The sequence below is a fragment of the Dipteris shenzhenensis genome, chromosome 17, assembly GCF_047967505.1.
Source record: "Dipteris shenzhenensis isolate YYH24624 ecotype China chromosome 17, Dip_SZ_1.0, whole genome shotgun sequence".
Taxonomy (NCBI): Eukaryota; Viridiplantae; Streptophyta; class Polypodiopsida; order Gleicheniales; family Dipteridaceae; genus Dipteris; species Dipteris shenzhenensis.
Window position 1 is genome coordinate 45,137,438 of NC_141612.1, and position 288,358 is coordinate 45,425,795.

Here is a 288,358-nt window from a genome sequence, read left to right on the forward strand (position 1 = left end):
CAGGATGCAAGGAAAATGGAAAGACTAGGATTTGTGGAGACTGGTGATGATACTGCACATTCTATTGTGCAGATTGGTAAAATTCCTTTGTCTATGCAGGATGGGAAAAAGAAATACCTGTTTGATGTATTTCATGTCCCAAATATCACCAAGAACCTGGTTTCTATTGGTCAAATGGTTGAGCAGGGCTTGCAGGTTGGATTTAATCCTCATGGATCCTTTGTTGAGGATATGAAAAATAACGGTCGCTTGATAGTGAAAGGAAAGAAGAAGGGTAGGATGTTTACGTTGGATGCGGACATGCCTGAATTGAGTGCAGCAATGTTTGCAGATGGGACCGGTATAGTTGCAGATATTGATATCTGGCATAAACACAGTGGTCATGTTAATGTACATCGACTTAAATCAATGCAGGCCCAAAATATTGTTGCAGGATTGCCTAAATTCAAGGTTGCAGAAATGCATAAGGTATGTGAAGCCTGTCAATTCGGAAAACAGGCAAGGAAACCATTTCCTAGACATGTTCAAGATGGAATTAATCCACTTTGATGTATGGACTACTAAAGCTGCATCTATTGGAGTCTATCATTATTTTGTCACTTTTATTGATGACTACAGCAGAAAAGTTTGGGTGTATTTTATGAAAAAGAAAAGTGAAGTGCTTGGGCATTTCAAAGCTTTTAAAGCTATGGTTGAAAAAGAAACAGGCCTACAAATAAAATGCCTAAGGTCACATGGAGGTCGGGCAAGGAGCTAGCAATGATGCGAAAGGATCTTGAAGATCAAATAGATGAAAAGGAGGGTCTTTACAAATGGGCTCTACAACATGCAGAATGCATTGAACATTGAAAAAGACCAAATGACAGAGGAGCTGAAAAGGGAGAATGCAGAAACTAGAAAGGTGATGCAGGAACTATGAGAGAGCTTCAAGGCCAGGAAGGATGGGGTAGAGAGAAGCCGAGGTGGAGAAGACAATGAGGCAGCTCTCTAGGCGAAGAAGGATGCAAAGAGCAGCCATAGTGGAGCAAGTTGTAGCAGCCACAGTGAGGGTTATTTTTTGGAAACATTATTAGAAGTTCAAAGAGTAAGCTACAAGACCCTACAACAAGATTATGATAGGACTGTGCATGAGTTTGACATGGTTTTCGATAGTTTTGAAAAGCAATCTATCATCCTAAGAGATTTCCAAACTAGAGTAAAGTCTTGGAAACGGTCCATGTTGACGTTTTTGAGCAATTTAAGCAGCTTCAACAGATGCTAAGGGATTCAGATGAAGATGTTGCACAGAGTGAGTAAAGAGTGGAGGAGATGAAGGAGAACATCCATAGCCTTAGGATGAGGGAGAAAGGAATCAAGAAGCAACTTCATCATGTACAGAGCAAGACTAGAGTGGTATTGACAGTTGTAATAGTTAAGTTGGATGTTATCCTGCTATGCAGCAGGGTCTGAAATGCATGGTCTGCCATACCCCCATCATAGATGACTGCATGATCCGATGGCCTGCGTGCTACCACCCTGTGCACATTTTTTGCTTTGGGGTGTGTGCATGCAAGATCACTATGTAGAGAATACCATTTGCCATTGCCCAGGTCATGGACATATCAAATGTGCCTCCTTGTTATAGCTATCTATACGACAATAAAGTAGATGTTGTAGCTCAATTTACTATTTGGGCAAAAAGTATAAAAGACAAGGAGCTTAAATTAAAGAAGACTAGGACCAAGCCTTATTGCGAGGAAAAGGATCCTAAAAGGAGGAACCAACCCCCTTTAGAAAAGGAGCAAGAAGGGCTGAGCCTAGAACGAGGAAGCTCAAATCAAGGAAAGAGGAAGCAACCTGAAGGGAGGGGCCAGGTCCCTGAAGGAAGGAACCAACCCCATTCTAGAAAGGTGCAAGGAGTGCCAAGCATGCAATCAAGGAGCTCAAAAAGGCAACCTGCTCAAAGCAATGTGGAACCAGCCCCTTGAAGGAAAGGAGTTCTTGAGATGTAATTTGAAGGAAAGGAGTCTTTGAGATGTAATCTATGTAATACGTATGTAATCTATTGAATTGTTAATCTTCTCCAGAGTTTACTTGGTAATGTTTTCTTAGCTATGTGACTAGATAGTGTCCTTTGACACGTGAAGGACCATAATGTGAGACGAAAGATTTCGATTTGACAACTAATGTGAGATGAAAGATTTCGATTAGACAACTAATGTGAGACTCAAAGATTTCGATTAGTCAACTAATGTGAGACGAAAGATTTCGATTAGACAACTGATGTGAGATGAAAGATTTTGATTAGACAAGTAATGTGAGACTGAAGAATGAGAAGGTTGGGCTCAATGAACTCTCTTCCTAAATGACACAACTAAGAGCCCATTATGAAATCTAGCCCCAAAACTCTATACACAGATCCACCTACTGCAAATCAATGGCATACCCAAAAGACTTTGGAATGCTTTTGTTCTATCTAAAAAAGAAGTTGGATGACCTCCTCGCAGAAACAGACCCAAAGAAGAAGGAGGAAAATAGCTACAAGGAGGACATGTTTCAGTGGTGGGTGTATTACTTGGAGTCAACACAAATGGTGAATATTTAAATGCCTGGCTATTATTTTTTCTGCTCCTTTAAGGTACTTGTCAACCTCATGATGTAGGTTTCTTTTGGCAAGACATGATGGAGGCACAAAGTTGTATAGAGCGCAAAGACCAGGATGAAGAGGACCCCCAACGAAAGGAGGAGTTACTATGGCATACAAGTTGGTAGAGTCAAGCAAGCAGTGTGTGATCTGAGTGTGTGAAGAGGTCTACCATATTGCATCATACTAGCCTAAAGAGCTAGGAGATGCTTGCTATAGAGAGGATGATAAGATAGTTGGGAGTTTGGAATTTCTTTAAGCTGCAAAATGTCGTATTTTGAAAAAGTAAAAGTTTTGTAGACATTTCTTGGACTTGTGGGCTTTCTCGACCTGATTTTGTGTCGACCCGCTTCCATGTTAGTACTTAACTCTTTTAAGTAGATCGGTCGTTGGTTGCAATGTTCTCACAATCGTCATGATCCCCTATGATGCATGCACTGTAGAAATAAGGAAGTTTTCTTGTTTTAATCAGTTGGTTGTTTGAAAAGCCCCATATGTTGTGTAGACCATGAACTCCTTTAATTTTCTCACAATTGTGTTGGCTTCTCCTTTGCACTTCATCCACTTTTACTTCATGGAACACTCTGCATACTACAATATTCTTAAGGCTTTTTTTACTTTATGTTGAATGCGCACCTATGGAGAGGTTGGCTGTAAGCCATGTTACAGCATCATGGGCATCATTGAGTTTTTCTTGAGGGCATGTTAGTTGGTGTTTAAACAGAGCTTGCTTAATAACAACACCGCATCCATCATGTTTGCCCTTACCATGGCTAGACCTAAAGAAATTCCACATCATGTCTAGACCCCAGCTAGGGATTTGAACCTTGAGACGAAGTAGAATCCACGGGATGATTTAAATTGGGAGGCAGCACCATTTGACCACACCCAATGTTGTTTTATATTTTTTGCATGGGGATTTTCATTTTTCAGCCATTCCCAATGTAATAGAAAAGCATGCTGCGCAAATAAGGTTTCATGTTCCCTATCATATGAAATGTAGAAATGGTATGTATGTTGCACTGACCTAGACTCTTGTGAGTCAGCAAGTAGATTGGCATCAGGCGGGGAAGAATCAAGCAAATGATTGTACATGATAAGCACAAGAATTGTTATCTACTTGTTGTACCAGTGAGCACTTTGTATCTCATCTTGTTTTTGAAATGAATAATTTTCAACCAAATCTATGATAGAGACAATAGTGCCATGGGGAAAATTGACAAGACATGTCTTGAACTGCTTATCCTACCAACTGGCTGTAAAATTGCGAAGCACATATTTTGGGATGGATGGAACCACATGACCTATAAGCTCCCTTGGCTAAGTGCTCTTATATGATAGTAGCCATCTCTTTTTATCGGATCCTTCAACATTGACATTTTCAAATCTCCTCCATTTTTGAGCAACATGGTTGTCTTCCCTCATTTCATTTGGACAGACATTGAATGTATTCTTCTTCAACTTCAAACTGTAATGATTGCACGTGCCATGAATGCATTCAATGTGGTGCCACTCAAACCATTGTCTCCCACAGAGACCTTAGGCTACAAAACGTGCTCTCCATTGCAACACATGATGAGGATCCAGGTAGCCTATAATACGCATTCATCGGGGAGGCATGGGCATTGATCCCCATGGAGCAATGCTCCAACATGACGAGATCTCAAGTTATTCATAGCTTGTTGGGCCTGGTCAAAGTCTATGTGTGTTTTGCAACAACAACAAATATTCCTATCTTTGAGTTTCTTGACATATCAAGGCTTACAATGCTCAAAGCTCCTCTACCCAATTGAAATGTCTAGATTCTGATCCATAAACTTGAGATACAACTCCGTCTGCTGATCCTTGTAGGAACTATAGAACAGTGAGCCCCCTTTTTGCACTACTAAAACAAGACAAAGCACAGTCTAATTAAAGTATATAATGAAGCCAAAAAATTTTCAACCACCACGTTGGCTTAGGACAATCACAATTTCAACTATCGAGCTAGTTTAGGATAACCACAATTTCAATCACCGGGCTAGTTTAGGACATGTTTAGGAAAGTCAACCACCACCAGGCTGGTTTAGGACATGTTTAGGACAGTCAACCATCGGGATGGTTTAGGATACATTTAGGACAATCACAATTTCAACCTCAGATGGTTTAGGACACTATCACAATTTCAACCACCGGGTTGGTTTAGTCTGATGGTCTCAACTTCACATATTAGACAATAACAAGTATATTTCTTTTCATTTTTGAATTTGACAATTAGAAAATAACAATATATTGCTTTCATTTTTGAATTTCATAATTTCAATCACAATTTATGTCAGTAACTCCTTGCTGTTTGTCATGAACCGTTTATCTTGAACCAGCAGTGGACTAGTTTAGGATAATCACATTAAGTCCAAGCCATCCCGATCTAGAAATAGTGGTATATGACACGAATAGTAGGAAATTAAATTTAATGAATTTAAGTACTAAGGAACACAATAATTTCAACCATCGGGCTAGTTAATAACTAATGTCTATTCAACCATGCTAGTTCAAGACAATCACATAATTAGTGATTGAGCTAAAGAAGCCACGGTTGCATGATGTTCCAACCACCAGGCTGGTTTAGTAAAATAACAATATATTGCTATTCTATTGCAAAATATATTGCCGTATTTTTGCTTAACCACACCACCGAGTTGGACAACAACTAAGGTCTGTTCAACCACACTGGTTTAAGACAATCACATTGAGGAGAACCAGGCTACGACTCCATGATGTTCCAACCACTGGGCTGGTTTAGGACAATCACATTTAGTCCAAGCCTGGTTTAAGAAATGAAACAAATAAACTATCCCAAAGCTCAATCACAAACAACCACCAGGTTGGTTTAGGCACACTGACCTGTGTTGTATCTAGAATGTGTATGATGTGCTCCTCAAACACCTTGCATCCTGTCCTGTTTTTATAGATGTCCTTTCTATTTGGAGAAACTCTCGTACTTTCGTGCCAAAACATCGTCACTATAGAAATGACTTCCGTACTTAGGCTATCTCTCCTTTTCTTGCATTATGTTGAAGCCCACAGACTTCTCGGATCGGGATGATCGTGCATTGCTTCTACTCTACATTCAACCATTGGAGCCACGTTGGTCCTTTTGATTGACAACATCTTTGACATTGTGTGCCCAAGCCATTTCTCCTCTGTTTCAAGGGACACCGACATAGCTAATGTCACCCTCTTTGCAGCTAGTTGATCTAAGTTGTGCACCCCTTTCACTTTTTGTAGGCCATCTCTCAGGTTAGAGAGCATCACCTCTTGGGTGTGCATCTCTCGAGGTGTTGGTAGGTTTGTTACTCTCTACAAACTTTAGGGTGCAGGCTAAAAGCTTGTGAAGATTCAAGACTAGTAATCACATGAATGGCCTAATGTTGCTGCCTCGAATGCTCGTGTTCTTCTCTTCGATGGCAATGATTGAATGTGTGTTCTTTGCTTCGATGGCAATTGCGACACCACAGCTCGTGTTCTTTGCTTCGATGGCAATGATTGAATGCATGCATCTACAACTGCTTCTTGGTACTGCTCTACTAGGAGACTTCTTTCTTCTAGTTGTTTCTCAATTCGTAGATGTTGCAAAAGTGTCTTCCGTTGCCATTTCAATACTGTGCCAACACTTTGCTCAACCAGTACTCTCTTACTTTTGCCTTGACTTGGCTTTTTAGCTTTCCTATCTCGTAGCCTCTATCTGCTTCGCTTGGAAGCCATGGTGAGCTGCTTGTTGACCAAAAGAAGACAATGGGCAACCAAAGTTTGCACAAGGTCACATCGAGGTGCGTGCAGGTTGCAAGGCATTTGTAGGGCAGGGGCAGGTTGCAAGTGCTTATAATCTTCCAAGATTTGATGGGCAGCAGGTGCAAAATTTTGAAATTCATGGGAGTAGGACAATTTTCAGCCCTCAGTTTTCCCCCCTCCAGTGATACACGTCCGCAGAATTGGATATCCCAAACAAGTGCAATGTGGCCTGAAATGCTTCAATTTGAAACAAAAATAGGCCAAAGGGCATGCTATCGAGCTTGATTATGTGTATTATGAAATGCAATGACCTTTGGCATGCTTATGAGCCATATAGCAAGCAAGTTTATGGAAAAATAAAAAATTCAAAATTGTAAATAGTGTTGGATTTATTAAAATATCTTTGCACATACAAAAATTACACTTTTTCAACTTCTTCCATTTTAGGGTGAATCTGGATACCAATATCAACAACTATCAATGTTTTAAGACCACCATGCAGTAGTCCCACTAGTTTGGATTCCAAATTTTCAATTCGTTTTGGTTTTTAGCCCAAAAAAAAAAAGTTAAGGAGTGTGTCCTCAAATGGACATGCATCACTTTAGCACAACATTGGAGGCCTATTAAACCATGCCTAATGTTCTCATTTAGATGTGTGCTTCGGTTGAGGAGAAGCTCATGTAGTGTACTTTTGAATGATTAACTTGGTTGCATGTATGTATAGAACAAAATTTTGATGTTTTTGAATAAATTGATATATCCTATAGTCTTCAAGATGCATGCTTCACATGTAGCATAGCACTTGTAATGCTTTAACAGTCTCATTCCAAATCTCGATTCCATAATTTTTTGCGCTCATGTTCAATTTGGAATGTATACTACAACTTGAAGACAAAGTTTGCCGGATTTCGTTGAGCAATGCATAAGTTATGGGTCATGCAAGATACCTATATACAGAAAAGTCCTTGGACCTCACAAAAAATGGCTACACCCAAGCAAACAATGACCCTTGTGCCTTCTTTCAAATTCAATGAGAAGGTAAGATTATATGCTTTGTATGGGTGTGTATGACAACATCATAACTAAGTACTATATCACGATACAAAGTGGCTTTGGAGATCTCCTCCTAAATTTGCAACAAATTTGCTATAGCCATGTAATTTCTTTAGCTACCAGTGATGCTAAAATATACTCTACAAAATAACCCTTCAATTCTTCTACTAACAATAGCATTTCATAACATAAGACATCCTCTTAATAATGACCTACAAATATCTTTCTCTCCACCCAAACTTTCATTTGAGTAAGCTTATAGTTTCATACTAGCATTTTTTTGCACTAATGTAGCAAAGCCAATAGTTGGATGTGCCTTTCAAATAATGTAGAACACACGATTTCAATTTTCCAATGATAAGCACTTGTATTAGAACAATATTAGCTTGGTGGATAAGCAATACCCATTTTGCAATAGAATCTGGTATATAATAAACTACCTATGGGGTTATTATAAGGAAAAAGCTCCATGTCTTGACTTTGTACAACATCACCTCTTGGATTGAGAGCACAATTTATCTCCATGGGATGAGTGATTATATCATTGTAGTCTTGCATTCCATAATACACCACCATGCCCTAAATATATTTTTGTGATAAATATGAATCATACATTTGACTCAAGGAACCTTGCTTGCTTTCCCATGATCTAAGCAAGCTTGGTGGAAAAATAATATTAATAAGAACGAGATGCCAAATTGCATGTTGCAAAGGGAAAGAAAAGAAACCTTTGGTTTTGAACAAAAAAATGGAGAAGGCTATGATCACAACCATGGACTTAGGCATTGTACAATATTGATTCATTGGATAAGATCAAATGCTAGAAGGAAGAAAATTTGGTTGGTGGGCAGCCAACAAGTTTCTTCAAAGTAGATTGTTAGAAATCCCTTAGATGTTGAAAATCATGTAAACAAAAAAACGTTCATTAGAGAAGAGAAGAAAAAGAGGTAGTACAAGAAGCTTTTTCTAATGATACATTGTTAAATTGTCCAAATGGAGGATTGTTGTGTCAGAAATTCAAAATTGAGGAGCACAAACACATGATTTATGATATACTCCATGCCCAATGCATTGATGGCATGTATCTAAACTCTATTATTTACTCCTCATCAGTTTATTAATCTATTAAACCATCACAAGTGAATTTTAGCAAAATCTTGAACTTCAAAGGTAAAAATTCACTATTTATTGTGTTCAAACCTCAATTTCATTCGATACTTTATCTCTCATTGATACTTGAAGAGATGGGTCCATTGAATTTTTTAGGAGTCTCAAGAAACAATCGCAATGATGCAATTCATGCTTGCTAAATTAGAATAAGATGACGAACAAAGTGAAATAGCTTTATTTTTAATATTACAAAATTTTTCCCCATTAGGGAAAACAAGTATACATAAAACTTTCTCTACTCCTTTAGGCTCCTAGTGCTTAAACCAAAATTTGGGAAACTACATAAATAGATAAAATTTTCGCTGAAGACTAATGCTAAAATCTTGCCATGAATACATATTTGTCATTATTATAAAAGTATGAATTTATCCCTAGGTATAAAAAAACCAAGTAAATTCACAACATGTACTAACAATGGTTAGCATGCTCCAAAAAAAGTCTATCCTACATCTATCTGCTTTATGACAACAAGATGACACATAGCCATCATGGTATTACAAGAGATAGTGGCATGTCTCATTGTTGTAGTGCATTGAGTACAAATTAAAAAGTAAGACCTATGTATTGGGATCATAATGCAAATGCTAGGGCTCCTTCATTAAATATGCACTCAATACTAGGGCTATGGTCAAGTAGTAGTAGTGATCTTGAGCCAACCCATGATACTTGCAGACTGGGGGAGGGGCAAAGGTGATCGAACCTTGTAACAGGTAGAGATTAGATCCCAAAATCTACCTATTAGTAGAAATATGGTATCTTCATGAATGCATTTAAAACTTTCAAAAGAGAACACATCAACTCAAGATTGAGTGCAATAGAGATAGTCGATTAAAGTAAACAACTGCATATTTCTTGTATTGCAAATTCTTATGTAACAAGAGCATATAAAGTAGGCATAGAACTAGACAAAATAGAGTCGGATCAACAACATCATATCCGCATTTGGAATACTACATGACAGGTCCATGAGTCGAACAACTAACTAACTACATATGGTAGTTGCTTGTTAAATTGCAGACGCGCCTCATCAGCAGTTGCACAACTAACTCCCATTAAGGTTTTCCATACATCCTATATCATTATTGAAGATAAATAGTTTTTGAATGTGTTTGAGATACACTCGCCCACACTGGCACACTCGTATAAACAATCAGTTTTGTGCCATAAATTTATTGAGACTCGAACCCACTCATTTATCTAGTGTAGTAGATCCAATACAATGGTCTACTGAAATTAAACTAGTTGGAATTAATTCATGATCAACATCATGATCTTTATGCTGAACTCCCATAAACTGCTCTTCATACTGGTCTTCCACTTGATCTTTAAACTCTTCATGTTCATCCTGTACCTGTTTCTTTGGATCAATAGTGGTCATATTCTCATCTTTCTTTTGCACTACATTGAATTTATCCTCCAAATGGTGATTGAACATCAATGTATCTATGTTTCCACCACTCAACTCATGAACAACTTTAAAAGCTTGAAGTATTTCTTCTAGTTGTACCGACTCCTTTTGAAAGTCTTCCTTCAGCTCGACACGATCGCTACTTTGATTACTTGGCCCTAGTGCTATATATTCAGGTACCTACACAGACAAAAGTTTAGAAAAAATTTCTGTCGAATTAGTACCCTGACGCATTGTTCATGTGACCTGGGATTGTTGCTAGAACTGTAACAGTTGTTGTTGTAATTCTTGAATCTACTTCTCCTATTCTTAGACCTTATCCTTCAAGATATTTGTTGTATATTCCTTGGAAGCAAAAGCTTCATAAGGCCTCTGAGCCAAAATAAATAGCCTCTCTTTTAAATTATCCCACACTCCTTGAGATATAACTACCAACTCGTTTTTAAGATTGTCCACAACATCCGTTGCCACAAATACCCCATCCAACTCTGTCTCTTCTGAAATGTCTTTCAGCTATTGCTCCAAATTTTGCAATGCATCTAGTCTTGATTGCAACCATAAGTTAATGGTTTGTAGCTCTGTATTGCATTTAGACACTACCTTCAAAACATTAAAAAACTGATCTTGCATCTCTTTTAGCCATTTAGTAACAATAGGAAGACATGCCTACTGTTTTTCTATCTGTTACATGAGCTTCTATTGGTCACTTTCCTTCTGCTCTTTATAAACCTGAAAATTTTTCTATAACTGCACCAAGTCTTGTTTGATCTTTTGCATCTCAGTGCTTTCTTGGACCTGTTGTAACAATTTACGATTTTCTTCTTGTAGATCAAAAATATCAGTAGCAGCTTGACGTTGAGCTGCCTGCATCTGATTCCCAAAACTATGTACAATCTCAACTGCATGATTGAATTGCTGAAATGAAATACCAGACACCGAATGCTTACTAACGAGTGGTGTATCCATTGTATCTAAGCCCTCCACGCTCTAGTCCTAAGACATGGCTAGTCTTTTCTTTAAATCCACCATAGCTCCCTTTCTTACCAAAATCTTTGACTTCGTAACTAGTTGATCTTTATGCAGCAACTTCTCCTTGCTCACAATAGGTGTATTCCATAAAGTTAAGGATAGTTATTTACCAGTCACCATCTCGACTGATTGTTGCTGATAAGTGTATTTGGCTTGCACCAAATCATCAATCAGATGAACCAACTTCTAATAGCCCCATACTTTTCAAATGCTTTTTTATCTTTTTCTCTAGCCTGAGGAAGCCTTTGCCTTTTTGTTTGACTTGGAGCTCCCCTTGGACTTTCCCTTCTTGGATTCCTTTTTTCTTTTTCTCTTGGACTTCATGTCCTCATCATCCGAAGCATCCAAATCATCTTCCTCGGGCTCAGATTCCACATCATCATCCTCACTCTCGATGTCAAAGTCTTCGTTCGAATCTGTGTCAAAATCTAAATCCTTTGCCTCCTTCTTTTTCCCCTTCTTTGATTTGCTTTTGGTCATACCAAATCTCCGTTCTGCACATTGTGCCACTGCGACCATGTTGTCGAAGTCGTTGGCTCCTGCCAACGTATCCCTTCCCGCCATAGCACTTCTCAATTCCTTATTTAACCCTTTGTAAAAGTAATCCCCCAATTATTCCTTAGTCAGTCTCTAAGCGGTGGCTAGCCTCTGGTTCAAATTTTGGAACTTCTGGGCATATACTTCTACCAACAGATCCTTCTGTTTCAATTATCAAAGTTTCTTCAAGATTGCTTTTGGTGTTTTCTCTTGTCGGAATCTTGACAGAAAAGCTTGTTTCAGAGCATCATAGTCCGGAAAGTGATTCATACCATATTGAATGAATCAACTCATGGCCTTGCCTACCAAAATTGCTACCAATTGTTCCTTCTTGACCGCATTGCCAAGCTGACCTTCGAAACCACTTGCTACCCATCGGGTCTCAAATTTCCCAATGTGACTATCAGGGTCTTGTTTTGTCTTACCATTGAATTTAGCAGAGTGGACTCTAGGGTTCTACATGTTGACTACTGGACTGATTAGAACTACTGGTTTTGCTCTGGGTGGGGTTTACTCAAGAGTGGATTAAACAATTGCCTTTGCGCTCCTACATATAGCCCACCAACTACTGCGTGGTACCCAAAAGTTGCCCAAATGAAGGTTTCTAATGGAGACCATGTGATATTTTTTGCATTAACTGCATCTTGGTATTCTGAACTATTGGGGTAAAGGGCAGTGTGCCCACCCACTTGTACAGTGCCCATGTATACTCATATATATATGATAGAGGAGTAAGCTGGAGTAGCTTTTGCTCCACCACTTTTGGTGTCTCCTCATCTCTTCATGAGTTCTCCCTCTTCCCCCACAACTGGTACCAGAGCCCATGGCATTCGATCTACGAGGAGCTCGGTGAGAGGAGAACTCCTAAACCGTGAATCTTTTGCAGCTTCTGATAGAATCAACAAGACTTTGTCTACTTCATCAGTGACATTGGAGCTCTCTGAGCTTGGCTCTATTTGGCTGTTTCCACGCTCGCATTTAGACAGTAGCAAACAGCAAGTTCCACCAACACAAAACTGATGGAAGTGGGAGCTGTGAGAGCAGGACTGTGCGGTGGGGAGCGCGGATCATTGACTCGAATTGAGCGTCTGAGTGGCTGTGGAATTGAGCGATCATTCAACGACCATCGTCTTGGGCTTTGGAGCAGTGGATCGTGGATCATCGTGGACGCTACTGTAGTGCTCACTCTACTGCGCTTCTGTCATCATGCAGCGGTGCTATTGTGCTCGGTCGTCCTGTTGCAAGTCCTTCCAAGTTCCAAGGTCCTTCTGTGCTACAAGACAGTGCAAGTCCTTCCAACTCTTTTTTACAGGGAATAAAATAAACCTGTTTACTCAGCCTATCTATAATAGTGAAAATCTGCTCAAACTGACCAACCTTGGGAAAACCTGACACAAAATCCATTGTAATGTGTTCACACCTTTCAGAGGGAATAGGCAAAAGCTGCAAAAGACCAGCAGTCTTACTTGTGTCAGATTTAATACACTGACGTACGTCACATTGTTGAACAAAGGTTGAAACTTCTTTGCGAAGTTTAGGCCCATGTCTAGAATATGGACTGCTCCTGAAACAGCAAGGTTATTCATTAGGGAAATCTTTAGGTTACATGGGTTACCAAAATCTATTGTATCCGATAATGTTGCTGTTTTTATGACAAAATAGTCATTTTCAGGACTGAATATCTCTTTCCTAGTGCGGAATCGCACTTTGTGCCGAACTAGAAAGTTGTAGTTCACAAAACATACTACAACTTTGCTTTTGGAAGCAAGTCGATCCGGTATAAGCTGCAAGAGTTACAGCCTCTGCAAAACCACAAAAAGTTGCAGTCTACTGTCTATTTGTGACCAATGTGCAGGAAGCTGTTTTTCAGGTGAGAATATCTGAGAATCCACAAGGATTTTGCTAAATTGACAAGTTGTAGATCTTTCTACCAGCTACAACTTTGCTGTTTATAGCTTTGGCATCCGGTCTTTCGGTGAAAAGATATCACTGTTCAAAGACAAGGACAGCGTGTTATCCTGCCTAAAGTGGATGTGATTTCTCTTGCACAACAGTAAATTACAAAAAAGTGATTGGGATCTCACTTCAGTCTAAGGGCATTATTGGCATTTTGGCAAGTCACTTTGGCACATTTGGCAAGTAGTGAATGCTTGATTTTGTTGCCAAAGGATTGCGCACTTGAGGTGATGCATTGGTGATGCAGTAAATGCCATTTCGATGCATTATGGATTTGCATTGGTGGATGCCGCACTGATGTTTATGGATAGTTGAGCTGGGCTCCTATTGCCATTGGTTGAGCATGCATTGCTCATTTGGTTCAGTGCATTTCTTACTTGGATTGCCAGGCATTGGTAGGTTACTGACTGCATATATTCTTATTTATGCCACTTTATGGCTGAGTGCTTTTGAGCATTGGATTAGCCATTTTATTTGGAGACCTCATTGGTCTGGACAACACTATTTTTTGGTCATTTGGGTTGCCTATTGCACTATAGTGTTCTTTGGTTGTGAGCTATTGTGCCACAAATATGGCATCTACAGTTGGTAGTGCCCTCTTTGATATTGAGAGGTTGGATGGATCAAATTTTCAGTATTGGAAAGAGCAGATTTATGATATGTTAGTGCAGAAGAGGCAGCATAAGCCCATTCAATGCAAAGGTGTCAAGCCTAATAGCATTAAACAGAGTGATAGGGATGACATGGATGAGCAAGCATGCTCTATCATTCAGTCATCACTCTCGAAGTTAGTCTACTTGCAGGTACAGGATGGTGTACAGGGTGTAGACTGCCATGCATATGAGTTCTATACTCGTATATGCCGAATGTATGACCATGATAGTGTTATGTTATAGCATAATGGGTTGAAATGCCCTGATGTGCTGAAATACAGCCTTGATATGCACTCCAGAGGTAGATCAATTGGTAGAAACAGGTCATGTTCAAGGGGGAATTCCAAGAGCAAGTCTAGCTCTCGGACTTGTGTTAGATGTTTTTATTGTGGAAAGTATGGCCACATGAAAAAGTATTGCTGGAAATGGCTAAGGAAATGCAAGAAGAAGAGCAAGGTTAAGAATGATAGGAAGAAGGAGAAGAAGCATGTTGAGCTTCAAGGCATGGATGCCAGGGTTTCCACTGACAGTAGCAGTGATGAAGGCATTCTTTTGTCGATGTCTGACACCTCCTTCTTGGCCACTGATGTACCCATTCTCGGTGATTGGATGTTAGATCCATGTGCTTCATGTCATATCACCCCTCATAGGTCATGGTTCAGTGCATATCAGGAATGCATTGTGGGGAGTGGTTTGATGAGCATTGATCATTCTATGGATGTCTATGGTTATGGGGATATCCACCTTGTTATGCCTAGTGGCTCTATTCTTGTTCTACAGAGGGTTAGACATATACCAGGACTTGCTACGAGCAAGATTAGTACTGGACAGTTGGTTGAGGCAGGTTATCATGTCTCTTTGGGTGATCATGCATGGAAGATTGCTAGAGGCAATCTGGTTATGGCTAGAGGATCACAGGTTGGATTCTCTTATGCATTGCATGTATCAAGTGTCCAAGATAAGATGCTTATGATTAGTAAGCAGCCATTAGTTAGTTTATGGTATGCCAGACTTGGACATATGTCTACTGCTGGTATGGAAGCCCTTACAACATTGAGATACATTCCTGTTATGGATGTCTCTCAAATTTTATGTCATGATTGTGATGATGATCAGCAGTCAAGATCCTCTTTTGTGAGGAAGACAGTCAAACACAGTATTAGATAAAGTGGGACAAAAGTTGCATTTTGGTAATTTCAAAATTGGGTGGATTTCATTAAAATTGGGAAAGGCTTCATTAAATTTGGGAAAATTTCCATTGATTATGGGAATTTTACCAATATTGAATAAGCTAATATTTGGAATTCCAATGATTATGAAAAACTTCATTGGTTGTGAAACAGTTCATTGCGTATAAAAACCAGAATAAAGCATTTGTGGCAGAGTTTGAAAATCATGTATTTGGTGGTGTTAATAAACACCGTCTAGGGACAACATGTATATTTTACTTGAGGTGTGAATAAACACAGTTGGTGGTGTTAACAAACACCATGCATAGTGAGTTCCACTAGAAACAAAGCAGTTGTTGGTGAAGGTCAGCTTCTGAAAATTGTCATATTAATAATATGCAAATACCCATTGACAAGATAACAACAATTGAGAAACATCACATGAGAACACACCTTACAATGGAAGTTTGGGAGATTAAGAGGGAGAAAATCGACACCATTTTTTATGCTCTGATACCAAGCAAGCTCTCCTGTGCTTTGATACATACGCTCTATGGAATCTTGATCTTCTTGGGTCTATTTATGGATTTTGATGTCCATGACCAGACAATTGCATCAATACACTCCCATACCTGTGGATTCAACCTATTCTCTGCCCAATACTTGTTCCAGCAATCAACATAGGCATCTGCATCACTGAGCCCCTTTCTCTTAACTGATGGTGCCCAATACTGAATTAATAATTTCTTGAAATTAGGAGAAGCAGCATCCATCTCGGCACTTGATATGGCAACCCCAAGCCATATGGGGTATATAGGATCTGATGGCCTCACCAAGACGAAGTCACCTTGCTTAACATCCACCATTGGTCTAAACTCTTCCCTCGGCTTACCTTTTAGAGGCCCACAATAATGATCATTCCATTCCTCATAGCCTTGGAAATCATTAATGCAAGCATCTATATCATCCTCCTCATCAGGAGATTGTGTTCTTGGCCAAAACTCTCTGTGCACTCCTATCTCTGAGATGTTTTCCTGTTTGAGCTCACCAATCATGGTTTTCCAATAGTCTATCACTGGCCTAATGTAGGACTCATAGGATGCATTCTTTCCACTTGCACATCTCTCCCAAAACTTAATGTAATCCTTTATCCTTGATATTACTTGCAAGTGATCTCTCACAAATGCAGCCATTGGCAGTATATCCGGACAACCTGTTGGCAACAATGATCGACCCTCACTATCTTTCTTCCATAGCTCCATTCCCCCTTCAATGGGCATCCAATTCGGTGATTTTGGATGCACCTTGTACTACATCATTGGTTTGTAACCTTGCATGTAAAATCGAAATTGTAATGGCTTTGCATGTCCAACTAGCATTTCTTGCCCATCACATAGGTAGCCATCCACATAATCCTTAAAGTTAGGAACCCGTGTAAGAACAAATGGTGCCGGTGAAGATGATGTACATTTTTTGAATGTATCCATCAGATGCGGGAAAGTGAATGTTTGTCCCACCCGCAAGCTCTCAGAAAACCTGCTGAACATTGCATCAATGTCCTCATGTGTGTGCCCTACCATCAAGAAGCCCAATTGAACTGTCTTGAAAATGCCCCTTGCTACAAGAAGAGAAAGGTATGCAAACAAGTATCTATTTTTGTTCTCAGACCCACAATTACCTAGTTGGAGTAGCAAGTTCTCTGGCAACTTTTGGAATGGTGGCTCAATAGCAACACTCTCCTCTAAAGAGGGTGCGTTTTCTCTTTTATTTGACAGAAAAAAATTCATACATGTGTCTGTAGCCCTTGCAATGGAAGTTGTCATGGCCTCCGTGACAGACTTCGGGTCACTTTCCGATACAGTTTCTAGATTTGCATTTGTGATCGTGACATCTACATTTTCAGACAAGCTAGCTCCACTTGTGGAAACATGTGCACCTTTAGAACTGTAATGGGAGTCCAAAGCGTTTCTTGAACATAGAGCATTCAAAAGGCGAGCATTGCTTCTAGGAATCCCATTGGTAGTAAGGTCTCCAAGAAATGGCATTGAGAACCCTAAACTCACATGTGCATTCTTCTATGTAGTGATCACTGTCTCCGCTGTGTAGAGATCATATGGAATTGTGTCCATCTCTTATTAGGCCCTGGAATGTCAATCTATAGGTTTAGTTTGTTTAGACTACCACTAGCGGAGAATGGCAGTGATGCCAAACTCATGGTGGCACCTACTTAATGACACGGAGATCATCAAACTCACATGTGGATTGGAATCGGACACCACTCTCATATGATCACTAGAATACCCCTCCTATAATAGTAGGGTAAACATTTGTACAAGTGGAGAATGTCAATGGTGCCAATCTCTTATTAGGCCCTAAGAAATGGCATTGAGAAGCCTAAACTCACATGTGCAGAGATCATATGGAATTGTGTCAATCTCTGTGGAGAATGCCACCAGTGGAGAATGGCAGTGGTGCCAATCTCATACCATGACCTGAAAACATGCACAAGGAATCCTAGACTCACATGTGCATTGGCACTTTTGCCATTATCCTACTGCAACCAATAAAATTAGTGGAATGTCAATCTATAGGTTCAGTTTGTCTAGATTACCACTAGCGGAGAATGGCAGTGATGCCAATCTCATGCTGGCAACTACATAATGACACTGAGATCATCAAACTCACATGTGGAATGGAATAGGACACCACTCTCCTATGATCACTAGAATACCCCTCCTAGAATAGTAGGGTAAACATTTGTACAAGTGGAGAATGGCAGTGGTGCCAATCTCTTATTAGGCCTTAAGAAATGGCATTGAGAAGCCTAAACTCACATGTGCAGAGATCATATGGATTTGTGTCAATCTCTAACAGGGGAAAACCAAGAAAAAGAGACCTCCAAGCCGAAAAGGAAAACAAGGTGGGCATCCCCCTAAGCCCTGCCTTTGGAGTGACATTATAAGTCTAAGTGTAAAGTAGCTCCATAAATATTTCCAATAACTTGTAAAAGGGAAACGATGGGTGTAAATTGGAAGGAAAGGAAAAGAGAAAAAGCAAATGAAGATGGAGGAATATGGGGAAAGATCGATGAGCAAAAGAGAGGGGAGAAAAGAGGTGGAAGAGGTGTGTGGTGGATGGACCATCAAGGGACTTCGCTATTTTGGCAAGAGTAAAGGTGGTGTCAAAGAGACAAAGAGAGCCTCTAGTCCCTTTGCTATTTTGGCAAGAGTAAAGGTGGTGTCATACAAGAGACAAAGAGCGAAAAGACAAAACCATTTAGGATCTCCATAACAACAAAAGGCGAGAACATTTAGGACCTCCACAAGCAATCAGAAACCTTAAACCCTGAACACATTAGAAGCTTTGAAACTAGAACACATTAGAAGCTCTGAAACTACTACTAACGCACACTTAAAGCTCCTACTAACCGCATGGTCAAATTGACCAAATGAACTAACTTCAAAACTATGGTCCTGAAAACCAAGACATCCCTTGCAAGGGGCCAAAAAAAAGAGACATGAGAAGCTGTGAGGGGAGGACAAGTGGCATTTTGGCATGACAAGTAGGCTACCACTGAAAAGCCGAGCCTTGAGCTTTTTATGCACACGAGCATTTATTTACCCTAATCACACTCTCTCGATCAATCGTGGGAGCATTGTTGTTGGCATTTTCGGACGAAGATCGGACAATCACACACATCATTCATCCTTCAATTCATGTAAGTTTCTCTTTCAATCCATATATTTCAGATTGTGGCTTGAATCCTTGTTGCTCTTCCGCAGTTTTATTGTCTTTCCATTTCATCCAACTAAATTTATGTCGAGTGACAATCCTGCGCTCCTACAGAATGCCTGCCATTCTCGTGCGATCTTTACCGGGCTCAGCCATGAGGATCTCCCCGTGCCACTCCGTCGCTCTTCTCCTCTTCATCCTCACGGCTACCAGTTCCTCTCATGCTGCCGATGTCCCGTTCGACGTCCGCCAACACCTCTCCACCACGACCAGGTTCGTTTTTGTTCCCTACTGTGTTTCTTGTTCCCGCCTACGCGAGTGGACGCAGACACGTGACCGATTTGCACACAAAAGCACGACAGAACCCAGCACCACATATGCAGAAGAAAAGGTCATGTCACCTGGATGCTTTAGTCGCGTGCATTATAATTTTCTTGCGTTATATATTTGCTGATGACCGCAAACATTTTGTGCAGTTTAATTCTAACTTTGGGGTCTTGTGAAGCACATTGCTCCACCAATGCATCGCGAGGCTTGACCTTAAGTGAAACAACGAGGCACAGGGTGCTGGGAACATTGCCTTTTCCCTTTTCATTGTTGATGAGCCACAAAGCAACCAGACCTTCAAGGTGAAATTAAAAGGGATACAATCAAAAGCTCAACACAAAGTGTGCACATAAAAGCAAAGGCATGCATTACAATGCAAAAACAACTACAAAAAATACCCATGTACTCAGAAGCTTCAACGATGACCTTAGCGCAACCAAAACGTTTCCATTACAACTCCATTAAGGCTAATGGCTAACAAATCTATATGGTTTAAGCAATAGATAAGCGAAGATACTACTTGTAGTGGACATGTTGAAGAATGAGGTAGCATAAGATGGATAATGAGCTACTCAATGATTTTGCACTAAATAACGTCAAGGGTGAACTAAATCGTTGTCAAGAAAATATTTGTTAAAATCTAGCACGCTTGACAAAAGAACAAGCATGAAATACAAAAGCTTAGGGAAATTTTGCATGAACCAGGTCTTGAGAGAAAACAACATAGTAGTTTTGATGAGCCTTGAGACTTGGGATATGTCTTTGTCCATAAGAGAGAAAAGGTTTGTGCTTATGAGCATATCTTTTGTATAGGTTCTAAGCTACCAAGTAAATGAATGAACAATACACGTTTTCCTTTTAAACTTTTTTATTTAGTACTATGTTTTATGACATTTAAACATGCAAGTGAGCATATTTTGTCATCCTTGAGATAGAGGGGGAAATTAAAAGGCTCATGGCCTCCTTTCCAAGAAATATTTGATCATAGCATTGGATTCGTGCCTTTTATATTTTCAACTTCTTTAAAATCTATGGCAAATTTGTCATCAGCGATAGCTTAGGGAATGTAGGATACATGGGCCAATTTGTTACACCTAATGAATGATAGATCAGTTGCAGCCTGTTTTGTCTAAAATATGAGTGTTTTTACAAATAGGAAGGCATGTTGTGATGAAGAGGGTATGGGAATATAAATTCCAAACCATGTAATACAATAAAATTTGAAGTGTGGGAACTCGCAAGTGCCATTATGTTTCAATATGAAGCTGAGAAGAACACCAAAAGGACCAATAATAGGTCGCTTCTCAACAAATGATATCCCATGAGTGCTTACTAGCATTTGATACTTTCTGATCTATGAACTAGGCTAGACAGGGGTGTCCATTATCACCACTACTATTTGCTCTTTGGACGATGCCGTTGGCTGGGATGCTAAAGAAAGGTATGCTCGCTGATGAGTTTAGAGGGATTATCTTACCCTCGGGTTCACAATTCAGTGCTCAGATTTTTGTCGACGATTTGATGGTTTTTGCACAAAAATCCAAGGAAACCTATACAGAGGTATCTTGCAGCGGAAGACTTGAGAGTGTCACAGGAATTACATGCGGAAGTGTTAACTATGGAATTCACAAAAGAGAGGCTTAGAGTCCCACCAAACCGTGGTCCTCTGACCTTACCAAAAGTTGTACTAGCATCACCTTGGCACCTCTACATCCCTGAGCCCGCGTGGTCCTCTCTGACCTTCTGTAGACTTAGCCACCATGTGCCGGTCCTTGCACCTTGCTGCTCTCTATGTCAGCCTAGATGTGCAGCCCTACGAAGCTCTTTGTCTGCAGTCCTTCTGTAGACCTCCAGAAGTAGGCCCTACTCTTGCTGATCTACTGCTCCAATCTGCTGGGCTGATTGCTGCTCTGGTGGATGTGGAATGAGGCGGCCCCAAGGCCCCCTTTATACAGGACTGGATGCCCCTCAATATGGCCAACTGAGGGGATTTGGGCTGACACAAACAGCCCCGTTCCCACCCGACTTAATACCCGCTTAGTGGGGGCACATTTGTAGAGGTTAGCTGGCCTTGCCTGGCCATGTGGCAGGCTGCCACTGGCCCTAGGCAGGCACCAAACCCTACCTGTTCCTGGCCGCCCAAAACCACTCCAAACAAGGGTGCCTACCTGCTGCACATGGTCCACACCTGTTCTGGACCCTTCCAGGCCCTAGAGCCTGTCCAGACAGCTCGCTGACAGCCTCCGTACAGCTGCTGATGTCACCACCTCACCGCAGCCTTTCCTACCTGTAAACCCTCCGCAGATCTCTCCTCTCCAATCGTGGCACTTCCGTACCAGTTCTGCCCACGATGGTGGCCTCCAACTGCCAGGAACTTGCTTCTTTGTTGTGCTGCCCACATGGCAGCCACTATGCTTCCCATGTGGCAGTCCCTCAAACCCTAGGTCCCCCCCCATGCCCTTCTCATTTGGGAGCTTACAGATGGGGTGGTGACCAACGCTATTCCAACATCCCCTCGCATATCTTGGGCCGATGCTGACCCGCCGATGAAGATGTTCCAGTAGCTCCTATGTCATAGTCCTCTAGATCATTGCAGTGTTGATGTCGCTTTTTGGCTTTCCATCCAAAGGCTCTTGCTCTGCCAAGTCCGGTTCCGCATAAGCACAGTACATAGGTCCATCTTTGGTAGCACCTGATGGCACCACTTCCTTTGGTCACGTAGCCACCTCCAAACTCGAGCACTCAGGAACCAACATCCTCCAGCTGTCCCCCTCATGATGGGTGAACAGCCTGAAGTCCTCTAGGCACCATTCTCCCAGGGTCCGTTGCAACCAGCCCTTCATCTGGCAAGGTCTGTAGCCAAATAACATACTCAGGAAATCAAATCCCAAGCATAACTTCGTGCTGGACCATAAGTATCCATGTGTAGTCCTGTGGTATCCCCCTCTAAATCACAACATCCACTTGACTCTGAGTCCTCCGTTCCTATTGAAGAATCCCCCTCTGTGTCAGTAATACCAACCAAGCACCCACCGAGAGATGTCACCAAGAAAAGTTCCTCTGTGACCACATTGGCTTTTAACTCCTTTGACTTTGAGCGCTTCTTCTGACCAGCCTTTTTCTTTCTGCAGTCCTTTGCAAAATGTCTAGGCTCATCACAATAGAAGCATTTCTTTTCTTTCTTCCTCTTCTTCTTGTTTTCTTCGTTTTGAAGAGTCCACTCCTTCATCAGATTTGTCCTTCTTGGGCTTGCCTTTGCAAGGCTTATCCCTACCCTTGCCTTTGCTCCTACTAGGGCTTTATCATGTTTTTTCTCCTGAGCTTCTTACCACAGAAGCAATGATACCAACTCCTCGAACGTCATTGGCACCGCCCTCTGCCGTGAAATCATTGTAGTCACAAAACTACTGTAGCTCCTAGAGAGCATTCCTAGCAGTAGCTTAGCAATCCTGGTTGAACTTGTCCTTTGACCAACTGTCGCCAGCTAACCCGCACCATCTTCATCTTGGTGATGGGCTCTTGTATTGAATCCCCCTCATCCGAGGAAGCAAGGATGAGGGAAGACTCAAGAGAGTAAGGGATTGCTGGCCCAAATGGAGAACTAGTGCAGAGAACTAGTTGGCTGCTTGAATAGCCATTTTGGGCCTCCACAAGCTCCAATTTGAGAGGCAGGGGAGCATGCTGCAATGTTGAAGAGGAGGGATGGCTTTGAGGCAAGGGAAGTTGAGGTGAAAGGGTGAGATAGCAAAGGAGTTGACTGGAGGCTGGAGCAAAGAAAGAGGCCGCAAACAGACGATATCGGCGCGTGGAAAAAGAGGCGCATGAGGTTCTAGGTTGTAGACGTTTCGCTGAAACCTACGCCGTTTCAGCCAAACGTTTCTAGGTGAAATATTTTGATTAATGAGTGAAACACACTAGTGTATCGGTACATATGTGACTATATTTGGGTGTTGATGACATTGGTAGGTAGTTACTCTTGTTTTGAGTGATTATCACGACTTGAAATGGTACTATTTGTTGTGTTTTTGGAGGATGAGTTTGGGCATGCTCCTCGATTCATCTTAATATATATCCATACACAGGTAGAATGCATAATTCAACGCCAAATTTCCAAGCCAGAAGAGCCAAAGAGTGTAGAAATCTCCAAAGAGTGTAGAAATCTCGAATGTGTTGCCAAATAGGCCCCTAGCAATTGAGGAATAGCATCGTGCTCAAATCACAATCAGCCCAGATGCCTTGTGGTAGCTAGCATCTGGTCCAGATGGTGCCCAGGTGCATCCAACCGTGAGAAACTTCCCTCAAACCATCAGCGCTGGCATAAAGAGGTGCAAGGAAGAGGTAGAAGTCGATGTGGGTAAACTGGAAGTGTGGATACTCTAGAGAGTGCAAAAGTGCATAAATATTGAGCAAACAATGCCAGAATGCAAATTGCAAATAGGGTATAGGTATGCACATCCATGAAGATGTGGGATTGTAGGTGCCAGAAGTGCACAATTATGCCCTAAAGCAAATCACGATTGGAGAGGCATCAAGATGCACAAAATGAACAATGGCTATGGTACAAAGAAATGATGGCTGGCTGGTTTTGCAAGAGCATGCAGGCGTTCTTGTACAAAACATGTAATGATGACAAGGAACTAGCAAACATCTCTTCTAAACAAGAGAAAGCAAGAAAAGCTAAAGAAAACAATGAAAAAGCTGTAAGAAGCTAAAAACGGCATATTTTCTATTTGATAAAAAATTATGCAAGTATGCTAACCTATATTAATTGAAATAAATAAGGAATTAAAAATAACAATTTTATTAATTGGCCCTGGTTTTGGTGAGTTGCTGGAGAGTTCGTGGCAATCTTTTGCGCACTGTTTAGCCTGCTTGTTTTGGTGAGTCAGTGGCACAGTCCTTTGCCTACTCCAGTCATCTGCTAGCAGTTCTGCCCTAGGTTGTGACCATCACATGTGGGGGGCTTCCTTCGCAGTTATCAGCAGAGTTTTTCCCCTGACTCTTTTGTCGATTTCCATCTTTCCCCCACTCGAGTTTTCTTGCTGTTCTGGGCTGCTGATGTGCAGACTCATCAATAGACAATGAACTAGCCAGATAGAGAAACCACCAAAATATATATTTCCGTCCAAAACTATGGACACAATACAAAATAGATAGATCGAGAGTCCCACCAATGGTGTGGTCCTCTGATCTAACCACAAGGTCCTTCTCCAATCTGCTGGCTATCTCTAGACTCGAGCCTGCGTGCTCCACCTCGAGCGTCTGTAGACTTTCCGTCCAGTGTGTTCTTCTCCACCTTTCTGCCTGTGAATCAGCCTAGGTGGGCAGCCCCTGCCAAGCTTTGTCTGCAGCACACAGGTCCCCTTGGTCCTCCTGAATGTAGGCCACAAGATAACTGTTCCACTGCTCCAACCTGCTTGTGAATGGCTGCTCCAGAAGATGATGATCTCAGCACCTTGCTGCCCTAGTAGACAGCCAAGGTTTAGCCCTTCCTGGCTAAGTCTGCAGCCCTTGTTGCACTCTCTCACCTCCTGTAGATAGGCCCAGAGAGTAGGCTCCCTGCTGCTCCTTTCTGCCCTGGAACTGCTGGCTATGCTGGATGATTAATGGGGCATGAAGCCCCTCCTTTTATAGGCCTAGGGGCCTGTCAAAAACCCGACCAGTCTGTCCCAATCTGGGCCGACTGGACAGACCAGGTTAGCTGGCCCAACCGACCTGGTTGGCTCAGCCCAACCAGCCCTTTAAGGGCTCACAAAACTAGGCCTTTATGGCCCACACTTTTAGGGCTTGTGGCCCTCCAATCAAGGCAAGGGCCCAGCCCCTAGGTCAGCCCTAGATAAGGCCTGGTTGGCTGCCTCAAAGCAGCCCAACCAGCCTCTCTCCTGGCCGACCCATGTGCTGGTCTGTCCCGCCTCTGCTGCGCCACTTGTATGCAGTGCCGTACTGTTCCGTACATTGCTGATGTCATCGCGCCTTTCATAGGATCCTGCTGCAGTCCATTGAGTGCCTCATGCCAGGCCTGATCAAAGACACTGTGTCCCCGCCATCTTCCTGCACATGAGCTGCTCCTGATGCAGCCTTTCATCCTTGGGATACCCCACCAACCATGAATGCTCGAGATCTGTCCCAGATCCACACATCCAGGTAATCTCTCTTTGGGCACATCCTACCCTAGGTCTCCCTCCCCCACGCTCTCCTCATTTGGGGGCTTACTGATGGGGAGGTGACCTTTCCAACAGTTTTTGCCTAACAAATGTGCTCTACTATTGACACATTAAATACAAATCTCTGCACTCAGGAAACTTCTTTCCGTCGATTTAAGCTCACAATCAGAGGCGATGGCATCCAGATTATCCTCCCAGCCTATCTCATGGATTGCATGCACACAAGATACGTAATTCATTCTCTTCATGCCTATCCACAAGCCCACAAATCCCTAGATGGTTCCCTCCTGCCACATGTCATCATTTTAGACCTTTAGCTTGGTACACCATTTACCCCTCTCTTGGGGCACAATTAAAACATTTGCCCCATGGCATTCTTACACATTTAGGTGCACCTAGGCCTGAGCACTCAGAACCACCTAGTCGATGCCAATACACCCTCACCTAGGACCTTGGCAGTTACTTCCCTTGACCATTTAATTTACGCACATAAAATATTACAGAAGTCGGTCCTCTAAGGGAAAATGCCCACCGATCTTTCCGAGGTCATGCTATCTCGGCTAGAGCATAACATTCCTTCCCTCTTCAAGCATGAGCGTCCTCGATGATGAAATCTGGGAACACTCTCCATAACTGGTATACGGATTCCCAGGTAGCTTCTAATAGAGGGAGGTAGACCATGCCATGCAACCAACACCATGGGTATCTTCCGATTGCGCACTTGCATTGTTCCTTGGTCCAGGATTCTTGTTGGTTTGCGTCTTGCATTATCCTCTATCTCCTGAAACAAAACAACACCTTCGATTAGTGAGTCACTTGTATGCAAAAATTTCTTTAAACGAGAAACATGAAACACTGGATGCACTTTACAACCCTGTGGCAATTCTAATTTATAGGCTACCTTGACTATTCTTTTTAGAATTAACCATGGCCCACAATATCGAGGTGATAACTTAGCACACTCTCTTGCAGTCAAAGACTTAGAGTGCGAAGGAACTCTGAGAAAAACTTTTTCTCCTTCCTTAAATTCTCTAGCGGATCGGTGTTCATCCGCATATGCCTTAGCTCTATCCATAGCTTGACGGATGTTAGCTCTCGCAAGTGCTAGCATCTCCTGCATCTGAACCACAAAGTTCGCGGCACTAGGCACTTTTTGAGGTATTCCAACTATAGTTGGATTCGCTGGCCTATAACCATAGTTCAGTTCAAATGGACTGAACCCCGTAGAGGAATGTTTTCTATCATTGTAGGCAAACTCTAACAATGGCAACCACTTGTCCCATGTATGTTGCCTCAATGACACATATGCTCTAAGCATATCCTCTAAAATTTGGTTGATTCTTTCCGTCTGACCATCCGTTTCTGGATGATCCCCACCACTCATTCCCAACTCAGTCCTTAGTGTCTCAAATACTGCAGTCCAAAAATGACCGGTAAATTTGACATCTCTGTCTGACACTATGGATTTGGGTAATCCATGCAGACGAAATATATGTCTAATAAACAAATCCGCCACTTGCGGGGCACTAACAGATTCTCTAGTTGAAATGAAGTGAGCCATCTTGGTAAGACGATCAACCACCACAAGGATAGAATCATATCCACCTTGTGTCGTAGGCAGCCCTACAATAAAGTCCATGGAAATGCTCTCCCACTTACTTAGTGGTATCTCCAAGGGCTGTAAAAGTCCGGGTGGCTTCACCCGCTCTGCCTTACTTACCTGACACGAAAAACAACGTGTCACATATTCATGAATATGCTTTTTCATCTTTGGCCAAAAGAAATCTCGCTTCACGAGGTCATATGTCTTCTCGACTCCTGGATGTCCCGCACATGGGCTATCATAGCATTGTCGAATGACTCTCTGCCTGAGATCATTCTGATTAGGTACTACTACCTTGCCATTTCTTTTCAACATACCATCCCTTATGGCATATCTTGCATAAGTTTGGCCTTTTCTGGATGCTAGGTCATCCTTTTCCCCGGGTTTTAATACATGAGCCTTAGGCCAAAGGCTCTGGACGAACTCGTCCACCTTTTGAGTTTCTCTTATCTCGGTCATTAGAGCACTCTTTAACACCGTGAAACTCATGTTATGCATAATGCGTGACAACGCATCAACAACTTTATTATCCTTCCCTCTTCGGTACCGAATCGTCAAATTAAACTCTTGCATGAGTTCTGCCCACCTAGCTTGGTGGCCTCTCAAGTTAGGTTGTTTACTAAAATGTTTCAGAGTATCATGATCAACATCCACATAAAACTCTGATCCATACAAATAATGTCTCCATGTTTTCAAAGCATGGACAACAGCATACATCTCTAATTCATGAGTTGGCCAATTTCGTTGAGAGGGAGAAAGCTTCTTCCTTTCAAAGGCTACTGGCCTTCCCTCTTGGAGGAGAACTGCTCCTAGCGCAATGCCACTTGCATCGGTTTCAAGGAACAACGGTTTCTGGGGATCAACTATTTTTAACACCAGTCTTGAGACCACAACTTGTTTTATGGTGTTAAAACTTTCCTGTTGATTCTGTCCCCATATAAAAGATACTTTATCTGAGGTCAGATCAGTCAATGGCGATACTATTTCGGAATATCCTTTGATATGCCTTCGATAAAATTGGATAAATCCCAAGAATGATCGCAAAGCGGTCAAACTCTGAGGGATTGGCCAAGTCAGTATCGCAGCCACTTTCTTTGGATCAATTTCTATTTCCTTAGGAGTAATTATGAATCCTAAATATTCAAGTCTTACCATACACAGTATAGTTTTCTTTTTATTTACATAAAGACTGGCTTTCCTCAAAGTACTGAACACTATTCTTAAGTGTTCATGATGCTTAGTAATACTTTTACTGAATACCAGAATATCGTCAATAAAATGTACTACAAACTTTCCGATATACGGACGTAGTAAATCGTTCATAAGCATGACGAATGTAGCTGGAGCATTGGTAAGTCCAAAGGGCATTACCAAAAACTCATAATGTCCAAACCTACTTCTAAAAGCAGTTTTATGCACATCCTCGGCTCTAATACGGATCTGATGGTAGCCAGACTTAAGATCTATCTTACTGAAAATTACGGCCCCATGTAATGCATCTAGCAAATCATCGATCCGAGCCATCGGATACCTGTGCTTAATAGTGATATTATTCAATGCTCTGTAATCTATACAGAGACGACAAGTATCATCCTTCTTCTTCTTTAATATCATTGGCGAAGCAAAAGGTGAAAAACTGGGTTGAATGTGCCCCAGCTTGAGGTATTCTTCCAGTTGTCTTCGCACCTCAGCTTCTTCTGTAAAGCTTAATCTATAGGGAGGTCTATTTACAGGTTCTGCCCCCGGGATAAGCTCAATTTTATGCTGAACATTCCGCTCTGGAAGTAACCCATAAGGTAACTCATCCCTAAAACTATCAGAGTACTTCTCCGATATCTCTTTAGCCAACTCGGCCATTTCCCCATCTTGGGTAGCCTCGGTGCTAGCCGATGCATCATCAATTGACTCTACCGATGCTATACACAGACAGAGAAACTCTTTCGGAGTCTTCCGAATTTCCATGGCTGAAATCAATGGTCCTCGAGGTAAATCCTTTTCACCTCGCAAAACATATTCTACCCCGTGTATCTTAAACTGGTAAATATGCTTTTTCCAATCAATGGCTGGAATTTTCCATAAATGCCAAGCCATGCCTAGGGCTATATCTGCGTGAGCAAGCCTGGTCAACTCAAAGTCCAGCTTCTCAATATAGTCATGAATTCGAAGTTCCAACTGGGTAACCCTGTGGTCCCATACTTCAGTTGAACTTCCGTCCGCCATCCTGACCGTATAAGCATAGTCAGACGGACTAGTTTTCAACTTGAGCCTCTTAATAAGCTTCGAGTTAATTACATTGTGCGTTGACGCTGAGTCAAACAATACAATCACATCATGATTGGCTACTTGCCCTTTCATTTTAATCAACTCGAGCTCATCGAAAACCGTATACCCCGTTGCTGCGGGCTTTGAAAGGATGTTATTGGGTGCACCGCTTACTAACTTAGTAACAGACACACTTAACAACACAGGTACTAACCTCTAAGAAGGTCCTGCCAATTGCATCTGCATATGTTCCGCATTGTGACTCTCCTGTATTTCCACGTCGCATTTAGATATTATCATATTGGCCGTGCGACGGTCTTTGTTTAGTGGACAATCTTTCCACTGATGTTGCTGAAGGCAGCCGAAGCACAATCCTTCTTTTCTAGCTTTTTCTTTTTGCTCAGGGGTCAACGAGGACTTTGACCAAGCTCGGGCTGCCATTGGAGTTACTTTTCTTTTCACCCCAATGGTGGTACTTGTCTTTGCTTGTCCCTCAACTGGCTTCACCTGCTTGGTTTGGCCACTTGGCTGCGAGACACTTGCCTTTGAAGTCCATTTCCTCTGAAATCCCCCTTTTCTCGGGTACTCATGCTGAGTCCCTGCCTGCACAAACCCACTAGGTCTGCCTCTGGCATCCTCATAGTTCAGGGCTACTGCAATCGATTCATCTAATGTAGTCACATATTTAGCCCGAACTTCCATTTTAATCCTGTCGTTCAGTCCATAGATATAGCCTTTCAACTGAACCGACATAGGAAGAGGGTCTGTTATTTTCATAACACATTCCCTGAACTTGTCAGTGTACTCTGCCACCGACAAATTCCTCTGGCGAAGGCTTCTGTAAGCATCCCAAGCTCGGGACTCTTCGTCAGGTGGAAGAAAGTGTTTCTTAAATTCAGCCTTAAACCCTTCCCAGGTGGTAGAGGCAACCTGATCTTTCTGTTGTTTTATCCACCACTTATCCGCTGCCTCAATAAACAGGTGAGTGGTCTCGCGGATTTTCTTTAGATCAGATCTGATTTCACAAATGGCAAAGGCTTCTTCCCACTTGTGTAACCAAACCTCGATCACATCAGAATTGCGCTCGGTCATCCGAACGAGCGTACTTTTTCGGTCTATAATTGGCAATATTAGGTACCTTGACCTTCGCACGTTCTGACGAGTGTATACTGGGCTCTGGCTCTACTCCTTTTCATTTCTAGATGGTCTAGCCGACAAGGTTTGCACCATCTCTCTAAGTTTATTTTGACCAGCGTTCACTTGAAGCTGCTGGTTCATGATCTGTTGTAAGGCATCTTCCGCACAGAAATCCTACCCACCAGAGTAGGTGCTATGTGGTGGGACACTCGTTGCGTAGATCGCGCTCTAGATTCACCAGGATTTACCCTGGAATCTTGTCCCTCTGCCTCCATTCTTTCAAAAGGAAAAATAGAATTTATTTATTTTTTCACTTCTTTCCGCACGCCAAAACTCCAAAAGTATATCACACTTCAAATTCCCCTTTGCTGTACAGGAATAAATAGACTGCAAACTGAAAACTGAAAATTTGTATAGAAGGGAAAAAAAAATGCCCCCTGGAAGCTCCACGAAGTCTTGAGAGGATACTCCTATCCGAGCCTATTCAGATCTTCAATAAAATAGTCGAACCAACTTCAAGAATGAAGATAGGCGTTTTGATGCGCAGTAGTCTGGTTCAATATGAATTTCGTCTCTCAACTTCAGCTAAGAAATCCCGATTTATTTCCCTGGTCCTAAACTAGCTGCAGATCAGCGAGTGTTCAAGACTACTTCACGCCTGTCTTCCGAGATTCCTACGTGAACGGTACGTCCCTGCAATATCCCGGAGTCCTAGTCTCGAATTCCTTTGCATGATACCAGGTATGAACCTGCGATGACGTCCAACAGCTACGCCGTTCATCCACGCTACCCAGATAACCAGCAGCTTGGCTGTATCGTCGTCCTAAAGGTAACCACCCGTAATCCTTGCATGATGCCAACGAAAGAGATAGCTAAACCCGTGACCACCTAATAGCACGCGTCGCTCGCCGTCACATGCCCAATACACCCTGCGCTCCCTTCATATGCAACTCGTATGAATCCCATCGTCCAGCCTGAGCGCTCTGATACCAAATGACACCATAGTTGTAAGACACGTTAAGACACGACACGTTAGACACGCTTTAGACACGAGTGTCTAAAGTGTCTTAAAGATAAGACACGTAAGACACGTTTTCCAGTTATAATAATATTAAATAAATATTAAATTTAAAAATATAAGTATGTATAAGTACAACTTGGTAGCATGACTAGCTGCTAGTTTTAAGTTTTAACATTTTAGAAGTACAATGTAGTTAAGAGTGAAGACTTCTCACTTGTCAATTAAGACTTAAAAGTTAAATGCCAAGACTCGAGACTTAAAAGTTAAAAGTTAAGACTCAAGACTCATGGGCTTGCAAGTCATGACTCACAACTTTAAGGTTTAAAGTGCAAACCAACAATTTGACATTCAAAATTCCAAATTACAACTTAAAAAGAGCCTAGAGGGCTACATAGATGATAGACTGATAGTCCATCATCATAGATCAATAAAGTTTAAACATATGTCATAAATAACTCGGCCAATGCCAACAATCTAGTAGTCACATGTGACATGAATGAAATCTGAATCCTCATACATATAACTGAATGGGAAACTTTTGAATCTCAAGAGTCAAGTCTCTCAAGACTCATCCTAGTCTGAATCTGCTAGGTCACTGCCACTGCTGGATCCAAATTCACCATCAGTGATAGTGTTACCCTTATTATCATACTGTGGCTCCTCAGGCACCTCATCCTCCTCCTCCTCCTCCTCATCCTCCCCCTGCTCCTCGTCCAAGGCAGACCGCATAGGTGTATCTGACGAGGTACTAGCCATAGCCACGGCTCTGCCATGGCCACGTCGGATGGCACAACCACGACCTCGTGCTCCTCTTCCACCACTCCTGCCTCTGACTCTGCCTCTGCTTCTGCCCCTGCCCTCTGATGTGTCCCTCTGTGCTGGAATAGCAATGGCTGATGATGTTGATCTACGACGTGAACGAGTGACTTGTCTATCTATGCAGTTTCTCTCGCATGCTCCTGCTGCACATTCCTTTTGGTTCCAAATCCCGATTGGCATTTACAAATTGAGATTAAAGGAGTGAGAATCAAGATCAATCATCATCTACATTTACAGTTTACCTAACCAGGAATAGCAAATGCCAAACTTCAAAGATATATGTCTCAGCTCTCACCTGAGATAAAATCCGGAGAGCCAACTTCCGCACTCGAGGAGTGGAGTAGCCATATGTCTCCCACCACTCAATTGGCTTCACACAAATCTCTTTCCTTCTAGACGTGGGTCTAGAGAAGGAAACACCCACACTATTCAGATACTGAGAAAGCTCCAAGTCTAGCTTTAATTGCTCATCCTCTGAAAAAACCCTCCCTATGTAGGCATCTCTATCCGCCAATAACTCTGGCTTATTGAATAAATCAGCTGACTTAAACAGTGGATGCAAAAGTGTTGCAAGCCCATGGATGGGCCTACACATGAACTGCCATCTCGTATCCACTAGAGACCTTATTTCTTCCAATCTACATATCAACATAATTTGTAAATTATAATAAACACTGATAATGGATTTATGATAAGTGATGATTCATTACTTATCAATATAATGGACATAGACCAACCTTACCTCTCAGGTGCGAGGGAGTTACATGTACTCAGCGAAACACGCAACTGCTCCATGAAATGATGGACCAAGCCAAGAGTACTTCCCTCCATATCAGTCACCCGCAAGACATTGAATAAAGGATGGAGAGCTTTCACTATGGACTCCATGTCAGTCCAAAGTGAGTGATCCAAGCACATCCTCTGTACTGTCATGCTCTCTGACGTGGTAGAGTCACTATCTGTCGAAGAGCTGCATGCACTGCAAGAAGGCGCTCCAAAACAATGTGCATGTATGCAAAGCGTGTCTTCGATGGCCGGACAATTTCCAAGTTGCTATGCTCCCTGAATATGGCCAAGGCCTTGGGCTTCTTCTTAAAGAAGGCTGCAATGGTACTAGCAGTCTGCATTACACTAGCAATCCAAGGGAGCCGACCGATGTCCTCTATGAGAAGGTCTAGGCAATGTGAGGCACAAGGAGTCCATACAATGGAAGGAAACTGTGCCTCCACAAGCTCTCCCATCCTCACACAATTACTTGCATTGTCTGTAACAACTTGGACCACATTCTCAGGCCCTATCTCGATGATAGCTGCTCGGATATGTCAAGAGCTTTGTCAATTCTGCCTATCTCCTCCTCCAACACAGATGTCCTCATCGCACCATATGTCACACCTGTCCATGTATTTGTAGCTCCCACAGCTGCCACTGCCTTGATCGTCCTCTTCCACTGTGGTGTTTGTAGGACATTGAAAGAAAAATTGCATTCAATCACAGTCCTCCCAATTTCAATATCTGCCAAGCGCTGCCACTCTTTTTGCCAAGACTGTGTGGACAATGCACCTGATAAAGTCCCCTGGTTCTTTTTCGAAGTAGCCATAGTGGTGGATGGTGGTGAGGATGTAGCAAAAGCAATGCCCTCTTTCCTAGCCCTCTTCTCTGCATGAGAGGAACCGATAGCACTAGAGTCACTATCCATAGCATCATCAAGGTTGATAGTGTGAGACTCAGGCCCCAACAAATCCTCATCTTGCAAGGCAGTAGGCATGGTACTAGGTCCACCACAAAGTTTTGGATGATCTCTGATAACTTTCTGCACAATCTCAAAAGGAACAAAAGTACATCCACCAATTCCCCAACCACCAAGTCCAGACACATGGAGAATAAGACGTGTCGCTGAGCTCACAAAAGGCTCGCCACAATAATTGCACTTCCACTCTTTGTTTCCTGACCCCGTTGCCACAGCGGGGTTAATCATAGTGGTATGGATCCCCCAAAGTGGATTTGGAGGTTTAGGCATGGTAAATCTCTGCTGCTATGCTGTAATTCTCTGTTGCTATGCTGTAATTCTCTGCTGCTCTGACCTGCGACCTGTCATGTTGGCATGCACACGAGCATAATTCAATATAAATTTTGGGAGAAGTAGAACAAGCAAGTAAGCTGCAATCTATAGACTAATTGTGTTGAGAAATGCAATGCCAAGCAAGCTGCAATAGAAGCTTCAAGGCTCAAGCATTAAGCAGTAACAAGTCTCATGCATAAGGCATAAGCAATGCTAGTATGGTGCTATGCAGCCCTAAGGAGGCCAAATTAATTAGAGCTTTCAGCCCATACTTTGCCCCCTTTAAATTTACTGTTATACCAGCAGGCTCTTATATGAAACAAGCCCAGAAGGGGGCCAACTTTCTTAGGGCTTTCAGGAATCAGCCCATAATTGCCCCAATTTTTTGGGAAAGGAGAAAGCAAGATGCAGAGTGGAGCCTTCAAGGCCTTCAAAAACAGCACTATATAACGAGATAAAAGAAGGCTGAAGCAAACGATGCACAACGTGAACCTGAAGGCAAGCTGAGCTCCAACGTTGATGCTCGTCACCCAAACCAGCAGGCTGTAGAAGGTGCCAAAAATCGAACGTACGGTAAATCTGTACAGTATACGGCAGGTCCGTACAGTGTACGGCGAGTCTGTATGGCGGATACGTCGAGTCTATACGGGGTACGTCGAGTGTGTACGGCGAATCGTCAGCAGCTGTGCGGGAGAGGCGAAAGAGCGTACGGGTACGGACGGCATGTACGGCGAAACGAAAATGCTACTTTGCATTTGCAAAGTCTAAGGTTCCAAAACATAGGGTTTTTTAAAGTTTATAAAAAAATTTAGAGCATTTCTAAACGTGTCTTAAGGTAAGACACGTGTCTTAAGTGTCTTACCATAAGACACTCGTGTCTTAACAACCATGAATGACACATTAAATACAAATCTCTGCCTTCTTTTCTCGTATCATGAGCACTGGCAGAAAAACTCAGGAAACTTCTTCCCGTCGATTCAAGCTCACAATCACAGGCGATGGCATCCAGATTATCCTCCCAGCCTATCTCATGGATTGCATGCACACAAGATACGTAATTCATTCTCTTCATGCCTATCCACAAGCCCACAAATCCCTAGATGGTTCCCTCCTGCCACATGTCATCATTTTAGACCTTTAGCTTGGTACACCATTTACCCCTCTCTTGGGGCACAATTAAAACATTCGCCCCTTGGCATTCTTACACATTTAGGTGCACCTAGGCCTGAGCACTCAGAACCACCTAGTCGATGCCAATACACCCTCACCTAGGACCTTGGCAGTTACTTCCATTGACCATTTAATTTACGCACATAAAATATTACAGAAGTCGGTCCTCTAAGGGAAAATGCCCACCGATCTTTCCGAGGTCATGCTATCTCGGCTAGAGCATAACAACTATATGCTTTTAAATAGCAGTTAGTAAAAATTTGCAATCTCAAAACTCATCCAATGGGAATGCAACTCATGGATTTCTGTTTTTAAAATCGAGATAGAATGAAGAAATTGATGGAAATCCTGTTTTGAGCAGCAGTTTGTAGAAACTCAGCTTTGCCAACTATGTAAGTTTTTCATGTGCACTCGGAATAATATCTGTAGATATATGTGCTAAGGAAGACTTCACGTTTGCTTTCTTGCTTTTTTGTGAGTGGGAATAATACTAGCTTCTGCCATATTGTTTAGTAACACCTAATACGAAGACTAGGAAGTTGTTTTCTCTTTTGTGAAGTTGAAATTAGGGAAAAAGCAAGCTTTCTGTTGGGGCTCCTCTAATTTTCTTGACCATAAGAGATTAAAAAGTTTGATTTTTTGTGAAAAAGAAGGGAAGAGATAAAGTCTTGGGTGAGTATTAAAATATGTCTTAGTGGGCTTTAATGCTCAGCATAGAGATCTTTTGACTAGACTGCTTCGAGTACTAGATGCTTTGCATCTAAGATGGTCAAGTAGACAAGACTTAGCTTCAATAAGGGTTAGTTCTTGAAAATCCTGTATTGGAATTTTCTCAAGGGTCTCATTGTGTAAAAAACAACTAGCGAGATGTAAGAAAAGATGAAGAATTGTGATTTGTCACCAATGTGGAACTTAGTACTTTCTGAATCAAAGTAAAATCAATTGAAGACAAAATGGATACAATGCAAATGTCCATGGATACCTTAATGGACTTGGTCTGGAAAGAAAATCGTTATGGTTCCATTTTCGACTCCACGCATTCCCGTCTCTCAAGGAGCTTCTTATAGAGTCAATGTCTTAAAGGGTTTGAATCCTCATATGTTCAATGGTAAAAGACGGATAGACACATAGATGTCTTGAACAGTTTCCTTCATAAGTGGAAGGATAGACACAGTAGATGGTTAGGCAAGCGAAGCAATAGCACACATGAGCGAGGTGAAATATATGCATATTGAAGCGAAAGCTGATAAGAAATTAATTTTGGCAAACCGATGATTGAAAGACACACTTGAAGTGGAATAGTGATTATGCTATAATTTATTCCTCGGTTACACAATTTAGGCTTAAAATGCCATAGCAACCGAAGGTATGCATGTAACAATCCAATGCATACTACATGAGCTAAGTGCACACTAATGTTATGAAAAGTCAATATAATAATCGCCACTTCAGGATGTGAATCACATCATTTTGAGTCCCTCTGGCCAACATATGGGTCAAGGACACGATAAATCTATCAGTGTTGACATATAGTAGATTTGAAGACCAAAACCCTAGATTTTGGTGTTGCCAAGAAGACAATTAAAGGTCACAAACCTTGTGTTTGAACACAATAACCTTGTGCTTGAACACAATAACACACCCATATTTGAACACGCAATAGATTTGAATTATAAACCATAGATTTTGGTGTTGCCAAGAAGGCACACCATGAAACTACTTTGTGTTAATGTGCAGTAGATTTCAAGTCCCAAACCATCCTTTCTGGTGTTGCCAATAATAACAATTCCAAGGTCGCAAATATCTGTTTGATACACCATGATACTACTACATATTAACAACTCAATACCCACACCACTCATTTTGGTGTGGCATTGGGCACTTGGTTTTAGTATGAATGAAAACTCCATTACTATATTTGAGGTTACACATCTTGTACTTGAACACCGTGATACTATTGCATGTTAACACACACTAGATTTCAAGTCCCAAACATTATACATTTTGGTGTTGGTCACAAATCTTATGCTTGAACACCATGAAACTACTGCATGTTAACATGCAGTAGATTTTAAGTCCCAAACCTTTCATTTTGGTGGGGCATTGGGCACTTGGTTTCAATATGAATGGGAATTCCATTGTTGTATTTCTCTTCACACATCTTGTGCTTTAACATCATGAAAGTACGCATGTTAACACACATTAATTCAAGTCCAAACCATACATTTGGGTGTTGCCAAGAAGATAATTCAAAGGTAAAAGTTATATTGTGTGAACACCATGAAAACCATGAAACTAATGTGTGTTAACACAACGTGGATTTCAAATCCCAAATCATTCATTGTCGTGTGGCATTAGGTGTACTGAAACAATGTGGCTGAAGGTCGTACTTGCTCCCACAAACACAAAAGCAATAAAGCAAACGAGAAGTCTTTCTTACACATATATATACTAATATTGCTCCAAATGTGCCTCAAAAACTTATATAAGTTGGCAAAGCTGATTTTCTCCAGACGGCTGCTGAAAACAGGATTTCCATCAATTTCTTTAGCCTATATTAGAGCGCATTTGTTAGGCAAAAAACCCAAAATACTCCCAGATTTAAAACCCACATCATAAAGATCGTCAAAGTGGCATTTGTCGCGCCATCCAGTTAAAGTCTTCAAGTTATGCAAAATATCTTTATATCTACAACTTGTACTAGTCGGTTGGATCTCGGAGGATATCTAGCCCTATATAATTCTCATATTGGGGTGCTCCACTATCAACCAATTAGAGGAAACTAAAGCCCCCTTTCACCTTCATCCAGTGGCATTCTTTCAACACCGTACATATGATGATTTCTCTATTTCATCGTGCCATGGACAATTTCAAAACTCTCAGAAGCTGTCACAAGTTACTTCTACTCCTAAAACTTCATGAAAATAGGATGTATTGTGCATGATTCGCAACTCATTTCCGTCCATCATGCTACAAAGACTAGGAAGAATTTGTTGTTTTTAGAATTTGAAGTAGAACTTTTTATTTAAGGAATTAGTTGAGATTATTCTAATTTTCTTGTCCATAAGCAATTAACAAGTTTATTTTTTTGTAAAAGAAAAGAAGATGGAATTGAAGAGATAAAGTCGCGTGTGATCATTAAAATATCATCAGTAGTCTTAGTGACCTTCAATTCTCAGCATAGAGAGCTTTTGAATAGGCTGGTTGGAGTACTAGATGCTTTGCATCTAGGATGGTCAAGTAGACCATGGAAGACTTAGCTTCAACAAGGGTTAGTTCTTGAAAATCCTATATTGGAAACTTCTAAAGGGTCTCATTCCGAAGAATTTGGCTGACCAAAGGGAAGAAAGAGAAGCATTGTGGTTTGTCACCAATTTGGAACGTAGTACCGTTGGGAGTCAAAATAAAAACAATTGAAGATAGGATGGATTAGATACAAAAGTCCATGGATGCCCTAATGGACTGGTCATGGAAAGAAAATCCTTTCCATGGTTTAATTTTCAGCTCCACGCATTCCCGTTTCTCAAGGAGGTTCTTTGAAACTATCTTAGAGAGTCCATATCTTCAAGGGTTTGAAAGCTCCGTTTCTCAAGGAGCTTCTTTGAAACTATCTTATAGAGTCAATGTCTTCAAGGGTTTGAAAGCTCCTATGTTCAATGGTGAAGAGAAGGATAGAGACATAGATGTCATAAAGCATAGACACAAATATGTCTTCCTTTGTGGAAGGTCTTCATCATTTGAGAAGTACCATTTGTGGAAGAGTTTTCATGATTTGGGAAGTCTCTTGGTGGGTAGGCAAGCCTATACGTCACTGATGAACCTCAAAGAAAGTGGTAAGGTTTAGAGTTCCAAGAAGTGTTCAGAGTAGTCTCCTTTCCAAGTTTCTTTTCGAAAATGAATTAGAAAAGTCATGGGAAGCCTAGGAGAAGTTTCTTACAGATTTAAATTAGTATATAACGAAGTATGGGGAGGCTATCCTCAAACTTAAGGACATTATTGATTATTATAGGATCCGAGGTGAGGATTAAAAGAGGTCTATTGCCATGGGCTAAACCTATGGCGATGAGTTGGAATAGGCCCTTCGGGTGAGCATTGCAAGTTAAGATTGGGCCTAGGAGCATTGGACCATGGTTTAAAGTCATGGTTAATATTTGGCATATAAATGTTAGGTTAGGTCCTTGGGTGTGAGCACTAGAATTAGTGAGCAAGTAGCTTAGTGAAAGTTCCCTTAGGGGGCAAGCACCCTTAAGTAAGGCTACCCATACCCAAGGGGTTGGTGAAGCTAGTTCGTGGGGCTAGGGGTGAGTGAGCCTATGCTTTCTAGGACCTCCTCCATATAATCTGGTTAGGGGAAGCTGTTCTCATAGATTTGATTGAGTCACTAGTACTTCACAAGTAGCAGAAAGAAAACTCGATGTTAAAGAAAAGTAAATGCTTCTTATAGTAATCAAAAATATTAAGAAGGATGGTTTAGAAGAAAATGCAACATCCGGGAGTGTAAGCACACTGAAGAAAAGGTTTCGAGATATTGTTTGTGAGGACATGAATAAACTTCAAGGGGAAGGACATGTTATTAGGGTGACGACATACCTAGTGAGGGTGAACTAGGCCTAGGAGCAATGAACCATGAGCCGAAACAATGGCTATGAGTTAGCATAGGAATGCTAAGTTAGGCCCTTGAGGTGAGCATTACAAGTTTATGAGGGGGTACCTTATTAAAGGATCCCTAGGGGGCTAAACGTAAGGGTTGCCCACACCTAGGGTTAGTGAAGTTAGCTAATGGGGGTGAGGGAGGTAGCATCCACCTATGTCTTCTAGAATCTTCTCTCTAGCAAGATAAGGGGGAAACATCGAAGGGGACCTCCAGAACGCTCATGGTTGGGAGGTGAATTAGTTTGGCTGCAGTAAAGGTTCTAACTGTTGTGGGAGAACTGGAAACAGGAACATTTTAATAATTGCAACAGCCATGAACCAAGCACTATTGGACTTTTGGTATAAGAGAAGTCTGTCGTGCCCCCCATATGGGATCATCACATGACATTTAATTTCTTGTACACCCAGTATGTTTGTAGCACAATATGATGATTTGTGCACCGGCTGTACCATGATTGGCACACATTGGAAAGCATATTGTTGCAGACATAGCAAACATAGGTAAAACAGATGCAGGAGAAAGGCATGAGCAAGTGTCATCTTAAGCACCCACCAAGCTGCAATGTGGCCATTTAGCTGTTTGTCAGCTAGTTGCTTGCCACATGTAGCCGACCGGCATCCTTAACTATTGGCTTGGCCGACCTCAACTCAGCTGGTCAGGTCAGCCCTTTAATAGTCATGGCTAGTAAAGAGAACACTCTCATATAGAAAGGCAATGTTGGATTGATGCCTTTGTCTCTCATGCCTTCATGATCACACTTCTGCATTTAGTTTTGCAAAACATACATGTCTGTGAGAAATAAAGAAGCTTTGCATGACATGCATACGTACACAGTTTTGTGCATGTGTGCATGCAAGGATTGCTGTTTCTGTTGTGTGTGTTTACTGCCCTAGTGTGATCGTCGAAGCCAAAGGTGTGATCGTCGAAGCCAAAGGTGTGTGATCGTCGAAGCCAAGCCCTCCTGCAGCATTGACGAAACCTCCCTGTACCGTACCGTACAACCAGTACGGTTACCCGTACAGCCTGTACGGCGGTTTTCCGTACAGCGCACACGTTTTCCCTAGATTTGCCTGCGTGGTGTTTCGCTGTCTTTTTTTTGTCGCTCCCCAAATTTCTTGTGTAGCCTCATCCGTACAGTCGTACGGCACACGTGCATCGTCCGTACGTTTCTAGTTTTCTGTTTCTGCTGTGTAGTCTCCGTTCTGACCGTACACCTGCCCCCTTGTACAGCCCCGTATACGTGCTCCCTCCGTACAGCTCTATCCGTACAATCCTGCACGCTCCCCCACTTCCAATCGTACAACTACTTGGAGTTTTTTCTTGGGCTCCGTGTTTCTTCTCCGAACATATTGTGTTCCAGCCTAAAATCCTGCATTCCTATCTGTTTTGTTTTTTCTCCACGTTATACTCTTCCTATCCTTTCTGGTGGACCTCCTGTGAATACCTCCTTTGGGACTGGTTTTTTTAGCTTTTACTGCCCTTTTACAGGTATTTTCACTTAGAAGTCTCTCTTTTCACAAAGTCATGGCAGAGTATTCATATGAAAAAACGTTTCAAAAGGAGCGCACGGCTCCCTACAAGAAACAAAAGCAAATTGAGGGTGAGCATGACCCGATACATGAGACTCTTGAGGCTGAACTGGTATATGATATAATGCATGAAGGATTTGCAGATACTAGAAAAGAGTGGAAAGACTCGGTTCCTTCAGTTGGCCTCATGGTTGAGGTCGATGAAATTTTGGATCCGGTCAGAGAATATGCCAAGAATGCAGTCATTTTATTTTTTCCAGGCCGAATGCCACCTGCTGCAGAAATAGGCAATTGGTTGACACGTACATTGGCTGGCTCTTTTGTTCGTAAAGTACACTATGCGGCCAGAGGCTTTTTTGAGGTGATCATGGTGGATGAGATCCACAGACAAATGCTTTTAGAACACTCACCTCTTTTTTTTGGGCAGCAAATGGTGCATGTCTTGCCATGGTCTCCCACAAGAGACTATCAGGCTTTAATTCGACACAGATGCCCGGTTTGGGTCGAAGTTGTTGATTTCCCCCAATGTATGGCCTCGCTTTTGCCTAAAATTGCAGCATCTTTAGGTAAAGTGGTTTGCCCACCACGGCCAAATGGAAACTCAAACCCTCCAGTGGTCAGCAAAAATAAAAGCAGTAGACAGCCTGCTGGGAGTCAGGATAAAGGCAAAGCTCCAGTGGCTCCCAATGGGAATCTCACATCACTTTCACCTCCTGTCATTCAATCCTCGACCAAAGGACAGCAACCTTCAACTGATGGCTGGCAGAGTCCAAGAAAAGTTATTTCTGCTAGAAGAATTCCACCCCCCCGCACTTGGACTGGTGCCTCTTCTAGCGGGAATACCCCAGAGATAAACACAGGAATTGGGATTACATGGGCTGCAGTAACAGCCAGCAGAACACTCTTCTCTGAAGAAGAGGTTGCTGCGTTGCTGTCTACTTCTCAGGCGACTACTTCTTCTCAGGCGCGAGGTCTCGACCCTGAGATAGAAATGCAAGGCTGACCTCAAAAATTTTGCTGCTGTACATAGTTGTTACATTACTATAAATACCTGTATATATGACTGCTCACATCAAATGTCTCACGCTCAATGTCCAGGGCATGTGTGACAGTAGGAAATGGAAATCTGTGTGGCTGTACATCAACAGATTTCAGCCTGACATAGTGGCTTTACAAGAACACAACCAACATATGTATGCAGGCAAGACAGGACACTACTGTGGATATGATATTTTTTATGCTGGGGAGCACTCTTTCTCAGGGGTTGTCTTTCTGATCAAACATGAGCTTCAACCTATCATTGCATTAAATGACAATAAAGGCAAATGGCTCGTTCTCCAATGTCTTATTAGAGGAGAGGTGTTTGAATTTGCTTCAGTTTATGCACCTCAGTCCTCTAGAGAAAGAACTGCAATTTGGGATGCCATGCAACAATATCCGTGGAGATATCATGCCTACATATGTGGTGATTTCAATAATGCTCCACAACAAGGAGACAACACCTCCAGACACGATCATATGTTATCTCCTGAAAGGCATGCATGGTCTCAACTAATTCTACATCTGGATCTGGTTGACCTTTGGAAGGAATTGCAGCCTTTGTCACCGGGCTACACTTTTCAACATAATGCTCTTTCAACCTATCAGGCACGTCTGGATCGATGGTATAGTGTTGCGCCCCAACAAAATGGGGAGTTCACATGCAAAATGTGGATTGACTATGCCTTTGTGCATTCAGACCATGCACCACTATGGTTACGGTTATCTTTTCATAACGTGCCAGATGATAGATTGCCACACAGAAGACATCTCATCATCAACAATAGTTATTTGCAACATGCTGATTTCAAGGCAATGGTTACTGAAGCAGCTCATTGTCTTTCCTCCAGCAGCCATCTAAATGTTGATGTTGCCTGGGATACTTTTATTTCTAAAATGCAAGTGGTGATTAGAGTTTATGGCAAGTCTTACATGAAGACTCTGAGGGAAACCATTGCTCAGGCCAAATCTACTTGTCAAGACCTCACTGAACTCAGTCATCACCGTTCTTTGTCCTTGCATGAGCAAACAACACTATGCCAGGCCAGACATTGTCTAAAACTAAATGATCAAAGGAAACTGGCCAAATGGGAGACTAGAGCAAGACAAAGAGCCTTTACAGATAAAGGTTGCTCTTCCAAAGAATTTTTCAAAAGTTTACATCAGAAGAGAATCAAAACAGAAATTTGCAGAGTGCTTATGCCTGATGGATCATGGACTACCTCACGGTCACAGCTTGCTTCCTTTTTGTGCATCACTTCTCGCAGCAATTTGGCTCTGCAGCTCCTCTCTCGCAACAGATTTTACATGCACGAAATTTACTGTTGCAACATGTTTCTCCTATCATTTCCCCTCCTAAAGCTTTGGAATGGGAGGAACCTTTTACTGAGAGGGAACTGTCAGATGCGATCAAATCATGTGGCAGATGGAAATCCCCTGGATGGGATGGTTTAACAGTAGAGTTTTTTCTAGCCTACTGGCCTATTTTGAAGCATTCTTTGTTATGTATGGTGAATGCTGCGTGGCAAAATCAGAAAATGCCAGACACATGGAAGAGAGGTCTTGTTAAGCTCCTTCCCAAAAAACAAATTTGTGAGTCTTTGGCAGATTGGAGACCTATCACTCTTATGCCTGTAATTTACAAAATCACCACCAAAATGGTTGTTGATCGGCTAAAGGGGATTTTACATGATGGGTTGCATCTTGCTCAATATGGCTTTGTCCCGCGCAGGCACATCACCGATAACATTGCTAATGCTACATTGGGATTGAATATGCTAAATATACACAGCAGGATGTTTTGTTACTGCAAATTGATATTGCCAAAGCATTTGATACTATTCAATGGGATTTTATTTCATCGACTCTGCAAGCATTGGGTTTTGGCACAAAAATGCAGCAGCTCATCACTTGGCTATATCAAGATAGTAAAGCTGCCTGTATACTCTCAGGAGATATTTCCCCATCCTGGACTCTTGCATGCTCTGTCAGGCAAGGATGTCCCCTGAGTGCTTTACTTTTTGCTATAGCCACTCATCCACTGCTTCAATATTTGGATCACCTTTTGGACACTGATCAGTTACACGGTTTGGAGATCCTTGGTAGTCGCAGCATGATTGCTCAGGCATATGCTGATGATTCATTCTTTACTCCAAAAAATACTCGGGCTGATTTGTCCATGATTATGCATACTCTTACTACATATGGTTTGGCTGCTGGCCTTCGGGTCAATTTTCAGAAATCAAAATTGCTGCCATTACATGCACAGGAATGGCACCACCTTCTGTGGCCTGGAGAAATTGTCCCCACTTCCCATTTTATTCGACATCTTGGTTATCCTCTAGGCTGGGGACTCACCCGCTCACAACAAACTGATTGGGTGCTAGCAAAATTAAGGGCAAAACTTGAATATTGGAAGCTTGCAACTTGGCCATTACATGTTCGCCTGCGAATCACGCAATCCATATTGATAGCATACATACAATTTTATCTGCCTCTCACCATGTTCACTAAGGCAGATCTGGTTTCATTTATGTCAGCTATCATGGAAATTTTCTGGCGTTCAAAACATGGCAAGAAAAGTCTCAGATTACTCTCTATGCATCGTCTCTGTTCTCCCAAGATGCACGGAGGTCTGAACATTCTTGATATTCAAATGCATTTACTTGCTCACAGAGGGAAAATGATGATACAGTTTATGCAAGGAGATCAGCCTTGGGCTTACATGATTCGCTCTCTCTTATTACATCTTCATACACCTGCCTTTGGGCATTGGCAGCTTACTCAGTGGGATTTTTTATTTGGCTCTATCCAAGGCAAGATCAGAGGATGCCCTTTTGTCTCTCGTCTGCTTCTTGATTGGAAACATATTCTATCCCATTTGGAATGGCATGGCAGGGACTCTCTCTCGGGCAACTCCTTGAGGGTAGAGAATATTTTTTGGTCTAAAGTTTTCCACCCCCCCTTTGGCCCTACAAGAACCCCGACGTTCTTATTTTCTCTCCTTCAAAGGCATTTCATCTGTGGCGGATGTACTTCGGGATGATGGCACAATCTTATCTTTTTCTATGGCTGCTCGCAAATATGGCTTGGGAGCTCATTATCGCCCTTTATGGCATCGAATTTCAACAATGCTCCAACCGTACTTGTCGGTACCCCATTTGGAACTTCAGAATCGGCTTGAGGATTGGATCTTATGCTCTCCTTCCTTATATGCCCGTCCTCTGAAGCTCTCACATATCACAGTGTCATCACTGTATAAAGTGTTATTACCTCCGCCTTGGATTTCCCACAAAGCAAATACTGTTTGGCATATAGATCGCCTAATGAAGTGGTGGAGAAAAAGGCTGCGTCTTCTTTGGCATTACAAAGTCCCTCTACGACAACAGCTTTTCCTATGGCGAGTTCTTCTTGGCATTTTTCCATCCGGACAGTTACTCGCACACAGACATATAGCTTCAGCTGTTTGTCACCGATGTCAGCACTCTACTGAATCAGTGTTTCATATCTTTTGGTCCTGTCCAAACACTTCTGATCTCATTGCTCTTATCAGACAGAGGCTTCGACAGCGATTTCCTACTGTTATTTTTGGCGGATTTTTCTGGTTGTTTGGCTTTCATCCACAGAGACAGGGTTTTGATTTATTTTTTGTATGGGTGCGCTATTGGACACTATGGACTTTATGGATGGACAGAAATCATAGAGTCTTTGGTGATCCACTTTTTTCATCTTTTCTTTTTTTCAAACGATCTCTGTAACAATCTTTTTATGATTGTCTTCAGACTCGTTTGATTGATCAGGATGTATATACAGCTTATACTGAGATCTTCAGTTGAGTAGTAGTTACTTCGTCTTTTTTGAAGTAACTATGAATGTAATTTTTCTACATCAATAAAAGATTTCTTCCCACAAAAAAAAAAAAAAAAAAGTGTGTTTACTGCCCAAGCAAAGAGCAAGATTGGTTGATTGTTGTCCTCCAAGGAGTTGTTGCTTAAGGTACGGTTTTGGTTTTAGCAATTAGATCTGTGAGAGTAGTTAAGAGTTTGGTGGTAGTGGAGTATTCATCAACTTTTTTCAATGCTTACATTCCAGAGTGCATTTGTGATTTCATATTTGCTTTGCCATGGTAAGTGCATTTCTTGTTAGCCCAAATCTGCCTAACTTCCCCCGCGCATAGCACTTTCTCCTCGCACATAGCACCCGGCCATTTACCCAACGAATTGAACTATGAGGGCTTTGCTTTATGTCTTAAGGAATGTTAAGGATTTGTCGTGGAATATTGTCACGAGGATGTGAAGTTATGAACCGTGACTAACTTGGCTTAGGGGACTAGCCCAGGGGAAGCGACACTCCTCACAAGTCCCTAGGTGCACACAGTAGGCCTACTTGCTAGGGGCAAGGCAAGGTTTAGAGGGGTCTAAATGTTGGGCCCAAGGAGAAACCAATGTTTCATTGGTTAGAAGTGGTTAGGATTTTAATGTGAGGGGCAAACCAATGTTCCATTGGTTTGCAAGGGTTAGAGCTTTAATGAGGGGGCCACGTGGCAGCCCCTCATGCACTACCTACCACCTCTCCTTTCCTTTCTCCTCTCCTCAACGTTATGGGATGGTTTTTCTTACGTTTTTTGAAGGTCAAAGGCTTGGCACGTTTTCCAAAGCTCCCCGCTCGCATTTCTAGGATATCCATGCATTTCGAGGCAGTCCGTACGGCTGTATGGACTGCAGGCGCTACATTCAAGGCCCCCGTACATACTGTACCGGCCATTAGTGCTGCTGTACGGATCTGCTCCCTGTTGTACGACCATTGAAGGCTGTTGTACGGTTATGTTCCACGCTGTACGGGGTCCTAAAGGCTGTTGTACAGGCCTGGTTTGATGCTGGTTTGCTGCTTGCTCACCTCCCGAGACAGCTGCACATACCTCGAGGCTGCTGCCCACATCCGGAGGTGTTTTTGATTGCACGGGTCAATTCCAAGCTGCAGGTGGATTCTGCCATAGTAGCTAGTCCTTGCTATGCATGATGGAGTTTATGGTTTTCAACCTTGTGAGTGACTATCATGAGATTGAAACTGCACTATGTTGTGTTTTTAGAGGATGAGTTTGGGAATGTTCCTGGATTCATCTAGGTATATGCAGGTGGATTCTGCCATGGAAGTTTAGCCCTTCTTCGCTGGCCCAAGCTTGTGCACCCGTGAGCCTTGCTCTTCTCACATTTCTCAGCTCCCAGTTTTCCTTCCCCTCTCCTAGCTGCCAGTTCCTCTTAGAGTGTGACCTAAGTGATGATGTATGCCAAAGGCCCACATGGGAGGTTCCTTTGATTTAGGCCAGTCCCACTGATGTAGGGGCTGATTGCCACTGATGTAGGGAAGGTGCCTATGATCTAGGCCACCCTCTTCCCATTTCTATAAGAGAGTCACCTCTCTCACAATCAATGGAACACTCATTTCTATATCTCATGTGTTCTCACTCCTTGCCATGATGACTCATCTCTTCATTTGGTATCAGAGCAAGGTCGATCCTACCTAGCTCCTAGAGTCACCTAGAACCCAAGATTTCATCTTCTTCATCACCTTCATTTTGTTTGAGCTCTCTTATGGCCTGACCATTGGAGGTGCCATATCTCAACATCCGACCGTTAACTTTTAGAACGCTTCATACTGTAGCTTTATCTAGTTAAGGCGCATGTCTTCACCGTTGGGATCTGCACAATTAGGCTTTTGCTGCCCGTGCCGACACTCAGACTACTCGACGAAATTTCATGCAATTCAGCCTGCTGGAGCCATATCTCGTCAATTCCTCTAAGGACGTGCTGGGAGGGTGCTGACTAACTTTGGTGGACAATGGTCCACAGAATGCTGAGAACAGAGCAAAAGACCAGTCAAAAAAGGTGGGATTCCCACAGACAATGCAGCCCGTTTTTTCGCCTATCCTCTCTTGAGGATCTTCTCTGATGTTAGGCCTTTCATTCGTCTTTGAAAGCCCCTTGAATGCCCTTCTCTACAGCCTCAATTGCACCCTCCAGCTTCAGATTGTTCAATTTGGGAAAAACAGTCAAAATATGGTCAAACTTTGACCATCCTAGAGGTTTGACCAGTCAAAAATTTTATTCTATATCTGTTTAGCTGGCTGCACTAATAGATCTCTGTTTGATTAAGTATTGACTCCGAAATGGGCTCCACAAGTGTCATGGTACTTGTCATTTATGGTGATGATGTTTGCATTGTCTATGTTTGAGTGCCATTTGCAAAGGGATAGTTATCATATTGAAGATAGGTGACTTGTGTTGAGAGATACTGGTTGTAAGAGTATAGACATTGCCCTTGAATGATATATCAAGTGGTAAGACCTACTCAATATCATGTCTTAAGAAGGTGAAGGAGTTGCCCAAAGGTGCTTTCTTGTTCATAAGTGACATATATAGAAAATCTTCACTTTTCATTGGGTGCTCTACCGTGACCTTGATGTCTAAAAAGATTGTATTAAGTGATGAGCTTAGATGTGACATGATCAAGATGATATGTTGTGGTACCAAGATAAAACTTGGAAACTTCAAGAAGATTATGGAGAACAAGAAGTTGGAAAAAAAAAGGGAAGTACAATGGATAGTCCAATATGAAAAGGTCCTTGCTATCACAGCATTGGGACTTAGTGACTCATACATTCATCACATAGATGTGTGTGAGACTTCACATGAAGTTTGGGTGCAACTTGAAAAGATATTTGGTGCACAAGTTTTACTCAAAAGTCTTCTAGATGAAGAGTATAGCAACACTTTTACATCCAACTTGGTGGATATTGAAGCTTCTCTTTTGGAAGAGGAGAGAAATGGCTCCTACTACAACTCTAAGGAAAATGAAGCATATCTGGTTGAAGAGAGAATTCCATCAGCAAAAGAAGCATCCAACTTTGTAGTAGAAGACAAGGACTTTGCCTTTTGAGCAACTTGTCTTTGAATTTTTGTTTATCATCACTTGGTCATATTTTGAGATTCTCTGCTTGGAGTAGTACTCCAAAAAGAATGCCATATGTTTTGTCTTTTGTAAATCATGTCTGGTCACCATATGATGTAGGCCATATGATATATGTTTGGTCTATCCCAGTTTTGTAAACCTTGACCCTTGGGCACCTTCGCTAGCATGAGATCCTAGACATAGATTTATTCTTGACCACCATGAGATGGCCATGTGTGACAACCATGAGATGGCATGAGAAACTATGAGACTAGATGTATCCTTGACATTGCAAGAGGCAAACCCGTGAGGGGGGGTATATTGGGATAACTATGGTCAAGGGCTTGCTCTAAGGTACATGTGTGCATCTAGGGGAGTCACATGTGTGTGTGTGTGTATGTTGTAGAGACACACCTAGTGCTATGATGTGTCTAGAGTGTGACCTAAGTGATGATGTAAGCCAAAGGCCCCCACATGGGAGGTTCCTTTGATTTAGGCCAGTCCCACTGATGTAGGAGCTGATTGTTTGCCACTGATGTAGGGAAGGTGCCTATAATCTAGGCCACCCTCTTCCCATTTCTATAAGAGAGAGTCACCTCTCTCACAATCAATGGAACACTCATTTCTATATCTCATGTGTTCTCACTCCTTGCCACGATGCACCTCTTTTATCCCACTCATCTCTTCATCTCTCACTCGAGATATTGTTTGCTGACAATACATCTGCTACGGGACTTCTATGATGATAGTACTACTTACTCCACATGGATGAGGCAGTGATATATGGATGGACTCGCGCGCTCTCCTAGACCATATCATCATTGCTAGTGGTTTATGTTTATAGCAGCAAACTTCATAGTTTGCTGTTTTAAGAGGAGGGTATGTCACAGGGACGTGAAGTTATGAATTGTGATAAACTTTGGCTTAGGGGACTAGCCCAGAGGAAGTGACACGTCCAGAAGTCCCTAGGTGCATACACTAGGCCTACTTGCTAGGGGCAAGGCAAGGTTTAGAGGGGTCTAAATGTTGGGCCCAAGGAGAAACCAGTGTTTCATTGGTTAGAAGTGGTTAGGATTTTATTGTGAGGGGCAAACCAATGCTCCATTCGTTTGCAAGGGTTAGAGCTTTAATGAGGGGGCCACGTGGCAGCCCCTCATTACGTTTTTTGAAGGTCAAAGGCTTGGCACGTTTTCCAAGCTCCCTGTTTGCAATTCTTGGATATCCACGCATTTCGAGGCAGTCCGTACGGCTGTACGGACTGCAGGCGCTACATTCAAGGCCCCCGTATGGACTGTATGGGCCATTAGTGCTGCTGTAGGGATTTGCTCCCTGTTGTACGGCCATTGAAGGCTGTTGTACGGTTATGTTCCACGCTGTACGGGGTCCAAAAGGCTGTTGTACGGGCCTGGTTTGATGCTTGCTCACCTCCCGAGACAGCTGCACATACCTCGAGGCTGCTGCCTGCATCCGGAGGCGCTACATTCAAGGCCCCCGTATGGACTGTATGGGCCATTAGTGCTGCTGTAGGGATTTGCTCCCTGTTGTACGGCCATTGAAGGCTGTTGTACGGTTATGTTCCACGCTGTACGGGGTCCAAAAGGCTGTTGTACGGGCCTGGTTTGATGCTTGCTCACCTCCCGAGACAGCTGCACATACCTCGAGGCAGCTGCCTGCATCCGGAGGTGTTTTTGATTGCATGGGTCAACTCCAAACTGCAGGTGGATTCTGCCATGGAAGTTTAGCCCTTCTTCGCTTGCCCAAGCCTGTGCACCCATGAGCCTTGCTCTTCTCACATTTCTGAGCTCCCAGTTTTCCTTACCCTCTCCTAGCTGCCAGTTCCTCCTGCTAGTCTCCACACTGGATCTGTTGCTTCCGGAGGTGTTTCAGAGCTGGATTGAAATCAGTTGAAGCTGGTTTGAGTTCTCTTGTCGCTATCCCTTTCATGTTGATTGCATCTGGTGATTTTGGAAGCTTGTTATTTCTCCATTTGTTGTTGGAAGCCCCTCTTGGCCATTCAGGCAGTGATTGGGCACGCAGTCAAAGAGGGTGTAATCAAAGGGGCAGTGTGTGGATTATCTTCCTGTATTGTGGTCACTTGTTGAGTCTGAGATCTGCGTTGAAGCTTGATCACCTTGAGAGGCTGGTCAGTGGGTTGTGGGATTGCCAGTCCTGGTTGAGTAAGTTGGATGCTTTGTGGAATGCTTGGACACCTTTACAGTTGGTCATGGACAATGGTTAATGCCTTAGCCTTGCCTTGGCACTTGGGTACTAGTGTGTGCACTAGGATGGAATGCAGGTTGTAGCCAAAGTTTGGCTTGGACAGTGGAAATAGCCCGTGGGGCAGAGCACAAGGGTGAGCCCTTGTTGTATGTACCAATTTCATTCCTAAAGAAATAAATAAATACGGAAGGGGCGCCAAGTGTTTGGGGCCAGTGTGGTGTCTTGTAGCCTCCATCCAGTTATTTCTCCAATTGTTTCTAAGTGGTATTGTTTAAAGTTAAGTGGTTGGAAATGATGCAATGTGGCTATGAGTAATGAATATGCAATGCAAGTTATGGTCTACTGACCTTTAGGAAACTGAAGGCCGGTTACAAATATTGACGGTGGCAGCTAAAAGAAAACTGTGATGAATGGTTTAACCAAAAGGCTGTATAACACAGTGGTTGTTTGAAGAATGAGATACCTCATTGGACAAATCCTTCACATGGTTTCTAAAACGTAAAGACCAGCAACATAATGGAAACTAGGAACCCACAAAATGTTAGCCTTAGGGAAGTATATGTGCAATTGACACTGGTACGAAGATTGGGGAAATAATTAACTCTGTGTTTCTGTTATTACAACTGTGGGTTACGTTGTCTGCCTCTCAGAGCCTTCGCTCAAACTAATGGAGCTCCTTACTCTGGGAATAAAATTTCCTCCTTTTTCCCCAAGCTGCATCTCAAGTTGCTGTTATTGGGGATTGGCTTATAATCTTTGGCTCTCCTAAATGTCTCTCTACGTATTATCTTCATTCGACCCCAAGGAGGTGTGGATCTATGTTAGCTTTGTGTAATGTGATTAAACCTTTAGTGCCTTCAACATTTGAATGTGGCAGTTGATGCACAAATCATCTTGAATCCAGAGTTTTCAATGCTAGTGAAAATATGGATGTTATAAGCAACCAGGTTGTAGAGAAGCAGCTGTTTAAAACATGTTAAGGTTGTTTGGAGTTAATGACATGCATTTTTAATCTAGGGATTACCCTCATCCAAATGGATAATTGTCTCTTTTTTAAAAGATGTTTGTAAAATCTGTTGCTTCAATACTTTGATTTGGGACCTAAATCGAAAGACAAATAATTTAATCTTCTCTTAGACACCAAAGGTTGGGAGCATCTATTTGTTTGATTTAGAATGGTGGATCACAAAATTTTTTGTTTCTCTTATAGATTTAGGTTGATCAAACCTACCAAGACCATTGGTTTTTCTAATAGAAGGCACTTCATTTTTAAATGCAAATTTTTAAGACCTGTTGGGGGTGGGCAAAATTTCCTTTTCCTTTTTAACAAGGGATCAACCTAGGGATTTTAATAACCTTTTTGCCCCTTGTAGTTATGGAGCAGCAAAAGCTGTTATGGATAAGCTTCATGGAGATGATATTTTGCCACCTCCATACTGCAGTCCTATACATCTAAATCTTGTGGTAATATTTTTAGTATTATAGTGCATGCTTTTGCGATGATCATCTAAAATTTTTTCCCTTAAGAGTATGTCTTCATAAAACGAGGAATCTTCTAAGTTTTGATGCCATGTGCTTCTCCATGATAGTTGGTGTTATAGCGTTGGACAGGCTGTCAATCCTCAATGTTTTCAAGTTCATGGAGATCCCTGTGAAATAGTATTGAAGTTTGTGATTGCTCCTCTCTTGTTTTGCAAGCAAGGATTTGTTGTTGCCATTTCCTAGAATTCAAATGCAGCTCATCTTATGGGTGCTTTAAAATTGCAAAGCTCTATTATCGTCCCCACAGTTAAGAAAGCATTGCATTGTGGTCTAAAAAAGATAATGCTTGTTTCCTTTTCCTTTTCTTTCCCCCCTTTTAAAGCTAAATAGGTGTTTTGCTCGCCAAAGAATGTAAAATAGTTACACTGCCTGAATGAGTCAAACTTTGCCCATAACAGTGTTGGGATATTAGGGTCACCTCCCCACTTGTGAGCCCCCACATGAGGAGGACATGGGGGAGGATGACATACAGTGTGAGATGGCACTGAGAGTGTGTGATGAGGGCTGCCATGTGGGAAGCAGATTGGCTGCCACAAAGGCAGTACATTGTTGTATTAGATTCAAGGTGGCCAGCATCAGAGGCTGGCAGAGATCTTGGGGAGAGGGATGTGCAGAGGTGGTGCGGGCCCTGGGTATAGACAGGTGCTGCGTCAGCAACAGGCAGTCTGGATGGGCTGCTGAGGTCATGAATGGAAGGCTGCAGGTACAGGGCGGGTCTGCACAAGCGGCAGACTGGCAAGAGCTGGTCGGAGCAGGAAACAGGCAGCAGACCTGTCGGCATGCCATGTGGCAGGTCGGCAGAGGCCCGGTCTGGGTTGGCAGTACAACAGTCAGATTGGGTGGCTGACGGACTGGTTGGCCAGTCTGTGCAGGGGTTGGCTGGTATGGGGGCATTGAGCTCCCATATAAGGAGTCCCACTTGGGGGTACCAAGTATCATTAGTGTGCTGAGCTTGCAGCTCGGAGCAGTGAAGAGCAGTGGGAGCCCCTGATGGTCATCAAATAGGGCAACAGTCCCTGTCAGCAGACCTAGGTGCAGACCTACTCCTTGTAGGAGAGCGTAAGGATTTCTCCTGCATTCACCTTTATTTGAGTCCCCATCGTCCTTAGAAGCCTTCTTCTTTTGCTGCTTTCCAGATGGCAACCTTGGGCTCTGATACAGTGTAGAAAAACATGGGATATTTACTTGCTTTAGGTCAACTCCCCTCGCAGCAAAGGATTTATCTCCAGAATGCAAGACACTAACGGGAAGACACGACTTGTAGGCCATCCTCTGGTGGTTCTAGTGATGCCGTATAGGCCATGGTATGTGCCTTGTAGGCATAAATAAAGACACTTATAGTGTTAGTGTCTTTTAGGCCCCATAGGACACTTAGTCCTATGTGACACCTAGGACACTTAGTCCTAGGTGTAGGTTCTTCTACCTTGTACTCTTTAGTTTTGGATAATTAAAGTTTGACGTGACGGGTGTTCTTCTATGACCTTTTGCTATCTACACTCTTTCCTCTTTCGTATGCTCCTTCAGTGGTATCAGAGCTCAGGGCTTGACTCGTCTTCCTGCTTCCGGTCTTCCTGCTGCAACTATCAGTACTTCTTTCATACATCTGCCCGTACATTTGACGTCGTACAATAGTACCTGTGCCATCGTACGTCCATACCTTCACTCGTACAGGATTGTACCTGCATCGTCGTACGTACGTACCTGCGTACGGAAGGTGCTGCAATTGGTTCGTACACTCGTCGTACAAGGTTGTACATGTGCCGTACAGTGGTTCGTATTGTACTTGCGACGTACAGTCAACAGACGTACGGTGATTGTACTTTTCCGTACAGCCATATGTTGTTCACCATAACTATCCCGTACCATATACGTACTTGTTTCGTACTTGCTTTGTACTACGCTCCGTACCTACATTTCGTACAGCCACGCACTTGTGACGTACCTACATTGTACTTGCGTCGTACTTCCGTACAATCATACTTGCAACTATTCCATACAAGATACCTGCTGTATTCCGTACGGGTATTTGCTATGTTGGGGTTTTTGCAAGACATTGGCAGATTTGGGGTTTTCAATACCTTTCATTTCCTCTAGTTGCAACTTCTTGCAAGAACACTAGAGTTTTGGGATTTGGTGTGCAATCTCTTTTTGATCGCAGTACATTGGGTCAAGTTGCAGGACATTGAGTCACATTTGCAGGACATTGGGTCATTTTGCAGGACATTGGGTCATTTTACAGGACATTGAGTCACTTTTGCAGGACATTGAGTCAGATTTGCATACATTGGGTCACATTTGCAAAATTTCAGCAAAATTTGGGGCTTTTCTGCATTTGCCCTCTTTTTGGCCTATTTGCCCTCAATAAATTTGGGGCTTTTGCCAGATTTGCTATTTTTTGCAGTGAACATTGCCTGTCACAGTCACATTTGGGTCAAATCTGCATTTGCCCTTTGATTTGGGTCAGAAATTTGCAGATATTTTCTGTCATTTTTTGGACAGCCAGCTTTTTGCAGTGATAGCCTTGAGGCTTTTGGGTTTTTCAGGTCTTTTTCAGGGTATCACATTTGCTATGGCTGGGAACAATCAAGATTTATTTGGAGTTCTTCGTGAAGATGATAAGTTGGATGGCACCAACTATCCGATGTGGTCTTATCTCATGAAACATATTCTTGTTGCAAAGCATTTGTGGAATATGTTTCTGGGGCTGATCTGAGGCCAGCCAATGCTACAGTGGTTGCCTCTACTGCTGGTCCTTCTACAGGGGGTACTCCTCCTGATGCCTCTTCCTCTAGCACTCCTGCTGCTGCTCTTCGAACTCAAGAACAGTCAAGATGGGATGCAAGAGATGCAAATGCACATTCATGCATTGCTTTATCATGCAAGAGAATCATTATTCCACACATCCGGTCTTGCAGGACAGCAAAGGATGCTTGGGATAAATTGGCTTCTCTCTATCAGATTCGCAATGAAGCTCGTGTTGCATATTTGAGAAGGCAATTACAGGAAGTAAGTATGAATGAAGGTGAGTCAATGGATGCATACTTGACAAAGGTCAAGGACCTCATGGAACAACTTGCCAACATTGATGAGGTGGTGCCAAATTCACAGCTTGTTAGTACCACATTGAATGGACTATGAGATACATATCAAGGATTTGCTACAACCCTTCGATTAGTGGCCATGGGTAATCCAGACCACTATTCTTTTGATCAGCTAGTTACTTTGCTTTGCAGGAAGAGCAAAGTAGAGCTCATAGACAAGCCATTATTCTTGATCATGCATTTGCTTCACAGCGGAAGAGGCAAGGCTTCCAAGCCTATGGGCAAGCCAAAATCTGCGCATAGCAGCTGCAGTTCCTCCCATGCATCTAAAAATACAGCAGATAAGGCAAAGAAGAAAAGATGCAACTATTGTCGCAAGCCTGGACATGACATTTCAGAATGCAGGAAGCGCATTGCTTCGGAGAAAAAGAAAGCAGGATTGACAGTTAATGCCTCTCATGCTATCGAATCCCATGAGCCAGAAGATGCTTCACATGAACATGCTCTTCAGGATGATTGGGCATGGGCTGTCCATTGCTCATTTGATCCATCCAAAGCTGATGCATTCTTTACTGCTAATGATGCTCAGTCCTGGTACTTTGATAGTGGTGCTTCCAAGCATGTCACATCTTGCAGACAGTTGTTTCATTCTTTAGCTGATGCACCTCGAGGGGGGACTGCTACATGTGCTAATAATGCTTCATATGCTGTAAAAGGAGTTGGAGATGTGCAGCTCACATCCATTTCAAGCCATCCTATCACTCTGACAAATGTTCTTTTTGTGCCTGGCATTGAAGTCAACTTGATTTCAATTTCAGCAATTGCTACTTCAGGTTTCAGAGTGATTTTTGATGGCTACAGATGTCTAGTTTATGATCTTCGTGATGACAATGCCATAGTTCTCACTAGCACTTTGCAAAAAGGGCTTTATCACCTTGATCATCATTCAGCTGCACTTTCTTCTATTGAAGCATTGGCGATTTCAGATTCACAGCTTGCTGAAAGTCATCTTTGGCATGAGAGAATGGGCCATCTCAATTATAGAGCTCTTGCAAAGCTATATTCACAGCAGATGGCAAATGATGTACCTCAGACTCGCACAGTTTACAAACATGTGTGTGAGGGTTGTCTTTTGGGTAAGATGCATCGATTTCCTTTTCAAAAGCATTGTCCAAAACTCTCACAAAGGAAATTGCAGGTAGTACACAGTGATGTCTGTACTCTGTGGCCCAATGAGGACAAATGCCATTGGGGGGTATAAGTATTTCATGACTCTCATTGATGATTTCACAAGATATTGCTGGGTATATCCTTTAAAGGCCAAATCTGAAGTTTTCTTATGCTTTCAGAGATGGCTGAATATGGTTGAGAATGAATCAGCATGCAAGCTTGTCACCCTCAACACAGATAGGGGGAGAGAGTATATGTCAAAGGAGTTTGATGCATTTCTCTCTTCACGGGCCATTATTCACTCATGCACTACTCCTTACACTCCTCAGCAGAATCGTGTTTCTGAAAGGAAAAACAGGTGCACAATGGAGATGGCCAGATGCATGCTTAAGGCCAAGTCTTTGTCCAATAAATTTTGGCTTGATGCAGTAATGTGTGCCAACTATGTGTTGAATAGATCACCTACATGGGCATTGAAGACTATTACACCTTATGAAGCATGGAAAGGCAGGAAGCCTTCACTTTCACACATGAGAGTTTTTGGCTCTCTTGCATATGTTCATGTACCATCTCAGCTGAGACATAAGCTTGATGACAAGGCAATCAAATGCATATTTATTGGTTACAGGCAGGAGAGTAGAGGGTATCAGTTATATCATCCAAATACTGGGAAGATTATTGTCAGTAGAGATGTAATCTTTGCTGAACATTCAGCTTCTCCTCTTGTGGACTGCAAAGCAAAGCCAGATGTTGACATGTTTGATGCCTTTGAATCTTGGTTACCTCTGCCATCATCAGAAGAGGATTTTGACCAGCAACATGAGCCTCCTGCAAGCCCTCCACTAAGCAATAATCAGCCACAACCTCATGCTGATTTGCAGGTTTCTCTTCCGGCATAAAATGATCCCACTACTCATGATGCAGTCATTGAAGAAAGAGCTGTCAATAGACAGCAAAGGTCCGGAAAGCATGCCATTGGAACGCTGTTACGCTCTAGCCGAGGTAGCATGACCTCGGAAGAATCAGTCGACATTTCCCTTAAAGGATCTATCTCTGTAATATATGTGTTTGCGCTTCATGTAAATGATCGGGAGGGATTTAATGTCAAGGTCCTAGGTGAGGGCTGATAGCACCAGACTAGGTAGATCTAAGGCCAAGGGCCTAGTGCAATGGTTGTGCCTAGGGGCAAAGGAATTAATGCATCCCAAGAGAGGGGTGGAATGTTACATTAGCAAGGCTCTATATGGATGACATGTGGCATCTAGATCTATCTAGGGAATTGGGGCTTGTTGAGGCTAGAGAGAGAAGAGAAGGAAATGATTCACGTTGATTTTTCGAACGAAGATCTCTGTCTGCTTGTCAGCCTCAGCGAGATATGGCTGGGTGGTGATTCGTGGTGCTTCTCCCGTGATCTAAGTAGAGAATTAGATGAATGATGTGTTTGACAATTTGGTATCAGAACTCAAGGCTACGATTAGGATGGGATTGACGAACAGCTCGGTGATCATCTGACGCTGACCTACGAACGGGCTTATGCAAGCAAGTGTTGGGAGATAGAAGGTCTTCGACGTAGAGAGTGGAGCTGTCATGAGGACGAACAATAGGCCGGGAGCGTAGGTGGCGGGTCGACAGCCGATGATCTGTGAGGTGTTCCACGAACGGAAAGAGGGCTGTTGACGAATGTAGCTGGAATTCGGGAATTAGGCAGGTCTTTCGACGTGGACAATCCGTGATTGATCGCAGATCAACGGAAAGCCTGGCACGGGAAACGTGACGTGCATGGAACGGGATCTGGCCGTCTTCTCCGTTGACGCCAGGAGTTCGTGAGCAGGGAAACCATGTGGCCCGAATAGCCCGAATAGTCCGACAGACAGAGAGCAAGAGTGCCTGATCATCGCAGTGCGCTAGTCGTTCAACGGTGGCCTACGCAAACGGGTCGTCGAACGTAGGAGCGGGACATACGCAGGCGTTGAAGTTGTTGTTGGAGCGGAAGGTTCCTGGATGGTCCTTGGACGTCGGGACTTTGTGGCTGAGTAGATCAATAGAAAGCCCAAGGGAAGGAGTGGAACGGATTGCAGTAGTTTGTGAGCGGGAGACCAATTGGTCCGACTAATTCGACGGACAAATTGGACGAACGGCGTGGCAGAACAGGCTGGTGGCCCGCAGCCTGTACATCAACTGTAACTGAAGATTGATCGCAGGAGTACGACAGGTTATTGACTGGAATTGCATGGAACAAAAGGGGAGTGTGGCTGTTCGTTAACGACCAGGGAACTCTCTTCGACCTCCATTATTTTCGTGTTGTTTTTTTTTCTGCTCGATTTAGTGGGGTGATGCTTTACGTTCATAGACAGGATCTTAAGAGTAATCAGCTTGCTTGAGGCGTTAATGTTGTAGCAGGGACAGATTATGCTTGTGCATATGCCTGTGTGCTTCGATCAGAGTCAGTTTGCAGGAAATTCCCTAGTATAGGAAAAAGTGCCATCTGAGATATATTTTTTTTGCGCAAAAAGTAGTGCTAGTTATATTACTTGAAAGCGAGAGTACAAGAAGGCCTGAAGGTCAGCGGGCTGTAATCACAAAACAGATTCAGCCCGAGAAGTCAAAAAGCTAAATACAAGCCTCCTAGGGCATAATCATCGGGGAGTGGACAAACAGCCACAGTGGAGGGGCATAATGCCACTGAAGACTCTGAGTGGAGTGCTGGAAGAATAACTCCCGGTGATCCCAGTCGCGAAGGAAACGTCGTCTCTTTTCCTTCCCTGCTCGGGACTCTCCTGTATCTGATCCCACTGACCCTTGAGCGTGTGAATGATCGTGCTCCAGATATCTGCTAGGGTCTGAGTAGTAGAGTAGTCTGAGCTCCTACAGTCTGCGCGCATCTGGAAGTCCAGATATGCCAGCCTGCGATGCTCCCTATGATCTCCAAACTGGGTGTCGAGGCAACGCTCCTGCATGTGTCTCTGTCAGATGCCAAGGGAAGCTGTCCATGTAAGCCCAAGTGGCCTGCGTGATGAAAAAGACGGGATCGTGTCTAGAGAACTCATAGGCCAAGCGATGCCCCGGCTCAGTGCTGCACCAACAAACGGCTCCCCAAGTGATCCTAGCTCGGGTGTAGTCCTAGCTAAGATCCCCATGATTCCCTTCCAAACCGTCTGCGCATGCGAACAGCTCCAAAGGCAATGCTTTAGGGTCTCCTCCTGAAAGCACATCTGGCAATGCCCCTCCTACCCCATCTGTCTCAGCCAGCTGCCAACTGGAAGCCCCTTGTGTACCACCATCCAAAGGAAGTAGGAGATCTTCCTTGGACGTCAGCTAGCCCAAAGAGTCTTCCAGAAAGTGCGAAGAAAGACCAAGGATATCCCCTGGGCATACCAGCTATGTGCCTGTGTGGGTAGCCCACGCTGGAGAGCCCCAAGAGCACGCCGGCCCGTGCGTGCACTGTAAGAAAAGAAGGGGGTGGGGTTCTCTGAGGTCTCCGATGGTGGCCAACGCCACTCCCCTGGGTCCCACTCCACCTCTGACAAGGAGCGGCCCTCCCAAATCCAGAGTCTCCAATCCTAGTTCTGTATAATTAGGGGTTCTATATGCCACGTCTTCCCTTGCAGCCCTACAATGCGAAGGCGCTGCCAGGGAAGCTGGGGGTCGATCATGGCCTCTCTGCTCTGTAGGCGACTGTCATCAGTGATGGAGAAGAAGTGTACCGAAGAGTCCGAGAAGAGGCCTGTAACCACCAAAGGAATGCCTCGTGGAGTGAACTGTCCGAGCCACCTCTCATCTCGCGGGAAGAGCTGTCTGGTGTTTACGGGAATCCTCCAACCTGCAGGGATGGCAGCATCAATCTCCGCTCGCCGAGCCTGGATCCCACGAGCCGTACCTACTGCTGCTGCCAGCTCGCATGGACTCAGCAGACTGTAGACATCCCTCCAAACCCGGAACGAGCGCGCGGGCCCACGTGCCTAGAGCGCCCAAGGGATATGGGATCTCTCTCTGAGTTGACGACCTGTACCATCTGTCACCTGGCTGCTCCAGATCAGGGGCTGTCTGTCTGTCTCCTCTCGGCAGCTAGGAGGGACCTGGGAGAGGCTGTGTCGCAACTTCCTCCAGACTGAAATGAGGCTACGGAGGAAGGGGGAACGGTGCTGAGTCAAAGGTGCTGAAGTGAAGATCCATCGGATAGAAGGCTGCCAAACACCCCCTAACTGGGGGGTACACCCACTGAGACCATGCTGTAGCAAGAGCTTCCACGTCTGTCCTCCTGGGGTCAGGCCGCGGATGACTAGCTTGCCAAGAAGTGCCTGACTCTGAAGCTCTGGATCTATGATGCCGAGGCCGCCCTCTGCCTGGGGGAGAATGACCCTCTGCCAGGCGACCCTAGCTCTGGTGGTGCCGGAGCCGTCTGAACCAGACCATAGGAAGTTCTGCACCAGTCTCCTCAGCTGGGCTACACAAGACCTCGAGAAACACCAGCAAGAGGCCACATACCAAGCAGTGGCAAGAAGGACTTGGTTGACCACAAGGGCCCTGCCTGCCAAGGAAAGTCGAGCCGTGCTCCAGAAAGCAAGCTTCCGTCGTATGGAGGCTAGGACCGGCAAGAACTGCTGAGCCGGTGTGATGTCCAGGCCTACCTGGAATCCCAGGTAACGTGTCGTCTGTCCTCTAGGGATCCAACGAAACCCCAGGAAAATACCCCACTGTGAGCTAGCTCCCGGATCCGTAAGAAAACCAATTGACTTATGCCAGTTGATTTTTGCTCCAGCCGCAAGGCAAAACATCTCTAGGGACAGTCTCACATGCTCCAGTGACTCGACATCATCCTGCACGTATAGGGCTTTGTCGTCTGCATACTCGGAGTCCAACAGCTCGGCATCCTCTCGAATAGGGAGACGCATCCCGCGAAGACCAGTGGTGCGAGCTCGAAGGAAGTGTGGTAGCAGGGGGCGGATGCGACTGCTGATCATGTTGGCGAGGATTTTGTAGGCGGTCGGGAGGAGGGTGATTGGGCGCCACTGTCTGATCTCCTGGCGGTCCCCCCCTTTGGGGATGAGGCAAATCAGGCCTGTTGCAAGGCTCTCTGGCAGCTGCCCACTGGAGAAGATGTGCTGGAAGGCTGCGAGCAAGGGCCGGTGGATCTGCTCCCAAAAGGTGGTGAAGAAAGCTCTAGAGAGGCCATCCTCACCTGGGCATTTCTACCCATCAATAGCACTCACCGCATCATGCATCTCCGCAATTGTGAAGGGTGCGAGAAGGGTATCGCTCATGCTGGGCTGCACGAGTCTCGGTGTAGATCTCCACACCTCCTACCTGCAAATGCGACCACGAGGGTCTGGGGGCTCCTGCTGGAATAAAGATCTGTAGAAGTCTGTCGCTAAGTCCCAGACCTCATCTGGATCTGTCCTGACACTACCATCCTGCGCCCTAAGAGAACGGAGCTGTTCCCCTGCTGACCTCTGTCCATGAGTCCTGAAGAACTCCTTGCACATCCTGTCGCCTTTCCTAGCCCAGAAGGACTTGGAAGCATGAAATGAAAACTCTGAGCGACGCTTGGTGATCTCCTCTAGCATGGCCCGGGCCCGAACCTCGTGTTGTCTGAGCTCCTCAGAGCCTGGAGAAGACTGCTGCATCCTTTGTATCGAGGCGAGGTCACGTCTGAGACCCCTCTCCCGCACCCAACACCGCTGTCTGACCTAAATCGCCTCCTGCTGGCAAATGCGGCTAGACTCATCAAGTGCATGCGCTACCTGTGCTGCCATATCCCTGGTAGGGTCCCACTCCTGCTCCCATAGGTCCACAATCCTGCTGTGAACCGCTGCTCTGGTGTATATGGAATCTGGGATCCGGCATGAACGTGGAGGTGAGGACTGAGAGGCCGAGTCCAGGACTAGGATGACTGGGGCATGGTCTGAAAGTGTCGTCCCTGGAACCACGCCTGACTCTCCTCCTCTGCCAAGCGCCCAATCACTGACATAGAAACGGTCCAGTCTCTCCAGGAGTCTGCCTCCCTCCCTCCTGTAACCCCAAGAGAAGTCCAGACTCCCAGGCCATCTGCGAAAGGAAGGCTCCCTCCAGCTGTCCCGGCCTCCAACTGCAAAGAGGAAGGAGTCCCAATCTGCCTGCTCTGCCTGAGCTATACCGAGGAACTCTGGGCCCCTTCTCTGCTGATCCTCTAAGGTCTCAAGGTTGTTGAAGTCCCCTCCTACAATCCAAGAGTCCATCTCTGGTAATATGTTTGTCAAGGATCTCCAAAAAACGGATCTACGTCTGAGATCAGTCGGAGCGTAGATATTGAGGATGCCGATGCTTGATTAGACCCTCCGCTTCTCCCCTGCTCGCCAATCGAAGGTTCCCAGTAGGTGTGGGAGCGTCTTGTGAGGACCTTCCCACAAATACTAGTCTGTGAAGCCGAAAGCTTGTGTTCCTGTAGTAGGAGCACATCTACCTTTCCCACCAAAGCTGGCTGGAGCTCCTGTCTGAGCACCATCTTCCTGGGGCCACGGGTGCCTGATTAGTGGAACCCGTTGACATTCCAAGAGATAATGCGTAAACTCATGAGGAGGGAAGGTGGGCCACAAACAGCTGTCTGCTTGCGGTCGAAGTCGAAGTGGTCGGAGGATGTCCTGTGTGGAGACGAAGGTGCTTCTGTGAAGGTTTCGAAGGAGAGGCCAGATCATCGGACCCATCCTCTAAAACCTTCAGCAGAGGGGAAAGGCCTTTCGTCCCGTGGTGGTAAGCTCTCTCTAACCAGCTCGACGCCTCTGCCAAGGAAATGCTGTAGAAGCCTGCAACCTATGAAGTCCTCCATGGGCGAAGCCCTTCCGCGTAGGCCCACTCCAGCGGTGGTTTGATAATGACCAGGAGTCAGAAACGTTTGGCGCTGTGGCGCCAACGCAGACGAACATCGCCCTCCTGCCACTGCTGCTGAAGAAGCTCCGCTGCTCTGCTACCAATCCAGTCCTGCACCTGCTCCTGGGTCTGGTCTCGTATCGTCTCCCAAACATTTTCATTCGTCCATTGCTCATTCCCTTCACTGGAGATAGTGAAGGAATAGCTAGGACCATCGTGCGGAGCCAGGATGGACACCTTACCCTCCGCTCCCTTGCGGAGGAAGAAGATGCTGATGTCTAGGCATGCGGGAAAGGAGCCAATACCCGCTGCATCCAAGTAGTCCCAAGGACCTGCTCGGTAAAACTCCAATGGAAGAGCTCTAGGAGCAGCCCTTGGGCTTGGGGATGAAGATGAGGAGTCTGAACCGGAGGGAGGGGTGCTGGCCACCTGGATCCTATCCCCGCCGTCGGCCCGGAAGGATAGACGAGGGTGAGGTCTGTGCAGGCTTCGGGGCTGAAGGTGGCGCAGGTGGGGGGGGGGGTTCCTTCCGGGTCATGCTCGAGGAAGAGGGTGGAGCGGAAACCACTGGTGCGGGGGGTGATCCTGGAGGGGGGGGTGGGGGTCAAAGAATCGAGGAGGGGGGAGGGGAGGGCGGGGTGAGGGATGAGGAGGAGGCTGGCTGACCTTCTCCTCTCCTTTCTCCTTCCCCTTACCGGGCTGCTAATGAGTAGGGATCATCTGAGGGGGCTCTGGCTGTGGCTGGGAAGGTTTTTTGGGGCCTGCCTTGTTGCCCTTCCGTTTTCGTTTGACTTCCGTCCAGCCTTCCCCTTCGGGAGGGGATGTCACTGACTGGAGCGGAGTATCCTGAGTTGCCTAAACGAGGGTCTTCTGGGAATCTGTACCCGTGAAGCGAGGACAAGAGCGAGCCTGGTGCCCGAAGCCATGGCATCTCAGACACTGGTTTGGGCGACCAGTGACCAGAATGCGCTGCGTCACCACACCTGTGTCTGTCTCTATCTCGAACTCCGACGGGATGCTCTGTGGATCAAGGACTGCCACTTTGACACGTGGCACCCCTTGGGCTGCCGTCGCATCAACGTAAGTATCCTGCATAGAGATTCAGAATGTTTTCCATGTGAGTCTTCTGAAGAAATATCAAGGACTAGAACCCACTGAACCAGCTCCAGAAGAATCACCAGAGGTGGAAGAAATCAGAACAAATTGTGTATCACACAGAGAAAAAGGGACCTAGAAAGAAAGAAAGAAAGAAAGTTTATTAAAGTCTTCGGGAGACCGATGGGTCTATGAGACTGTGAAAATCCTGATACAACGAGCTGTGGTAGTGGAGCTACTAAACGAGCGTCCGTACCAATGCAAAATGCAAAAAATGCAAAAAATGCAGAATGGCAGTACTAAGTCCTAAGTACAACATAGTCATGTCGATGGTCGACTATATATCAATCTCAGCATCATCATCAATATCATCATCATCCCCAGCAACAGCAAGATATCAAGATGGATGAGGCAGTGGAGGCATGAAGTCGGCAATAGAGTGCTGTCGGCCACTCAGAGGTGCAGCCTTGGGACGTCTCCTGGTCGTAGCTCTGCGTCTAACCAGGGCTACTGTGACCCCCGTCGGTCGGGCTCCAACTCTAAACAAGGAGGGGATGTCTCCAAGTGTGATCTATGTGTCGACCCTCTGTCTGAGTTGTCGGGTCACGGGCTCCGGGTCACGGTCATGTCGAGGCCTCGTCTCGTTGGGGTCCATGTGATCTAGCTGAAAGAACTCCGTGATAGAGCTCTGAGAGGGATCCGTGATAGAGCTCTGAGAGGGATCAACTGAGGAAGAAGTCTGCTCCTGTCTCCGTGCTCGGAGTATCCTCTTGCGGTGTCTAAGTGCCTCATGAATGAAACCTGCCAAACACCGCTGGTCTGGGTAGGAGAGGAAATGGGCTAAAATCCCATAACTATCTCTGAAGAGGCAGTGGAAACGTCCTCGGATCTCATAGTACACAGGACGCCTGAAGATGAGATGCTCCTCTGTCTCAACCTCCTGTATGTCACATAGTGTGCATATGCGCCGCTCCCTGGGTAGTCGCTCTGCTCTGCCACTCTCGATGCGAAGTCTATGTGAAGAGACCCGGAACTGCCCAAGAGAGATCCTCATCAAGTGGGGTAGGTGAATCTGTGTGTATCCAGGTGGGTCAATGAAACCCTCCGTTGTGATATGTAAGAAGTGATCTCTGTAGAAGCTAAGCTTCAGGGAGAGAACGGAGCATCCATGCTGTACTGGAAGGGAGGTAGTCTATTAATGTGGAGCCCCAGTCGCTCAAACCATCTCTCTGTACGTGCATACCAGCACCTCTGATCTCCTCCTACTGCAAGTGCCATAGAAGAGGATAGAGCTATCCATGGTAGCCTGCTACGCCCCGAGGTATAATCCCCATATTCCCTAACTCGGTACAGATATGTGATGACCTGAAATGCAACATCTAGCTGTAAAGGGGGTGACCCAAACTCAGCCTGAATGATCTGGTGAGGAACAGATGACTTACCACGAATCATCCGTGATAGCATGAGAACTTGTAGCCGCTCCACACGGGCCCACTCTGTATCCGACAAGTCTGGCCCCCAACAAGGACTGCCGTACATCCTGTTGGGCGAGCCAAGGAGTCAAAAAGCAACCCCTTGGTGCGTGGATCCTGAAAGTGTGAGCGGAAGCACTGCCTCTCTAGCCTGGCCAATGAGGCATACCCTCTACTTAAGCGTGCCTGCATCGCGGGTCTCATAGTGAAGCTCAGTCCGGAGAAGATAACCCCAAGATAAGTGTATGATGAAACTTTCTCAACAAATGATCCCGCAAATGTGAACTGCTCTTGACGCATGATGGCTCGAGATGTATTGAAGATCATGACCTTGGTTTTACCCAGGTTGACCTTCAAATCATGAGACTTACAAAAGGACTGTAGTGCGTCTAGGTGTCTCTGAAGCCCCTCTGCTGAGGAAGACAAGAGAGCCACGTCATCTGCATAGAGCAAAATCTGGATCAGCGTGCCCGCAAGAGAGCAACCTCCACCCCCCTGTGTCTGCATCACTGTCTCAAGCTCGTCAATGTAGAGGCCAAACAAGGTAGGCGACATAGGACACCCTTGTTTGACCCCGATGGTACTCATGATCTCGTCTGTCCATCCGGATCCTACCCGAACTCTGCAAGAAACTCTCTCATAAAGTGCCATGACAGCCCAAATGATCTCTTGGTCATAACCCAAGTCCTGTAGGTGCCGTATGAGGCGGGCTCTCAGCACCGTGTCAAATGCCTTGCGAAAATCCACAAAGCAACAATAAACCCTTAGCTTCCGTGACCTCGCCTCCTCGATGATACATCTGAGCGTCAGAATGTGGTCCATGGTTCCATGATCACGTCGGAATCCGGCCTGTCCTGCTGCTTTGAGTCCTTGACACTCTGCAAGTCTGCTAACCTCGGAGTCAAGTACTGATGCAAAAATCTTGGACATGACATGACCAATCATAATGGTCCTGTAGTTCTCCGAGCTCATGGGATCCCCTCCCTTGTGGATGGGTGAGATAGTGTTAATGGTCCAAGTGTGTGGAAATCCCAAACAAACCACTTCATTAAAAAGCTTTTCTAAGATCGGGGCTAGGAGGTTAATCCCATATGCAATGAACTCAGTGCATAGTCCCTCATGATCCTTCGTTCGGCCATTATGAAGTTTCATTACAACATCCTTTACCCCTCCTCTAGTGAAGAGGGTGCAGGGTGTGGGACGAGGCATGTGTGAGAGGCTAGGGACTGGCTGATTTGGGATGTCATAAAGTGTGCTTGCATAATCAAACCAGATCTGGGTGTCAGTGAGTGGCGGAGGGGACCGTCCTTCTAAAAATCTCCGCCAGAAGTCCTTAGAGTTGTTACTAAACAAAATGTTTAGTAGCTCCTCCTCGTTTCGACGAACGAAGTCTAGTTTCTTCCTCCATACCAGTCTACGGTATTCACGTAGCGTATCTGGTGCGCTCGGAAGACTGTTTTTGGTTTCGAATCTGAGTTGACGGCGTAAGGCCTTACACTCATCATCGTACCAACTATTACAGGGTATGGTTCCAGGGGGGTGGTGGGCGGGTGGAGCGGGTGGTGTGGGAAAAAGCGTGAATGGCAGCCTCGTGTAGTGAGCGGGTGACAAGGGCAGCACGATCCTCTAAAAGGGGTATGAAGTCAATATAAGCGAGAAGTATGTATAGACAGCCAAAGTAAGAAGGTGAGTGATTCCGATCAAAGTGTATATCAAGGTTAGCCGCCGGTACGTTGTCAAGTTCCATAATTATTCGTCACTTGAAGCTCTGTGGGTGGATGAGGAGTTCTTCTCCGAGTATCCCCAAGTTCTATAGTTGTACCAAGAAGCTTTTCAGTTGAGGTCAAATGTTTAGAAGCCGAGGAAAATCTCTAAGATTGACTTCAAACAAAGAAACTTTACCTCAAGTTTTATTTTCCTTTGTCTTGCATTGGTTAAATGACATTGTGGGGATGCCCACCAAGGACTAGGATTAGTCCAAGAACTAGAATGCATGCATTTGGCTATCCTCTAATGGGTTAGTGTTGGATATTGTTTGTGCAAGGTGCAGGACTTTGGAGAGTGCTAAATTTCCCCACTCTTGAAGAGAAAAAGCACAAGACAAGTGGCTCCCCAATTAATGAAGGTCCCATTTCGGGCTAAAATCATTAAAGGACCCCACTCTATGGAGAAAAGCGCCTGCTTTTAAGGAAAGCCCAAGATTTTGGAGAAGGTTTGACTTTTTAGAGAAAAGCGCCTATTCTAGGCGAGAATCTAGTTGGCTGGCCTAGTCTATAAAATAAGGGCCCTAGGCTCCTAGTTGTATTGAGAAAGGTTTTAGTTGGGCTGCCCCAGGCCAACAGGGAGGCCTGTTATAAGGTCTAAAAAGGTTATGCAGGGGGATGTGAATGGGAAAGGTCTAAAAAGGTTATGCAGGGGGATGTGAATGGGAAAGGGAGTTGACAAGGTTGCCAATTGGGATACAGAGGACAAGAGAAGCTGCAATATTTATCCCTGCTCACATTGTCCAGCAAATTCAAGTAGATATGGCTATGAATCATTGGGTTTATTTACAGAGTTGTTACCATGTTTGATCATATAGATGAGTGCCATTATGTTAGCCATGGCCCATGTGAGGGGTCTGTATGTTTTGCACGGAATCACTCAACACCTCTTGTTGATGATCGTGTTTGATAATGTTGTATGCTTGCCATTTTGAAGTTTATATTTGTGCATGGAGGAACCTCTTCTGTTCCCTGGCAATGCTTCCTCATAAGTTGAAAGCACAGTCATCCAGAAATATGTGTATCCTATTCTTTCAAAGGCTTTAATAAAATTTTATAATGTACATCTCATTTGGAACAACTGTGCCTGTCCTTAGGCGAGACATGGGACTCGAGCACCAACGAAGAAGCGCATCAAGGAGCTGGACGAGTTGGCTGAACGGCTGAGAGTTTTGGCAGGTTCCTCTTCCCACGCTCCAGCGTGGATGAAAGAATGGCAGTCTCCATGGAAGGGGAGAAAAGTGGGAGGAGAGTTGCTGATCAAGGGTGAGGAAGAAATGTATGAGCTCTCAAGGCGTCTGCTTTCTAAGTTTCCAGAGATTTTTGAAGCCGATTATCATCCAAATGTTTACTCAATGAGGGCAACTCAGGTGAATATCATTTTTGTAATCAAGTTGGACTGATTTGATTCCCATTTTCAATGTTGTCTCTTTTGAGGATGCTTCATTTGCAGTAATCATGTGGTTGTATTTCTTTTACACAGTCCCAATTATAATCTACTGCTGAAGTGATGCAATACACGAGAAGATTCCCTATTTTACAGATTCTATTGCTTTTCTTATTGATTGAAGGTGGGATAAGGTAGATAAACATGAACATTGATTTTCAATTCATTAAAAAGGGAAGAACATTGGTGGTGGAGAACAGATTATCACAAAATGGCATATGATGCAGCTTGATTGAATTTCTTATAAGTTTAATGGTATGGAGCAAGCAAGGATTCACTAATTTATGTGGAAATCTGAAAGAGTTAAAGGCAGGTACTCGAATTATCTAGCGATTGGTTTATTATGTAAACAATGTAGCTACCAGTTAAAAGTCTTACTGTGATAAAGAGATCAAGCCAATTCTAGCTTTGGGCAGGCGAACTATGGCGAGATTTTGAGAAAAATAACTGATCAAAGAACTTGAATTTAAAAAGAATGTCAAAGCTGTAATATAGCATTCACATAACCGAGAATGAACCTTAGCAAACGGAGGCAATCTATGGAGTTTGTACTTTTAGCTTTGTTTCATGCCTCGTCCAACCCCCTTCTTCTCTTTCTCTCTCCCCCCCCCCCCCCAAAGACCTGTGTGTGTGTGGCTTTTTCATTTAAAATAAAGCTTTAATTTGTAACACGGCAATATTATACTCTTATAAAGATACACACAGACATGAGCACGCATTCACATAGGCATGCTGCACACACACATTAGTGGTTACGAACAAGGACCACTTCCTTTGGCTGAGTAGCAATGAGATATTTCTAGATGAGGAGGTACAAAATCGTTTTTCAATTTACCAGACTGCTTGCAGGACTGTAAGATCTCTATAAATTGATAGTACATGAAGATATTGTCTACTGACAGCAAAATAGTTTTCCTAAATACAAAGTGGTCAATCTACTAGACCTTGACATGTCCAATTGGTCATACCCAGATAGGGAACAAAATACATTTAAACATTCAAAAATCAGGAAAATCTGTACAAAAGGCTTCATAAGATTGGTGAGGGTTGGTGCAAGTACCTTCCAGCCACAGCCATGATTGAGAGTATTAGAGGATAGAGTGATTACCAGGCCCCAGTATCTAGAGGACTGGCAGGTCTCACATGCACTAAGTATTGCCATCGCATAGATGCGGGTCTCGTCCCATCAGCTGAGGATCGAGGCAGGGAGAGATGGAGGCACACCTAAAGAGTAGCGGATTTGCAGGTATGCACATTAGCAGAGGTGGAGACAGAGGAGCACTTCCTATGTACTTGCGCCGCCTACTACGAGATCCGAGGATGATACAATTGCTTCTTTCAAGAGGGATACTGGTTCATGCCACTCTTCTGGTCCATGACTAGGTCAGCAATGGCCTTTTCTGATGGAGATGTGGAGACATAGAGAGACCCTACTACAACAGATTAGACAGCAAGAGGTAAGTACCATAGGAGACATATCGAGCCCAACGACATATGCCCTGCCTTCGGGTCAGCCCCATGACACATTGGGGTAGAGGAGGAGGAGATAGATGACATGAGGGCAATATGGATCAATGGGACGAGCCAGGGATGACCATTTTCCAAGTGAAATCTTCCAAGCGTCCGAGCAAAGGAAAACTTCCAACTTTGTAGAAGTATGGCAGAAATACATAGTTTCACGTAGAAATATGCAAAGTATTATAGGAATGCCTATTTTATACACAAATTTTTACATGAATCTTTGGGAATGGTGAGTAACATAATGGGATGGATTTTGAAGAATCCCACATGTAGAGGAGACTTTTCTATGAAAATTCCCTTATGATCCTTCCTACAACTTTTACTTAATAGGGGGTGACATTGAAAACCCTCTCTTAATCTATCTTCATGAAAGGTTTCTCTAAAGAAACCTCATTGAAACAAGCCATCAAGGTAGTTTCGCCAATGAAACCCCTTTGAAGTAGGTCTTCCAACCTTGGAAAACACTTTTAAAAGTGACATAACTTTCACATTCAATGTCCAATTATAGTCATTCAACCACTCAAATTGATTGGAAAACCCCATTTGAGCACATTTATGGGATTAAAATCATGCATATATAGTATTAAATATTACATGTAGTTTATGAGAGTGATATATAAGCCTAAGTTAATACTTATTTATAGTAATTTAAACTTCATTAGAAACATATCCATAAGTATCTTGTCATTTATGCTATGAAAACACTAGAAAGCTCTTGTCAGATTAATATAAATGTGTTTAATAAGTAATTATATATGTATAATATTATTACATTGAGAATGATTATGAGGGATGTTTCTTAAAGGGATTATTTTTCAACACTTTTTTAAGGTAATAATAAGGGTACAAAGGGATGTCTATGAATAAGAAAATTTATGCTATGTAAAAATGAATATGAGTGACTAGTCGTTTCCTAAAGAAATACAAATTTTTAAATCTCTTGAAACCACGCTCGGATAAGCCTGCTCATAGGGTTTTTGCTCATAAAATTGATGCATTCGGAAGAGCTAACACAGAGTGGTGGAACCATCGACACAGAGAATGACCAGAGCGCGCACGATAGAGGTCCAAACCCATCAATGCTCTACTCAGAGGGGACCGCCCGAGTTGAGGTGTCACCCTTGATATGGCCCACTGGATACAAAGATCACGGAGACCATGCCCCTTGTCATAGTGTGAGACAACTTGACAGAGGCAGATATGTGACATTGTTGCGTCTCATCGGAGAGCCACCATGGCTCTTGGAGATGTTTTTTTTTTTTTTTTCAAAGTTCTAATGCTTGAAAGATTTCATACAAGACAGCAGCCCCGAAGGTGCTGAGTATGGAAAAAACCGGGAAAAGGCTGAAAGAAAGAACTGGCCTGTTCCAGAGAAACCCAGCTCACTGCCTAGGGGATCTCTGGTATTGGGGCTAACAGCAAAGTGGGGGGACTATACAACCAGCGAATCCCTCGCGGGGTGAAGATGTAGAAAACTCCTGCAGGCCAAGCCTTGCAGAGTGTGTAAATGATATCTTGCCAGATGGCAACTAGGGTAGCCGAGGGTGGAACTGGGTGCTCACCCATCACGAGACTACAATGAACCACCCAAATGGTCCAAACTGTGATGCTGGCTACCACCTCCCAAACGCTGGCCTCCCGAGGAGGAGCTAGGCTGTCAGGAGGGACTACCTCATGGAGTGCTATCCTTTGATGCTTTGACCTTGTATCCGGTAGGCTGGGGAGATCTCATCAATTTGAAACGCGTGTCCTTCCTCTGTTAACCAGGCCACCATCCCCCAGGTGTAGTCTCTCTAAAGACTCTGCATACACATCATGATCCTGAGGGCTCCCATCTCGGAGATGTATTTGGAGCACTAGCATTGCATGTTTGAGTTTTTGAGATTTGAAGATTATTAGCTTAGCTTAGCACTCAGCAAGGGCCTTAGCGAGCCCTTTGCTTCAGCCCACAGTGGCTTGTATGAGTTACTTTGCTGATGGTAGTTTTTCTCATAGGTTTGAGAGGCCTCCCAAGATGTTGATACAAATTTCTTTCTTACTCTCTCTTAGGGCAAGAGGGAGGCATCCACATGTTGGACGCATAACTACAAAGTAAGGCTTTCCTAGGTAAGCCTGTGGTGAGGGGATTCTCTAGGACTTCAGACTTGAAAGCGACTCTTTCTTCAGGGCATCAACTACTCGATTTAGGATCACGGGGGACAATGGTACTTGGCATCGTTGGCTTTTCTATGGTTTCATTGAATTCATGCACTCTTCCCTTTATTTGGTCTCTCCTTCGCATTTGGGATAAGTTGAGACATGCTTTATGCTGAAAATCACCACAAGGAAGAGAGGTCATCCTTAGACAACACCTATTTTGGAAATCCCTCTTTCACATTGATTACCACCTAGTTGGCTCAGAGCTAAGATGCACTGGTTCTTTTGTTATAGAGGCTTTGCCTCCTTAGGGGAGTGTGGTTTTTGTTAGGTCATAGTACTTTGGAGCTCCTGATCTACATGAGGCTATGAGATGATCTAGTCATGGTTCCGGCACATTGGTTGATCATTCAAAGTGGCATTTCTTAGGATTGGAGATGGACCATATGTACATTGTCACGACAATAACTCCTCTTAGTCTGTTCCTTATCCCGTGAGAGGTTCTTGACACTTGTTAGACTTAGACTTGAGGTGGATTTTGGTTTTACAATGTATGGACAAGATTTGACTCATTGGTAGAGGATGGTTGTGTGATCACGTAATCTAAAGGTCATTGGCCCATCTTGGAGTCACCTCCAAAATATTCCATAGTAGGACACATAATGGAGATATGGGTGCTTCATAGCTGTTTCTATCTCTCATCTTAGGTGAATTCCATCCAAGTGGAGGTAGCTTTCAACAAGGTCTAAAAAATAGCACAGTTTTATCCCATGATTGCATGTGATTTTGTAGAGGCTCATCAACATCAGCCTAGCAGCCTTTGCTTTTGGCTTGAGCATGCTCTATCTGAACTGTGGATTTAGGTAAAGCATGCAAATAAAATGTACTATTGATAAATAAAGTCGGCTACTTGCAAGGCACTAACTAATTCCTTGGTTGGAATGAAATGAGCCATCTTGATACGTTGCGACTGTTTTCTGTAATATAATAACAAATGGATTTCACCCAAAAATGTGTGGGTGTATCTATGTGTGTATCTATCCATGTATGCTTATATTACAAGAAGCATGTCCCCTCTTTGGGGGCTGCTTCTTGTAATATAAGCATTCAAAGTGTGTGTGTGTGTGTGTGTGGCACATACATTGTCCTATTTTGGGATGATGATTTTGTAATATATAGTAACTCAATTTTCACTTTAAAAAAATTGTGCGGCACATACATACATACATACATAGACGTATGCGGATGGCAGCTTCTTGCGGAACTGCGTGCCGGATGGCCTTGCTCATCATTCTTCTGGTGGCAATAGTGATCGCGTGTTTGACCTTAGCCTACATACCTTTGACTGTGTTGGCTGTTCCGGCATCAATTCTTACGATTGGAGGCGGCTACTTGTTCGGCCTACCTATTGGGTTCCTTGCATATTCAATTTGAGCTACACTAGGAGCAATTGCAGCATTTCTTGTGGGCAGAATGATTGGAAGGCCGCTAGTGACTGCAAAGCTGAAGGATTACCCACAGTTTGAAGTTGTATCTCTCACTATTCAGCGGTCTGCATTCAAGTTTGTACTTTTACTCCGTTTGGTACCAATTGTACCCTTCAACATCTTGAATTATCTGCTCTCAATTACACCTGTTGGTGTTGGGAAGTACATGCTCGGATCTTGGATTGGCATGATGCCAATTACTTTTGCACTTGTATATGTGGGAACTACTATCAAGGATATATTTGACATTACACATCATTGGGGTCATTTTACTACCTTTGAATGGGTTCTTCTAACAATCGGACTGGTAGCTTCTGAATATGGACAAGATGCATTAAAGAGTGTGGAGAAGGACAAAGAGCAAAAGAGTTACGCAAGGAGCTACATCAATGTCGATATACTTGTGCTCTCGAAAACTATGAAGAAAAGGATGACTTCACCAACATTGAAGAAATACAAAGGTGCTGCAAAGACCTTTATCACGGAGGATTTCATTTGACCCTACCACCTAGTTTTATGTTGTGTGTTTGAGTCAATAAGGTGCTTTGCCATGGATAGTCCACCCTAAAATGATACGTTATTTCCATTTTAGTTAGTCATGTTTGCCTGCTTTGAGTCATATGTCCTATGGTGATACCCAAAGACGCATATTCCAGGTGGACTCTCTTGTTGTAAACTGAGGTAACCAGATTTGGAGTGAGGCCATGGTGGAGCTAGGGCGTACACATGTGCCTACTGCCAATGCAACTGGAGTGAGACATGAAGGGCTACTGCCAGGGTAGAAGGTAATCAATTTAAGGGGGAGTGTTGGATAAATTGATGTTTAGGGGACACACTTATGGACATGGTCATGTGGTGTGTGTGTGCCAGTGTGCTGGTGCTTGTGTAGGACTTGGATGCTACTAGCCTTGAAGTGTTTTCTAACTGTTTTTGAGTTCTTCCATTGGACTCTCCTTTGGAGTCTAATGTCATGTACATTGATTTTATGTTAATATAGTAATGTGCTTTCGGCTTGTGTAGGACATGGCATGAGTGCTAGTGAGCACCATGGTAGGTGTGTCAGGTGACTCATCAGTTAGGTGTCACGCATCTAGGTGTGATTGAGATAAGTTAGGGACTTGGTGGTCAGGTTGATGGAGGACTTGGGGGTGTTACTGATGGAGGCAATCAGGGAGATAATCATGGATACTTAGGGGCATTCCACTATATGTAACTCTACTCATGAATGATATGATACTTGCTACCGTCCTCATTTTCTTGCTTGCTCTTGCGCATGCTCAAATTCTAACACCTTTGCCATAGTTCGGCTAAGTTAAAAATATATACCTTTGGCTTGAACGGTTGGATCAACATGGAAGTCAGAGACAAGGATCTAAGGTCTCAGTATGAGAACCCAAAAGAATACATGCTTTGAAAGCATGGACACATTGTCTTCAAGAGTTTAATGGGGATGTTGACCACAATACTCATATTTTTGTAAACAACCACCCTTGAGTGGTGGCTAACCTAGGTCGGCAAAACTCATGCTAGAATTCCATATGGAAATTCGGTACCGAAGAGGGAACAAAAATATGGTTGCTAATGCATTGTTATGCATTATGCATAATATGAGTTTCACTTTTTTTAAAAGTGCTCTAATGACTAAGATAGAAGAAACTCGAAAGGTGGACGAATATGTCCAAAGCCTTTGGTCCAAGGCTGTAGTACTTGAGCTCGGGGTAGCAGATCACTTGACATCTAGAAATGGACAGATGCGTGCAAGATATACCATAGATGGTGATATGCTTAAAAGAAATGGCAAGGTTATTATAGCCTATCGAAACGACCTCAGACAGAAGATCATTCAACCATGCCACGATAACCCATATGTGGGACATCCAAGTGTTGATAAAGACATGAACTCCTAAAATGTGATTCCTTTTGCCAAACATTAAGAAACATATTCATGAATATATGACACAGTTTTCATGTAAGCGAGTTAATGCAAAGCGGGTGAAGCCAACTAGCCTTTTATGACCATTGGAACTACCAAAAGGTAGACGGAAGAGCATTTCCATGGATTTCATAATTGATCTTCCAAGGACACAAGGTGGATATGATTCCATTCTTCTGGTCGTTGACCAGAATGGGACAGAAAGTTACAAACATCAGAAGACATCATTATAAGACAAGAAGGCATGATAATTTATGTCCCATGCATAAAGACAATCATAAAACGATTGTCGTAGAGAGGCATGGAAAAAGTGATATTTAGCCCACCAAAGACCCAATGCTTGCGGTCCTTACACACACACACACACACACTTTTTTTTGTGTGAAAAAGTTTGTTGCATTATATTACAGAGTCACTATCCTAAAGTGGGATGTGCCCAAATACATCAAGAAAAGATCTCAATATATGACAAGTATACATCATGATCTATAGATTGTGTTTGCAAGAAATCATAAACAGATTGCTGCAAAGAGTGCTTGAAAACAGAGTAAATTGAAAAAATTTGATCACCAAAAACTCTATGATTTCTGTCCTTCCATAGAGTCCAAAGTGCCCAATATCGAACCCAAATGAAAAATAGATCAAACCCTGTCTATGTGGGTGAAACCCAAACAACTAGAAATACTTTCGAAAAGTGGCACTTCGAAATCTGGTTCGGAAGCGTTGTCTCAAAAGTCCAAGAAAATCACGTGTATGAGAACTGTAACACCCTTTCCAAGTCAATTCCTAAACTCGAGTAGTCACGGGCGTTGGCAACTCGTTTATCCACCCAGCCAAACTCTCAAAGTAGGATTCGTCTCATTACGTATATTTCTTCATGATTTTTCCTCATCCTTATCCTTGAGACCCCAATCTCCCTAGATAGTTCCTGGCCACATGTCACATTTTAGGCCCTTACTTAGATGCATCCTTTTTTCACCCCTCTCTTGGAGTTCCCTTTTAAAACAATTGCCCCTTGGCAATTTACACATTAGATGCACCTAGGCCCTAGCCCTATTAGAACTATCTAGTCAATGCCATTACGCCCTCACCTAGGACCTTGGCAGTTACTTCTCTTGACCATTTAATTACGCACATTAATTATTACAAAAGTTGGTCATCTAAGAGAAAATGCCCACCGATCTATCCGAGGTCATGCTATCTCGGCTAGAGCATAACATTCCTTCCCTCTTCAAGCATCAGCGTCCTCGATGATGAAATCTGGGAATGCTCTCCGCAACTGGTACACGGATTCCCAGGTAGATTCCGATAGAGGCTGACCATGCCATGCAACCAACACCGTGGGTATCTTCCGATTTCGTATTTGCATTGTTCCTCGGTCCAGGATTCTTGTTGGTTTGCGCCTTGCAATATCCTCTATCTCCTGAAACAAAACCACACCTTCGATTAGTGAGTCACCTGTATGCAAAAATTTCTTTAAGCGCGAAACATGAAAAACCGGGTGCACCTTACACCCCTGTGGCAATTCTAATTTATAGGCTACATTGCCTATTCTCTTCAGAATTAACCACGGCCCACAGTATCGAGGTGATAACTTAGCACACTCTCCTGAAGTCAACGACTTCGAGTGCGAAGAAATTCTGAGAAAAACTTTTTCTCCTTCTTCAAATACTCTTATAGACCGATTTTCATCCGCATACACCTTGGCTCTATCCATAGCCTGACGGATATTAGCTCTCGCAAGTGCTAGCATCTCCCGCATCTGAACTACAAAGTTCGCGGCACTAGGCACTTTCTGAGGTACTCCAACTATAGTTGGATTGGCTGGCCTATAACCATAGTTCAGCTCAAAAGGACTGAACCCAGTAGATGAATGTTTCCTATCATTGTAGGCAAACTCCAACAATGGCAACCACTTGTCCCATGTATGTTGCCTCAATGACACATATGCTCTCAGCATATCCTCTAAAGTCTGGTTGACTCTCTCCGTCTGACCATCCGTCTCAGGATGATCCCCACTACTCATTCCCAACTCAGTCCTTAGTGTCTCAAATACCGCTGTCCAAAAGTGACCGGTAAACCTGACATCTCTGTCTGACACTATGGATCTAGGCAATCCATGCAGACGAAATATATGTCTAATAAATAAATCCGCTACTTGCGGGGCACTAATAGACTCTCTAGTCGGAATGAAGTGAGCCATCTTGGTTAGACGATCAACCACCACAAGGATAGAATTATACCCTCCTTGCGTTGCAGGTAGTCCTACAATAAAATCCATGGAAATGCTCTCCCACTTACTTAGTGGTATTTCCAAGGGCTGTAAAAGTCCGGGTGGCTTCACCCGCTCGGCCTTACTTACCTGACACGAGAAACACCGTGTCACATATTCATGAATATGCTTTTTCATCTTTGGCCAAAAGAAATCTCGCTTCACGAGATCATATGTCTTCTCGACTCCTGGATGTCCCGCACACGGGCTATCATGGCATTGTCGAATGACTCTCTGCCTGAGATCATTCTGACCAGGTACTACAACCTTGCCATTTCTAACTAGCATACCATCCCTTATGGTATATCTTGCATAAGTTTGGCCTTTTCTGGATGCTAGGTCATCCTTTTCATTTTCCCCGGGTTTTAACACATGAGCCTTAGGCCATAAGCTCTGGACAAACTCGTCCACCTTCTGAGTTTCTCTGATCTCGGTCATTAGAGCACTCTCTAATACCGTGAAACTCAGGTTGTGCATAATGCGAGACAACGCATCAGCTACCTTATTGTCTTTTCCTCTTCGGTACCGAATCGTTAAATTAAACTCCTGCATGAGCTCTGCCCACCTAGCTTGGCGGCCCCTCAAGTCAGGTTGTTTACAAAAATGTTTCAGAGTATCATGATCTACATCCACATAAAACTCTGAACCATACAGGTAATGCCTCCATGTTTTCAAAGCATGGATAACAGCATACAACTCCAATTCATGAGTTGGCCAATTCCTTTGAGAGGGAGAAAGCTTCTTGCTTTCAAAGGCTACTGGCCTTCCCTCTTGAAGGAGGACTGCTCCTACCGCAATGCCACTTGCATCGGTTTCTAGGAACAACGGTTTCTGGGGATCAACTATTTTTAACACCGGTCCTGAGACCACAGCTTGTTTTATGGTGTTAAAACTTTCCTGTTGATTCTGTCCCCAAATAAAAGGTACTTTATCTGAGGTCAGATCAGTCAATGGCGATACTATTTCGGAATATCCTTTGATATGCCTTCTATAAAACTGGACAAATCCCAAAAATGATCGCAACGCGGTCAGACTCTGAGGGATTGGCCAAGTTAGTATCGCAGCCACTTTCTTCGGATCCATTTCTACCCCCTGTGGAGTAATTATGAATCCTAAGTACTCAAGCCTAACCATACACAGTATAGTTTTCTTTTTATTCACGTAAAGACTGGCTTTCCTCAAAGTACTGAACACTATCCTTAAGTGTTCACAATGCTCAGTAACACTTTTACTGAATATCAAGATATCGTCAATGAAATGTACTACGAACTTTCCGATATACGGACGTAGTAAATCGTTCATAAGCATGACGAAGGTCGCTGGAGCATTGGTAAGTCCGAAGGGCATTACCAAAAACTCATAATGACCAAACCTGCTTCTAAAAGCGGTTTTATGCACATCCTCGGCTCTAATCCGGATCTGATGATAGCCGCACTTAAGGTCTATCTTGCTGAAAATCACGGCTCCATGTAATGCATCTAGCAAATCATCAATCCGAGCCATCGGATACCTGTGCTTAACAGTGATATTATTCAATGCTCTGTAATCTATACAGAGGCGAAACGTATCATCGTTTTTCCTCTTTAATATCACTGGTGAAGCAAAAGGTGAGAAACTTGGTTGAATCTGCCCCAACTTGAGGTATTCTTCCAGTTGCCTACGCACCTCCGCTTCTTCAGTAAAGCTCATTCTATAGGGAGGTCTATTTACAGGCTCTGCCCCCGGGATCAGTTCAATCTTATGCTGAACTTTCCGCTCTGGAGGTAACCCATAAGGTAGTTCATCCCTAAAGCATTCAGAGAACTCCTCTGTTATAAGATTAGCCAGCTTGGCCATCTCACCACTTTGCGTAACATCAGTGCTAGTCGAAGAATCATCCACCGACTCTACCGATGCTGTGCAAAGGTATAAAAACTCAACTTGAGCCTTTCTGATTTCCATCACGGAAACCAACGGTCCCTGAGGTATATCTTTTTCACCTCGCAAGACATAAAGCACATCATTCATCTTGAATTGATATACGTGCTTTTTCCAATCAATGGCTGGATTCTTACTAGAATGCCACGCCATTCCCAGGGCTATATCCGCATGAGCAAGCTTGGTCATTTCAAAATCAAGCTTCTCAGTATAGTCCTGAATCCGAAGCTCCAACTGGGTAACCCTCTGGTCCCATACTTCAGTTGAACTTCCATCTGCCATCCTGACTGTGTACGCATAGTCAGATGGACTTGTCTTTAATTTCAGCCTCTTCACGAGCTTGGAGTTAATCACATTGTGAGTTGACGCTGAGTCAAACAACACAATGACATCATGATTGGCCACTTGCCCTTTCATTTTGATTAGCTCCGTATCATTGAAGGCTGTATACCCCGTTGCTGCGGGCTTAGATAGGATGTTATCAGGTGCACTCGTCACTAACTTAGCAACAGATACACATAACAAACAAGGTACTAACCTCTGAGAAGGTCCCGCCAGTTGCATCTGCATATGTTCCGCACTGGGACTCTCCTGCATTTCTACGTCGCATTCAGATATTATCATATTAGCCGTGCGACGATCTTTGTTCAGTGGACAATCCTTCCACTGATGTCGCTGAAGGCAGCCGAAGCACAATCCTTCTTTCCTAGCTTTCTCTTTTTGTTCAGGGGTCAATGAGGACTTTGACCAAGCCCGGGCTGCCATTGGAGTTATTTTCCTTTTCACCCCAACGGTGGTACTTGTTTTTGTTGGTCCCTCAACCGGCTTCACCTGCTTGGTTTGGCCACTTGGCTGCGAGACACTTGTCTTTGAAACCCATTTCCTCTGAAATCCCCCTTTCCTCGGGTGCTCATACTGAGTCCCTGCCTGCACAAATCCACCAGACCTACCTCTGGCATCCTCATAGTTCAGGGCTACTGCTATAGATTCATCTAATGTAGTCACATATTTAGCCCGAACTTCCATTTTTATCTTGTCGTTCAGTCCATAGATATAGTCTTTTAACTGAACCGACATAGGGAGAGGGTCTGTTAATTTCATAACACATTCCCTAAATTTGTCAGTGTACTCTGCCACTGACAAGCTCCTCTGACGAAGACTTCTATAAGCATCCCAAGCTCGGGATTCTTCATCAGGTGGGAGAAAGTGTTTCTTGAATTCAGTTTTGAACCCTTCCCAGGTGGTTGGAGCAACTTGATCCTTCTGTTGCTTTATCCACCATCTATCCGCTGCCTCAATAAACAGGTGTGTGGCCTCGCGGATCTTCTTTAGATCGGATCTAATCTCACAAATGGCGAAGGCTTCTTCCCACTTGTGCAACCAAACCTCGATCACATCAGAGCTGCGCTCGATCATCCGACCAGCGTACTTCTCCGGTCTATAATTAGCAATATTGGGCACTTTGACCCTAGCGCGCTCTAAGGAATGTACACTGGGCTCTGGCTCTGCTGGAGCTTTGCCCTTGTCAATCCTAGACGGTCTAGCCGACAAGGCTTGCACCATCTCCTTAATCTCATTTTGACCAGCATTCACCTGAAGCTGCTGGTTCATAATCTGCTGTAAAGCATCCTCTAATATTGAAATCCTACCAATCAATGTAGGTGCTACGTGATGTGATATCTGTTGTGTAGATTGAGCTCTAGACTCACTAGGATTCACCCTTGAACTCTGCCCTTCTGGTTCCATTTTGTTGAAAGGGAAAAAAATTTTTTTTTTAATTTTTTTTTTTTTTCTTCTTCGCGGAAACTCCAAAAGTGCGGCACTTCAAATCCCTTTCTGTACTAGACGACTACTGCAGACTGAAAACTTGAAATATATGTAATAAAAGGAAAGAGACGCCCCCTGGATATATATATATATATATATATATATATATTTTTTTTTTTGATTTCTGCCGCTTCCGTTTCGGTTGTTGGAAGTTCTTATCGTCACTTGCGTGGATCAACCCGCTCCCATCCGCTGCGTCAATATCCCTTTCCCTAAGTACTTCAAACACATCACTGTTGCATGTTTGCGATCGGGCTGGCTTGATTGACGCGAAGAGGTGGAAGAAGAACCGAGAGAACGAATGAAACTACAAGGCAGAAAGGTGGAGTAGCTGAAAAGGACTGCTTGTGAGCTACGCAGGGCACTGGATTTCATGTAGAGTCACGTCGCCATTTGCACCATCTCTCCCCGTTCGTAGCTCGTCGTCATCTTACGTGATACCAAGTGTAACAGATTTTTTTCCCCTTGATTTCGTCTGCAGATCTTGTCTAATAGTGTTCCTGCGCTCTGACTTTTCACGCTCACGCTCAGTTCCCCCAATCGCTTGAAATCGCGATCACTTTGCCCCTTCTCAATTCGCAATACCGGTTCTAACTGCAACCCGTATGATCGACAATTCTTTCTGCATCTCCTACTCGTCGATCTCCCCCTTGCTGCGCGTTTTTCGTCGATCAATTTTTTTTTCTGCCCGTTTTTCGTCGATCACGTCGCAGGTCAGCATAGATTCAGTCTGTCCCTCGAACCCTCTCTAAATTCCTGTGCTCTGATACCAAGTGTAACACCCTTCCCAAGTCAATTCCTAAACTCGAGTAGTCACGGGCGTTGGCAACTCGTTTATCCACCCAGCCAAACTCTCAAAGTAGGATTCGTCTCATTACGTATATTTCTTCATGATTTTTCCTCATCCTTATCCTTGAGACCCCAATCTCCCTAGATAGTTCCTGGCCACATGTCACATTTTAGGCCCTTACTTAGATGCATCCTTTTTTCACCCCTCTCTTGGAGTTCCCTTTTAAAACAATTGCCCCTTGGCAATTTACACATTAGATGCACCTAGGCCCTAGCCCTATTAGAACTATCTAGTCAATGCCATTACGCCCTCACCTAGGACCTTGGCAGTTACTTCTCTTGACCATTTAATTACGCACATTAATTATTACAAAAGTTGGTCATCTAAGAGAAAATGCCCACCGATCTATCCGAGGTCATGCTATCTCGGCTAGAGCATAACAAGAACAATGCCAAAAAAGATAAGGTATTGATTCCGATGGAGCCAAGCATCTGCGGCAAACAGCTGGAGCTATATGTCTGTGCACTAGCATCTGCCCAGATGGAGGAACTCCTAGCAAGACTCTCTACAAGAAAACCTATTTTCGAAGAGGAATTTTTAAATTCCAAATCCCCCGCAATCTCTTTCGCCACCATGTTACGGGACGATTGATATGCCAAAGGTTATTTTCCCTATGCAAAGCCCAAGGCAAGGGCAAGAGAACTTTGTACAGTGAAAAAACTGTAATATGAGACAGCTGTAATGGGCAGCATGACGACCCTGGCAAATGAAGAGTCCAGTCCTGAAGCCGGTCTTCAATTTGTGATGGAGGTATTGGTAAAAACTCTTGAAGCATAAAAGTAATATGCCGCCATTCAGGACGATAGTGCATGCCAAGACTATATTTTGCACCAGCCAAAGGAAAAGAAAGAGGGGTCCCATCATCATGAACAACATCTGCTACTGAATGGATCCCTTTGAGACTTAGAAAATAAGAGTGTCGAGGCTCCTGCGAAGCCAGCGAAAGACACACAAACGCATGCACGCACACACGTGCATACACACACAAATTGTTTAAAATTGAAATTGCAGTATGTATACATATAACCAAGACGCCCTTTTCAATACTTGGAAAACCTAACACATAAACACAACTACAAAGTCAATGCATTTTGCAAAGTGCAAACTGCAAACCCAATATGAATAACACCATAAATTTTTGAAATGGAAAGGAAAGAATTCTTCCTAGAAATAGATGTGCTTCTCTTCAAGCTCTTTTGACCCATATACTTGCTCTGTGCGTTTGGCATTTAAAGGTCTATAAAAAATGCTTAAAGCCCTAAGATTTACTTAAATATAAGGCCAAAAAAGACTCATGACAAGGCTGAGGCTCAAAAGTCAATCGTAGGTTTGGATTTCACACCTCTGATTTTAACTTTTCTAGCTCTGTGCAGGCCGTTAAACCAATGCATGTTGAGAAAATCAATAGAAGAAGAAGGTCTACAACCTCAGTCTAACGGCTGCATCTCTTACTATTCCTTATAGTCCTCACAAGTATGGTTTCTTTTGCTTATCAATGAGAGTAGGTTTCAAGTACTTGGAAGACCTGTTAGGGCAATTCTCGACTCAAAGCTTGACAAGCTTGGTTGTGTAATGAGTTCCACCCCCTAGTCAAATCACGAACCAACTCAAACCCATCCAATCAACCCTCGTCCACTTGCACCGGCCGCGAAAACATGTATCTTTTAAAAAAAAGGGACCCCAACACCATGATTGATTTTTAGGAACTCTTTTTCGGCCTTGGCAGATCTATCGGACTTTCCTGAGGATTTTGTACCCTCCACATTTGGAGAGGCAGTGATTGGTATTCCTTTTGATCCCAAGGTGGCCTCTTCCTCAAGTGGATGAGTTCTCTTGGATCCCTCCCTCGCTCTTCCAGGAGGAGGTCTTCCCCCGTGGAGGGGTTTATTTTTGCCATCAAGTCAGGTTGGAAGAGGAGGTCTTCCCGCGTGGAGGGGTTTATTTCTGCCATCAAGTCAGGTAAGGTGTTCCATCCTACCTTCTCCCACCGATGAGGATTGTCACTTGGAACATACAAGGCCTTGGTGGTGTGCCACATTGCTGCTGTAGGCAGCTGATTTGTAATCAGCTTCATACAGGTGTTACTTGGAGCTCCATTGATATTCTATTCGTTCAAGAACACAAATTGGATGCCGGACATTGTGCCAAGTCAGGTAAGATACTTTTAGGTTACACTTTTTGGTCACTTATAGTCGGCACTAGGGGTGGTACATGCATTTCAGTTTCAGACTCTTTTCTCCCCTTGGTTGTCGGACACGGAGTTATCATCCCCTCTAAAGCTCAATGGATCCTTTCTTTGATTGGGGAACATAAGGTTGGCTTCCAACCTTTACGTCTCCAATAATAGAGGGGATCATGTCCTTATGTGGAAGGAGCTGCTCTCTTGGTCCCCATTGCAGATTCTTGGGTTATTGGAGGTGACTTCAACATGGTGGAGTTGCCTTCAAAGAACAAAGGTGGTAGAGAGGGTGGCATTCACTCTTTGGAGACAGCAGCTTAGTATGTCTTCTTGTTTCGGTTCAATGGCAGAGATACATGGTTTGATGATGCCTTTCACACTTAGCCACAATCACTCCTATTCTCATGTCAAGCAAGGGGTCACAAATGCCTATCCATGCACGGATTGATACATTTTATGTTGATGCTTTGGCTCTAGATAGAGTATGCATCCCTGCTGGGGTATCCTCTTCAGATCAATTTCCCATGGTATTGAAGATTTCGGAGCCTCATTTGAGAGGACGCTATGCTAGTATTAGGATTCCAGATGCCTTTTATGCAGAGGAGGACCTCAAAGAGGCAGCATTGCAGATTTGGGTTTCTTACGTTCAGGGCGGAGTGGCATCACCTTCACATGTGGTTGCAGCCCTCACTAGTGTTAGTGATTTCTATCATTTGGTCGTTAGTAGTAGGAGACGTGACATTCTTAGATGTGGGTTGGTATTCACCAGCAATTGGCAATCGTGCAGAGGGAAGATTAAAAATGGCCTATAGATGCTTGGATTCAAAAGCGCCTTGCCGCAGTGAGGGCTCATCAACAGATATTGCTAGATCATAGAGCAGAGTATGCCTTTTAGGCAAGCGAAACATTTTGGACTCAGATGGGAGGTAGAGTCAATAGACACTTTTTCACTACTCTTGGCCCCAGACATAGTAGGGAAAGTTGAAGGCAATGAAATGGAGATGGTGGAAGCAATAAGCTGAAATTGTATGGTTGTAATGAATTGCAGGAATGAATGGGAAGTACAAAGTACACACACTGTAACAAAACCCTAGGACATGGTGTCCTAGTAGTACCTAGTGTACTAAGGGACACATGTCATAATTGCCCTAACTATCCTAATTGCCTATATCTAGGCCTACAAGGCACATACCAGGGAGCAAAAGACACTCCAATGTAGCTGTAAAAGCTGCTCTATACTCAGCCTCACAGCTGGAAATAGCAACTGTAGTCTACTGCTTGCTAAATCAATAAATGCATGAAGTACCAAGCATGAAACAGTTGTTGCCACTATGTGACACACGGGTGTCAGAACAGCCAGCCCAATCACTATCAGTGAATCCATGTAGGACAAGTGAAGAATTGGCCTTGTAAAGAAGGCCCAAATGTTGAGTGCCTTTAAGATACCTCAAGACGCGCTTCATGGCCTGCCAATGGTGTGTAGAGGAGATGTGCATGTATTTTTGCTTAACTGTGAGACAACATATTGAAGATCTGGCCTAGTATGGCATAAATAAATCAAACAACCAACTGCCTACTGATATAGAGTGATATCACATGCACCACTGTCATCCTTATATGAGAAATGAAAATGAGGCTCTAATGGTGTGGATACTGGATTGCAATCCTCAAACTGAAAACATTGCAAAAGCTGTTCAACGTACTTGGATTGTGACATCTCACTGCTAGCAAATTGAATGCCCAGATAATAATGCAAGGGATCAAAGCTCTGACATAGCAAATGACATCTACAAGTCAAGCTCAAATGCTGCAATTTGCTCAGCATGTGTCACAGTAACAAGCATGTCATCCACATAGAGTACTAAAATCAGCAAATCTGTCCCACTCTTGCGGATGAAAGTGTAGCCTCTGTAGGGCATGTATCCTTGCATACCACTGGGGTGCCTGTTTCAATCCATAAAGAGCTTTCTTCAACTGGCATACCTTCCCTTCATAACCTTCAACCTTAAAGCCAAGAGGTTGTGTAACGTAGACTCTCTCTTGCAAGTGCCCATGAAGAAATGATGTCTTAATGTCAAGCTGATGTACCTCCCAATGAAAGTGAGGAGCAAAGGCAATAACAATCCTGATAGTGGTGATCGTGGAAGTAGGGCAAAAGTTTCTTCAAAGTTAATGCTTTGTTGCTGTGCTTAACCCTTTGCAATAAGACGGGCTTTGTAACGGTCCATTGAACCATCAGCTTTCCGTTTGACCTTGTATACCCTTTTAGCTCCAATGGCATGCTTGCTAGGAGGCAAATCACACAATTTCCAAATGTCACTCTGATGTATTGAATCCAATTCAGCTTGCATGGCCTGCAACCAATAATCATTTTCAAAGGCATCCTTATGGCATAGTGGCTCTTCATTGCATGTTGTAGCAACCAATGCAGAAGCATTCAAATTACCATGTTCTTTTTTGACAGCTGCTCTAGTATGGGTTGGCAAAGGAGCATCTTGTTTGCTGTCTTTGAGAGTGTCAAACAGCCAACAGGGAAGCAACCAAATTACCATGTTCTTTTCTGACAGCTGCTCTAGTATGGGTTGGCAAAGGAGCATCTTGTTTGTTGTCTTTCAGAGTGTCAAACCGCCAACAGGGAAGTCTTTTGGGCTCCTGAATTTCGGCTCTCTCTTGGTCAATAGTCCTGTGCATAATATCCTGATCAATCTGAGGCATATCAGGCTGTAAATTTTGCCGATTTTTAGACTGCATAAGTGGCTGTGAATGACCATTAGAAGTAGGAGGAGGAACCTCAGATGTAGCATCATCATGGGGGTCTGACTGAAACAAAGGCATCAAGCTGTCAAAAATATCTGTGGGGGCTGTTTTTGACAGTCCAGCAAAGGCATGGATGATGATTCATAAAAACCAACATCTCGACTAACAAAAACTTTGCCCGTGCAGAGTTGGTAGAGCTTGTAGCCCTTGCTTTTTGAGCTGTACCCAATAAAAATGCATTTGACAGCTTTGTCATCCATTTATGTCCGTGTCTGTGAGGGCACATGTGCATATGCCAAGCAACCATAAATCCTCATATGAGGAATCCTGGGCTTAGGGCCTGTCCAAGCCTCATAAGGTGTGAAGGTTTTCAATGCCTTGTTTGGGCATCTATTGAAAATATAATTTGCACACGTGACTGCATCCAACCACAATTTGTTAGGCAGTGCTTCCCTTTGAGCATACACGTGGCCATCTCCATGACTGATCTATTCTTCCTTTTAGCCACCGGATTCCGATAAGGAGTGTAAGGCATAGTGCATTGATGATGTATGCCACGTGAGGCCAAATAATCAGCAAATTCTTTTGACATGTATTCACCCCCCTATTTGTATTTATGTTGTTAATTTTCAGCCCACTTTTATTCTCTACCAAAGCAATAAAATGCTTAAAGCATGTGAAGACTTGGACTTTAGAACAAAAATCCAGGTGTACCTGGTGAAATCATCAATGAAAGTCACAAAATAGTAAAATCCACCTATGGCTGCAACTCTCATAGGGCCACAAACATCACTGTGAAATCAAGTACAAATTGCGGGTTGCACACTCTCCCATCCTTGGGAAATGCAAAATTGATGCTTCACATACATGCTTTGAAGGCATGTGCATCTTAGGAAGATCAACAACCATGTCCTACTTACGCAACTTCACAAGTGCTCCATAATTGAGGTGTCCAAACCTCTCATGCCATTAATGTGTGTCTGCCAAGGTAGAATCATCAACAGCATGTGCATCATCAAGTTCAACATCCTCCTTACATTTGTCATAAGCATTAAGTTTGTAAAGTCCGGTAAGCCATGTGCCAGCCAATACCATGGTAAAGGCTTGTGTAACATTGTAGAGTGCACAACTAACACCATAAAAAAGAACATGATATCCATAAGTAGCTATAGCTGAATGGATATGAGGTTTTTGCGGATGCCTGGTACATGTAATACACGGTCTAGAGTGACTAGACCACCCGATACTGAGGAATGGCAACTTGCCCAATGCTTTTTACTGAATAAGATGCATTATTGGCACATGTAACTGTTTCCCCCTTTGCTGCATTTGCAAGTGAGCTGAATAACTTCCGACAAGAAGTGATGTGCTTGCTAGCACCACTGTCAAAAAACCATGCATCATAATCATCAGAATTTGTCATGCAGGCATCATGAATAGAAGGATTGTACTGACAAGTAACAAGAAAAGCCCAATGCTGATCATGTGCGAAATTGGTTGTCTCATGCCTGCTGTCATTGGTACTAGGAGCACCAAAAACTGCAAGACTTTGACTCCTTTTTAGATGCAATTCTCTTCTTGCACTAAGTGATGTCATGCCCTCCTGCATTAGTTACATCTCTTCTTCTTCTTCTTTTCTCTAGAAGAAGATTCATAAGAGGAATGACCAACATGTGTATGAGTGGGCTTACCAGCTGAAACTTTCCCCTTGCCCTTGTTTCTATGCTGAGTGGCAAATGCTTGATCACTAGCCATAGAAGCATTTCTATTCACACGCGGAAAAGGTGGGGCAGCCGTTGGATCATTTGCGATCAAAAAATGCGCTTTGGTCTTCTTGTAAAGAAAAGGGCAACTAGCTGGTCAAAAGTATAGTGGTTGGCATTGCACTTGCTATAAAATCTTGGCTAAAGATTTGCAGCCCATGCTGCCCGATCTTATTCATGATACACAGATGGGCTTTGTACAAGCGGCCAGAGGTTTGGCCATTCTACTCTTGGATTTTGAGAAAGCTTATGGCAGGGTAGATTGAGGCTTCCTGGAGGGCACCCTTATTTGCTTTGGATTTCCACATGCATGGATCAGAGGTGTTTCCTCCTTATATAGATCAGCCCACAGTCGGTGCTTATTGGCGGAGTCAGGGGGAGGGGTTCTTGATTTCTAGATTAGTCCACCAGGGATGCCCTCTAGCTCCTTTCCTTTTTTTGTTTGTGGTTGAAGCTATGAGCTTCTACATTACATCTCAAGCTGAGATCTTTGTGAGACTTCCCCTCAGACGGGATGAAGATCTTCTAGATAGTGAGCTGGTAGGTGATATTGTTATTTTTGGATGCCACGACACATACGCTTACTTCTTTCAGGACAGCCTTGGATCTATTTTGCATTTTTGCAAGGGCACATATCAATTGGCAGAAATCCAATGGCTTTTGGATAAGTGACGAAGACACCCCAGATTGGGGGAATGACATTGGCTTCACTTGGGTTGAGAGGGGTGTTCGCGTCAAGTATTTGGGGTGCCAGGTCGGTATGGGTATCTCTCCATCACAGTAGCTTGCTTTTGTGTTGGAGATTATAGGGAGAAAGCTAATCTTGCCTCCGAGGTAGTGGTGGTTAACCAGGTTTTGTTGGCAACGACTTGGTTTGTATGTTCTTGCTGGTGCCATTCCAGGGAGTGCATTACTCAGCTCAAGAGACCTGAAATAAACTTTTTATGGAGTGGACTTCATGGCAGAGTCGATGTTGTAGCCAGGGTGGCTTGGGTGACCTTGATTCTTCCCACACCAGAAAGGGGTCTTAACATCATAGATCTGGATTTACAGTTTAGGGCCTTGCTGTGCAAGATGGTGGTGAGGGGACTTATGTCTGGGCAAGAGTTGTGAAAGGACTCCTTTATTCACAGCATAGATTCTTGTACGCCTATTTCGGGAGGAGACTTGTGCGGCAGTAACGGATGGATTTTTACTTCAACCCACCGTAGGTCTCCTTCCTCCCCTCTTATCACTACTATCCTAAAGGCTTGGGTTAGCTCCAAGAGTACTCTTCAGAGAGTTTTCCCTTCCTCTCGTGAAGAGATAGATATGCAGCCTGTCATGTGGAACAATAGCATACTTGATGATCATGGCAGACCACGTGGTGCCTCTCACTACATGCATTGGTCCAAGTGGGAGAGGGGCCTTGCCTCTACTATGGGATCCGGGAAAGATTTCAAAAATCTTCCAGAGGACCACAAGGCTCAGTTAGTAAGCAATAGGGAGTGTAGGTAGAATTCAGCAGATTGATGCAGGCATTCAAGTGGATTAGATGAACACAGATGATATGCCTATTTCATGTTTCACTTGGATGGGAGTTTTCACAAGAATGGCCATTCCTCTATACGGTATTGCTTTCTGTGATGTAGATGAGGATGCCTTGATTTTTGATGTCCTTGTGGAAGGCAGGCTATCTAGATTGACCGATGATGTGTTTTATTAGAGGTCGCATTTCAGCCTGTCAAGATTGTTTGTCTTATGGAGCATGGCTTAGACTCAGAGTGGCACATAGACCCTCACCCACATCTTGTTACCTCGGGGGCTTGGAGATTGTGGCTTTATGGGGGTGCTCTTATAAAGTTCTTGCACTGAGAGAAGAGCCTACCCTTCTTTTGTGACATGGTTAGTAATGCTAGGAGATTTAAGCTGAGTTGTAGAGGTTGGAGGCCCTCCAGAACACCCCATTGGGAGGGGTTTGAAGTTTCAGGTGACCTGCAGAAGAACTTTTAAAAGAGACACTGGAAATCCCTTAGGAATAGAAAAATCACTCTCTTCTTCTTTTGAATTTATATTCATGGTGGGATTGCAGTGAATGTGTGGAGATCCAAGTTCAGAGCTGACCCCACTTTTCCTTGTTGCCTTTCTGCTGTGGAGTCAGTTCAGCATTGCTTATGGGATTGCAAACGGGCCAGGATTACTTGGAGGGGGATAGCCAAGATTTTCAATACTTTTATTAGTTGCCCCTTCTTCATGACTTAGAAGTTAGTTGCTTGGCTCTCTCTTTTGGGGCCTTAGGTCTTCTATGAGAGACATGACTCCTCTTGGGCTTTATCGATTCGACGGCACTTAGTTGAGCCATTCTTTTCAGATGATATTCGTGCCTCACCCTTTAGAGCTGTACGTGCCTCTATCGACTCTTCTTGGGAGATGCTGGCGACTATTGAAACATGGCATATTTGGACAAAGGCATTGGATGGATCCCAAGTTCATCCTTCTCACACTTTGGCCAGTATATTATACATACACTGATGGCCATCTAGGCGAGCATGTAGGGGTCCTCTCGGGTAGCTTCTGCTAGGAGGAACGTTCTTTAGAGAATGGAGGGGCTCCCCCTTCTTCTCTAAGACTTACACAAGTTTGAGGTGGCACTTTCAGCCTCAACCTTGGTTGTTTTCTACCTCTTTCTGAGGAGTGTTTCTTTTCATGCATTGCATCATGATATATTTCCGCTTTGAGCTTGCTCTCGCCGGTTTTGTTCATACTTAATAGAAGTCTTTTTTTTGCCAAAACAAAACAAACATGAACCAACAGGTTCTTCTATTCAAACGCTAGACAACCCACAGTTGGGATATGCTTAAAGATGACCTAGCGAGATTCGAAGCTAATGATGAGATGCTGCACACACGAACTCACAGCATAGCTCTATGACACCTAATGTCCACCATGCTTTGACAAAATACTAGAGCACAAAACATCCCATGCATTTTCCGATGGGTCATCAACCCTGCGTCATCCAAACCATGCACACCAAACTGGCTACCATTATTCATCACAATTAATAGCATGCCCAAGCTCTTACACCATGCTCCACAACACACGATGATCATAGGAATTTGAATCCCCTGCTCAACTCCATAAGACAAGATGCGTCACCTAGCTTCCACCTTCCAAAGATACTGTCAACCAGGAACCGCTCAGCAGTAGTGTTTTCTTCTGTCAGTCAAATCTTTATACAGCATTGCAAATGCTGACCATGAATCCATCATGATAAAGCCACAGCTGTAATACCAATCGATTATGATGAAGCAATCACACACCAACACAAGACTTGCATTAAGCTGTAAGCACATGCAAAGCATCACTGGATTCTGAGAGGGATCTCTGCTCAGCCAATTTGTTTCCCAGTAACCCTCATCTGGTAATTGACCAAGACCCTAGACTTGCCTCACACTTGGCAACTTGCCAAGTGTCCCCCAATGTGCATATGGCCTTTTTCCGTTCACGTCCTCTTTTGAGACCTACAGAATTCATGCTTGTCAACATTGCCCCTAGGCATTACCCTAATATAATCACTATGAACAGTAGCATTACCCCAATATAATCACCATGGACAGTAGCACTACTGCAATATAATCACTATGAACAGTAGCATTACCCCAATATAATCACTAGGTATTACCCCAATATAATCACTATGGACAGTAAACACTAGAGATATCTAGTCCTTGTGTCCTACACCAAGAACCTTGGCATCCAGTATATGACCATTTTTCTCACTGGGAATACAAGGCACCAAACTGAGCCTTGGTTCACACATTATACCTTTTTATGTACATCAAAAATTTCAGTCTGTCGAAAGACTGTTGTCAACCGACAGATGCTACATTCTAATAGGAATTAATACTTAACATGGACATAAAGTTTGTATCATTCAAAGTCACCAAAACACCTTGTTGAACAACTTTTGATATGAAGCTGAAGGTTCGTATTTCCAGCATCACATCATCCATAATAAGTCCCAGGGCAGCCTCCTCTAGGAGAGTTACGTTTCTCAGGGATTGGAGAGACTCTCCCTTCCTTGTTCAGACTTCTACAGGGTTGAGTTGGCATTTTCAGCCTCAGCCTTGGTTTCTTTCTACCTCATTCTTTTGAGATGTTTTTTATTACATGCTTAGCATATTGTATTTCCGGACAGAGCTTGCTCTAGCGAGTTTCTTTCTCACTTAATAGAAGTCTCTTTTTTGCCCAAAAAAAAAAAAAAAAAGTCCCAGGGGGGAAGTGTTTTTTGTAATCGCATTTTTCCCTTTCAGAGTTGCAGTAAACTTGTTTTAAGATCACCATGTGCTTGTACAGGTACCACGATCTGCTGCCAGTGCTGTAGCTTTTGGAATGGGACTGTTTGCAGGGAAAGGAGCCCTTGGACCTGGCCTTCATAGGGCATTCTCTGTGATAAGTGACACTCGGCTACATGATGTACATCTGCGATTTTATGAGACCTGCCAGAATTACAGGGTTTGTTTTCTTCTTATGTGTTTAAAAATTGTGCTGGATTGATTGGCTTTTGAAACGAGGTTTCTTTCAATTTATTGTCTTGATCGTTGAAATGATGAAGTATAACGGCACGGGGTTGCAATTAGCTCCCATCATTGACAAATTGTCCTAAATGGTATACAGTGTAAAGGCCATAGGGGTATGGCAAATTGCACTTTGTGTATATATTGATCTAGTTCAGGTATAATTTACCCCCAGAGCTGGGCACTGAAGACTTCATACGAAGACTTCACATAAAGGAGAGCACTGACTTTAAATGGGCACCAAAACCTTTATCTGGAGGCTGGAGAGCAGTTACTGTAAATGGGGACGGAAGCCTTCATGTATAGCAGGCTTTAGCCCAAACAACATTGGTGCATCCAGAAAACAAGTTTATCTTGGTCTGCATTAGCATGGGTAACCCTGACAAGAATTGTCCCAATAGCTCCTAGGACTCCACATGGTTTTTTCCCTATGGGTTACTGTAATCTTGGTGCAATTTCTTGTACTCATGGCTGCTACCTTTATGGTAACAAATTCCAGGCTAATTTTTGCCTCCAGAATGCTGAGCCTTTTTCGAAGGTTTAAAGGTGGTGGCCCCAATATCTGCACTGATTTCCTCCTACAAGCCAGTATGAACCTTTGCAAATTCTCCACACTTAATGGAACCTGTTTTATGCTGTATTTTCATCTCCATGCTGATCTTACTTTGGCGTATTTTCCAGGGCCCCTCAATTATCCCAAATTCTCTTGTCCAATGGTGCTGTCATTTTATCTCCACACTGCTGATTAGATGCAGGACTTACCTATTGTAGGTACTGTTATGAGTCAGGATGCCTTATTGGATTGTGGCTTGGGGTTCCAGATTTTAGTTATACTACAAGGGCTTCGGTTCTAAGAAATGGTAGCTGGGAAATTTTTAGTGATAGTTTGTTCTAACTGTATTTTGTTTTTTCCTGAGTTTTTATTTACACATCATTTTAGTAACCATTGAGAGTATTATGGCTCCCTTGCTTGACTCCCAACTTAAATGTTTTGATCTTCATTCTTTGGGAGAGTTTGTGGCTAACATTCGATTTGTTTATGTAGGACCTGAAAGCATTGCGCATGCCCACAGTTGCTTCTGTACAATATGAAGTCTATGCCCAAATTGCAGCTTCTCTAGCGGAACGCTCCAAGTTGAACATAATAAGCCACGATATCCCATCTCTCTGGTTTCTTTGTAAACAGGTCAGAAATCTTTTTCATCCAGTCACAATTTATCTGTAGAAGTTCGATTTCCGTCTCATCTAAAACCATGAGGAAATTTGAGTCTTATTGGAAGGGAATTTCAGCTCGATGACAGACTCTGAATCTTTCATTCATACGAATTGGCCAGGCAGCTTTACCGCTCCTGTTTCTGCTGGATCATTCAAAGTCTTGTCGGAATTAAGGCGTGACATGTGTTGGTCCAATGTGTTTTCGATTTCAGCTCACAATTTCCTATAAAAAACAGTCAGCTCTGGTTCTCAGCAAGGGGCATTTGTGGATCTAGGATATTAAACTGTAGCAACAGGAGCCGTTCTTTGCTCTCAACTATCAGAGAGGTTTCTCTTCATCATGTTCAAGGAACATGTGTTTCAGATCGTGCTTTTGTTGGAGAATCAATGCTCTACCCTCTAAACGTCCACTTAGTGTTAGTTACTCACCTGCAAGGCCAAAAAATAAGAAGCAGCCATGATCGGAGGTGGATGGATGCATGTGACATCAATGTTCAGCCATCTATCACCTAGATAGAGGCCGATGTGTGGACAGCACCATAGGCTGTGAACTCAGCCACAAAACAGGCTGGCATGCTAATGTGGCAGCTTGGCATGCTGATGTGGCATGTATGCCATGGTAGATTGCCATGCATCAGGGGGGTGTCTGGTCGGCATTCATGGCGGCAGAGATGGCATGGCATAGGGCCATGTATGCAGGATGATGATGTGGCATATGGCCATGTGTGATGATGTGGCAGGTCGGCCTTCTGATTGGCCTAGGTCACCTACTGGTCAGTCCTTGACATATAAAATGGGAGAGTCTCCTCTCCACAGCATCATGTCAGGTTCTTCAATGCTCCAGACCAGGAGACTAAAAGGGAAGGAGCAGGCTTTGCGCGCGCAGGCTTGCACTCATACACTCTCACGTATGTGAATATTTATCAATATTTTCTGCTGCTGTGTTTGCATGTGTACACGTTCATACTTCTCACATTGCATCAGAGCCTAGTGGGCTCTCTTGTAAAGGAGTGAAGATGCGTTCGGGATCAGCCAATACGAACAACTCTCAGTGAGCTGATCTGCATCAGTATCAAGACAAAGGCTACCCAGGGCAAGCACCGGTTGCTTTTAGGAGGAGGAATCTACAGCAAGGAGAGGCAACAAACCCTTGAGATTCACGCAGCCATCAGGACATGGAAGTACTTTCAGTTTGCTGGTTTTGGAAGCGCAGGCTCTCAGCTCTTACCAGAGAGCCAATATGCCTTTTCGTGGTATCTTCCTATTCCCAACATCGGAGAGAGAAAGCTTGATGGAGCAAGTATCCACCCTTGGAGATTAGGTTGAAGAGTCTCTTAACTTATTGGAGACTTTGGAAAGTGATAGATGGTAACGGGATTGAAGTATGAAGACTAGGTCATGGATGCCTTAGCATGCATTGAAGCTGGGAAAGGGATCACTTAGCCTCTGTGGATGAGAACCTGGATACCAAGACTAAAGCAAGGCTTGTTCTAACCAAGCTACCTTTTAGTTAACAAGGCTTTGTGACAGCACTAGCCACGAGTCAGAGGAGCAGCCCAATCTTATTTGAGGAGTTTAGAGCTATGTTCTTGGAAGAAGAGTTACTGATGAAGATGGTATGATGGCACAAGGATTTCTTTGCCTAGGCGAAGTGCAAGGACAAAGGAAAGTAGGGTTCTCTAGATAAAACGATGGGCAAGGTGAGGGGTCTTCACATTGGAAGAAGAAGAAGAAGATCAAGTGTTTCTACCCCTACAAAATGAGGCACCATACCAAGAATTATAAGAAGAAAGAAGTTGACAAGGATGACAAAGAGAAGCCCAAGGAGGAGTAAGGAGGACTCATCCCATTGGCAGACATCACAAATTATGGAAGGTTGATAGACAGGAGGCTCAAACAATTGGATTGACCATGTGTTATGGTTTTACGTTGGTAGGAGGTTGTGTTTCTTGCTCGAGCAAGAAGCAACCTATGTTGGACTCTCTTTGAGATGCATAGAATAGGGCTTCTTGCATTGTGACATCATGCAAGGTAGTATGGCTTAGATGGATCTTAGTTAATATGGGTGTTGGGCATGATGATGCGACTATCCTTATTACAATAGCAACTGTGTAGCTATTACAAAGAATCCAGTATTCCATGCCTAGATTAACCACATAGAGGCTCAGTACCACTTTGTTCAAAAAAAGATAATCACCAAAGATATTAGTTTGTTTTACAAAGAATGCCTTAGATACCTCCACAAAGGCGCTCAGCCCAAGGGTAGCTTCTATATCTTTTGAAACAACTTGGACCTAAGCAATAGTCCAAAAGTTTGGACATTGAAGGGGGGTGTTGGAGAATTAATACTCCACCCTCTAGACATTTGCCTAGGTTTAGATGCTCACTTAGGAGGTCATGATTGCAATGCATCTAGCTTTTTAGGATCCATACGATTGGGATGTAATATGTCCGAAGTACCAAATAATTCACACTTGGATTCTGACACGACCCCGCAAGATCTGACCCTATCACTGACCTAGAATCTTGTCCTCAATCCAACCAGAAACATAGCGCAGGCGACTCGATCCCCTCGACCACCCCCGAGCACGTGGACTACAGCTCGACATCCATAGGCCCGTATCTAACCTAGGCATCCCATACCACCTGAGTCTGTCCAGAGGACCTTCGATACACCACCTGTGATCTGTCATGTAGATGGCCAGAGTCCTGGCCTGGGTCCAAGCCCCATCCACCATCATTTGAAGAGCGCTCACCTGAACTATACAATAGCACTGGCCCTCCCTCTATATAGAAGGAAGCCCGCTATAGATAGCACAATGCTATGAATAGCTCCCTCCATATAAAGCGAGCACTATATATGAATCAATCTCTATATATAGCAATCTTGAATAAAAATAGCCATCCAGCCCCATGCTATCTCGTAACCCACGTTAACCTGCTATCCAACCCTAGGTACACCATGCACATGACATACTCCCCTTCCTCTAAGAACTCACTCCTGAGTTCACCAGAAAGCCCGAAAAATCTATATGAAGATGAGTCACTGCGAATAACTATACTCTGACTATCAGCTTGAGTGTGCTATACTTTCCATGAGATTCAAATCAAAGAGAATCTAAGGCCAAAGCCACAATCTTTGATAAATACAAGGAAAGTAAGTCTCTCAATCTAAACAAGGTTACATATCGTCAAGTATTCTCCTCGAGAAATCAAGTAACACCTGAATCCACAGAGTTAGTTCCATTGACATATCCGCACACAAGCATGGTAAAATCCGTACCTGAAGGTAAATGATTCTATCAACCTTATCTATTGAGTTCTAATTGGAAATTTGCGAAAAAATATTCATCATCCTGAATACCCTTGAACTCAAAAATCTTAGGTTGAGATCGAGGAATCATTGTTCGAACAACCCCATGAGCCCCTCGAGGTCAATTCTTGGGTTGCAATTTCTATCAACCCTAATTTCTTGAATTACTTAGTATTCAGAAAATCCCTCAACAGAATACCCTTGCAATTCAAATTCTTGGGTTGAAATACATGACAGACTTTCCATGGTAGAATAATTAGGTATCAGTTCATAACTCATGATGGAAGAATCTTCATGGAAGTATCAATGGGCAAAATTCTGACCAAAGATACGGTTCCCCCCACAGACATGAGTGGTCTCAGATGTGATTTGAAGAGGACAGCCACCCCCTCGGAGCCTCGTACTCCGCTCTCTCCTCAGTTCCTTCGTGTAGGCTGACTCCCAAGTATATCATGTCATTGTAGGCAGCCCTCTCTCAGGGCTCTCATGTGTCTCAGTGTAGAAGATCAGGTCTCTTTCAGTGTATGTTTCTGAGAAGCCCCCTGTAGACCAGAGGGTGCCATTGCAATTCCACACCGCAATCTTCAGCTTACTGTGTGCTCTCATCTCGTGGGTCTGACACCGTCATGTGTTGTTCATTGCACCTTCTTCACGTTCCCCCCTTTCTGCCCTCTCTCGGATGATCACCTTCCCCTCTCTGTAGGCTGCCCATTTCCCTTCTTGCCTTGCTGCCATAATTCACACCGTCCCCTCCCTTCTGTGCTCTTGTTGTAGGAGTGTGAGATCATCATCCAAATAAATTTTTGTGCCCTTCAGTGTGGTCCTCATGTCCTTGAGGGTGGATCTATCATTTGTTGTCCGCAATTTAATCACCATGAGCCTTGTCGGTACATCTGCCTTACCCACTCTCCAAGCTGATTCACAAGTGAGGTTGATGCCCATCTTTTCAAATAAAGCCTTGGCATCCGACATGGGGGTATCTCCCACTGTTAGGCCTCTTACTAGTACACTCATAGCCTTGCTGTTACGCCTCTTTTCCTCCTCCAGAGTTTCAGAAATGAGCTCTTTTTTGGGTGCTATTATGCCTTTTTTCAGTACATCCTTCCATGCAAGCATATCTGCCATCCCCTTTGTGATTTGTTGTGCGAACTCAGCAGGTTTCCCCTACATAGTGGCTTGTAAGGCTGCCATTTCTTTCTTGAGCTGCACATTCTCCGATTTCAGCTCATCAATGAGCTTACATCCCTCTTCTGAGGTCCCCTTTGTGTCCTTGACCACCACCTCTTGGTTCTGTACACTACAACAATTGGTACGATGCAGAGTGCAAGGCTTATCGCCAACAGCTCCGACTTGAAACCAAATGTCACCTCCTGAACACACCAGACACGGTACGCAAGTACCGACGTCTCGTACGTTGGAAGAAGCATGCATTTCTTCGTCGAAATGAGGAGCAGCTGCTGTACATCTTGTACAGCAGCAACTCTAAGGATTTTTGGCGAAGATTCCTTGAGCGTAGGTCTCCGTCACCCCTCACCGACACGAGAGTCTGGCACACATATGCACACCATCTTTATGATGTCCCACACCAGCCCACTCCAGATCTCATATACACACCTCGCCCCACCACTTGCACGTTGTTCACCAGAGGGGGAGTCAAGGACGCGAGATTGAAACTGCACAATGGCCGAGCTAAGGATCACGAGGGGCTATGCACTGAGTTTATCGCATATGGAATCGACATGTTAGCCCCGATCCTAGCAAAGCTATTCAATGACGCTATTTTCCTTGGCTTCCCCCGCACCCAGACACTCAACACCATCACCCCCATCCACAAGGCAGGGGATCCCATGGACCCGAGTAACTACAGGACTATCATGATTGGACATGTGATGTCCAAGATCTATGCAGCTGTATTGGATGCGTCGGTCAGCCTGTTCGCAGAGATGAGAGGGCTCAGAGCAGAGGGTCAGGCCGGTTTCAGGCGAGACCATGGAACTATGGATCACATACTCACACTCAGGAGTGTCATTTAGGAGGCCAGATCACGAAAGAAGAGGATATATTACTGCTTTATGGATTTTTGCAAAGCCTTTGACACAGTATCTCGAGCTCGTCTCATCACACGCCTACAGACATTGGGATTTGATTAGGAGATCCTCTGGGCAGTCATGGCATTGTATGAGAGAGTCTCATGCCGAGTTCGGACAGGCGGAGGCTGGACAGATGAGATCTTGAGTACCATAGGGGTCAAATAGGGTTGTCTCTTATCACCGACCCTGTTTGGTCTCTACATCGATGAGCTTGAGACTTTCATGGGGGCGTTCGGAGGGACCGGTTGCTCACTTGCAGGGATCATCATCAGGATTCTTCTTTATGCAGATGACGTGGCACTCTTGTCGTCCACACCCGAGGGGCTCCAACTAGATGTACTACTGGCTTTTTGTTTATCCCATGACTTGGAGGTCAACCTTGGCAAGACCAAGGTCATGATCTTTAACACCTCTCGAGCAAGCATGCAACGGAAGCAGTTTACTTTTACTTTCGGTGGGTCACCAGTTGAGATCGTATCCTCATACTTTTACTTGGGCGTCATCTTCTCTGGCCCAATCTTCACGATGAGACTAGCGATGCAGGCCAGACTGAGCAGCGGGTACGCCTCACTGGCTCGGCTAGAGAGACAATGCTTTCACTCCCACTTCCAGGACCCTCGGACCAAGGCTCCTCTTCGATCTCCTTGGTCCGACCAGTCGATATGTATGGCAGCCCTTGTTGGGGGCCTGACATGTCAGAGATAGAGTGGACACGGGTGGAGCGCTTGCAGATCCTCATGCTCTCACGATTGATCCGGGGGAAACTGTCTGTACCACATCACATCATTCAGGCCGAGTTTGGTGCTTCTTCACTCCAGCTAGATGCAACCTTTTAGACCATCACATATCTACACCGGGTTAGATCATATGGGGACTGCACATCAGGGAGACAGAGGTTGCCATGGTTGGCTCTCAATTCCTCCATGAGGTTGGCAGCAGAGGGAGACGAGCAATGCTGGTATGCGCGGACACACAGATGGTTTGTGAGACTAGGGTTCCACATCGATAGGATACCTCCTTTTCAGTACAGTTTAGATGCCCCTCCAGTACTCCCACCCACCATCCCGATCGGGCCACACACCAACCAGGTCATTCGAGAGGATCTCCTGCAGCTACACACCTTTAGGACCTGGTTGGAGCCGAGGGAGCTTCAAGTGAAGCTGAGTTTCTACAGAGATTACTGTCTTCGTATTTCGGAGGAGGGATTCATCACACCTTCGGGGTACACTGAGCTTCATATGCCTCACTCACTATGGATCTCCATCGGACAGTTTCGGGTATCATCACACCGCCTCCGCATAGAGAGCGGCAGAGCAGAGGGGATTCCTAGGGAGCATCGCTTATGCATATTGTGCGATTGTCAGGAGGTCGAGTTGGAGGAGCATTTTATTTTCAGGTGCCCAGTGTACTACGAGATACGCGGTCGCTACCACTACCTCTTTAGAGACAGCTGCAGGCTCCTTTCCAGATTCCTCGCCTACCCAGATCAGAGATGCCTCGCGGCCTTCATTCACGAGGGGGTCCGACACAGAGAGCACTTACTCAGGCAACGGGGCTTGGCCACATCATCAGACACCTCTCAGAGTAGGATCACAGAGTTCTTCCCATCGAGTGACATTGATCGTCCAATCTCTAGCCGCAAACATGACAGAGACCCCGACCCGAGGATCGCAGCACGACACACGAGACATCGAGGGTACACACAGATCACTCTGGGGGACCTCCCGTCATTGTTTAGACCTGAGATATGTTCCACAGGAGTCACGGTGGCTTTGGTCTCGTCTAGGAGACCGAGATGCACAGCACCCCTTGACGGGCGCCAGCGTCCCATCACCGGCTATGCACTGGCCAGGGCGACATGATATATGGAGGATTCCGCTCCGCTCCAGTCCTTTTCTTTTCATTGTTACATCCAAATGTATTTGATTATGTATGATCAGACTTAGGATTCAGCATGGGTGATGATGCTCGTTTCAGTAGCTTCACCCTCACTGTGATTTGTATCAGGTTTTCTTTCAGTCTCATAGACCCATCGGTCATCCGAAGACTCTAATAAAATTTCTTTCTTACTTTCTTTCTACCAGTGGAGTCAAATGGGAAGATAAGGGGAGAGGGAAGGCAATCAACCTGATTAGGGGTGAGACTATTCCGGAGATCATGCCAGCGGCAAAGAGAACAAGGAGTGCAACAGGAAAAAATGGACCTTCTGCAAAAAAAGGGAAGCATGTGGAGTTTGATCTCAGCCCTTAGTCTCGTAAAAAGAGGAGTCGGAGGCCCAAGAAACATTACAAAACTTCAGATTTGCATATTGGTCAAGGCCAGGAGGTCTACACATTGATGAATGATTTGAAGGGGAGGACAACAAATATAACTTTTGCACAGTTACTTGGTTTGTGCGCGAAGCTCAAGAGAGAATGGAATAAGTTGGCTAATCCCAGGAAAATTAATGAGCAGGAACCTACAAGAGGAGAGATGGAGATGACGTCCGTAGAAGATCTTCTAGATTTATGCCCTGCAATGGATGCATGGTGTGGAGGTATGAGTGTTGGAGAGGCATATGTTGATGGTGGTGCACAGATAAGTGTCATGACTCAGGCATGTATGGAGAGGTTGGGGCTAAAGTTGAATGCACATTCAGATTTTAGGGTCCGATTGGCAAACCATGCGAAGGTGAAGTGTCTGAGTATATGCACGGGAGTAGTAGTGGATGCTTTTGGAGTATCATGTTGCATTAATTGCCACATTATGCGTGTTGGTTTGGGAGCATACCCGCTGATTTTGGGCAGACCGATTGGCAAACCATGCGAAGGTGAAGTGTCTGGGTATATGCACGGGAGTAGTAGTGGATGCTTTTGGAGTATCATGTTGCATTAATTGCCACATTATGCCTGTTGGTTTGGGAGCATACCTGCTGATTTTGGGACCTTGACTCAGACAGGTGGGAGCAATACAAAATTGGAAGATGGGTACAATTACAGTGCATAATAAGAAGGCAAAGGCCAAGAAATTTGATATGAGCAGTAGACGAGAAATAGAAGAACCAGAAGAAACAAGCATGGAAGAGGATTAGACAGTGAGACGCAAGAAGAAAGTACTATATCTGAGGAGGAGGGACAAGTGTCATTTCTGTTGAAGGAGTCTGATGCATATGAATTGTAGGCAGCAGAGATACAAGAAGCTAAGGAGGAGAGTAAGCTTGAAGATATGGATAACTTGATGCAACCCCCATCTTCCCAGACAGAGAGAGAAGAGATATTGTTGTCCATGCTGAATTCCAGTCTGGAAGAAGTGGAGAAGGAGTATATGAAGGTCATTCATCAGTATCCAAAGTTGTTTATTACCTCACATGAAGAGATCAGGGGTTTCAGATGTGAGCCAATGCACATTGAGCTAAAAGAAGGCAGCAAGCCTATTTTTTAGAAATTGAGTAGGACACACAGAGAGCTTTTGACTGTGCTGAGAGAGGAGTTAAATAAGTTGCTCAAGGCTGGGCTGATATATCGAGTGGAGCATTCAGATTGGGGCAGTCCAGTGGTAATCATTCCTAAGCACACAGGAGGATGGAGAGTATGCATTGATTACAAATCTCTCAATGCGGTAACAAAAAGCAATGATTATCCTCTTCGGATACTTCCAGATTTCAATTGCAGAGAAAGATCAAATCAAAACTACATTCATCACACGCTGGGGTTGCTTTTGTTACAGAGTAGTGCCATTTGGATTGAAGAATGCACCGGCATGGTATCAAGAGAATACTGATGAAGTGTTAGTCCCTTTCATTGATAAATTTGTGAGAGCATTTCTGGATGATATATGTGTGTACAGTTCTAAGAGAGAGCATGCATGGAGGCTAGATCAAGTGTTTCACAAAATGGATGAAGCAGGAGGACAGTTCAATCCACGGAAATGCCATTTGGGATGCTCCAAAGTGAAGTTATTGGAACATATAGTATCTCTAAATGGCATTGAGCCTGATCCAAAGAAGGTGAAAGCCCTTATCTTACTTCCAACTCCCTCTACATCAAAATAGTTGCAAACTTTTGTGCAAAAAGTGAAGTATATGACAAGATCTATACATTTAGTCTCTCAGTTGTTGTATCCTTTGCAACAAGCTATGAAAGAAGAACGTCTGCAATGGAAAGATTGGCTGTAACCCATGTTATAGCATCATGGGCATCATTGAGTTTTTCTTGAAGGTATGCTAATTAGTGTTTAAACAGAGCTTGCTTAATAACAACACCGCATCCATCATGTTCACCCTTGCCATGGCTAGACCTAAAGAAATTCCACATCATGTCTAGACCAGTAAGGGATTTGAACCTTGATTTGGACCAGATGCTGTGGGAGCCATCTTATTGTAGAAAGGAGAAGAGTCCCGTTATATGAGGCCTGTGTATTATGCTAACAGAGTTAGGACAGAAGCAGAGAGGAGATATACAGAGGTAGAGCTGATTTTATCAAGCTTGGTGTATGCTTGCAGGAAGTTTAGGGCATATCTTGTCTCAAAGCCATTTGTGGTTTTGACTTGCTACCCTTTATTGCCTTAGCTTGTTGATAATTCAACACTTTCTCGAAGCATGATGAAGTGGTTGGTTGAGCTATAAGAATATACTTTCTCATTTCTAGCAGATTTGTTGACATACAAAGAGGTCAAGGCAGTAAAGAGAGTGGATAGCAAAGGGGTTGCTGATTTTAGACATGAACACATATGCTGCAGATTTGGGATTCCCCTGGAGTTACTTTCAGATAATGGTCCTGGATTCAGAGGAGAAGTGACGGATTACTTGTGCAGTAAGATGAATATAAATCATAAATACATCACTCCATATTACAATCAGTGCAATGGGTTGAATGAGAATTTTAATGGAGATTTCAAATTGATGATGACTAAGATGATGGAAAACCATACCAAAAACTGGGATTTGGAGATGAATCGAGTTTTGTGGGCATACAGGGTAGCGGTGAAGCACATCACTCAATTTTCTCCTTTTCATTTGGTGTATGGGAAAGAAGCAATACTGCCACTGGATGTGGAAATACCAGCTTTGAAATTTTTGGTTGAAGAAGGATATGAGCCTGTAGACACTTACAGGGAGAGATTACTGGCACTGCAGGTGATGCAATTAGACAGGGATTTGGCTTTTGAGCATTATGCCCGAGTGCAAATGCGGAGGCAAGAGTTAGAAAATGCAATAATTAAGAAAAAGGAAATCAAAGATAGAGACTTGGTTCTCAGATACAATAGCAGATACAATAGCAAACTGGAGTGTACTTTTCATACTGTTTTTTAGACCAAGTGGGAAGGTCCATACAGAGTGGTCCGTGGAGAAGAAAGTTGAAAATGGAACTTATCAATTGACTGATTTAGATGGTAAGAAACATAAGAAGAGAGTCAATGGTGTCTGGTTGAAGAAATACTTTGCACGATTGATGGTAGCACTGAAAGAGGAGGATCATGAAGATAATGAGCTGTGGCAGAACCGGTGGAAGTCAGTGCAAAGTGAAGAAGAAGAAAATTTGGATCTTTCATCTCTTTTTGGCTCACTGCTGGACATGAATGTCACATCAGAAGAAAGGGGTTGCTAGAGATGTGTGGATAAAATTGTAAATATGTTTCTCACTTGTTGCATGCTGATGGGTAGGTACATAGCTATGTACATAGCTCATGGTTGGTGGCTTTGAGTTATGGACACTCTCATAAAAGACTCTACACTGATGTAGATATTTTCTTGAGATTGCAGATACGTTTGCAGGGACTCTCAGGATATGATGATAGAGCTGTGTGGGGACATCAGGCACTCCAGAGCAATAGGTGTGGGATGACATGTCTTTCATTGTTATCTTGTGTTATGTTTATCTTGTCATGAGTGGTTCTCGATTTGTAAGTCATGTGAGCATTCATATCCTGGTTTGAGGGCTTCGGTCATATGTGGCAATCAAGCAGTGAAGGTTTAGGTTGTGTATAAGGGTGTGCTTAAAGCCTAAGGTTGGGGATTAATGGACCTAAGGTTTAAGAAAACCTTTGAGAGGAGTAAAAAGCATGGATGATGTGGTTTTTTTTGAAGTAAGGTAATCCATGCATGCAAGGGTAGGCTACGTGATGGCGGGTTGAATGTTCTGGAGGATGAAGGTGGCAAAGTGTGTGGAGAAGGCGGCTGGAAGATCGTACTGGAAGAGAGGGGAAGGGGGACACATATAACTACGGGGGAGGATCTCAGAAGGGAAAGGGAGCTATGGAGAGCTGGGGCGTGGCTTCTGGGGGAGATGGTGAAGAGACCATTGCTTGGAGGCGGATGCTTTGTGATGATGCGTGCACACGGGTTGGCTAGCTTCATGCGAAGGATGGGGAGGAAATACGCAAGGTGAGATACGTGACAGGTGACAAGATTATGAGAACTGCGGGGCATGGCTTCTGGTAGGGAGGGTGCAATCATGAGCTTGCTGCAGGTTGTATTCCATCAGAGGGTGTGAGCTCGCAGGAGGTGTGCTGACTGTGATCACATGACGGGTTACGGGTGCTTTTGATTGAAGTCTTGGGAAACTTGGCCATGGGATCTCAATAGTAGAGGCTTGGAGGAGACAGGCGACGCGAGTCCAAGAGTTCCAAGAGAATTGTGAGCAGGAGAGCAATTGCAAAGCTTGTAAACATTATGTGAAGGAGAGGAGACGAGCTGAAGCAGGTTGATAATAACGTTGGGGCCTGTGGGGAGAGATTGTTGGGACGCGATTGTGCAGCAAGAACTATCTTGGGCAACAGAGACTTCCTGAGCTCTGTGTGTAAGAAATAGACCATGATGCTCGGATTCTCACGTGAAGGTGAGGCTCGCAATTGATGGGAAGCCGCATGTGAGCGGGAAGCTAAACCTGGGAGTGAAGTAGAAGGGTGACGGGTTCCTAGATGTGGCATCACTACTGTGTATAAGGAGCTCTGGGAATTTTGCTGGTGCAGCTGTACTCTACAAGTATTTTTTGCTTAGAAATGCTCGTTTTGGATAGACTAAAATAAAATGTTATAATCTGCACAAGCAATGATAGCTAGAATGAAGAGAATGTGGACTACTTTTTTATTAGCCTTCTCCTTTAGTGCTTGAAGGAACATGGTGGAGAGGGAGAGGGAGACAGAGAGAGAGGGTAGGCTAGGGAGAGAGATAATGATACTCAAATGGAAACATACTGAAAGGAAACGGAAAATAAAGAAAGAGAAATGCATGTACCACAATGAAAGGACTCATATTGAGAAGCTTGATGTAGACTTCTTGATGTGTGTTGATGTGACACGTAAGTACAATCATATATAGGATAGGCACACAAACTAGAATACCAAAGTGTATATGGGATATCTCCCAATATGACATGTGGCACTCACACATAAGACTCTACTTGAAGTCCTAGTAGAAGTTAGAACACACTAAAACACACTCAACTCGACTTCAAGTTCTAACACCCCCCCATGGAGGAAAGTTGAGGGACTAATGGAATGGAATCAAGAACATAACATGACAATGATGGACTAATAATCTGTGCACCCCATGTAACTCAGAGGCTAAAGTTTGAGCATGTTCAGAGGTTGACAAAGCACTCTCATGGCTTGAGACTCAACATGCTTAGAGACTCACATCTTAGCATGGCTACATGATCAACTCATAGGTCTAGGAATACACCAACATCATGAAACTCGGCTTGGACGGATAAAGAGATACATCAAAGTCAATAGACAGGCTCCCACAATACATCCCCCTCTTGGCTCAAAAACACGGTGACATGGAGGCGCACACCATAGATAGAAAAGTAATACATCATTTTAGGAGGACTATCCAACGGTGAGAACCTTTATTGATTCCATTACATAGGACTAAGACTCCTGAGATTATTACAATCAATTTTTTGGGAACTACCCATGGCACAGTACCCAAATACATCAAGCTTCACACAAACAAGGAAAAAAAAAAGAAGTAGATCTCTCAGATGAGAGATGCTTCCCGAATAGGTGCCTGCACAAATGTGCACATCCTCTGTGTCGATGAAGTATGTCGATGAAGATCATGGTGAGGATGGCCTGAAAATATGTCGATGTTGTCCATGGGAGAAGCTACCAAGGGCAAAGTCCATGACTCTCTAAATACAAGGTTTTAAGATTAAAACAGCCCTAAATTTTGAAAATTAGGGTTTCTGCAAAAAATCAAGGTTCCTCAAGTTTTGGGGCTTTTCTGAATTTCTTGCATGGAGGGCTTCTAGCAGCACTCAAGAAGCCCTAGATCATGAAAGTCCCAAAAAATACTAAGTATCCAAGATTTTAGGTTTAAAAAACACAGTTTTGACTTTTTTCTCAGATTTCAGCACTGGATTTGCTGTTCAGAGTGTCTTCCAGCAGCAATAGATGTGCGTAACTGTAGAGATAAAGGAGGCAGCTGAAAAACGACCTTGACCAAACCCTAAATTGTAAAAAACAGTGTGGCGGCTGATAGAGACTGCAGATTCGAGCTGTTGAATAGCTGGAAAGTGGCTCTACAATAGTCACCCAGCCTGTAGGAGCTACTTGGAGTTGATTCCGGGTGATGACGTGCCTCCAAACTTCCTCGAAATGCAACAACAGCCTACAAACTTGCTGAAAAAGAGGTCTAGAGCAGTCACCCTAGCTGGAACAGCAGCTTAGAGTGAAGTTTTCATGACGAAGAGCTCCAAGACCAGCAACTTCATCTTCACCAATGACTGCAGCTCCAAGCTTGAGTTTGTTGAAGAAGAGCAGCTCATGGAGAGGCTAAGGGTGAGATGGGGGCTGTCTTCCAAGAGGAAAGAGGGAGTGTATCTCCTCTTTCTTGGCCTCCCTCACCTCAATCCATTGGAAGAGCAGGAGGGTAAAGGAATGAAGGAAGGAAGGAGGGAAGATGAAAGAAGGGGAGGAGGAAGAATGGCTCTGAGATACTCAAATGGAGATACTCAAATGGAAACATAATGAAAGGAAACGGAAATGAAAGAAAGAGAAATGGAAGTACCAAGACTCACTTTGATAAGCTTACAAAATGAAGGGACTCACTTTGATAAGCTTGATGTAAACTCCTTGATGTGTGTTGATGTGACACACAAGTACAATCATATATAGGATAGGCACACACACTAAAATACCAAAGTGTATATGGGATATCTCCCAATATGACATGTGGCACTTACACATAAGACTCTACTAGAACTCCTAGACACACTAAAACACTCTCCACTCGACTTCATGTTCTAACAGTGCTAGCCTTTATCATGGGTGAATTTTCCTTTCATCTCAAGAATGTTGATAGAAACTTAATATGAAGATTTTTCTATAAACGGATGCTGAAGTTTGTGTGGGTGTGTGGATATGTATGTGCGAGAGCATATGTTTATACTATGGTCTACACCCATTGTTGGGCACTGATGACATCAATGGGGATATCATAGTAGGTAGTCAGCTTTGTCTGAAATTTTCAACTTATCCAAAGGTAGTGTTTGTTGTCTCATTGTGTTTGCCTGCTTGTTTCGTAAAATTTATATTGCATCTTTTGATGGTTTTTTCATGTCGTCTAGGGACAATACTTACAGGCTATCACCTTTCTGTTCTCCATCGTGGGAACATGAAACTTTCCAAGCCTTCTTCTGTTCAGCTCGTGTTTCTCTTTTCCTTTGGAGGTCCCTTTTCTAATTCGCCTTTACTTTTGGAGGTTAAAAGAAAATATAAACATCAGTGGAAGGCGGGGGTGGGGGTTGATGTGAATTAGTTTTTATTATTAAAGGAGCAAAACCTTCTTGCTGTTTGACCTACATCACTCTAGCCACTGACCTCCTTTCATTGCTATGATGCCTCGATGCACTATGTAAGAAAAGTTTTCATCCTAGAGAAACTTCAAGCTGTGCTCAGGGATTTTGAATTGGTATTAAACAGATATGATGAAGATTTTCACTAATTCTTTAGTGTTTATGAAAGCTCCACAATGCGCTTGCTTTGTATTCAAGGCTAGCAATATAAGATGATTACATGGTGTGGAATCTGGATGCAGCGTCAAGGGTGTTTGAATATCTCTTGAAGACATTATGTGAACTGGATTCACACGAAATGCATTATATTGTTTTAGCACACTCCTTGTAGGATGCACTGTGTTTTCTTTATCTTTTTAAGAGTGATACATTCATCCTAACTCTAAATGCATGTCTTACTTTGTGTAGGAAGCAGCGCTCTTAGATATTGTCGATCAGGCATGTGGATTATTTACACAAGAAGAGGTGAGGCATTTTCATGAAATGCTTGGATTAACTAGTTTTGAATTTCTGATGAGACATGATAATGAGTTAAGAATCAACTTCTGTTTGGCATGCCTTTTATTGGTTCTAAGTTAAAATGTGAGCTTTGATACATTGGTCAATACATTTGCTAACCTGTTCAGAGTTAATGAAGGTTTCATGAGCAAAGGGAGGAGAAGAAAGCAAGAGTGATATATCGCTTGAGTCATGTAAAACTTCCATTGAATGCAAAATACAAATGAGCAGTGAGCTTGTACTAAGCCCCAAATGTGATGAGATGAAACCCAAATGCTAAAAGTAAAAACTGTACCCTTTGTTGAGGGCAGTCACATTCCTACACAATAACAACATTAGTGAAGCATCTTGCATGATAAAACCAAGATATCCAACATACCTACACATATCCAACATTAATTTCTTGGATCCTAGCATTACTCAATCTTCTTTAGGTTTAGAATGTGATATCTATGATAAACGACAACCACTGGGTATGCTATGTTGAATATCATACAAATGCCTCACATTGACTATGGCTAAATATGGAGTGATTACTTTCCTATTCTATAGGTTCTCTCATCTTCGCACAAGTAAGAGTGCATTTATTTTTCAATTTAGTAATTTAATCCTATTATTTCTTAGAAAGGGATATAATACAAGAAAAGTAATGAAGAAACTCCGCGGTGTCCTTTATATCTTTGGAATTTTGGCTTTGGGTATGTTTAGGATCCTTGAACGTAGAATTCAAATACAAGGTGGGCAGCTTCCTAGCCCATTTCTTAGGGGTGTGCGCGCGCGTGTGTGTTTATAGTTTCTCAACTTTTCTTTTTTCCATCGTTCTTTGCAGCAATCACTCTTCGATTGTTTGCAAACTCACTACATAGATCATGATGTATATTTGTCCTATATGGACATTTTCGCTTGCCAGTTTTTTTCCTGGTTAGCTATCTTGTAATATAAAGCATTCAGGGTTTTGTATTAAAAAAGAAAGTGTGTGTGTGTGTATATATATATATATATATATATATATAGAGAGAGAGAGAGAGAGAGAGAGAGAGAAAGAAAGAAATTTTATTAGAGTCTTCCGATGACCGATGGGTCTATGAGACTGAAAGAAAACCTGATACAAATCACAATAAGGGTTGAGCTACTGAAACGAGCATCATCACCCATGCTGAATCCTAAGTCTGATCATACATAATCAAATCAAATACATCTGGATGTAACAATGAAAAGAAAAGGACTGGAGCGGAGCGTAATCCTTCGTATGTCATGTCGCCCTAGCTGGTGATGGGACGCTGGTGCCCGTCAAGGGGTGCTGTACATCTCGGTCTCCTGGACAAGGCTCGACGCAAGACCAGAGCCACCGTGACTCCCGTGGGACGTATCACGGGTCTAAATAATGACGGGAGGTCCCCCAGAGTGATCTGTGTGTCCCCTCGATGTCTCATGTGTCGTGCTGCGGTCGTTGGGTCGGGGTCTCTGTCACGTCTGCAGCTAGAGACTGGACGATCAATGTCACTCGATGGGAAGAACTCTGTGATCCTGCTCTGAGAGGTGTCTGATGATGTGGCCAAGCCCCATCGCCTGAGTAAGTACTCTTTGTGTCGGACCCCCTCGTGAATGAAAGCCACGAGGCATCTCTGATTTGGGTAGGCGAGGAATCTAGAAAGGAGCCCGGAGCTGTCTCTGAAGAGGCAGTGGTAGCGACCTCGAATCTCATAGTACACTGGGCACCTCAAAATAAAATGCTCCTCGCACTCGACCTCCTGATAGTCGCACAATATGCATAAGCGATGCTCCCTAGGAATCCCCTCAGCTCTGCCGCTCTCTATGCGGAGGCGGTGTGATGATACCTGAAATTGTTCGATGGAGATCCGTAGTGAGTGAGGCATATGAAGCTCAATGTACCCCGGTGGTGTGATGAATCCCTCCTTCGAAATACAAAGACAGTAATCTTTGTAGAAACTTAGCTTCATTGGAAGCTCCCTCGGCTCTAACCAGGTCCTAAAGGTGTGTAGGTGCAGGAGATCCTCACGAATGACCTGGTTGGTGTGTAGTGTTTGACGCAGGGGCAACGGATAACTTTATATAAGAGGATCTAGTCCTCAAACTCGGTATCAAGACTGAAGAGCTGGGCAGAGCCCTAGATGCTGATCAAATGTTTCATGGGGACCCCTTTCCTGTTAATCCATTGATTGGGAAGCTTCGTGTGCATGTAAAGTTATGTAGATCAGGAAGACTTCTTCATTTCCTCTCTCAAGCGTCATGGTATAGTTCTTGGGATTCCTTGGTTTCATTGTAGGGCAGTGAAGTTGCCTCTCCCTGAAAGAGTGTTAGATTTTATACATAGGGCTAAAGCGCAACCGATTGTTGCGAGGAACAGAGGGGCGAGGAACAGAGGGGAGACTATCCCCATTGTATGTGATGTTTCTGTTGGCAAAGCAATGAGATCTGCTGTTTCAGCGTACATGGTTTTCATTAAGGGAAATGATTTGGAATTGCATGCTGAAATGAATGATCTAGATTCCCTATCCACGCATAGATGATCTGCTGCATCAGCTGAGTGGAGCTGTGGTATTTAGCAGCACAGATCTGAAAAGTTACTATCATAAAGTCCGTATACAACCACAGGATGTGCATTAGACGGCATTCCGCACTGCCTTTGGTTTATACAAGTATTTGGTGATGCCGTTTGGTTCGACAAATGCCCCTGCCACCTTTAACAAAATGATGGATTGTATCTTCCGTCCTTATAGGCACTTCTTGGCACCTTCTTTGATGACATCATAGTGTTTTCTAAATCCAAAGAAGAGAACATGGAACATCTTGCTATTGTTTTGCAAGATTTGCGTAATCATAAGCTCTATACAAATAGCAAAAAGAGTGAATTTTTCCTGAAGAGATCCACTATTTGGGACATATTATTTTCAAGAAAGAAATATGCATTTGACTTCTTGCACTTCCAACCATGTAGTGTTGGAATCTTGCCTTCCAAAAAAGAGGGCACCCATCACAAGCTGCTGCTCCTCCCCGTTCCAAGCTGCTCCCCTCCCCTCCTCCCTCTCCCCGCAGCCCCCTCCCTCTCAGCCCCTCTCCCTCTCTCCCCCCCTCCCTCGCAGCCCTCTCCCTCGCTGCCCCTCTCCTTCGCTGCCCCTCAGCCCGCCCCTCCTTCGCCCTCTCCGCCCCTTCAGCCCCCCCCTCGCCATCTTCTCCCCTACCCGCCCCTACCCTCCTCGCCCTCTCCTCCCCTACCTGCCCCCATCAGCCCGCCCCCCCTAACCGCCCCCTTCTACCCACCCCTCCTCCCCGCCCCCCTTCCCCGCCCCATTCCCTTCCCTTCGCCCCTACCCTTCTAGCCCGCCTCCCTCGTCCCTTTCCTCCTCCTCCCCTCCCTAATCCGACCTCTCCCGCCTCCCCTTCCCCATCTTGTCTCCCCACCGTTGCCTTTCGCCTCTTTCATTCTCCCACAACGTTTTTTGGAACGGACGGAGCCTCAAAAGTGTTCGAATCGGCCTCCTCACCTCAATTGGTGATGGATATTCCGTCAACCAATCCTATTCCACCTCCACCGGCCGCGAAAACTATTACATTTTCTGAAGTTGAGTTGCAGCAGCTCAAGAAGGACGTAGAGATTGAATGCTCTACCATGTTGATCACACGCATCTTCGGGTCTCACCCTTCTAGATCCCAAGCAAGAGATTGGATGCTTGCGGCTCTTCTTCGAGACCTCACTCCACGACTTTTAGATGTTCATCTTATGGGACGAGGCTTTTTCCAGGTTGTCTTGGACACTCCAGAGGCTGCGAGCACCTTGCTTAAAGCTGATATTTTACACCTGGGACACCTGAAGATTTTATTTGATGCCTTCAATATTGGTTTTGACCAAGTGGAGGTAGACAAGGAAGATTTTTCGCTCTTCATTAGATTTCTCGGGCTTCCCCAGGTTTTCCATCGACTTCTTCCCCAGGTTATTGAGGAGCATTTTGGCGTGGTTGCTGAGATCCCCCCCCTCCCTGAGTTGCCGTTGACTGCAGCACTTGCTCCTCAGCCTCAACAGGGGGGTGGTACAGGTCCAACACTTGCTCCTCGGCCTCGACAGGGTGGTGGCACGGCTCCTACATGCTTCAGTGCTCATCATCGAGATTCAACAGAGGGCTCCTTTGGTACTGCCGCCTATTGCCTCCGGTGCCTCACGACCTTCAGGGGCATTTGCCGCACCTCGTTGGTCCGTGTGCAGATTCCACCTTGAGTTCACGAGGATGCATTAGTTGACTCTGCTTCAGTTCGGGCTGTCCCTCCAATCTCACCTCACACAGTCCGAGACGCTTCAGCTTCGACCTCCTCCCCGGTTGCAGCTTCTCCCCTGGACCCAGCGGATCCCCCTTTATCTGGTTTGGTGCCAAACCCTCTCCCCGTTCTGCAAGCAGGAGAGGTCTTTGCGGCCGTTCAGGCACATGGTCGTCTTGAGCAATCCTCACTTTCTCCCTTGGATAGGGGGAAGGGGGTGGTTTACACTATTGATCCTCTTCCCTCAGAAGGAATCCGTCGCACTCCGGTGTCTGGCCTGATTCACAGGAACTCATTTTCAGCTTTGGCATATGCTTCAGACTTTCCAGAGGAGGAGTTTGTGCCCTCTACTTTTGGTGAGCCAGTGATTGGGTTTCCTGTTGACAGGGCTTCTTCGTTAGGTGGCAAGGTTTTTTCCCCTGTTGATTTTTCGACACTTGGTTCCATTCCTCGCTCCTCGAGCAGGAGGTCTTCCCCTGTTGAGGGGTTTGTTTTCGCCACTAGGTCGGGTAAGGTGTTCCATTCTACATCCTCCCGTTGATGAGGATTGTTAGCTGGAACATACAGGGCCTAGGTGGCGTCCCACATTGTCGCCACAGACAGTTGATTTGGGATCAGCTTCATCTAGGTGTTACTGGGGGTTCCATTGATGTCTTATTTATTCAAGAGCACAAACTGGATTCTAGGGATTGTGCCAAGTCAAGCAAGTTGCTTTTTGGCCATACGTTTTGGTCGCTTGCCTTGGGCACTAGGGGAGGCATTTCTATTTCAGTTTCACAGTCAGTTCTCCCCTTAGTTGTTGGACACGGAGTCATTATCCCCTCTAGGGCTCAGTGGATTATTCTCTTGATTGGAGGGCGTAAGGTTGGTTTCCTCAACCTGTATGCCTCCAACATTAGAGGGGAACGTGTCATTATGTGGAAGGATTTGCTCTCTTGGGCCCCCATTGCAGATTCATGGGTGATTGGAGGTGACTTCAACATGGTTGAGTTACCGTCAGACAAAAAAGGAGGTAGCGAAGGAGGACTTCACTGTTTGGAGAGAGCAGCTTCCCTTCCATGAGTATTTTGAATTTTATTTTGCTCTCAGCAATGCCATGGGTTATTGTTCCGGAGAAGTTTGGAAGTTGTTATTTCAACAAGATTGATACAATGATGATACGACTGATGTACCAACACAAAAGCAAGATGCAACAGATAATTCACAATCGGTGTGACAACATAAAGCTACCTTTACATCTTCTACAGCCAACATTTTTTCATCCAGTCTGATGCACAGTTTAAAAACCACAGCGTTTTGGCCTTTAGAAAGTGCAGCATGACCATTTTCCTCTGAAACAGGAGACAATTTTTAATAAATAAAGCTGATCTCTCCATCCTCGCATTGAATTGTATCCCAATCACTATAAAACTTAAGGATTGCATTGCAGAGGTCTACCCTGCAAACGTGAAAACAGTGATGGATCTTCTTCCTTTTTTTTTTTGCAAGAAAGAGACTTCTATTAAGTAAGAGAACAAGGATGAATTAAATTCATCAGGCCTGTCCTTTTCTTTTTCAGGAATTGTTGTCATCTCTTGTTTTGAATAAAATGGAGTCTTGAATTGTTGCGAATAAGATGGAATGATTTGTCCAGTAAGCGAATTGAGTTTCAAAGTTTATTTTTTGTTTTTGGGCGTTTGTCCAAATGTGATCGAGCGTTGATCCATATATTGTTGTTGTGGTTTGGATTTTTTGTTTCATATTGTACTTGTTCATGATGGTTTGTAAGTCTGTTAATTTTTTATTTTTTATATTAAAGTCAATATTGAAGTCGCCCACAGCAAATGTTAGTTGTTTGGTATTTGTTTTGTTTAGTATTATTTCTAATATTTCTAGTAGGGTTGCATTCGAACTTCCTGGCGATTTATAAATGTTGAGTATGTAAAAAATTTCGTTTTTTTCACTTTGAAAGATTGTTAGTAGACATTGTGCCCCTTGTTTGTGCATGTATTTGTTTTGTAGCAGCTTAGTCTTTTTTTGGTAGTATGTAGCAATGCCTAGTCTGTCGTGTTTATATACCACTTGAAGGTCTTGTAATTGTATGTTGTTTTGTTTATTTCTTTGAGTTTCTTGCAAGCATAGCACTGTGGATGTCGTCAGTGCATGTGATGCTAGTATGTCTTTTTTATGTGCCATCAGTTTTGCTGTGGTCAATGAGTGGATGATGATTTCGTGGTTCGTATGGTTTTGTTTGATTGTTGTTTGAATGATCCATGGAGATTCAATTCTCAGTCTGTTCATTTCCTCTAGTACAATTTTATCTACTTTGATGTGTTTGTTCTCAATATTTTTTAAAAGGAATAAATTTTTTGGGTCCCTTATCCTTGATAGTTCTGTGTATACTAGGCCATGTGTCTTTATGTTTGTTGGGTCAAATGCAAGGGAATCCATTGTTAAACCCTGAGCTTGATGTATAGTTCTAGCCACTGTAGCTTGAATAGGGAATTGTGTTCTTGTAAATGTGTTTAAGTGGTTTCTTCCCACTTGAAATTCCCTATGTGTTTGGAAGATTGGTGTCCATGTTTCTTGTGTGCCATTGTGGAATAAGTTTTTGTTGTTATATCTTCTTTTTATTCCGACCTTGTTATTGTTAAATAGTATCCATACTACTGGTTCATATTGATTAGTGTCTGAGTGCATGAAAATCCCATCAGCACCATTCACTAAGCCGTCTGTCACATCCAAATTTGCAGAGCATATCTCCACAATCATTCCGACTTTAGCTTCTGTGCAACCCCCCTGTGCACTTAGGGTCATCTGGAATTTTGATTCTTTTACTGCAGTGAATGTGTCTTTTGTCCCTTGCGCACAGTGTGTGCGGTTGTCCAGGTAGTGAGTCGAAGACATCGTTGTTGTGTTTGTGTAAAATAGATGTGGTATTATTTCCATAGGTGGTAGAGGACGAACGTATGTTTTGTTAAGAATGTTCAACTCATCTTGCGACTGTACACCTACTCTAATTTTGTTTAGAAGAGTCAGGTACTCTATATTGTCTTGTCTTATTGGTTTTGTTAACTCAAAGTAGCGGAAGTGCTCTCGCCATATTTGGCTTGCAGCTGATATTTCTTGGGACTTATTTGAGAATACCCAACTGTCCTGTGTAGGGCTTGCTTGAAATATGTCCCCACATAGGATGACATCGACTCCGCCGAAAGGCTCGGAGTGGTTATGCTTTATCTCACGCATTTGCATATCGGCTGCTGCGAAGGTGTTCTGTCCGACGAGCGATATTTTATCAATCACAAGCAGTTCTAGCATGCTGAATTGAAGTGAGAGTTCCTGTAGTTTCTCTGCTCCTAGTGCAGTGTATGCCGCGGTCAGCAATGGCAGATGCAGGGCTGAGTGTATGGTGTATCCTCCAATGTGAAAGGCCGCTCTTCCTGTGTAGGCAAGTAGCAGTGCCCTTTGTTTGGTGTTGTCTGATGTTTGCTTGTGTGTGTAGTGCCCCATAAGTGCTTGCACCAGCAGCAGCAACGTGAATGTCTTCCCCGTACCTGCATTCCCTGATAGGATTAGTCTAATCTTGTTTTCTTTATTTCTTCTTTTCTTGTTCATGATGTCATCAACTATGCGTCGTTGTTCATTGTTAAGTTCTCTGTATTGCTTGCGGTACTCTTCGTTTGGCATAATCTCGCGGGTTTTCATTGTCTGTGGCGGCCTGATTGTGTGATTTCTTTTATGTGCCATATCTATTGCAATGTCATATTCCTCTCGCTTTTTAGGGGAAACGCTGCTGTCTGATGATGCACTGCTTTGTGGGCTGTTCGGTCGATGTTGATGCTGGGATATGTTAGCTTTGTTGAAGTTTGTTTTATTGTTTTCAATGTCGTCCTTGTTTGCAATGTATACTTCGTGCCATGTTCTGTTGGCGTTGTTCAAAGTCGGCTCATCCGTGTGGAAAGGCATGTAGAGCAGGCACATCTCCCTGTAGTAATTCTCAGGGTCTTTTGATTTTGGTGCAAGAGGAAATGGTTACCCAGGAACACGAACACGTCTTTGAGGTGCAGGAGGACTAACCAAACGAGCACCACCTGCAACCACCACAATTACAGTTCAGTGAAAGTTTTCTGCAAAAGACTACACACAAGTGTAACCAAATAAAGCTGTAGGTATGAGACAAATACCATGAACAGCACAAGCGGTATCGACTGTCTCCACCTCTTCCTTGACAGGTCGTTTACCAAGCCAAACTTCAGAAGCCTGAGCTCCTCTCATACGAGATTCCCGTACTTCTGAATCGCAAGAGACAAAGATTGTTAACCACAATCCTCAGATACAAGCAGTACTTGTAAAAAGCATCGAGTAATTAGATGATGTCACACTATACGAATCGCTTCCAACATACATAGCTTGTTCCACGGAATCTGCAAAGCAATGAACGACAACGAAAATGAAGCAAAATAGCAGCATGGACGGGAAGAAACAACACGACAAACGTGCATGCAAGGCAATCAACCACCACCAATATATCCTTCATGGACGACACGTGGACAAACGAACGGACGCCGCTAATAGACACGTGGACACCGCAAAAAGCAAAAAAGAAACAACCAATCAGCGCACCAGAGAATCCACCCAATCACAAACTACAATTCCTCGCTTTCCTAAGGAAGCGGTACTTTACGTAAGCCTACCCACCAGGGCAGGCCAAAAAACCTGCAACAGCAAGCTCAAAACGGAATACATCATGAAACCATGAGGATAAATCAACCCCCTCAAAATGAGGTGGAAAACAACCAAGGCTAAGGTTGAAAGTGCCACCTCAACCTTGTAAGAGTCTCAGAGAAGAAAGGAGAATCCTTCCATTCCCTGAAGAAAGAAGCCCTCCTAGCTAAGGCTGCACGGGAGTCTCCCTGTATACTCGTCCATACGGCCATCAAGGTATGTATGGTGTCTGTCCAGATACTAGCCAATGTGTGCAAGGGATGAACTTGAGTTCTCTCCAATGCCTCTGTGCATCTGGATCTCCAGATATGCCAGGCTGCTATGCTCGCTAGAATCTCCCAAGAGGTAACCACAGAGGCATGTATAGCTGCAAAAGGAAGGTGTGGTGCTACATCCAAAGAACATGACTCAACCTGATGACGATGAATCGAAATGGCCCAAGAAGAGTCATGTCTCTTATAGAAGAACTGAGGCCCCATAAGAGAAAGCCAAGCCACTAAGCCCCAAGTCAAAAAGAATAGAGAGTACACAAAGTGACTGAAAATCCTGGCTACCCCCATCCAAATCATCCTTGCCTATCTGCAATCCCATAAGCAATGCTGAATCGTCTCCAAAGTAGAGAGGCAACGAGGGCAAGTAGGATGCCTTCCTTTTTTACTACTGTGGCAGAGATACTTGGTTGGATGATGCCTTTCTTATTCAGCCACAGCTGTAGCAGGTCTCTCGTGACATTCGGGGAATCTAGGCACACCTGAAAGAAACCTTGTCCCAACAAACGAACATCCTTAAGGTGGGGGGCGAGCTCCTGAAGAAGCACCGCAAGCATCCAATCTCTAGCTTGTGACCTGGAGGGGTGGGAGCCATGGATGCGTGCGAAGAGAGTCGTGGAACACTCATGCTCCAAATGCTTTTGCAACTGCTATAGCTCGTCTTTTGAGAAAGTGACGGTTCTCGCGGCCAATGTGGGCTGTAACGGATTGACTGAGTGGGAACCCATTCTTCAATCGAGGTGGAAAAGGCCAATTCAAACGCAAGGAAGAACTCCGTCCGCTTTCCTGTAGCCCAGGAGACCCCTAAAGGATAAAAGGGTACTCCAGATGAGGGAAGAGGGTGAAAGGAAGGAGGGAGAGAGAGGATGAGCATAGGAGTAGTCAGCAAATAGGGGGGTCAGCAAATAGGGGGGGCAGCAAGAGGAGAGGAGGGAGAGGAGAGGAGGGGGGGATAGAGGAGAGGAGGAGTGGAGGAGAGGGGGGTGGCGGGGGAAGCAAAGAAAGAGCGGGGGGCGGGGGGGGGAAGGCGGAGGGAGCAGCAGGTAAGGGGGAGGGGAGGGAGGAGGCAGCGCGTGGGGGGAGGCTGCAGCAGCACGGGGGGGACTGCAGCAGCAAGGGAAAGGAGTCGGGGGGGGAGGCGGGGGGTAGGGGGGAGGGGAGGGGAGGGAGGAGAAGCAAGGAGGGGAGGGAGGAGGCGGGGGGAGCAGCAGGTAGGAGGGAGGGGAGGGAAGAGGCAGCGCGCGGGGGAGGAGGCAGCGCGCAGGGGGAGGCTGCAGCAGCGCGGGGGGGCTGCAGCAGCGAGGGAGGGGAGTCGGGGGGGGAGGGGAGGGAGGGGGCAGCAAGGAGGGGAGCAGGAGCAGCGGGGAGCAGCAGCATCCAACTAGGACATGAGGAATTTTCTATTTGCACTGATCTTACTGGCTAGAATTTGGCCATTTTACTCTTGGATTTTGAGAAATCTTATGATTTCACTCTGTTGTTTTGGCTTTCTATACATGGAGAGATTGCAGTGAACCTGTGGAGATCCTGGTTCGGGGCTGACCCTACTTGTCCTCGTTGTCACATGGCAGTTGAGTCAGTACAGCATTGCCTTTGGGAGTGCAGACGGGTGTGGACGATCCCGAAAGGTTTTGCTAGGATTTTCAGCATCTTTCATATAGCACCTTTCTATATGACCTTGGTTTCAGTGGCTTGGTTATCTCTTACTAGCCCTTAGGTGTTTTTCGAGGGACATAATCCAGATCCAGCTCTCATTGTACGGCGACACTCAGTGGAGTCTTGTTCCCTTCACTCCTTTCAGAGCTGCTCGTGCCTCAGTAGACACGTCTTGGGAGATTTTGGCTAGCATTGCAGCTTGGCATATTTAGAGAGCCAGGTGTACGGAGGCGATGGAGGGTATCCAGGTTCACCCTTCCCAGGCTATGGCCAGTATTTGGACCAACACATTACACACTTGGATGGCCATATGGGCGAGCATGCAAGGATCCTCCAGAGCAGCCAGTGCCAGGAGAGTTACTTTTTTTAGAGTTTGGAGAGGATGTCCTTTCTTCTCTGAGTCTCCCTCAGGGTTGAGATGGCATTTTCAGCGTTTGCCTTGGTTCTTTATTTTTTCATTTTGAGCTGTTTTTTCCTCATGCATTGCATGATGTACTCCCGCATTTGAGCTTCCTCTCGCGGTTTTCATTCATACTTAATGAAGTAATATTCTAGAAAAAAAAAAATAATGTGACCATTGCTTATCATAGGGATCTCAAAGAGATGAGGGAGCAATATGTCAGTGACCCAGACTTTAGAGAGATAATGCAGCAAATGCAAGAGGGATAGTCGACAGTTAGTATTTTATGAAAGACAACTATCTAATGAGGGATGACTGCTTGCGCATCACTCGAGAGATGAGGTAGCATATGGAGGTGCATGACAATCGTCCAAAATCTTCTGGGCATAGAGGTATTGCAGCTACTACCCAAGCTTTGGAGATGCATTTTTATTGGCCAGCCATGCGTAAGTATATACACAAGTTTGTTACAGAATACCTTGTCATAAAGTCAAGTATGACAGACGGAAGGCACTTGGCCTACTTATGTCTCACCTCTTCCTATGCCTCAGGTACTGTGGGAAAGTATAGCAATGGACTTTATCTTTGATTTGCCGCTATCAAAGACAAGGAATGATGGGATATGGAATATTATATACAGATTCAGCAGATAAGCCCATTTTATTATGGTGCACAAGAACATCAAGGCAGACCACATGGCCAAAGTTTTCATGACTCAGATCTTTAAGTATGCCAAAGTCCATTGACAGTGACCGAGATCCTAGAATGACTTGTCAATTTTGGAGAGCTTTATTTGACAATATGGGGACAAATCTGAATTTTTCTTAAATCAGACCTTCATACCTCCATAGGAAAAGCCCCATCTGAGCTCATATATGGAAAAGGGATTCAGCCATTGATCTTGAGGACCAAGAGGAGATATTTGCAGCTGATCAGTATGTCAGAGATTTCCAGACATCATTCAGCCAAGTGCGGACAGCAATAGAAAGATCTCAAGAGAAACAAAAGAAAGCTACAGAGAAGCATAGACCTCAAGAGAGGGGATTTGGTACTTTTAAAGTTTGAGAAAGCTAGGCTTCCCAAGCTTAAAGGCAAAGAGAAAGTGTATGCCAAGCTGTCTACCGAGTACAATGTCCCTTTCTATGTCACAGATGAAATCAAGGATTGGAGTTGCCAGAGCATTGGAAGATTCACCATGTGAGTCTCTAAAGGAATATCAAGGGCCGGAGCCTACAAAACCTATAATGGAAGATCCACCAGAAGTGGATGAACTGGAGGAGATCCTTTAGCTAGAGCAGATTGTGTATCATATGGTATGCAAGGAACCCCAGGGCAAGGTATTTTATATGTACCTTGTTAAGTTCATAAATTGAATGCCAAGTGGATGGATGAAGACATGTTGTCTGATTATCCACAAGTTCATATTTACAAAGAGGCTTTTCAATCGAGTTCAATTGATTAGCAGCGGATGGGGATGTCACCAAGTTGTCAATACTCCAAGTAAAATACAAAGTTGACCTTTTACTTAACCATATTATATAATTATGGTCAAACAATGCTTCTAATTGGTCAAAGCATTGCTTCAGTCAAAGACACTTGACTTTAGTCAAGAAGGCCTAACTTTGGTTAAGAAGACTTGGTTTAGGCTGAGAGCGTTGACTTTAGTCAACCAAGATATTCCAACCTCGGTTAGAGAGATTTGGTTATAATTTAGGCACCTTGATTATCGGTCAAAGCCCCTTAATTATAGTCAAAGAGGGTTGACCTTGGTCAACTAGAGAATTAATATATGTGATGTGTTGCATTGCCTCGTCAGTCTCTATGTCCTGTGGTCTAGCCGCATCCTACTGCTCTCTAATCCATCATAGTAGTGTCTCCCTGTGCCAACACATCTCCATCAGATAGAGCCCAATCAAGACCTAGTCATGAAAATGGATCAATCGTGATAGTGGATTGAAGCCACTCTTCAAGTAGAGACAGTGGTAGCATCCTCGGATCTCATAATAGGCTAGGCAAGCACACAGAAAATGCTCCTCTATCTCAACTTCCCCCAGCGTACAGAGTATGGAGATCCTTTGCTCTCTAGGTATACCTGCAGCTCTCCTCGCCTAGATCCTCATCTGATGGGACAAACCCCGCATCTATCCAATGGCAATCCTCAGTGCATGTGAGACTCCTTTGTCCTCGAGATACTGGGGTCTGATGATGAATCCTCTCAAGAAGTGGTCGTGGAGAACTGGATCTTGGTGAGGAGCTCTTGGTCCCCTCCCCAAGTCTGAGATGTATGGAGCTTGAGGAGATCTAATTGTATGATTTGGTTGATCTCATCTCGTGGGATGGATTCAGGAGGTGCGTCCATGCTATACTGAAAGGGGGGAAGTCTGACCATCTGGATACCATGCCTGGCAAGCCATGTGGATATGTGTGCATACCATGTGTTTGCCCTGCCCTCTGCTAGTCGTATGGATGACTTTAGAGCCAGCCTCGGAAGTCTCCAGTGAGGTTAGTCCCAAACTCTTTCATTGTCTGAAAGATGGCACTAACTTGGAGCTGCCATGGCGAACTCTGCCTGTACTATCTCATGCGGCATTGGGGGCTTACACTGACTCATCTTGGACCCCATAATCAGCTAAAGCAGCTCAAAATTCCTCCTCTTTGTCCTCAGGAGATCACATCCTCAGAAGGGTGCTGCATACATGGCAATCGCCTACACTAGCATATCCAAAAGCCAACGCTTTGTGGGTGGATCCTGGAAGTGTGTCCGGGAGCAATGTTGCTCTAGCCGAGCCAAAGCACTCCGCCCCCGTGTGAGTCGTGTGAGGTGTTGAAGACCATAACCTTTGTCTTCCCAAGGTTGACTGTCAGGTCTCTCTCTTCTCTAGGTCCTCCAAATGTCTCTAGAGTCCTTCCGTTGAAGATGATATAAGGACTATGTCATCAGCGTATAGCAATATCTGTATCATGAGGTTGGCTAGTAACGATCCCTCTGCTTCTTGGGGGGTCTATGAAGGATGTGATCTCATCAATGTAAAGTCCGAAGAGATCCAGTGAGAGAGGGCAACCTTGCTTCACCCCGATTGTGCTCTTGACCCAATCTGATAGACCACCTGGGGCAAAAACTCTGCCTCTGATTGACTCATATAGGCTCATCACACCCCAGATCAGCATTTCTGGAATTTGCATCTCCTATAGTCTTTTGATTATGTGAAATCATGGGAGAGTGTCGAAGGCCTTCCGAAAGTCTACGAAGCATGTGTAGACTTTCTGGTCTCTGGATCTCGCCTCCTCAATGATAGCCCTCGGAGTGAAGATGTGATCTAGAGTAGGGTGTTGCCTCCTAAATCCTACCTACCCTAGTGCCTGCTGCCCCTGTGCCTCTGTATGATTGCTGATCTCCCTCTCTAGTACCGATCCATAAATCTTGGCCAGTGTGTGTTTAATCATGAGGGTGCAGTAGTCCCAATATCCATAGGGTCTCCTACTTTGTGTATCGGTACAATAGTGGTGGGGCGGTAGTTCCCAGTATCCATGGGTCTCTTGCTTTGTGTATCGGCACAATTGTGGTGGTGCTCCGAGTCGGTGGGAAGCCGTGGCATCCGTCATGGTTGAACATTTGTGCTAGAACCAGGGCTAAGACCTCCTGCCCATGTGCGAAATGCTCAGTCCGTAGGCGCTCACGATCTTGTGCTTTTCGGCTGTGTAGCCAATGGAGCGCAGCCCGTACATTCTGTGTAAGTAAACAAGTGACAGTAGTGGGCCTGGGCATAGAGGACATGTCCGGTGGTGCCTGCATCAGAACATCATATAAGGAGCATGCATAAGTGTGCCACACTCTCGGATCAGTGATGGGAATGGGTGGCTTCCCCTCCGAAAGAAGCCACCATCCAATGGTCGGGTCTCCTTGAAATGATTTGACGATGTCATCCATCTTGTGTGTGAGGAAGGCCCATCTCTTGTGGCGCGTCAACCGTCGGAAGATTCGTTGTGCCTCAGATGACATCAACTGACCTAGGGGTTGCTCCCATGTGAGGTGGGCTTGTGCTTCTCTACACTCATCGTCAAACCAAGGTTTTTTCCTGTGCGAAGTGGGCTCGTTGCTCTCTGCACTCATCGTCAAACCAAGGGTTTTGAGGCACCTTCCCATCTTGAGCTCGTGTGGATCGGGTTGTAGGGAAGGATCTGGTGGCACCGTCCTGTACTACTGAGGCAATGGTGTCCGAGGCGTGGGTGAGGTCCATATCATCTCCTAGTAGGGTTGGAAGCTGTATGGTTAGCTAAGGGACTCACATATACTGAGTCGAGGGCACGGTCAAAATGGATCCGGGTACGAGTAGGCGCGGCAAGAGATGTCCCTATGACTGGCGTAGTAGCAGAGATACGTAAGACCAGATATGAGTGGTCAGCTCCCAGTGGGGGGAGAGAGAGAGAGAGAGAGAGAGAGAGAGAAAGAAAGAATGTTTATTAAAGTCTTTGGAAGGTCGATGGGTGTATGAGACTATAAGAAACTTGATACAACAAGCTAAGAATGGTGAAGCCCCGCTGAAACGAGCATCATCATCCATGCTAGATGCTAAATGTTACATAGTCCTAAAAAATTCATCAGTATTACATAGTGCTAACATCAACATCATCTATATCATCATCATCATCATCATCATCACCATCGTGTCAAATCAAATCTAATGTCAAGTTTGGTTCGGTATACATAGCAGATACTGGAGGTCCCTAGAAAGAAGGTCGTGAAGGACCCAATGGCTGGCGGGGATGTGGTGATATAAGATTAGAGATAGAGCGTTGGCGACTTTCTGTGTGTGTGGGGACATGGCCTCTTTGCTGCAATGCGTCTGATAAGGGCAATGGTAACTCATGTAGGTCGCGCCTTGGGCCTAAACATGGAAGGGATGTCTTCAAGCATGATTTGTGCATCCTCTCTCTGTTGGGTGTGTTGAGTCGTTGGCTCTGGATCTTTACCTTGCCAACTACCTGTGGAACAGCGATCTGCACGAACTAGTTAGAAGTACAATGCTATGAGATAATCCTGCCTGTGTCCCCTGTCCTTGCCTTTGTAGTCTGAGTAGGCGAGTCTGAGTAGGCGCTCTCGATGCCAACTGTCTCATAGATGAAGGCGGCTAAGCATCTCTAATCTCGATAGGAAAGGAAGTGGGAGAGTAGTTCGAAGCTATCTCTAAAGAGACAATAGTACTGGCCTTCGATCTCATAGTACACTATACACCTGAAGATGAGATGCTCCTCTGACTTGATTTCTTGTAGATCACACTAGATACAAATCCGCCTCTCCCGGGGTACTCCCTCAGCTTGCCTACTCTCAATGCGCAGTCAATGGGATGAAACCCAAAACTGCCCAATAGAGATTGTAATGAACGGGGGAGATGAATCCGAGTATATCCTGGAGGATCAATAAAGCCCTCATTAGAAATGCACAATTAGTCATCTCTATAGAAGCATAGATCACTGGGAGCTCACTCGGTGCCAACTAGGTCCTGAATGTGTGTGGCTATAGAAGCTCCTCATGAAAGACCTAGTTGACCTCATGATATCCGAGCGGGAGAAATGGCGCATCAATGCTATTCTAGAAAGGAGGTAAACTGTCCATGTGGAGCTCCAATCTCTGAAACCACTTGCATGTGTGTACCCTCTACTGCTAAGGCCATAGAAGAGGATAGTTATGGTAGTCTGCTAAGGTCATAGAAGAGGATAGTGCTAGTTATGGTAGTCAGCGTCGCCTTGAAGTGCAATCGCCGTACCCTCTGACCTGGTATAGAGAAGTAATGACCTTGAATGTCGCATCCAACTGCAATAGCGGGGATGACCCAAACTCGGCTGGGTGATGTTGGAACGTGGGGGAGAATAGATGCATTGTGGCAAGAGGAGTGAGAACACAAAAGATGTAGCAATGGGTGTTCTATTCATTGTGAGAGGGAAGTCCCTCTTTTATAGAAATGGAGAGAGGGTGTCCTAAATCATCGGAACTCCACAATCATAGGCACCACCCCATGTGGGGGCCTTTGCATTACATCATCACCTGTGTCATGGTCTATGGCACTAAGTGTGCCTCTTCTACACACACACACACACACACACACACACACACACACACACAGAGCCATATGACTGCTAGTGGATGCACACATGCACCTAGCAAGCCCTTGATCACATTTATCCCAACATACCCCCCCTCAAGGGTTTGCCTCATGCTATGTCAAGGATACATCTAGTCTCATAGTTTCTCATGCCATCTCATGGTGATCAAGGATAAATCTATGGCTAGGATCTCATGCTAGCAAAGGTGCCCAAGGGTCAAGGTTTACAAAAATGGGACAGATCCCCCCAAATGGTTATCTCTTTTGCATGTACAAGGATGAATCATAGGCCTTTGTGTGGACCTAGTTTCTCATGTCTGCAAGAGGTACCATGGGAGCAAAGACACATCACATGGCTTACATCATATGGTGACCAGAGGTGATTTACAAAAGACAAAATACATAACATTATTTTTGGAGTACTATTCGAGGCAGAGAACCTAAAAAATTGACCAAGTGATGGTAAATAAAATTCAAAAGACAAACTGCTCAAAAGGCACAGTCTTTATCTTCTACCACAAAGTTTGATTTGTCATTTGTTGATGCAGTCTTTCCTTCAGCAAGATTTTCTTTGTTGTTGATGCAGCTCTTCTTCACATGAAATGCTTCATTCTCTTGGGAGTCATTCCTCCTCTTCTTGGGCTTGTCTCTTGGAGAGCAACTCTAGAGAAAACCTTTTTAGGTGGCAATACTCCATAGTATGATTGGGTACTCCACAAAAGGCACATATCTTTTTCTTGGTGTTCACCTTGATGAAATATTCACCATTACAAGGCTTTACTCTCATTCTAGGCTTCTTTAAGAATGCCCTCCTCTAAGATGCATAATCATGTTAGAGGAACAATATGATGAAGGCATATTGGGAAGGTCTTACCACTAATGTGGCAGTGTCTAGTCCCTTACAAAGAAGTCTCCTTCTTCACAAGTATAATTGGTTGGAGAGAGAATTAGATACCCCAACCCCTTAGCATAAAGAAAATACAGTGTCTATTGTTTCAAAAAGTAGCTTTCAAGCATATTCAATTCAAAATATATCATAAATGTAGGATCGAATGAAAAAGAGAGAGTGCAGGTTGCAAAGGAGTCGATAGATTAGCCGTCACGTCAACTAGGATAGATTAAAAAAGAGAGTACAAGGTACTTGTACCTATACCCTAGGACTAAGTGTCCTAGGTGTCACATAGGACTAAGTGTCCTAAGTGACCTAAAAGGCACAAAATAATCTAAGTGCCTAAATTTATGCCTACAAGGCACATACCATGGCCTATAGGGCATCACTAGAACCACCAGAAGATGGCCTACAACCCCCCCTCCATGGGATGGGCTGAAGTATTCTGGAAACGTCTCAGAATACCTGGTATTGTCTGGTCATGGTGGCACATGTTCATCCAAAAGGATATAGCCACCTATGAATGTACAAGGGATGTCAGATCATTTAACAAAGGGAATTAAGTGTAAAGCCTGTTGGAATACTTCAAACTTGGGACGAGGAAGTGCCTTTGTAAACATATTTGCTATGTTGTCCTCTGTGGGAAGATAGGACAACTCTATGTCTCGTGCTGACAACCGCTCTTGAACATAATGATAGTGAACTTCAATATGCTTGGTACACGCATGAAACACTGGGTTACACGCAATGGCCAAAGCACATTGGCTTTCAGTGTAGACAATAGTGGAGGATGTCTGGCGAATACCAAGATTTGCAAGTAATTGTCGAAGCCAAACACACTCTACTGTAGCGGTGAAAGCTGCCCTGTACTCAGCCTCATAGCTAGATGTGGCAACTGTAGGTTGCTTCTTGCTGAGCCAAGAGATACATGAATTGCCAAGGAAAAAGCAATTGCCAGTACGTGACACTCTGGTGTCGGAACATCCTGCCCCATCACTATCCGTGTAAGCATGCATGGTAAGTGAACCCTGATCACCATATAAGAGGGCTAAATCTTGAGTGCCTCTGAGATATTTGAAGACTCTCTTCACTGCCTGCCAATGCTGTGAATTAGGCATGTGCATGAATCTGCTGAGCTGAGATACTGCATACTATAAGTCAGGTCTTGTGTGACAAATAAATAAGGCATCCAACAACCTGCTGATAGAGAGTGATATCACATGGTAGGCTCCCATCGTGAGCTGAGAATTTGAAGCGAGGGTCCACTGGAGTAGAGATTGGCTTGCAATCCTCAAACTGAAAACGGTCAAGGAGCTGTCCAATATACTTGGACTGAGACATCATGATACCCCCCTCAACATGAGCAAACTGAATGCCCAAATAATAGTGGGGCTGTCCCATGTCTGACATTTCAAAAACCTGCTGCAAATCAGCCTTGAAAGCTGCAATATGCTGAGTATCATCCACATATAAAATCAGCACTAAAAAATCAGATCCACTCCCACGGACATAAAGAGTGGGTTCTATGGGGCTATTCTACCAAGAGATAGTAAGTGTGCATGAATTTTGGCATACGATGCCCTGGGTGCCTGCTTCAAACCATAAAGGGCTTTTCTAAGCCAACATACCTTGTTTTCAGAATTCACAACCTCAAAGCCAGGAGGTTGTGTGACATAGACTTCTTCCTGCAGATCCCCATGAAGAAAAGCAGTCTTTATGTCAAGTTGGTGCACTTGCCAATGATGATGGGCTACAATGGCAATGACACATCTAATGGTAGTAATCCTCGATGTGGGAGCAAATGTCTCCTCAAAGTCAATGCCTTGTTGTTGGGCATACCCTTTGGCAACAAGACGGGCTTTGTATCGATCTATGCTGCCATCAGCTTTCCTTTTTAATTTGTAGACCCACCGGGTACCAATGGCATGCTTGCCGGGAGGGAGATCTACTTATTCCCATACGTCATTTTTAGCAATGGATTGTAACTCAGCTTTCATTGCATCCATCCACTCTTTGCTGTCAACAGCATCTTTATGGCACAAAGGCTCTTCATTGCAAGCTGTAGCAAGGAGTGCAAACTCAAGAAAGTGACCATGCATCTGTCTATTCCCTGATCTTGTCCGGGCAGCAAAAGGCTGATCTTGTTTGCTGTCCCTCAATGTATCAAGAAGGCATCTAGGAACTTGCCTTTGCTGTCGATTGACAGCTCTTTCTTCAATGACTGCATCATGAATAGTGGGATCATTTTGTGCTGGAAGAGAAACCTGCAAATCAGCATGGGGTAGTGGCTGATCATTGCTGGTTGGAGGGCCTGCAGGAGGCTCATGTTGCTGGTCAAAGTCCTCTTCTAATGATGGTAGAGGTAACCAAGATTCAAAGGCATCAAACATGTCAACATCTGGCTTAGCTTTGCAGTCCACAAGAGGAGAAGCTGAATGTTCAGCAAAGATTACATCTCTACTGACAATAATCTTCCCAGTATTTGGTTGATATAAGCGATACCCTTTGCTCTCCTGGCTGTAACCAATAAATATGCATTTGATTGCCTTGTCATCAAGCTTATGTCTCAGCTGAGATGGTACATGAACATATGCAAGAGACCCAAAAACTCTCGTGTGAAAGTGAAGGCTTCCTGCCTTTCCATGCTTCATAAGGTGTAACAGTCTTCAATGCCCGTGTAGGTGATCTATTCAGCAGATAGTTGGCACACATCACTGCATCAAGCCAAAATTTATTGGGCAAAGACTTGGCCTTAAACATGCATCTGGCCATCTCCATTGTGGACCTGTTTTTCCTTTCAGAAACAGGATTTTGCTGAGGAGTGTAAGGAGTAGTGCATGAGTGAATAATGCCCCGTGAAGACAGAAATGCATCAAACTCCTTTGACATATACTCCCCCCCCTATCTGTGTTGAGAGTGACAAGCTTGCATCCTGATTCATTCTCAACCATATTCAGCCACCTCTGAAAGCATGAGAAAACTTCAGATTTGGCTTTTAAACGATATATCTAGCAATATCTTGTGAAATCATCAATAAGAGTCATGAAATATTTGTACCCCCCAATGGCATTTGTCCTCATTGGGCCACAGACATCATGTGCACTAGCTGCAATTTCCTTTGTGAAAGTTTTGGACAATTCTTTTGAAAAGGAAACCGATGCATCTTACCCAAAAGACAACCCTCACACACATATTTTGAAACTGTGTGAGTTTGAGGTACATCATTTGCCATCTGCTGTGAATGTAGCTTTGCAAGAGCTCTATAATTGAGATGACCCATTCTCTCATGCCAAAGATGAGTTTCAGCAAGCTGTGAATCTGAAATAGCTAATGCTTCAATAGAAAGTGCAGCCAAGTGATGATCTAGGTGATAAAGCCCCTTTTGCAAAGTGCCAGTGAGAACTATGGCATTGTCATCACGAAGATCATAAACTAGGCATTTGTAACCATCAAAAATCACTCTGAAACCTGAGGTAGCAATTGCTGAAATTGAGATCAAGTTGACTTCAATTCCAAGCACAAAGAGAACATATGTCAAAGTGACAGGATGACTTGAAATAGATGTGAGCTGCACATCTCCAATTCCTTTTACAGCATATGAAGCATTATTAGCACATGTGACAGTTCCCCGTCGAGGTGCATCAGCTAAAGAGTGAAACAATTGTCTGCAAGATGTGACATGCTTGGAAGCACCACTATCAAAGTACCAAGACTGAGCATCATTAGCAGTAAAGAGTGCATCAGCTTTGGAGGGATCAAATGAGCAATGGACAGCCCATGCCCAATCATCCTGAAGAGCATGTGCATGTGAAGCATCTGCTGGCTCATGGGATTCAATAGCATGTGAGGCATTAACTGTCAATCCTGCTTTCTTTTTCTCCGAAGCAATGCGCTTCTTGCATTCTGAAATGTCATGTCGAGGCTTGCGACAATAGTTGCATCTTTTCTTCTCTGACTTATCTGCTGTATTTTTAGATGCATGGGAGGAATTACAGCTGCTATGCGCAGATTTAGGCTTGCCCATAGGCTTGGAAGCCTTGCCTCTTCCTGTCTGCTGTGAAGCAAATGCATGATCAGGAATAATGGCTTGTCTATTAGCTCGACTTTGCTCTTCCTGCAAAAGCAAAGTAACTAGCTGATCAAAAGAAGAGTGGTCTGGATTACCCATGGCCACTAATCGAAGGGCTGGCCTTAGATCAACCCCAGAAACAATATTCCACAGATGCTTTGCAACAAGAATATGTTTCATGAGATAAGACCACATCAGATAGTTGGTGCCATCCAAGTTATCATCTTCATGAAGAACGCCAAATAGATCTTGATTTTTCCCAGCCATAGCAAATGTGATACCTTGAAAAAGACCTGAAAACCCAAAAGCCTCAAGGCTATCACTGCAAAGAGCTGGCTGTCCAAAAAATGACAGCATATATCTGCAAATTTCCAACCCAAATCAAAAGCAAATGCAGATCTGACCCAAATGTGACTGTGGTAGGCAATGTTCACTGTAAAAACAGCAAATCTGGCAAATGCTCCAAATTTAATGAGGGCAAATAGGCGAAAAAGAGGGCAAATGCAGAAAAGCCCCAAATTTTGCTGAAATGTTTGCAAATGTGACCCAATGAATGATAATCTAACCCAATGTATAGCCTTAAGGCTTGAAACTGCAAAAGTATGAGTTACTGTCCCAAACACCAGTTGAAATTGAGCTCCCAACACAAAAGCCCCAAATTTTGTTGACTTGAGTGATGATGTGGCACAATGTGACAGTCCTGAACCTGAAATTAACTGAAAACTTCAATTTTTGGAAGGGTTTCAGTTGTCAACCTTGTCCAAAGTATTGTATCCCTCATAGTCTTCATGTAAGACTTGCCATAACCTCTAATTACAACTTGCATTTTGGAGACAAAAGAATCCCATGCATTATCAATATGAAAGTGGCTCTGAGAAGATAGAGATTGATAGGCATCAGTAACGATTGCCTTGAAAGTAACATGCTGCAAATAGCTATTGTTCACAATCAAATGTCGCCTTTGAGGCAGTCTATCATCTGGCATATCATGAAAGGATAGCCTCAACCATAACGGTGCATGATCTGAATGCACAAAGGCATAGTCAATCCACATTTTGCATGTGAAAACATCATTTTGTTGCGGGGCTATGCTATACCAGCCATCCAGATGTGTCTAGTAAGAAGAAAGGGCATTATGTTGAAAAGTGTATCCAGGTGACAAAGGTTGCAATTCCTTCCAAAGGTCAACTAAATCAAGATAACTGTCAAAAAACAGTAAAAGACTGCAAGTAATTTCACACGTGCCAAATGCTGTACCAAATCTCGGAGCAAGTACAACTGTATGGATGCAGAGCTGTACGGTGTATGGAACGCAGGTACCAAGCTGTATGGTGTACCTCTGTACGACTGTACAAAAGCACAGTATAGAAACATGTACGATGCCTGTACAGAGTGCAGGTATGGAAGCTGTTCGATGCCTGTACAGAAGCTCTACGATGCCTGTACGGACGCTGGTACGGGGCAAGTACGGTGTACTGAATGCAGTATGGATGCCAGTTCAGACAAGTATAGATACTGTTGTACGGCTATACGGCGGTGCAGATATGGGAGTTGTATGGTGTATTGTTGTAGGTACAGTGTATGGCAACGCAAGTACGAGAATATACGGCGGGTGTATGGATAGCTGGTACGAAGATGTACGGCGGGTGTACGGATCGCATGTACAACGGATGTATGGGCAGCTGGTACGGGAATGTACGGATAGTTGTACGGACTGTATTATGGGGACAGGAAGCAGATCCGAGCCTTTTTTTTTTTGGCCGAAAAAACAGTGCTAATTATATTACTTCGAGAACAAGATACAAGAGGTCAGCTTATAGCTGACGGGCTGCGTTCACAAACCGGACGCAGCCCTAAAAGGTAGCATAATAAATCATACTCTCACGGAGGGATATGCTGAGTGTGAAGGAACAGCCATCGGGGTGGTGAGTAGTGCCCTGAAGGCCCTGCGTAGTCTGCTCGAAGAAGAGGCCCTGTGTGTCCCAAGCCCGGAGGAAGCGTCTCCGCTTCTCCTGACCAGCCCGGGAGTCTCCCTGAATCTGGTCCCACTGGCCTCTGAGGGTATGAATAATCTCACTCCAAACCTCCGCCATGATCTGGGCAGTCGATAAGGAGGTGCCACCGAGGATCTGCGCGCAGCGTGAGGTCCAGATGTGCCATCCTGTAATGCTGTTGATAATCTCCCAGACTGGCTGCCTCTCCCGAACTCCTGTATCAGCCTCTGCTATGTGCTGTGGGATACCCTCGAGCGGCCCCCACGTCCCCTGTGTGATAAGGAAAGTGGGGTCCTGCTGGCATGCCTCGAATAAGTGATGAAGACCAGGTGCGGTGCTGCACCAACAGAACGCGCCCCAAGTGATCAATCCTAGCTCTGGTGCTGCGCGAGTAAGAAGCCCGAAAGTCCACCTCCACACTTCCTGGGCGCGAGTGCAGCTCCACAGGCAGTGTTTTGGTGACTCCTCATCCGCATGGCAAATCTGACAGCATCCGTCCTGGCCTATCTGCCTCAACCAGCTCCCCACTGGAAGACCTTTGTGGGCAAGAAGCCACAGGAAGTATGAGATCTTCCGCGGCCGCCAGCTCTCCCACAAGGCCTTCCAGAATGCCTGCAAAAAGAACCTGGAAATACCCTGTGCGTACCAGCTGGGTCGCTGGGTGGGGGGGCGGCTCTGCATCCTCCCGAGAACTCGCCTGCCCAGAGTCGTGCTGTAGGCGAAGAAGGAAGTCGGCCCCTGTCCTGTCACAATCTCTGGCCACCACCACTCTCCTGGGTCCCAATCAAGCTCTGACAAGGCCCGCCCCTCTCAGAGCCAAAGACGCCAAAGCTGCAGCTGGTCCTGCTCGATACTAGGGTCGGTACGCCAGACCTTCCCCAAAAGGCCTACGACCCTAACCCTCTGCCACGGGAGTAGGGGGTCGATGAGCGCATCGTCTCTCCTGAGTCGTCCATCCCCTGAAACCGCGAAGAAGGAGATAGCGGAGTCATCCATACGTCCTGCGACCACCAGTGGGATGCCACGGGGGGTGAACTGTCCTAGCCAGCGGGTGTCACCAGGCATGAGGACCTGAGGCTCAGGTGGAACCAACCAAGCAGCTGGGATCGCACCGTCGATCTCCGTGCGTCTCGCCTGGACTCCGCGTGCACCTCCAGCTGCGTCTGCGAGATCAGCCATCTCCAGATGTCTGTACGTATCCCTCCAAACTCGAAGGGACCGGGCTGGCCCCCTCATCCAGCCGTCCCACCTGATATGTGATCTCTCCCCCAACTGAAGGCCCTCGGCATCTCTGACCTGACCATTCCAGACGAGCGGCTGGCGATCGATCTCCTCCTGACAGCTGGGAGGGGACTGAATGAGACTGAGACGGAGCCGCCTCCAAACCATGAGGAGGCTACGAACGAGTGGGGAGCGGGGCTGAGTGAGCGGGGCGGAAGTGAAGATCCACCTGAGGGATGGTAGCCACTCTCCACCTCGGCGCGGGACACAAGAGCCGACTCCCTGCTGAAGTAACATCTTCCACGTCTGCCCCGCCGGAGTCAAACCGCGGATGATAAGCTTGCCTAACAAGGCCTGACTCTGAAGCTCTGGATCGATAACCCCCAGGCCACCCTCAGCCTGCGGAAGAATGACTGTCTGCCAAGCAACCCTGGCTCTGGTATCTCTAAGACCATCCTCCCCAGACCAAAGGAAGTTCCGAACCAACCTCCTGAGCTGTGCCACGCTGGATCTCGAGAAGCACCAGCAGGAAGCCACATACAAAGCCGTGGCTAGGAGGACCTGGTTAACTACTAGGGCACGACCTGCAAGAGACAGCTTAGCAGTGCTCCAGAAAGCCAGCTTCCGTCGGATGGAGTCTAGCACCGGGAGAAACTGCTGAGCTGGCGTGATGTCTAGGCCAACCTGGAAGCCAAGGTATCTAGCTGTCTGTCCCCGTGGAATCCATCTGAAACCCAGAAATCGCCCCCACTGAGAACACGCCCCAGGGTCTGTGAGAAAACCAACTGATTTGTTCCAGTTGATTTTCGCACCAGCGGCCGAGCAGAAGACCTCCAGGGCCATCCGCACCCTCTCTAGCATCCCCTCATCGTCCTGGACATAAAGGGCTGTATCATCTGCGTACTCCGAGTCCAAAAGCTCCGTGTCCTCCCGGAGTGGAAGGCGAACACGCCTTATCCCGATAGACCTCGCCCGAAGGTAGTAAGTCATGGCCTCGGCGAAGAAAAGAAACAGGTAAGGAGCAAGGGGGCAGCCCTGACGCACTGATCTCTCCAAGCTAAAGCGCTCACCCATCCTGCCTCCAATGATGACCCTGCTAGACGCTGTCCTGTACAAAGCTGAGATACCCTGAATCCAACCTGCCGGGAAACCTAGCCGCTCCAGAGTCCCCTCCAAAAAGGACCAGTCCACGCGATCGTAGGCCTTCTCGAAGTCGAGAAGTAGAATGGCAAGATGTGATCCACTGTGCTGAGCCCACTCCGCCGCCTCTGAAAAGGTGAAGACATTATCCAGGATACTGCGATCCTGGACAAAGCCTGTCTGCGTGTCATGAATGAGGTCTGGGAGTAGAGGCCGAACTCTGGCACTGATCATCTTGGCGAGGATTTTGTAGGCGGTGGTAAGGAGAGTGATTGGACGCCACTGGCGAATCTCCTGTCTATCTCCTCCCTTCGGGATAAGGCAAATCAGTCCCGAAGAGAGGCTCTCTGGCATCTGACCGCTACTGAAAATCCCCTGCAGAGCTGCAAGGAGGGACTGATGGATCTGGTCCCAGAAGGAGGTGAAGAATTCTCGGGATAGCCCATCCTCTCCTGGGCATTTCTGTCCGTCGATAGCCATCAAGGCCTCCAGCATCTCATCCGAGGTAAACGGCGCCAACAACGTCGCCTGCATGCTAGGCTGGACCAGGGATGGAATGTGCCTCCACACCTCCTCACGGGCACGACTAGCACGAGGGGCAAGCGGCTCCTGCTGGAAGAGGGTCCTGTAGAAGTCAGTGGCCAACCCCAGGACCTCCCCCGGATCCGTAACGATGTGACCATCCGCTGTCCTAAGACTCCGAAGCTGATCACCTGCAGCTCTCTGGCCATGCGTCCTGAAGAACTCCCTGCACATCCGGTCACCCTTCCGGGCCCAGAAGGAGAGAGAGGCGTGATAGGAAAACTCTGAGCGGCGTTGGAGTGCCTCCTCCAGGAGGGCTCTGGCTCGAAGGGCCTGGATCCGAAGCTCCTCCGAGCCCGGGGAAGCCTGCTGGAGTCGTTGAATGGAGGCGAGGTCCCTCCGAAGAGCTCTCTCTCTACTCCACCAATCCTGTCGAACGTGTAGGGCTGCTAGCTGGCAGATCTGGCTGGACTCCTGCAGAGCCTGAGCAACTGAGTCCACCAAATCCACGCACTCCCCCCAGTCTCTGTCCCAAAGACTGCAAATACTGCTGCGCACGTCCTCCCTCGAGAAAATGGAGTCGGGAATCCTGCAAGACCGGGGGGGAAGGGTCTGGGCTGCCGAATCTAATGAAAGGAGCACCGGCGCATGGTCGGAAAGTGTCGTCCCTGGAACTATACCTGCCTGACCGCCTCTGCTGATGGCCCAATCACTGACATAAAATCTATCAAGCCTCTCCAGGAGTCTGCCTCCTTCCTTGCGGAAGCCCCAAGAGAAGTCCAGGCTCCCGTGCCACCGCCGGAAGGACGGGTCTCTCCAACTGTCCCTACCTCCTGTCGCGAAGATGAAAGAGTCCCAAGCTGACTGCTCTGCCTGAGCCATACCTGTGAACTCCGGACCTCTGCCCTGCTGGTCCTCCAAGGTCTCGAGATTGTTGAAGTCACCTCCAACAATCCAGGAATCCATGTCTGGAAGAATCCCTGTAAGTGTCCTCCAGAAGGTGGCTCTGCATCGGAGGTCTGTAGGAGCATAAATGTTGAGGATTCCAATTTTGGATCCCTCCAAATCCAGGCCTACCCAAAGGGCTCGGCTTGGGATCAACGTGCCATGACCGAAAACTCCCTGGGCTAACTGCTCGCACACGGAGGTACAGACACCCCCACTCCTCCCCTGTGCACCGATCGAGGGCTCCCAGTAAGTGTAGGAACGTCCAGGGAGAACCTTCCCGCAGCTACGGGAATGAGCCGCAGAGAGCTTGTGCTCCTGGAGCAGAAGTACATCCAAACGACCAATCACTGCAGGCTGAAGTTCCTGTCGCAAAATGAGCTTCCTGGGACCACGGGTGCCAGAAGAGTGAAACCCGTTCACATTCCAGGATACGAGGTGTAGGCTCATGGAGAGGGATGGGGGGCTGCGAACAACTGTCTGCTCGCGGTCGAAGTCGATGAAGAATCAGACATGTCGGAATGGAGGTGCTGCCGCTTATGAGAAGGTTTGGAGGGGGAGACGGGGTCGTCCTGCCCGTTCTTCAACACCTTCAGCAAAGGTGAGAGGCCTTTGGTGCCATGAATAAATGCTTTCTCGAGCCAGCTCGAGATCTCTGAAGTGGTCATCCCATAGAAGGTTCGGAGTTTCTGATGGGACCAAGCTCTGACATCCTGGGGGAGGGGCCATGACAGGGGAGGTCTGAGGATCACAATCAGTCGGAAGCGTTTGGCGGCGCAACGCCACCGCAGGCGCACATCGCCCTCGGACCACTGAGTCTCGAGAAGCTGCCCACCGGACGGGCCTATCTAGGAACAGCAGACCTGGGCGTGTGTCTGCTCTCTGAGCGCCTCCCAAACCGAGTCGTCTGTCCAGGCCTCGGTGCCATCGCTGAGGAACGTGAAGGCGAAACTAGGGCCATCCCTAGGGGCCAAGGCGACAATCTTCCCATCCGCCCCTTTGCGGAGCAGGAAGATACTGATGTCGAGATAAGCCGGGAAGGTCCCAAGGTCGGCCACGTCCAAGTAGTCCCAGGGGCCAGATCTGTAAAAGTCTCGAGGAAGCTCTCTCTCCTGAAGCTGAGACCCATGAGAGTCTGCCACTGAAGGGCTAGCGGCCATGGAAGCCTGCTCCAGTGGTGGTGTAGACTCCGGGTGTCCTGCCAGCGGGGGGGGAGGGGGAGGAGGCTGAGGGGTAGGCGACTCGGACTCCACGGAGGCGACTGGCGGAGAAGGTGGAGGAGGCGGATCGGGGGCTGCCCTCAGCTGGGAAGCCGAAGGTGCAGCTAACACTGTAGGGGAGTCGAGGGGAATGGAGGGAGGGGGGGGATGGGGATGCCTCTGGAACTGGGGCTGAGAGGGAGGAGGAGGAGACTGAGGAGGAAGAGGCGGGGGCTGAGGCTGCGGGTCGGGCGAAGGGAGGGGAAACTGGGGAAGGGGCTGGGACTGAGTGGAAAGGGGCGGGGGAGCGGGAGAGAGGGGGATCTGAGGCTGTGAAGGGCGGGCTGCCGTCGAAGAAGAAGCTCTCCCAGGTTTTGGGGGCGGCTGCCTGTCAGGTCTCTGGGGTGCTGCTGCAGGAAGGGTAACCTCTGCCTCCTTGCCTTTATCCGAGATCTTCTTGTTCTTTCCTCTTTTCCTTCTAACCTCGGTCCAACCACCCACTAACTCTGGACCGGGCTCCGACTGCCTCGGCTCCTCCTGACGTGGCTGTCCGGGGGGGGCGGGGGCGGAGGGGGCGGGGGCGGGGGCGGGGGGGGTCGAGATGAGCTGGCGAAGCGTGGACAAGCAGCCGCCAAGTGCCCAAAGCCGTGGCACCTCAGGCACTGACCTGGCTGTCCGGTGACTATCATGCTCTGGGTGATGCTGCCGGCACCTGTCACAATCTCGATCACTGCAGGGAGAGTCGCAGGATCTGCCACAGCCACACGGACTCGGGGGGCTCCTGCCGTGGTCACCGCATCGGCGAAAGTGTCGTGCATAACCCAGCCAAAATGGGAGCCCAAGTCCCTGACAATCGGCCGCAGCTCAGCAGCAAGACCTGGAAAAACTAGTGTCACTGGGTGGCGAGGTATACGGAACCGAACATCAAAATCTGCTGCGCTGAATCCACGGTACCACGGGACTATCATGATAATCTTTCCATCCACCGATGTGGGGGAACCGGCAATCAGGTTGCTCGCAGCTTTCTCATTGGAGAGTTTGAGCCAGAAGATGCCCCTTCCCATAAGGGCCACCTCCTCAATATGGCCATCCTCTAGCAGGAGAGTGGACTGGAGCCAGTCCCTGATGGCTGATCTGGAGGGAGAGTGTCCAATGACTCTACCGTAAACAGAGGTACGGGCAAAGTCAATGGCAACCTCCTGAACTCGAGATGATTGTTGCTCTGTCAGGATAACGCGGTAGGCATCTGGAGAGGGAGGGTCCGACTGGGCCTCCGGATCCGGGCAGGGGGCCGCCATACCGCCAAGACTAACTGCAAGCTTCCGATGAGGAACAGGCTGCCACCCCAAAAGGGAGGCGAAGCGGGAGGGTGGCGCCTGGGTGTGGAAAGGACGGTTGCGGAGGCGGAGGGTGGAGGCGGGGTGGAGAAGTGGAGGCGGGGGGGGGGGGGGCGGAAAGGGCGGGTGGAGCGGAATGGAGGCGAGGGGGAGCGGAATGGAGGCGGGGGGGGCGGAATGGGGCGGAATGAGGGCGGGCGGAGGCGGAATGAGGCGGAATGGGGCGGAATGGAGGCGGGGGGGGCGGAATGGAGGCGGGGGGGGGCGGAATGGAGGCGGGGGGGGCGGAATGGGGGCGGGCGGAGACGCGGGGGGCGGGGGGAGCGGGATGGGTGGCGGGTGAGCGAGGGGGTCGGGCGGGAGAGGCGGAGCGGCGAGAGGGGGGGGTGAGGTGAAGCGAGGGGGGAGTGAGGTGAAACGAGGGAAGGGGGGGAGTGGAAGCGAGGGGGCGGCGAGGAGAGGCGAGGTGGAGGGCGAGATGGAGAGGCGAAACGAAGGAGAGGCGGCGGGTGAGGGGGAGGGCGGGCGGGGGGCGAGGGCGGAGAGGCAGGGGGCGGGGGTGGTCGCGGCGAGGGGGGGGGCTAGGGAGGGGAGGTAGAGCTAGCGGTGGGGGGAGGAGGGAAGCTCGCAGGAGCTGAGGCCTAGCGATCAGTTCTGCAACTGGTCATGATATTCATGATATGTCATCACTAGCAGATCCGAGCCTTGATACCACTGTAGGATCGAATGAAAAAGAGAGAGTGCAGGTTGCAAAGGAGTCCATAGATTAGCCGTCACGTCAACTAGGATAGATTAAAAAAGAGAGTACAGGTACTTGTACCTAGACCCTAGGAATAAGTGTCCTAGGTGTCACATAGGACTAAGTGTCCTAAGTGACCTAAAAGGCACAAAATAATCTAAGTGCCTAAACTTATGCCTACAAGGCACATACCAGGCCTATAGGGCATCACTAGAACCATCAGAAGATGGCCTACAATAATTACATTATGAGCATTTACCAAAATTGTCAAACTGTAGGACAATGCTCCAAAGATAAGACTGAAAAATGGCTCAGATCACTTCCAATGATCAAACATCCAAAAGACCAAAGATAACTGAATAATAATGAAACTTTCTAGCACTTAAACATATTCAATGGTTCATATTAGAAGCAAATATCACGGTTACCCCCAAATTGAACAGTCTGAAGTTGGAGGGTTCAATTGAAGCTGAAGATAAAAGCTTTGAGAGGGCTTTCAAAGGCAAATGGAAGCTCTTATTAAGGACTACTTCTAGCAGAGAGGATTGCCAAAAAAACGCGTAGCATTGCTCATGACAGTAGCGCCTTCTCCAACTAGTCTTTTGCTTGTTTCTCCTTATTCTAGCAAGCATTTGAGCTCAAATTTCATGAGCAGCAAGCTCATAGTGTTGCCCACCCATGGCTAAGAGGAATTGGCGAAATATCACATCAGTAGGCGGAATTGCTTGAAAGTTCGTCGAGCAGAGATCGTGTCGGCACGGGCTGGTAATACCTCAGAAATTACTTAGTGCCGCGAACTATGTTGTTCAGATGCTGGAGATGCTAGCACTTGCGAGAGATAAGATCCGTCAGGCTATGGATAGAGCTAAAGCATATGCAGATGAGAATTGATATTTTAGAGAATAAGGAAGGGGAAAAAGTTTTTCTCAGAATTCCTTCACAATCAAGGTCCTTGACTGCATGTAGGAGAGTGTGCTAAATTCTCACCCCGATTGTGGACATGCTATGATTTATCTTTAGCTTATGCACCACATCTTCAATTAGTTTATTTCTAAAAGAGGTTCCTCCATCAGTGAGAATTTCCAAAGGACAACCAAAGCGTGAACAAATTTGATCAAAGAGAAATTTTGCAACTGTGCTTGCCTTGCTATTGACTGTGGCCTTGGCCTCTGCCCATCGAGTCGCATAATCTGTGGCCACTAATAAATAATGCTTGCCCTGAGATGAGCGAGGGAGTGGTCCCACAAAGTCCAACCCCCACCTCTCAAATGGTCCATATGCTGGAATAGGCTTGAAGGGCCTAGGAATCAACTGTCGCCTTCCAAACTTTTGGCATACTTTACAACTTCGACACCATTCATATACATCCTTATGGAGGCGTGGCCAAAAGTATCCTGCATTAAGAATTCTCCTAGCTGTGCTTGCTGAAGCAAAATGACTAGAGCATTCATGACACATTTCTAGGATTCTCCTAGTCTCCATGGGATGGACCACCCGACGAAGCACCTTATCTTTTCCCAATTTATAAAGAATGTCATCAATAATAGTATAGGGACAAGCCTTCCTTACCAATCTCTGCTTCTGTTGTGGAGTTAACCCTTGAGGAAACATGCCTTCTTCCACATATTGCTGAACATCTTGCAGTTCTGGCCATCCAGTGTCTACCAAAGAAACCACTCCCCGGTCTTGTACTACAATGGCTTGAGTAGCTAACTCATTTGCCCTTTGATTTTCTTTTCTGTTTATATGAACAAACTTGCAAAAATCAAACTGACTACATAGTGCCATAGCCTTTTGATTAAGCTCCTTCAAATGAGGACTTCTTGTCTTGTAATGCCCTTGCATTTGCTTTATAATAAGCTGAGAATCTCCTCTTACTTCCAATTCTTTAACTTGACTTTGAAGACAACCCTCCAAACCAAGAATCAAAGCATTATACTCAGCTGCATTGTTAGTTGTGATACCTGGAAGCTCTTGTCCTCTTGCCCATACCTCTTGACCTTCAGGATTCATCAAGATTATCCCCCCGGCTCCTTGTTGGCACGAAGGACTAAAAGCCCCATCAAAATACAAAACAAAAGCTGTTGATGGTGTATCCCTTTCATCTTTAATGTTCTCCTTCCATTTCTTTTCTTCTCCTAGATCCTCCCGTCTTGTGAGCAAATTTGCCATAGTGGACCTAGTGGTATTTTCAATGACAAAAGAGAAAGAGAACTCTTGAAGCTCTGACAACCATTTTGCAAATCTCCCCCCAGGATTAGGCTTGCGAACTAGATATGCTAATACAGACTGAGAGGTAAGAAAGAAAAATGGTCGAGGTAATAAATAGGAGCAAAACTTTCTGACTGAAAACACCAAAGAGAGAGCTTGCTGCTCCATTTCTTCATACCTTGTTTCCACATTTGTAAGCTGTCGGTTGGCATAATAGATGGGAATTCTACCTGCCTCTCCTTTTTGTAGCAATACAGCACCAACTGAATGCAAAGATACACTTGGATTTACATAAAAGTCTTGAGACCAATCAGGGGGCTTCAATATTGGGCCCTTACTCATGGCCTCCTTAAGTTGCTGGAAAGACTCTTGTTGCTCCACACCCCATTGGAAAGAAACTCCTTTTCTTGTCAACAAGTTCATGGGATGCACTATCTCTGTGAAATCATCACAAAAGCGTTGATAATACTTGCTCTTTCCTAGAATTCTGCGAACACCAGTGACACTCTCAGGACTTGGCAATGCCATGATTGCTTGAACCTTGTCAGGATCCATTTGCAGGCCTTCTTCAGACACAATATGCCCCAACAAGACTACTTTTGTTTGAGCCAAATGACACTTGCTAGGATTTAGACACCCTTTTGCTTCATCAATCCTAGCTAAGGCCATCTTTAACTTCTCCATGTGATCTATGCGCCGAGAATAAATGCAAAAATCATCTAAAAACACCCGTATGAACTTTCCCAAGTAAGGCTCCAGGACTTGACTCATGAACCTTTGAAATGTAGCTGGTGCATTGGTCAACCCAAAAGGCATCACTCTATAAGCAAAAACTCCCTAAGGTGTGACAAATGATGTTTTCTTTTGACCTTCCTCCCGAATACGAATTTGAAAGTACCCAGAATACCCATCACATACAGAATACATCTCATGCCCTGCCACTTGGTCTAGTATTTCATCTTGGAATGGCAAAGAAAAATGATCCCTCTTAGTGCATGCATTCAAAGGACGAAAGTCCACATAAACTCGCCACTTATTTCCTTTCTTTGGTGTGACAACTACAGGAGATATCCATTCTGAATCATCAACAGGAAAGATGAATCCCGCCTCAAGTAGTTGTGTTACCTCTTTCTTTAGTGCCTCAGCTTGGATCACCCCCAATCGCCTTAAGCGTTGCACTTGCTTTCTGGCTTCAACTCAATCTTGTGCTCCACAAGAGAGACTGGCTGAACCTGTGAATAGCTTGTTGCAAAGAGACATGGAAAATCATCTAGCATATCTAAGTACTGGAGCTTCTCACTACCTGATAGAGAATCACCAAGAAGCTCTTCATTGCATTGGCGTCGTTTAGTGTGCTCCACATCCTCCACATGAAGTGTCTCTACAGGATCTTCTTGCACCACCACCTTGTTCCTTCCTGACTCATCCCGATCAGCACCAAGACAAAGACCAAAGGCCACTCCTTCCACCTCACCCTCTGAGTTGGACTCCTCGGAGCTACACCCTGTCTCTTCTTCTTCATCGGTTAAGTCAGAGCTTGAACTCTCTGATGTTGAAGACTCCTCCTTGACAACTTCCTTTTTGCGGCTTCTGATGTTGTAGCACACCTTCTTATCATTTCTCTGCAAAATCAATTCTCCAGTATCCCACTTTTGAACAGCCTTCACCTTGCGTAGCCAAGGCCTTCCCAAAATCAATGGATAGGCACGTGCATCTGGCTTGGTAGGGATCACCTGAAAAGTAGTCGGCACAGAAATTCCACATACATCCACTTCTAGATTCTTCACAACTCCCAAGGTCTTAACCCTTGTGTTGTCAGCCAATTTGATGCGATAAGGAGAGGTAGTACTAGAGTATTTTAAATCAGCATCTATCATGGTCTTCTCACTCATGACATTAATCGATGCACCTCCATCAATGTACACATTAGAAATCACTTGACCATCAATGATCACATCAACCACAGGTACATCATCACCAACATCTATATCTACCTTTTGAACAACAGGAAGGGCACTTTTCTTCTTTTTCTTCTTTTACACTCTTGTGCTTGCTAGTTTTCCCCATTCCTTCCGTAGTTTTGGAGACAAAGCAAGTAATTGACCAAAGGTGATATGAGCTTCCTTTTCTTTAAGGTCGGACAACAAGTCATAGCTTCCAATTCCTTGTCCTAAAGAAAAGTCTGACTGGCTAATTCTCCTTCTAGATGCCTTCTTTTTCTTACTACGGTGTTCCTCTTCCTGATGTTCCTCATCTACTTCTTCCTTGCTCTCTTCTTCTTCTTTTGCTTTACCACGCCCCCGTTTAGCCATCATCACCTCTTTTTCCTCATCCCCTGAAGAAGGTTCTAACAAGGATATTTGTTTTTCTTCTTTCTTTCTCAATCTAGGACACTCGGGGCGATAGTGACCTTTTTTATTACATTCATAGCAAGTGACCCCACTCCTATCTCGAGGCCTATCTTCACTCTTTGGTGCTCTAGGTTGTCGTGCATTAACCAAATGCATTAACCAAATGCAATTTCAAAATGCAATTTCAAATCAGTAAACTCTGCCATCAATTGGGAGATATTATGATCTAACTCAAAGGACTTTGGTACCTGAGGAGTGCCCATTACCTCCACCTTAGAAGTTGAAGCTGTTGAAGACACAAAAGAGGATTCGATCTTTAGAGAAGCTTCTTTCTTGGTCGCAATGCGAAGTGCCTCCATGTATGTTGTTGGATCTTTACTCACTACTTTTGAGCGAAGACGAGGCTCCAAAGCCATAACAAATTTGCTCATCTTTAAGTGCTCCATCCCTGAGAGACTTTGAAGGGCCGATGATGTAGATGCCACAGCTCGTAAAACTGCCCTTTCATACTTTGTCCATAAAGTTTCATATCGGATTGCCAACGTAGAGACCAACTCACCCTCTCCTTGATAGAACCAGTCCAACTGCAACATCAAAGCATTTGGCAACTCCACTGCCCCAAATCTCTGCTTCATTGCTGCCACCACTTGGTCCCAGTCCTCCTTGGTAGAGTCCGGCAAGGTCTCATGCCAACTCAAGGCTACACCTTCAAGAAAATCAGGCAAAATCTCCACCCGATCCTTCATGGACCATCCAGAAAGCCGGCATCCTCGAACAAAATCCCGAAGATAAGACTCCGGGTCCTCCCCTTGGGTCCTTCGAAACACTGAAATCTTCACCATGATGAAACACAAAAAGAAAACACCAAGATCCAAATAATATCCCAAACAAGATCCGAACAAGATCCCACATAGCCTTAGTATACCAAGACCAACTTATTATGCATAACCACTTGTTGAAAACCCTCCACAATGTGATCCTCAACAAAATCTTCAAAAATAAGTGACCAACCAGCACCATGAAAACATTGTGTATACATGCATTCTAGAATCACCCTTCTCACAATAGGAAGTGCACATAAAAGCTTCAAGATATTGTAATCTTCATCATTTGCATAGCAAAAGAAGTTGAAAGCATTAAGAATCACCACTCCACTGTTATAGTCGAAAACTACCCAAAGACTCAACTCTTCTTCACACCAAGCTGCCAGTGCATGGAACAATTCCCAATCTATCATTGTGCCTGCTGCTGGCGTTGTCGATTCACCAACATATTCAACAGTGCAAACATAAAGGATATGATCATGGTGACTGTGCGAATAGCTTGAGCATCATCTTCACAATCTTCAAGCTCTCTTAAACGGGTTGTAATCTCTTCTAACGGAGTTCTTCCAGGCATCTTCTTTACCTCATCAAAACACATGCCTCTTCTAGGCATAACATGCAATCAAGCACACCCGAGACCGTTTAGTAAGGTGGGATGAATCCAATACCAAACATACCCGGCGCCTCCATCAAAAGATGTGACATGAAGTTGGGAGTAATAAACTTCACGCACCTCTTCACTTCCTGCTGCTTTCGAACTGACAGCAAAAGATATTTATCATTGAGAATGGGACATTAGAAAGAAGCTTTTATGCCAAGATACCACACCATACTTTCCTCCCTCAGATGAGAATGAAGATGGTAACATCCCAAGTGATGTTGTAATCAAGCATAGGGAGAAGGAAAGGATCAACAGAGGCCATAATCTCAGCGAGCCGGTCTGCGCCAAAGAGAAGAGCGATACGTTGTTGAAAGAAGATCTTGCGGCTCAACATGACATGAACTGATATACATCGAGGAGTGTGAAGGGGCTGATTGGGTCGGATGGGTAGATTCCGAGGAAACATTGCACCTCCTTCATAGACACCTTTACACTTAGCAAAAAACACTCTACAAACTGTCATTAGATACAGAGGCCTATAACTTTAAGTAGAGACATGATATCAAATATTCAAGCACACAAAGAGATGTGCCTTGAGATGGGCTTCGCGCTGATATAAGTTTCATTGAAAACAGACAGACGGTTGAAGAGATATGGACAGTTTACTGGAAGGGGGGTAAAACTGTCATGAAAATAGACTGTCAAACACAGAGACTCATAACATTTTACAATAGTATCTGATTCAAGATCTAAGTACATAGAGACATGCGCCTTAAAGAGAGCTTCGCGCTGATATATGTTTCGTAAGAAACAGAGCAGCGGTCAAAAAGTTATGGACAGTTTACTAGACGGGGGTAAAAACTGTCATGAAAACAGACTGTCAGACACAAAGACTCATAACTTTTTGCAGCAGTATCTGATTCAAGATCTGATTACATATAAACATGCGCCTTGAAGAGAGCTTCGCGCTGATATAAATTTCATTACAATCGGACTACCGAGCAGAAAGCATAGAGAGAGAATAAACTAGAGAGAGAAGGACTCAAGAGTCTACATAAAAGAATATCTACAAGAGGGAGAGAAGGCTCATGGAAGAGGCTTGGGGAGACTAGAGCTACAGCAACATGAGGCCTAATGGTGGAAGAGATTGATGAACAAGGGAGAGGAGGGCTTCTTTTATAGAGATTTTGTTACCCTCCTTCACCCATTTACAATTGCTGCCTGTAGATTCCTTTCCCCATCAATCACATAAGCACGTATGTCACCATCCATGTCCTTTTTGGCTACTCTTGCCATGTGTCCCATCAAAAGATGCTCAAGACTCTTAAAATATTGAGAAAGTCAAGAGTCTCCCCACATGGAGCCCATAGGGACCCTCTCTTTTCCATATGTCCACATCCTCCTTATTCCACATAGGAGTTCTAGAAGGATTCCTCTTGACTTCACACTCCTCCACATGCCTTCCACACGCTTGGCATGTGATCTCTCTTATATTATTGGAATACATGGACATGAGCCCACCTCTTTATATGACTCACTCTTCCTATTTTCTAAAAAACTCCATAATATCCCATACACAAATAACTCTCACCCCATACCAAGGTATTTATAATTCATACCTATGATATTTACAATGAGCCATTCCACTCATCCTCTCAATCCCATACAATATCATAGAAAATAGAAATAAGTGAGAGCCGCTAGGCTATCACTTGATACTTAAACTCTTGTCAAACATAGAGAAAAACAATATGAATGCCAAGTTAAAAATATCAATTTTTGGCGTCACAGTGCCGATCAGAGTTGGAGAGCCAGTACCTCAGGCTACCACTGACGGGGCCGCGGACCCATCTCTTTAGGTAGGAGACATTCCTGTCCTGGTTCCATGTGCAGATGAGACTGCTCTTGCCCCTTCACGTGTTCATGTGCAGGAGCGCTCGTCTAGGGAGAACCTTTCTCCAGAGACCCATGCCTTACTTGAGAACAATGCCAAAGTCGTGGCTGAGGTCATGCAGATGCATGCCGAGGTCATGCAGCGGCACCCCCCTTCTTCTCTTGCACGTCTGTCTACATCTGATAGAGGTAAGGGGGTTATTGGTTCCACTCCTCCTTTCGCAGGGCTCCTTTGCACTCCTATGCCAGAGGTTCTTCCCAGCAATTCATTTTTAGATGTGGCAGACTTGGCTGAGTTTGAGGCAGAGGAGGAGTTTATACCCTTTACGCTTGGGGAGCACATCTTTCAAACATCCGTGGACAGAGTTTTCCCCTCAGTAGGTGTGGGTGTGCTTTCCCCAGTGGACTTCCCTCCTCTTGATATGAGGAACTCTTCGCAGGAGAGGGATTTCTCCGCTACCAGGTCGGTAGGATCTTCAATCCGGCCTACTCCTCTCGCAGATGAGGATTGTCAAATGGAACGTTTAGGGCCTCAGGGGTGTACCTCACCGCCGCCGTAGGCAGCTGATTCGTACCCAACTTCATCCAGGTGTTACTGGGGGTCCCATGGCCATTTTGATGATTCAGGAACACAAATTGGATGTTAGGAATTGTGCGAAGTCGGGTAAGCTTCTGTCAAGCCATACTTTTTGGTCACCCGCCTTGGGTACCAAGGGAGGTACTTGCATTTCTGTTTCTTCTTCTATACTCCCCTTGGTTATTGGACATGGGATCATAGTCCTTTCCGAAGCTCAGTGGATTATACTTTTGATTGGTGGGCATAAGGTTGGTCTTTTAAACCTTTATGCACCCAATTCTAGAGGGGGTCGTGTTTGTTTTTGGAAGGAACTGCTCTCTTGGTCACATATTGCAGATGCTTGGATTATAGGGGGCGATTTCAACATGGTTGAAATGCCCTCGGACAAAAGGGATGGTAGGGAAGGTGGCATTCACTCCCTAGAGAGAGCAGCGTGGGATGCCTTCCTTTTTCAGTACAGTGGTAGGGATGCTTGGCACAAAAATACTTTTCACACTCAGCCACATTCTCTCCATTTTTTTCGTCGAACAGAAGATTGCAGATGCCTACACATGCACGGATTGACTGATTTTATATGTAGAGTTCAGGATTGCTCTCTCTGCCCTTCACAAGGGCAAGTGTCTTGGTTCAGATGGACTTTCCCCCTTATTTTTTATTACTTTTCGGGATCAGATTGGGGATCACATTACCTCAGCCCTGCAGGGTGTATGGGACTTGGGTGAGATGCCAGACTCACTTACGGAGGGCCTCATTCATTTGATTCCGAAAGGGGGTTGCAGGAATTTAGTGTCTTAGTGGAGACCAATTACCTTGTTGGTTACCTTGTATAAAATCCTAGCTAAAGCTATCAGACTTTAGCCCCCTTTTCATTCCTTTTTGTGGCTGAGGCTATGAGCTATTACATTAGAGATCAAGCTAGGATTGTAGGGCTTAGGCTTCCTTTGAGGTAGGAGGATGAGCCCCTTTTTAGCCCTAAACCTTTCAGTTACCCCGAAGGCGCAATTTCCTAGGGTCAACTTGCACACCTGCATCCTGCGACCTTGCCGTTTTACCGGGGATGAGGCCACATGTGAGCATCAAAACTCACGACCTCGTGACACCGTGTCTGGCTGTTATGCAGGTGCAGTGGGTAGAGAGAGAGCTTATGCCTTTGGGTTCTGTTGCATGCTTGGTCGGAAGGAAGAGTGCGTGATTGCCTAGTGATTGGATGCATAGTTGCAATAAAAAGTTGAGCAACAATTGTAGGGTGTGCAGGATAGTGGAAGTCTGTGGGCATTGGTTTTCTTGTGGTGCAGCTTTCAAGAGACCTTTTAATGAGCCTCTTGGCTTTATATGAATATTAAAGAAATACCGCAAGGGACGCCAATGTTTGGGGCCAATCAGTGTCTTTGTTTCTGAGTAGGAGCGCTATGATTTAATATGTGGTGGTGATTAATAATTTGATTATTTATTGTGTATTTTGTGGTTAAAGTGGATTCTGACAAAATATGAAGAGGGGAGAGGAGAAGAGTGGAGATGAGGAGAGAGGGCACAGCTAGAGAGCATACTACAAATGACTAACTGTACACTAGATTTAGTTGAAAATATAGAATATATACAAACCCATTTAGGGTTAGGGTTAGGACATCTAACCCTTTCCTTTATAGCACTCTATTGGGTTAGTGCTATGCACATATTATCACATGATGGTGCTATGCACATATGATCACATGATGTTGAGGGTGAACTCTCAACACCTTCCGTCAAGATCAACATCATGAAGTAGGCCTTTCCTCAAGATGATGATTCTGGGGAATCGAAGAAGGACTAAACATTACATTTTATCACACCCCTTTAATGGGAATGTCATTCCTCTACGTCAAACTAAGAGCTAGTTGGTGTTTCTCGAAAAGCTCTTTACCGAGTGGTTTGGTAAAGATGTTTGCACCATTCTCTTTGCTATCACAATACTACAGTGTAATGTCACCAAGTAACACTCTTTCTCTGATGAAGTGCTCTCTGACATCAATGTGCTTTGTCTTGGAGTGATATACTGGATTCTTGGCCAATGTTTGAGCCGATTGATTATCACAGTATATTGTTGTTTGCTTTGACTCATCAAAGTAATCTGTTTCTGACAATAGTCTTCTGAGCCATATAACCTCACATGCACCTGTAGTGAGTGCTCTATATTCTACTTTAGTCGAAGACAAAGAAACAGTATGTTGTTTGTTTGAGAACCATGATATAGCACCTTGACCAAGGAAAAATGCATATCCCTGTGTTGATCTCCTGGGCTCATGATCTCTGGCATAGGCACTGTCACAATATCCATGTAACCGTGGATGACTTCCTCTGTATTCTATTCCAAACTGTCTTGTACCTCTGATGTATCTCAAGACTCCCTTGGCTACATTTAGTGAGACTGTTTTGGATTTGCCATAAACTGTGCAAGTGAACTTACTGCATAACAAATATCTGGCCGTGTAATAGTCAGATATATAAGAGATCCGATGAGCTGCCTGTAGTGCTTATCATTGACTGTAGGCTTTTCTGAATCTTTAGTAAGTTTCAAACTCTGTTCCATGGGAGTGGCTGCAATCTTGCAATCTGCCATATGAAACTTCTCTAGGAGTGTCAACATACTTGAGCTGACTCATAAAGGTGCTGTCTGAATCTCTCCAGAACTCAATTCCAATACAATAGTGCATAAGTCCAAGATCTTTCATATTGAACTCTGCAAATAAGTCTTGTTTCAGCTTTCTGATGAAGCTATCCTTGCTTCCGGTCACAATCAGATCATCTACGTACAAAAGTGTAATAGTAATGTCTTCCCCTTGAACTTTGTAGTAGAGAGTATGATCTGCATTGGACTTCATGTATCCCAGATCATCAAAATACTTATCGATTCTGTTGTACCAACTTCTGGGAGCTTGCTTTAAGTCGTAGAGACTCTTCTTGAGATGGCAAACGTTATTCTCTTTTCTTGGTTCAACATAACTTGATGGTTGTTGCATGTAGACTTCCTCGTCTAGGTAACCATTCAGAAAAGCATTCTTGACATCAAGCTGGTACACATTTCATTTACTGAGTGTCGTTAGTGATATCAAGAACCGTATGGAATCCATATTTGCTATTGGAGCATAAGTCTCCTCATAGTCTTGACCATATTGATGTGCAAATCCTTTTGCAACTAATTTGGCTTTGTATCTTTGAATACTTCCATTTGGATTGTACTTCACTTTGTATACCCATTTGCTTGCTATGGCCTTGGTTCTTGGTGGAAGAACGCATCATTCCCAAGTATTATTCTTAGCATAGTTGGTGGTTTCACTGAATTGCTTTGCCTTTCTGAGCATATGCCAATCTGACAGGAGGTATGCTTTCTTTGCTTGGGGTGTTACTGGCAATTCTAGCTCTTCTTCATCAACCATTTCTATAGATGACTGTAAAAGCGGTGTGTTTATCTCGTGTGTGTTTGAGGTTTTCCATTATGATTCCTCATCAAAGATTACATCTCTGGAGATAATGATCTTTCGATTGATGGGATTATACAACTTGTATGCTTTCTTCACTGTAGCCAAGCATGATGCATTTGCGTGACTTCGCATCCAATTTCCTGCGTATCAAAATCACAAAAACACTAAGCTATTCCTCACAACAAAGTTGTTGCTAAGATGCCAACTAGCTAGTCCTCACTAATGCTTTGGGCTGGAGGAACAAAATAAACTCATCTAAAGGTCTTGAAATACCATAAATTTTGCGTACAAGTGCCCACTAGTGTGTCTAATTGACTCAATCTTGCATTGGCATGTCATCATTCATTCAGAAGGGATAGTTATCTAGCTGAAAAACAAAGATGCTTCCTATGTGACAACTTAATTTTAGAGTTAGGATTGGAATGGAATTACTAATATGGTTTTATGAAAAAATATCATAAAATCATATTAGCAATGCAACAAAAATCTTTTGGATAGAGAAAATTGACTATTTTGACCTAAGTGGTTTACTAAATTTGTCTTCATAGAAGAGCTATTCAAGTATAAGAACAATGATTTTAACAAATTTAGAATGACTTCCATGAGGGGGGAAATGATGGGCTTTAAATGAACCACTGAGGTCAAAATCAACATTCATTCATCATCTGCTTTTCCTTTCAATGCAAAATCTATATAATCATCATGTATGTGGGCATATGCTATGCAACCAAATATGCGAAGATGCCCAATGTGTGGCTTGTATCCAGTGAATGCTTCATAAGTTGTCATATTGTGAATCGGTTCGGTAGGAAGCCGATTAAGCAAATAGTTTGCAGTGGCTATTGCTTCTGCCCAATACTGATTCAAAAGATGCTTCTCACTAAGCATTGCTCTAGCCGTGTCTGCTAAAGTACCATTCTTCCTTTTAGCTCTTGCATTCTGTTGAGGAGTATCTGCACAAGTGAATTGTCTTCGAATGCCGTGACTTCTGCAAAAGTTCATGAATGCTGAAGACATGTATTCACCTCCTCTATCTGATCTCATGACTTTGATCTTTTTGCTTGTTTGGTTTTCTACCATGGCTTTGAATTCTTGAAATCTGGAAAACACTTCAGATTTCTCTTTCAGAAAGTAGACCCAACAATATCTGCCCTAGTCGTCGATGAAAGTCAAGTAGTAAAGTGAACCATTGATGCTGCAGGTTTGGGCATAACCCCATACATCTGTATGTATCAAATCAAGAATACCTCGTGCTCGAGAGGTGCTTTTGTCAAAGTTGTTTCGCTTTTGTTTGCCGAAGCAGGATGCTTCGCAAACTTTTCCAAGAAACTGTAGCTTAGGAATCCCAATTGTCATATTCTGATTCCTGAGATCTAGTAAGCTCTTGAAATTAACATGACCATATCTCTTGTGCCATATTGCAGATAGTGGCATCTGTTGCAGTTAAGCTGACATGGCATGCATATCTGGTACTGTAGCTAGCATTCTATACAAGCGTCCTTCCTTGACACCTTTTCCTACTAGCTGAAATTTTCTGGATTTGTCTCTAATAGTGCATTCATCTCTGTCGAAGATGACTCTGTAGTTGTGTTCCGTCATTTGACCTACTGACAAGAGATTCTTGCTAAGCTTCGGAACGTAGAGTACATCTTTCACCTATCCTTTCGTACCAGTGAAATTGTTCATAGGGATAATGCATGTCCCTTGAACTGGATTTGGTGTATTATTTGCTGTGTAAATACATTCTTTTGACCTTCTAATGGCTTCATCGCTATGAACCATTCTTGATGATTTATCATGTGAGATGATGCACCGTTGTCGATGTACTGAGAATCTTGTTCTGCTTGGTTGACTTGATAGCTGAAATCCTCTTTTGGATTGCAATCAGTGTCTAGGTACACTGTATCAATCTTCTGCATTTCCTCGTTTGCAAGAAACATATTCGCATGTTCATTTGCAAAATGACTGTGACTAGAATGTCCATCTCGATGATTTCCTCTACCGCAGAAATTCCCTCGATTGCCACTGGATTGACCGCCTTGGTCGTACTGCTTCTTGCGACAATCTCTTTCATAGTTTCCAAACTTTTTGCTGACTCTGATGTTGCTGACTTTGCTGTTGATGATGACTACTTTTCTGGAATGATCGAGCCAGACATCTGTGACAAATAGATGAAGCAATATGTCGTTGTGCTAATAGATGTCCATGAGGAAGAACACCCATCAAAGTTCTCCACAAGAAAACCTGTTGTCGGAGAGGAATTTCAGAATGCCAAATCTGTCTTAGTCTCTTCCGCCACCACTGTGCAGAATGATCAAGATGCCAAAGATGATTGGCCCGGTGAGAGACATATGGTGGAGGAAGCAATCACACACACACATCCATCACCCACCCAACAAACAAACAAACCAAAAAAAAAAACTCGTACGGAAAGCCGTACGTACGGATGGAGTACGGAAAAACCATCCATACGCGTACGGATGCAACTATGTGTAGCATGTAGGAAGAGCACACGTGAACAATTATTTGAGCTTGCGAACACAGAGGTTGGCTAGGTGGAACAATAAGCATGCCATCGCCCATGGTTGTTTTGGCCTTGGTTGTTTGTTCATTTCATATACAGATCACAAGCAACCATGTTCTCAAGGTCTTTCAAGATATTGGATTCTTTCTACTCATGGAGTATGGCACATGATGATACATAATACATTCCAATCCTCATTGACTATGTCTCCCCCCCTCTCTCCCGCCCTCTTGAAATAGACTTCTATTAAGTATGAAAGAAACAGCTGAGAGAAGAAACTCAAGATATAAGCACATCATGCAAAGCATGTGGTAGAATATCACACAAAGAGACTGAACAGGTCTTTCATTGACTGCTTTTCTGTTTTTGGATATAGCTCAGGATAGAAATTCATCATTGTTTGCTCCTCTAGGCAGAGCTGTTTCATGAGTTTGACCACTTGATCCCCTTGTTATAACTTCTATGAAAACTATATCGAGCAGCTTTTTTCTGCTAGAAAGTTTTGTTGTGCAAGTTTTGAAAGGAGGGTCTATCGATGTATGTTACTGTCCCAATACAATATCCGAAATCCTTTTAGCATTGCAAAACCTTCCCTGCCCCCAACATAACGGTAAAATAGCTACCTCCAATTTCCCTGGGCAACTATGAAACCAGAGAAGTCATTCAAACAGCCCATCTAGCCAGTAATTCAAGTAGGGAACAATCACTACTCAAAGATGCTTTAAATACCAATTGTGCAACATTTTTGTATTGGATCAAACGATCTGAGAAGTACATGATTTTTGGGTGCTTTGGGTTTCGTGTTGGGGCTTGTCATGATATGGCAAGTGAGATGGTTGCATCAGGGAGTACATGTTCAATAGAGCACGTGCTTGAGACCTTACGACTCGTGAAGGAAAATTAGGACTCTGCTATAGAAGTTCAGTGTCATTTTGGAATCACATATTTGAACCTAACATATTTGTATTACAGGTGGAACTGCTAGAGTGGGCTGATGACATTGAGGTCCATCATTTGAAAGGTTATGGAGAATCATTAAATTATCGTATGGGCATCCCCCTTCTAAGCAATGTTTTCACGTCCATGGAAGAAGCTATTTTGGCTAGTAAAGGTAGCATCTTGTTCAGTTTCTGCTCATTTTCAGTCAGACTACATACTGTTTATTAGCAACAAACAATCCAAATTATGGCTCAGATATTAGTAGCTTGCAATTTTGTCATCTTTAAAAGCATCACGTATTTCATATATTTAAATGCAACTTGTAGGGATTGGCTATGTTGAATCTGATGTTGTGGATCTCGATGAAACATGAAGCAGGTGCTCAAGACCTAAACTCGGTGGAAAGAGCAAATCTTCGTTTTGCACATGCTGAGACACTTATCCCCTTCATATGTCTTTTGGGTCTTTTGCTTGATGAAAAAGGTTTGTCCAGTTTTTCCCCCGCTTCTTTCCATCACCTGCCTGAAAAAAACCCATCTTCTTTGTTGGATGCTTTGTTTATCTTGGTGTGTGTGGGAGAAGGTGCGCATGGGGGGAGAGTGTTCTGGGGGTTGTAGCTCAACTGTGAATCGAGTTCCAATCAACTCTGCAATTTGTTTATTTGTAATGGTAATGTTACATTTTTCCCTAGGGCTGATCATGATTCATTTTTTTCGTCATCCTGAGAGCTTTTATAAGACGTGCATAAGTTTGAAATGAGATACAATTAGAACATCCACCATCCAGGAGAGGAGTATGTTATTGGTGTGTAACACGTTTTTTGGGTTTTTTTTTTTTGGGGGGGGGGGGAATTGTCTGTGTAGTCGAGCTGTGAAGGGAGTTCTGAACAATGCATTGTATTTGTTTTTATCAGACATACAGAAAGTTCGAAATGAGCTACCATTAGAACCTCTGTCACCCCCCCCAACACCTCGTCTGTGGAGAGGAAGTATGGTTGCTCCTTATGGTGCTAATACAAAGCTTGTTCTTTACAAGTGCATCCCGAGCAAGGAGGTGTTACCAGAAGGTGCAGATGATTTCTTAGTGCAGGTCTTCCACAACGAGAAGTCGATGGAATTACCAGTATGTACCCTTGCCCTAGTCCTTGACAGCTGCCATATCTCTTTATTGTTTCTTCAGAAAAAGCTATTGCTCTTTTATTTTTGCTAGTTTCCTGTGTTTTATAGTTTTTTCTTCTGTTAGTGCTGCATTCTATCATATTGTAGTCTCGATGGTTTTGTTTTTACCTTTTTTTCTAAATGAAAGGAGGCTCGATCAGTAAACCACGTAGAAAGGCCCTAAAAACGGGTACATGACCAAGTGTCATTTGTGTGAAGCTCCATTTCATTTGGATCCTTCATGCCTCCACGTGCTGCAGACTGGGTTCCTCCTCGCTGACTTCATTCATGAGTGTTCTCTTCAGGACCATCATTATGCTCCGCTCGCTCATCATCTTCTTGCATAGGATCCTCTTCCTCCTCTGTTGTGACCCCATGGTCATTTTCTTGGTGTGAGGCATCCATGTCGTGTGCATCCATTGCTTCCATTGCTGCTTCATGGTCTTGTCTTTGAGTCACCCTGGTGGCCTCCCCACCACTTGGGCTGGTACTTGCGGACATCATTCGCTGATACATGTGGGGATTATTAAGAAGGCCAAAAGGCATCCGTTCATACATGAGATCAGCCAAACCAGGTGGGAAAGAGGCTTCCTGGCTCACCTCTTGCGCATTCCGTGAAGTACCAAAATGGGCTTCAGGATCCTCTTCTGGACACAACTCCACCATGTTGATGGCTAAGGATCCCAGGGCCCCCATCCAATCCAAGATGACCGCTTCTTCCTCATCTGGTCTAGCATGTTCCAACAAGTACGTCAAGCTCTCACCAACATCTCGTGCCGCTGTTACATCGGTTTCACCTTGGAAGGGTGAGTCCTCCACATAGGCCAACTCTTCTTCCTGTAGGGGCTAATCCCCAAGTGCCCATCGCTCCTCTTCCACCCCTTCTTCTTCTTCAAAATCCTCTTCCCCAAGTTCCACAGGTCGGTGGCGGGCCCTTCCAGTAACCATGTCTATTTCTAAGGATGTGGATCCCAAAGGTAGTCGAACTTCATCACTTGACCAATCTTGAATGGCCTTTGCTGAGCGTAACCATGGTCTACCAAGAAGTAGAGGATAAGTCTGCTCACCCTCCGTCATATTAAGTACAACAAAATTGGACAGGAATGTAACTCCCCCAATCTTCATGTGAATACCTTTTACAGCCCCCATAGGCTTCACCTTGCGTTGATCCGCCATGCGTACTTGGAAATGTACGTCAGTTGTCAATTTCAAACCCAGTTGTTGAAGAGTACCTCTCGGCATGATGTTTACTGCTGCCCCACCATCCAAGAAAACATCTTTCAGCTCCACCCCATTGATCTCCACTGCGAGCTTGGGACTTTGTTCACATGTGAGGGCAGCATAGGCTGAGCAATTGTCTAGTGTTACTCCATCTTGAACTGTTACTGTCTCTGGTGTGGGTCCGCCCTGAACAGATCCCCTTTGGCGCCCTCCTGGCATGCGATTCAAAAATGCAATAGTCTGATGCTTGATATGTGGAGACAATTGACAGAGTTGTCGTAAGGTGATATTGGGCCTAAAATCTATCAAGTCATCCATCAAAGAATAGGGCTGGACAGTAGCAGCAATCTTTTGTGCCTTCATCCGCCGAGCTTCTGGCCGAGGGTCGAAGCTTACGCGAGGGAGAGGAGGTGCCTCTGGGTTCTCAGTCAATATTTCCTGTGGTGACTCTCCCATCACCCATTTCCCCTTTTCTTTGGCACTACTAGGCTTCACCCCTTTTTCCTTCTCTTGCTTCATTGTGCTTCCTGAGTGGAAGGTGGATGGGCCTGCCTGCGACTCTTCACGTTTTTGCCCTGAAGTTGTCACTTCTGTTGCAAACCTCACTATTTTGGACTTGCGGGAAGGAAACTGAGGTGTGACTCCTTCATCTTCAGAACTAGATTGAAGATCTTTGGTGACACTCCTGATCACCTCCTGATACCTTGAAGGCATAGATTGCTCACTTGGAGCTGAGGTAGTTTTAGAGCTATTGATAGGTCTTGATGGCTGTGGGGCCCCTCGGGTCCTTTCTAATCCAGCTACAGGAGAGGACAAGGGCGATGTAGTCTTGTGCCCACTGTCCACCTTGGAGGAAGGAGGCGGGGATGCTCTTCTAGTGACTGAGTTGGTATTAGTTGGTGATGAGGCCTCCGATATTGATGTTGAATCATCCTTACTACTGTCACCCTTCATTTGTGACCTAGTCACAGCTCCCAACACTGCACCAATCAAATGGGGTTTGTCACCCTCCCCCGCCACTACTACATCAACCATGTTGAATTGCGATGTTAATTCCCTTCTGCCATTGGGACAATCTCTGGTGTAGTGGTCATTTGTGTTGCACTGTGTACAAGAGGGTCCCCCAAATGGTTGTGTACAATCATCTTGGTAATGGCCATACTCGCCACATCTATAGCACATGATGGGCCTGCGAAAGTTGGTACCTCTGCCTCCACGTCCACCTCGGAACCCACCCCGTCGACCGCGAACATAAGGGGGTCCATATCCACCCCCTGACATAGGTGGTTGATACTGTGCATAGTAGGGCGGAGGGTAGAAGTAAGGAGCCCCAAATTCACTAGGAGTAGGAGCTTGGAGCAAAGGAGGATTAGGAGGATTAGGAAGTAGTGGAGGTGGAATGATAGGGTGGGTGGGTGGTTCAGGTGCCTTCACAGGGGCTGAAGCTAGGGGTACTGGCCCTGAAGTGGTCGGTGCAGCTTTGTTGATTGTAGCCACCAGTGGCTCCCCAATTGGATACTCCGGCAGAAGCTTCCTCAACCCCTTAAGATACCTACACTCGGAGGCATCATGTCCATGAATTTCACAAAATGTGCAAAAGGAGGTTGGGGTGGGTACCTTACGCTTCGATGGACATTCCCAGTAGCCATGGCCAGAACCCTTGCAGTCGGTGCACCAGAGACCACTTCTTATCTGAGCTTCAAAGGGTGACGGTCCATCCACTTTTGTTCTGTCTTTCAGACCTTCTTTGATTTCTTCTAATTCCTTCTTGAGTTGCTGCCATGCCTGTGAGCCCTCTTCTCTCGGAAGTTGGGCGGTCTGAGCGGGTGTTGAGGCGAAACTTAACTGGGACCGTTCCATCTTCACCGCTTCCCTCAGAAATTCTTGTAGTGAGGCATGCTCAGGAAGTTTGTCAACCAGCCTTATAGCAATGGTGGAGGGTAAAGCCTTCAAAAACCACCCCTTCATGACGGCGTCATTGGGTGGCACCGACATCTTTGCCGCCAAGACCCTCATCCTTGTGTACATCTCAGAGATGCTCTCTCCAGGCTTCATGGTGTCAGTGGATAACTCTTGGACAATCATGTGTTCAAAATTTTCCAACTTGAAAGTGCGTAAGAATTCCTCCCTTAGGTCTATCCACGTCTGGAAGTGGTCCGGAGGAAATTGACTGTACCATACATCCGCAGCATCCTCCAATGACGAGGGAAAGATGTGAAGGAACGCATGCTCATTCTCCACACCTTTAGCTCTACATGCTGTGAGGAACTTCCTCACATGAGCTTCCGCATCTTCATGGAGGTGGCCTTTGAACTTTTGAGTCTTCACGTGGACCTTGTTGAGTAGCTCGAGAAGTCTAGCTCTGTCTGGAGGACTGAGAACGGCCATCCCCACCCGAGAGGTTGGAGAGGTGGCCATCCCCACCCGAGAGGTTGGAGAGGATGCAAGAGTTGGAGGGAGTCCCGATGGGGCTGTAATGAGTGTTGGTGCTCCCGAGGAGGAGACCACCCCGACAACCCCTCCTGTGGAGGACCACAATGGAGAAGTCACTACTGATGTAGTCATAGAGGAAGTGTACCCAGATGGTAGGGCATAAGTGGGGGGTCTCGGTGTTGCAGAAGGAAAGGGTCAGAACATGGAAGATGTGGGGGTGAAAGAGGATGGGAGAGCATTTGGGAAAGAGAGGGACGGAGTTGAAGTCATGGATGAGTAAGCAAAAGGGAAGGAAGAAGGTGGTGGAAAAGGCAACACCGGTGTGGATGGAAAGGGAGATGAAACCATCATGGCAGGTAAAGGCATGGTCGGAACAAAAGTACCCCCCAATGGAATAGATGTAGGAGAAGGATTAGCTAGGAGCCCGGAGCTATGCATAACAGATGAGGTAGCAGCTTGTCCACAAGAGGTTGAGGCGGGAGCAGATGGAGTCACCACTCCGGTAGAAGAGGTGGTTGATGAAGACATCGTTGCAGGAGGAGGAGAGGGGCTGCCTTGACCTTGATGAGTCCCTGAGGAGGCCTCGTCCTTAGTACCCTCTTCTTTCACCTGTTCTCCGCTTTGCACTTCTTCTTCTCCGGAGTTCGGATCTGACCACCAGGGTTCTTGTTGGTCCAAGTCAATGAGAGTGTCGATGAAGTTACTTGCTCTGGCTACTGCTCCAATGGGCTCACTTTGTGCTCGAGTTGAGGACTTCGCAAACTTACGTCGCACGTAATGCTTCTTGTACCTAGTTTGGTCTGCCGGAAGTCTTTTCTCCACTCTCCTCAAGTACCTCCTAGTTCTCTCACTAGCTCCTTCAAATGTTTCAGAACTACTCGGCATAAGACCTCTCTCTAGGACCCTAGATCACCACTTCACTCGTGCTACTCAACACCAGCAGTGTCCCACCGTGATCGCCATAAACTGTCTGAGGGGGGGGGGGTTTCCTAACACTTCCGGAAGTATTACCGGAGGCCTAGGGCCACTGGTGCGAGAAGCGAGTAAGACGTGCCATAAGTGTCACTGATGGTACGTAGGTGAGTGTGCTTGTCGATGGTGTCAACTATGTGCAAGTGGTAGATGGTGTCAACTATGTGCAAGCGGTACAAGTGCTGAAGTGATGTGAGCAAAAAAGAAGACCAAAGCGGAACAACATCATGAAAGCCATCCCTCGACATGAACAGCAAGGAACTTCAACCACATGACACAGGTCCGTTGTACCAGGTGAAGGGAGAGGAGAGGAGAGGAGAACACAACGAAAAGAGATTTTAGAGTAGCGAGCAGAGATGGGAAGTAGCATAACTCATTAGAAAGCAAGATGACTGATACACACAGGCGAGCTCTTGACTCTAGCCTCTCACTCCTTCACTCCTGCCTCTCGCCCCTCCAGAAAAGTCCCCCTTCCTCCTTTCCCTTTCCCCCTCTTCACCTTCTCCTCCTCTGCTCCACCCCGCGCTACCAATCTCCACACCTTCTTCCTATTGGATGCCTTCTTGCACCCTTAGCCATCCTTAGCCATTCCACCGTTTGTGGGCCGCTCTGTCCTTGATGGCTTCCGCAACACTCCAGCCTGTCCTGGGTCAGTGAATCCCGTGCTCCATGTGTTCTCCTGCGCTCCTGACACTAGTTGGTTGAGAGGGTTGGTGCACCACCTATGCCTCTTAACTGTTGGACTGCTTCCCATGTGCACCAACAGGTGTATCCCACGTACCATTGCGCCAATACTTCCCTCTGATTGACTTTGACCATGGTGAGTTGAGGTTGAGGCTTGGCACTCTTCAGTCATGTATTGCTTCCGTCATGTCCATGTCAAGTCATGTCATGTCCAAGTCATGTCCATGTCAAGTCATGTCATGTCCAAGTCATGTCCATGTCAAGTCCAAGATGTGAACACATGTGAACACGCTGCGACTAGGTATGACCAAGGTCTAACAACTTGGCATGTTGCTGAGGTGACCATGACGTGACCCAAGTGTGACTCTTGGTGGGTCGCCATAAACTTTGAGTACAACACTTGCGTTGAGGCAGATTGGGGAAAATATTGCAGCTTGCTTTGAGGTGGATTGGAGATGTTCTCCTAAAGCAAGCCAACCAAACTTTCATTCAAGTGAAAGAAATCTACCGAAATCAAAGAAACCAGCTTTGATTGAGCTCAAGAGAAGAAGTAAGCTCTCTCTCCAGCACTTCCAGGACTAAGGAGATGCCACAAACAAGGAGCTCCACCATGGCCCCCCAAGGAGCAAAAGTAGAGAAAGATAAAAGCATAGGCAGCAGTACAAGAGCTGAAGAGGCAAGTTCTTCTTTACCCTTAACATCTCCTTCCCCATCACCTCCAACGACCTCCCTTGCCTCCACCCCAACCCTTTCCTACCCACCTCCTTTACTCAATCCTCCTGTGGCTCCTACCCCATCTCCTTTACTTCCTTCTCCCCCATCACTTCCAGTTACCTCCCTTGCCTCAATCCCAACCCTTTCCTACCCACCTCCTCTACTCAATCCTCCTCCTCCCCCTCCTTCAGCTTCACCTCCTCCTCTTGCTCCCGTTCATTCCTCCCTAGCCCTTTCCCTTGCTTATTCCTCCCCTCCCCTAGTCCCTACCCATCCTCTTCCTTCCTCTTCCTCCCCTTCCCTATTCCCTACCCAGCCTCTTCCCTCCTCTTCTTCCCCTCCCCTAGTCCCTACCCAGCTTCTTCCCACCTCTTCCCACCTACCCTCCCTTTCAGCCCCTTCCTCCCCTAGTGTAGGCTCTTCTTCGGTCCCTGACTCCCTACTTCCTCCTACCGGATCTCTCTCTTCAGGACCTCCATTTTTCGCACCCCTCCTTTACTCGCCTTCTTACCCTCTTACCCCCTCTCCCCTTCACCCTCCACAGCGGAAGCAGTCCTGGCAGATAATCTGCGCTTGAGAGATTTAGTTGTGCAGTGCATGGAGACTTGCAGACTTCAGGGCGCTGCGATTCAGTCTCTCACAGCACAGATACACACACTGACTGCTCAGCTATCGACAGTTGAGAGTCATAGATCTGATCAGGACTCCCATATTCGCCAGCTTCATACCAGAGATATTGATCGGGACATCCAGTTACGGACACATGCTGAGCGCATAGTGCAGCTGGAGGCACGCATTCAGGAGCATGTTGTGGCATGCGATGATCGCCTCCAGCAGCTGCATGTAGCTCCTCCAGCTAGTGCAGCAGCTGAGGAGAGGCTAGCCACACTGCAGACAGAGGTACAGAAGACCTCAGAGTGGGTGGACGTTGTGCATAGAGCCCCACAGGCCCAGCAGACGACAGTCTCTGAGACTATTGCCGAGAGTCAGCGGCGAGCTCAGAAGGCCCTCAACATCCGCATCCGCGGAGTTGAGCGATCAGATACGAGATCAGCCATGGATCAGGCGACAGATTTCATATCTGGGACACTCGGAGTTTAGGATCATGGCATAGTAGCTGCATATCGAGTGGGCCGGGATCCAGCACGGCACGAACCACTTATCATCAGATTCAGAGATGCTGAGGCCCGTCTCGCAGTATTACGGAGGAGATCCAGATTGAGGAACCATCCACAGATTCACATGGATGAGGACCTTACAGCTCTTCAGTGGGAGGAGCATAGACGTCTCATTGCACAGAGGGATGTTGCCTGTCGTGAGGGCAAGTGGGCCGTGATCAGAGAGGGCAGACTTTTGATAGGAGCTATGCGATCTAGACCGGCTGGAGCCCACAGTTGACGACACGAGGCCTATGGGACACGTAGCCTGCCAGATAGCTTGAGTTTCGCTGTTTGGAACTGTAATGGTTCCCTCACAGCTCAGCCTGGCAACTTACGAGAGGCCTTTTTTGATTAGGACATCGTCTTCTTTACAGAGACCCATGAGAGCCCAGAGAGAGGCTTGCCGCAGGTGACAGGGTATGCCTGGGAGTCTGTCTTTCGACAGTAGACTAGACGATCAGGAGGAGTCAGAGGATCTGGCGGTGTGGCAGTTTTTTATAGAGAGCATCTCAGATCGATAATCACAGTCGTGAGGAGAGACCATCGGGCCAGATATCTTTGGGTACGGATCAGGAGACCCCCCCGGAGAGACTTGTTTATTGCAGTATGCTACTTCCCCCCGAGACAGTCTCGTTATGCCTCAGATGGACCAGGACAGTCACCTTTTGAGGATTTGTTAGCCGATGTATTGGAGTACTCACGCCGCAGAGAGGTCATCCTTTTAGGAGACTTCAACGCGAGGACATCAGACAGACAGGCAGAGATTTTGGACTTTGCTGAGGATCCAGTCTTAGTTCCAGCTGCCCCAGATGAGAGTTTTCCACGCTTATCTTCAGATAGAGGAGTAGAGGTGACAGATCAGGGACATCGCCTATTGGAGCTTCTCTCATCGCATGGCATGGTCATTTATAATGGACTTCGACAGTGGCTGCATTCATCCACAGCCACATGTTCTCCCTTCGCGGGTGGTGGTACGAGCGTCATTGATTACGTCTTGGGTCCCCCGACTTTAATCCCTTTTGTACATAACCTCACAGTCGACCCTCTTATGCCTTCAGCCGATCATGCACGTCTGCACTTTATTCTTACCCAGATTCCTCATGCCCCCCCTTCTAGACATCATGAGCGTCAGCCATACTATGAGGTTCATTTTGACCACCAGTTCGATGATAGTTATAGCCAGCACCTGAGTAGTCTTCTCCGTCCGCACCTTCTCGATGCCCTACCCTCCACACAGGATCGGTGGGACCTTGTACATACCTCCATCATCTCGGCAGCCCACAAGTCCTTCCCCGTCACTTGCCACACATCTGGTCCTCCACCAGTCGGTCTTGTGCCTTGTAATGGATGGTATGATGAGGAGTGTAAAGAACTCTGCAGGAAGCTTCGCCTTGAGACACAGGAGAAGTCTCCCCTCCTGATTGAGACCAAGAAGAGTTACAAGCGTTTGGTGCGACGCAAAAAGCGCCAATTTCTAGCCCGGAATGAGGAGGAGCTGAGAAGTTTACTTTTCAGCTGTGATTCCAAGGAATTCTGGAAGAAATTCCTTCGCTTGAAATCTCAAACTCCTCTTATAGACCCGCAGGTTTGGCTTGCCTATACTTCCACTTTATATGATATTCCAGACCAACCATAGATCGACTTATCCCATGTGCGTAGACCCACCTCCTCTGCCTTATTCTCATCTAGTAGTGTCCGAGCAGCAGTTCATCGTTTGAAGACTGGGAGAGCTAAGGACCATGATGGATTGCAAGCGGCGTATGTAACCCATGGGATTGATGCCTTAGCTACAGTCCTCTCCTGTCTTTTTAACGAGTCCATTTGTACATGTCTTCCACCTAGTTGGCTAGAAAATACTATAGTACCCATACACAAGTCGGGGGATCCTTTGGAGGCGTCGAACTACAGGACCATTATGATTGGCCATGTCATGGCCAAGATTTATGCGACCATTCTAGAAGGACATATAAATGACCATGCCGAGGCAACAGGTATGAGAACTAGAGGGCAGGCAGGATTTCGTGCAGAGCACTCGACTCTAGATCATATCTTCACACTCAGGGCTTTGATTGAGGAGGCGAAGTCACGTAAGCAACGGCTCTATTGTTGCTTCGTGGACTTCAGAAAGGCATTTGACACTGTGCCGCGTTTCAGACTCTTCCAGCGACTTCGTGACTTGGGATTCAGTGGGGAGATTCAATGGGCGATCATGGCCTTGTATGAGAGAGTCACAGGTAGAGTCAGGACACGGGCGGGGCTGTCGGGGGAAGTACGCAGTACGATAGGAGTGAAGCAGGGGTGTCCTTTGTCTTCGACACTCTTTGGTCTCTATATCGATGAGTTAGAGATGTACATACAGACGATGGGTGGTACAGGTTCTTTACTGGCAGGATCCACAATACCGATTCTCCTCTATGCAGATGACGTGGTTCTTATTTCTTCCTCCCAGTAGGGTTTACAGGCACATCTCCATGCACTCCACAGCTTTTGTCAGGACAGAGGGTTGTCTGTAAACCTTGGGAAGACCAAAGTCATGGTCTTCAACACGTCATACCAGGTTTATACGAGAGGTGAGTTCTCTTTCACATTTGATGGGCAGGAGGTGGAGCTAGTCAGGGAGTATACATATTTGGGTGCCACATTTAGAGGTCCAGTCTTCTCCATGACGCATGCAGCACGAGATAGGATCAGTAGAGGGTATGCCGCCTTGGCTCTTCTCGAGAGGCAGTGTGCACAGTCACATTTTCAGCATCCCGACACGAAGTCCTTACTTTTCGATACACTGGTGAGACCTGCAGCCATGTATGCTAGCCCCTTTTCGGCAGGAGATCTCAGTGTTGCAGATTGGAGACGAGTAGAGAGGTTACAGATCATCATGTTCTCCAGATTGATCAGAGCGAAGCCCATGATACCGCATCAGATTATGCTCGCAGAGTTCGGAGCTACACCCCTAGCGCTAGATGCAGCATTTCAGTTAGTTACATACTTGCATAAGATCAGGGCGCTCGGAGACTCAGCAGCAGGCAGAGCACGATTACCGTGGCTAGCACTGACATCCTCGCAGATGTTAGCGGAGAGAGGTCATACTTTTTGTTGGTACCACACACTCTCCACATGGCTCACCTCGTTGGGCTTGGATATGGATAGGCTGCCACCATTTCGATACAGCATAGATGCCCCTCGCCTCCCTCTCACTCGACATGAGCTCAGTCAGGTTATCAGGGCAGATTTGTTGCAGCTACACACGTTTTGCACTTGGGTTCATCCCACGGAGCTTCCTACGAAGATGGCCACATATCGTGACCATTTTCTCAAGATTTCATAGGATGGCTTCGTCATATCCCCAGGATATATCGGCGTTCATATGTCGCACTCACTCAGGATTGCCTTGGGCCAGCTCAGGGTATCTTCCCACAGATTAGACGTTGAGGCCAGCAGGATGCGTCGTACAGCTACCGGACATAGACCCAGGCGAGAGACTAGGATATGCCCTTGTTGCACTATGGGGGAGGTGGAGACTGAGGAGCACTTTGTTTGCAGATGCCCTTTATATTATGAGATCCGTGGCAGATTTCACTGTTTATTTGGGCACGGATTTGGACCTCTCTCTCGGATTATGGAGTATGAGGATCAGTATTGCTTAGCGTTGTTCATCAGGGAGATCACCAGATACAGAGAGAGATTCCTCAGAGAGCACCGTCGCATCCGTGCCATAGACCTGGTTATTCATGAGGAGCAGGACGAGGCGCAGGACCATGAGCACAGAGATAGCCCCAGCTTGCCAGAGAGCACCGATGGTTCCACCCCGAGGATGTACATATGACATGATCCGGCAGCACCGCAGGATGATCTTACACAGAGGCCGTACCCGTCGCTTTATTTCTAGACGACGGAGGATGATGGCAGATTTTCGGAGGAGATTGCTCCATGGAGACTTGGCACTGCCAGCAGCCCACTTGACACTTGCCCAGATCTTCACACTCATGGCAGGAGGCATGGTCGATGGCCATGACTTCCATCATTTCTTTGGATCACAGACCCCTTAGGGAAGACGATGTTCCTCATATTTCATATTTTACATTTTGTATCTAGGCATTTTTGGTACTCTATTTCATTTCATTTTGTATCTAGGATTTTTGTAGCCATTTTTGGCATCTTAGCTGTATTACGATGAGGCCACCTAGTTGGTGCATCGTTGATGATGTATTTTCCTTTCGGATGATTTTGTGTCCCATAGGCCATATATGGCCTTCCGTGGACCTTTAATAAAATTTCTTTCTTTCTTCTTTCTTCTTCTCTCTCTCTCTCTCTCTCTCTCTCTCTCTCTCTCTCTCATTATTCGTTTTCATGATGCATAGGCGCATCTTGTGGCTTTACGACGCAAATCAGCATTACGGGATCATCCTTCGATTTCCATGGATGAGGATCTTACTCCGCTACAGATAGATGAGAGGCACACTCTGATACAGCAGCGGGACCAGGCTCGAAAGGATGGGAAGTGGGCAGTGGTACGAGATGGGTGACTTCTTATAGGCCCCCATCGGGCACCAGGGCCCCCTTCTGCGTAGGGGGATAGGGTCTATAAGACTCAGACTACCAAGACCCTATCCTACACAATCTGGAATTGTAATGGTACCTTATGGTCGGAACCAAGGAACTTTTCGGAATTTTACAAAAGTCATGACATAGCTTTTTATACAGAGACACATTAGAGCCTAGAGCGCCCTCTACGAGAGGTTAGTGGCTACATTTAGGAGACAGCTTACAGAGATGAGACTAGAGATACTAGGGGAGTACGAGGATCCAGTGGAGTAGTGGTTCTTTACAGGTCTTCTCTCTTAGGAGTTCTCTCTTTGGAGGAGGTCTTACACTCTAGGCTTCTTTGGATCCAGATCCGACATGGGGACAACCAAGACTTGTTCATAGCGATATGCTATTTCCCCCCTGAGACATCACACTTTGCTCGAGAGGTCAGAGATGAGACTTAGTCGTCACCCTACGCAGCTCTTTTTCAGGATATTGTTGATTTCTCGAGTCGTGGAGAAGTCCTCCTTGTCGGAGACTTCGGCGCGAGAACTGGGGCGTGGCAGGTGTCTCTTCTTGATTTTCGGGATGATTCTATTATACTGCTAGATGTTGACCTAGAGGATGCATTTTTGCTATGACACTTGGCTGACAGACGAGCTCCTATCACATCCTACGGGCAGGCATTGCTAGACCTAGGGAGGATGCATGGTCTCATTATCTATAATGGGCTTCATAGATGGCCTTCCTTAGGTGGATTTACTTGCTTTCCCCACAGGGGAGGCTCCACATCATGGGATCCCCTGCCTTTGCCTCCCGCATTAGTGACTTCTCCGTTGCACCACTTCCTCCTGGGGCTGACCACACCTATCTCTTTTTCTGTATCTCCACTCCTCACCTCGCAGTACCCCACACTCCCCCAGCTTCTCACAGTACTTATCATGACATACACTTTGATCGTAGCCTCTCACCTAGGTATTCGGCACACCTCTACACGCTTGTCACCTATATTGACTTTATCCCCCTGCTAGAGGACCGAACTGCCCTGATTACTCGCTCACTTCATGAGGTTACTCTTCATGCCTTTCCTCACACTACTCGCACTATGTTGGAATATGAAGCCAAAGTGAGTCTAAAATGAGTGTTCTAGGTGGTCTAGGTGGTGTTTTATAGTCTAGTGAGTCCTAGACGTGCCACATGTCATATTGGGAGATATCCCATAGACATTGTGACTTTCTAGAGTCTTGTGTCACACGATATAGTGTTGTACTTGTCTATTGTCTATTAGATCAGTCAACATCAAGCTTTATACTATGTGAGTATTTTGGTTATCGTTGCCTAGCACTTGTTCTTTCATTTGCTTTCCATTTTGCCTTTCCATTATGCTTTTCATATTTCCATTCCGTTCCTAGTTAGCTCCATGTCTCTTCATATGGTATCAGAGCTAGCTTTCCTCAAGGAATGAGGAGGCCTTGAAGCCCATCTCAGACCTATGGAGAGGCTAGCTTCTTCCACTCTAGTTCCAGTCTCTCTCCTTGTGAGTTCCTTGAGCTCTTCTCCTCCACCCGAGCCTCACCGTTGAAGATCTTGAAGAAAGGACTTCACCAACATGAAGCTATCTTCTCTCCTCCTCTCCTTCCTTTGCCTCTCCACCTTGAGCTCCTCTTCATCGGTGTCCTCCTTCACAGCTCGGACCTATGCCTCTCCATCGACCTGCAAACAATCAGCCGTACAACCAACCGTATAGCCATACGGACTGGTGCGCCGTACAAAAGGCCTGGCCGAGTTCCAGGATGTTGGTGTATTGCTAGACCTATGAGCTGGTCATGTAGCCATGCTATAACGTGAGCCTGTGAGCATGTTGAGTCTCAAGCCATGAGAGTGCTTGGATCAACCTCTGAAATGCTCAGACTTTAGCCTCTGAGTTACATAGGGTGCATAGTTTGATGACCGTCATTGTCACGTTCTGTTCTTGGTTCCATTCCAATAGTCCCTCACCTTAGACCATCCATTATGCTTTCCATATTTCCATTCCATTCCTAGTTAGCTCCATGTCTCTTCACACTATCCTCCCACCGCCTCCTGGGACCGCCGTTCCTTGTAATAGATGGTACAATGATGAGTGTAAGGCCTTGCAACGTCAGCTCAGATTCGAAGCCAAACACGACCTTCCTTCTGAACCGGAAACGGTGCGCAAGTACCGTCGATTGGTTCGAAGTAAGAAACATGAATTTGTCTGTAGAAACGAGGAGTTGCTGAGTTCTTTGTTTAGTAACAACTTTAAAGACTTTTGGCGGAAATTTCTGGAGAGAGAGTCTACTTCACCTATCTCACGGATGCTAAGGTCTGATATGATTATGCACACACACTATATGACATCCCAGATCAGCCTGTTTCTGACCTTTCACACATACCCCGTCCTACCACCTGCACACTTTTCACTAGAGGGGGTGTGAAGAATGCCGTAGCGAAGCTTCACAATGGCGGAGCGAAAGATCACGAGGGTTTGCGTACCGAGTTCATTGCATACGGGATTGATCTCCTTGCCCCCATCCTAGCAAAGCATTTCAATGAAGCTGTTTGCCTTGGCTTCCCTCGCACTTGGACCCTCACCACTATCTCACCCATCCATAAGGCAGGGGATCCCATGAACCCGGGAAACTATAGGACCATCATGATTGGGCATGTTGTGGCCAAAATTTATGCATTAGTGCTTGATTATGAGGTCACTCGGTTTGCAAAGATGTAGGGGTTCAGAGCCTATGGCCAGGCAGGCTGCCGACATGATCATGGGACTATGGACCATATCCTTACGCTCAGATGTATCATTGAGGAGGCGAGAGCCAGGAGACAGAAGGTTTACTGCTGTTTTGTGGATTTCCGCAAAGCCTTTGATACAGTCCCTAGGGCTCGTCTCATCAGGCGTGTGTAGGACTTCGGTTATGGTCAAGAGATTATCTGGGCAATCATGGCACTTTATGAAAGTCTCTCCAGCAGAGTTCGGGTAGGATCTGAGTGGACTGCAGAGATTTTGAGTACGATTGGGGTCAAACCAGGGTGTCCTCTTTCGCCTACCTTGTTTGGCCTCTACATTGATGAGCTTGAAGCTGTCATGGAGACATTAGGTGGGGTTGGTTCCTCCCTCACTGGTACTCTGATTCAGTTATTGCTTTATGCCGATGATGTGGTTCTCTTGTTGTCCTCAGCTGAGGGGCTTCAGAGACACTTAGATGCGCTGCAGTCCTTTTGTGAGTCGCATGACTTGAAGGTCTCAACCTTGGCAAGACCAAGGTCATGATCTTCAACACCTTTCGGGCTGTGAAGCATCAGGAGCAGTTCACTTTTGACAGGTCACTGGTTGAGGTTGTCTCCTCCTACACTTACTTGGGAGTTGTCTTTTCAACCTATTTTCACCATGAGTCCGGCGATGTAGGCTCATTTGAGTCGAGGGTATGCATCATTGGCCAGGTTGGAGAGGCAGTGCTTTCGCTCGCATTTTCAGGACCTTCAGACCAAACGCTTGCTCTTTGACTCCTTGGTACGCCCTGGAGGGATTTATGGAGGGCCATGTTGGGGGCCTGATTTGTCTGACGCTGAGTGGGCTTGTGTGGATTGGCTATAGGTTCTTATGCAAAGGGGAGATGCTTAGATCACACTTGGTGACATCCCATCCATGTTAAGGGTGGATACACGACCGACCGGAGTGACTGTCGCCCTTGTCAGGCGCATGAATAGGGCCCGGAGACAGCACAAAACCACAGCCACAGGGGGACAGCAGCATTCAGTATTAGATTTCATGACATCGCTCCCTCACCCTTGATGGGGGAGTTGAGAGACCACAGTGATATTGAGGCTGTACATGATTGCTTTTCTTTGTATCTGGTCATGTAGTGATATGCATTTCTTGCTTTATATGGGAGATGGACACTCGATCAGTAGCGCCACTTTACCAGCTGACTGTTGTATCAGGTTTTTCATAGTCTCATAGACCCATCGGCCTTCCGAAGACTTTAATAAACTTTCTTTCTTTCTTTCTTTCACAAAACACACTAGGGCCTAGGACAACCATCAGGCTGGACCCCCCCGAAGGTCTTTATTCATTCCATGAAAGCTGAGTAGAAGAGTTCAGGAATCAGCGCTTAGCTGTGTTACAGAAATTCAAACGTGAATCCAAATTACCAGAGCTCTCAGCTCATTCCTTTTGGCAACATGCCAAGTGTAAAAAATCTAAACTATCTCTAGCTACATGCCTCAAAGGGCAAAGCTCTAGAGTCTTCGTAGCCCTCGGCACATGGGCTTTTCCTGGCTACCCACTGGCCTCCATAGCGCTTGGGCAATCAACCCCTCTTAGAACCTGCAACCATTAATTAAAGCGCACATAGCCATGGCACCCATTAATCGTGAGCGCTTTTGCATGGGAATAAATTCTAGACTAACCCTAGTCTCTATGGGCATCCCCACCAAGCAAACATGTGCACATAAAATAACTAGCTTTGTGGTTGACCGAAGCCAAACCCTTCTAGCTGTAATTAAGGACTTCGACCAAGGGTCAAGGCGCTTTAGTTAATGCCATAACTCTCCGACCAGAGTCGGTAATGATCTAGGTTGACCGGAGTCGGCCTGCTTTGAAGCCAAGTCTTGTTGACCGAAGTCAACTCTTTCTGACTGTAGCTAGAGGTTCTTTGGCTAACCACAATTAACCCTCTTGGCATACGCTAAGTCTTCCTAACCGGAGTTAGGTTTACTTAACCGAGTTAAGTATCTTTGACCGAAGTCAATACTTTGACCAATTAAATGTAACCTTTTGAACATAATTAAATAAATGAAATACTCTTTAATTATGATCAAATAAATGGTCAATTAAAACTTTGACTTTGAAGTATTGACAACTTGGTGACATCCCCTTGGCTTCTATTCAATCGATCTCGACTGAAAAGCTTCCTTGTAAATATCCAAAAACTGTGGAAGATCAGACATGTCTTCATACATCCACTTGGCATCCAATACCGATAGTTTTTTAATTTTACAAGATACTTGTAAAATTCCTTGCCCTGGGAGCCTTTGCGTACAGTATGAAACACAATTTGTTCTGGGTGAAGGACCTTCTCCAACTCGTCCACTTTTGGTGGAGCTCCTGTTACTAGCTCTATAGGCTCCGGTCCCTAAAATTTCTTTAGAAGACTCACATGAAAGGCATTGTCAGTCCTTGCTTTGGCATTAATCTCTTTTGTAATCCGGAAAGGGCCATAGTATTTGGGAATAACTCTGCATACACTTTTTGCTTGCCCTTAACCTTGCGGAGCCTAGTTTTCTCGAACTTCAAAAGAACCCAATCTGATACACGAAGGAGGTCTTTTTTAACTTACCACCCTTCCCCTCGAGCTCCCATCTCTGTTTTTGCAACTTCACACGAGGTCTCTTCCCAAAAATGGAGCTCCTTGTTCTCGTGGAATTCTCCCCCTTGCCCAGCACTTGCCATGTGGCCTTCCCAATTGGTGGCATGTGTCCCACAGCCAAAACCCGCAAAGTTTTCAACATAGAACGGGAGTGGCAGTTTCAAAATATGAAGTCACTCGGGAATTCTATCCCGAGGAATTTCTCGGATCTCTCAAGTTTTATTTATGGAGACCTAGTCCAAGATCCCAGAGGGCCATTCCCGGATTCCAACTCCAACTCACACATCAACAATTTCGGCTCCAAATCCGGGTCTGATTCTCGGATTTGGTAGCTCATTCTAGACTCTCATCCCCAGTCATGTTACCCCCACAAAAACTTTGTTAAAGATGGCAACCGCCTCATCTATCTTAGTCTCATCCTCCACCAAAACAAAGAGGTAAAACTTAGAGGAGCCAGAGATCTCATCACATCCATACGTGCATACCATGTGTCCGTCCCGCTCTCAGCCAATCTTCTGGATGACTCCAAGGCCAGGCTCGGTAGTCTCCAATGGAGTAGGTCCCAAACTCTATGAATGAATGTCATTGTCTGGAAGATGGCATCAATCTGTAGGGGGTGTCGTGGCGAACTCTGCCTATACTATCTCATGATAGATTGAGGGCTTGGTCCTAATCATCCTAGATTCCATAGTCACTTGTAGCCGCTCATATCTCCTCCACTCTGCTATCGATAGATCACAACCCCGGAAGGGTGCTGCAAACATGGCAGTCGGTCGCACTAGTGTATCGAAGAGCTAGCACTCTCGGTCAGTGGATCTTGAAAGTGTGCCTGGAAGCAGTGTCTCTCCAATGGTGCGAAAGAACCCCATCCCCTTGTGAGTCGTGCATGGGTGGCATGTGTCATAGTGAAGAGAGGTCCTGTGAAGATTGCTTCCAAATATGTGTAGGACTGCACTATCTCCACATGCACATCTGGATAGGTGAAACTGAATCGACGAAGCACTGCGTGTGAGGTGTTGAAGACCATAACCTTGGTCTTTCCAAGGTTGATTGCCAGGCCTCTCTCTCCGCAAAACACCTCTAGGGCCTCCAAGTGTCTCTGCAGCCCCTCTGCTGAGGATGAGATAAGGACTATGTCATCAGTGTATAGCAGTATCTGTATCATGAGATTAGCCAATGGTAATCCTTCGCCTCCTAGGCGGTCTATGAGGGAAGTGATCTCATCAATGTAAAGCCCAAAAAGGGGAGGTGAGAGGGGGCAGCCCTACTTCACTCCGATCATACTCTCGATCCAGTCTAATAGACCACCTGGGGCACAAACTCTACCTCAGATTGACTCATAAAGGCTCCATATCAGTGTCTCATGGATCAGCAGCTCCTATAGTCTCCTGATCATGCGGGATCGTGGGACAGTGTCAAAAGCCTTCCGAAAGTGTTCAAAACATATGTATCTTTTGGTGTCTAGATCTCGCAATGGTAGTCCTCAGAGTGAAGTTGTGATCTAGGGTAGCATGCTGTCTTTGGAATCCTACCTGTCCTAGTGCTCACTGACCTCGAGCCTCTATATGACTGCTGAGCTCCCTCTCTAAAATTAATCCGTAAATCTTGGCCAGAGCGTGGCCAATCATGAGGGTGCGGTAGTTTCCAGTCTCCATAGGGTTCCCGTCTTTGTGTATCGGCACGATAGTATTGGTGCTCCAAGCAGGTGGGAAGCCGTGACATAGCCCGGTTGAACATTTGTGCTAGGACGAGAGCTAGGACCTCCTCTCCATGTGCAAAGTGCAGCTCGTATGTGCTGTGTCGTAAACATGTGACAGGTGATGGGCTTGGGCATAGAGGACATATCTGGCGGTGTCTACATTGGGGCATCATATAGGGAACATGCATATGTGTGCCACACATCTGGGTTAGTGATGGGAATAGGTGGCTTCCCTTCCAATAGAAACCCCCATCTAGTGGTCAGGTTCCTGCTCCGAAAGATCTGACAATCTCATCCATCCTATGTGTGAGGAAGGCCTACCTCTTACAGCGTGTCATTTTTTGGAAGATCTTATGTGCCTCAGGCGGTGTTAGGTGACCCAAAGCCCACTCGTGTGAGGTGGGCTCTCGCCTCTCTACACTCGTTGTCAAACCATGGGTTTGGAGGCATCTTCCCATCTCGGATTTGCATGGATAGGGTCGTGGGAAAGGATCTGGTAGTGGCGTCCTGTACCACTAAGACAAGGGTGTCAGAGGCGCTGGCGATGTCTATATAATCTCCAAGTAGGGTTGGGATCTCCCTAGCTAGGTGACTCACGTACACTAGGTCAAGGGCACGGTCAAAGTGGATCTGAATGCGTGCGGAGGCGCTCTCCCTGTAGCTAGTATGGTGCTAGAGACATGAAAGGCCAAGTATGAGTGGTCAGCTCTGAGTCAGGGGGGGTATAGCGAAGTCGTGTATACATGAGACTAAGTCTAGTGGGCCTAGTAGATAGTCTAGCGTACTAGACCCACGGCCATGCGGGAAGCAAGTGAGTCCTCCAGAGGATGGCCATCTATGAAGACCATTATAGATGATCAGGTCAAGGATAGCTCCAAGAAGATTTCGTCCATTTCCTGTCACTTGTGGTGCATCTATAGAGTACCTCAGTGTCCCGAGCTCAGCTGCATCTAGCTGCGGGACTGTGTGTGGATCTCTGTCATCTGTGATGTCAAGCATGCCCACCCCTCTATTTCCTATTCGTGCATTAAAGTCCTTCTATTTCTTGTTCATGCATTGAAGTCCCCCAGTAGGAGGATGTCTCCCTATCAAGAGAACTCCGTGATGTCATCATAGATCAGCTCATATGGGTTGTGTCCATCTGTAGTGACCTCTTGTGCATAGGATGATGACCTCTCATGCATAGGATGACGTGTTTGGAGGGAAATAGCACAGGGCAATGAAGATAGGTCGAGCATCCGGAAGCTGAACTCATATCCACATGTGTCCTGCATGCTCCTCTCTCCGAACCACAGATATGAGTGGCCTCAGGTGTGATTTGAAAAGGGCAGCCACCCCCCTGGAGCCTCGTATCCACTCTCTCCCCTCAATTCCCTCCTGTGGGCTGACTCCAAAGTATATTTTGTCAATGTAGGCAGCCCTCTCTCAGGGCTCTCACGTGTCTCAGTGTAGAAGATCAAGTCTCTTTCAGTGTATGTCTCTGAGAAGCCCCCAGGGTCAGACGGGCAGAGGGTGCCATTGCGATTCCAGAGTGCTATCTTCAGCTTATTGTGTGCTCTCATCTCATGGGTTTGACACCGTCATGTGTTCACTACTCCTCCTTCCTTCTCTCTTCAGCTCTCTCTGATAAGCACCTTACCGTCTTTGTAGGCTTCCATTTCCCTTCTTGCCTTGCTGCCATATAACCTGCAGTATCCCTTCCCTTCTGTGTTCTTGCTGTAGGAGTGTGAGATCATCATCCAAATAGATTTTTGTGCCCTTCAGTGTGGTCCTCATATCCATGAAGGGGGATCTATCATTTGGTCCGCAACTTAATTACCATGAGCCTTGTCGGTGAATCTGCCTTACCCACTCTCCAAGCTAATTTACAGGTGAGGTTGACGCCCATCCTTTTAAATAAAGCCTTGGCATCCGACATGGGGGTTATCTCCCACTGTTAGGCCTCTTACTAGTACACTCATAGCCTTGCTATTGCATCTCTTTTCTTCCTCCAAAGTCTTAGAGATGAGCTCTTTTTTGGGTGTTGTTGTGCCCTTGAACTGCTTCATTTACTCTTTGATAAGTTTCAGTTCTTCTTGGATAGGTGGCTGAAGCTCCCCTTCCTCCCAACGTGCACCTACCTTGAACTTCTCATTTGCATCTTTGAGAGTGGCGACTTGGACTTCTAGCATCTCAATTTGGGAGGCTGGTTTTCTCATTAAACATTCGAGTAACATCTTTTGCCCATTTCGTTTGCATTACCCCTTGCCATTTCTTCATGTCATCTTGTAATTGAGCATGTAGGTTGAGTTTACTTTTTGTCTTATAGATGTTGCTAGGTGTCTCATTGACTTAATAAGATGAGGTCCTCTCTCTCTCTCTCTCTCTCTCACACACACACACACACACACACACACACACACACACACACTTTTTTTTGGTGAAATCTTTGATTGATTATATTATATGAGTAGCAACCTCAAAATAAGGCGTTACAATTGCATCAACTGAAAATTTTAGTATATGCCAAAAAGACCTCATGATTTATGCAGCGGGTCTGCAAGCAATCAAAGAAAGATTGCTTCAGAGAACGCCTAAAAAAGCCAAACAGAGAGAAAGTAGAACCACGAAAGACTTTGCACTTCCTATATGTCCATAAAGTCCATAGTGCCCAATAGCGAACCCAAACGAAGAAAAGATGAAACTCCGGTCTAGATGGATGAAACCCAAATAGCGAGAAGAACTTCCCAAATAAAACAGATGGGAATCTCGCTCGCAGGTGCTGTCAAAGCATATAAAAAAACTTACGAGAGCACGGACAATGCCAAAACAAGTGAGGCACAGTCTCCGAAGAAGCAGAACATCTGTGGCAAAGTGCAGGAGCAATGTGTCGATGAGCTAATAGCTGTCCAGATGGAAACACTCCCAAAAGAACTCGCCAAAAGAAAACCTGTTGCCGAAGCGGTACTTTATAGGCCCAAAGTTGCTGTAATCTTTTCCTCCACCACTTGGCTGGGCGATGTATTCGCCAAATAGAATCACCTCTCTCTAAAACCCAAGGTTGAGGCAAAAGGATTTTGTACAATGCAGGTACAGTAATCTGAGATAGCCTCAAAGGACGAGAAGAGGACCTTGGAGAAGTCAAAGTGCAATCTTCCAACCGGTCCTGGAGTTCCAAAGGAGGAATCGGAACAAAAGGCAAAAGCATAGAAGTAATTTGTCGCCACAAAGGACGACAATGATAGCCCAATCCATATGTAGTGGCTGCTAAAGAAAAGGGGAGCACAGTACCAGCATCATCTATAGCATCAGCAACCGAGGTGATGCTTTTAAATGAGACAAATTAGGAACGTCGAGGTTCCTGTAAAGCCAAGGGAGGCTGAAAGACTTTCGACCAGTGAATGCTTTCAACTCTCAAAGAGTTCTCAAGCAAAGATTGCCGTCCATTCCATTCCAGATGAGAAAGAATATGCTTCCAGTCAAGAAGCAAGCAGGAGACAAAAGGGCAGCAAGGCAAAGTGCCATCAGTGCAGCCAAAAAAGAAATCCCATTGATCGAGTTGACAATGACCAAACACAGAAATACTGATATGAGCGACCAGAGTCCTAGTCATTAGAGCCCAAGGCTGATCACCTTGCAGAAATTGGAGTAACATTTTTCCCCTATAGGCAAGAATATGCACATGAATATCCGTGATGTTCAATCCACCATGCATCTTGGGAGAACAAATGTGATGCATTGAAAGCAGCCTGAGACTTTTTGTACCATGTTTGGATTGCCAGAAGATTTCCATAAAGACAGACATGAAAGATGTAAGATCTGCCTTAGTAAACATGATCAATGGCAAGTAAAATTGAATATATGCCACAAGGATGGACTGCACTATTCTAAGACGAACGTGCAAAGGCCAGGTTGCCAGTTTCCAATACTCAAGCTTTTTTCGAAGTTTAGCCTAAACCCAATCAGTTTGTTGTCGGCGAGTGAGTTCCCACCCCAAAGGGTAACCAAGATGACGAACAAACTGAGTGGGTGGAATGATATCCCCGGGCCATAATAGACTATGCCAGTCTTTGGAATGCAAAGAGAGCAGCTTAGACTTCTGAAAATTAACATGAAAACTAGCTGCCAAACCATAAACAGAGAGGGCCTGCATCAAGGCACCAAGATCATGGGGCGTATTCTTCGGGGTAAAGAAAGAATGATCAGCATAAGCTTGAGCAACCATGCTGCGATTAGCATCCAATTCCAAGCCATGAAGTGATCCTATAGCCACAAGATGATCAATATATTGCAGCATAGGATGAGTAGCAATGGCATACAGTAAAGCACTGAGAGGGCATCCCTAGCGGACCGAATAACGAAGAGTCCACTCATCAGAGATATCCCCAGAAAAAATGCAAGCCGCATTGCCAGATAACTATTATTAATCAGCAAAAGCCTTCGGCAAGGCAATCTGTCAGTGGGAAATCCATTAAGGAAAGCCTCAACCAAAGAGGAGCATGATCCGAATGTGTGAAAGCATGATCAACCCAAATTTGACACGTAAAGGCATCACAATGCTGTGGATCAACTTGATACCATCTGTCCAAGCGTGCCCGATAAGAAGATTGAGCATTATGCTGAAAGGTATAGCCCGAAAGCATGGGCTGTAATTCCTTCCAGAGATCAACCAGGCGCAACTGAAGCAAAAAATCAGACCATGCCTGTGTTTCAGAAGCCAACATATGAGTGTGGCCTGAGGTGTTGTCACCCGATTGAGGGGCATTATTAAAGTCACCACAAATGAAGGCATGTTGTTGCCATGGATAAGTATGCATGGCAGCCTAGATCAAAGCTCTATCACGAGAATATTAGGGGGCATAAACCGATGCAAATTAAAAAATTTTCCCTTGAACAAGGCATTGAACAATACATTATCCATCTACCATGGCGATCATTGAGAGCCACAACAGGTTGAAGGTCATGCTTTACCAAAAAAGCCACACCAGAAAAGGAGTGCTCTCCAGTATAGAAGATATCATAACCAGCAAAATGGCCTATCTGACCAGCATACATATGCTGATTATGCTCTTGCAAAGCAACTATATCAGGCTGCAATTGCCTGATATACATCCAAACCAGTCTCCATTTGCGACCATCACACATTCCCTGTACATTGAGAGTAACACACTTCAGATGATCAAGCATATTTACAGTTATGGGACAAGTATGTACAGCAACTAACGGGATGTCTGGGCCTCTGCCCTGGGATGAAGCATCAGCCTGAGGAGAGGACAAAAGTGAAGCAACTTCTTCTTCAGGAAACAAGGTCCAATTTGCAGTCACAGCAGCCCAGGTCAAGCCAACACCAGAGTTTTCAGCAGGTGTTTTCCCATGAGAGGATGCACCACTCCAAGTCCGAGAAGGCAAAGGTCGCTTGGGGGAGATTACTTTGCGAGGAGTTTGCCATCCATCAGTCAAAAATTTTTCCCCCTTCCCTTGAGGTGGAGAGGACAAAGGCACAGGAAAAGAAGCATTACCATTTGAGGCAGCCGGGGCTTTGCCTTTGTCTTGAACAAAGAAAAACTGTTTGATCCCTTTGTTTTTTACCACAGAAGAGGCATTTTCATTCTTATTCAAAGGCTGAACCATTTCAGCTTGCACTGGCATCCGTGGAGCTCGAGAAGGGCATTGTGAAGCCATGTGTCCAAATTGCTTGCATTCAAAGCAAGCACCTGCAAACAGTGCCCACTTGAGCTTGTAAAAGGCACTCCCCATGGAAACATTATTCACAATAACCGAATATGAAGCTGGAGTGGGATGATCCGTATCCCTCCCCGCCCCCCCCCCCCCCACACACACACACGATTTGGGGGGTTATGAGTCTATATGAGTCCATTAGAGGGAGAGTACGTGCTCCGGAGGTCTATCAGATTGGGTTGAGAAAAAAAAGAAAGAAAGAAAGAAATTTTATTAGAGTCTTCGGAAGACTGATGGGTCTATGAGGCTGAAAGAAAACCTGATACAAATCGCAGTAAGGGTGGAGCTACTGAAACGAGCATCATCACTCGTGCTGAATCCTAAGTCGATCATACATAATCAAATACATCTGGATGTAACAATGAAAAGAAAAGGACTATCGGAGTGAAGCAAGGCTGCCCTCTCTCACCGACTCTCTTCGGGCTTTATATCGCTGAGATTGCATCCTTTGTAGATCGTCTAGGTGGAGAGGGTTCACTTCTGGCTGACGGTGCATATATTGTTGTACGCAGATGACATAGTCCTCATATCATCCTTAGGAGAGCGATTGCAGATACATCTAGAGGCTCTGGAGATGTTCTGCAGAGAGAGAGAGAGAGAGACTTGAAAGTTAATCTTGGAAAATCGTTGCCGTAGCTTCATGTATCTAGATGAGCCAGTGGAGATAGTGCAGTCTTACACATATTTGGGGGTAGTGTTCATCGGGCGAGGTTTCACGATGACCCATGCAGCTACAACACGACTCATATGTGTCTGCCCAGTCTACTATGAGATCCGAGGGCGATATCACTGTCTTTTTCAGGAGGTTCATAGCTTTGGTCCACTTACATGGCTGATCCATGTTCTCGACCAGGTTTGTGTTGGGCTCTATCTGATTGAGATGGGACGATACAAAGATATACTGATTCAATAAACCAGAGAATAGCATGAGGCGATGCCATAGGTCACCGAGGTCGACCGCAACCTAACCATGACATCCGCAAGTGAGGGCCTTATAAATTTGGGATGTCCCTTCTAAGCCACGAGTTGAGCTACTGGTACATCATCCAACCACCTCCCAACCAGCTTGGTGTCCCGTACTATCAGGTGGCGCTAAGGGCCTTGAAACTACTATTGGGTCTTGGGCTATGCTAGATAGCATGTACACGTCCATACACGATCCAAGATCAGACCCACAAGGAGGAACCTAACTTGTTGCCACTTGCTCTACTGACAACCGAACCCCTAGCATCCTTATATAGGTTGAGTCTAGTACGTCTGAATGAGCGAGAGATCCTAATTCATCAGTGCCTAGCTCGAAGCCTCCCCAGGCTTCCCGAGCTATTCTTGTGCGACCGACACATGTCAGATACCGTCCATGCAAATGAGATACTTTCCCTCCTCTAAGGACTCACGGATGAGCTCATGAAAAAGTCTGTAAATTCTCTTTGAAGGGTAGTCAATGACTCCCATGAAGAATCCTCCTGTACACTATCCTTCCACTTGATCTTGTATCCAGTGATTGTCCGGTTTTTGAATTATCTTTCACGAAATCCAAGGATTCTCTCTGGTCCATGTGGTATAAAAGGTGAACTTTTCAACCTCTATAAATTCTTGCGAGTAACAAGCTGATCCTCAGCATCCAATAATTCCTTTAATCTACTGACATTAAAAATTTGGATGCACTATTACAATAGCAGGAAATTTTGGTTCATGTGCCACTTTTCCAGTTCTTCTTTGAATCTTGAATGGACCTCAGCATCTGGGGATAATTTCTCAACCTTACTAGTACTTAAGCTCTTAGATTCCTTGGGAACTCATAAATATACCATTGTTCCTTCAGAGAACTCTCGTGGTGAACGATGTCTATTAAAATGTATTCCCGGGCACTTCTAAGTTCTAATAGACTCCTTGGCAAACTACAACATTCTTGCATGTTATGTGGAAATGTTCTTGTAGCATTATTCTTGATTCCCTTGAATCCTACCATTATTGGTGACTTAGGTTGAAATCCGTACATAAGCATAAAAGGACTAAACCGATACTTCAATGCCTTGTACTATTGTAACTAAATTCTATCATGGGTAAATATTCTTCCCATGAAGATTGTTTCTTGGAAACATATGCACAATGCAAATTCCAATACCGGTTTACTCTTCTATCTGGACATCAAGTTGTGGATGTTCAGAGGAACCCAAGCTGAGAGTTGTATCTTACTTGTCAAAGACAAGTGTGTAGAAGTCACTTGTAAACTTAGAGTCCCTATCACTTACTATGTTTGCTAGCATACTATACAACCTAAATACTTGGTCAACAAACTACTAAGCAAATTGGCTGACTCTAATAGTTGATCTAGTGGGTGAAAATCTAGCCAAATTGATGAATCGATCTACGGTAACTCATATTGCATCATGACCCTTGCATGTTAATGGCAAACCAGTAATAAAACCCATGGAAATACTCTCATTTATTACTTGGAATTTGCAACGGCTGTAATAGACCCATGCTCCTTAGACGTTAAGCCTTTGTCACTTGACAAATCCGACAACGAACTACATATTCTCAATAAATTCCCTCATCTTAGGCCAATAGAAAGTATCCTTTTCTGAAGACAAAGCCTTGTGTACACTTGGGTGTCCTATACTAGCTGCATCATGACACTCTTGGGTTCTAAGATCCGGCACATCTGGTTAACAAATCTTTCCATTTCGGAACAATAAACCATTCCAAATCATCCACTAACCTCTTGCCACTTGTATCCTAGTGGCACAATTCTTGATAATGTCTTGCTGTAAACCAAGATGTCGGCCAACAACACAACCGCAAACTTGCGCAAATATTGTCGGAACGAATTTGTTGGAAGGTCAAGAGCATTGGTCAATCCAAAATGTAATACGAGGAACTTGTCATGACCATACCTAGTCTTGAAGGCTGTCCTTTCTATATGTTTCACATGGATAAAATACTTTGTGCCTGCCAATTTGTCTATTAAGTCATTAGATCTAGGCAAGGATACTTATTTTTAATTGTCACTTTATATAATTCTTTCATAATCCACACACATTCTCCATGTATCATCCTTTTTTTAGGTCATAAAACCGATGCACCCCAAGGCGATTTAATTAGGTGTCTATACCCCATCTTCAGGGAGTCTTAAAGTTGTTGAGTGAACTCATCCTCCTCTAACCGACTCATTCTATAAGGTGGTGTTCCGGGAGACGTGATGGTGATGGTGAAGTGTCTAAACTAGGGGTGCTAGGCTAGGGGCATCAGTTAATGTCCGAACCCTATGATTTCATGTGCAACAAGTGCAACTCCTAGTACTATTAGAGTGGTTCCAATTTCTAAGGTCATTGGTTTAGTTCACGGGGGTCATCCTTTAAAAATTGACCCACTAGAGGTCCTATATACCAGGGTTATTGGTTCCAAGCATTAGGGTCATGGTTTGCCAAGTGACCCCCCTAGGGGCATTAAAATCCCACGCCCCATTTGCCATGTGTTTGTGTGTGGAGCATGTGTGGCCTCTCTGCTTGCCTTGTGGCACCTATGTGTCACATTTGGAAGCACCTGGAAGGCCTTGGAGCCTCACCCTTCCCTTCCTTGCTGTTTTGGGCCTTCTCGCCTACCAGAAGGAGTCTTCTTCTGAAGATGGCAGATTTTTGCAGCTCTCCTCTTGTTGCCTGAAGTCGATTTTCGAAGCTTTCTCCGTGATAGTTCTCGTCCCCTTGTGTTTCCTGCTGTTGGCATGCTCTTTGGGCTTGGACGCCTTCATTCTGGGCCTTTTATGAAGGTTTTCTTGACTTTCTTTGCGACAGAAGCTCTCCTTTCTTGCGTTTGAGGCCATGCTCTTGGATGCCTCACTCGTGGCCTCTGTCTGGTGCAAGGCACACTGAATTCTGAGGTGTTTGTGGGCTGAAAACTCCTTTCTGGTGGACGTGATCATGGCAGATTTGCTACAGCTTGTTGGACGCTCTCTCTTTTGACCTTTGCTGGTGCTGGAAGTCAGTCAAGGGCAGCTCCCTCCTACCAGAGTCTGCTGTCTGCTGTTCAACCATCTTCTGGGGCTGTTTCGAGCTGAAACAGGCTTCGTTTGTTGGCCAAATTCTTGTCTTCTCCTTTTGCTATGTGCTATTGTCATTCTTGCTGAGTTTCTGCAAGGTTGGATGCCTTGTTGTTGGCGCGGGAGAGGATTGGGGTAGTGGTTGTGATACTCTCTTCCTGGGGGTGCAGTGGCAAGCCTTGGCTCGATAATGGCTTTGAGTGGCATGATGCTGGGTTGTTCTGCTTGTGATATGTATGGCCACTGAAGGGAACCAAGAGAATAGCACTCGGAGTTGGTCATTGGCACAGCCACGGGTTGGCATTGTGTTGGGTTGCACCTACGGGTGAGCTCGTGAAGGGAGTCCCTTGTATTTGAGCTAACCAGTAAATAAATAAATACTGCAAGGGGTGCCAAGTGTTGGGGCCAACAGGTGTCACTGTGTATGCTTTTGAGTAGGGGCATTCTAGCCTCCCTTGTTTTGTATGGTTCAGTGATGCTATGCTGTGAAGTTATATGCTCTAAGTATTGTGTGTGGGCAATGGCAATGGTACATGTCGGCTGTATTTCAGTTGTTGTGAGATAATAGTGTCAGTTATACTGCCCTTTGCCAATTAAAGGCTCGTTACGGTGGTTCCGTTGCCGAGACCCTCATCAAATCATCGAGAGGAGTCCCTGGGCAGCTTGGGCAGAGAAAGTATCAGCTGATTTTTCTTGGTACAGCCATCCATTGCCTTTGATATGGAGCATATAAGGGTTGATTATGATGCAGACTCAGAATCTGAGCGAGAGCAATAGATAAGGGGAGCACACCCTGGGATAAGAGTGCAAGATGCAGCCCATGAAGGGCAGAATACTCAGGTTGATGCATTGGGGCAGCCAGCTCGACAAGTACATAACTGTGTTGGTACAGTTGCATTGGGTGCAGACCCAAGTTACAGTTGCATTGGGTGCAGACCCAAGTGTACAGCCAAATGCTATGGCAGTTATGCAAACTCAGATGGCTTCTGTGTTGCAAGTTTTAACTCAGCTCACTCTGAGGCACAGCCCATACAAGATCCACAAATGCAAGTGGGACAGCCACTACCAAGGCCACAGACATCGGTGGTACAGCCACTTGCAGTGCCACAACGGCAAGGACCAAATGGGAATGAGCATGGTAGCAATGCTTAGAATGTGCAGCAAGGGCAGCAAGCCCAACCATAGTATGTGGTTCAGCCAACTCACTTTGGAGGAGGACCTATATTTCAGGCCATGACCTCACAGCCAGCCCCAAATTCTTTGTATGCTAATGTGGGGATACAGCCTAGAATGCAGGGAGGCAGTCCCACGGTGTCTCACACTCAAGCAGTACCACCTGTGCCACCAAATCCAGCTGTGGGGAGTGCTCTACAGGTTCCAGAAGGACCCCAAGGACAGCAGCCTCTCTATTTGCAGCCCCTTGGCTATGATCATCTCCAACCCAGGCTTAAGATGAAGGATTACAAGGAGGGGGGGGCAGCAGTAAAGTTTGAGACCTGTAATGGACATGCAGATAGGACGAAGGCTCTTAACTTTTTGCAGCAATTTGACTTGGCTTTTGCTGGAGGTTACTTAAGAGAGTCCTCGAATATCAGGAAGGCAGCCACATTCCTCAAAGGTAATGCGATGCAGTGGTGGTCTAGTCTTCTTCTTCTGGGGCAGACACCTGCTACATGGGTTGATTTCAAAAGGTATTCTCAGCCACATGGCTCACCACTACATTTGAAGTGGATGTCATGACTCAGTGGCATAACTTGAATGCTAGGGAATGTTCGCTGAAGGGAAGTGTTTTCTCTGCAAAGATATTGGTCATAGGGCAGGAGATTGTCCTAGCAAGAAAAGAAAAGAATCTGCAGCAACTTGGGCTGAGTCTAATCAAGGCACAAAAGAGGACCCCAGAGGCAAGAAACCCAAACCAAGTGCTGGCCACATTCCTGATATCATTGGGGGTGAGCATGATGAGAAGAAGACAGAGATGTGTAGAGCATGGGGCAAGCTACGAGATCAACATTGTCTGTACTTCTTTGACTCGGGGGCCAAAGCAAATTTCATAACTTCTGAACTTGCAGCTCAGTTGGGTCTTTGACCAGAGGAGATTGGCCCTCTTTGTGAGGCCAACATGGCTAATCCGGAGCTCGTACCCTTGTCACTCCTATCATAGGGAAGCTACAGATTCACATTCAAGGATATGTGGATTATGAGGATTTTTATGATGTTTTGTTGGGATGTACCGTGTTCATGCTATAATTGATACACATGATAAGAAGCTTGCCTTGACTTATAGGGGTAAAACCCAAGTCATAGATGTAAACATGAAAGGGGAATCAGTCCCATTTGTATCCGCTTCGGCGATTTCTTCCATAATGAAAAAGCATCTTTCAGCATATTTGATATTTGTAAAAGAAAAGAAACCTAGTAGAGGATGAATCTAATTTATCCAAGCGGGAAAAAAAGCAAACTGAGTTTTTATTTCAGTTTCAAGATTGCTTCTCAAATGAACCCCCAAAGGAGTTACCTTTTGAAAGGGCAGAGGATCATACCATTGACATCATTCTTGGAAGCTCTCCACCGAACCGATCACCATACAGGGTTAGTGCGGCACAGTAGGAGGAGATGATGTGTCAGGTGAATGAATTGCTACAGGAGGGGCTGATTCAACCAAGCTCTTCTCCATATTGTTCTCCCGTCCTACTAGTACAGAAGAAGGATGGATCTTGGAGAATGTGTATTGACTACATGGCTTTGAATAAAATCTCTATCAAGAATCGATTTCCTATTCCACGCATTGATGACATCTTGGATTTAGTAGAGGGATCAGCCATCTTCAGTCGCATTGACTTGAAGAGTGGTTATCATCAGATACGAATCAGGCCCGAAGATGTACACAAGACTGCCTTCAGGACTACTTTTGGCTTTATGAGCTTCTTGTCATGCCATTTGGTTTGACTAATGCTCTTGCCACCTTCAATTGCATGATGGACCGCATTTTCAGAGAGCACAGATTGTTTGTGGAAACATTCTTTGATGACATTATTGTGCACTCAAACGATGAAGAGGAGCATAGGCAACACTTGGCAGTTGTATTTGCAGAGCTCAGGAAACACAAGTTGCTGGTCAACACTAAAAAGAGTGAGTTCTTCATGCCAGAGATACATTTCCTGAGACACATCATCTCGCGGGATAGACCTTGCCAAGATAGAAGCAATCAAGAATTGGCCTCCATTGAAGAACCTACATGAAGTTCGTAGTTTTCTTGGCTTGTGTTCATACTATAGGCGCTTCATACACCATTTTGCTGAGATAGCTTCACCTTTACATGCTTTGCAGAAGGAGGCAATGCCTTTCTGTTGGGGAAAGAAGGAAATTGCAGCATTCAATGAGCTGAAAGAAAATTTATGCTCTGATCCTGTTATCATTTTGCTAGACTTGCGAAAGCCTTTTGTTCTCTTATTGTGTGGAAGCACTATCTTTTAGGTGCTGATTTTTATGTGCAAACTGATCACCAATCGCTGCGATACTTTCTCACTTAGAGAAAGTTGTCAGAGAAGCACATGAGATGGGCGAACTTCCTTTCCATTTTTCATTTTTAGATTGTTCATGTGGCTGGAAAGAAAAATGTAGTGGCTGATGCACTTTCCAGAAGGCCACTATAGAAGCTATGTCCAAGAAATCACAGGTATCTGCAGTTACTATTGCTTATCACAATGAGCTAGATGCCATGAAGGAGCAGTATGCTACAGATGATGCTTTTGCACGTATTTATGATCAGCTTATGGAGGGCAATCGGCATGATCATTATACACTCAAGGAGGGATTCATGATGATGCATGGTAAGCTGTGTGACACAGCCATTGAGGCATAAGGTGCTCAGTGAAAGTCATGCCCCACCGCATACAGGGCATAGGGGTATTGAGGCTACAATCAAAGCAATGGAGCACTACTTTTATTGGCCTTCTCTACGGAAGGATGTTGAGGCTTATGTGAGGACATGAGTCAGAAGGTGAAGTATGACATGCAGAAGCAGCCCGGTTTACTTCAGCCTTTGCCTATACTAGATAGACCATGGCAGAGCATTGCTATGGATTTTGTTTTTTATCTCCCTTGCACTCCTTTTCGTCATGATGGCATAGGGACTATAATTTGCAGATTTAGCAAGATGGCTCACTTCATTCCAGTAAGGAAGAAGATTACAGCCGAGCAGAGGGCAAAAGATTCTTGAAGTTTGTTTTCAAGTATCATGGGATCCCTGAGTCTATTGTGAGCGATAGAGATCCACAGATGACCAGCATGTTTTGGAGAGGTTTGTTTGATAACATGGGTACCTCATTGCTGTTTTCATCTTCATATCATCCACATTTTGATGGCGAATCAGAAGAGGCAAATTCTACCGCTTTGGATTTGTTGCGTTGTTATGTATCTGAGCACAAAGTTAAATGGGAATAGTATTTGCTGCTGATTGAGTATGCATACAACAGTACAGTGCATTCTTCCATAGGTAAGGCACCGTTTGAAATAGTGAAAGGAGTGAGAAAGGTTCCTCCTATTTTGCATACAAAAGAGAAGATATTTGTGGCTGATGAGTATGTGGAAGACTTGCAGACAGCGTATGAAAAGGTTATGCCCTTCAACGCAGTCAGGACAAGCGGAAAAGAGCTGCAGATAAGCATTGCAGGAACCTGGTTTTCATGGAAGGTGATTGGGTGTTGCTCCGTTTTTTGGTCGAATTCTTGTCTTCTCCTTCTGCTCTGTGCTACTGTCATTCCTGCTGAGTTTCTGCAAGGTTGGATGCCCTGCCGTTGGCCCGGGAGAGGATTGGGGCAGTGGTTGTGATATTCTCTTCCTGGGGGTGCAGTGGCAAGCCTTGGGCTCAGTAATGGCTTTGATTTATGTGGATGCATTGCTTGGCATGATGCTGGGTTGTTCTGCTTGTGATATATATGGCCACTGAAGAGAACCAAGAGAATAGGAATGGGAGTTGGTCACTGGCACAGCCACGGGTTGGCATTGTACTAGGTTGCACCTGTGGGTGAGCTCATGAAGTTAGTCCCTTGTATTGAGCTAACCAGTAAATAAATAAATACCACAAGGGGCGCCAAGTGTTGGGGCCAAGAGATGTCACTGTGTATGCTTTTGAGTAGGGGCATTCTAGCCTCCCTTGTTTTGTATGGCTCAGTGATGCTATGCTATGAAGTTATATGCTCTAAGTATTGTGTGTGGGCAATGGCAATGGTACATGTCGGCTGTATTTCAGTTGTTGTGAAATAATAGTGTCAGTTATACTGCCCTTTGTGAGTTAAAGGTCGGTTAGAGGTGGAATACTCATAGTTGGACTGAATCTATGCGATGGATGGACAGGACTACCCAAAGCACGAGAAAAAAGAAGGCAAAACATCTCAAACCTAGCCGCTTTGCCTTGCCCTTCGGACCTTTGGGCTTGAGTGAGGTTTTCTCTAGACGATAGCCAAGCCAAATGCCAGATTATTCCCAAGTGCCGGCGAAAGTTGTCGGCACCCAACTATTATGGATGCGCAATCAATTTGTCCTCCTAGAGGTAAACCTACCGGGAGTTTGTTGAGAAATACATAATTAAAGTCACTCAACAATTTTTTAATTCGTTGTGTTCAAACACAATTAATTCATTCTTGTCATGAATAGAAACAACAAATGAAGAAAGTGGAATGAATATACACTGGAACACACATAAGAAGATGTTTCCCTTGTATTCTGCAATTGCATCGTTGTTCAATAGGTCCCTAAGAGGAATGAAGATCGTCACACGTATATATGCTTGAGTGCCTTGATTAAAAAAAGTTGTATGTGCCAACCAAGCTAACAATCGTGGGTTTTAAACCTAGTAACAAGTCCACATGATCCAAGTGTATTGCATAGCACGTCAAAACATCCTTGTAGTTTTGAATCTGGATTGGAAGCTCCTCAACCTTGCGATCCCAAAACTACTTCCTTGTAGGAAGCAACACCTCGTAGGTGTGATTGCTATGTGTCGTGATAGTCCCAATTTTTGCACAAGTTTGTAATTAACAAAATTGTGAGAGCTGTCCAGATAAAGAGATATGAGATCCTCAATTCATATCTTGTGCTCGTCTCGTCTTCAGATGCCCTACTCCCCCATGGAACTGGCAGGCGATCATGTTTTTCATATGATTTCTCGTTAGTCATGTCAGCATTCCCACTTCTGATATCTCCGAGTGTTGTCACCAAAACCTTCATCGATTGACAGAACGTTCCGCTAGTGAATCACTTGAGCCCCGAGACATTTTCAAAGGTCGGCCATAGTGATCCGGGAGCCTCGTGTGGAAGGGCTCTCGCTCAACGGATCAAAGGTACGCTGGGGATAACTAGATGATGACTCCCAAGAAGAAAAAAACAAACTCCCTTAAATATTCCTTTCAGAAATAAAAGAGACTACCACATGCCCAATAATATGGATGCTGTTATTATTTACACATTTTTTGACAAATTGCCACTAGTCTTTACATGATGATTTGGAGACGTACATAGGGTTTTTAGGAGCAACCAATATCTCTGGGATCTCACAAACCCTGAAGGCTTTAGCCCCGATGTCACCTAAATGCTCATGGATGGAAGTACTTTGGAAAGGCGAAAACTAAACCGTGGTAACGCTGCACCCAACGCCTAGGAATCTAGAACCGGTAACTCAAGTTGGAGACCCGTGTGATGGGTGACCATCTCGCATGGTTCCAATTTGAGGGCTTGTGCTAGGCTGGCCGAGACTAGTTACTAGTCTGTGGTGTCTATAGAAATTTCCATGTACTTGTTGATCCCTCACTTCTCCATAGGCTTAAAAAAGGTCATAGGGTCCAAACAATGTAGAATTAAAAGTGCAAAGTGCAATTACAAGAAATAGGGCAAGTGATAACGTTTATGGAAATACTTGCCATAAAAGTCTGGTTCGCAGCTTTGGACTTTGCTTCTGGTCCTGGTTTCGGCTTTGTTCCTTGTTCTCGTAGGGATCCTTGCCACTTCGGACATTTTGACTTTGAATGTCCACACTCCTCTCGCAGATGAAGCAACGCCCCTCTTTCTTCAGCCGTAACGTGCATAGGAAGCAGTCTTTGTTGCTCTTCATTGAATTTTTCTTCTTCTTGGGAGGGCTGTCTTGAGACTTTCTTTTCTTGTAGCTTGAAAACTGCTGAAAGGACTTTCTTTTGTTCTTCTCACCTATATCAGTAGTGGCTGTTCCCTTTGCTGAGGTCATAGTGTCATCATATATGCGCGCATAGGTTATGGCCTCCTGCAAAGTGGTACTTTTATTAATTTTGATGTGAAGCTTGCAAGAACCAAATACTCCATCGAAAAAGGATCCCAACAAAATGTTACTCGTGTTAGCAAGTCTCTAAACTTGTGTAGATAATTTTCAAAAGTAGATTTTGTTGGTCATATCAACAGCCTTAATCCTGCCCAAAATATCCTGGTCTTCCTCCTTAAGGAATTCTCTTCTGAACGTTTCTTCAAATTCAGCCCAATTGGTGGGTTGCAGCTGCAGTTCTTTCCACCAAAGAAGGGCTTTACCTGACAGATAACCTATTACAAGCTGAATTTTCTCGTCATCGAGTAGGGGTGAAACTAGAAGTGCACTTGCCACCTATGTCGCCAGGTGTCCACAACCTCCTTGGTTTTGGCTTATTGATCTCCAGAATAAGGGTCTGGAGTAATATTGGGGTCCAACACGGAAGCCATAGCATCAACATGAGGGAGAGATTGGTTGGTATCTGTTATCAATGGGACTAAAGTCTGAAGTGCGTTGATCTGTTAAACAAACTGGTCATGATTCAAGGCAATCCTTGCGAATCTCGCATCCACATTGTTGGAAAATTTCCAAAAGTGACCTTGGTAACCAAATCGTCATATATGCCTTGATAGTCACCTCTTGCTAACCTCATACCATGATCAATACCCTGAATTTCATCTTGAGAGTCTGATCAGCTATAGCAATTTTCTGCAAACCAACCAATCCTAAAGGGGTCTGGCAAAGAGAAGGCTGAAATCGCCCTTTGTTGAGTAGGGAAAATCTGTTTTGAAGCTAGAATTCTACTAATAGGAAGCCTGAAATCAAAAACGAATTCTGAAACCTGATTTGCAAGAGGGCAAAGATGGAAAACTGTAAAGGGCAGCAGGGAAGCTGGTAGGCAAATCCTAGAATAGCTAGCCCCCAATAAAACGAATTGTGTTTTTTTAGCCCGACTTTGCCAGAGTTGGCATTTTCTTCCTTTTCTCGGAGTCTCTTCTCCAGTTTAGCCTAACCTAGGCCCACTTAGAAAAGTTGTGAAATCTGGAGATGGCGACGAACCTCCTAAGTGTGAATGTAGCCTGATAGAGAGGTGCCTAGCCCTAAATCGGCCTTCTCCGCTTGTTTTCTCGAAAATAAAAAAACTTCTCTCTCCAAGGTGAAAAAACGACATCTTTCTTGCAGCCAAAATTAAATTCCCTAAGAATTTCAAGCTACTGCACCCAATCCTTACAAATCTTGGTAGACTTCAATCCCTTGCCTGTTCTCTCTTCACAATTCACACTGGACCTACCTTCCTTCCTCTTAACACAAATTTCCCCCCAGACCTGATAGACAAACTCATATGCACCTGTAGGAGATCTACAGTTTGTGAATTTGTGCATACGTGGAGAAATCCTTGGCCAACGACTCCACCTACAGAAATTCTCCTTTTAAGAGTTGGCTCTGATACCAACTGACAAGGTCTTGGAGTTGCTGAAAATCCGGACTTGCAAACATGCACAAAAAACAGTCATAGAAACAACTAGAATAGGGTAGGCTTGCTCACTACCCAACAATGATGTCCGTGCATGAAGGACTCATAAATCTGGGACCACGAGCTGAGCTTCTGGCACATCATCCAACCAGCCTAGCGTCCCATACCACCAGCTGGTGCCCAAGGGCCTTGGAACTGCTGCTGGATCTTGGGCTACACTAGCAGGTATGTGTCTCTAGGATTAGACCCACAAGGAGGAACTTAACTCGCTCCCACTTGCTCTGCTAAAAACTGAACTACGCCCCACAAAAAGATCACATAACTTACGTGAGAAAAATCATTGGAATGAGACTAGGATTCTCCCTATCCAATACTCTCTTTGGGCTTTACTTTGAGGAGATGACCTCTTTTATGGATACTTTGCGTGGACAAGAATTGACAGTGGCATACTTCCTTATTCCTATCTCACTCATTTCTAATGATTGTGTGTTGATCTCAAATACCACTGAGGGATTACAGATACATTTGATAGCTATGCGGTCCTTTTGTGAGTTGAGGATCCAAGGCTATGATATTCAATATCAATGAATCTCAGCTTCAGTGCAAGTCATTTAGTCTTACAGGTGAGGCTTGAGCCATTGGGATAGTCAAGTTGTATGTACCCTCAGGATGCATTCTCGTAAGCCCCAAGTTTACCATGAATTTGGCAGAATAGTCGTGTTTTATAGAGGGTTCGCATCACTAGTGGGACTGCAGTGACAACGTGTCCAGGCACACGTATGTCATGTCCCTCCTTTTTGACTCTCTAGTCTGACCAGCAGCCTATATGAAGGAGCCTTTTGGGGGTTAGATTTCAAAGAGGATGAGTGGGTAGATCTACTTGTAATAATGTTGTTTCAGTGACTATCAACCTTGATTTATTTCCTATTGTGATTCTGCAGGCATGCAATGGAACACATTTTTGTCCCTTCGAGGTCTTCAAGGTAACATTTATGCTGAAGCTATGTTGTGGGTTGAAATGATTTTTTTGTTGTATGCTCTCATTGATCTTTCCTGCTTCAGTTTCTGTAGTTGTGCAAGCTTACCATTTTTATGTTCTATCAAGATACACTCGAAACATGAAAGGCTTGCCGGGTTTCATGATACTTCTGGATCCCATCTCATGGATTTTTGGATGGACAATCAGGACCAGGTTGTTTCGCCACATCTCCAGCACAGCTATGAATCTATATGCACACCATTGAAAGCAGATTCTAGTTGCTCATGGAGTTGTCAACTGTGGAAATTTGGTTCACAACTTTTCCAGCTAGGTAAGCAGAAAGAATCCTGTGGCAAATCGGAACTGTAATAACCTGTTTAAAGGCTCAGTTTCTGTTTTATTATCTGATGTCAGCATTATCAGCTCATAATTCTTCACTTGCAAGTTGGACATTACAACTCGGATGATTCTTTTTGCTCTTATAAGGTAAAGGTAGGATTATGGATTTCCAATATATGATCTGATGATGCATTTGAATGTATGCAATTTCACAAAGGAAGCTGAAGTGGTAGCCCATCTTTGTACAATCACTAGTCAGAAATCCTTTGCTAATTGAAAAGAAGAAATGCAAATGAAAATTGCCCATCACAAGCATGAAACAGACTCCGAATCATTGGTGATTGGCAATCACAACGTATGTCCCCATGCTCAACAAAAAATTCAATTTCCATTAGCTGGAAAGGTTTTAGTTGGGGAAGGAGGAGAAGGGTGAAAAGCTAAGACATAATTAATGGGCTAAAGTGTTGAGAGAAGGGGGCAATGAATCGAGTGGCATATTGGTAAGGGAACCCTTTGTAATTGTGTTGCCCAGGTGTCCATGATATGCGAAATAAAGACGAACAAACTACATATACTAGCGGCTCTCGTTGTAAGTAGTGAGCGCATGAAATATTCTATATTCTAATAGCAAGAACTTATGCATCGGAACTTTGAATTTTTGGGTTAAGTCCTCACCTAGCGAGGTTGAAGAGTGCGTTGTGTAGTTTTGGTTGGCACACCCTTAAAAAGAAAATTCGATATACGATCGACTTACATGGGTGGAAAGCTATTATCGATGTAAGGAACCCTCAATATTGATTTACGTGTATGTGCATGCATGCATACTAGCACACTTAGCATCATCGTTTGGGAGGAATGGCAAGGCCTTTGGAAGAGACAAGACATTTGAACTTGTCCCAAGCAAGTATTTTTGGTAAAGAATGATTGCACAAATCAACATTCAAGGCATGCTATCAAATTAATGCTAAAAGAAAATTATGTTATTTTTCTTTTGTAAGAATAATTATATGAAGAAAGGGTGGTTTTAAAGGACATTTGTTGAATTGAAAAACAAGGAAAGTGAGAACCAGTCAATGCTCAATTTTTTGAACATAGAACTAAGAACGCCTTTGTTCTTTCTCCCTTCAAATTGAAAGAATTCCAAGCATCAAAGTTCCAAATGTATATTTCCTATTGCACATGAATTACTTTTTAAACAAATTAGAGCAAAAACATGCTTGTAACTTTACCCCACTTTACAAAGGGCTAGGATATTACAAACAACCCTTATTTTCCAAATCCAAGTGAGTACAAATGTTAAAGCATCCTTTGGATTGTAACGCTAGGTGATGCTCTTTTACTTATTTAAGGCTTATATAGATATTGGTGCATGGAAACTTGCATAATTGCATAATATAAATTGTGGTGATATTCTTTTAAAAAACAATGTCTTAGAGTAGCTAGGTTTTATAATGAGTTTAGGTGAGGTTTAGTTGAGGCATCTAGACCCTTAAACATTCTACTAAAGGACAATTGTTAACAAGCATTGAAAGAAAGAATTCTATTGATCATTCAAACACTTTGTCATTTGAATCATTGATGTCCATTTTTATCTAATTGCAACATGTAAGGAATAAATTTTTTGTTGTGGTCAAACAAATTCAAATCCAATAAGACAATTTTAATTCGTTAATATTCCGTCACATTGACAAAATACAGTATGGAGTGCTTGCTTCTCAAATGATTGCTTTTCAAATGGTCTTTTTATTCAAATACATGTGCAGAAAAACACCATCTTTTTAAAGAATTGGTTTGTATGTAAGAAAGCAACTCGAGTGAATGTGCATCCATTTGGAAGTCTATTAGTAGCTACACATTTTAAGGCTTCTATTACCAAAACCTTGCAAATCTAAGTTGTTAGATGGAAAAACTTGGCTACTATAGTCAAATCCTCTTTTTCCCCTTTATGAGATCTTCTCTATCTCTATTGAAGCCAACCTTAGATATTAAAGAAGAGGAGATAGGTAGTTTCACCCACATAGCGATCTCAGTTTTTCTTAAACCTTTGGTTGTACAATTCAAAACAATAAATTCAATTGAAATGAGTAGAAATAAAACTAGTAGAGGAGAATGAAACACACCTCTTAGTGTGTGGAAAATTATCAAATTCTCCCAAACTAAAAGTTGACACAAAAGAATGAGATTTGGGGTACTGCCCTTAAACATGATACCCCAAATCACATGAGGATTTAATCATGGGCTTTGAAACCATCTTGAATAACGTGGCATGAGTAATGTAGCCACACATGTGCACACACACACACAGACACCCTCTTGCTCACTCTAATTGCTCAACAATGATTTGCTTACTATCTCTTATTTTGAGCGTTTCAATTTATTTCTCTCTCTCTCTCTCTCTCTCTCTCTCTCTCTCTCTCTCTCTCTCTCTCACCAACTTCATACCTGCAACTCCTCCGCCACCCCTTCTTGATGCTGCCCCCGCCTGCAACTCCTTTGCCAGCAACCCCTCCCGTCTACAAATATGCCCCCCCCCTCCCCCCTGCTTGCAGCTTTGCTCCCACTCCCCCCGTCGGCTCTCTTCCCCCCTTGCAGCACCTTCCTTTCGGGCCACTCTACCTCCTTCATTTCCTTCGGCTCCCCTGCTCTTGCTCCTCCCCCATACCTACCCCTCGCAAGGTGTGTGCCTCCCACAATGGGGGGGGACTTCGTACTCCTGCTCCCACTCCATCTCCCGCACTAGGACTTGTGCAAAAGGAATCAAAGTCACCTTTCTTTCGGGCCACTCTACCTCCTTTGTTTCCTTCGGCTCCCTCGCTCTTGCTCCTCCATACCTACCCCTCGCAATGTGTGTGCCTCCCACAATGGGGGGGACTTCGTACTCCTGCTCCCACTCCATCTCCCGCACTAGGACCTGTGCAAAAGGAATCAAAGTGAGTCCAAGAACATGGGCAAAGACGATAAAGAGACGGACAAATCCAAGAAAGACGATTAAAAAAAAAAGCCAACGTAACTGAAATTGGAGGATGTGAACACATGCTACAACCAAAGTGCTGACAGTAAGGCAAAGGCTTGATCCACCTTAGCCTCAGCTTCAGCCTCAATCTCTACTTCCACTTCAGCCCCCGCTTTAGCTCTTGGTTCAGTTTCAGTTTCAATTTCAGTTCCAGTTCCAAGTACATCATCCACATCTCTAGGCACTGTAACTGACAGTGCCATACCCATGACAGATAACGATATATCCAGCACATCAGCCCCCTCCCTTTCCTCTGGGATAGGGAGTTTGTCATAGTCCTCATTTGTCCCCTCTTCTCCCGTTATTACAACTCACACCGATTATGACACCCTCTTCAGAGGTATCACACACTACTCCACATTACGCCTCGATCTTTCTCTCCCCTCTCCCTCTCAGTTAGCCTATACTCCCATATCCAGTCGGGATTGCCTCATCCATGCCACTATCATTTCCGTACCTTACCCAGCTCACCCAGTCACTACCTAGCCTCAGGCCTCATCCCCATTCTTTTATGTCACAGCCATTCCAATTTTAGCTAGGACATGGACAGCAGGTTGACACACCAGAGGCCTAGGAGACCTTGCTCATGGAGATACACAGTATCCGTGAGCGCAAGATGGAGCTAGCACGCTTGGCATAGGAGCAGGTCTGCTTCAGAGTCACTCCATATAGTAATAGGGTCATGCCATTCAGGAGCAGGCTGGTCTCATTCTGGGACTCAGATAAGATATCTCGCAGTTTCGACAGGAGGTCACAGCCATACACACAATTCTAGGGAGCACCCCGGTTGTCGAGGCACAAATTGCGAACATGCAATCTTTAATTGAGGAGACTTCCATATGGGTTGATGTGGCCAAACGGGAACCAACAAGGGTAACTATTTTGGCTATCCTCATGGAGCAGCCAACAAGGCTCTCAACATCAGAGTCCGTGGGATATGGTTGACGTGGCCAAACGGGAACCAGCAAGGGTAACTGTTTTAGCTATCCTCATGGAGCAGCCAACAAGGCTCTCAACATCAGAGTCTGTGGGATCCCGCGCATTGAGGCTACACCGATAACAGATACGATGGCTTTCGTGGCCACTACTCTAGGTGTGGCTGAGCACAAGATCGCGGGTGGGGAGAGATTCCAACCGAGAGCAGCCCCTGATCATATGGTTTCATGATGCTCAGGCACGACTTTCAGCTTTATGGCACAGGTTAGTCCTACGAGATCAGGCAATGATCTCCATGGATGAGGACCTCACCCCCTACAGGTTGAGGAGAGACACTCCTAGTTGCAGCAGCGGGATCAAGTTCGGAAGGAGGGGAAGTGGACAGTGGTACGAGAGGGACGACTTCTTATGGGCCCCTGTCGGGCACCAATCCCCTCCCCTACATAGGGAAGTAGGGTCTATGAGACTCAGATACCCGAGACCCTATACTACACCATTTCGAACCTAAATGGTACCTTATGGTTAGAATCAAGGAACTTCTCGGAATCCTACATAGGTCATGACATAGTCATTTACACAGAGACACATCAGAGTCCCAGAGCGCCCACTACCAGTAGTCAGCGGTAGGTACACATGGGAGTCTTCCTATAGATATGAGACAAGGGATATAAGGGGAGTGCAAGGGTCAGGCGGAGTAGCAGTCCTTTACATATCCACACTGTTGGGGACCATTTCAATGGAGCTGAGAGATGCACATTCTGTTAGGGTTAAAGGCCACTGTACCTTAACCCCGGTTATGTACAATACTCAAACACATATATATATGGATGACATAGAAGATTAGGGTGTTCTGCGCCCACCAAAAACTTCTGTGACTCTCTCTTCTAGCTCTCCCTTTCTCTCACCTTCTTCCATTCCGCTTCTGTTGTTGAGATTTCTCAACTGATATCAGAGCGCGGGTGTTCTAGTTCAGTCCAAGTGCGAGCCTAGAGCCCGAAGTCTGCTGCTACAACTTTGTGGGAGGAAGGAGAAGCTCTGTTGGGTGTCTTTACCTGCATCTTGATGTGCAGAGACCTTGTAGAAACCTTTGGAAAGTTCTTTGAGTGGTTTTTTGCAAGCCAGCAAGTGGTTTTGGAGACAAAAAGACAGTTTATTTTAGACCTAGAGTCTTGTGATAAAGATATCTTTCTCTAGAAGTTGAATCTCGCCTTGAGATCAAAAGCAAAGTTGTAGAATACTGTGGGTACTTCACTTTTTGTTTTTACATTTCTGTCATTCGAGTTTTCAGTGAAAAATTACAGCTCTTGCAAAAAGTGACGAAATTCAATTTCCTGCGTGGATTTCGTGTGTTAGATCTCCATATCTAGGCCACCATTTGCAGTCCAGATACTCCTAGTGGATTCAGATTAGTCCAAAACTTCTATTTGTAAAGCTACTTTCGATTTCGTGAAGTTCTGAAGCTGTAGTGAAGCTCTGTCTACTCCAACGTCTTCATTACGTCATTTCCTATGTGAGTGGAAACTCAGCATCCAGGCTTTCATTTGCAGAGCTATCTGTCCTGTTGGATCTTGGACTGCATTTCATGAAGAATCGAGGGAGTTCTGATTCTCTGTGTTTTTTCATCGTCTCTTTGAAGGAAATTTCTCAAAGTTTCCAAGACCTTCTCATTGATTGCCATGTAGCATTTTAGCTAAGGTTAAGTTTCCTAAGGTTCATTTTTTGCAAGTAAATGCAAGGGTTGACTAGCTCTTCCTCCATCCTTAGACGAGATTTTGGAGTTGTGATAGAAGAGAGATATTTGCAGATTGTGTTAGTGAGTTTGATTATGCAGTGACGCCCATGTTTTGAGACATCCTAGGTTCTACTTTCACTAGCAGTCATTGCCTTGGGATCGTGATTTCTTGGGTATACCTTATGCAGATCACTCTAGTTGTCGTCTGAGCCGTGTGTGCTCATTTGTGGTTTGCACTGGGTTGTAGTGGATGCTTTACAGGCCATTTGGATGCATTGTGATCCTTGTTGGATGCACTGATAGGCCCAGATTGCCTTGTGGGATGCTTTATTGATGGACGTTCAGCACATAGATGTTATTTTATGCTGAGGGACAGCTTTGACGTATTGTAGTGGATGCACAGTGGTGCTATGATCTCTTGGATGAGACATTATTGATGCTTATAACCATGGAGGACGGTGGTTATGCTTGAGCCATTTGGCTCTTATTAGCATTATATTTGCCATTATTTTATCATTGTGTGTTGACATTTTCTTTTGGGCCATATTTGCTCATATGGCTGCATAGTATATGCACATGAGCCAGCTAGGGTTTCAAACGAAGTGAGATTTATCACTATCTCTACATTAAAAGGGCTAAGAATAATAGCCTGATACTCCTGGTACTTTATGTGGATGATATGTTATTGGCTAGCAACAACACTTATGAGCTTGATGCATTGAAGCCAAAGTTGCATGAGGCCTCTGACATGAAGGGTTTGGGACCTGCAGGTCATATTCTTGGTATGCGCATCAAATGTGACTGGAGTAGGAAACTCCTTTGGCTTTCATAGAAGGAGTATGTTACAAAAGTGTTGCAGCATTTCAATATGGAGGGGGGAAAGTCAATAAGTACTCCATTGCCTCCATATGTGAAACTGAGTCAGGCAGATAGTCCCAAATGAGATGAGGAGAGGGCCATAATGGCCAAGGTTCCTTATGCATCAGCGGTTGGGAGTCTTAGAATGCTATGATAGCTACTAGACCCGACATTGCATTTGTAGTGGGAGTTGTTAGCCGGTATATGGCTAATCGAAGACAGAGGCATTGGGAGGCAACTAAGTGCATCATGAGGTACATGAAGGGTACCAAGGGCATGTGTATTTGCTTTGGCATAGGAAAGATGCATGTATTTGGGTACACAAATTCAGACTATGCAGGGCATGTGGATAGCAGGAGATCTACTTCTAGTTATGTGTTCACCTTTGTAGGTGGTGCAATGTCGTAGATGTCTCGCAAACAAAAGTGCGTTGCTTTGTTTACCACAGAGGCTAAGTATGTTGCAGCCATAGAGGGTTGCAAGAAGGCTATATGGCTTGATCGGCTAGTGAGAGATTTGGGGATTCATAAAGGTGTACCGACATTGCATAGTGATTCCATGAGTGCTATTTAGCTAGCATGGAATCTGGTCTTTCATGCAAAGAATAAACACATTGAGGTCAGGTACCATTTTATCAGGAATGTACTTGAGGACAAGCGCATAGAGCTTGTTAAGGTTCATATAGATGATAACCCTCAAGATATGCTGACAAAGAGTCTACCTAGTCAGCGGTTTGAGTATTGTCGTGTTTTGATGGGCATTGGATAGTATGCTCATTGGTTGTTCTCCCTTAAAGGCACATTGGCCTTACGTGGGAGGTTGTGGGGGTTTAAAGGCCACTGTACCTTAACCCCAACTATGTACAATACCCAAACACATAGATATATGGATGACATAGAAGATTAGGGTGTTTTGCACCCACCAAAAACTTGTGTGACTCTCTCTTCTGGCTCTCCCTTTCTCTCACCTTCTTCCATTCCGCTTTTGTTGTTGAGATCTCTCACATTCCATGTTTCTTTGGATCCGGATCTGACACTTAGATAGCTGGGATCTGTTTGTTGCAGTATGCTACTTCCCTCCTGAGACCTCCCACTTTTCTAGAGATACAGTCCATTGTTGACTTTTCTAGCCTTATGGAAGTCCTCCTAGTTGGGGACTTTAACTACGAGGACATGTGCCCATCATCAGGTATCACTCCGTGACTTCAGTGATGATTCTATTCTACTACCAGACATTGACCTTGAGGATGTAGGTATGATACAGGTTTCGGTTGACAGACCAGGTCCGATCACATCTTACAGGTATGCCCTTTTAGAACTCGACAGGATGCATGATCTCATTATTTATAATGGTATTGACAGATGGCGTGCCTCAGGTGGTTTCACATGTTTTCCACATGGGGGAGGTTCTAGCGTTGTTGATTATATCATGGGATCCCCTACCTTCACATCTTGAAATCACTAATTTTACTATAGCACCTCTCCCTCTAGGGGCTGATCATACTTATCTTTTCTTTAGCATTTCTACTCCTCGCCGCAGTGCACCCTCCACCCCATTGAGTTCTTATTCCACCTATCATGATATACACTTAGACCGTGACCACTCACCTACTTACTCTGACCGTCTATACATATAGCTTGCCTATATTCACTTCATACCCCTATTAGGGTGCCCAGTCCACCCACTCACCACATGAGGCTGCCCTTCACATTTTCCCTCACACCACCCGCCCACCATCCCCTAGATCTGTACCCTGTAATAGCTGGTATGATGATGAGTATAAGGCTTTATGCCGTCAGCTCATATTCTAAACCAAAAATAGTCTTCAGAGTGATCCAGAGATGCTACGCAAGTATCGTTGACTGGTACATAGAAAAAACTAGATTTCGTTCATTGGAACGAGGAGGAACTACTGAACATTTTTTTAGTAACAACTCTAAGGACTTTTGGCAGAGATTTGTACAGGAATAGTCCCCCTCACCACTCACTAACACTCAGGCTAGTGAGAGATTTGGGAATTCATACAGGTGTATCGACATTGCATAGTGATTCCATGAGTGCTATTCACTTAGCATGGAATCCGATCTTTCATACAAAGACCAAACACATGGAAGTTAGGTACCATTTTATCAGACAGGGAGGTACTTGAGGACAAGTGCATAGAGCTTGTTAAGGTTCATATACATGATGACCCTGCACATATGCTGACAAAGAGTATACCTAATCAGCGGGGTTTGAGTATTGTCGTGTTTTGATGGGCATTGGATAGTATGCTCATTGATTGTTCTCCCTTAAGGGCACATTGGCCTTTAAGTGGGAGGTTGTGGGGGTTTAAAGGCCATTGTACCTTAACCCCAGTTATGTACAATACTCAAACACATATATATATGGATGACATAGAAGATTAGGGTGTTCTGTAGCAGCCACCAAAAACTTGTGTGACTCTCTCTTCTGGCTCTCCCTTTTTCTCACCTTCTTCCATTCCACTTCTGTTGTTGAGATCTCTCACATTCTAGGTTTCTTTGGATCCGGATCGTCGATCCAGATCCGACACTTGGATAGCCGGGATCTGTTTGTTGTAGTATGCTACTTCCCTCCTGAGACCTCACACTTTTCTAGAGATACTAAAGATGAGGATGAGACATCCCCATTAGCAGCTCTTTATCAGTCCATTGTTAACTTTTCTAGCCACTGCAGAGAAGTCCTCCTAGTTGGGGACTTTAACGTGTGGACATGTGCCCATCGTCAGGTACCACTCCTCGACTTCAAGGATGATTCCATTCTACTACCTACATTGACCTTGAGGATGTAGGTATGATACGGGTTTCTATTTGATAGACGAGGTCCAGTCACATCTTTCGGGCATGCCGTTTTAGACCTCGGCAGGATGCATGATCTCATTATTTATAATGGTATTGACAGATGGCCTGCCTCAGGTGGTTCTAGCATCATTGATTATAACATGGGATCCCCTACCTTCACATCTTGAAATCACTGATTTTCCACATGGGGGAGGTTCTAGCGTCATTGATTATAACATGGGATCCCCTGCCTTCACATCTTGAAATCACTGATTTTACTATAGCACCTCTCCCTCTAGGGGTTGATCATACCTATCTTTTCTTTAGCATTCCTACTCCTTGTTGCACTACACCCTCCACCCCATTGAGTTCTTATTCTAGCTATCATGATATACGCTTCGACCGTGACCACTCACTTACTTACTCTGACCGTCTATACATATTGCTTGCCCATATTGACTTCATACCCCTATTAGGCTACCTAGTCCACCTGCTGACTACACGAGGCTGCCCTTCATGCACCCTTTTAGACCTTGGCAGGATGCATGATCTCATTATATATAATGGTATTGACAGATATCTTGCCTCAAGTGGTTTCACATGTTTTCCACATAGGGGAGGTTTTAGCATTGTTGATTACATCATGGGATCCCCTACCTTCACATCTTGAAATCACTGATTTTACTATAGCACCTCTCCCTCTAGGGGCTAATCTGTTGAGAGTTCACGCTCAACATCATGTGATCATGTGTGCATAGCACCATCACGTGATCATATGTGCATAGCACTAACCTTATAGAGTGCTATAAAGGAAAGGGTTAGATCCCCTAACCCTAACCCTAACCCTAAATGGGTTCGTATATATTCTATTTTTTCAACTAAATCTAGTGTACAGTTAGTCATTTGTGGTGTGCTCTCTAGCTGTGCCCTCTCTCCTCATCTCCACTCTTCTCCTCTCCCCTCTTCATATTTTGTCATGGTATTAGAGCTCCCTTGCCTTCCACTGAGGAATTGTGATCCTTGAGAGAGATTGTGAGATTGAGAGTTCTCGAGTGTTCTTGTGAGAGTTCAATTCCGTAGAGAATTTCCGTTCATTGGAAAAATTTCCATCCATTCATTTTCGTTGAGAAATTCTTGTGTGAGAGAGAGTCCATTGAGTGTTCACTCAGTTCATTGAGAGAGATTCTGAGTGTGTTCCATTCTCTGTGTGAGAGAGAAAGGTTCCTTTGTGTGAGTTTTCTATGCTTCAGTATGAGAGAGAGTTTTAGTTTTGTGAGAAAGAAAGAAATAGAGAGAAATTGCTTGTGTGCTCATTGAGAGGAAGAGACTCTGTTCCATGTCTCCATGGCTGCTCGTGGCTAAGCAATAGCTCCTCAACAAGGAGAAGCCATTGACCACTGCTCTGACAAGGGCTCATGCAACTCATAGCCAGCTGAGATGACCCTTAATTGCCTCCATCGATGGGCTGCATCCAAACAACAAGCCTACCTTCCAAGTGGCTCTCCTACTCACACATGGGATGCGGCTCAACGACTGCTTCGATGCCTCAAGCCTCTTCAACCAGCCTTGCAACATACCTTAGCCTCTGCAAAACCGCTCCCAAAGGACTTCTCTTCCCAGCAACGCCCACGGATCTGTTTAGCCTCTAAGGCCAGCCCATGATGTTGCATCTTCCAAATGACAAACCTTCTCAGCGACTCCTACAGCCAGTCTCTCCACACCAACAATTCGAAGCTACATAGCTTTGCAACCTTCGATGCTCCAACTAACAGCCACCATAAATGCTAGTGCCTCCCCAGTGGCTCCATCAACCTGCATGCGGATCTCCTACAGCAGCTCTAGGCATCAAGCACATCGCCCACTCCAAGAGCCCATAGCTATAATGAAAGCCCAAGCTTCAATGACCCTACAGCTCCCAGGCTCCCCAGCCCAGCCTCCAAGCCTCAAGCACCGAGCTCTAGCAATAGCCTCATAGTAGGCGGATGGACAACAGTGGCTCCTACAGCATCTTCCACAACGATTGCATCTTCGAGCTCCTATGCAATAGTAGCACGCCAACAATGATAGTGCTCATGAGCCACATCGCCTTTGAGCTCTAAAGCTCCACAAAGCCGCCTTCCTCAAATGACCTTCACGCATCAGAGGACTAGCTCTACAGTCAGCCACGGGCACTGGCTCTCTAATGCAAGTGCATATGCATGACTCGTAGCACCAGCACCTAGCCCAGTGACACCTCAGCTCCAGATGCAAGCAAATGGTCTACTCCATCTCCAGCAACTAGTCTGAGACTCCAAGGCTCCAGCGACGAAAAGCTCGTGTTTTACTTTTCGATAGTAGCTCTCCTCCGAAGATGATGGAGTCTTAAAGATTCCGTCAGCACCTCAAAAGATTTCGGTAAGCCAAATAATGACACGTGGCATATCCTATCTCCATGCCACATCAACTGCCTCATTAGTCTACCATGTCAGCATCAGGCTGGTCATATGCCATGTCATCTTATCTGCCACATGGCAGATAAGCCTCTCAATTCTTAACACATGGCATGAATGCCACATCAACTCAACAATCCACGGCAATAGTCCATGTCATCTGGCCACATCACCTCTGCGACATCACCACTGCCACATCATCAGGGACACATCACCACTACCTCATCATCAGGGACACATCACTTGCCACATCATCAAGGACACATCACTTGCCATGTCATCAGTGACATGTCACCTATGCCATGTCATCTGCCACATCACCTATGTTATGTCATCTGTGTCACGTCAGCATTGCCACATCATTTCTTGACATCATCACCTATGCCACCTCAGCTATCCAATCAGCACTGACCTCTACAAGCACACACAGTGCTCCGTAGTCACTGCATGTGACCACTCCTACCAACTCAACATAGGGCTCCATTAGCACACCTCTTGGTAGGCACACTACCACATCATCACTGCATGTGACTCACAGTGACACATTATCATTGAGCACCATTTGCACTCCTTTTGCCCCTCCACCTAGATCAAGTCGTATCTCTTAATCCAGGAAGAATTTGAGGGCACTCCAACAAGGAAAGTCGCTCATTTTTTCATGCTCTAGCACTCGTCACATCACATGCACATTTCGGTGCAAGTCACACTCACATTTGAGTCTTGCCGACAAAACCACTTCCTTCATGCACATTTGCCTCTACATCGATGCATCTGACCCAGCACTTAAAAAGAACAAAAGAAAATGAATTATTTGCTGTTCTTTCATCGATTGACGTTTGGTATAGATCTAGATCAGAGTAGACTAGATTGCCATAGAGGGGATGCTTTGGATTTCCCCAAGTTGCCAATCTAAGCAATGCCCGAAATTCTCGACTAGTACCTACTTAGAGTCAGTCCATACGCTCACATACGGTTTCACATCATCACATTACCTGAAACCTTAAGTTCATCAGTTCAGTGAGTAGACTTCAAAGAGTACAGAGGCATTGTAGATTATTTCAGTGGGCAGATAGCACTTGATTTCACACACACATGCCACCATTGTAAAGCCTATTTGACTATCTCACGGCATCGTGCACATCATTTCAGCCTTGTAAAGCCTCTTGGCTATTCCTGGCATCATTGCCACAAGCCTTGTAATACAGATCAGATTTTATATATCGCAGTTCTATCTTCATCGATGGTTCAGAGATTTCACTTGGCATAGTCAGTGTATTTGCAGTTGATTCATACAGAGATTTTCACGACACTTTTGAGTACATTTCTTGCACCATGTCGACTAGCAACCTCAATCTAGAGGCATTTGCTAAGTTAGACAACTCTAATTATGGTACATGGAAATATTGAATGGAGACCATTCTTGTACTTTAGGACAAATGGGAGTATGTCAATGGGTCTACACCGTGACCATTGGACAATCTAGCCACCAGTAGCTCTACTCCATCTATTGTCACAGCACCAGCAACGAGATCTGCAACTGCATCTATAGCTACACAAATAGTTTCCGCACCAGTAGTAGATCCTGCCATTGCCCGAGCTCAGGCAGAATGGGATAAGAAAGACAAGTATGCCTATCATCTGATCAAGCAGAATGTGCAAGATGTCATGCTAGGATAGCTCAACATAATCAAGACATCGAAAGAAGCATGGGATATGCTCGCATCTCTCTACGAGTCCAAGAATACATCCGAGATTCTCACACTAAGAAAATAGATCAACCAGAGTTTCCGCAACAGCAGCAAAACTGGTCATACTTATGTACTCCGCATAAAAGACTACAACAATCAACTTGTAGCAGCAGGAGAGACTATGAATCCCGTAGAAATGGTTCAAGCCATCCTAAATGGACTAGGAGAGGGGTACGAGAATCTAGTCCAAAGTATTACCATCCAACGGCAAATTCCAACATTGGAAGAACTTCAATCAGTCCTACTTGGTGAAGAACTCAGGACTCAGGCCATCCAAGCACATAAAGGTCATTCTAATGATCAGACATTCACAGCTTCAGACAGAAGCAGAGGCAAAGGCAAAGGCAGAGGTAGATCATATCAAAAAAGTGGTCATCATCAGCAACAAAATCAAAGTCAGCATCAACATTAGCATCATCCTCAGCAACATCAGAATCAACAAAGAGGAAATCATTCCAACCGAGGAAGATTTCAAGGATGAGGGAATTCATCTACCAACATGTCAAACATCCAGTGCAACTACTCTCACAAGTTTGGACACTATGAAAGAGATTGTTGCAAGAAGAAGTACGACCCAAAGCGGTCAATCCAGTAGTAATTGAGGGAATTCCTGAGGTAGAGGAAATCATCATGGTGGACATTCTAGTCACAGTCATTTTGCAAATGAACATGGAAATATGTTTCCTGCAAGTGAGGAATTGCATTAGACTGATATAGTGTACTCAGACAACAGTGTACTCAGACACTGATTTCAATCCCAAAGAGAATTACAACTATCAAGTCAACCAAGTGGAACAAGATCCTTGGTACATTGACAGTGGTGCATCACCTCACATGACAAATCATAAGGAATGGTTCATAGAAATGAAGCCATTAGAACCCCATTAGAAGGACAGAAAAATGTCATCTACACAGTAGACAATACACCGAATTTAGTTCAAGGGACAGGTGTTATCCCTATGAACAATTTCACTGGTATGAAAGGATTAGTAAAAGATGTGGTCTATGTTCCGAAGCTTAGCAAAAACGTTTTGTCAGTAGGTCAAATGACGGAACACAATCACAAAGTCATCTTCAATGGTGATGAATGCACTATCAAGGATGATTCCAAAAGATGTCAGCTAGTAGCAAAAGGTGTCAAGGAAGGATGCTTATACAGAATGCTAGCTACAGTATTAGATAAGCATGCCATGTCAGCTCAACCGAAACAAATTCCACTATCTTCTAAATGGCACAAGAGATATGGTCATGTCAACTTCAAGTACTTGTTAGATCTCAGGAATCAAAATATGGCAATTGGGATTCTAAAGCTATAGTATCTTGGAAAAGTTTGTGAAGCATGCTGCTTTGGCAAACAAAAGTGGACCAACTTTGGTAGAAGTACCTCTCGTGCACAAGGTATTCTTGATTTGATACATACAGATGTATGGGGTTATGCCCAAACCTACAGCATCAATGGTTCAATTTATTACTTGACTTTTATCGATGACTATAGCAGATATTGTTGGGTCTACTTTCTATCTGAAGTGTTTTCCAGATTTCAAGAATTTAAAACCATGGTAGAAAACTAGACATGCAAAAAGATCAAGGTCATGAGATCAGATAGAGGAGGTGAATACATGTCTTTGGCATTCATGAACTTTTGCAAAAGTCACAGCATACAAAGACAATTCACATGTGCAGATACTCCTCAACAGAATGCAAGAGCTAAAAGGAAGAATGGGACTTTAGCAGACAGTGCTAAAGCAATGCTTAGTGAAAAGCATCTTTCAAATCAATATTGGGAAGAAGCAGTAGCTACAACAAACTACTTGCTTAATCGGCTTCCTACCAAACCGATACAAGGTATGATTCCTTATGAAGCATTCACTGGACACAAGCCACACATTGGGCATCTCTACACATTTGGTTGCATAGCATATGCCCACATACATGATGATTATCACAGGAAATTGGATCCAAAGTCACACAAATGCATCATGGTTGGCTACAGTGAAGAAAGCAAAGCATACAAATTGTATGATCCCATCAACTACAAGGTCATTATTGCCAGAAATGTAATCTTTGATGAAGAATCAGAATGGAAAACCTCACCTACATAGGAGATAGAAGCATCGACTTCACAGTCATCTATAGAACAGGTTGATGAAGAAGAACAAGAATTGCCAGCAACACCCCAAGCAGAGCCACAACAGCTTAGATGGTCTAGTAGGGAAAGCAGACCTCCAGCCAGATTGACATATGCTCAGAAAGGCAAAGCAATTCATGTGGAAACCACCAACTATGCTCTTATGACTACCATCATGGGTACAGAAGAGCCAGTGTACTTCGAAGATGTAGTAGACAAGCCATAATGGCAAACTGCTATGAATGAAGAAATGGATGCTTTGTATAAGAATAATACTTGGGAATTATGCAACCTTCCACCAGGAAAGAAGGCCATAGCAAACAAATGGGTATACAAAGTGAAGTACAATCCAAATGGCAGTATTCAAAGATACAAAGCCAGATTAGTTGCAAAAGGATTTGCACAGCAATATGGTCAAGATTATGATGAGACTTATGCTCCATTAGCAAAGATGGATTCCATACGATTCTTGATATCACTAGCGACACTCGGTATGGAATGTGTATCAGCTCGATGTCAAGAATGCATTTCTCAATGGTTATCTAGACGAGGAAGTCTACATGCAATAACCAGCAGATTATGTTGAACCAGGAAAAGAGAATAAGGTTTTCCATTTCAAGAAGAGTCTCTACGGCTTAAAGCAAGCACCCAAAAGTTGGTACAACAGAATTGACAAGTATTTGCTGATCTAGGATACATGAAATCCAATGCAAATCATACTCTCTACTACAAAGTTTAAGGGGAAGACATTACTATTGCACTTTTGTATGTAGATGATCTGATTGTGATAGGAAGCAAGGATAGCTTAATTAAAAAATTGAAACAAGACTTATCTACAGAGTTCGACATGAAAGATCTTGGATTTATACACTATTGTCTTGGAATTGAGTTCTGGAGAGATTTAGATAGCACATTCATGAGTCAAGTATGTTGATAGTCTCCTGAAGAAGTTTAAAGATTCAAAAAAGCCTACAGTCAATGACAGATACTACAGGCAGCTCATTGGATCTCTTATATATCTGACTATCACACGGCCAGATATTTGTTATGTAGTAAGCTCACTAGCACAGTTTATGGCAAATCCAAAATAGTCTCATTGGAATTAGCCAAAAGAGTCTTGAGATACATCAGAGATACAAGACAGTTTGGGATCGAATACAGAAGAAGTCATCCATGGTTGCATGGATACTGTGACAATGACTATGCCAGAGATCATGAGACTGGGAGATCGACATAGGGATACACATTTTTCCTTGGTCAAGGTGCTATATCATGGTTGTCAAACAAACATGCAACTGTTTCTTTGTCTTCGACTGAAGCAAAATATAGAGCACTCACTACAGGTGCACGTGAGGCTATATGGCTCAGAAGACTATTGTTAGAAATAGATTACTTTGATGAGTCAAAGCAATAACAATATACTGTGATAATCAATTGGCTCAAGCATTGGCCAAGAATCCAGTATATCACTCGAGGAAAAAGCACATTGATGTCAGAGAGCACTTCATTAGAGAAAGAGTGTTACTTGGTGACATCACACTGTAGCATTGTGGTAGCAAAGAAAATGTTGCAGACATCTTTACCAAACCACTCGGTAAAGAGCTATTCGAGAAACACCGACTAGCTCTTGGTTTGACGTAGAGGAAGGACATTCCCGTTACAGGGGTGTGATGGAATGTAATGCTCAGTCCTTCTTCGATTCCCCAAAACCATCTTCTTGAGGGAAGGCCTACTTCATGATGTTGATCTTGAGGGAAGGTGTTGAGAGTTCATGCTCAACATCATGTGATCATGTGTGCGTAGCACCATCACGTGATCATATGTGCATAGCACTAACTTATAGAGTGCTATAAAGGAAAGGGTTAGATACCCTAACCTTAACCCTAAATGGGTTTGTATATATTCTATTTTTTCAACTAAATCTAGTGTACAGTTCGTCATTTGTGGTGTGCTCTTTAGCTGTGCCCTCTCTCCTCATCTCCACTCTTCTCCTCTCCCCTCTTCATATTTTGTCATGATCATACCTATCTTTTCTTTAGAATTTTTACTCCTTGACGCATTGCACCCTCCACCCCATTGAGTTCTTATTCCACCTATCATGATATACGCTTCGACCCTGTGACCACTCACCTACTTACTCTAACCATCTAAACATATTGCTTGCCTATGTTGACTTCATACTCCTATTAGGCTGCCTAGTCCACCTGCTCACTACACAAGGTTGCCCTTCATGCTTTCCCTCACACCACCCGTCCACCATCCCCTGGGACCATACCCTGGGACCATACCCTGTAATAGCTGGTACAATGATGAGTATAAGGCTTTACGCCATCATCTCATATTCAAAACCAAAAATAGTCTTCCGAGTGAACCAGAGATGCTACACAAGTATCCTTGACTAGTACATAGAAAAAACTAGATTTCGTTTGTTGGAATGAGGAGGAACTACTAAACATTTTATAGTAACGACTCTAAGGACTTTTGGCAGAGATTTCTAGAGGGACAATCCCCTTCACCACTCACTCACACTCAAGCTACTGAGAGATTTGGGGTTTCATACAGGTGTACCGATATTGTAGTAGTGATTCCATGAGTGCTATTCAGCTAGCACAAAATCTGGTCTTTCATGCAAAGACCAAACACATTGAGGTTAGGTACCATTTTATCAGGGAGGTTCTTGAGGACTAGCGCATAGAGCTTGTTAAGGTTCATATAGATGATGACCCTGTAGATATGCTGACAAAGAGTCTACCTAATCAACAGTTTAAGTATTGTCATGTTTTGATGGGCATTGGATATTATGCTCATTGGTTGTTCTCCCTTAAAGGCACATTGGCCTTTAAGTGGGAGGTTGTGGGGGTTTAAAGGCCATGGTACTCAAACACATATATATAGATGACATAGAAGATTAGGGTGTTCTGCAACCTCCAAAAACTTGTGTGACTCTCTCTTCTGGCTCTCCCTTTCTCTCACCTTCTTCCATTCTGCTTCTGTTGTTGAGATCTCTCACATTCTAGGTTTCTTTAGATCTGGATCCAAAGATCTGGATCCAACACTTGGATAGCCGAGACCTGTTTGTTGCAGTATGCTACTTCCCTCTTGAGACCTCCCACTTTTCTAGAGATACTAGAGATGAGGATGAGACATCTCCATTGGCAGCCCTCTATCAGTCCATTGTCGACTTTTCTAGCTGCAGAGAAGTCCTCCTCGTTGGGGAATTTAACGCTTCTGAGTGCAATACACTACCATGGCTAGCAATGTACTCTTCTATGGCCCTTTTTAGTAGGAGGCAAATAGAGATGCTAGTATGCATGCATAGAGAGATGGTTTGAGCGACTGGGGCTCCACATGGATAGACTTCCTCGCTTCTAGTACAGTATGGAAAATCTGTTTTCTCCCCTCCTATCACATGAGGTCAACCAAGTTATCCATGAGTATCTCTTACAACTACACATATTTCGGACTTGGTTGAGATCGAGTGAACTCCCAGTGAAGCTTAGCTTCTATAAAGATCACTACTTACACATCACAGAGGAGGGTTTCATTGACCCACCAGGATACACACAGATCTACTTACCCCACTCACTGAGGATCTCTCTCGGGTAGTTTCAGGTCTCTTCACATAGACTTCGTATTAAGAGCAGTAGATCAGAGCGCCTACCTAGGGAGAGGCACATATGCACATTATGTGACATGCAAGAGGTTGAGATAGAGGAGCACTTCATCTTCAAGTGTCATGTTTACTATGAGATAGAGGAGCACTTCATCTTCAGGTGTCATGTTTACTACGAGATCCGAGGGCATTTCTACTGCCTCTTCAAAGATAGCTATGGGGTTTTGACCTGATTCCTCTCCTACCTAGACCAGAGGTGTTTAGCAGGCTTCATTCATGAGATACTCAGACAGTGCAAGAGGATACTTTGAGCACGGATACAGGAGCAGATTTCTTCCTTGGCTAATCTCTATGAGAGCTCTATCATGGAGTTTTTTCAGCCAGATCACATGGACCCCAATGAGAAAGGCCTCGACATGACCGGGAACCAGAGTCAGTGACCCGACAGCTCTCAGACAGAGGGTTGACATGCAGATTACACTTGGGGATATCCCCTCCCTATTTAGAGTCGAAGCCCACCGACCGATAGGGGTTACTGTAGCCCTTATTAGGCGAAGAGCTATGACCAGCAGGAGATGTGCCAGGGCCAACACCCATAAGTGGCCGACAACACTCTATCACCGATTTCATGCCTCCATTGCCTCATCCACCCTGATGTCCTATGATGATGATGATGATGATGATGATTAATGATGAGATTGATATATAGTCAACCACCCACATGACTATGTTGTACTTAGTTGTACTTAGTACTTAGTACCACCATTCTTCATTTTTTGCATTTTGCATTGGTGTGAATGCTCGATTAATAGCTCCAACACCACAGCTCACTTGTACCAGGATTTTCACAGTCTCATAGACCCATCGGTCTTTTGAAGGCTTTAATAAACTTTCTTTGTTTCTTTCTTTCTCTCATGTTGAAACTCTCTTTGTAATATTCCACCAACCTTTTTTACAACTCTTTGCATTGTTCATGATGATCTGCACAACTTTGTTTGTGGGCCTACCTCCCTTATCACCTTCGCCAAAATATTTGCTATGTAAATCCCAAATATTCTTTCTGTTTTGAATTGATGGGCTTGTGAAAGGCCTCCCCTCTTGATGTTACAATCATCACTTTCAATAATAGACAACTTTTCACATTATTCATCCATTAGAAATAGTTGTGCATCATGTGTTATGAAAGATGTAAAAAATACTATGGCTAATGTGATCCTTTTGCTTGGCATGCTTCATGTAATGTAGTTGTTCATAAGGAATTATGGTAGGAGGTTTGAAACTTACATCATACTGTGTGAGCAATTCCATGCATCTTGCATGTCTGCATTATCAACCATACTCAATGGGGATAACTAGAGCACAAAAGTGATTGATCAAGATATCCAAGAATTGGATCTAAAAACTCGTAAAAATGATGGTTGATTCTCCAACTTCAAGTCCCAATAGTAATTTTGGTTCTGTGTGGAGTAGGTATGGTATTTCTTAATTCTCCACTGATTGAAGCATTCTTGCAGTAATTGTAATGAAATAAGTTTGGGTAGCCTCACTACTTTGTATGAGGATGTATGATTGGAGTTTAAGATTGTGTTGGAAGGATGGAAGATGGGACATTGGAACTATTGCTCATAACTTCCTAAATTATTATTTTTTACCTTTTTTTATTTGTCTCTACTTTATGTTTTAATTCTCGAGTGCGTACAAATGCCATTGGAGCATGAAAAAGTGCATAATGGATTTATTTATAGAAACAAGTACATGTGACCCCATATACAAAGGGCACCTCTAGATTTCTCCTCATGAAAAAATTTGCATTTACATTTAACATTTTCAAGACAATTGATTTCAAACTCTCATTCTATGCTGGGCAGACATATGTTCCACCTCCACCATTTTTTGCTCTCCTTTGTGCTCCTCAAGAAGCCTCAATAAATGCTCTAGCTATACCTTGACTATAATTCTCATGAGCTGAATGCAAGGAGGATGTTGCATCCACTTGTGATTATGGAGCTTTATTTTGTAGATATAAATTAATCCAATTCTCTAGACACACTGGCACCTTACATAAATATGAAGTGTGGTATTTGTGTAAGTTGCATCGAGATTTAGATCCACTAAAAGGAAATAACAAATTCTTGGTCATCTTGTTACCTCACTCTCCTCCATAATCTTAATAAGTACATTCATTAGCTTGCGATTGTGATAAAAAATTACCCGAGCACATTAAATATTGGAGAATTCTACCACTTTGGCAACCATAATGAACACTCTCTCCCTCACACTTGTCCTCACAGGAATCAATTGTGATTCACCTTACTCCACACACTAGGTATAGGTCTTAGCATAGTATCTAAAAGTGGATCCCCATGTGTCCATATCTCTATGACACAATTTGGACCACAAGGCCATGTAAGTTAATTCCCTATAGGAGGTGATTCCATATCCATGGTATTCAAGTACTAGAGAACGTGAATGTATGCCTTTGAAGGTGTCTCCCTTGACAAAAATGCACATGGATAGAGTGGCCTCATGTTGGTGTGGGCATTTGCCAAATAGAATTTCAAGTAATTGTCAATAACAGGTTGAGAGTACTAGGTCACTAACACATTTGATGCTTAGCTTCGCCCTTCCATCAGACTAATTGCCACCTTACAATCCTCCATTTGGAATTGCTTCAGTATCCAGGTGTGTACTCTAGAGCACTTCCTTCTTAAAATACCCATTTAGAAATGCTAAGTTCAAGTCCATTTGAAAGATAGACCTAAAATGGGCCCATTTGAAAGATGGGCCCTTGTAAATGGCTTGCCAATGTGATCCCTATTTGGATGGTCTCCATTCAACTTGTGAGAGCAAATTTCTCATCATAGTAGGGACCTTCCACTTGTGCAAACCCCATGAGCACTAGCCTCACCTTATTATTTTCACCAATCTTGTTAGAGTTGTGATTCAAGTTGCATGTCCACTTGGTCTTGCATCAAGCTAGTCACAAAACTAGATCCCATGTGTGATTCCTTTCAATGGATTCCATCTCTATTTCCATTTGTGGATTGTTTATCCAAAAGTTCCTTTGCCTCTTCGAAGGGTCTTAGTTGTTTTATCAACACGAACTAAGCCATCAAACTGCAGTTCATAGTAGGCATAGTTTAAAGTTGCCTTGATCTTTGCACCACAAAACAAATCTCTATGATGTCAGTCTTCTCTCCTTTGTCATAAAAAATTCTCTCATCCCAATGAGTAGATTGGCTCTGCATCACTTGGCCCTAGGGCTTTTATGGTCTAGCTGAGGTCTAGCTATAGAACTAGATTTGTTCTCCATTGAAGTGTGGATCCACATCCTAGTTAATCACCATATTCCATGTAATTGGATTGCACACCATCTTCAATGTAATTGGATTGCACACCCTATCCCTCATGATTACAACCTGTACTCTAGGAAGGGAACTTGTTTCAACTGTCACAAAGAGGGACATTATGCAAATAATTGTCCAGTAAAGAAGAAGGCATCAATCGCAAAGATTAATGTGATCAACAAAGTCAAGCAAGAGGGTAACACTTTTGACTCAAGTAAATGAAGTAATTTTTCTCCTTATGCATTGTTAAAAATGAAGGGAAAAATAAATGAGAAAGAAATTATTATTCTACATGATGATGGAAGTGGGTCTTAGCATGGGAAGGTGACACAAAAAGCACTGCTTGGGACATTTACTACTTTTAGTGGTATAGGACACCTATTTCAAACCTTAAAAAATTATTGCAATGATAAAATGTGCTTTTTGGCTCTTACAATATTGTAAAATCATTAAAGAACATTGATATTTAAAAAAAATCATATATTAAGGTACATAATTTGTGCAATAAGTAATGTGCTATGTGCTTTCATAAAGCACAAAAAGCATGTCACCTAACCATTCTTAGAACCAAGTACACACGATTTCATTTCTAAAGGATTAGTAAAAGCAATGAATCTTAAAGTTTCACCAACACACTATAAGGTTAAAGCTGCTTTTATTGTAACTAGATATAATTGTTTGAATGAAATGAAAGATTTGGAACTCATGATTGATCCATACAAAGAAAATAGAAATTTCTTAGTGGCTCGTCTAAGTGGAAAAGATATAATTTTGGGAATGCCGTGGTGACGTCAATTTAATCCTGATGTTGACTATAACACTCACCAAATGTGGATCACACACAAGGATAGAAGAATTTGTTTAAAGGGACAAATAAAGAATGAAATGAATCCTTTGTTGAATCACACACAAGCTAAAAGGGCTTTTAGGAAAGGTGAAAAAGCATTTTTAGTTTTGGTTAATTCGATTACGACCGCGCAAATTAAATCATATGACAATTTCACAGATTTTATCTCGCAATTTTCGAATTGTTTCTTGGATGAATTACCCCTAGGTTTACCCAAGTCTAGACCTGAAGACCATCGCATAGAGATTTGACCTAGATTAAATGAAAATGTTAATTAAGAATATAATGCAATTAATATTCAAACCCAAAACCCTAAACCCAACACCTTGAACCCTGAACCCTAAACCCTAAACCTTAAACCCTAACCCTAAACCCTAAACCCTAAACCCTAAACCCTAGGCCCTAAACCCCAAACCCTAAACCCTAAACCATAATTCCAAAACCCTAAACCCTAGCCCTAAAACCCTAAACCCTAAACTCTAAACCCTAAACCTTAAACCCTAAATCCTAAATCCTAAACCTTAAATTCACCCTAAACCCCAAACCCTAAAGGCTAAATCCTAAACCCTAAACTCCAAAACCTAAACCTTAGCCCTAAACCCTAAATGCTAAATGCTAAATCCTAAAAACTAAACCCTAAACCCTAAACCCTCATGCAGTTAGATACTTTGCAAGTAAAACCTATATCCTAAACGCTAAACCCTAAAACTTAAATCCTAAAAACTAAACCCTAAAACCTAAACCCTAAACCCTCATGCAGCTAATCCTTTGCAAGGGCATTAAAACATAGCATCCACATGCGAATATGGGCATTCTTGTTCCCTAGTGGCACATTCAGTATTCGATGCATCTGAGACTTTGCAAAGACATTAAAAACAACTAGTTTAAGACTTGTGCAAAATGTAGGGCCAATCTGATGGTGGGGCATATGGATCGATGTCCTTGTCTAATGTGTATCTTTCCTTCACATACGTATTCAAATCCACATGTGGAATGGGGTAGAGCGCAAACAGTACCAAATGCAACTGACCCTTTGCAAGGACATGAAAACCACTTGTTTTAAGACCCATGCAAATTTTGGTGTCGATTCAACGGTGTGGTATATGGATGTCGGTGTTTGTTGCGCACTTTCCCTTCAAAAACATAGCATCCACATGTGAATATGAGCATTCTTGCTCCCTGGTGTCACATCCAGCATCCGATGCACCTTACACTTTGCAAAGACATTAAAACAACTTGTTTTTAAACCCTTGCAAAGTTTGGTGCTAATCCAACGGTGGGATATATGGATGTTGGTGTCCGTTGTGCATTTTTCCTTTGTATCATATAGCATCCACATATGAATATGGGCATTCTTGTTCCCCGGTGGCATATCCGGCATCCGATGAGCTTGAGAGTTTACAAGGACATAAACAACATTTAGTTTGAGAATTGTGCAAATTTCGATGCCGGTGGGACATATGGATGTCCTTGTCTGTTGTGTATTTTTCCTTGACATACGTATGATCTGCGTGTGGATGTGGACAAACTGCCTTCCTAGTAGCACACATAGTACCACATGCACCTAATCCTTTGCAAGGACATTAAAACCACTTCTTTTAAGACCCTTGCAAAGCTTGGTTCTTATCTGACGGTGGGATATTCAAATGCAGATTTCCATTGCGCATTCTTCCTTCACATACATAGCATCCACATGTAAATATGGGCATTCTTGCTCTTCGGTGTCACATCCAGCAACCGATGCACCTTACACTTTGCAAGGACATTAAAAAAACTTGTTTTAAGACCCTTGAAAAGTTTGGCACTGATCCGATGGTGGGATATATGGATATCGATGTCCATTGTGCATTTTCCCTTCATATTGTGTAGCATCCACGTGCGAATATCTGCCTTCTTGTTCCTCGGAGGCACATATGGCATTTGATCCACCTGATACTTTGCAAGGACATTAAAGCCAAAATTTCCAAGACCCTTGCAAAGTTTGGTGCTAATCGGACACTAGAATATATGGATGCGGATGTCTGTTGTGCATTTTTCTTTCACATACATAGCATCCACATGCAAATATGGGCATTCTTGTTCCTCGATGTCACATCCAAGATTCGATACATCTTACACTTTGCAAGGACATTTAAAAAAACCTGTTTTAAGACCCTTGCAAAGTTTGGTGTTGATCCGACGGTGGGATATACGGATGTCAGGGTCCGTTGCACATTTTTCCTTCATATCGCGTAGCATCCACGTGGAATATGTGCATTCTTGCTCCCCAGTGACACATATGGCATCTGATCCTTTTGAGACTTTGGAAGGACATTAAAATGAATTTTGAAACCCTTGCAAAGTTTGGAGCTGATCCGATAGTGGGATATATGGATGCGGATGTCTGTTGTGCATTTTTCCTTCACATACATAGCATCCACATGCAAATATGGGCATTCTAATTCCCCGGTGTCACATCCGACATCCAATGCACCTTAAACTTTGCAAGGAAATTAAAACAAGTTGTTTTAAGACCCTTGCAAAGTTTGGTGTTGATCTGACGGTGTGGTATTCGGATGTCGATGTTCGTTGCACTTGTTACCTTCATATACATAGCATCCACATGTGAATATGAGCATTCTTGTTCCCTGGTGGCACATTCGGCATCCAATGCACCTTGCACTTTGCAAGGACATTAAATTAAAAAAAAAAAAACCCTTGCAAACTTTGGTACTGATCCGATGGTGGAATATACGGATGTCAGTGTCTGTTGCAGATTTTTCCTTCATATTGCATAGCATCCATGTGCGAATATGTGCATTCTTGTTCCACGGTGTCACATACGGCATCCAATCCACTTGATACTTTGGAAGGACATTAGAAACAATTTTTTCAAGACCCTTGCAAAGTTTGGTGCTGATCCGACGGTGGGATATACGGATGCAGATGTCCAATGTGCATTTTTCCTTCACATACAAGCATCCACATGCAAATATGGGCATTCTTGCTCCCTCGTGTCACATTCGGCATCCAATGCACCTTACACTTTGCAAGGACATTAGGAAATATTTTTTTAAGATCCTTGCAAAGTTTGGTGCTGCTCTAGCAGCATGGTATATGGATCTCAGTGTTCGTTGCACATTTTTCCTTCATATTGAGTAGCATCCACGTGCCAATATGTGCATTCTTGCTCCCCGGTGGCACATACGGCATCCGATCCACGTGATACTTTGGAAGGAAATTAAAATAAAATTTGAAAAGACCCTTGCAAAGTTTAGAGCTGATACGACGGAGGGATATACGGATGCAGATGTCCAATGTGCAATTTTCCTTCACATACAAGCATCCACATGTAAATATGGGCATTCTTGTTCCGCAATGTCACATCCGGCATCCCATGCACCTTACACTTTGCAAGGACATTAAAATAACTTGTTTTAAGACCCTTGCAAAGTTTGGTGCTGATCCGATGGTGTGGAATACAGATGTCGGTGTCCGTTGTGCTTGTTTCCTTCATATACATAGCATCCACATGCGAATATGAGCATTCTTGTTCCCCGGTGGCACATCTGGCATCCGATGCACGTTAGACTTTGTAGGACATTATTTAAAAAAAATTAAAGACCCTTGCAAAGATTTGAGCTGATGCGACAATGGGATATACAGACACAAATGTCCATTGTGCATTTTCCCTTCACATACATAGCATCCACATGCAAATATGGGCATTCTAATTCCTCAGTGTCACATCCGGCATCCAATGCATGTTACACTTTGCAAGGACATTGAAAAAACTTGTTTTAAGATCCTTGCAAAGTTTGGTGCTGAGGGTGTGGTATATGGATCTCGGTGTCTGTTACGCTTATTTCCTTGATATACATAGCATCCACATGCGAATATGAGAATTCTTGTTCACTGGTGGCACATCCTTCATCCAATGCACCTTACACTTTGCAAGGACATTAAAACAACTTGTTTTAAGGCCCTTGCAAAGTTTAGTGTTAATCCGACGGTGAAATATACGGATGTAAGTGCCTGTTACACATTTTCCCTTCAGATCGCGTGTAGCATCCATGTGTGAATATGTGCATTCTTGCTCCCCGGTGGCACATACGGCATCCGATCCACTTGATACTTTGGAAGGACATTAAAACCAATTTTTCTAAGACCATTACAAAATTTGGTATTGATCGGACATGCAAATATGGGCATTCTTGTTTCCGGTGTCACATCCGGCATCCAATGCTTCTTACACTTTGCAAGGACATTAAAAGGGCATTAAAACAACTTGTTTTAATACCCTTGCAAAATTTGGTGCTGATCCGATGGTGTGGTATATGGATCTCGGTGTCCGTTACACTTTGTTTCCTTCATATACATAGCATCCACATGCAAATATGAGCATTCTTGTTTCCCGATGGTACATCCGGCATCCGATACACCTTACACTTTGCAAGGACATTACAAAAACTTGTTTTAAGACCCTTGCAAAGTTTGGTGCTGATCTAATGGTAGGATATACAAATATTGGTGTCTGTTGCACATTTTTCCTTCATATCATTTAGCATCCACATGTGAATATGCACATTCTTGCTCCCGGTGGCACAAACGGCACCGTGGCTCCCTAATTCTTCTCTCCTGTGGCTTGTTGGATCCTGGTGCCTTCTCTTATTGTACATGTTGCCAGTCTTTCTCTCGGACTCTTTCTTCATTCTCAGATGTGGGTTTTTTTCTTGGTGCTCATGTAGACATAGTGAGCTTCTTCACCTTTGAAACATTGATCAAACCACTGACATCCCTCTTGCTTTTACTTACGGGATGGAGATGATGCACAAAAACCAACATGGCTACCAGATGATGTATGGGAAAGAATAAAGACACTGGTAAATTTAGAGGAATTCAAGGTACACACACACACACACATTTTATTGCAAATAGTCTTTCTTTATTCGATTTAACTTAACTACATTTTGACACTATTTTTCAGAGATCTAGTGAAAGAAATAAGAGAAATAGAAAGGCCCAAGAAAATGTTACGAATTTAGGTCGAAAGGGTTATGTTGGAATGAAATAAGAACTTGTAAGTTTAATAGTTTTCTTTCTTTTCATAATTCATGTTTTTATAGTAGTACTCTTTAATAAATCCACATGTATGACAATATTTTAAACATGTACATCTCTCGACTTCAAAGGTCTCCTTCATCTCAAAAGGTGTTTTTAGAAGCTCATACCTCGAAAGGATATGGGATGAAAGGAAGAGGAATACTATCTGACTATGCATTGTCTAAAGAGACCAATGGTGTTGTTTTATTAGAGGTACTTCATGTTCTCTTTGTTGTATGAATAGAAATTATTAATAAATAAAATATAATATCAATTTAATATATTTCATGTTTTTTATTATGTAGGATCCTAATCCAAATGACAATGGGGATAATAACATTTTTGGTCCAAGACTGGTTGTACCTACTAAAAAGACTACTTGTGGTAATTTTTTTTTTTGTAATCGGTGATTTAGACCAAGTCATACATGAGAAGATTGTTGAGTTGCAAAGAAAGCTTCATGAAAAGGATAAGGCTATGGATGCCTTACAAGAACAACTTAATGATTTGAGGAAAAGCATTTCTGCTCTACCTTTGGTAAATTTCATGCCTACTTCATGATAATTTTCACAAAAAAGATGATTCATGTGCACACAGACACAGACACAGACACACACACACACACTGTAAACACATGCGTGCCTGCCTATAGATATTGTTTTGAAAAGGTTTATGGATCTTTGAGTAGAGTAGAAAGCATTCACATGAAGCATTATTAAGTATCATAATTACTTTATTTTAAAAAGGTTCATCAATCAACAATTGGAGTAGAAAAGACAATAGCACAAACAAATGACATACGTGTTTTCCAAGTACGTTAAATTTATTTATTTTTCCTAATTTGTATGGCAATGACCATAACGTTTTTGGATATTTTTCATAAAGATATTTCAAACAAATATTCTACTAACGATCTCTTGAATGTATCTTTGTAGGTTGATGCTTTTGAAAGGGGACAACGAGTAAAGATCTTACATAAGGACTCAAAAGACATAGTTGGAATAGGAACAATAATTAGTTTAGATCCTTCATTTAGAGTTCATACTATACCAATAGGAGTTGGTTATGTAGTAGTATGAGTTGATGATGCAATCATTAAGGATGCTTGTATATTTAAAGCAAATGATGAGATTCATACATTGGGTCAAGCTGTACACTTGAATGTTGCTTGAAAAACTCTTCATGTGATGTCTTTATAATTATATATTTTATTTTGTTATGTAAAAATTGTATTATTTAATTCTCAATCGACTATCGAATAATATTTGTTATCAAGTAAAATGTGTGTGTTATAAAAGGTAAAAGTTATTCCTTAGAATTTTAGATGACTTCTTCACAGTGTGTACTATGAGTATTGATGCTTTTAAGACTTTTGATTAATCTTTCACACTTGGAAAATAAATTTCATTCATGGATACCAAGTATCAAACATGAAATTTTAGTCATTTAAGATTCCAATGTCATGTAACTTTTTGGCCCATTTTAAAAGCTAGTAGAAGTTAATTTTTTTTTGCCCATTTTGAATGCTATTGTTTATAAAATAAGAAATGGCAATTGTGATTCCATTTCTTACCATTTGTAACATAATCACCGGCATTTTGTATGTCACTTTATTTCCATTTTCAACATGAAATCTTGCAAATTTTAAGTCATCTTTTGCCATTTCGAATATAATAAGTGACAATTTTTATGTCACCTTTTGCCATTTCAAACATAACTTTTATGTCACCTTTTGCCATTTCTTTCATAGTTGGTCTCAAATGTAGTGCCATTTCATGCATTGAAAATGGCAAAAATATATGGTACTTTTGGTTGCCATTTTGATTATGGAAATGGCAAAACTATATGGCACTTTTAGTTGCCATTTCATATGTAAAAATGGCAAAATATATGGCACTTTTGGTTGCCATTTTAGACATCAAAATGGCAAAAATATATGGCACTTTTGGTTGCCATTTTGCATGTAAAATGGCAATACTATATGGCACTTTTGGTTGCCATTTCATACATAAAAATGGCAAAATATATGGTACTTTTGGTGCCATTTTGCATGTGGAAATGGCAAAACTATATGGCACTTTTAGTTGCCATTTAATACGTAAAAATGGCACTTTTGGTTGCCATTTTAGACACAAAAATGGCAGAAATATATGGCACTCTTGGTTGCCATTTTGTATGTGGAAATGGCAAAACTATATGGCACTTGTAGTTGCCATTTCATATGTAAAAATGGCAAAATATATGGCACTTTTGGTTGCCATTATGGACATAGAAATGGCAAAAATATATGGCACTTTTGGTTGCCATTTCCAAAAAATGGCACATGTGGAAATGGTGGCAAGAAAGTGCCATTTGATAATGTAAAAATGTCACTTTTGGACTGCCATTTCTACCTAGTTTTGTAGTAGTGTCATTGTTTAGTTGACTCTCACCTTTGCACTTTGTGAGAAGAGGCTTTATAATAATGGATTACTCCTACTTGTGATTACTATGAAGGGCAAGAGTATGTGGTTGCATCTGGTCTACTCAAATATTATGTTTAAAATAAAAATTCTCCCTTATGAAAGTAGGCTAGATTATTTAAACACACACACACACACACACACTTTTTAGTGAAATCTTATATTTCTCTGTGGGAAACCTCAGAAGAGGTGAAAACCCACAATGACATACAAAAGTAAAAAGATTACAATTAGGCCCTTGGGAAAAGCTAAGAGGCTAGCTGAAACTAGAAAAGTGAAAATGATTACAAGTCACTAGGGAATGCAGATAACCAAAAAACTCCAAAAACAGAAGGAGGAAAAATATGGATTTACACATCTCTAGGTGGCGACATAAAGACAATATCCTCCAAAGTGATCCCCTATTGTAGCAAAAAAGCATTGAGTGAAGTAGAAGTGCCATAAAGAAAATGTAATTTCTTTTTACCTTTGTGATTCTTCTTAACATAAGTAGGAAGATGAAACCGTTGAATCACTGGATCAAAAACCTGTTGCAACATAGGATGAATATCCTCAATTATAAAAGTACTTTTTGGGGGAGGAGAAGCATCCTGAGTATCTTGCACTCTCAGATCCATAGTCTTTTCCATAGTATCATCATCAACTATATCTGAAGGAGTGAGATCTACTTGTAGCTCGATGGACTATGACTCAATAGTTGGAGAGACTGCCTGAGAGTCAAAGCATACCAAAAGAGACTCATGAACCAAAGAGGGCTCCGTGTCTGAAACTTTTCCATGAGATTGCAATCGTCTCCATACTTTTCTTGCTCTAACATATTAGATTGGAGAGGAGTAGAGGCATGAGGAAAAGGTAAAATGCCCTTCACGACATGAGATTGACGTAAGGGTGAGGGGCAACTCTGAGCAAAGTGACCAATTTGCCTGCACTTGAAACACACATTCGAAAAAGATGCAAAATGTAAAAGAATGCGAAATGGATGCGCCAAGCCATAATCAATATCCAAACATGAGGGTATAGGTTGCTCCATATCCCACAGAATGCAAATTCGGATGTCCCTACTCATGGCCAAGAAATCCTGTTTGGGAAGATGTAAGACTCTCCCTAAAAGGGCTGCAAGGGAGGAAATATGTGGGAGAAGAGCTATCAGCGGCAAAGCCTTCAAAGTGACCCAGATAGGACAAAAACTCATGAGATTTTTGGCTTGATCAAATAACGGATCCCAAGGCATAGCATAAGCAAAGTAACCAGCACCATGTACTGTTATGGATAAAATTGTCCAAGGAAAAAGGCATTAATATGTATGTGTGTTTGTATATGTGGCAATAGTATAATAAAATATGGTGTGCATAGGGCCCAAGGTTGAGGTGGCAGGGCATGACCATGTGCCACCCTTCCATGTAAGAGGACCCATAAGGTGTGTTGTACATAATCCATGATAGTAATATTATAAAATGTAAGGTGGCATGGCTCCTCCATGTGCTACCCCTCCACCTAGGCTGCATTTAGTGAGATATGGCCCAAAGTCCATGGGAGAAGCAATATAAAATAGGTGGAGATGGATATTATATTGAGTTATTCCCTCCATATGGGATAGGCCCATGTGGGGGAGGTATAGAAGGTCCAAGAGAGCAAGTTAAATAATGGGGAAAGTAGGATGAGGTGGCAAGATTCCTTGTGCCAACCCTCCACTTGTCCTCCTAGAGGTTTGAACATATTATAAAATTGGAAAGAGACCAAGGGAGTATCATAGACTTGAGATATGGGGCTTGATTTATGTGGAAAATTGAGGCAAAGGGTTATCGCACACAATTGAGAGTGCGTAACTGCCTAGCCCACATGGGAGACTTTTCCACACACACCATGCATATGGGAGGATACATTAATTGGCAGAGACACCCTCTTTTGCCTATAAAAGGAGGGGGCTATTCCTTGATGAGACACACTCATTCTTGTAAAGCCACCTAGCTAGTATTTTGATATTTCCCTCTCATCCCTTCTTTCAAATAAAGTATGGTTCTCTTTCCTTGATGTCTCCATCTCTACATTCCTCCTCCTATCATGTACATGCTTCTCTTCCCCCTCTCCTTTTCCCCTTGTGTCATAGTCTCCCTCTTCCTTCCCTCCTCTTCTAATTCCTTTTTCCCTCCTATGACAATGGTTTGCCCTCACGATCTCCTTTTCTCTATGGCCCTTGAGTGTCACCATGCTTAGCCTCTAGCCTTTGGTCTCGATTTCTTTTCCGGCTAATAGAATTGGAGTGGCTGCTGGGATACGAATCTCTACGGCTAGTGGTGAATCTTCTACTCGTACCAGTCGCATCTACAAAACTATACCATCTGTGCTCCTTCTAAGATACTGCACGCGCATTCGATTCGCGCATCTCCTGTGTTTGACCTGTTTGACCGCGCGATAGTTTTCTGGGCTGCTGCAACTTCTGGTCGCGGACAGTTTTCTCACTTCGCCCGTCTACTATGTTCACCCGTGTGATAGTTTCCTGGATTGCTGCGGCTTTTGGTCATGGACAGTCTTCTCGCTCCATGCATCTACTGCCTGCGCGATAGTTCTCTGGACTGCTACGGCTTCTGGTCGTGGACAGTTTTCTGAGTTCCTGCAAAACTGTAACAGCAGATCCCGCGCACCCCTCTCTCTTCTCTCCTTCTTCTCTTTCTCTTTCTCTTCTCCTTCTCCTCTCCTCTCCTCTCTTTTTATTAAAGAGTAGGATTTGAACCCAAGACCTCCCCCTTCACAAAAGGGAGACTTATCATTGGGCCAACAAGTTGGAAGTGGTAAAAATGTAATGATTTTTGTTCATATATTGAAATCGCGGGAACTCCAACTCTCTAACCGTGGGGAGTTTGCTCTTACTGTAAAAAGCAAAAATACTTTATTTTATGTGCTCTATCCTCATCTCTTGCTAGATCGCCGATTCAGAACTTCTCCAAGCTCACAATCAACCAAACGTCATCTACAAGAGAAGGAAGGTGCGAGGGTAATGTAAATGAGCTAAATGAGGGCACAATGATAGCAGTTCTTGCTATTGATGATGAAAACAATCATCCATTTTGGTTGGCCAAAGTCACAAAGCTTATCTACTACTATGAGGGCAATGTTGTTACTGTTGTGGAAGTACATTGGTATAGAACTCATTCAATTGATGCACTAAAGGGAAAGTATGATCCAGAGATAATTGAACAAAGAAAAAAAGGAAAGAAGAGTGAAACCCACCGCTGTGTGGACATTCTTAATTTGCAGAATGTAGAAATTCTTGTGTATGGACTTGAGTTAAAAAGTTCTGGACATTTGCACCAAAAAAACCATTGATATTTTAAAGCAAAAGGTGGAAGGACTCTCCTAGTTCAATGGAAGAGATCCTTATTCTTTGTAATTTGTCATGTTTCACAATTTCAATAATAGAACTCTTTCTGTAATTCAAAAATTTAGCATTTTTGGGTTCTAGATTTTCAAAAAAATACTATTTTATGCATTCTTTTCTCATAAAAGTAGTAGTGTTTCACATGGAAGTCTATTACTCACTATTTTTTGACCTTGTGGCCAAACCTTTTGAGAGGAACACCCTCTCACAAAATTTTGACCTTGTGGCCAATTCTTCGTGGAGAAGGTCTAACCTTGTGGCTGAATCCTTTATGAGCTATCCAAACATATCCTTGAGAGGTATCCTCAAAGAGAGAGAGAGAGAGAGAGAGAGAGAGAGAGAGAGAGAGAGAGAGAGAGAGAGAGAGAGAGGGAGAGAGAGAGAGGGAGAGAGAGATATTTTGTTTTTAATATTCAGTGCTAATGGAAAAATTGCATGTGTCTTTAAAGTCTATATCCATGCACAACACAAAGCAACTATAGACGCGCTTGATAGATGCGCAAAATAGCGAGCGCATCTATAGGTGTTGCTTGAATAGAGAAATTATGGGTGCATCTAATAGCATGTCTAATAGCTCATCTATTTGCGCGTGTATTAATATGTCTATTAGTGCGTCTATACTAAGAAAATACGGGCCCATCTAACATTGCGTTTATCAGTGCGTCTATTTGCACGTGTATTAGTGCGTCTATTTGCACGTCTACACTGAGAATTAGACGCGTATTTAGATGCTAAATAGAGAATACAGAAAGTGATATTTTGGTGTACATCACTGCTTTCTAAACATTGCCCATGATTACCAAAGCACATAATTTTAACAAAAACAACAATGCTTTTTTGCAAGCCCACATATACAAGAATTAAGTAAGGTGAGGAGAATGAGACAATATGTAAAATAGTTTTGCCAATATCAATGATGGGCTACGGTTCAATCTCATCCTCAATGAGGTCAACCCTTTCCAAACTATCTACTTCAAAATCCAAACAAGTGTTTAGATCTACAAATACATTCAACCCACTACTACTTGTGCTACTCATGTGCTCATCGAAATCAGCATCACCAATGGTAGGCTCGTCCTCACTGGTAATGGCCTCAATATCTGTATCTCCTATCTCATGATCATCCTCCTCTCTCGTATCACGGTCATCATCACCTCCATGGCCATGATTATCCTCCATATGCTCCATATTAGTAAATGCACTATACATTACTTTGGAACGTGGCATAATAGGTATGACATGCCACCATCTATTATTATCCACCATTGGTTGATAGACAATTTATTTCAAACAAAAATACAATCATGTTATTTTCCTTGCATCGAAGGTATCAAATATTTAAAAGCGAGTATTTTTATATGTGTGCACAGTACTTGTTCACATTGTTGCGGTAGTACTAGTGTGTCCCTACTTTGCCAAAACTTTGTGAAGTCAATAGTTACAAAAGTTGGTGTTAGCGGGCAATCTTTATTTCCAGCCAATAGCACACAATAGTTACAAACCCTTACCGGCTTATGCCAAGTGGTGGAGGAGTCATGAAACTGTCCCAAATTCTCATCCAATCTTCCACAGTGAGTGATTGTGGGAGGACTTCATTCCAAGGGGCAACATATCTAGGATGATCAGGTGGGAGAAATCGATGGTGATTCTCATAGATGATCTTATTTAATGCGTCTTCCCATGAGGCAACTAGTGAAGGACCACAAACAGGACATGCATGGTAACCCGATGTAGTGAGACCTGAACAATAGACACAATTAAGAGTTGAAGGTGGGTTTAGGGTGCCACATCCTTTGCCTATTCATAATTAGAAGTGCAATGCTTACCTGAACACTCGCCATAGCCTGGGAAGTCATGCAGCATCCACATCAAGACTGCTTTGTAGTTGAAGTCTCGTGACAAGGGAGGCTTGCTCACATCATGCACCTCAATACCTCTCCAAAGCATCTCTAGCTTGTCAATCAAAGGCTCCAAATAAACATTAGGATTTTTGACTTTATGTTTCCTTGGAATTAGAAGGGACAGCATAACATGTCCTTTCTTAATAGCCATAGAGGGTGGAAGATTATAATTCACCAATATCACTGGCCATACACTATAAGAGGTGCTTTTGAGACCAAATGGATTCACACCGTCCATACCCAATCCAAGTCTCAAGCTCCTAGGTTCTTCCTTGAAGCTTGGCCATGTGTCTTCAATATGCTTCCATGCAGGAGAGTCTGCGGGAGTTCTCCACTTGCCATCGGTTGATCGATGGGAGGAATGCCATGACATGAGCTCTGCAATGGATTTGCACTTGAGCCCAAGGCTGTGATCATGCCGCCCACCCAAGGCTGTGATCATCTTGAAGAAATTGAAGCATCATCTTGCCTTTATGAGCTAAAATGTGCACATGTATATTAATAATATTCAACCCTCCATGCAATTTGCATGCACAATACATGTTTCCTTGACATCGATCACACATACATTTCATTTTTTGCTCCAACCACATTTCGCGATGGTGGATATGGAGGGATTCATCCTCACTGGAGCTACTTGTTGAAGATGAAGACATCCTATAAACAAACAACCCAAAAATATTTGCTTTTCTTCAAATAATTAATTTTAAAACTCTGTGGCATGTCTAAAACTGCATCTGTCTGTTATGTGGTGCACATCTATAGGCGCGTCTAAAACCGCGTCTTCTCTGTGTATTTAGACGTGTAATTACACGTGCTTATAGATGCGCTTATAGACGTAGTTTTAGACGCAACTATAGATGCGGTTTTCAAATCTACTTTTAGCGCGCTTGCTTTGCTTTTCTTCACATAAGCTTCACGCGGCTTGCTTGCTTTGTTATTAACAGATCCATAGTCTGACACTTAAGAGGAAGGCACCTACACTTACTTCCAGGCTTACAGGAGAAGAGGGTGAACAAGGAAGAGAAGCAACTTTGAAGAAGGACAAGAAGCTTCCATACCTCTATCCAAGGTAACTCTCTTTACGGTTGATCTTCTTTGGAAGTTGCTCTCTTTGGATTTGTCCTTTGTCATATCCAAGAAACGAATGATTTTGGTATCAGTGTTATGCTTTTGTGTCGGGTGCATGTTCTTTTCCACTTTTTAGAATAGTCCGTCTGTCAGAGCGCATCTAAAACCGTGTCTACAAGTGCGTCTATAGATGCGTCTAGCCTGTTTATAGACACAGACAGCCACGTCTATAGATGCATTGTTATACGTGAAAATAGACGCGCTTCTCAGATGCGTCTATAGATGCGCTCCGACAGTTTTAGATGCTTTCCTTCCCTTCCCTTCCCTTCTCTTCTCTTCCCTTCCCTTCTCTTCTCTTCTTTTCCCTTCCCTTTTCTCTCTCTTTTTCTCTTCTTTTTCTCTTCTCAGCTCATCCGTAATCTTCTTTTTTTCTTTTTTCTAGTTCATCATGTGGCCAGGAAGCCCTTCAGGCTCACCTGATCTCCGGGAGTCTATTTTTAGGGAGTTATATAACCTTTTAGGGCACCCTCCCAGTCCTGCGGAGTTATACAGCTACATGATGGATACTCTAAACACCCCCCAGGAGTCGGCACTACAGACTCCAAACCACCCCAACCCCACACCAGCTGAGATTACCCTAGCGGAGTCAGCATAGCCTAGCCGGCTACACAGCCGAGGCCCTTCCCCCATGCCATCTTATGCCCCTTCCCCCATGCCGTCAGGAGGTCCTTCTGTCTCGTAGAGCCGTTGGCGTACTCCTGTGTAGTCGAGACTCGATTCTCCAGCTACGAGTGGCCAACGTACTAGCTCGACACGACATGGTAGCAGGCGTAGTAGCAGGGAGAGCGGTGGGGGATGCATGGCACAATGCTTTGGGAGGAGTGGTGGTGGGGACGATGATGATTCAGATCATTTAGATGTGCCTTTGGGTGATGGTATGATCTTCTATGACATCACTCAGACAACAGGAGGCATCTTGATGGATGCACGGGGGAAGGACATCATGGCCTTCATGCGCTCCATAATTGCTAACAATTATAGAGATTGCTTTATCCACTACAAACACCAGCCAAAGAGGTTGGATGATGAGACCCTCGCTGCTGTTCGCTCTAGGTATCCTAACTCCCCCAATCATCAGTTCACAGATAAATGGGCCAAGTCAAAGATTGTCATGATACTTGGCAATAAAAGATCTTCGCTTAAGAGGCAGGTACTAGCGGAGCTTGCCAGGCTCGAGGGAGGTCAACCACCAAGGGGCCCACCCCACACCGCTCACAAGCATGAGTGGAAGAAAGCAATCAAGTCAGCGAGGGAGGACCCCAGTCTGCAGCACGTGGAGGCACGAAGGATCCAGATGGAGCAATATGGAAGCGTGCATTTTGGAGCAAGGGGTGTTGAATCATGGGAGGCCCAATTTGTAAGTATCGATCTCAAATCATATTGCTTATGTAATTTATTAGGAGGTTATTTCTTTGTACTAAACCCTCCGCAAATTGTGTCATCTTGCAGCTTGATATCATGGGCAGATACCCTACTCCTGTCGAGACACCCTACCATCGCCACCATCGCAGAGGAGATACATGGAAGCACTTCTATTATGACGGGTTGATTACTGAGGAGCAGTATATCTGAGCTACTAGAGCGGCCCCCGAGGTATTTGAAAGTAATTAAATAATGTCAATATTATAAGTAAAGATTTGATTTTTCATACATTGATATATGTTGTCCCTTGTTTACAGAACCCTGAAGATGAGGAAGAAGATGAAGAAGGAGGCAGAGAAGGGAGTGCAGAAGGGAGTGCAGAAGGGAGTGTGGAAGGGAGCGAGGACGTGGAGAACTTAGATTAGTCGTAGAAGTAGTGCTAGCTACTCTTTTTTGTACTTAAAGCCACTGGATTGGCTTCGTGCCTCTTGTATATACACTCCTCTTATTTTTTCTACTTGAAACCACATGACGTGGCTTAGCTTTGTGCTATATGTACATACAAGCACTTTTTGAGCTTTCAATTTTCTTGTGCAACGTTCTATCAATTAATGCCTTGTGAACTAAACGTTTTGGAGTTCTAATGTTTTATTTCAAATTGTAATCGTCGGCTATAGATGTGCTTGCAAGAGTGCTAATTAAAATGCGGTTGGCTATAAGAATTGAATTACACAATGTGGAAATGGGATTCCTGTAACTACATAGCATACACAACATACACAGCATTCTATAAATTTAAAAAATATTATGTAGCACGTCTATCAGTGCCTCTATAAATGCATTTATATACGTGTCTATTTGCGCATCTATAAAAGCGTCTATAAGACCATTTATAAATGCATCTATACACGCATTTAACGATGCGTCTGTCTATTTTTTAAAATTTTTAGAAGAGCGTCTATTTACGCATCTATATGCACGTCTATACACGCATCTTGCTATATAGACGTGCCGTTAGATGCAAGTCTCGATGCACAAATAGACGTGCAAATAGACGCACCCGTAAGGTTTTTTTTTAGTTCAGTAAATGCATCTGTGTGTGCGTCTGTGGCTGCTTTATCTTGTTGTGATGGCACCAAAGGTCTTATCAAATGAGGAGAGACAAGTAATTGATGTTGTCATTGGTGACACTCTATATCAACGGCGATACATTAATGGATGCTGTCATTGGAGACAAGTAATTGATGCTGTCATTGGTGACACTCTATATCAATGGTACATTAATGTATATGAAATTAGTGGGAAAAGGTCACATATAATATTAACTTGTTCATTCTCAAGGATCCTTTAGTTTTGAGCATGTTGGCATTTGTTGACATATGGTGCCATGAGCACATAGATTAAAGGCTAAGGTATGTGCTAAGGAATGTATTAAAGTAGCCACCCTAGGATGTGGACTACATGATGTGGAGATGGGTATTAAGGATATCCACAAGGAGAGATGTGGATCAGAGGATCCCACAGATGTTGACTATTCAAAGGGAGCTCTCTATATAAAAGGCCTATCATGTATTGTTGGGAACACACATTACAATAGATTGAGTGTTTCATACTTTCTATCTCTCTCCATATGGTTTTTCGTATTCGGTTTGATCCTCTGTGATCTTTATGCTCATTGAGTAATAGATTAGGCCAGTACGATCCAGACTTTGACATGGTATTAGAGCATAGGTTTAACTCTCCTAGTTTAGCTCATTAGTAGTCCACTAGGATTGCTATTATTCCTAGATTAGTTTCAGATCTCGAGAGTTCTTCATTTAGAGAGTTCAGTTCATTGTGAGCTTGAGTGTTCCTTGCTGAGAGAGAGAGAGAGAGAGAGAGAGAGAGAGAGAGAGAGAGAGATTTTTTGTCCCCATTGTTCTTGTGAGAAAAAGATAAGGATAGAGGCTCGCTACACCAACAGCCTCATCCACAAACTACCTCTGCCTTCAACCTTCTCTACAATAGTCATTGATGTCTACTGCTCTCACGACTTCAACCACCCTTCACAGAGGCAATTGCAACCTCTAGCGACTAGCAGTCTCCATCGTTCCAACATCCTAAGCTCACAAGAATTTAGCCAGGACTCCATCCTTCTTGGCGGTCTCCTACAACAACCAAGGCTCGAAGGCTCCATCATGACTTCTCCCTCGACCTTCCAAGCGGCACATGCAATGAACTCTCCAGTAGCCACACAAGCCTCTAAGCGAGGGGCTCCCTAGCATTAGTGACTCCGTCTGCTGCAAAAAGGCTGACTCCCTACATCTGCCAACGTTCGAGGTTGAGCCACGTCGGGCATGCTTGGCTGGCTACAATGACCCTCTCTTGGTTGGCTACATGCAACACCACCCGATAGTCACCTCCACACTGCACCAATGATCTATCTATAGCAAAGCCTTCTCGGAGCATGCAGGGCCTCTATGACTAGCCTGAACCACAAGCTCCTACATGCAAGCTTTAACTCCAGTGCCCATTGACGGCTCTTATAGCTCATGGGCCAGCTCCAAAGCTCTGCACCTCCAATGAGTTCCTGAAGAAGGAGCCAGTGATGAAGGCTCCTCTACCACGGCTCTGCAACCGGCTGCTCCACCTCATTTACTATCAGCACTGATGAGCTAGACCTCATTGAGCCTTCCCTACAGCTGTCTCCAGCATGTCTCCAACAAGCGGGCCTTCTTTGTGCCATGGGAGCCATCGAAAAAGCCACTTGTTTCTCATCACCATAGCTAGTCCTTATCTCTCATAAGGTTTCCTATGGTTCTTAAAAATTCACACGTGGTAGGTCCCTTACTGCAAGGTCACCCGACCACAAAGGCTTGGTTAAAAAAATTGACACCTGCCAGATTGAAGGTAACCTAAGGTTGTTGAAGTAACTAGGGTTCACAACCCAAGGTTGTTCAAGTAACTAAGGTCAAAGAAATGCCACGTGGCATAGTGCCACCTAAGCACATAACCCCTACTAGGCACAGTTTGAATTTTGCATGTGAATCCCTGTGCCACATCATCAAAGGCCCTCTTCTTCATAGAAATTTCGACAAGTCGTAACTTCCAATCCAGGAAGAATTTGGACATGCTCCAAAAAGAAAAAGTGATCACCCTTTTGAGCTCTACGTGCCTGTTGGATTAGAATCATTGTTAGCAATTAGACGTTGCCAATATTGAAAGAAATCAATTGGTAAGACCTTTGCAACAAATGATAAATCAAAGCATGAATGCACGCATCACTGTCAAAAGCATGCCAAAAGCACAAGTGCATGAGATGACCATAGCATAGAACATGGCATCCACACATAAAGCATTAAGGCACATGGAAGAACAAAGCATCATGCATCAAGCTACATCAAGCAAAGAAGAGAATGCCATCGACATGAAGTATTGAGAAGCAAAACCTTACCATCTTCAGCCCATATGTTTGTAAATCAAACCTGACCACCTGAGAGTAGCTATGAAAGTACCCAGGGCAGGTATCGACATGTAAAAACCACACTTAACCACCTTATGTAGCAAGGTATGCACTAAGGGGAAGTGATGGAATGTAAACTCACATCTGACCACCTTGCGGTAGCCAATGGATCATGGCACCAAGGGGAGGTGTTGAGATATGGTGCCATGAGCACATAGATTAAAGGCCATGGAATGCAACTTTTGCAAATGGCAGCATGACCATGATTAGTGCACATGAGGAGGATATAACCGACTCTTAAAATGGCCACCCTAGGATGTGGAATACATGATGTGGAGATGTGGATCAAGGATATCCACAAGGAGAGATGTGGATCAGAGGATCCCACAGATGTTGACTATTCAAAGGCCGGCACTCTCTATATAAGAGGCCTATCATGTATTGTTCAGAACACACATTACAATAGATTGAGTGTTTCATACTTTTTGTCTCTCTCCCCATGGTTTTCCATATTTGGTTTGATCCTCCATGATCTTTATGCTCATTGAGTAATAGATTAGGCTAGTACAATTTGCACTTTGATAGGCTAGTACAATTTGCACTTTGATAGCATTATGGATGAAGTCTCTAATGAGATTGCAGATAAGCAAGGAGTAGGTTGCAATGGTGACACTCTATATGAATGGTATATTGATTTATATGATATTGGTGGGAAAAGTTTGCATATAATGTTAACTTGTTCATACTCAAGGATCCTTCAATTTTGAGCATGCTGGCATCGTGGATGAAGTCTCTAATGAGATTATGGGTAAGGAAGGAGTTGCTTGCAATGTGGTAAAAATGATAAAGGGTAAGGGTACACTATATAAGTTTGATCAAACATCCTTCAACTTCACATGATTTAAGGATTAGGAAGACTACTCACTAGAGAGGATGGGGTGGAATGTACAAGAGGAATTGGTGACTTTTGAGATGATTTTCTTAGCATTTCAAGCAAGACTACTCAGCACAGAAGATTGGGTGGAATATATAAGAGGAATTGGTGACTCTTGAGATGATTTCTTTGGAGTTTTAGGACCCAGCAGGCAGCATACTTCAAGAATACAAGGCATGGGAGTGGTATCGCGCAAAGCAATGCACTACACGAAATGTTCGACTGGTTTTATAGATGTCTAGAGGCCACGACTCTCAAGCGCGATAAGGTAGAGGTCTCAAGTCATGCAAAAGTGATTCAACATGTCAAGAAGACAAGGAGATGTGCTGCTTGGAAGTCCTCAATAGGGAGCCAAGGGGTTGCACTTTGGTTGCAACGTAGAGTCAGACAGGGGAGGCGTTGGGTCCTAAGAGAACCCCAAATGTAAAATGTTTGATGAATAAAGTTAACACTATTTTGAGTCAATTATAGATTCCAAAATTCACAAATTTGTTTGGAAATTGTAGAATTGCATGTGCGACATGGCAGGGCGGAGGGGTGAGTGGGTTGGGAGGGAGGGTGGTGAAGATTAAGTATTACGAACTGCAAAAGACTAGGGGGGAAGGGGGTGCACTCAAAAAACCATAATTTAAAAGAAAAACCCTAAAGTGCTTTAAAAAAGACTATATAAAGCACTTCCAAACCCTAGAATCCCTCATTTTTATGGCACGAGTTAAACAAATTGCTAGACCCACTGGACATGGTTTAGACGCTACTCGCTCTCCTCCTCACAACTCCATGGCCTTCGAACACACTGCAAGCCCCAGTGGCCAAGAGGGCAATGATCAGCAGGGATCTAAAGGTGGTTCTCATCACTAGGAGTCCCAACAACGCGAGTCCCCACCATACGACTCTCACGGGGATCCCAAGGATCTCAGCACCATGAGGAATTCTAGCATGATGAAGCATCTAAGCATGATCAGGGGTCCTCTCAGTCCTTCCACACAACTAATTGTGGAACTAGAGAGGTCTCCCAAGAGGGACAAAATAGTCCAATCCATCGTGATCAATTACCCCTCCCCGTGGGGTCCTGGCATGGAGCATCTAGACGAACAAGGGGAGCAAGAAAGGCAAAGAGAGGAGATGGAGAGATTAAAGGGGCCACAACAAGAGGAAGTATTTGGTGGGCTCACAAATATAATGAACCTTGGCCCCAATCCTCCAACCAAGCAGACCGCATGGAAGAGCACCATCAACCCTATGTGCCTCAATATTGTCACATATGAGGAGCCTCTAGTACGAGCTGAGCAAGAGCCTCAGCCTGTTGTCTCACAGCCTCATTAAAAGGAAAAGGGATCAAGGACAAAGAAGACCCCTAGGCATGACAAGCCACCTTGAAGGACCTATTAGACCTCTATTAGACACAGCAAGAGGAGTCTAAAGAGGTGGTTGCAAGGGAGGAGAGGTGAAAGAAGTTCAAGCAGACAAGCGGCCATGGGGCCATGTCCAGAGTCCAGTGCAGGGTCCCCCAAAGATTAAGAGGCACAAAAAATCAAGTGTGAAGGCACTTTAAGATTACCAAAAGTTCCAAACCACTGTGGACAATCTCATTCCCCGTGCACCCTTCCAGCGTGTTGTACATGAAATAGCGATGTACATGAAAGATACAAAGGAGGATTTTAGATGCCCTTTCCATTGAAATTGACATTGCGTCAACACGCTGTCCATTTCAATGGAAATGCGCTATCCATTTCAATGGAAAGGGTATCCAAAATACTCCTACAAATGCTTAACGCCATGGCTCTTCCAAATGCTTAAGGACTCAGTGGAGAGGTCTTGGATGATTGAAAAATTGGAGGATGAGGATGTGAGGAGAAGAAGGATTCACAATTTCGAAATCAATTCATAGACAAAAATCGATGAAAGTTTTTTAAGTTTGTAGTATACCCGCAATGCTTTTTAGTATACCTCCTTTGATATGTTTTTGATCTACTTTCCATGAGAAAGGGCAGGGCATCTTTCTCATGGAAAGTAGATCAAAGAGGACCCAATCATTTTGATCTACTTTCCATGAGAAACGTGTTGCCCTTTCTCAACGCGTTGCCCTTTCTCATGGAAAATAGATAAAAAACGGATGTATGTAGCTATTCAGACTAGAGATATTTCAGGAAAGAAAGTTGAACTTACGTTTAGCTTTGGGTATCTCTGATTGAAATGCTTGTGTGACTACTTTTCTTCTTCCAAACAGTTCATATATCTTCGATTGAAATGATCTACAAGAGCCGTTCTCTTGGTTTGCACTCGCCTCAAAAGAAGAAAGAAGGTTAAGGATCTGCGCAAAGCAAAGAGGGCACCATTTTTTGAATTAGGCCTGAAGAAGGAAGAAGCAAAGAGCTCAATAACATAGCCAGCTCTAATGGAGTCTTGATGTGGAGTTGCCATCGTCATTGAGAAAGATTCATTTGTCCGAATGCAAGAACGTAGCGATAAACGAATTGTGTAACAACAAGGAGCAAGGCTTGAGGGAGCTCAAGGAGCAAGGCTTGAGGGAGATCAGGGTTCGAGTGGCATGGGAGAGTAACCTCAGCAACAAAAACTTGCAAAGCCATGGGAGGAGCAGATGATGGCGTTGGAGGAGAGGGCGACGCGGGAGGAGAAGGAGAAGATAACAGCGATGAAGGTGGCATGGAAGGCGATTGGCAAGAAGCAGAGTTTCAGAGGAGCAAAGACTGAGAGCGAGAATGAGCGAGAGACAGAGCGAGCTAGCTTTGCCCGACTCTTCCTTGTTACCGTTCGTATTCCCTACTCTTGCAGACCGTAGGAGGAGAAGGAGAAATGGAATATGGTGTGGGCGTGCGAGGAGCGAGAGTGGTGATGGCTAAGATGGCAACGAGAGCTTGCGAGGCAACGAGACGAGACGAGAAGCTGGACTAGAGTGCATGGCGAGGCAAACAAGACGAGATGAGAAGGCAGACTAGAGTTTGGCTGTTTATCTTCGGTATAGGATCCGAAGTGTAGGCGAAGTGTAGGCGAGGTAGCAAAAACTTGAAAATTAAAGTTGCCATGAAAGATTCAACGCGAGCAGCGGGCTTGGCTGAGGTCTTTGATCAATGACACTAATTAAGAAAGCATTCCAATAGAGGAGGGTTACTAGTCTCCTAGCAACAAAGGAGGGTTATTAATCACTGTCGGTCTAGGTGCCCCGCATTGAAGAACAGCAATTGTAGAGCAGTTAGGGAGGCTGAGATCGTAGGAGGCAGCCTTGAAGTGGGTAGTGTTGAAGGGCTGAGAAGGATCGAACTGGGCATGACAGAAGCAACTACATGCAGGATGTAAAGTTGTAGCGGGGAGCTTTAGAGTTGACAAAAGCAACTGCAGGCTGTATAAACTTGCTTTGTTCACGTCTGAGAAAAGGCGATGATTCCAAGCACTATCGATACATTTTGTAACAACTTTAAGATTAGCAACAATACAATCGTTACGAGGATCAGCTTTGTGCCTCCGACTCGCAGGGAATCGTTTCAAGTTTCTTCTGGGAGGATGCATTTGCAATGCTCTAGTTCTTGAAGGTAGCGATACTTCTAGAGAAACACTGACTAAGAAAGATGGACAATGAATGTTGCTGAATCATACTCAAAAAATTCTCGGAAGCTCAGAATTTCGCCTTGAAAATAAGATACGAGTAGTAGACGAGACTGCCTAGTTTGTCGACAACTTCCATTAAGGACTAACTATATAGCTTTAGATAAGAGAAAGGTTCATCTGAATGGATTGCTTTGCTGGGGAGGCTAATGCTTCTTAAACATATTCTCATTCGGTTCCTTTCTCATAGAATTCCTTTTGTTTTGAGATGTTAGCAATGAACATTGAATGGCATGCCATTTCTTGTTGATCACGGGTTTCTTGTAGTTCATTCAGAGTAGAGAAGCTATTGCTTGGGCGTTGGAGCTCTAATCTAATGCCTTTGCATGTTTGCCTTTGCATTGTTTTTGGGAACTCGCATTCTTGTTGTTACCTCGGATTCTTCCGGGAGATATATGACAATCATATCTCCGACAACAAATTCAACACTTCATAGTGCCAAAGCAATTCACCTACATGATGGAAAATGAGTACAGGGGAAAGAAGAACTAGCTTGTAGCTTGATGGGAAATAAGTACTGGGAAAAGAAGACCTAGTAATCTTTCATGTCCTACTTGTCTCCTCGCATTTTAATAAACGTGAGAGCCCAATACACTGTAAATCTTTGCATTTCATCTTTGCAATGCAATGTACACTAAGCATACTGAATTGCACTATGTACAGTGTAGTGTACACTATAGCCCATCTTTGTAGCCCGTCTTTAATATCTGTGATCATAGCCAACCTTGCATGACTAACCCATACGTTACTAACTAATGCAATCATTACTAAAATTAACATTCTTACATGACTACCATTTCATGCGTAAATGTATGCATTAATTAACATTCTACCATTAAAGTTTTGTAGGCAAGTTATGGAGCGTTTATTCAGATTACCAGATTCGTGTTTGCAAGTTATGGAGCCTTTATTCAGATTACCATCTTGTGAAATGATTACCATTTTCATGGAAAAGAAATAGGATATTATGAACCATGTCATGGAGCCTTTATGAAGATAATTGTGACGGCGTCATCTAACTCGCCACCTTTCAAAGATAAAATTTCTTCACGTCTTTTCTTTTGTCATCTCTTCCTTCTATCAACATCTTCTCTTCTGCTACCATGTCCTCTTCTATCAACCTCTTTTCTTCTATTGCCGTCTCTTGTGCTTCCATTTGCTCTTCTGATGCCACCTCTTCTCCGGCAATGTCATTTTTTATCACATTCTTCTCCTGGTTGCATCTTCTTTTGTAAATGAGGAGCCATTAGCTATTAGACTAGAGCTCTGTCTTCTTTCGTGCTTGCAAAATTGATGAAATTGTTCTCGTAATGGGTGGAGCCAATCCTTCAGTGTTCATTTGTGCATCTAAAACATGCCTGCATCTGTGTTCATTTGCTTTGGACAAGTGAAAACATTATCCATTCCTTACGACACTCCTTTATTGGAGGTCTCCCTAGCAGATCTCAAGGAACACTTTCACCTTGCGAATGAGGAGACTAGTCTACATCAAGAAATTGAATTGGATGAGATTGCCATAGTGCTTCCCTTGGTGGACTTGGAGTACAGTAAAAAAGGGTACAAGATCAATGGAAAACAACATTCAACCTTCAGAGTTGAGGTGATAAGAAGGAAAGATTCTCATAGTGACTTTCAAAATGCTGAAGTGAATAGTGTTATTTCACTTATAGAGAAGATGCCTTTGAATAGTTCTTTGCATGTTTCATTAACTTCTGCAGTTGGAGTTGAGAAGCTTGTTGAATTGGCTAAAACTTATGATGGGTATGTTGTATTTGAACTCCCCCCTTTGCCTGATGGATCTCCAATGTTTGGAATGGAACAAAATGTCGATGGTCATGTATGGACAAAATATTCAACATGTTCACAAGACTTTTTCAATGGAATTGTAAGGATGAGTAGATGTTCTGGATACTTGAGATGATGTAACGTTCATTGTCCTTACCTTGAACGAATGGGAGTTCTGAATGATACACAATGGAAGGGAAAGCTTAGGAAGCCACCTGTGCCTAGTCCAATTGATCCAACCTTGAGATCAATTGTCTACAAGCATTGTTTGGAAATCCCAGAATGTGTTTATCAATGCACTACTATCATATATTATTGCTTGCCTCATGAAAGAGCGAAGACGACAAGATGTGCTGTACATGTTGGGTTCCATGACCATCTTGTTGAGAAAGGAAAAAGTCATGCAAAGAATTGCAAGTGGATGATCTTGTTTCAATGCGTGCTAGGCTAAATGCAAATTCATCTTGCAAAAACATTGAGATCTCAGTTACACAAGACCTTATGATGGATATGTTGCTTGCAAAGGAGGGGGTTGCTATGGAACCTCTAGATTACCAACAATTTGAAGAGGTTTTGGATACAATCACACCAATGACACAAAGGAGAAGGCTTCTGAGAATAGTGCAGAGTGCAAGATGTGATGCTAGAGGAGGAGATGGTGGAATGGATTCAATATTTTTCAGAATGTGAATCCACCTCCATATGTTGATAGACACAACAAGCTGTCCATGCACCAAATGTGCAAAAAATGGTGCCACCAGGTACTCCCATAGGTACACAATCAACGGCAGATGATGGATCATCTATTGGTGGACATTATGAGCCTACTAAGGCTGACATGTAGGCGGGATAGCAAGCTGAAATGCCATTGAGAAGATCAGCTAGAATGTCTAGACTGCTTGAGAGATTTGTTTCGGGGGCAGACTATGTGATGCTTATTGATTGCAGGGAGCCTTCTTGCTACAGAGAGGCTATGATGTGTGAGGATTAGCATAATTGGGAATATGCTATGCAATCAAAGATGAATTCACTCATGAAGAATAAGACTTGGGACTTGGTTTCTTTGCCACATGGAAAGAAAGCATTTCCATGTAAATGGGTCTACAAGATGGTCACTGCATGATGATGTGCCTAAGTGTAATGCACATTTGGTTGCTAAAGGGTTCAATCAAGATAAGGGTGTGGCTTTTTATGAGATCTTCTCTCCAGTTGTGAAGATGACCACACTTAGATGCCTACTTGGACTTGTGGTAGCAGAGGATCTATGCAGCTTATGCAGATGGATGTCAAGACAGCTTTCTTGCATGGGGATCTACATGAGGCAATTTACATGGTACAGCCAAAAGGATTTGAAGAAAAGGAAAAGAGCATTTGGTTTGCAAGCTAAATAAGAGTCTCTATAGCCTTAGGCAAGTGCCTAGAGAATGGTATTAGAAGTTTGATGCTTTCATTCAGTCCCAGGGTTTCAGAAGAAGTGAGATTGATCACTGCCTCTATACTAAAAGGGCTAAGGATAATAGCCTAATACTCTAGGCATTTTATGTGGATGATATTCTATTGGCTAGCAAGAATACTTATGAGATGGATACATTGAAGGCCAAGTTGCATGAGGCATTTGACATGAAGGAGTTGGGATCTGCATATCATATTCTTGGTATGTGCTACATGCGTAACTGGAGTAGGAAACTCCTTTGGCTTTCTTAAAAGGAGTATGTTACAAAAGTATCGTAGTGTTTCAATATGGAGGGGGTAAAGGCTGTAAATAATCCATTGATGATTGCCTCCATACATGAAAATGAGTTAGGCAGATAGTCCCAAATCAGATGAGGAGAGGGCCATGATGGCCAAGGAGCAATCGGGAGTCTTATGTATGCTATGATAGCTACTAGACTGGGCATTGCATTTGAAGTGGGAGTTGTTAGCCGACAATATATGGCTAATCCACGAAAGAGGCATTGGGAGGAAGTCAAGTGCATCATGAGGTACATAAAGGGTACCAAGGAGATGTGCATCTACTTTGGCAAAGGAGAGATGCATGTACTTGGGTACACCAGTTCAGACTATGCAAGGCATGTGGATAGTAGGAGATCCATTTTTTGTTATGTGTTCACCTTTACAGGTGATACAATGTCGTGGATGTCCTCGGGGGGGTCACTCATCATATGTAACCCTATCACGTGAGTTCAACAGAAGGATATTTTTTATTTCTAAAATTTACAAAAATAAATATACATAAGGGACTATTTAAAATAGTTTTGGGAAAATTTTACAGATTTGTATAGGAAAGGGGTACGTTTTATTAACAAAATCTTTTACAGATAAGGGATTTTAAATATAGGCCTTGAACGCATGTGATATAGAGGGTTAATACATAGTGACCCCCCCCCGAGTGGATGTCTCGCGCACATAGAAGTGTGTTGCTTTGTCTACCATAGAGACCAACTATGTTGCAGCCACAGAGGGTTGCAAGGAGGCTATATGGCTTGATCGGCTACTGGGAAATTTGGGGATTCATCTCCCTCACTCTTGCTTTTTGTGTGGTCTATCCACACATGTGGTCAAGCAGTGTCCTTTAAAGAGACCCAAAGCCAAGGAGCTAGAAGCTAATGCTTCAAAACAGCATCCCCCTATTGAAAAGTGGGTCCCTAAAACACAGAACCATCCTCCGAAGGGCTAGTCTACTGGGCAGGTTTCTAATAAGAGGAATGAAAAGGAGAACAAGCAGACAGATACAACCAGCAAGAACTTCTTTGATCCACTCAAGGAGCAAGAAGAAACTGTGGATAAGGAAGCCGCTATCAATCACAAGGACAATATGGTCATAGAGGCTAACTGGTCAAAGGAATTTGAAGAGGATGTTAGTTACAGCAGGGAAGATGCCATGGAAGAGGCAGAAGCTACTGAAGAAGACTCAGAGGATGATCCAGGGAAGTCCACTCTAGATACTTTACCTCCTCAGGATGTTAGTAGTCAAGACAAAGCCTTCATAGTAGTTCAACACTAAGAGAAAACAGTCTAAGGTGACTTCAGTGCCAGTGAACAGTCCCAACCCCAGGGCTAAAAAGGGGCAGAAAAAGAATGTTAGATAAATCATTAACTTTCTTGACTCTCAATGTTAGAGGCTTAATGGATCCAGGTAGGAGTGAAAATGGATCCAGGTAGGAGTGAAGAAATAGCTTTTTGGCTAAAAGCTAATTCACTCTCACCTCTTTTTTTAGCATTGCAAGAAGTCAAGGCAAGTAGGTTTACTCTTAAAGACATGCTTCAAGTCATAGATAGAAGAAGGACTCAGTTTTCTACTACTCATGAGGATGGTAAAGGAGGTACAACTATAGGTATTTTGTCTCATTACAAGGACTATATTTCTCAAGTCATAACAGATGTTCACAACAGATGGGTAATGCTATAGTATTGTGTCAAAGAAATTGATTTTTTTGTCATCCCTATTTATGCTCCCAATTCAGCTCTAGAGAAATGGAGAGAGGAGCTCATCCTGGTTCAAAGCTGACCCTAAACTCTTTCAACTTAAGAGTGTTCAGAAATTAGTTAAGCTTGTCTCTCGCATAGGGCTTTCTCTTAGAACACATTAGCATCTCAAGCTTGGGAATCGGCAGTCAAGGAATCTCAGATTATTTTAAGATCATCCAGAAAAAAAAGGGCACAAATAAGGGTTCAAAGAATAGATTACATTCAAAATAAAATTATCATATTAGAGCAGAAAGCTAGAGAGGGTAAAGATGAAGCTCAATTGAACAAGGCCAAAAGAGAGCTCAAAAAATAGGAACAAATTAGACTTAATGAGTCTAAAGTGTACTATAGAGATTGATGGGCAGGAAAGATTAACATGCCTACCAAGGAAAATTTCAGAATCATCAAGGGGAAAAGTTGTCAAGAGGAAATTCCTTTGCTTAAAGGACCAAATGGCTCTCATCTAATCAACCCTGAGGAAAATATTGAGTATATTCAAAATCATTTCAAGGATTTACTTTCTAACACCTCCCCCCCTAATGAGGACACCCAGAGGGCAAGACAACTCTACTAAATATTAAGGAATAAAGCTGTTAAATCCTTTGACCTCCCTTATTTAGAAAGACCCTTCAGTCTTGAAGAGCTGAAAGAAACTGTAAATGTTATGGCTGATGAGAAGACTCCAGGGGTAGATGGTCTTCCCATTGAGTTTTATAAATAATTGGGCCTTACCTTCTACTCCTATGGCAGGAAAGTGTTAGGGAAGGTTGTCTTCCTCTTCACATAAATGGAGGAATTATAAAGCTGATCCCTAAGGAAGGCCCTAAGGATGAATTAAAAAATTGGAGACCCCTCACAATGTTAAACTGCAGTTACAAGATTTTTGCAAAAGTCTTAGCTTTAAGGATTCAAAACAAAATGAAAGATTGGATACTACCAGAACAAAAAGGGTTCATCAAGGGATGTCACCTTTTGGAAGCTATCATCAACATCTAGGAAGGGTGTGAGTATGCTAAAGAGACCAAAAGGGTTCATCAAGGGACGTCACCTTTTGGAAGCTATCATCAACATCTGGGAAGGGTGTGAGTATGCTAAAGAGACCAAATAGGATATATGCTTCCTTAAGGTGGATTTTGATAAAGCTTATGACAGATTGGAATGGGAGTTTATCATACAATCTCTACAAGATATGGGTATGGGCCCCTCATTTTTTTCTAGTGTTAAGCTATTACTCACAAATGCTACTGCTAGGATCAATGTTAATGGCATTATGAGTGACCCCTTTTTTCTCAAAAGGTCAATCAGATAGGGTTGTCCTCTAGCTCCTCGTTTATTTGCAATTGCTGCAGACTCTCTAGGATGGCTCCTGAGAAGTCAGAGATAGGAGGGAGCTCTTAAAGGGATTGAACTCAATAATGTTAAACAACTACTAGGCCAACTGTTTGTTGATGATACTACCTTGAATCCCAAAAACACTGATCAAGATATCATTTGTGTAATGGACTGCCTAGAGATGTTCTGTCAAGCCTCAGGCTCATCTATTAACCACTCTAAGATAGGGTATGCCACACTCAGTGGGGAAGACCAAGGGGTCCTACAACAGCTAGGATGCAAGAAGCTACAAAAAGGTACAGTATTCAGACTCTTGGGGATACCAATGGGATTTAATGTCACAATGAAGCAGAGGTGGGATTGGGTGTTGGGAAGATTCCAGAAGAAACTAGATAAATGGAGAAATGGTTCTTAATCACTGTCTTTATCCTATTATCATTTTCTATCTATCTTGTTGGTCTCCTTCCAAGACCTACCTAGGACAGATTTATCAAATCATGCAGATCTTTCTTATGGAGGGGGGTCCACTAAGATTTCTAAGGTTAGATGGGACTATTGTATTAAACCCAAAGAGGAGGGGGTGTTGGGGGTGATTGATATCTCCTCTATTGCAAAAAAATTGTTTGCCATGTGGATCATCAAAGCTACTCTGCATCTTGAGGAATATTGGGCACAGCTTCTCTTGAAAAACATGAATTACATCAGACCTTATAGAGCACCCAATTGGAAAAAGTATCCCGTTGTGTCTGCTCTCTTTAACCCTGAACCTTGTAAACCCAAGGGGAGTCCCTTGTGGAAATCCATTTGCGGAGCCTATGAAGAGATAAAAGCTTACATCCTCTTCACTGGCAAAGGCAACTTCATGTTGCTTAACTCTATTTGGGTGTCTTTCATATTTGGATCTGCTACTTTGAACAAATCACAGTTGCAGCTAAACTGTTCAAGAAAGGACTTCAAACTTGGGGCTAGCTATGGAGTAGAGAACATATCAGATGGAAAACCTGGCTTGAAATTAGAAGAGAATTTTCTCTAACTGCCAACAGCAAGGATTGATTATGACAAGATTGGAACTCTGGCAAGGTGAGGTGTCTTGGAAGGGAGGTTTAGTACTGTGCATTCACAAGGAGTTCAGCTAGGTGGGTTGCTCTTCTTTATTACCCATCCCAACTCTTATTGCTGAGATGGAGGATCTATTCAGAACTCTCAACACCAAATGGAAGCTAAATGATGATAGAGCCAAATGGCACTACAGATTCCATAGAATTTGGGCTAAGAATGTGCCTGAAAAAATGTCTTGTCTGGCATGGCTAATACTTCATAAATCTATTTGGTCTAACTCAAGAGGTCTCAGTATTAGCAAATTAGGGGATGGCAAATGTATGAGATGCATTAACCTGGTAATCTTTCACTTGTTTGTTGCCTGTCCTCATGCCAAGAGAGTTTGGAAATATATCCAGATGGAATGTGGTGAACCTGTTAATTGGAAAGCCATTCTACTAGGAGATGCTTGTAGGATAAGGCATGAGCCTTGGTTTATCATCAGGGCACATGCACTCTGGTTCATATGGATATCTAGAAATAATTTCCAAATTTAACCATAAAGATTTTGCTACTGATGCTGTGTTTGTTGCATGGTGGAAAAGGAAAAAAGGAGAATTGACTTTATCATTAGTGCATACTATCTTGAGCACCAAAGATTAGGTGTAGATATTGCCAGGCATTAACTTTCCTGTTTTATTTCAGACGAGCATGCAAAGATTCCTCCCTTTCTTCAAAGAAGATCTGCTTCAACTGGTGAACTCCTTCCTTCCTCCCCAGGCCGCTCAACACCTCAAGCTTCTACAAGCAAAGTCCGCTCTATTTTTAATGTTGTTGGTTCTACCTTTGCTGCTGCTGGTTCTACTCAGGTTACCTCTAACTTTGGAAGCCTCTCCATCAATTCCCCTTCTAAACAGACCCAAGCTGCCTCTCCAGGTGACAAAATACAGATCTATGGATCTTGCTCTTCTACACAGGACACTCCTATGTCTACTGACACTACCTAGCTGTTATCCATTCTATTGACCCTATACAGGGCCTTGCTGTTATTCATGGTCATTCCTTTGACGCTATTATTGCTCAGGGACACTCTTCAGACACCTCTGCTGCTGCTGCATCAGATGCTCAGGAAGATACCTTCAGCTTTTCATTTCATCCTTTAGATGTTTGTTGTTAGAGGTTATACTTTTGATTATTGTCAGCATGTAAGGTCACAACAGACATTTTTGGCTCTACCCTTTTTTGGATGTATGTCATGATATAAATCAATAAATATACACTACCTTTTTCTACCCAAAAAATAAAATAAAATGGTGAGCAGTGGATGCCATGCGCATTTTTACCCTGAGGTAAAATGTGGAATCCAATAGACTTTTAGCCATGAAATGCCCAAGGAGGCTACCATAACCATATGACATGCCAAATTATAGGTTTGGTGGCGATAGGTTGTGTGATATTTACCAAGATTAACTATCCCTCAAATTACCATTATGAAAGAGGGTTTATCTAATGCATATGGATATATTAAGTGAAGAGATATGACTTATAAGGGGCTTATAAGACATTTCAAGGCAACAATATTCTCTTGATGGAGAGACATGAAGTGGTGAAGCTTCTTAGGAGTGTAATTGGAGTCTATCAATTGTGTGCGCTAACAAGATAAGTCACCAGTTGATTAGGATTTTAAAGATTTCTCAAAGCTCTATTTATTTTATTCACCTATCCACGCGTCATCTTGCTATTGGAACATAATGAGGAGTGTGAATCTAACATGATTTTGCTTCCTTTTGAGGTCTAAGAAGTGTCCCACTACCTAAAGGTTTTTAAGGGAGACCGAAAGAAAAATTAAAACAAAAAGCATCCAATAAACACTAACATGTGCAAAGAGATTCAAAATTAGAATCCCTTACATCAAATGGTTAATAAGATGATGGGTCTATAAAGCAAAGAGTGGAGGGTTCACTATCGAAATTGCCCATATCACGTGTATTCAAGGGGTACTAATTAAAAATCCCCTACTTACGTATGGTTTGATGTCAATAACTAAAACCCTTATGCATGCAAAACAATGATATTTAACAAGGGAAAAAAGATGAATAGCCGTGTAGAGTAGAGGAAGCCCTAAACGTGAGAAACAATTTTTTGAAGGAAACCCTTATCTTAGTTTTCCATTGAGAAACATTTGAAGGCAGGCCTTATAGTTTAGTTTTCCACTTTGGATGATTAAATGAAATCCACAAAATAATTTTAGGGTTCAAAATGAAGGATCACTAAGACCTTCCCGAGTGTTGAACCCAAGTAATAGGAATGAGGATTATACATATTTTTGAGTGACCCGGTGAGAGCGAAGAGGCATGACTCGTGAGCCGTTTCACGAAGAGAGGAGACGTTTCTTTTAACGAAGTTGGATTGTGTGTGTGAGTGCACATAGGATTCATGGCTCGTGCAGGTCCACACAGGCATGCAGGTGCGGGTCGGGGTCGGGGTCCAGGTCGAGGTCGAGGTCGAGGTCGAGGTCGAGGTCGAGGTAGGCATGCAGATGCGAGTCGAGGCCAAAGGCAGGCAGGTGCTGGTCGAGGTCGAGGTCGAGGCAGGCAGGCCGGTGCGGGTCGAGGCCAAAGAGTCCGAGGTGCGGGTTTCTGGCAACGAAAAAATGGTCGACAATTCAGCGCCGAGGTTAGGATCCCCCAATCAGGTGGCGGCAAAATCTGGATGGGCACCTTCCCGTCCGGGAATCAAGCCGCCCACGCTGCCGATTTTGCCCTCTACTACATCTACGGAAAGAATGTTCGAAACGTCAACTTTCCCCACCTGTTGGACGAAATCCCGCAGTACATGCACGACGCGACCAAGGCGCCGGGCTTGACTTTGTTGCAAAAACGCGACTCACGACTGATTAGACTGGTTGTCGAGCATGGGTTTCGATACGCCATCACGAAAGCTCCTAGGCCATCGGGAGACGAAGAGAGACTCGCAAAAAGGGTCTCTCGATTGGACGAGGATGAGGGGCAACCGCGCAAGCGCTCTAAACGGGTCGCAAATGCTCAACCAAGCCAAGCAGGCCCAGCACAGCAGAGGCTCTCCTCCTCTGGATCACATGGTTCAGCCTCCCTTCTTCCTCCTCCCAGACGAGCTTCCCGCTCCCAACCTCCCCCCCTTGCCGCAAACATGAGAAACCCTAGTCAGGAATCGCAAGGTTACCTCTCTTTTCTAGTCGATGATGAAGAAATTGAAGCTCCCGACGACCCGAAAACGCAGTCTCCCGTCCCTAATTACGCTTCCGACCATCCAGCTAGCTCTCATGACCATCGTGCAGGAACCAGTGGTGCTCTTGGTTCGCAAGGTAGTCCACCTCGCTATCACCCTGAACTGGATGCTTCTGAGAATCCAGCCATTCTTGAGTCTTACTACGATGGGGCTAATCTTCACCTTTATGACCCCCGCATTCCATCTGATAACCGTCCAGATGATTATATGGTATCGCATCATGGTCGTGGCGTGCAGCAGATGGCTAACCTTAACGAAATCAATGAGCTTATGGCCAGATATCGTTACCCTTATGCGACCAACGCTGACCTCCAACGCTTGCGATTTGGAGGTCACGTAATTTATGAACATCCTCCTCTGCATCCCTCGGTTCTTACAGAGGTCCAGTTCGGGGACCGAATGGGTGCGTTACGCCCTCCACTCCCCGTCCAGTTCAGTTTAAATCAGCGCTACGAACGGCCCATCGGCGATTTGCTAAACACAAGGAGAGGGCCTAACGATCCTACTGCTGCAGCGGCAGCAGCTGAAGCTGCAGCAGGCAGGAGGACACCAGAAGACTTTGGGCACACCAACGATGTTCAACTGGACTGGAGACCATCTAGATATTCCAACGATCGCGATCATGCTTGGGGACGAGTATTTCACTCAGTCAACACACACCCACCTCGATAGATGTTCGGGTACTCTAGGCCGATACGGATCGACGCAGCATCTAAGTCATACAGCACCCTCCTCTGTGAATGAGCTCTAGTAGATGTCTCCTTCCATAGCCTTCGTCTACAAGAAAGCAGGTTGACAAGCCCGCTCATTTTCATTCCTTTATTTAGTGCTGATTTCACAGTCATTTGTCTGGTTCGTAGGTGTCTGCCACTGCGTATGACTATACTAGGTGTCTCCTTCGTCTACTTGGCAAGCTCGTTAATTTTCATTCCTTCGTCTAGTGGAAATTTCACAGCCATAGTAACAGGTTTGCCAGCCCGTATCCTCTTTTGCTGGTTGCAGACACCTTTCAGACTCTGGCTGCCATTGTTATTATGGGGACATACTCTCGCTGCCATGAGGGTAGCTCTGACATTGCATTTTCTCCGCGCTAATTTCTCCCCACTTTCTTCCCAGCCTTATCATGCACGCCAATACCTCTCTTACACTTGAAATTTATGTCCTCCTTTACTAATACAGAACGAAACGTGATGGATCTGAGATCTCACACCAGCAAGAATGCCCACAACAAATATAATGGCTAAAATTAGGTTTTGACTTTTGTCTTCTATTAGAATTTATAGTTTAAATTACCAAGATAATCTTAAAACAGCTATGTTGGATTGAAAATATTTATACAACTCTTAAACAGCTTTGATATGTCTCATGAATGTCACCCTTAGAGTGTGGCTTGATAGACTCTAGAAGAGAGCATGGATGGTCATTTCTTGTTTGTGAGAGAGAGAGAGAGAGAGAGAGAGAGAGAGAGATTCTACATGTAACTAGGAGAGAAAGATAATTACCACAATATGTTACAATGTATGAGACTTCTAAGTCTCTAATAAACACTCCTCAATCCAAGTCAAGATGAAAATTTGAACATGAAACTTATTCCATTAGAGCCATAATAGGTTGGGTAAAAATATTGTACACCCTTGAAAACCTACTTTGAAACTTATTCCATTAGAGCCATAATATGTATCCTCCTATCATGCATTGAAACAACTATAGCTCCCGAAACGTTGCAGCCACGCCTAGACATTGCTCTAGTTGTCTGGGAGAAGACGTGCTCCTAGAGGTAGCTTGCAAGAAGCATGCCCTCTAAGAGTATCCATAGCCCTAAAAGTTCTTCAGCAGCGTTCTCACCCCCTCAATGCCATTCATGCCTTGCTTTTGCCTCTAGATGAGCTAGCTTAGTTTCGCCTTAGAAGCCCACCATCCCTTGTTTGAAGCTCTTCCGAAATGCAATGAAAGCTTTGAACATATCGCAACAAGCTAAGCATCTTTCATGATTTTTCTTAAGAAAATGTTGGTGCAATACTAAATACATTCACAACAAAGGCTTTGCCTGTGAACGCTTGAAACTTGTGGTTTCCATAACAAATCCATGTCAACCCAAGAATTTTATATACTTGTTTGTATCCCTAACCTATATCGAATCAAGCGTCCTGCATCTCCTATGAATTGAAACACCTGAATCGAATCTGACCATTTCACTGGAACATTCTCAAGAAGATGCAGTGAAAAGTATAACTACCATTACCATATGGTACTTGATGATTTTGTATTGAATATTGAGGGTAAGCATTTTACTCTACATCTCTATATTACTACAAATTCATGCACTATATTTTATTGCTTCTAGTTGTATTTTTGTTGTATTATTAAAAATTTACGCATAGAATTGTATCTCTAGTCAAGTTGTAATATTCTAGTCGGGACTTTAACTTTGAAGGAATTCAATAAAAGAGATAGTAATTATTTTTTTCTTATTGAAATACACAATGTCCCAAAGTAATTCATGATTTGGTTTTGTTGTTTCTCATATTTTTGAGGTACTACTTTTTATGGATACTCTAATCCATTTATAATCTCAAAGGTCCAAGAACTTATTTAGGTTTTACATATTTTATATTTATTCACTATTAGGCCTTCAAATTTTCTCCATAAACTTATCAAATCATATAGCATAATGGTACTCAAAATATGCAAACATGCTTCCTAGCTTAACAAGGAAACATGCTTTTGTGAATATAATCCAAGGGTACTTTAATCCTCATAAAAACTTATAACTAGATATATTTTGGACAAATACTAGTATGAAACATCTCCAAACACATGTAAGTAAAGATTTTAAAGCATGCATCCCCTTGCACACATCTTCTATGTATGGTATTTGCTCATTGGCAAAACTAAATAGAAAATCACACTACCATGTGCATTCAAAGGATAATTAAATTACTTCTACTTAAACCTTTCTTTTTAGAAATTTTCATTAAAAATTTTAAAACTTTGTCTTGCATGAATAAATGTAGTCCATTTGTAAGTGAATTTTCTATGATGAGGGCTAATCAAGATTTCTTATGTATAGAACCCATCTAGTAGGTTTCATACTTAAAATACCTTTGTACAAAGGAAACCTTGGAGATACTATATGAAAATACTTTATAAAGTAAAGATGCCTACATACTATTGAAAAAGCAAAATAGTGTAATTATTATTTGTAAATGATAGTCCTAGAAAAATGTACAACTCGATAATAACAAATTAGATGATAACAAATACCCTTGCTCCAAAAATATATTGGCTTTCATTTTGAAATCTTTATTATGTTTAGAGCTCTGCTTAATCTCTCCTTGAGTGTGACTTGTCATGCTGCGACACAAAGTACACATGTCATCTCCCATTATTATGAGAGATTTGGATTCAAAAGAGACCTTTAGTATTGTTCATCTAACAGTATGGAATTCCACTTCTCTTGGCCCACCCTTGTCCCATAGCTGGATGTTAATGGCTATAAAGACTTACTAGAGGTCTGCAGCACTAAATGGAGAAAGGGGAAGCTTTATAGGCTACAAACCCTGTAATATAGGACTGGTCGACTAGAATTGGGCCAACCCTTATTTGACCCACCCAATGCTGCTGTGTGACTTGGCCCACCTAGATGGGCTAGGCTACTTTTAACATACCCGACCTGGTTGTCACAAATTTGACTAAGTCCAGACGTATACAAAGGGACTGGATGTTGGAATGTGGGGGAGAATAAATGCATTGTGGCAAGAGGAGTGAGAACACAAAAGATGTAGCAATGGGTGTTTTATTCATTGTGAGAGGGAAGTCCCTCTTTTATAGAAATAGAGAGAGGGTGTCCTAAATAAATGGCACATCTCCTACATCAAAGGAGGTAACTCCTAAATCAGAGGAACTCCACAATCATAGGCACCATCCCATGTGGGGGCCTTTGCATTACATCATCACCTGTGTCATGGCCTATGGCACTAAGTGTGCCTCTTCTACACACACACACACAACCATATGAGTGCTAGTTGATGCACACATGCATATCCCAACATACCCCCCCTCAAGGGTTTGCCTCTTGCTATGTCAAGGATACATCTAGTCACATAGTTTCTGATGCCATCTCATGGTGGTCAAGGATAAATCTATGGCTAGGATCTCATGCTAGCAAAGGTGCTCAAGGGTCAAGATTTACAAAAAGGGGATAGAACCGCCCCAAATGGTTATATCCCCTGCATGTACAAGGATTAATCATAGGCCTTTGTGTGGACCTAGTTTCTCATGTCTGCAAGAGGTACCATGGGGGTAAACACACATCACATGGCCTACATCATATGGTGAGAGGTGATTTACAAAGTCTATATGGACTAAAGCAAAACCATAACATTCTTTTTGGAGTACTAATCCAAGTAGAGAACCTCAAAATTGACAACATGACCAAGTGATAATAAAGTTCAAAATATTGGACTGTAGAAAGCCCAATTTGCATCTACCACAAAATTTGATTCTTCATATGCTGATGGAGTTCTTCCTTCAACCGGATTTGCTTTGTTGTTGATGTAGCCCTTCTTCACAAGAAATGCTTCACTTTCCTTGGAGTTGTAGTAGGAGTCATTTCTCTCCTCTTCCAAAAGAGAAGCTTCAATATCCACCAAGTTGGATGTAAAAGTGTTGCTATACTCTTTGTCTAGAAGACTTTTGAGTAAAACTTGTGCACCAAATACCTTTCCAAGTTGCACTACATCCCAATGCTATGATAGCAAGGGCCTTTAATTCATATTTTATTGTCCATGCTATTTCACCTTTTCTTGTTGAAGGTTTCTTCTTCATTCCACAAGCAGTATTCCATAGACCTTTCTTCATGAGAATGAATTTGGTCTACCAAGTATGGAAAGAATTACCATCTATCTTACTCATGTTAGCCATTAGCAAGGTCTTACCACTTATAAGGAAGTGTTTATCCCTTCACAAAATAGCATTCAAACATATTCAATTCAAAATATATCATAAATGCATCATGAGCATTTACCAAAACTATCAAACTGTAGGACAATGCTCCAAAGATAAGATTGAAAAATGCCTCAGATCACCTCCATGGTCAAACATCCAAAAGCCCAAAAATAACTGATATAATAATGAAACTTTCTAGCACTTAACCATATTCAATGGTTCATATTAGAAGCAAATATCACTATTACCCCCAAATTGAATAGTCTGAAGTTGGAGGGTGCACTTCGAACCATTGAAAGCTCTATTGATGGGGCTTTTTGTGTGGAATGAAAGAGCTAATACCAAAGTACGTCTTCCAGAAAGGAATCAATGTTGCGCCAGATCGTCAGTGAGAAGTGTGCCATTTCTGATTGGTTTTTCTCTGATTTCTCCTTTTTTTGTGGACCAAATGCACTCAAATTTGAACATCAGCTAGCTCATAAGGTCGCCCAACTATGACTAAGAGGGTTTTGCAAAATTGTCTCCCAATAGGTGGAATTTTGAGCTAGATTGGTGAGCAAAGAATGAAGTGGCACGGCTGCTCACAGTAAAATTCCGTCAATCCCAACGATGAAGAGGTGTACCCTAGCATGGGAAAGTTGGAGCCATAAGTATTTTGAAAGTTAACGATTGGATCTAGAGAAATTGATGCTGCAATATTCAGGCAGAATTGGAAAAAATGGGAGAGAGATAGAAGAAGGTTGAAGAAGATGATGAGGTGGCAGCCTAGGATTCTAAAAGCTCAAGGAGGATCATGGCTCTGATACCAAATGTTGGAATGTGGGGAAGAATAGATGCATTGTGGCAAGAGGAGTGAGAACACAAAAGATGTAGCAATGGGTGTTCTATTCATTGTGAGAGGGAAGTCCCTCTTTTATAGAAATGGAGAGAGGGTGTCCTAAATAAATGGCACCTCTCCTACATCAAAGGAGGTAACTCCTAAATCGAAGGAACTCCACAATCATAGGCACCACCCCATGTGGGGGCCTTTGCATTACATCATCACCTGTGTCATGGCCTATGGCACTAAGTGTGCCTCTTCTACACACACACACACACACACACACAACCATATGACTACTAGTGGATGCACACATGCACCTAGCAAGCCCTTGATCACACATATCCCAACACCAGAGGCCCACTTTGTGGACTCAAATAGCCAGATCTACTGGCTCTACAGACTATAATTGTCTCTTGCTTCTCCTTTACTCTTTGGTTGTTATGTTCTAATTGCAAAATAATTTGAACTTGGATGGATCAATAGGCACTAGTCCTTAAGTATATAAATGTAAAAATGTGATTTTTTGTGCATCTGTTATAAGTTTAATCAAGGACTTATTTGCCAAGGTTTTCAATGTTGAATTTTGAGATGACTAGATGGTTTAATCGGCCAATATGCATGTTCATGCCATACTATTATGGTTATTATGTGAAATCCTCGAGGACATGAAAACAAAAATGAAAAAATGCATGACAATTGGCAAGCAACCACTTTGGCAAGTAAATCATCCACATAAACCGAGGGGGGACATGATGATCTAACCATGGAATAATTCAAGTGACTTTAAAAATCCACATGGGCTAAGAGTGTGCTCAGCTTGTGCGATGTCATGGTATTGCAAGATAGATTGAGTAAACGATTTGGTAAATGAATCACTACTATAACATGTCACAATTTCAACAATAATTTATTTAGAAATTAGAAGTTATAATACATCAACATATTTTTCAGTTTAATGAGCATTGAAATAAGAATCTAAAACACTATATTAAATGTCCAAATAAACAAAGATGCACAAAGAAGGCACATAAAAGTCGTATTATGGCTACAAACCTAAAGATTATTACTTCCTCCTCACTTTGCTCAGCCTCCATGATAGATCCTTCCAACAATCTGGTAGTGCATTTAGAGGGCATTGTAAAAAACTCTAAGGGACGTGGCCATCCTCGACTCCTTTGCCTAAAGTATCTTCTCATCCTCTCATTGCCTTTTTACCTCACCATGTCTTCCAATCTATTTCTCTATTGCTTGTAAAAACACAAGATGTGGACTTTCAATTCCAAGGACACTCTAATCTTTCTTTTCTTCGCCTTTCCTTATCAATCTCTTCCTTTGCCCTTGGCTTGCCCTTGGATCATCTCTATCATCCCATGTTGAGGCATGGATAGATTCAATTGCACTAAAACCTCAGTAACATAAAACATCAACTCTTGCACAAGCCATCCTTTGGCAATGCTACTCTCATCTTGATTTTTGCCTCAAATACCCTTTTAATACGTTTGTGAATCACTCAAAAAAAACATCTAGGGATTTAGAAAGTACGTTTTTGAAATTATAGTACATACTTTATTATATAAAAACATGCCCTGACATTCAAAATGCAAAAAATGCATTTTTTTCAGGTGACTGTTTGATCAGCCGAATACCACACGATATACAAAAATACCGCATGGTTACCTTGAAAAAATACCACATGGTAAACCTAAATGCCACATAGTATGATGATGAAACACATTTTAGGTAAATTTGTATGCCATGCGACAACACATGGCATGACTTTGGACACATGTCCCAACTAGGGCCATCAAAATATTGCACAGTAACTCGATTAATGATTTGGTATTTTTGCATAAAAGTTATAAAAAGGCCCCTTCCCACTTTTTCTCTCATTCGATGCCAAAATACTACTTTACTATTGTCACATTAGGCTTCCCTATGGTGATTTTTTTGTTATTTTATTGTGTGTGTTAGTTGGGCCAGGTGATGGTTTACTTCGACTAAATGGAATCACCTGGTCTTGCTTGACTGTAGGATGCTAGAGAGAGAGAGAGAGAGAGAGAGAGCTCTAGCTAATTGGTATCGCCTCATTTGGACTGCCATGTTTCACTGGTGATAAATAGGTTGATGGCTCACTTTTGCCAGTCGAAATTCCCCTCTTTGATCTAGTGATATACCATATTTTTATATAGAGGTATAAGTAGAGCCGAGTTTTATTAGGATGATGGCCCACTTTTTCCAGTTGATTCAGCCCAATAATAACCATCCCCAACTAGACGTGTTGTTGGCAAAGCTAATCTAGTTTGTCTTGATTACATGATGTTGTTACATGTTTCCTATTCTAGCCTCTGCCACCCTGATAGGTTGATACTAGACAACAACTTCACAAAGATTTCAAATATGTCAAAAATGCTTCGCATTATGATAGTCAATTGTGTTGCATATTTTTGCGAGTGGGCTATGGCTTAATTGACATTAACGCTCCATTGTTTTAGGAACCAAAATATGTTCAGAAGTTCTATGAAAATTATTTGCATCATGACAAGCAATTGCATTGCATATCATTGTGAGTGGCTTAATTGACATTAGCATTACATGTGTAATTCCTATGTTTCTTATTTTAAAGTAGTTTAGAACATACCTAATGATTGTTGCATGCTTTAGATCACTATACATCCATGCATCCTGGAAACACAAGAGATGGAGATTGCCAAGCTAAGGGTCACGATTCAAATGCTTGTCCATCAATTCATATGGTAGTGTCTAGTGATGAAGATATTCAGGCATTGCAACTTCCAAATATTTGCAATATCAAATACAAGCCCGAGTATTTGAAAATTTTTACATGAACTAGCAAGGACACGGCCAAATGTTAAGGTTGATGTGAAATTGATAGTGTCGTGATTTTTCCCTCGAGTATTGGCAGATCCGGTAGGTCAATGGGACATATTTGCTAAGGCAAGAAATGCCATGCTACCTATAATTAATGGAGAGGATAAGCTTGCACTTTGGACAACTGAATGGAATGTTCAAGGAATTGGAAGCTTCTAATGAAAGAAAAAATATAAAGGAGAAAGGGGCTATAGGAAAACCCATAGCTAGTGCGTGGGTCCATTTCACAAGATGGCTAGTGGGCCAGATGCAGAGGTTTCCATGTTCCCCTCAGTGCCAGAGGACCATTATTTAGAGTCGATGAAGATGGAGACTATTTGCCTTGGTACTGACCTTTGCCTTGGTTTCTAAGACATGCAAAATTCTTGCCTCTTCCTTTGAACAACCCTCTTCTGCCTCCTCTTACTGTGAAGGCAATGTCATGATACTTCAAATTTGCTTTGAGACCGCATCTCAATTGCTCCTACATGAGCATGTCTAACATAAGTTGAAATGATGGAGGGCATCTTGAGTTTTTAATGTAGTCACAAATTGCCCATAATCTAGGCCAAGTCCATTGATGGCAAGCCATACTAGTTTCTCTTCTTTGTCCTCTTGTCCAAGTGATGTGAGTTGACCACCAAGGTCCTTTAATCTATAAGAAGACAGGACCTAATTCATTTGGAAGCATTGGGTTGTTGTTCACCTTGTTGTTTGCATTGTATCTTCTTACCAAAGTCTTCCATGCAAGTACAACTAAGGTCTGACCATGAAGAAGAGGGATCATCTTATCCTTCACATTGAAGTTCAGTGATATTTAAGTCAAGCTGGAACTTTATATCCCAATCTTTTTATTACTTTGTGAGCTCTAGTTGTTGATCTGCAATAAGAGGAGTTGCTGAGGTAGGCTATGGTCTCTTTTCATCTTTTGTGACAATATCCCACAAGCCCTTCCATTGAAAAATGTTCAACATTTTGAAGTTCCAATTGACATAGTTGTTTTCATCGAGCTTGCTATGGTGATCAAGAAATATAACATCATCATGTGATTTCGCTATGGTATGTCATGTGTACCAAGAATTAAAGCCTGTATTTAAATAGCAACCAGGTGCTGGTGATAGCCAAAGGATTTACAAGGCTTGAAGTAGTGCAAGGACCAATGCCAAATAGTCAACTAATGACTTTACAAGGTGGCATGTAAGTGCAAATAGATGCAACTGTCCTAAATCCGTAACCCAAAATTCCAAGTGACTCAACAAGAGTGAATCTACCCTCTGTCAAAGAATGGAACCGGTATTGATATTGTGAGATGAATATTGATGATAGGTTCCACAGGGACTGCTGCCGGTTGGGAACTAATCGGTAATTCTTGGGCATGGTTTAAATTGGCTTGTTTTGGAGTTCTCTCCTCTAAGGCAACTAGTCCTATAACTAGTCCACACATCAATAGAGATGAAAAGCAACAAAATAAATTCTCTCTTGACTTATTTTAAGTGCCAGGATTGGAGAGGATGCCATCTGATCATGAGGGGTCTCGATGAAGAGGTTTTAGTAAATACAACAAATTGAAAATCCCAAATGTAAAATCTAAGGTAACAGATGCGTAGGTTGATGAGAAATTTTTCTTTTTGGAGCTCATCCAAATTTCTCCTAGATCAAAAGATATGGCGAGTCTTGGAAGAATGGCCATGTTTTGATCCCAAGAGTGCCCAAAAAAGATGATGTGGATGCACTGAGGATGTGGTAGTGCGTGGTCACATGTAGTGTGCCTTTGTGCCTGTGAAGAGGTTAGTGTGCCTATCTAGCACTATGCCATGTGGCATGCTGACATGGATTGGTGAGGTGCCACTGTGAGCTAGCACTGCAACATGGGCAGGCAGTGAGGTGGTAGTGATGATGTGACACTACCGCATGGGCAAATGATGTGACACTGTGGATGAGGTTGCCACAGGGACGCAAATTTTTCGAGCAAAATCAACCGAGCGTCCGAGCGAAGGGCAAAAAAAGCTTCCAACAATATAAAAATATGGTAAAAATAGATCCAAACAAAACATAGTTTCCCTTAGAAATATGCAAAGTATTATAGCAATGCCCATTTTATACAAAAATCTTTACATGAATCTTTGGGAATGGTGAGTAACATAATGGGATGACTTTTGAAGAAACCCACATGTAGAGTAGACTTCATTATGAAAATTCCCTTATGATCCTTCTTACAACTTTTACTTAATAGGGGATGACATTGAAAACCCTCTCATGAAAGGGTTTATCCAAAGAAACCTCATTGAAGCAAGCCATCAAGGTAGTTTCACCACAGCGAAACTCCTTTGAAATAGGTCTTCCAAGGTAGTTTCACTGGTGAAACTACCATAGACCACACTTTTAAAAGTGGCATAACTTTCACATCGAATGTCCAAATATAGTCATTCATCCACTCAAATTGATCGGAAAACCCCATTTGAGAACATCTATGGGGTTATATTTTGGAAAATATTACATAAATATTAAATCTATTTTATAAGAGTGATATATAAGCCCAAGTTAATACTTATTTATAGTAATTTAAACTTCTTTAAAAACATATCCATAAATATCTTGTTATTTATGCTATTAAAACACTAAACAGCTCTTATCATATTGATATAAATGTGTTTAATAAGTGATTATATATGTATAATATTATTACATTGAGAGTGATTATGAGGGACGTTCCTTAAAGGAATTATTTTTCAACACTTTTTAAAGGTAATAACAGGGGTACAAAGGATGTCTATGAAGAAGAAAATTTATGTTATGTAAAATTGAATGAGTGACAATTATGTATATTTTTATGATAAAGAGATCTAGTTCTAGTGAAAATAAAAGTGTAAAAACCATCAATTTTTTGAATCTCTTGAAAAACACACTAAGATAAACGTGCTCATAGGTTTTTGCTCATAAAATTGACACACCCAGGCTACCGTGTGGCACAACTTTGACCAAACCTCTTAACTCAAGGTTATTTAAACTTAACCAAGGTTAACTCTTATCTGCCACTATCATGCAGAGGAGCACCTAGGGTTAGTTTAACCTTACCACGAGCTGGGCTTATCGGCCACATGGCAGAGAGAGAGCAAGAGAGAGAATAGAGAAAGAAGAAGCTTGAAGCTTCTATGTAGCAGGATGGTGGCGGTTCTGGATGTGCCTTTGTGCATTGTTTGGATAGCCGCCTTGTTGATGGCATCGTTGAGAAGGAGGCTATTTTTGTGAGGTCACTGCTACGGCTCATTGAAGGTAGCATTTGCAACTTTAGTCGGGTCTGCTAGTTTGGATGATGGTAATGAACCGAGCCGTTGCTATTGTTGTAAGCTTGATCTTGTGTTGTGGACATCACTAGAGAGGTTGTTGGGCTGCTCTACTAGATTGCTTGAGTTTGATGGTGTAGTGTTTGTGTGGAGACAATATGATAGGCACTGTTGTTGAAGCTACGTAGTCACTGGAGGAGTACTGTGCTTGCATACAATGCCGCTCTTGTGTGAGCTACTGTAAGGCCAACTCTTCGTCATCGTCTAGCTGGGTTGCTTGTTCTAGTTAGATAAGGTTGTGTGCAGGTCCAGGTCAAGTTGAAGGCTTCCCACCTTCAAAACCCATGAATGAAATCAACTGTCTCTCTAGAATGAAGGCCACAGATTCTTGAGAATGTAATTAGAACGATCTTCATGAAAGGTGTCTGCTAGAATTTGGATAATGTTGATCACAGACTTGATGATAAAAAGAGACTGGAGCCTATGTGGTGTGGAGCTATTGCTGTGTTGTTGGCGGCTGTGGTCATTATTTTACTTTGCATGGGTGTCAATTTGAAAGTCGTGCTGCCAGTTGTGTTGGTGCTATGTTTTGCTTTTGTTGAAGTAGTGCTTTTGCTGTTAGCCAAGCCTTTGCCTACTCTCACAAACCTCACATGATAAATCTCTCTCCAAATATTATCTCTAAAAGGAATATAGATGCTTTCCAAAGAACAAAGATACATGCAATGGAGACCTTTCTCTCTTACACAACAATATAGAGTAAACTAGAGAAGGATAGTGTCTATCTCTTAACCAAAAAGGGTTCTTCTTGTGAAAGAATGAACACAAAATAGGACCTTACAAAGAAGGATTCTTTCTCTCATAAAACCTAGAAGAAAAAAAAAAACGAGCTCTCTCAAATGCAAACTCTCTCCAAGGAAGCTCTCAAACTCTCAAGACCACGAAGATGGAAAGAACTCTCTCTTGCAAAAGATCTCTCAAAATCTCAAGAACATACTATGAACAAATATCTCACAAGCTAGGAGATGGAGACTACCTCACAAGGAGGGCTTGATGCCTTGACAAGGTGCAAGGTCTTGGGAGCACCATAGGCTCTATACCATGATAACATAAGTGAGAGAGAGAGAGAGAGAGAGAGAGGACTGCACAGAAGATAGACTAACTGTACACTAACTTGTATTCCAAGGAAAATAGAAATATATACATGGACCCTTAAGGTTACGGTTACGGTTAGGGTTTATCCCATAACACTATGGTGCAATTTACACAAGTCTCAACAAATTGGAATGCAATGATCTTGACTCTGATATAGTTTTGTAGTCCCATTTTTTCTCTCTGCTCACATCACTAGCCTTTATTTACCAAAAAACTCTAGTCACCTCATGAGCCTAGGAATCATATGAGCATTTAGCTGCTCTCCCCCTCCAAGGTACACTTTGTAGTCCACTATTGCTGTTGTGACCTCTGTACAAGCATGGTGAGGAGACCAACATGTACTCTGTCTCCCATAGGAGCAAAAATGCACTGGGTGAATGGGTGCCTTGCACCTACATCTTGAATGATTGCTGTTGTGACCTCTGTACAAGCATGGTGAGGAGACTAACATGTACTTTGTCCACTATTGCTATTGTTGTGACCTCTGTACAAGCATGGTGACATGTACTCTGTCTCCCATAGGAGCAAAAATGCAATGGGTGAATGGGTGCCTTGCACCTATATCTTCAATGATTGGATAGTCATGAGATGATCTGCCAAGGTCCACATAAGCTTCCTAAGAGCAAAAGAGGTGAACTTTTGCATGAATGGAAGGGCCATATCATGAAGTTCAACCTTGGGAAGAAAGGATGGCTTGCAAAGGTGCAACACATCTACATGGGGAAGGACATGCACCTTCCTTCGTCAAGCAATCAATCGACAATACCATCGCATTGTAAGTCTACATTTTGTGTAAGATTTCGAAGTGTAATGAGCCAGTTCAAAATTGTACTTTGAAATAGCACCAGTGTAATGAGTCAGTTTGAAATTGTATTTTGAAATAGCACTTGTGCATAGCAGATGTATTTCCTTCAGACTTTGAGGAGTGGGAACCAGTCGAGTGCTTCTTAGGTAAGTTTACTACCATTCATGAGGATTTAGGAAGGCAAATGCATGTTGGAGAGAAGTACTTTGCTTTGAAATAGAGAAATATCTATTGGTATAATGCCAAGTACATTACTCCAAGGATGGCATTAGGCTATGGCCATCTTTAATGCATTGCAACACCACAACTTGAAGACATGGATTGCAATATGGTGGACACAAGAACAGTGCAATCATACAAGGAAAAGATTGCAAAGGATGTGGGCATGGCAATGAAGTTTATATTTGGCTCTAAATGGGTAAGGTTGTCTTGGTTTATGCCTCTGCACATTTTTGCTTCTTGTTTTTAGAATATCCAGATGCATAGAACAAAAACCATGTGGTCATGCAAGTGCCTACATGAGAATGCCCTTGAGGAATTGCTTGGGGTGAATTGGGGAAGCAGGTCAGGTGAACAAAAGGGTGATATGTTTCAATGCCATGTATGTAAGGACAATGTGGTTGTCAAGAACGACATCTCCTGCCAAATGTTATATTTTTCTTTCCAATATAGGCGTTGGAAGAAAATAGGTGGCAATTTTCTCCCCCTTGACTCTAACGATGACGATGATAATACAGGGATAAGTTTATGTATTGGTTCTCATTTAGGAGATGTCAAGAATGTGACTATCACGTCACAATGGACTCTTAGGGATGTGTAGGAACACCTATTGGTCATGGAGGATGGCATGTCTGAGTCCTTTCACTTTACCTTAAATGGTGAAAAGGTAGGAAAGCATGCAAAGAAGCGCATGGATAGTGCCACTTTTATCCCTCTTGCAATATTGAAGATTGTAAACAATGTGGGATGGAATAATTGTGGATTTTGATATTTTCCAATTAATAGTGGTGCAATTAATTTTGACGTTTTGAATGGTTTTGTTTCATGTCAATGTCAAGTTTTGGCCAAAAAATTTATAATTCTTTTTATTATTTATATTTAGAACATTTGGGTATATATAGGTTATAAAGTTACTATAGTTTCAAAGTTTTACTATCATAGCCATAGTTCTCCTAGCTACCAAACTACCATGGGTTCTGCTAGGTCTACCTTCCATGATTTCATCTCCTGTACTCCATTAGTTGATAGAGAGGAGTTATTTCCAGCCTTTGATATGAGCATAGATGTCCTGGGCTCCTACTTGTTGTTGGGAGCCCAAGACAATTTTGAAGACCTCATCAAGTACATGCAAGACCACATCGCGAGTTTTGCATATCAACTTGATGAGTCTACAAAAAGATGGGTCCCAATTGATTATTTGAAGTACTTGTTCAATCAAGAACCCAGGTTTGTGAAGCATTTACATTGCTTTCGAGCCCAACTCACACCCCTACGGTTTAGGGAGGTGGACACTGATGACCTCCTACCATGCGGAGTCATCAAAAACACAGGAAATAGGTTCCTATCCTGGGAGATGGCCTTTATTTTCCTTTTCCAGGAGGGGCAAATGGAAGAGGAGGCCTCGACCTCAAGCCCTGCCCCTGCCCTTTTCGATCCTCGGGGATTACCAAAAAGCGAGCGAGGCCAAATAAGCGAGTGTGGACAAACAACAATGCACGTTGTTATGTGTTTAATAATAGCCACATCATATTCATTCAGCACAACCAATTACCATGCAATACTCACAATTTATGTTCAAAGAAAACTTACCAACTCACCTGCATCTTGGCTACCATGTTTCCAGATGTACATGTTCAAATAATGTTTCCATTTCTGAAAACTAGCATCATCTAACTGACCCGCTGAAATGAGACTCTTCCTCAACTTAAGCACATGTCTCATATTTTTCAAAACAAAGGCGGGCGCATTTGCAAAAGAAAACTTTATGTCACCTTCTCCCACTATGTTACATGCATAGATATTTCCAAGATGCACACAGCCTATCTTTCCATTGTCATAGAGAATCATTCCCTATGGAGAGTAACATGGAATGAAGCACCAAAATCCAAAATCCAATCCAAGGAATATGCATCATGTGAAGTGGTAAGCAGCTCTATAGGTAGACTAAACATGAAGAGAATGTCATTGTCACTATCATTAGTGTGACTGCATTGATCTCCTCACTATTCATTTTTCCTTTGTCCTCCCTTGGACTTTATTCCTTCTTATTTGCGCCCCAATTTGAATTCTTTTTCTGAAACCTTAAAAGACTAAGGTTCAATTTAAAAATGCAATGTATAAAAAAATTAAAGGTTTGAACGTTTTGATTGAATTTTTGATAGAGAAACAAATGATTCGACATCTCAAAGAGACAAAACTTCTCCAAATCTCCACAGAATCATGCAAGAGCTAATAGATAGGGGGTTTTAGGCCTCCAGGATGCAATGAAATAGATGGTTTTGGAAATCATGGTTCCACCAATCACCAATTCCAACACATGGATTGAAAAATGTTTTTGCAAACTGATCTTTTTCTAAACACCACCGAAGTGTGAATGATGAGCAATACAAAATTTTTAGGACTCCTAAGTCCACCGAAATTGATAGATCTACGAATGGTTGCTTCAAACTTGAGTTTCAATACACGAGTAGAAAAAAGGTTAAAGCAGAGATAGTCAGTTAGAAATCCAATGAAATGTTTCCAAATTCAAGAATGAAGAGGTTTTCAAACTCCCAAAGTGCGATGGACACCAAAATAAGGCAATGGTTTCCTCTACAAGTCATTCCGGACTCTTGGTCGTCGAAAGGAACAGGGGAATCCTCAAAAAACGTCTTTTTGCTCCAAAACCACTCAAAAAAACCAAAATGACTTTTCCAAAGGTTCCTTCTAGGTCTCTGCACACTAGGATGCAGGAAAAGTCACCCACAGAGCTTTTCATAGAGCTTCTCTTCCTTCAATGCAAAAAGTTTTGGGTCTACTTTGAACCATGAAGAACCTCTATGACTAGACCCAAAGTCACAGCTTAGCAAGACAGGTTTGTGGTTTGAAAGAGTGAGGGAGGAGAACATTTTAGTCTTTAAAGAGAGAAGGTTATTCAAAAGACCCTGTGAAACATAAAATCTATCCAATCTGGCTTCTCTCCTATACTCTCCCAATTGACTATTAAACCAAGTAATCTCCCTAGCTGTATAAGCATCTACCATCTGCCAGTGCTCATTGAATTCCTCCCAAGCAACCAACTCAAAACCTTTGATGATGATAGTGCCTTTTTCCAACCATCTGTCCCTCTTCATCTCTACCATATTGACGTCCCCCATAGCAAAACAGTTGCCATCTGCATACAATAAAGAATCGCATAAAAGTTTTATGTCTGCTGCTGAGTTCGGAGTGTATAGAGATATTATTGCAAAGTTCATACCCTTGATAAGGCATTTAAGCAGAACCCATCTATTTTGATCATCTGTGATAACTTGAATGACTCCTCCATTATTATGAGATAGGACTCCAATGGCAGTGCCACACTTACCCTCCACATGGGAGGTGAAATACTAGACTCTTCTTTTGTTAATAGTCTTTAATCTAGCCTCTAACGTGTCTCCACAAGCCTTGACCTCTTGTTATGCTAGGGAAATAGGGGTAAGAGAATTATCTCTCAACCAATAAGCTATTTCTTCACCTCTACTAGGGTCCGTCAGTCCTCTAACATTAAGAGTCAAGAAAGAAACTAATTTATCTAACATTCTTTTTCTACCTCTTCTTAGCCCTGGGGTTGGGGCTATTTACTTGCATAGTAGTAGCTTTAGATTGGTCTTCTTTTATGTTGGACCATCGTAAAGGCTTTGCCTTTTGACTAGAGTCCCCTTGGTTACCTAGGCTACCCTTGGTTGTTCTTCTTTTGTTTCTTCCTCACTTACCTCAGAATTATGAGGGTTCTCTTCTCTTGCTTTTCTTTTCGTGCATACATTAGCCTGTAGCTAGTGCCTTAAGTGCTAGCTGTAGTGGTGGGAGTGGGAACTCTCCTATCTTTTTCTCTCTTATTTCCCTCTCTTCTTTCTCTCTTTCTCTCCTACTCTTCTTTCTCTCCTTTTTCCCTCCTCTCTTTTTCTCTCTTTTCTCTCCTCTCCTTCTCTATTTTCCTCTCTCTCTCTCTTTCCTTCCCTCTTTCTCTCCTCTCTTCCTCTCTCTCTCTCTTTTCCCTCTTTCCCTTGTCTCTTTTCCTCTCTTCCTTCCTTCTCTTATTTCCCTCCTCTTCTTTCTCTCTTTCTCTCCTACTCTTCTTTCTCTCCTGTTTCCGTCCTCTCTTTTCCTCCCTTTTCTCTCCTCTCTTATTTTATTTTCCTCTCTTTTCCTCTCTTTCTCTCTGTTTTTCTCTATTTCTCTCCTCTCTTTCCTCTCTTAATTTCTCTTTCTTGTCTCTTTCTCTCGTTTTTTCCTTCTTTCTCTCCTCTCTTTTCCTCTCCTCCTCTCTTTTCCTCTCTTAATTTCTTTCTCTCCTTTCTTTTCCCTTCATTCTCTCTATTTCTCTCTCTTTCTCTCCTCTCTTTTCCTCTCTTAATTTCTTTCTCTCCTCTCTTTTCCTCTTTTTCTCTCCTTTTTTCCTTCTTTTTCTCCTCTCTTTTCCTCTCTTTTCCCCTCTTTCTCTCTTTGTTTCATTCTTTCTCTCCTCTCTTTTCCTCTCTTAATGAGGTTGATGAGCACCCACTTCCCCAAGGACATATTCAAAACTTGGAATCAACAGGACAGTAGAGCCAAGGAGGCCATCATAGAGGTCCTCATGAGAAAATTTTAAGTGTTGAGTATGTAAATTCAAGTTGCCCGATCTAAGTGTCTCGAAATTCTAGTTGGCATCTCCAAATAATCATGCATCCAATGCATGCTAGCTAGCTGAGCTGCCAAATTATAATGCATCCAATGCAAGCTAGTAGCTAGTTGAGCTGCCAATTTAAATGACTGGTAATTAATCACAAGCCCGGTGGTTATCATGGGGGCTAAGGTTCAAATCATCATTACATTCTTAAATTGATGCAACCCTTGCACTAGAGTTCTTGTATGTTTAGCAATGAGAACATAGTTGTTTAATTTTGCCAGTTGTTTTATTGTGCTAGAGTTCTTGTATCTTTAGCAATGGAAACACTATTCTCCTTTATACAAGTGATTTTAGGATCAACTGTAACCGTCAAGGTGCTTCTAAAATGTAAGTGGTTTAGGACTAACTGCAACCAACATGGTGGTTGTACAACTTAGTATGATTTAGGGTTATTTAAGATGATTTTTAAGCACTTTTTAAGGTCATGGATTTACAATTATTTAAGATATTTTTGGGCACTTTTCTAGCACCTTTTGCACTTTTTTGGCACGTTTTTTGCACTTTTTGCACTGTTTTGCACTTTTTTGGCACTTTTATAGCATAAAGATAATTCTATCATGGGGAAAATTAGCAAGGCATGTACTAAATTCCTTGTTTTGCTAGCCAGAAAGCACATATTTTGACATGGATTCAACCAATTGCTCTATAATGTTTGATTCTTCAATATCAACATGCTCAAACTCCTCCATTTTGGACAAAAGAATGTTGTTTTGTCGTCCAAAGTCTCTCCTCCAGTTTAAACAAAGCAAGGCTGTATTCCCTCATTTTGTTTGGATAGAGATGTTGAATCACTCCCACATAGACATTAGGTTACTAAACTTAGTCTCCCTTGCATGACAAGGATCAAGATGGCTGCAAACTAGGCATTCATATGCGAGACATGCGTATCTATTTCCATGAAGTAATGCTCCAACATGATTGCATCAATAGGCATCTATCTCCATGAAGCAATGCTCTATCATACTTCATTTCAAGTTAGTCAAAGCTTGCCACACTAAGTCAAAGTCTATATGTGATTTGCAGCAACATAAATCCCTATCTTTGTGTCTTTGAGTTTCTTGAGATACTAGGGGTTACAATTCTCAAAGCTCCTTTGAATAGATGAAAGGTCAGAGTTATTAGCTATACTATTAATTAAACATAAATAACATAAATTAAACTATTACCAAACTATAGAACATGATATTCTAACCATCCAGTTGGTTCAACCATGGGGTGGTGGCACCTAAGAACATAAATTAACGTTGGAAGGCTGAAAGGAAAGAAAAGAGTGGACACAAACTCAGAATACTTGCATTACTTGCTTGTAGAATGAAGAAGAGTGAGGTCCTTAAGTAGGCACCTCATACATGCTCACTGACATCACTGATGACCTCAGAGCTCCACAATCATCTCCTCAATTTGCTCCTAGATTCTCTCAATCATCCTATGTGGCTCTCCACCACCTAACTGTGCTTGTGGGCACCTAACTGTGCCTCTAGCACTCACACATAGAAACATAAGGTGTGCCTGAGGCATACACCTTGAGATATCCCAACAAACCCCCCCTCAAGGAAATGCCTCAGGCTATGTCAAGGATACATCTAGTCTCATAGTTTCTCATGCCATCTCATGGTGGTCAAGGATAAATCTATGGCTAGGTTCTCATGCTAGCAAGGGTTCCCTTGGGTGTAAGGTAAACAAAAGGGATACAAAAAGACCTTCCAATGGTTATCTCCCCTGCATGTACATGCACACAATGTCTGCAGGAGGTACCATGGAACAAAACATACACATGGCCTACATCATAAGGTGACCAGAGGTGTTTACAAAAACACACAAAACACAATAGTTTATTTTCATTCATTTTGGAGGACTATCCAGGCTGAGTACCTTGACATAAAAGAGAGATCTGGAGCATACATAGAGATGATTTAAAATGCATAATCTTCAAAGGATGCCTCATCTTGTGGAGGCTCATTAATTGTAAGTAGATTTGCATTTTCTGTCTTTGCTTTGGCTCTACAAAACTTCTCATTATGGTTGTTCTTGCCACAGTGCTTGCATGGATTAATTTTGAAGCAGTCCTTTGAAAGGTGATTTGTCTTTCCACAGTGATTGCAAGGGGTTTACTTGCCCTTTTGGACTTTTATAGCATAAGCAGTGTCATTGCCTTTCCTGAGCTCCATATGCCTTTCTTCTTCTTGGAGAGCAGAGATAATACCTTCAAGATTAGGATTAGGAAGATTTTTCAAAGTGCTAACTATGTGATCATAATCTTCAGGCATACTCTTAAGTAACACTGCCATAGCACCATCTGGAGTAATAGGAGAGTTGATAGAAGCTAATTGAGTCATAAGACTCCGCATATAGTTGACATGAGCTGCTAAAGTAGTACCACTAGCCATCTTCAATTCAAAGAAAGAGATTTTAAGTGATAGTTTAGAGATGTGAGAGCTAGCACCAAAAATCATGTCAAGCTTCTGCCAAGCTTTCGAAGGAGACTCCAAGTCAGAGATATGGTGAATATAATCATCTCCTAAAGCAAGAGCAATGATACCATATGCTTTTTCTTCTCTCACTGGATCCCTTGCCGGTCGTGTCAGAGTTGAGGATTCTCCAGCATTGGAGGCCGTAGAAGAAGCGGTAGGAGTCGGTTTGACAAGTCCCCATAAGTTCTCCCTCATCAATGCAAATTTCACCTTCATCTGCCATGTGTGGAAGCCCTTTCCATTGAACTTCTCAAGATTAAATAGGGTAGCCATGAGAGGGTCTAACCCAGATATTGGGCAGTGTCTATCTCTCTTACAAGGAAAAAATAACTGAAAGACTTCCAAAATATGAGCACTTGATGTAGCAAAGACTAGTGACCAATATTCAAACAATGATGCTTCTTCTTACATGCTTCATAGAAGTGGGTGAAATAAATACTTTCCAATCAAAACCAGGTCTATTAATTCAAAACAAAACTGAAGCCACACTTGTAGTGAAGTTATTGAAAGCTTCAAAAAACCAGAAATGCTAGAGTAGCATTTTATGTAGCATCATCTTCAAAAACTTATCCAAAACTGTCAAAACTGAAAAGCTGAACTTGGAGGGCTTGTAGCTCACTCTTCAAAGCAAGGAAAAGAGGTATTTCTGAAGCAAAAGAAAGCTCATATACCAGAGAGGGTCCAGCACAGAGGTTGGACGAAATGGTGTGCACTTTTGCCTGGGAGAGTTGCTACAGTCTGAAACTGAGTTTTGACGATTTCTCCCTTGTTACTGAACCAAATGACCTGAAAAATGGCTCAAAATCTTTGTCTTGAGTCGCCCATCTACTCCTAAGAGGGCTCAGGCAATGGCGGAGCAGGCAGGGAGTATTGAGCAACAGAAGAAATTCGCTGTTTGGAGAATGGCAGCCACCACAGACGGTTTTTCTTCAATTGCTTGTAGGTGGAAGTTTGCCCATACTAGAGGAGTTTCCAGCTCAGAGGGTTTGGGCAATGGTCATCTGTAGGTGGAGAACCAAGCTCTCAAAGATTTTGGGAAGAAAGAGGAAAATGGAGAAGAAGAAGATGATGATGTGGCAGAATGGGCTCAAGGGGGATCAAAGGGCTCTGATACCATGTTGGAAGGCTGAAAGGAAAGAAAAGAGTGGACACAAACTCAGAATACTTGCATTACTTGGTTGTAGAATGAAGAAGAGTGAGGTCCTTAAGTAGGCACCTCATACATGCTCACTGACATCACTGATGACCTCAGAGCTCCACAATCATCTCCTCAATTTGCTCCTAGATTCTCTCAATCATCCTATGTGGCTCTCCACCACCTAACTGTGCTTGTGGGCACTTAACTGTGCCTCTAGCACTCACACATAGAAACATAAGGTGTGCCTGAGGCATACACCTTGAGATATCCCAACAATTAAACTCTTAAAATTTTTTTTCTTCCAACCATGGGCTAGCTTCCCATTGGATTGACCAACAGACTAGTTTAAAACCTACTCGATACATTAATGGCATGCTAAGAACATAAGTCAAGCTTTAATAAACATAAATAATTCAACCATCAGGCTGGTTTAACTAGTGGGTTTGTTTTAAACCTACCCCATGAGGTAGTGGCATGCTAAGAGTATAAATAAAGCTATTTAGAAACACAGCTATTTCAAACATTGGGTTGGTTCCAACCACTAGACTGATTTAACCAATGGGCTAGTTTCAAACCTACCTAATGGGCTACTAGCGTGCTGAGAACATAAATAAAACTACTAAGAAATGCAACTGTCTCAACCATCGGGCTGGTTGGAAAAGAAATTTGGGCAAGCTAAGGAATGTTAATGAACTTTTAGGCACACAAATAATGCCAATTAAACTATATTTCACATAATATATGTGAAATATATAGTATTTATTTTTGTTAGGTGAATGGTGCCATCGGGACATATATGGCTTATCAATATAGCCCTTGCCTATAGTTGGCTTGTAAATATGACCCCTCAAGGGATGTATTGACTTTGGCCTCATGGAAAACACAACACAATGCATGATGTGAGAAATATGCAAAGTATACATACATGTGGCTTGGGTGTAGCAACTTGTGTACAATTAAGATTGAGCACTTCTTCTTCAATCTCCTTTATGTTGATTCTTCTGGTTGATTCTTTGGGTGCAACAATGCATGTACAATTAAGACTAAGCATTTCTTCTTCAATTCTCCTTTATGTCGATTCTCTTTCAATAATTGGATATGTCTAAAATTCTATTTGATGATCCTATTTTCTTTCATGCATTGGATCGAATGATGCTATTTTATTTCATGCATTGGATATGTTTGAGAGTCTTCTTGATTCCTTAAAAGACTCTAAAACATATCGAATGCATAAAATTAGCATCTGTATCTAGAGTTAGAAAAGAATTTTAAACATATCCCAACTCATAATCCTTTTGGTTGTAGACACTCTACTAGTTTCTTTTGCTATTCATTTCTATTCCAATGACATGCAATTGCTATGCTATTTTTGTTTGGTGTCAATTTTGGTCCCCAACCATAGGCTAGTTTAGGACAATCGCTTGGCAGGTTTAGGACTCCAACCAGCCCAATGTTTGAGCCTGACACATATATATTTTCATTTTTTATATTATGAATTTATTTTATCGTAAAAGATATTGTAGAATAAAAATAACAATTAAACTATTACAAAACCACACTTTAAATCATCGAGCTGGTTAGACAACCTAGCTTACTACAATGAAATTTACTAAAATACATTATTTCAAGCATGTCTATGATGTGCTCGTCAAACTAATTGCATCCTGTTCCTTTTTTGTACATGTCCTAGAAACTCTCATGTTGTTGTGCAAGAACAATATCACTTAGCAAATAACTTCCTTTTCTTGTACCCACAAACTGCTCACATTGGGATGGAAGACACATGACTTCCAATCTATGACCATTCACTAGAGACACATTGGTCCTTCTGATTGAAAATCTTTGATCTTGTGGACCCAAGCTATTTCTTATTTATTTTAGGTGACACAGATAATAAATGTCACCCTCTTTGTAGCTACTTGATCTAAGCTATACACTTCTTTCACTTTACATAGGCCATCTCTCAAGTCAAAGAGTACACTCACCTACATGTATCTCCTAAGATGTTGGTAGAATTATCACTCTATGGAATTTTGGGTGCAGGCTAAATATTCTGAAGACTGGAGATTATTAGTCATTGGAATGGGAGCCATTGCCCAACCAAAAATCCTCCCATTATGGAGGTTCAACACCCACACGGTGCACCCTTGCATATTAGTAGTGAGCCCTAGGATCTCTTGATGTTGCGATGGCAGAAGTTGCGAATGTTAGCCCCATGGAGCAATTCCAGAGCCTCCCTCCTGGTTTCCCCCCACCCCCCCCCCCCTCCCCCCCCCTTGCCCCTCCAAGTTTGATCACCCTCACCACCCGCCCCCTCCCTCTACCTCCCTCCCTCCCCCTTTGCCCCTTCGGCCCCCCTCCACCTCCTCATAGTAGGTTCTTCAGCCTCCCACCCCTCTCCTGCCTCGACACCCCTATCAGTAGGCAAGGGCAAGACAACATCCCCTTCCACTTCCTCAACATAGCATCCAGTCTAGTTCGAGAAGGAGCCAGAGGGCAGGGGCCTGGCTTCCCAGCTAGCAGCTCCTAATCTTCAGCCTAGGCATCCCTTACCGTAGGACTTTTGGAGATTGGGACCCTGGAATTATCTGGAGATTCTAGAATCTTACCCTTTACCCCTGGAGGTGATGTTTGTGGTCTTGCAGCCCCAAAAAGGGGGTTCGATCAACGTAGTGGGCTCCCAAACACACATAGTTTGGAGATTCTAGTTTGCATCCATAGGGTTGGAGAAGTGGTCCCTAGTGGTATTTGATGCTATTATGGGAGATCAGATTTCATGCATGATGGACGAGTGAATGGGGAGACAAGGACTAGACCTTTGGCACACCCATGGTGTAGAGGTGAATTTTCAGCTGGGCTTCACACGAGAGGATACGATGTGTGGTTTGGCGGTAGGAGTTATCAGATTACCACTTGAGGCAAAGGTTGATCAGGCATTCTACTGGCCACTCCAGAAGTGTGCGGAGTTGTTTGGGGTGGAAGCCTCCTTCATGATGAGCTGGGCATGGAAGATTGGCATTGAGCTAGTGTCCAGTTGCCCTCCAAACCCTCGACAAAGTCACATAAGGTAGTCTTTCTAGAACAGGCACCCACTCATAGGAGAGCCTTGTTTTTTGCATCCCTACCCTCATGAGTTGCACCATAGTGAGTTGGAACGTGCATGAGATTCATGACTATGCTTGTAGTTAACTACAGTACCTGATCCTTTGACAGGAGTTATAGATGATAGTGGTAGGGCAGAGAGTGGACTTCCTTTTGATTTAGGAGCATATGTTCTTAGCATCAGACATTAGACAGCAACACCAGCTCCTCCCAGGGAGAGGTCCGGAGGTGTGGTCCCTTGCAGTAGGACGAAGGGGAGGGGTCTACATCTCGGTCTCATAGACAGTGGCTCTTGAGGTCTATGATCAGGGCGAGCGAGCAGTTTGGATGGGAGTTAGGATGGGAGAGTCTAGGATTGGGATCTTGAACGTGTATGCCCCAGCATGCAGACATCACTGTCCAGCCTTTTGGAGGAGGCTCTCAAAGTGTTTTTCGGATGTAGATTCCTAGATTGTTGGAGGGGACTTCAATAACCTGAAGTTTAGGGAGGACAAGCAGGGCGGTGCCTCCTTCTCTAAGATTCTAACGGTAGAGCGGAGCACCTGGGAGTAGTTCATTTTCATGACCAGTGGTGACAGAGACCCATGGTGAGAGCTAGATTTCAACAGGATACCTTACCACAAAAGCCTCTTCTCTTTCAGACAGAGGAGACATGATGGATTGCTTAGGAGGCTAGATCGCTTCTATATTGGGGATTGGGCACTACACAAAGGCAGCCTATTGAGATTTTGGTAGGTATCACAATTTCAGACCACTCTCCAGTACGACCAAGGTGGTCAATCCAGCAGTAATTGAGGGAATTCCTGAGGCAGAGAAAATCATTGTAGTGGACATTCTAGTCACAGTCATTTTGCAAATGAACATGGAAATATGTTTCTTGCAAGCGAGGAATTGCATCAGACTGATACAGTGTACCTAGACACTGATTTCAATCCCAAAGAGGATTTCAGCTATTAAGTCGACCAAGTTGAAAAGGATTCTTGGTACATCGATAGTGGTGCATCATCTCATATGACAAATCATCAAGAATGGTTCACAAAGATGAAACCATTAGAAGGACAGAAAAATGTCATCTACACAACAGACAACAATACACCGAATCTGGTACAAGGGGCAGGTGTTATCCCTATGAACAATTTTACTGGTACAAAAGGATTAGTCAAAGATGTGCTCTATGTCTTTATCTGGTACAAAAACATTAAGTATTTGAGGCTTTTAGAAAATCTTTGTGGGTATCACAAGATGAAGTGACAAGTATTTTTCCACTTAATTGAAAGGACAATTTATTTTTCTCATGTTCATTTTTGAGATAGAGTTAAGTGCCTCACATCCAATACGATTTACTTGTTCATTTATAAAGACCCAAATTTTCTAGACTTTTGTGGGAATTTTAATTCATCCTTATTTTTTGCATATTGAAGCTTGATCATATTAAAATTTGAAATTCACACTTGAGGAAATTGTCATCCTTGACAATATATCTTTCTATAGAGTCATGTAAAAATAAAAGAAATTATGTGGGAAATATAACATTGACGATATATTTTGACATACAACATCCAAGAGGACCAGGGTCCAAAATACATCTCATTCTCATCTGATTATCTAGATGTAAAAGATATTAGTAGAGATTGTGGTGAATTCCAAGTGCAATTTTATGATACAGTCATGCAATGCTTTTTATAAATTTTGAGATAAGCGTAGAAGTTGAAGTCAAAGACAAGGCACAAATGCATAGAACAGAGAGCTTTTGATGTCTATTTAAAAAGTTGAAAAAGAGTGAGAGTACTTGTGAAAATGCTATTCCATATGAGACGTTCATTAAAGCATCGATAATGCACAAGCTCATATATACAACAAGAATAGTTTTGAATAAGTTTCACATACACGAGACATCCCTTAATGCATAAACGTTGCACAACTTCACATGATCAATAATGTTGATCAGTATGTATAGATGGTCTGGATCTACCAACCCTCTTTTGCACTTATCATTTTGCTACTAGTTGGCCTAGCTATGCAAATGTATCATTTTGCTTTTATTCTATTATCATCATACCCTCATGAAATCTAGATCTAGGGTGTGCCTTGTTTTCCCAATCGATTTTTAGTCTATGGTTATTCATTCATAGAGGCATTGAGACTTTAGTCAAATTATTTCAGCAAAGCTAGATGGAGTGATATGGTCTGATGCGTGATCGATCGGCTATAGCAAAACACAGAACTATATTTGGGGCATTTTTGTGGCCATGCGGTGACGTGTTGCAATGTGACTCTCGATTTCAAAATTTATTGTCCCATACTCTACTATATACAACTTTTTAATTGTAACAGTGCAAGTAGATTCACCATTTGGCAAGAGAATATGAGAAAAGGGAAATGTGTTTGTATCATTACAAAATTTATATTGCAAAATTTGGCAAGCGAATAATAATGTCTTGGGCCCTACAATTACCCAAGGTGCAACATCTTAAGGTGCATCCTAAAGGAGGTCGAACATTGACGGAGGGCGCCTCCACATGGATGAATCCACCTACTCGAAGCCTATATGACTCCCAAATCATCTAGCTTATAGAACTCTAATCCGAAAGAATACTAGCCCTCCATGCAAAAGGGCAGCTAAGAAGAAAAACGAGCAAAATGAGCAAACTCTTCCAAAGAAGTGCTAGCTCCTACATGGATGTCTTCATGGGGTCCATAGATGAAAAACTAAATACAACCCAACATCATGCATCTTGAACAAGTGGTCAATCTTGAGACCTATGGGGAACTGATGGAAAACACTAAGCCTGTGCACAATGCATGATAGTAAAATATTTGTGCAATGGCAACATGACCACCTTGTGGGAAGAAGTAAATAGAAGAGGGATGACATTAGTAAAAGGAGGCATGTTGTTAATGGTTTTCTTGCCATTGAAACCTAAAAGACGTGTTCAAAGAGAGGATTACTGGAATTGGGGTGCTATGGTAGAAGAATTGCTAGGTTGAAAGATAGGAGAGCTAGGAGGTAGAATCCGAAATGAGGAAGGAAAGCAATGTGGAATTAGAAAATGCACCAAGGAGAAGAGAAATGTTTATGTGGTTCCAAAGGATTGAAGCTCAATAAAACTTATATAGTAAGAGACAACTAAGGGATGCTATAGTGGTGGTTAGCTTTATTGATGGCTATTGGTACATAGATTCTCAGCTCTCTCTTATCGTGAGTAATCCATTGAATATTTGGCTTTATGGTTTGGTAGATGTGCACTACAGCACCTACCATGGGATCCAAAAGCAGCGATGGTGCATTGATGCAACCTCTCCCTACAAGGGATAATCAGGAATGCCAGATGAGACTAGCCTCAAAGCCTAGAATGGATACCCACCCAGACTAGACTACACATTAGGAGATCTATGGTACCATTATAGCTACACAGACTCGATTTTAGAGACAACTTTGGAGATCCTATTGGAAGAGAGTGATGTTTTGGTTTTTCTAGCTCTTCCATATGATGGTGTCATTACTAGATAGTGGAGTTAGGCTTTCGGTTAGGTGGCCTCTTGGTGCTTGTGATGATTCATTGTGTGTGTGTGTCTAAAATAGCTCACAAAACCCCCATCCCCCTGACAATGTCAATGTTTTTGTTACTGTGAAGATCTCTTGGTGCATGTGCAAGATAAAATAGAGGATAATGCAGAATCGATTAGAGTTCATGAGCATGGGGCATGCAATTTCTCTCCCCACACAATTTTGCATTTAGTTTTCTACTCATATATACATTAATATATATGAAAGCATATTTACATATATATACACTAATAGTCTCTTGCTTTTTCCCTGCAAAATCATGTATTTCTCCTTTTTAAGTTCTTAACATGTTCACCAGTGCATTTCTTTTCACAATGTTTACTTATGCATGGTAGGTGCACATTGTGATCAAATGTGACAATGGAGCAATTTGAATAGAAGCACTCGACATTCTCATCTCAATACGAGTCACTATATTTTTTAATAAAGTTTTGGACTGATATTTTGAGTGATTAGGACACCCTTATGACACTCTCACATCATTATAAAGGTATGCCACTCTCCCTCTCCCTCCCCCTTGCGATCCCCCTCCCCCCCCCCCCCTCTCTCTCTCTCTCTCTCTCTCTCTCACCCTTCCTCTCTCTCAAAAATAGCTCACAGAACCCCCATCCTCATGATAATGTCAATGTTATTTGTACAATTGTGGAGACACCTTGGTGCGTGCTCTCTCTCTCTCTCTCTAGCTCACCAAACTCAAAATAGCTCACCAAACTCCCATCCCCATGATAGTGTCAATGTTATTTGTACAATTGTAAGGACACATTGGTACATCTGCAAGTGAAAATAAAGGATAATGCAGAATGGATTAGAATTCATGAGTTTGGGCATGCAATTTCTCTCCCTATAGAATTTTGTGTTGAGTTTTCTACTCATATATACATTAGTACATATGAAAGCATAATTACATTTATGTACACTAATATTTTCACACTTTTCCTCTCTAAAATCATGTATTTCTCCTTTTTAAGTTCTTAACATGTTACACTTGTGACAATGTTTACTTACGCATGGTAGGTGCATGTTGTGATCATGTGTGATGAAACCACGTACTTGTCATTCTTATCGCAATACAAGTCACTGTATTTTAAAATCAAGTTTGCGACCAATATTTCTAGTGATTAGGACACCCTCCACACACTCACATCATTATAAATGATTACATTTTCCACTCCTTTTGGTTTGCAACATAATTTTTTGAATCTAATGTAATTATCATGGATGTACTAGACGACTTGTAACAATTGAGTCGACCTCACAATGTGAATAATACAACCACCTTTCCTCTTCTATGAAGGTATGGATAGATGCACTTTCATTAAGGATAATTGGCCAAAGGCTTGTGGTTTCTTTACAATATCTACATATACTGATGGCACGCACACACACTTTTGTACATGGTACATCTTCTGATATAAACTTATGCCGTTTTTAAGAGCCATCGTGGCATGCTTAGAAGGATAGTTGCCACTTTTTACTGTCGTGTATTGAGACCACCTCCGTACCCTATGCATCAATGAAGCGAATCTCCATCAAGAAAGAGGAATTTTAAAGCATCCGAGCAACACAAGAGAGAGAGATAACATGAGAGAGAAAGAGAGAGAGAGAGAGAGAGAGAGAGAGAGAGAGAGAGAACAACTGTAGTACCTAGAATTTCTCGAAGGAATATTTTTTGCATTTTTCAATTTGCCTAATGTCTGTTCCATTCACTTTTGTATCCTATGAGATGTATCCACTATCATGCATGGAATTTTGCATTTGTAACATAAATCATTTAATACATTCATGCTTGTTTCATATATCATGCATGTATCATGTGGGCATTATGTTTCATTGCCATGCATGCACTTAAAGTGTTTTATATTGCATTTGTGCATATTTCATACGTTATGCATGGATAAAATCATGTGTAGCACATTGCATATGCACATAGGGTATGTTAGCTCAACAATCATGGAGGATGACATCTGTACACCACGAGGTTGCACTAACACGTTAGATAAAATTATGTGTATGTACCAATGTGTGTTAGAACTAGCTTGTCTAATGAATGCACATAGCATATAAACATAGGGCATGTTATCTCAACACAATGGAGGATTACATATGTACACCACAAGGTTGCACTAAACAAGAATATAGCACATGTTCTAATGCAAATCCATAGTAGAGTTGATGACATGGCATGCATCTCATCGGTCCACTGATGACACATTGAGGATTGCTGTAGATTGTGTAGCTTGGAAGCACATAGACAATCAGTGGCCGAACATTGAAAGGGAGCCACACAACTTACATCTTGGGCTCGCCATGGATGGCGTGAATCCTTTCGAGTTACACTCGACATCTTGGTCGACATGGCCCATAGTCTTGGTGAATTACAATATCCCACCATGGCTAACAATAAAGAAGGGACACCTCATGCTTGCGCTAATTGTGCCATGGAAGTACAAGACCAAAAATATGGACGTGTACATGGAACCTTTGATAGAGGAGTTACATATCTTA

The 288,358-nt window shown here is 43.6% G+C and overlaps 1 protein-coding gene and 1 pseudogene across 3 annotated transcripts; one reads left to right on the forward strand and one right to left on the reverse strand.

Moving 5' to 3' along the window:
* Window positions 1-18,955: 18,955 nt before the first annotated feature.
* On the forward strand, window positions 18,956-199,491 carry LOC147892178 (uncharacterized). 3 transcript variants are annotated; one of them, XM_087388266.1, is made up of 12 exons: window positions 18,956-19,087; window positions 19,216-19,374; window positions 53,426-53,516; window positions 70,076-70,348; window positions 95,403-95,561; window positions 96,669-96,809; window positions 112,430-112,486; window positions 159,388-159,526; window positions 159,730-159,837; window positions 160,268-160,476; window positions 198,757-198,798; window positions 199,002-199,491. In XM_087388266.1, exons 2-12 carry the CDS (start codon window positions 19,217-19,219, stop codon window positions 199,161-199,163), a joined length of 1,539 nt encoding a protein of 512 aa, XP_087244392.1. In that variant the 5' UTR covers window positions 18,956-19,087; window position 19,216; the 3' UTR covers window positions 199,164-199,491. The 3 variants fall into 3 exon arrangements, with proteins under 3 accessions (XP_087244392.1, XP_087244394.1, XP_087244393.1); XM_087388268.1 differs by having other exon boundaries at window positions 159,733-159,837; XM_087388267.1 differs by having other exon boundaries at window positions 18,966-19,087; window positions 19,194-19,374.
* On the reverse strand, window positions 32,189-34,409 carry LOC147892179 (uncharacterized; annotated as a pseudogene).
* Window positions 199,492-288,358: the final 88,867 nt, after the last annotated feature.

Coding starts and splice junctions, on each gene's coding strand:
- LOC147892178 (XM_087388266.1), top strand. CDS start 19,217: ATGCCTGCCATTCTCGTGCGATCTTTACCGGGCTCAGCCATGAGGATC. Junction 112,487..159,387: donor GATTATTTACACAAGAAGAG/GTGAGGCATTTT, acceptor TTTGTATTACAG/GTGGAACTGCTAGAGTGGGC. Junction 198,799..199,001: donor GTCCCTTCGAGGTCTTCAAG/GTAACATTTATG, acceptor ATGGACAATCAG/GACCAGGTTGTTTCGCCACA.